At 43.6% G+C, this 287,770-nt stretch overlaps 4 protein-coding genes across 15 annotated transcripts; 3 read left to right on the forward strand and 1 right to left on the reverse strand.

The window, feature by feature from the left end:
• The first annotated feature begins 1,912 nt into the window (after positions 1-1,912).
• SORBS1 (sorbin and SH3 domain containing 1) lies at positions 1,913-184,715 on the forward strand. 11 transcript variants are annotated; one of them, XM_067299942.1, is made up of 31 exons: positions 1,913-1,990; positions 48,378-48,433; positions 89,623-89,728; positions 109,663-109,718; positions 111,369-111,440; positions 113,607-113,702; positions 118,261-118,380; positions 119,926-119,952; positions 120,118-120,233; positions 122,627-123,436; positions 123,994-124,365; positions 127,220-127,367; positions 133,199-133,228; positions 137,399-137,574; positions 138,744-138,807; positions 144,238-144,285; positions 144,400-144,529; positions 146,567-146,681; positions 154,366-154,467; positions 155,802-155,851; positions 159,264-159,421; positions 163,255-163,343; positions 164,547-164,714; positions 166,156-166,202; positions 167,949-168,063; positions 168,172-168,297; positions 169,369-169,563; positions 179,645-179,704; positions 180,321-180,511; positions 181,770-181,882; positions 182,525-184,715. In XM_067299942.1, the coding sequence occupies exons 4-31, from the start codon at positions 109,709-109,711 to the stop codon at positions 182,590-182,592; spliced, it is 3,816 nt and encodes a 1,271-aa protein (XP_067156043.1). In that variant the 5' UTR covers positions 1,913-1,990; positions 48,378-48,433; positions 89,623-89,728; positions 109,663-109,708; the 3' UTR covers positions 182,593-184,715. The 11 variants fall into 11 exon arrangements, with proteins under 11 accessions (XP_067156043.1, XP_067156044.1, XP_067156045.1 ...); XM_067299943.1 differs by having other exon boundaries at positions 180,453-180,511; XM_067299944.1 differs by having other exon boundaries at positions 163,258-163,343; positions 180,453-180,511.
• Positions 161,101-162,928, forward strand: LOC136992432 (sorbin and SH3 domain-containing protein 1-like). The gene has a single exon (XM_067299578.1). It carries the CDS (start codon positions 161,101-161,103, stop codon positions 162,652-162,654), a length of 1,554 nt encoding a protein of 517 aa, XP_067155679.1. The 3' UTR covers positions 162,655-162,928.
• A 5,984-nt stretch (positions 184,716-190,699) lies between the features above and the next one.
• On the forward strand, positions 190,700-234,401 carry PDLIM1 (PDZ and LIM domain 1). 2 transcript variants are annotated; one of them, XM_067299954.1, is made up of 7 exons: positions 190,700-190,871; positions 202,293-202,444; positions 211,885-211,969; positions 223,336-223,532; positions 228,890-229,044; positions 232,051-232,168; positions 233,882-234,401. In XM_067299954.1, exons 1-7 carry the CDS (start codon positions 190,776-190,778, stop codon positions 234,066-234,068), a joined length of 990 nt encoding a protein of 329 aa, XP_067156055.1. In that variant the 5' UTR covers positions 190,700-190,775; the 3' UTR covers positions 234,069-234,401. The 2 variants fall into 2 exon arrangements, with proteins under 2 accessions (XP_067156055.1, XP_067156056.1); XM_067299955.1 differs by lacking the exons at positions 190,700-190,871; positions 202,293-202,444; positions 211,885-211,969; positions 223,336-223,532 and adding an exon at positions 224,956-225,813.
• A 4,264-nt stretch (positions 234,402-238,665) lies between these two features.
• On the reverse strand, positions 238,666-266,796 carry HELLS (helicase, lymphoid specific). Its single transcript, XM_067299956.1, has 22 exons — positions 266,724-266,796; positions 266,515-266,636; positions 263,011-263,133; positions 261,609-261,668; positions 261,123-261,159; positions 260,966-261,030; positions 260,463-260,504; positions 259,376-259,600; positions 257,714-257,896; positions 257,302-257,445; positions 256,138-256,334; positions 255,328-255,424; positions 254,219-254,380; positions 253,562-253,704; positions 251,140-251,278; positions 249,548-249,631; positions 249,309-249,428; positions 247,112-247,228; positions 246,006-246,165; positions 242,660-242,756; positions 242,370-242,446; positions 238,666-240,669 (listed from the first exon to the last, which is right to left on the reverse strand). Exons 1-22 carry the CDS (start codon positions 266,752-266,754, stop codon positions 240,572-240,574), a joined length of 2,523 nt encoding a protein of 840 aa, XP_067156057.1. The 5' UTR covers positions 266,755-266,796; the 3' UTR covers positions 238,666-240,571.
• Positions 266,797-287,770: the final 20,974 nt, after the last annotated feature.

The raw sequence follows: 287,770 nt of genomic DNA on the forward strand, positions 1-287,770 counted from the left end.
CCACGCAATTTATTTTCTGCCCAGGCTGGATTTCAGGTTTGAGATGTCCCGGCTGTCAGTTCTGCTCTTTAGCTTACTGTCACTTTTCTCTCCTGGGGATTCCCAGAGGCAGAGGGCTGCCCAGGATCCTCACTACAAACTTCCGGTTCCATCTGGAAGGCAGAGAGCCTGCCTTTGTATGTATTCATCTCTCCGAAATTAAGGAGCTTTTCCCAGCTGCCCTTGAGAGCTTTGTGCCCTTTTAAATTGAGCAAAGTTTGGTGCTTAACTTCCTTAGCATCTTTTGGCAAATGTAGCCAAAATATGTTTTGATCTTTTTCAAGCTAATTGCCAGATTGATATCTAATTCATTTCCTTTGGCAACTGGTTTGAATTATTTTGGGATATTTTTGATTTGTGGGTAGTACTGAAGAGAAATACATCAGATTTATATGGCTGTCAGTATATTAAAGAGAATTTTGAAGGTGAAAGAGAGAGTTGTAACTGCTGAAGGAACACAAGATGTCATGATAGTCCGAGAAAGACAAAACTGCCTTTATGTTCACTGTGTTTTCTCTTTATATGAAGGAGGTAAAGCCAGACCTTATTTGGATGAGTTCATTTATGTGCTTTGTGCATATGTTCTTGTGAGTATAGGCTGGCTTTTCCTTCATTTTTTGTAGAGCACCTAAGCCGATCCAGGAGTAGTGCTCCTAAGCATTAATGAAACCTGAACGGTGCTGATGATCCCGTGTAATGCAGGGTGAATGAGGCAGGGATTTGTTAGGGATTTCCCCTCTCCTCTGTTTGATCTTTTTTTTCCGGATGAAGCCATCAGAAGTTTACCGGTCAGTACATTCCTGCAGCTCTTCCTCCTTATCTTCCGGTGAGTTGCATTACATAAACTAAACACAGCGACGGATGCATTGAAAATCCCTCGGTTTACCGCTCGCGGCATGTTCTCACCCAGCGCGTTGCCCCCGTGCGCCGCGGAGCGGTGTCGTGCCCCCCCCCCCCCCGGGCTCGGAGCGGTGTCCCCGGCCACGGGCAGTGTCCTCCCCCCTGGCCTCGGAGCGGTGTCCCCGGCCACGGGCAGTGTCCTCCCCCCGGCCTCGGAGCGGTGTCTCCGCCGCGGAGCGGTGTCGTGTGTCCCCCCCCCCCCCCGGCCTCGGAGCGGTGTCCCCGGCCGCGGAGCGGTGTCGTGTCCCCCGCCCCCCCCCGGCCTCGGAGCGGTGTCCCCGGCCACGGGCAGTGTCCCCCCCACGGCCTCGGAGCGGTGTCGTGTGTCCCCCCCCCCCCCCCGGCCTCGGAGCTGTGTCCCCGGCCACGGGCAGTGTCCCCGCCGCGGAGCGGTGTCCTCCCCCCCGGCCTCGGAGCGGTGTCCGTCCCCCTCCCCCCGGCCGCGGAGCGGTGTCCCCGCCGCGGAGCGGTGTCGTGTCCCCCCCCCCCCCCGGCCTCGGAGCTGTGTCCCCGGCCACGGGCAGTGTCCCCGCCGCGGAGCGGTGTCCTCCCCCCCGGCCTCGGAGCGGTGTCCGTCCCCCTCCCCCCGGCCGCGGAGCGGTGTCCCCGCCGCGGAGCGGTGTCGTGTCCCCCCCCCCCCCGGCCTCGGAGCGGTGTCCCCGGCCACGGGCAGTGTCTCCCCCCGGCCGCGGAGCGGTGTCCCCGCCGCGGGACCGCCGGCGCCCGGCGCACGCAACAAGTCCCGGGGCGCCGCCGCCGCCGCCAGGCCCCGCCGGGCGCCGCCGCGGCTGTGCGCGCCGCTGCCGCTGCCGCTGGGAAGGCGGAGCGCGGGGCGCGGGCGCTGGCGCGGCGGCGGCGGCAGCGGCGGGGCGGCCGGTTGCGGAGCCATTGTAATGAGGTGGGAGGCACCGGCGCCCATTGGGCGGCCGCCGGCGGCCGGGGCAGCCGGGGCTTCGCGGCTCAGAAAAGCAGCGCTGCAAAGGCGCCGCATGTAGAGCTCGCCGGGCCAGGACGCGGCCGCCCGCCTCGCCTCGCCTCGCCTCGCCTCCGGGTAAGCCCGTCCGCGCGTCTAACTTCCCAGCGCTTGTGCAGCCGTGGCAGCTGGTAGTTCTTCTCCCCCACCCCCCCGCAGTGAAGATCTCTTTGGCCCCGTTTTATTTTGGGGATTGTTTGTACCCGTAAGGAGTAGGTGTTCTTTAAAGGGCCATCATGCTGTAGGATAATAGCTCATATGTATATGTACACAGATACGGATATATGAAGATCTGGTTAGCGTTAAACTACAATTTTTTGTAAGCCTTTATTCAAGCGTTGTTGTTTGCAGGTAAAATAGACTGCAGATGCAGAGAAGTAGATTTGGGAAGGACTTACTCGTGGTTGTAAATAGAAATGTTATTCCTCTCTCTGGGGGAAGGGAGAGGAGAAGGTAACATTGCTTTTAAAACGAACGGAAATGCACGCAGGCATTTTTTGTGTGCCTTTGGACTCAGCAACCTAAATCTGGTACGGGGAGTCTGTCTCTGTGTCCCAAGAGAGCTAAACCCAGGATGTATGCATTACAGTTGTTCATTCATCAGCGGCTGCAGATAATGCAATTACCAAGTCAGCAGTGCATGAATGCTGCCCTGCGTGTGGCAGGCTGGGAGCACTGGACGTCAGGAAGGCAACACTTGCTGTAGTTTGGATAAGACAGGGGCTGGGATTGGGGGGACGGGGACGTAAGAGGCAGTTGTATTTCTAGGTGAAGAAGAGGCTATTCATTAGTCTCGGTCACGCCATCGTTTTTGAGGACTTGTATTTTGTGTGCTTCTCTGCAGAGGTGTAAAATACCTTTTGCAATTTGTTCATAAAAAATTCAGGAGTGAAAAATAATCAGCAACAGCTTCAGGTATCCCCATTGCCTGATGAATGGTGGATGGTTTAGGTGCCTGAGAATTCACAGTAGTTTTAACTAAACCCTATCACAGAAAGGACTTCATTCGGGGCTTTTTTTCTTTTTCCTTTTTAATTTACATATCAGATTCTGCAGCCCTGGTATGGCTGCCTCTCTCCTAAGGTGTCTTGGAAAAGAAAGGAAAAAAATCACCAGCAGATTACCATGGACACAACTATTCCTTATTTATTTATTAGGCTATTAGGGTAATGAAGAAAAGGCATGCATGCCCTGCTGTGCAGATCTCATTTCAGCAAAACTGCCTGTGCTCCTGCTGCTATCCGTGTTTGATTTTTAACCAGTAAGTGCCCTGTGCTTGTGTCAGTGCTGTGGCTGCTACACTTCCACATTATGGGTATTGAGTAGCCCCCAATTCAAAAGGATCAGAGTGGAGCCCAGAAGGCTGTTAGGGGGATTTGTGCTAAGCAGAATGTGCTGTTGAGCCTTTCACCCAAAGGGCAATGTTTGATTACTTGTGTTTTCTGCTTTTGTACGCTGCCTAGGAATGCTGTTCATACTGCTGTTCAGTGCAATGTTTGGTACAGTATTAGTGTTTCATTTTATATGATTTAGGCCACTGGAAGATTGATCTCTTCTTGTGTTTGTTGCTACCATGTAATAAAAAGAAACAGTAACTGTCCCAAACAGCTTCTCTACCGAGAAGCTACAGCTAAAGCAAGGGGATATTTCGCTCTCTCAAGGTTACTAGCAGAGTTAGTGCCTCCTGAGGTCTAGGCTAAGGAGAGGACCATATTGGTTCTGTAACACATACATACATACATATACATATATATATATATATATGGATCAAATTAGTGTTTCTCGTGACTTCTGTTTCTCTTACACTCTTCTGATTCAGTAAGAATGCTTATTATCTTAAAATAGAAATACTCTTTTTAAAGGTAATCCTGCTCTATAAAGGCAATACTGATGCATAATACCATAAAGGCAGATAGAAGTAGTGATATTTAGGCAGTCAAAACACAGTAATTGTGCCTCCTTTGGAACATATCAGATTTATTGCAAACATAAGTGTGTGCATGCGCACACCCACACACCCTGTCTACAAGAAGAAAGAAATGGTGCCTAATAAATTTCGCATGTCCAGAGGGCTAACCTAAAAGTCAGGAAGGTAAGAATTATTGTGTGCTCCTTGTGAATATTATTTGTAGCTTTCTTTTTCCTCAGCACATAGGTGATTTAGAGAATACATATGTAAGGATTCCTCTAATGGAATATCATGTGATAAACACGTCTCTTGTGTTTTCTCTGTTTGCAGGGGATGGAAGATATTTGGGGTGGGGGGAAAAGAAGAGCTCAGTGAAACTTTGAAGCACTTTGCAAATGTTAAATGACTGAGTTTACTGTTTTTGCTAAGATTGAATCTGGAAAAAAACCCAGGAATGTTAACCCTTCATGTAAATTGCATTTCCTATTTTTAAGAGTGTGCACTATGTATTGGTGCTTGGGTGTATGCATGTGTGCACAGACATGCTGGTCTCTGTTAAGAGATGACAAGAGGTGCTGGTCATAGAATTAATTTAACCTGATGTGTTACTGTATCTAATTTGCTAATCAGTTGATGAAAGTGATTTGTTTGAAAGGTATCCTGCAGCAGTGAACTCCACGGGTTAACTACTTGTTCCTACATGCTTCTTTGGGGCTTTTTCAGTTTTCTGGTCCTTAACTCACTAAATGCCTCTTTGTTCTGTTATAGAACAGGGCAGATGGGGATACCAAATTAGTGCTGTTGACTTTTGTTTGTTTTGTTTTGAATTGAGACTACAGCGTATATTTCCTAGGATGGATGAGCTGTCATCGTGTTTTAGCTGAGTACTCTGCAATGTGCGGGAGAGGTTCTGTTGGTCTGATCCTGAAGTCTTCAATCCCGTCCATAATCCCATTAACTTCAGCAGAGCTGTACATGTGAATGAGCGCTGCGGAATTGGGTTGTACAGCATGTGGTGTTTTGCTTCGTGTAATTTATATCATAGAAGAGGCTACCTACATGATTATGGGAAACTGCTTGCACGTTTAAAAGTGGACAAGAAGTTTTCAACAGAGAAACTTTTTTTGCAAGATTTCTTGCTTTGGACTTAGGCAGCATTGGGAAATGAACTAGCAGCAAAGAATAATGTTCAGTATTCTTTGAAAATTGTTTTTAATTCAAGTCTTTGAAGTTCTCAGTTGTGGGTAGGTTGTTATATTCATTGCCATTATTGTGTAGAAGAATATGCTGGGGCTTTTGCTTGCTGCTCAAGATTTCTGAAGGAGGATCCTAACAAAAGACTGGGTTTTCCACAATGCTGAGTATCCAGAAGCTTCCCTTTACTTCTTTCCTTTCCTGTGGGTGACTGGCACTTAATTTGTATACCTAAATAGGGACTTGTGAACCTGACCTTGGGCTTAGATATAATTTCAGCCTTTCTTCTTATGCAGACTATGCTGTGACCCTTCTCCATGCCACAGTTTAAGCATGTTTTTGGCTAATCTGGTATTTGGATCAGTTAGAGGAGAGGGTTCAGGAAGTGACGATGTCCTGTGTTCACACTCAGCTGAGATATTACTTATGCAAGCATGGCAGGAAAGGCGAATGTGCTACTTGAGATGTCTTTCAAAAAAAGATGTTGTGCTGATGCCCTGCATGCTCTGGTTCCTCAGGACTCCACCATTCCTTTTTGCCTGAGAACTGATCCATGCCAAACTGCAGTTTGGGTAATTATGATCAGCCATTTTGTCATATCCCTGCTAACTAGATATAGTTATGCCTCACTTACTCTCCTTGTTGCGTGCTGTTGCTGAGTGCTGCTAAAACAGGCACTACTCAGAGGTAAATGCTTTTAAAATAAATACTAGAAGGAATAATACCTTTATATATGTCTTTTCTTGGTCTCACAAAGATGTCGCGAAGCAGAATTAAATAATTTTGGATCCCTGCATCATAGATGCCGTTCACTGGAATGTGTTTAGAAAAACAAACAATATTAGATGAGAATAGTCAGGCAGAGGAACTGGTTTTGTGAAGTGCTTCTCAGATCAGACACTTCATATCTGAATCTGGGTGTGTGGATGCCTGTATGTCAGTCAGTGTCTTATTCTCTCTCTTCTTCCTTTACTTTTACACCTGTCTAAAGTGTACAGTGTAAACCTGCGTGTTAGGATTTGCTGCCCATTCACGTGAGAGGAGACAACCTGGATCGATTCATAGGCAAGTTTGTTCCATATCCTGTACGCAGCTTCCCTAGCAGCAGGATTATGATGTAGCACTAAATCTAAGGGGTTTCTTGTCTACAGATGGGCATGGGCATGAGCAGACAATTTTTCCACCATTTTACAGCTGAGGGAAGAGAGACGTGGAGAGGTGAAGCAGTTTCTACAAGAAATGGTCTTTTATATCCATAGCCTATCTTGTAACAGTTTGTTGATGTTTGCCCTCTTTATAAACAATACAGGCTTTGAAGTGAGTGGCCTTATCTTAGAAAGCAAACTGTTGCTTTAACTATTTTTGGTTGGGATGACTACTGGAATAATTCCACTTCCTTGTATCCTGAGAACCAAGAGAAAATTATTCAGTACTGCAACAACTGGGGATTTTCACTGACCGTATCAAAAGGGGTAAACAGGAAACACAGTAGCATGGGTAAAAATGTAGTTTACCTACAGGTTTGATTTATAGCTATTCTGGTCTTTCAAAGAATTAATTATTTACATTATGTCAATGAAACTTGCCTTCCCCCCAAACCAGAAGGTTATTCTGATCTTGAATAAATACTGCAACACTCGCTCACACAAGGAGCAAAAGTTACCTTCTTTCCTAGAACAAAATGAACGCAATTAGGATGAAGCTGACTGTGTGGAAAGGGGGACTGATAACAGAATATGGATCCATCTTTCTTTGTTTCTATGTCTGTATTGATCTTAGCATGTAAAGGGCAAAAGTAGCTGCTGTTTAGTTATTATTCTGAGGTTTGTGAGTTTGAGCCCATTTTCTAGAGCCTGCAACATTGCCATTACAAGAGACACCAACGGTGGCCTTGCAGGAAAGCGAAACCTAATGGTCCTCGCAGCCCAGCTCCTTTTATAATCATAGGCTTGGTTCTTCCAAAGCAAGCAGGGCCTGTTAGTCGTGTGGTGAAACCCTAGGGCAGAAGAGAGGAAGAGGCCAGATTTAGGGACTGCATACTTGGAATTTTGCCCAGCTATGTCAATAGCAGAAATGACATGAAAGGGAGAGTTAGCTCTCACTTTAGCTATACTCAAGCCCATAGATTAGAAAAGCTGTGGAAAAGTTATTTGAGCCCTGGGATGGAATAGCATCTTATTTGATGTGATGTGGGATTTTAGCTGTGGTTATTGGGGGGGGAGGGGGGAAAAATCAGATCAGCTTGTCCGAGAGTTTAAATATACAACCTTTATGGTAGATCATGATGTATGCATAAAACTGTCCTGTCTAGGTAAATTTGTAGATTGTTCTCCCTTTATCATTGGTGGTATTTAAACAAAGGATAGTACTAGATTATGGTAGATCTGTTTTACTTATAAAGGCAACAACTATTTCCAGCTGCTTCTGTTTTTTTTGTTTTGTTTTGTGTTTTTTTTTCCAGTATACTCTGTGTGAGCTCTGTAAATGCTGTGACAAAATATTTGCAGGCAGTTGTTCAAATAAGACATGTCTGTACAATGGTGGTATCTGAAATTCCCTTTTATTGGCTAAATTTTGTAGCAAGTTAGGGAATATGGTTTTGCTCTTACGAATGGTTGTTTTTCTGAAAGCTTGGGTGTAATTTATTTGCACATGAAGTACCTCTCATCCTTGTCAAAGGCCATTCATGTGTTTTGGGGATAAGCCAGTCACAAAGCACAAGTTGTCCTAAGAGAGTTACCAGCCGTGCAGCACTGAGCTCACGAACACTTGGTGGATACTGAAGCGCAGTTGGCAGTCTTTCACTCAGCTCCTAGTTGAGACCTGTATGGTTGTGACAGGAGGCAGCCCAGCCGGTGCTAGGTAGGGGTGGAAAAGTCAGGAAGACTAATGTGATCCCTCTGTGTCTACGTTGTGCCTTAGTGGATGGCCCAGGTTCTGGATGCCAGGTAAGCCACCGGCATCTGGGATCTGACATTGTATCGTCCCTCGCAAGGAGTCTGAATTTAATGCGAGTTCAGGCTGCTTGAAAATCCTACCTGTCCTTGCATCAGGTGGTGCGAGAATCTTTTTAGAAACGACTGTGGGGTATTTTCAAAGGAAGATTCCCACTTTGTCTTGCCTGCCTGAAATTATCACTACAAGGACAGGTGGTGGGTCTAGAGACTGTGCAGTGTAGGGTCTCCTCACAGCGCTGGCTGTATCTGAAGCTTTCCCTGGGAATACCAGCAGAGTTCCTTAATGCCCCTCCCAAGGTTCCTGCGAGGAAGTAAACGGAGAGGCTGCTCGATACAGCCTCTGTCCCCTGAAGCTTTAGAGAAGATCTTTGTATTAATTACACGGAGTCCCCTCCCTTGTGTACTGAGAGAGATACTGCACGTAGTATTCTGTATATCAGAGTTACTAGTCAGATCTTTTGTTGCAAAGAGAGTTACAGTGAATTACTGCTTGGTGCCCTGTACCAGTATAATGTGCATCTCAAGAAGAAATCTCAGAAACCTGTTGCGTACAAGACATCATCACAAACTGGGAAAAAATACATCACATGTTAGATGGCAGTGAAAAGCTATATATGCCCCAGAGTTAGAGCTTCAGGAAAAATATGATTAGGTATCGCCATCTCTCCTGATGCAGTGTGACATTCTAAGGACTGGAAATAGCACTCTTATAACACGTTTTAATAGGTGACTAGATATTTAGTTTTGTTTCTTCTCTTGACAGCACAGCCAGACCTTTCAGTACAGCTAGACTGAAAGCTCTTGGGCTGATGAATTATTAAAAGAGCATGCTAAATATTTTACACCTTCTTTTTACTTTTTTTATTTATTTATTGATACTTTTTTCTTCCTCTTTTAAGAGTTTACAACAGCAGAGGAAAAAACTAATCACAATATATGCTAAGAATCTATACGACTTCCTGTAAAAGGTTCAGAAAGAACAAAGCTTGTGTGAAACATTTGTTTCCTCACTGTAGCCAGGTTTCAGTTTCCTACTTCTCACTTTCCTACAGTATCTCTTCTAATCTGTTTTGTTGATTAATAGTCACCAAGGAAATTTTCTTGTGGGATTGGGGTTTTTTTTTTGTTTGTTTTTAATAGAGATTTATGCATTTATATGTCCAGCAAATCTGAGCTTTTCTTATGCAAGGTGTTAAATGAATGTAAAGTAAATACAAATCCATGTGCCAGAAGGGTTATTTTGTAGAAGATGAGACACAATAAGCAAAGCTAGTATGGTGTGGTAGGATGAGGGTAGACATGCATTTATTAAGAATTCATAATTTGTCTCCTACCTGGCCATATTCTTAGGCACCTGGCTCTGAGCATATCTGTGAGTTGGGAGTCTTTACAGCCAACTATACAGATGTACCAAAAATCATAGAATCAGAGAACCCAATCCTGAGAATCATATTTCCTCAAACACTGAAGACATTGGGATCTGAACTTAGTGCCTTGAGCACATTAACAAAATACTTGTACAGTCTTTGCTTGCTGTTCTAACATCTGGATGTTTCAAAGCTCTGTGCAAACTGTGTTGCTGTTCTTTCAAAGGTGGTGCTTAATTACACACACCATGGCACTGCTATAATACGAACAATTTATTAGAGTAACTGTTAGGTCTTTGTGACCTTTTTTACAGCAGGTTCTATTTAATTGCTTGGATTCAAACAGCAGTGGCACTAACTAAGATCAAAGTCCCCGTGATGCTAGGCCTTGTGCAAATATGCCAGAGACAGCATTGACCCAACATGCTTTTAGTCTAAATAAGTAAGGAGACCAGAAGCGGGAGAGCTAGAAGGAGGACAGAAGCAATGGGGTATAGTGCTGTTGGCAGGGACTCTTGTGTGAAGAATGAAATAGGGCCTTGTAGACTGGTGGCCACCTTTTCCTTCCCTTGGCTTGGTAGCTAGGCATTTGGCCCCTTTGGCCTGCGGTCTGGCATAGTTGGACAGTTTGCATATTCAGTAGTGAGTATGGTCCTACCTCAGGTAGGTACGAGACAAAACTAGCAGTAGAAAAAACACAGCTTTCTAACATCTCTTTCTTAGCAGGCTGCATAGTTTTATGAGACTTCCACTGTAGAACTAATATTTTCATAAGTAATACACTGCTCATTCAATCCTGAGATATATTATCTGTAGCAAAAATGCCAGAAGCTACTTAAAAAGAAGAAGAAACTATTGACATCTTAACAGAGGAATCTTACTGTCTGTAAGGTTGATACCCATGATAGAACAGATCTTCAAGCCTGCCTATCCTTTCTCTTTATTAACAATAAGTTTGTATTAGAAGTGTTCTTAAAATATATATCATTTATAGCTTCAATTTGCTAGGCGTTTTCTGGAACACTGTTCTAAAAACAGTGTCAATATTTTAATCATAGGGCCATGCTTGTTTTCTTAAAAATTATTTATGCATAGAAGAACGAAATAAAGAAAATCCCAAAGACTTTTATATTATAATTCCTGGGTCACCGGGCCTGTTGATATATCAAATGGATATGAATGGGGGCAACAACTGGCAATCAATCTTTGTGCTTATGATACTGAACAAGAGACTATTATGCTTAAATTATGTTGTTCATGTTTTATTTCTAATTAGCAGAGAAATGTGATGCATGTATCTTGATGCTATGGTTATGATCATCTATAAAAATGCCAGTCTATTTGTTCATGCTAAAAATAAACAAAAAGAACTCTAAGAGAAATGATATATCAAGCAAATAAATTAGTTGGATATTCTTGGGCTAGAAGCGATGGAGGAACAGAAGGGAATCTTGTTATTTAGCTCTGAATGATGGAAAATGAGATAGCCTTAGAAGTCAGATATTCCATATAAAATCATTCTGTACAGTGTAGGAAAGGAATGAGGCAGAGGTGTTCCTTCTCACTGCAGCTGGCTAGAGCTCATGGCACTCCTACCAGTAAGTCTTTCTCCTCGATTTACATATTTTTTGTGTCTTTTTCTCTTTGCATGGAATTTTAATGAACAAGAAGCTACATCTCTAGTTTTGCCATCAGATTGCTGGCAGGAGTAGAAGGACCTCAGCATCTCCTCTTGCATGTGGAGGGAAGGGTCGTATGATTAATGTCTCTGATGTGTACAGTCTAAAGTTGAGAGATGGCCTCTGGAGAAGCACCTGCTGTTTTGTGAGGCAGAGCTGCAGCATCATTAAAGAGAGGACAGCAACCCCCTTGTCATCTTACAGCTTTCATGTTTGTTCTTTCTTGCTCTTTTGGTTTGTCTTTTACCAGAACAAACAAACTATTAGAGCCCTCAAATTTGCATATTTGTGCTCACTGAAAAGCATAGTGTCAGGCATGAACTCACTGTGGTGACCCAAACAAATGTTTTGCTGCTGGTATTGCAGTCAGTAGGGCTCAGACACAGTGTGAGCTGTGGTATTTTGTGACTCATGCTTCTCAGCATTCTTCCTCAGGTTCTTCTTGCCAGTGCAAGATCTTATCCAAACTTACTGGGGTTGATGGAAACAGTGTTGTTGGCTTCAGTGGACTAGAGTCATCCAGAAAGGTTTTGGGCTGAGTTTTCAGGACTGGATGTTAAATAAACTCTCCCTTTTGGTTTTTAAACTGAAATAAGTTGGCCTGGAATTAAAAGAGAGTGAGAAAGAATATGGAAATTCTGCAATAGCATTTTAGTTCTTTGTTGCTTTTAGCAACACTTCAGGCTCAAAAGATGAAATAGTCTCTTACTGCCTTACCACAATCCACATGATTCACATCAGGTGCCAAAAAGTTCTGTCAAACTGCTGTTTGCCTTGTGACTCTCCCTGCCACTGCAGAGATTGTCTGCTGTAAGGAGGAGCTGTTGGTACCTTCCGGAGGCCATTCCATAGGGAAGGCCAGGTCACAAACTGTTCAGTGTTTTCTGTTAGTCCAGGGTTTATACAAGTTCCTTAAAGGCAATTCTTAGGGAGGGTTCAAAGAGGGCCTAGGACATTCCTGGCTCAGAGCCCTGTAAGTGAAGACAACGTAGCCATCCACATCTCCCTCTCCCAAAGCAGAGCTAGTGGAATTTTCCCAATCTTAATTTGCTTGCACAAACATTTTAATTAACTTTTTGATTGCCACTGAAGCTGGGTGGTTGCCTTTTTTTTTTTTTTAATATGACATTTTTGCAATTTTTTGTCAAGCTTTGTCCTGCTGCTGCCTTAAGTGAGAATGTGTGGCAAGAGAAGTAGTGTGTCTCTAAAAAAAAAAAAAAAAAAAAAAAAAACACCAAAACAAAACCAAAGGCTCGTTATCACTCACTCACTGCTTAGCAGTTGGACTCCACCAGGTTATAGACGCACATAAGCGATTCAGTGAAGTTTTTACAAGTGAAATCTAGCTGTTTCATAAAAGGAAATCAACCATGATAATTTTTATGTAGACCCATGACCTTCAAGAATATAACACTGCTTCTCTGGCACATCAGCTAAGACAAGAATTCAGTCACCTGGCAACTAGTGTCCTTTGTGAATCCCAAAATACAAGTACAAGGACAGACTGGAGCCTTCTGCTAGCCCAGTAACACTGACTGACAAATTCTGGCTTCTTGAACTACTGGACATGACAGACCTCCATATCCTAGGTGACTCCTTGATGCTGAGCTAGTTACTGGTTGGTAGTTAGCTTCTCAGACAAGGCTTAATCCTGTGAAAAGTCTGTTTCACTTGGTACCTTGCCAAACTGTGGTCTTGCCTAGTATTAATTCAGAATTAATTAATTCTCATTCTTATGGCTTAGTAAAGTAAGGCAAAATCTGAGAATGCAATTCATTTTGTATTTGGGAAGACTCTACTGAAATGAAGACCGGTTTGCTTGAATAAAGAGCCTTGGGATTATTGCCTTTCATTACTAAGGCTCTATTAGAGGTGAGTCACTGTTCTGTTAACTCTTCTTGCCATCATGTAGTGCAGATAGTATGGTAAGAATTGGCTTCCTGCAAGCTGGTGACTGCATACAGGGTGGATGCAGGGGAAAGCATTCACCAGCAAGCTGACTGAGCCTGCCTCAGCACCCGTCCTTGCCTCTCTCTGACTTTATGGCCATGCTCTAGTTTACGCATGCTTTAGAACAGGGCTCTGCGAAGCCCCTGTCATGCCACTTGATGTGGCATCTCTAATAGGGGAGGTTTCTATTTCCAGCTCTGTTACTGATTTAGTGCATGGTGTCAGGTAAGTTGCACAACATTCTTTTATGTTTCCTTTTTCCCATTTATGACGTGGCTGGAGAATTTTTGTTTGCTGCTCAGGGTTGCTTTCTGTTGTACAGTAAGGACCTTATTTTTTTGTGCTAGTGCTCAAGGTGATTGTTCTCATTTTGGACAGGAAGGGGATGTTGTTTCTGCATCTAATATTTTAATTTACATGACAGCATAAATGATGCAGGAAGCAGTGTTGATGGCTCAGAGCAGGGCACTCCTGCTAGATACATGCTGGCAGTGATACTGTCCAGTGCAAGTAGTTAGTGGACTCATGAGTGAAAATGTGAAAAAGAGGTCTGACCATCTCTGCCTCGCACTTTGCAAGCATCCAGAGGCATCAGCTCAGGCTTTACCCCCTGATTTTGTACATGACACAGAGACACAGTTCCAAGCATCTGTTGAGACCTACCCCAGAAGTGTCTAGGTTCCTGCAGGTGGGTACAGGAACTTTCACTGCCTGTGATTTGCAGGAGTGTTTTTTTTGAGTCATTATGAGTGGAAAGTACGATAGATGTGTGAGACACTGATCTTTGTGGAAACAAGACATTGCTGGAGTTGACTTGATGATCTTCACTAACATAAGCTTCAGCTCTAAATACTGGAGCTTTCTTCATTTTCTTTAGTCAGTGTTTTCTGTGAGTTGAGAATAGGGAGCTGCTAATCAAAAGATTTTCAGAAGCAGTGTTATGTTATCTTTCATTTCTATGTTGCTTTCCCCTCCACGAAATGTTGAGGTAAGCACTTTTATAGCCATGGAGTGATTGTGGACCATATGTTCCTGTAAAAGCTGTCATTTTCCACAGAGGAGTTCTCTTTCCGTAAACCATTCTGGACGTGCACTGCATACCTGCTGACTTGAAGAGTTGTGTTGTAACCCCAGCTAGGTACAGTGCTGATACCTGATGTTGAGACCCAAACCCCAATGCACAGCTGGAGTATTTGGAGCCAAACCTGAGTCCACATCTGGGTCTGAGTGATAAAATTGATTTAATTGTATACAACAGAGAACACATGCCAGAAGTGTCCTGGAATAGTCAAGGACAGAGGACCTTTATTTATGGTCTTGGATCATCTAATTGCACAACAGGGACTCTAAGGCAGATACACAGTGTTATAAAAGGGCATCCATTTAATCCACTGGATACTCTGGGCATTAAAAGAAAAGAGCTGAAATAACAGACTGTCATTTTCCCCAAGCCATCTTATACCTCAGAACACTCCTCTGGTATGTCACATAAATAACTTAAATTAAAAAGTCCCATATACCATCCCCAGGGTCCCAAATGATTCCTATATTTATAATGGAGCCACTGTTTCCTGAATTTCAGACGGGGTGATGCTGAGTTCACCCAATATACACACAGCAGTCACATCCTTGGGAATAAATTACATGCTAGAGCCTGTTCCAAGGTCCCTGTGTAAGGTTCCTCCATTATTTGCATTATTCTAATGAGGGGTGTCCACCCTGTGGCTTGTAGGGTGCTTAGGTCTATCAGTTTGCTTGGGGCCTTTTTTTTTTTTTTTTTTTTTTTTTTTTAGGGCTAACACAGGATTAAACAGGGATGTGGATGTGGCAAAATTAACTGTTTTTGCTGTGGTAGCTGCTCCTATAGCATGTGTCATAGATCTGAGCTTGTATCAAGAGAAGTGCTGTGCACAAGCCCACTGCTGCTGTTAAAATAACGTGTGCAGCCTCCCTGCTGGCGAAGTTGAGTTCTCATGCCTGGGAGCCCCACCTGGACCAGGAGACTACGGTGCTTTGTGCTGTCCCAGCCAGAACAAAAGGATAATCCCTCTTCAGAGAGGTCAGTCCGCGTATCACAGTGTGGAACAACAGAATGGTAAAATGAGCATGTTGCTGCTTATTTCGCTGCAGCTTTCTGTGGCAACGCCGAATGAAGAGTTGTCCCAACTCCATTTGCTATAGAAGGAATCTACATGACTAGTCCTCGACTAACTTTTGGATGCCCAAATTAGGAAAACTGGATCCACATAAGTGAAGGAGTGCAAGGAAGCGGAAAAGAAATATCAGTTAGCATAAGGTACTGGAGATTCAGTACGCAAACTACTGTCAGCTGGACTCTCAAACAGCAACTGTTTTTCCTTCCTTAATCCAAAAAAACCCACTAGATTTTAAAATGATATGTTTTTAACTGCCCAAAATTTAATTTCTTATGCAAATCTTATGATAATTTATTTTCCTGCCATTTTAATATTTAATCTTGCCATTTCAATATTTTATAAGAAAATGTAATTTTGAATCTGAGAATTCTGTTTATGATCTAATAGCAGAGCAGCTAACTTCCTGCTAGACTGTCATCCTCAAGCACAGAGAGGTTTTATTTCTGTACCGAACGTATGCAAAGCGGATGAAATGAATGCAAGATTTGCTGTCTTTCTGGGGACTTTTGCAAACTATTTTCAAGTGATCTACAAAAGATAAAAAGTAGCCTTATGACTTTTGTGGGGGTTTTTTTTCCTGTTCTATTTTCCCACCTCTGGTTTTCTTGCGTATGAGAGAAGCATGTCTTGTTTTCTCCTTTTTTTTTTTTAATTTTTTTAAATTTATTTCTGCCAGATTGGATGCATAGCTGATGATCTGGTAGAATTATCTCGGGGATATCATGAGAGTGAAAACTGGTTCACTGTTGGGGGAAGTGGTATTTTTATTCAAATTGTTTAAAAGTTTTAACCCCCCTCCCCCGAACCTCATGTACCTGAATAAATATTTGGGAAAAAAGTTGTTTTCTAGAATTTAACACCTTGCTCAGATGGGATGTCCGAAGGAGCTCTAAATCTATACCAAAGACCTCTAAAGAACCACAAAGCTCAAAATGGAGACAAACAATATTTTAAATGACAAGAACACACAGCAAAAAAGTCCCAAACAACTCTTTCCCTCTTTTTAGACAGTTTTAAGGTGTTAGGAACTAGAAAAAGAGGGTACAATACTTGAAAGGTCATCTTTTATGTATCTTAGCATAGAAGTCAATGTTAGGTACATCAGACATAAGCAAGATGTTATTTGTGGTAGTAAATATTAACTAAATAAATTGAACAAGACTTTTTGAATCAAATTAGCTAAGCTGTCACTGTTTGCTATGAGTAAAAATGAGTTACAAAATTGGTTTTCCTCAGCAGTCTTACAGATCTCTTTGCAATTTCTGTGCCATTGGAAATAGTTGAGTATAGAGAACTCCCTTTTTTTTGTTGTTGTTGATTAGTTTTTATTCTGGCTTTAGGGAATGATTGCATCTGTGTGTGCGTGTGTTGTTTTTACCCGGTCCTGCTCATGCCGCAGTGGCTTGCTTTATAAAAGCTGGCATTGATAGAGGGCCTGCGTGCCCGTGGGGGGGGGGTGGTGTGCCGGGCGGGGGAGTGGGACGCACATGCTGAGGTGGGGAGGGCAGGCTGGGGGGCTGCTAGGCAGAGCCTGTCTGGTAACACAGAGCAGGGTTGTTCTCCCTTCGTAGGAAACAAGGTAAGTCATAAAGTCACACCCTGTCCTTCAGGTCCAGACAGAAAACAAACTCTAGACTCCTGATTCTCTCTTATTAACTCCATGTATCTTGTTAATCCTGTGAATGTATGTCCTCTGGGATTTTTTTAAAAATGCCTGAAATTAGATATCCAATTGAATTGATTTGATTCACTGAGAGGCTTAGGAGAAGTATTAAAAAAATTAGATTTTTTTCTTAAGCTAATTCATATAAACCTGAAAGCCTTTCTCATTAGATGTTATTTGGGATTATGCTTATTCTGCTCTGCAGGATAAATGGGACTATTTAACTGTGTATCATAACTCCTCTCCTGCCTTTGGAGTAGCTATTAGAGAATGTTCATTATCTCTCAGCTTAGGAGCAAGAGGGTGTGCTTGCTGGCTTCCCTAGGGAACTTCCAATGGCACGTGTACTGTGTCGTCAGTGAACTCACAGGTAACTCTCGTGTTGCTTCTGTGGGTGAGGATGTCGCACAGTGTTAGTGTGCTAAGGTGCTCATTCTTTACGCAAATTGTTCAGTTTACAAATACCTCAGGGAACATGTCTCACTGTGCTTTGCTATTTCTGTTTTGTCTGTGGGAAGACAAGGAGGAGAATGCAAAAACGCAACAGCAGAATCCTAATCGCGGCTTTTCAGCCTCAGCGCTTCCCCAGATTGTTGCTGCTTTCTTTTAGGGAATGGATGAGGAGGTGGTACTTTTTTCTGGTCCTAGCTCTCTTTAAACTGAGGCTTAAGTTCCAGGCTAGATTAGGAATAGGTTTTTGATCTGGATTTGAACAAACTAGTATCACTGGAGTTGCTTGTGTAATAGCGGTAAAATAGGCTGTTAATAACACTGCTAGTACTGTCCCAGGGAGATGTGAATCTAAATTTCCTTTCCATCTGAGTTTGAACTGGGGGTATCTGGTCTAGTTTTTCATCTTTATAATGCTGTGTGTGTAAGTAAACGCTGCGTGTGACATGGTGTGTCCTAGGGCATCAGTTTTTGAACATGCACAGAAGACCGGAGATTGCAAACTCTGCTGGTGTAAATTATCATAGTTCCTCTGAGCCAATGGAGAGTGTCAATAGATGTGAATAGGCAGATGAAAAATCTGGCCCCAGTTAATTAGCTAGAATAAAAACCAATATTAATACAGAACAAGAAAAGTTGGTCCTATCATGGGCAATACAGCTATCCTTGATTTCTGTCCCTCATGCTATTACTAGAGCATACAAATTCTTCGTTCACTGTTACTGATGAAACTCTGCTTTAGGACTTGGAAAGGAATGTCCTGTTGTCTTCTGTTCTTAGAGGACTAGACTTCTTCCTAGTGACAGCTTACCCAGTTTTTGCTGCTTTCTGCAGAACCAAACAGTGCAATTGTGGCCAGTGGTTTGATAGACAAAGTAAGGAAAGAAAAAATGTGTTTGTAGGTAATTGCATTTGATTACTCTAGTGTCACCTTTCAGATCTGTGGTTCTGGGGGTCACTGATGCCAAATTGGATGAAACTACCTTGAAAAGCTAATGCAAGAGGACAGCAGTGCCTTCTCTGTATGAAATGCATGATACCGGTGTGCTGATCTGTAAAATCATTACAGCTCAGAGGAAAGGAAAATATTTGAAGGGAAAGCAATGTTCTGAAACAAGTCCTGCAGAGTGTATCATGTTGCTGGGATGCTATTAAGACCGATAACTAGCCAGTCTTCCCTTATGTCTGCTGCACTGTTTTTCTAGGTACTCCAAGATAGGCAGGGACTCCAGCTCCCTCTTGTCAAAAAGCATAGGAACAGCAGAAAGGAGCTGTGGGTTTAGTTCATTCTTTCTCCTCAGCCTTAAGGACATCATCATCATCGTGAGTCTGGAATGATCGTTAGTGTGTATTTTCCTGAAGAGTACTTTGGCTGTCCATTTTCTCTGAGGGAAATGCCTTTGGTTATTTTTAGTTCCTGCTTCAAGGAGCCTCAGTGTTCTACATAGGAATAAAATTTTGCCCTTTCTCTTTCTGAGCCATCTCAGGGCTACCAAAGCCCTGTCTTTATACCTGGACGGAAATTCATGTTCTTCTGTTTGTCATTAATTTTCTAGGGCAAGTTCAGATGAGGCTGTGTGAGGCTCTCGTGAAAGGCCTGCCTAGAATATGGTTCTGAGGGGCTCAGTCACACAATAATTCCATTCCAGTAGCAGTGCTGCTGTAATTGTAATATGTAATTAATGTATTATTATGGAACTGTGTTACTCACACATGCCATTTTTCACTGGGGACATATGATTGTATTTAAATTCTCAGGTGACATAATCCGTCATAGCCACTGACACCTGCAACTGAGGCAAAAATGCTTCAAAGGTTAAAAGACTGTATACTAGGTTCTCTATGCCTGACACCATTTTGCTCTAATGTGTCTTCCAATCTACTCAGAATTCATGTTAGAATTTAAATTGAGTGGATTATTTAAATATCAACATTATTATGTTCACAGCCTTAGACATTGGTCTTTTTATTTCCCCTCCTAAGCAGCATGACGGTAAGCAGTGAAGAGCTGAGTGGCAGAGAGAAATTGTTGGATGGTTGTGTAAAGTATATCCGAAAGTTCTTTCATATGCTGGTGTCTTCAGAGTCAATCCCCCCAAATAGTATCCAAACATTATCCAAACAATGTGGATGCTCTCAGAATTTCTTTCCGTCTTCCCTCTTCTTTCTCTAGTAAGGTCTGAACCAGAATCCCTCATCTGAGTATCCTTGAAGATTGTTTATATGTGGCATTTTAAAACTAAGATCAATGCTGGATGGCTCAGGCTCAAATGATCAGATTAAAATTGATCTATTTGATATTGATGGTTTTCAGGTACTTAAAATAATTTGTTAGGCACTTCAGCTGATTTAAATATGGTCTTTTTCTCCTTTCCTACCTCCCTCTTGACTTCCTTAGAAAAGGAAAAATGAAGAGTTATATTAATGACAATACTGAGGTGTTCTAGTGCAGGATTATCATTTCTTTGCAAAAATGACTAGATAAGGAGAAGAAATTCCTAGAAACTTCTGCAACCCAAGCGAATGAGCACAAGAACTCACAGAAGTGCTGACTCCCTGACTGTATTGCCAATGTCACAAACATCTTTTTTTTTAAAAAGCTGTCTTCCTTTCTTTTGTCTTTCCTTCCTTCCTGTCAGCAAAATTTACAGCCCTACTGGTTGCAGAGGAAAGCATCAAAATGTGATTTCTAAGAACTTGGAACCCAAGAAGTAAAAATAAACTATAAAAGTTCAAAATGTGTGGCTTATGAGGTCATCTAAAAACAAAGCAAACCCTCATGATTAAAAAAAAATCTGATGACTTCAGGGGACCAACTCTCCTCATTTCTGAATGTTTAGGCATAGCCCAGATTTCAAAGTGGTCATCTTCTAAGATAGGTAAACTCTGCAATTTGAAGCCTGGAATCACTCAGGGCACCTAAATCTTGATTCAGAGCTCACTGCTGTAACTCTTTTAGCTTTAATGAGCTTTAGGTCCAGCCCAGACAGCAGGTACTACCTTGAATGTCTTCTGTGAAGTGAAAAAATCATTAATTAAAGTTATATAATAATGATAAAATGTATATCAGACCCAGGCTGTGGGTCGCATACCAGGGATTACACTTGCCATCTCCAAATGTTTTGCATGCAGTTTGTTTTCTAAAATACTACAGTTGTGTTCTCTAGTCCACAAATCGGAAGTCAAAATTTCTTGCTTCTGTAATTCTTTGCTGGCACAAATGAACATGTATGTTTGCTATTATTCTGAATTCTTATCCAAGATAATATTTAGCAACAGTTTCTTGCTATTTCTTGGTATTGTGCTGGCTAGACTTAGGCATTTTTCCTAAAGTCATATCTATGCTGACTTAGCATTTAACACCTGCTATTTTTTCTTTTTCATCACACATTCTGATTCCTTTTTTTTTCCTTTCTTTCTTTTTCCTCCAGACAGGCTTTTTCAGTCTCTTTGTCATTATTCTGATGTATCTGAGATGGAGGTTGTTGATGAACAGACCCTGTTAAACACTTCCGCGCTCGCAGATACTAGGCTTTGGCAGAAAATGTCCACGCGCTCCCTGTCACGTTCCATCGTACTGTAGCACGTGACGTGCAGTTTACTGTCACATGTATTTCACACATGACAGTAGAGAAAGAAAGTGGTCTGACGTTTAGAGAAAGGAGCTCCGAATCAGTGTTTGGTTTGGAGACCTGCCCTGCGTCTGGCTGCGTCACGCTGGGCAGGCTCCCTCATTCCTGCGCCTCCCGGGCCGCGCGCGCTGCTGCGGCAGGCGGCACCGGCGCAATGGGCCGGCGCGGTTGCCTGCGCGGCGGCTGCCCAGCCTCGCGGGCTGCCGGGCGCCCCGCGCTCAGCTGCGCTCCCGCTGAGGGGTGCCGTGCGTTTGCCAGCGCTGCCCGCCACATTGCACCTCGGTTAATTCACGTGCAAAACGGGGAGGAGCATGACTTATCCCACCAAATCCACCCACGCACGTAGAGCATGAGTTGAAACATGCTTTGATGAATGTTTGTAATGTGCTGTGGTGTCTTCAGCTACGCAGTGCTGTGCCAGAACAGTGCGAGAAAACACGGAATATACCTGAGTCCTAGGGAAAGGCGTCAGATGTAGGCAAAAGGTACTGCTGAGGACTGTGTTTCAGATGGTTTTGGTCCTTCGATTTCTATGCTAAATCCGTACAGTTCTTCTAGCAATTGTTGTTTAGACTTACTTTCAGACATTTCAAAAAAAATATGAAGTAGAACTAAAAGATGCAGTTATTATCTACAGTCTGAGGTTGTGCTGCGTGTTTCATATCACATGATTTCTTTTACTCTCCACTCTGCTCCCAGATAAAATGAGAATTGTTATATATAGTGCACCAGGAAGCTGAGAGGGTTAATTGGGCATTCCACAGTGCTTTGAACATGTATAGAGTTCTTGAAAGGGTTTTTACTTTTAAATACAAACTCAGACTTTTTGATTTAAGCTGGGGGATACAAGTATTTTGAAAAGCTTCAGTCTGCATCTAAGTCATGCATTCTAAGAGTTTTATATAGGTATTGTTAGGAAGTTTATTGGAACAGCAGTGGGAGGACATATGTCACCAGTTAAGTTGCTTGCACTGTAGAAAGGGCAATACTTTTGCACTTTTTCAGATGAGTAGGGCTGAAATTCTGCCTTTGCTTTTACTGGGCCTGGTATTGTTTGGTGAAATCATAAATTTATCGCTCATGACAAACACTTTCATAACCTATTTTAAACTGTTGCATTCAATATATTTCCTTTTTAAGTAGAAACAACATAAAGAGTTTAATTCAGCAAAGAATAAATCTCACTTTTGTTGCATTGATTGTATAAAACTAGGCAGCTCTGCTCTGCCTTTGCCTCAAACTGTTTATATTACCTAAAATGTCATTCCAGAGGAGAGCTTGGCTTAGGACTGCAGTGAAAGCCATTTTATTCCATGTATGGACCTGGTCTCCCAAAGCTATTTTAGTGGGTAGCTAGAAAATATTTTTTAGTGAGCCATAATTTCATTTGTGTTTATGTGCATTGGCCAGTTTAATGAGGGAGCTACACTGCTCTGCAGTTCTGCCCTGTGCTGTTTCAGGGAAAAGACAGGAATTTTCAGGTGCAGGCTGGGGTTGTGTTTTTTAAATGTTTCATTTAAAACTCCATCTTGAAGTCACTGTGTTCTCAGTTTAGCTACTGAGAAATTAAATGTGTCTAGCAGAGGCTCTGTTTAAAAAAAAAAAAAAAAAAATCTCGTGTTGGTGTTAATCAATGTTGGCTTTAACAGAACCAGACCAGTTTTACACGATTGCCATTGCTGGCTCCAGTTTTCACGTTTCAGCCTTCCAAAACTCATTAATTCCTATTGTTAGAACTCGGTGATGGAGGGGGGAAGATCAACTGGTTCAGCAGTGGAATCAGAAGTCTGTATTTAAGTTTTTATCCTTGGGACTACATTGCAATAGTTCTCCAGAAAGCTGGTGTAAGGATATGGTAGCACTGTGCTGCTCTGGGAATGGCAGCTGCGTATTTGTTTGCTGGGCTGCTTCCCTTAGAGTGCATCCCCAGCAAGTGGTTAGGGAGGTGTATTTCTTCCACTGCGTTTTTAATTTGGCGTTATTCTATACTAAAGAAATCATTTTGAATCTTTTTACATTTGAGTTACCATTTGGTACTTGTTCAGAATACTCCCTGATAATGATTGATGCAATGTGACCTTTTGGTTTAGGGGAAATATAAAATGATATTTATAATAATATGTGTAATTAGAAATAAGTCTTCCATGCCATTGAATAGTCATTTGAAAGTGCAGAACCAGTGCCTTCTTCCTCTTCTATAAGTAGCAAACAATCATTCCAATATGGCTGTCTAGTTTCCTCCATATATAATAAGGCCTTTATTACTCTTCCAGGAGATTTATCTCTGGAGTTAAAAGGCAAATTACACCTCTGACTATGCATGCAGCCTTTGCATTGAGGCTACCAACTGCTGTCATCTGTTATTATAATCTTTATACTTTCAGTAACCTGGAGCCAGATTTTCAGAGGTATTTATTTGCTTAAGAGCCATTAGACTCTAAATGGGATTTCAGAATAGCCTAAGTAAGTTAGCCACCTAATTCACACTGTAAATCTGATTAGGAGGCTTCATGTATCTCAGGGTGCCTAAATACCTTTGCATAGCTTCCTGCTGGAGACTAGCAAATAGCCTGAAAGCGTTATTGCATTCCTTGAAGACCACAAAACAGTAGTCAGAACACAATGGTTTTGATAGCTTTTGAAATGAATAGGATTTAAATTGCTGAAGAAGAAGTGAAAACTCTGGATTTTGTTATTGATCTTTGTCTTCCAGAGCACTATGAGTCACCAGCTTGACTGAGTCTGTATTGTAGGGCTGGGCTGTAGTGGCTGTGGGGCCGACAGAACGTGTAGTCCATGTCACTTTCACAACCAGCTGGGCTACAGTCTGAAGTCATTTCATGCTTCTTCCTTTGGATAAAAAAAAAAAGACTTACAAGAGACATTAGCAACTGTTAGAGAATTCTGCAGTAGCTATCTCATCAGCTTGAGCCTCAGTGTCTCTTTAGAATATGACCATTCCTTGCATCGTTTTCAGTCAACTTCAAGTTCTTGCAAACATAAGTTTGCCTTTCAGGAACATGTTCAGTAGAATAATCACGCAGGACCTTCTGTTTGTTTCCAAACAAATTTCTTTCAAATGTTTTTAAATTTATCCATTTGACTTGGTACTTACCTTGATCTGTCTCCTAGTGGAGAAATGAGAAAAGATTCAAAAACTTCAGAGGTTGCAGGACTGGGGCCTGTAAATCCTGAACATATCTTCAAAAGGTCAATCATGTAGCAGTCTAATCTTAGATATTTGGAGTTATTATGAGCATTACTGATTTCATGTGTCTCAGAACATTACTGAGTTCTTAACAATTAATTGAGAAGGTTCTTGCACAAGAGAGAAGTTTCTTTTCAAGCATATGGTTATATTCAGCTAAGCTATAAGTTGATCCAACTGATCTACCCTTCAATTTAGTGTTACACTCACATATATCAGAGTTGAAATTCAAACACGTTACATGCTTTGGGAATCTTATGACCTACCTGTATATCACTTGCAGCCATGTTCAGATGCCAGCTATAGGTGTGTAAGGTAGATATTATGTTTACTCTTTTCCATTGATGGTGTAAAGAGTCGGGCTTTGGCAATCCTGAATTTTAGGCAGTCTAAATTGCTCATTGCTGTCTTGAGCTTAAATGCCACTGTAGTCACAACACCAAAGTTACGCACCTACAGTGAGCAGTCTGAATAACGACCTTTGTCTGAAAGCTGGTGGAGCACAAGTTTGAGGGAGACTGATCCATCCCTAGTCTGTGTGTGCCTATTCACCAAGACTGTTTAAGGTGGACAGTGAATTCCACAGGGAAAATTTTGGAACTTGTCTTTAGCATCAGTTTTTTTCAGGAATGGCTCGAACCTGAGATTATTGAACAGCCAGTGCAACATGTTGGACAATTGCATCAGCTCTGTTCAGTTCACTGTGTGAGTGGTCTGCCTAGGTCTTATCTATTCTAGCACCACATCATTGCCACAGGTTTTCATTTTCTTGTTAAAAATTCTCTGGAGATGAATGCCAAACTATTCATCAAAAAACCACTATTTAGAGGTATTTTCCTCATCTAATTTTAAATGTCAAGTATTTGGTTTTCCTCTGCAACCCTTGGGAATTATTTCACTGTCAAATAAACCTAGAATTCACTGGGTACTAAAGAACACAACTATGATTACCATTAAAAGGGATTAGGATAGTGCAGCCAATGAAACCTTTGTTAGCATATAACATTGTTATGCTAGAATAGCCCTCAGTAGTAAATGGTGGCTCTACACAGCCCAAAGCTAGACCACATATATAGATTTTGGTATTTGCTGCTGCCTCTGAGCTTATGGACAAAGTTTTCTAACCTGAAGCAAGAGAGGTTCCTACTTTTAAGCAAAGGGTTCCAAGCTTCAGTTTCTATGTGGACAATACTCCCAGAGATTTTTTGGTTTTGGACAAGGAGAGGGATAATGAATAGCAAAATAGCAGCAAAAAGTTGTTACACAGAAGCACAGTGATGTTGAAAGAAATTTACCATGCCATAAAATTTAAACCTCAAATTTCAAAGTTACTTTGTCTCCAAAACTAGCTTTGAAAAGTCAAGACAAATTTCCTTATTTATGACTTGGAATTTCACAGATACTGAAAGGCATGAAATTTTTAATAACAGTTGGATTCCCAAGTATCTTGGGACTCTCTGAACATCATGAATAGAAAAAGTCAATAACCTCTTCTGAGAATGCACCATATGGAGAGGAGAAAATACCTTTTTTTTGAACAGTGGTTTGCAAAAGGCTGTAAGTACAGCCAGGAAAATATGATTATATTCATAGTTATAATGGCATACTTGGGTCATTTGAAAATGCTGAAACTCTGGTGTAAGCTGTTAAATGAAAGTCCCTTAATATACATCTTAAAGTATTCCACTGCAGCTTTTTGAATGCATCTACTTCCTTTTGTGCTACAATAGGCAGTTTTGGTTTGCAATGGGTTGCATACCAAGTACAGTTAGTTAATGAATATTTAATTGCCATTAATGCAGAGATTCTTGTTACATAAGGAAACTATATTGTACAAGAAAAGCCCTTAAGACCTTCCCTCACACTAGAAGTAGAATTCTGAATATTTACTTTAAGTCCGCTTTTGGAAAGTTTGCTGGTTTACTCTGGTTTAAGTTATCTTTGAAATGGCTTGATGTGGAAGCTCCATGTTTACTTGGTTTTCCTTGTTAGCCTTTATGGGGCAAAGTGCTGCTAAATTCTTGAGCATGCTAAAAGGGAGGGATCAAACATAATGAAAGAGGCCGTGGTGTTTGATTCTTAGGTTGTAACTCCTTCAGGCAGTACATGTTATGTGTTTGTACAGTGTTTCTAAGTACTGTGATAACACAAACAATGAATAACTCATTCCAGCCTTTATTACTATCGGGAGACTCATGGAAGCAGGAGAGGAACCAAACATTAAAGGCTTGGAAATTAAGATGTAATATTCCACCTCAATCCTCATTGCACTATCAGGATCTGGAGCAAGTGTATGAACAGTAAACAAACTCAAACCATCAGGAATAGGGGTGTGCATCTTCAATGCCTAAACTCCTAAATGAATTTGTCCTTCCAGATGGCCTTTCTCTTCTGTATGCTGCTTGATCTTCATCCTCTCACCAGATGAGAGGGCATTGCAACAACAGGTTGTGCTGTAGTCTAACCAGTCTGGCATTGCTTAACAGGCATCAGGTTGCCTGTGGGTGTGGATCCTGAATTAGTCCAAAGTCCCAACAAATAGGCCATTCAGTGTTCAGACAAACAAGGTGTTTTGGTGAATGACATTGCAGCTTGAGAACACAGTAGCTCCTGTGTGTCTCTGTTAGATGTAGTGATCTGTACAATGTAGTGATATGCCCATTTGATAGCATGCTTAGACTGTCCTGAATATCACGTTTGTTTGTTTGACAAGTATTGTGCTTTTCTATCAAGAGCTTGAATGGTTCATTGACAATAGCAATCAATCTATAATAATCCACCTGCAATAGTTTGTTCATTAAACATGACCTAAAATGTTGGGGAATTGAAATGAAAAGCCATTTATATTTAAAACACTGGGAGCAAAATTGCTTTTCACACGAGTTCCTTCGTAGTGTCGTCCTCCTTTGTGCTTTTTGTAGCGCTATTCCCAGAGAGATGAGCTCACTAACAAGAGGCAGGGACTGTAAGATAAGAGTCTAAAGCCTTGATCAGATACCTCAGTGTGTGCTGTGGGAAATCTGTGTATCATGGAAAAAACAGTTTAAAAAAAAAACCAAAAAACCTATTGTGATGAAGATCTGTGGATATTATTCTTTGTGTAATGCCAAGAACAAGATCCAGACTCAGGAAATGGTATTTAACTTTATTTGTTATCTTGGAGTTTAAAGTCCTTGAGCTTTTCTCTGTAGAGACTGAGTCAAAGGAAAAGAGTACAATTTTCTCAGTAGATACAGTAGCTTGTGGAGTTCTCCAAGAGCCTTTTTTCCCAGGTCATTCAATTTATCTGCTCTTTGACTGCTAACAGCAAAATGATAAACTTTTACTGCAGCCTGGATGTCAACAAGGGTGGAAAAGACGAAAGGGTGTTATACCTCCAATTTCCACATGTCTACTTTTGAAGGTGCAGCACCTCATAGTTAGGAAGAACAGCTGAAGCTAATTTTAACTTACTGTAACAAATAGAAGCAAAGACCCATTTGCATCATTGGTCTCCTTTCTGTCCATCTGTCTGTCTTTTTACTAGATCAATGAATTTACATGGCATGGCCAAAGATTATAAGGACAAATTCAGATTCCTTAGTAGAAGTGTTCCTGTCTCTGACATCAGATCCACAGAATCAGATGCAAGAATTTGAAGAGGCAGGCAAGTTTAATTAGGCAAACTGTCCCATCATCCTGTTACCCTGTAAAGAGCACAACCTAGATGCATTTCAAATTCCCATTGTTAACTGAAGTCTCAGCCAAAGTTAACACTGCCAGAATTTCCCCTCTGTGGGGTGTCAGGAACTTATCTAATGAACTAGCTGGAGCATCAGGCTAATGGTATGTTTCTGCCCCCAATGCTCCGTCCTGTTGCATCTCACCAATCTGTAGCAGGGTTGCTTCCATCATACAGTGGGGTTGAATATGTCTGTAAGGGTGTCTTTCTAAAACTTAAGTGTAAATAAGCTAAATGAGTACTAGTAAAGACACTGGGATGGCATTTCAGCTAGAGTAAATCAGCATAGTTCAGAGAGGGATAAAGTTCCTAGGAAAATATGGGTTACTTCTTCATCGACATGAGTATAGATTCATCAGACCAGACTGTACTTTACTTGGTCGTCTTTTATGCATTGTTCCTCCAGGTTCTCTGGAACTATACTATGACTCTCAGGCAGTGAACAACTTTTAGTCCGTAGCCCAAGAGGTTTCAGTATGTAGCCTGCTGCGACTCAATTTCAGTTGAACAGGAGGCAATCTTAATATTTTATTATTTGTATCACAGCAGTGCCAGTAGGCCACAGTCAGGACCAGAACCTCCATTTCCTAGGCTCTACACAGAAGTAAATTTAGTTCCTGCCCCAAAGAGCTTACAGTCCAACCAGACATTGTAGTGCAAACATACTTTATCTGTGGCCAAAGGAAAATATCTTTGTTTATCTGCCTAGCTGTAGAATAGTATAATGAACTGCAAAGTTGAGAAGAAATGGAAAGCAATTTTCACTTGGCCTAAAACAATACTGTGTAGTTCTTCCTTACGTCATTGTTGAATGCTTTTCATACACTCTTAAACTGTAGTAATGACTGCTACTCAGTTCATCCAGTTTTGGCTCAGAAACATTTTCCAGATCATTTATTCTCATTTAATTTGACATCTACATCCTGAATCTAAGCCTATCTACCTGTTACTGTCAACAAGCTTGTTCTTAAAGTAAAATGTTTTATTGGTTCAGTAGTACTAACTGAGCAATGGAAGTTGGATATATTGTGAATGTGAAGAAAAACTTATTTGAAAGTCTTTCATCTTCTCTTGTTATCTTGGCTCACTTTGCAGTATATTTTGAGCAAACGTTTTACAGTGTGTGCAGGGCCACAGTATAGATAAAATGAAAATATGGGTTGAAATATGGTTGTGCTATTAGCATCACTTTTGCGTGGCATTTTTCAGTGTGTCATTACAGGAAGAAGATTTAATTTCAGTCATGCAGTAGATCTGTTTGACTTGGGCATACCATGAAATACATGTAGTGAAGCAAAATGATTTCAGTCACTCATGGCTTTGAGAACTTTTGGAGCAAGTACAACATTCCAGATACTTGATGAAACAGTATACACTGAAACAAGTATTGTAAAGAGATACACGGGGAGGGTATTTTTTTGCATATTGAATTCACTCAACAAATTACATTGGCTTTGTGTTTTTTGGCAAATGACAAGACCTCTGTAATGATATAAATAATGAGAACAAATATTTTGTTAGAATGACAGAATTATAATGTCTTAAGTGATCAGGAAAAGCATACGAGTGTTGTGTTTTTTAATACTGCTACAGTACATTCCTCATTTTCACTAAAATTTGGTTATATCTATCCATCAAAATGCTAAACGTTTTTCCATAGGGAATATGTTGTTGTCCCAACATTGAAGAAGCTTTTTTTTTTTTTTTTTTTTTTTTAATAGCATAACTGGGTTGGTTGTGGTTTAAATCCTATGAATTGGTTGAAGCCTTTTTATCTGAGATATTGAACAGTATTAAACAGCCTCTGTTATTTGCATGTTCCCAAAGCCAAACATGGGAAGATTCTAGCTCTGATAGACTTCTGCCAAGCAAAATGTGCACTAGCAGCTTAAAAAAACCCATATAAATCCCAAATTCACTCACCAGAATGAATATTCTCAGCCTGTGCATGAAACTAAGAAATATCCTGCTCATGAAAGGGCTCATAATGTTAAATCTATAAATGCTATCTGAAACTTAGCTAATGTTGATGCACATGAAAGTTCAGTACAGTTTGGTTCCAATGACTAGAACAGGTTGGAAAAACTCCAGTGGAGTATTTTTAGCAAGTCACAAATTCCCTGAAAATGAAATATGCTTCTGAGATAGCTCAGCTTTGACAAAATGTTGACAGGATCCTAACTGCCAAGCACATTTCCTGTCTGGGTCCCTGTCTGGTTCCTTGGTAGCTCGTTTGCTGAATTACCTTGTCTCCGAGTCACTACCTGTGGGAGATGCTGAGCGAGCTGCCTCTGGGCTGGAGGCTCCAGGCTTCCAGGATCCATGGCTTGTCCTGGGCAGTACTCTGTACCCTTTTGCAGAGAATGGACAAAGATTTGATACTTTTTCAAGAGACAAAAATAATTCAAGATGGAAAAATTCCCCACGAGTCAGAATTGCCTTTCTGTGCACTGTTCTAGAGTGCATTGCACTGGCAATAAAAAGACAACTTAAGTTGTTCTGTTGATTTAGAGACTTGGATCACTGTTGCCTTGTAGAATCAGGTATCATATCCCTGCAAGACAGAAGATTAATGATCTCCCTAAATTTTAGATGAGAGGAGAGAGGCTCCAAGAGATTAAATGATTTGTCCAAGTCATTCAGGAGCTTCCTTCAAAGGAAGCTGAACTCAACTCTTCAGCCTTCACCACTGGCTCAGCCTGCTTTCCCACATGAAACAAAAACAGCATGATCTTCAGTGCTGAAACCTTTCCCCTGCCTCCCTGCCAGTAGTCACAGTGTGTTTGGTGGTGTCTTCAGCTGTAATGGAATCGCTCATGTTGCAAAATGGAACCTTCTTTTTACACTTGAATGCTGGCTCCAGGTGCCTATGTGGGTGTGATGGCATGGTTTTGGGTGATGGTCTGAACTGTAACTGAATTTGAAGCTCTGTTCCTGTGTGCTTCAGCTATGAAAATAGGGATCTTCTCTTGTTATGCAGGAGCCACTCTGTACTTTGGTTCAGGCACAAAATGCTAGAGGGTGTAAGCATGTGGGTGCAATTGTGGGAGACTTTTTCTTTCTTGTCTTTTAAACTAAAATAAGTAGATTAGAAGATCACAGTTTTTCTTTAATATTATATTTTTATTTAGCTTTAACATAGCTTGGCAAAATCAGGAGATATCCTTAGAAAATGCTGGCCTTATCTACAGTAGCATTTCCCTTCTCTCAGCTGTACTAGGGCTCTCAGCAGTGATAGCTACTAGTGTTTTAATTGCTGCCTAGTATCCTCTTGCTGTCAGCATTCTTGGATTATTTGGTGGTCCCAGCTGGTGACTGTGGGCCACTAGGGTTAAGAGAAACGCAAGCGCAGCTGGTCTGGGTCAAATCCTTGCATGCTTTTAGTGTGTGAAAATTTCCGATGGCCTCCAGTATGTGGTAGAAAGGATATAGGAGTTAAAAAGTATCTTTCATTATCACAGACTAATTAGGGCTGTCCTAACTTCCTGAGGGAATATGTAGTGATACCCAGTAGTTAAAGGAGATTGAAACAGGATAGAAATTATTAGGCTGAGGAGGAGAAAATGTGCTTGTTTCTGCTCCTCTGTCCTTTAGCACCTGCTTATACCTTAATGAAGTGTAAACTGGATGAAAAACAAAGTTGGGGAAAAAATGAGAAAACATTCTCCATTCTTTTGAGTCTGTGTAGTGAGCCTGTAAAGGAAGCTAGAAGTGTTTGTTTTCTCTGTCACTGTGGAAGGCTGATTACATGGAAGCTTTGCTTTTTAAAATTTGGGGATTTTTTTTTTTCTTTTCTCCTTGTTCATTTTTATTTTGCTTTTCACTTGCACTGCTGAGGTTGGTGCTATTTTGCCTGCATCTCTAAAGAGTGAAAACAGGCTTTGCATTCATGAGCTCCTAATCGGAAGTGATGACAAGCCCTTGAATGGAGCACCGTTGCCCTTGTCCTCGTGAAATATTTTATCCTCTCTGATATCATTGGACATGTTATCTGTAATGAAGGCCAGATTCTGCCACAGAAGTTCATCCCTGTTATCTTTGTGCAGGAACACCTCACAGTGACATCTGTGGCTGTGCTGAGCATTATTTCCTCCATTTCATGGGAATAAGGTGATGCTTGTACATTATTAAAAGGGCCTAACAGGTTTCCTGGGGAGAGACTGTGAAGTGCAGTGTATAATAGTATTTATGTAATTAACTCTTTGGGATTTTAATGAAAAATGCTGCTATTTTGCAACCATAATTTTCATTTTCTGTCAGCCTTTGTGTACCAAGGAAGCTCTAAACTGCACAGGGTTCCTAAACTGTTGTCTCTGATAGGAAAGGGAGACAATTTTGCTATCTTGAAGTGATGATGAGCTGGGATCTAATCATGATATTAATGTATAATCAAAAGTATTTAGTGTAATGTCACCAAAGAGTCATTCCAAGGATGAGGTGTAGTAGAAAACTCTTCCCCCCCTCGAAGGTTTTTATTTGGGGAACAGGTGGAGAAGTTGCAGAAAACAGGCAGCAACGGGTGAAACAAAGTATGTATATGACCTCTGATTTCCCACTAAACTCCATTTAATGTGAGTTAGCTTGAGCACCAGCAACTGTCTAGCTGAGGCAGCCTGGCACTCCGACTGGACTGTTTGGATGTTCACGTCACCTCTCAGGCTGGACTGGCATCTTTCTCCGAGCTCACTGCTGTCGACACCTGCGCTAGCCAAGTGAAAGCTGTCCTATGCATGTCAGTCGCAATAGTGCCTGAAGGGCGTATGTACATACAACTCCCTCTCATGTGATATTCAGAAATGCAATCTCCAGCAACGTTGTCCCCAAGCTTTGTTGAGAAACTATGAAAGCTCTGAGATATTGCCAGGCCCACTATTTAGCCTGAGTCATCAAAAGATCTGGAATCCTAAAAATGACAAGTACAATAGAAAAGCACAAAGCCAAGTAGATCTTATGCTTGTTTTCCATACCACACCTGTTATGTCTTTAGACTGTAATTTCTGTGGGACGTGATTTGTCCTTTCCACAATAGAGTTGTGCTGAATTTAGTGCCCTGGACCTGACTTCATTTAGTGTTATTGTTTTTTAAAAAGACAAAAAAAAAAGAGACTGACAAAACCATCTTCAGTCTGTAGCTAATCTTTAGTTAGGGACCTGAACGTAGTGTCTCCTCCTACTGTGATATTCTCTTGACAGTAGGAGTATTTTATGGGGAAGCAAACTTAAGTTATAATGGTGTATTTGACATTTGACAACAGACTGGTTGCAGGGCCTTTTAGGAGAACCCTGATATTTGGCCTCATTACAGAAAAAGGTAAGGGAAGATGAGGGGAAGAACTAGTTAGCTGATAGCTAACCAGGAAGGTAGCCAGGGCTGTCCGGAAACTAGGGCTGCATGGACCACAGACTGGTAGAGCTAGAGCAGCCACCTTAGGAGAGCCACGGTCTGGTAGGCAGTAAATTGCTCAGGCTTTTTTCTGTAGAGGATGATATTAAGGAAGGTATGTTTAGTCCTAAGCAGATATGTCCAGGGAATCTTTACAGATCTTACAGTATGCCTCGTGTACATTGCTTATTATATTTATTCCATGTACATTTCAAATGCTGTGTGCCATTCATTCCAGGATGTTTTTCCTTCAAAACAAATTTTTAGGGGATCACCCATCATATGGTGATAATATGCAGCACAGGCTGAAGGAGGTGGTCTGGAAGAACTCAAGAGATTCAGCCAAAACCTTCCTGGAAGTGTTCTGTTTCTTGACAAAGTTCTGCCTCTTTCTGTCCTCCAAAGAAACCAGAACTGTGGTCTCATTTTGTGATGATAGGACTGTTTTTTGAGTTGCAGCTTTCTTACTGCATCTTCAGAACAGCTTAAATCCTTTCAGTCCCCAGAGAATTTCTGGCAGAGTTTGTCAAGTGAATGATTTATTGGCTCTTGCTCTGTTTCTTCTCCAGGAGCAGAAGTTTCCTAGTGACCTCAAGGCTAATGCACTCCAGTGTTTCTGGTCAGAGAAAGAGGCATTTTTGGCAATGTAGTTTTGGAACATTCTCCCTTTCATTCTCAACATTTTGGGGGATGTTTCTACTGGAAATCATGAACCTGGAAATATCTGCTAGAAGCTAACCCCTCCAGACACATTAGAGAGACAAATTTTGCTCTTCATACCATGGTACCCCCAGTGAAGTCAAAGCGGTTTCCTGTGGAAAGCATGCCATTTTCTAGCTAATTATGAACTTCATCTGTATTGTTTTAATCAGACCTCTGAGGTTCGTGTTTATTTACTGAACTGTTTCATAGTATGTGATTACCATTATATGTCAGAAGTTTTAGGAACAAGTTTTGTTGTGTCATTTCAGATCTGAAACTTTCAAAAATTCTTCTGTAGCAAAAAAATGTTTGGCTTAAATTCCTATGTTTTTTTTTGTAGTCTTACCTTCCCAAATATCCTTTGGATGTAATTATTTATTTGTCAGGTCTTGCTCATACAAATGTAAACTTTCTGAGCTGAGTATCCCAGTGCTGTGAATAAAAGGACTCTGCATTATTTAGTGAGATATAACCCATAAGGCTTGCTGAAATGACAAATAGTTCAGTCTGTACTGAGATGGACAAGGAAATGGGTCAGTCACTGGCACTGGTACAGTACCAGTGTGTGGGGTGAAGAATCAAATCTGTAAGTTTAAGATTTGAATTCTGTGATCTGTGCAGTACTTCTGTGGTACTTTTGTACCACATGGAGGATTATTTTACCTGAAGTCATTTAAAGAATTAAACTATTTACAGTGCTTCAGGTATTAATGATATTGCATCAGATTCTCAATTACACTGTTGTAAATCTGGAGTAATGTTATTTAGAGTGAAGGTGGTGGATTCAGTGCAATGAAGATCAGAAGCCTGAATACGATCTATAGTTAACAGAAACTCAACTATTCAAGGGTTTGAAATTCTGATGCTAGCAAATAAAAGCAGGAGGAAGAGAAGTAAAAATATGTGTTAGTATTGATATTACCAATATAAAGTGGTGCAACTCCATTGACTTCAGCAGATATTCTCATTGTACCAGCTGAGGATCTGGTCTTTCAAGCCTATATATACTCCAATTAATGCTGTTAAGGTCATAATATGTTTTCTTTGTTACTTCTAAAAGTGTTCCCTTCATTTTCCAGATGGTACCCTGGTTATGATGGGAACTTGCCCAGTAAATTTTGCCTTTCATGGGATAATAACAATCTGTTTATAAGAGAGGTTTAAAATCCTCTCTTCCTACATTCATGTTCTGCTTTGGCCTTGTTTATTTACATCTGAATACTTCTGATTATTTTAGCTGTCATGTGCTCAGGATTTGATGCTTTGCATAGCAGAACTGGAATAAGCTGGCTGTGCTGTAAAGATGTTCAGTGGTATATTTAAGATAGCTAAATGATCATTGTTTTGTTTCCTCAGCAACATTTTAAAGATTAATCATAGAGAGTAGTGCAAGCCAAGAGAAGGATTGTTGAAGTAGATCAGAAATTAAGTATTTTTTTTACGGTGTTTGCTTGGACTCACTATTTTGATAATTCGATGCAGAATTCACAACAATAACACTAACTTGGTTGCGTGCCTAAAATTTTGATGTGTAGTGATAGAGCAATTCTCAAATGTGGGGGGCTAAAAGTTGCTGAGCCTGTGTCTTGGTCTTTGATTTGCCTGCTGTAAGGGAGACACTTAGTACCAGTGGCAGAAGTGGATATGTTTCCTTTGGGAATTTGAGGGGTGGCCACTCATTCAATAAACCCTGGGCCGAGACCAATGATTCACTGGAGTATAGACTTTTGTGCAGCTGAAGCTACACTCCCCTTAATGTAGGGGAGAATGTTGTTGGAGTCCCTGTATACAAGACCCCCTGCTTTTCCCATTTAGGAGCATTTTAAAAAGTAAGGTGGCTTTGAAGTATCTAGCTGTGGTGTGTTGTTTTGTTTTTTAAATACTGCTAAGTGCAAAAGTGTTCTTGCAAATCTTTGCACTGGAGTTTGGGTTTTGAACTGGTTTGATTGTCATATCACCAATTTCATGAGAATCGTTTTGGAGCCCAACTTTTCTATTAAAACTCAGATGTAACAGCCTCAGTGCCAAAACCTTATTGCCTGTGTCATAAAACACACTAAACCTTACTGCCTATGTCAGAAGGGCAGTAAGTGTTCTCTCTTTCCTTCACCCAGGGAAACAAGTATAGGCCCTGCTGGGAGATGCCTCATGAGTCATGACTCACTTTTGCAGGTGCTTTACTAACTCCACTGTAAAGGTGAGAATTGGGAATGGTTTCTGCTCTCTTTGCCTCTGAAATAATAGATTTTTTTTTTTTTCCTGCCAGGCTGTCAATTAGTCTTAACTGAGTAGCTTTAAGGGGAGGGATCCTGGGATCAACTAAAAGGAGGAGGATGGTTCAGGCTGTAGTTTATACAGTTTGTCTTATGTTTAATTGCTTAATAATACAGCAAGGGAGGATGGAGGGAATTTTGATCTTACCTGGTGTGGACTTGACTGTATTTTCAGGAGAGACAGCATGCCGTAGGGCGTGTTAGCTGTTTATAATCTGAAGGCTGTGTATTTAATCCCTGAGTGAAGGAGACATCTGGGAGGAATCTCTGAAGTTCAGTGAGGCCTATCTGTGGCTAAAGACAGCTCCTTTGAAAAGCCTACCTGGTCACCACATTAGGGAACAGACCTCTGCCTGGTTTCTCGACAGGTATGCCTCAGCTGACTACATGGACCCTTTGAGCGAGGCAGAGACTTGACAACTAAAATGGTGCTTTTCATGCTTCAAATCCAAGCTCAAGTACAAATGAAGTCTTAAACTCACATCTGAGAAGACACGAGCAAATCAGTCTTATTCCTGAATGAATGGATTTTATATTCTGGCCTACTTTCAGTATCCTCTATATAATGTTACATTTTTGGATATATATACATTTTTAGTTAATTTCTAGGACGTATTTCACATTACTTGGTGCTTTATGAATCAACCTGAAGAGGATACTAAATTCTGCCATTCTCACTAGGTGTCACTTTACGCTCATTTTGCTCCCACTGGGGCTCTGCAGAAATGTATTGGTCTTGTAATAGAAAGGGCAGAACCAAAGTCAAGGATTGTTGCCTTTGAGGATGTGGCCACTGTCTTCTTTCGGCGCTAAACTTAGGAATGTGGGACCAATGTAGCATCTCTGCCTTCATTGCCTGATTTGGTAGGGCTGAGCCTCCTTGGGATTGCAAAGTTTCACAGTTAGGTGGGGTAGTTCCCTTCAAAGCTTTTCAAGTGATTGTTTCAGCCTGTCTGCAAACTCCAGCAGGGATCAGTTACACCATTCACACTGTTGTTTACCATTGTACCTAAGGGTGTGTAACTCTCACTGAAAGCTGAAATTATTTTCACATTGTGTTACTCCCAGTGATTAGGCTTTAGGTATAGATGTTTTGTGAAGTTCAATCCAACTCTCTGTTTGGTGATGGAACACATGGTTGGAGCTACTGGAGTAGAAAGAGTAAATAGTTTGTAACTGTCATTTCATTCCAGGGACTACTATTTTGCACATGATAAACTGTTGCTTAGTTATCTTTAATTATGTATAATCCTTCTATATTATTATTCAGTTGTTTGCATTGTGATAGAGTCTAAAGATGTCTCAGCCTTGAGTCACGATCTCCTACTTCTAGGATTTCCACAAATGCAAAAAAAGGAACCTTAGACCTGCTTTTACCTATCTTGCTCTTCATGTAGAACTAATATGAAATTACTATAAGGTACAGCTCCATCAGTTTTGAAAGTGGGTTTTAGTGCTAGCATCTGAGAGTCAGAGAATCCATGGTCTATCTGCTTTGTTATTCAGCTATTTGATACTGCAGTTGGGGATGGGGAGGCCACATACAATGTACTGTCCACAGGTGAGACAAAAGATTTCATTCATCTGGGGGCTGTCTCACAGGTGTTCTTCTTTCAATTAAAATAGCTCCCTTAAAATATAAATGACTGCATTTATTACATCAGCTCTTTCTCCTTTTTTGGAATATCCCAGTTCAAGTTACGTTACACATAGCAAATGTTCTTGCTCCCTAGAGAATTAGTTTAATTACTGATGTAGGTGGGTAAAGGATATATCATGTCTGAGAGACTAATTTTACCATGCTTTAATTAAGAGGTCAAGTATGAAAGGCTGCAGAATACCGCCCACTTAAAACATGCTGAGCAGAATGGTAGTAGGAGAAGCCTCCGACATTAGGAGGTTTTTATGCTGTCTGTAGGAATATTGACCTATCCTTCTGCATTTCATTACAACGAAACTTACATCTGGAAATACATGTCATCCTTTATTCAGTCACTCTGTTTTCTAACATTAAAGGATTTTTTAGTCCAGTTTGATCTAAGCACCAAAATAATGTGTCTCACCTTTCAAAGGTGATGGTCACTCCTAGGTTTCCCTGGTTTCCAACAGAATGGTCAGCAGCATGTCCTCTTGACCAGCGTGTTTGACGAATGAGGCTGCGACTCTCCTAGATGACGTCCCAGGAGGACGTGGAATGCATGTTCCCCGGTGGGTAAGAGGGGCTACCCCCTCTGAACACCCGCTTCTTGCTGCCTTGTGTCTTACTGTGAGTGTGGGTGGATTCCTTCCAGCATTTAATTTGAAAAATCTTGTTTCTGGCTAACTCAAAATCAAGGAAATGGACTTGGAAAACATTCAGGAAGAAAAAATGGGCAGGCAGAAGGAAGGGGACTGTCTCCTAACAAGATTACAGAAAACTAGACAATAATAACTCTTTGCAGTAGGGTGACCTGGGCATCCCTGAAGAAGCGCCAGGTATGCTTGCCCTGGAACTAGAGGCAACGTCCCTATAGAAACGTAGCTATAGAAATGAACAGACATTCACTGGCTAATGGTTGAAGATCTAGTCAAGATTACCTGATGCACTTTCAGAAAGACTAAATGACCAAGTAAATCAGTGCTGTTTCCCTTCAGATGGCTCTCAGGAGAGGAGGTGATATTTTTATTTACATCTTTTTCATCATTTATTGTTTATGTGAATTGCTGACTCACTAAGATGTTCTTGTGATGTGTGGTACAGAAAGTTTCTTCTCAGAAACTTCTTTATTTTTGTTGTGTATTTTCTGTAGCCATTGTCTCTCTTTTTCTGAATTCTGTTCATTTCCCTTCTTGCTTTTAAAGGAGTGTAACAGTTCAGCTATGCTATTGCCTTCCTCAGTGCCACTGGAGGAAGAATGGTGTAATACTGGAAAAGCACAGAGTTAAAAAAATTAACAAGTACTACTGAATGTTCCCACTAAAAAAATGAGGAACATTTCCAAGCAGTGAGAGCAGACTTTCCTTTCTTGCAGTTAAGTTTTGCTGCTTAACTTTTAAAACGACGGCTTACTTTGTTGTTATTTTAATGTGATTAAAAGTTAGAAATCTGGAGTTCTGAATTTCTTAACTGCTGTGACCCAGGCTGCTTCTCTTTTCCGGGTCATAGACTTAGGGGAAAAATCTCATGTGGTGAATTAATGCTGAAACATATAATAGGTATTTTTCTGTACTTTGACTTAGAAGTGAAAGCTCCATTATTTGTTCTTTTAGCCAGAAAGGGGGTGGTAATAATAATGAATGCTGTGATTTGATATTGATGCTACAGTAACTCCCTAAGGTCTAATCAGAACAGGGGTTTCCATTGTGTTATGAACACATATAGCAACCCCCTTTTATATTAGTTGGGGACCTGATCCAGGGGCAAGACTTAGACTTTTGACAAGTCTAAGAAAAAATATCAGCTTTTTAACAAATCTCTTCCTTATGTGTCCTCAAAACTGTGTTTGCTTTTTTCTTTTCTCCTTTTCTTTTCTTTTTTTAACTGGCCTTAGTAGGATTTTATATTATATAATCTTGTTGGACTTTCTGAGTTTTGGAAATAGGAGCTAAATTGCACTGGAATCTTACATCATCAGCAATTTTTCACCGAGTTTTAATTGCAGTCTGTTGTGTGAGAGTGCATGAACCAAACAGAATCTATTTTCAGTCTGAGAGTAGTTTCTTGAAATGAAAATCCGATTCTTCTGGTGATACTGCACATAAATGATTTGAAATCTCTGAGGAAAAAGTAAAATGGGATCCCGTGAGGTTATTTCCCTACAGTCACTCTGCAGAGTAGCTCATGTAGGAGGAAAACGCTTAAGAACTTGCCCCAGGTTTTCAATTTAGAGTTTGTTACTGTTTTAGGGTGCAAAATACCCATCCAAAAAATGATAGTTATGTGTCTGAATCCTGTGTGTGTCCCTGAATTGCTTTGCTGATTATATATGTTTTTCAAGCACTGAAATATATTTGTGATGGGACCTGGTAGGATCAACAAATGCTCTCTTCATGCTTTTTTGTTTTCTCAGTGTGCTTTCAGAGAGGATTTTGATTGTGTTTTATCTAATTCAAGGAATGCAGTTCTGTAAAACTAGTAATTCTTTCCTTAAGTGACCCATAATTTGCCTAGAAATCAACCCCTCCCATGGAAAGCCCGTAAGTGTAATGCACACTCTCCGTTGTGTACTTATTTTCTCATCACCTCTCCTAGCTCTTACAGTAATAAGCAAAACAAATCTATGTAGACAAGGCTGTAGGTACTCCCTAGGGCAGGGTTGTTACTCTGCTTTAAGTTAACTATACCAAAGTACCATCCCTAAGCGCAGCTGTAAGTGGGCTCTGAGCAACCGTGTCATTTTCTTCTGCTCACTTAAAATGTCACTGCCAGTCTCTGCAGAGATAAAGAAGGGGCATGAAGGAAATGGTTTTGGTGAAGAGGGGTTTTTCCACTCCGACAGTCTGCTATATTCAGAACGCTTATTCATCTCTCTTGCTGGTTATCTCAGGCGTGGAGACGTCTGCCTCAGTGCACTGGGAATCCCTGCTCAAGGTGTTAGAGCTCAGGTCTTTGCAGAGCAGCTCGGATATCAGCTGTGGTAAAGCAGGAGCTGTCAAGCCTGTGACTCTGAACTGGAAGGGCTAAATCATTTAATAAAATATTTCTGAGGTGGTATTGCTGAAACTTCTCTCTGTATATGTAAAGGTTATGCATTTTGATATGGAGTTAATCCTTCATGAGGAAAATAGTGGGTTTTGTTTTAATTCTGATTACTTGCATTTGCACAATAGCATCACAAATAAAGAGAGATCTTGGCATTTGTGTGAGGCATGTGCTTCTGCCCGCAAACAGCCAGTAAGATAAGTCCATATAAACAAGGCATGACTTGCTTAGAGGTGGAGGAGACCTATTAGGTGCTCTGGCCTTCCGGCACGCCAGCAAAGAATTGTTTCAGTTCGATTTGCTTAGAGGATCCCATTTTCTGTCTCATATGGTAGAAGCCCCTCTGTGCTTCACTTTTTACCTTTGCATCTGGCTTGGAACCACATATGTGACAATTTCCAACAGGAATTTTCCAAGGGCGTCTCATGTAAAGCTGACGACAGTCTGAACAGAAACTGTTCTGATTGCACAGCTGTGGCAGTTTCGCTCTGTGGTGATTTTTATCTCGTCAAAGGAGAACAAGGGAAAAAAGGCAAAAACCTATGGGTACGGGCATCTATGAGAGAGTGAGTGTGTGGGGGGGTGTGCGTGTGGGGGGGTGTGCGTGTCTGTTTGACAGATCTGTCTGTATTATATCAATTGCAAGAACAAAATGGCTGCTCCGCCTGACTACAGGCAGGGAGTGAGTTTTACAAGGGCGACGCGTCGCCAAGAGAACAAAGGCCTCGCTGCGTTATGGCTATGAGCAGCACACGGTTAACGCTAAAGCGAGCTACCATTTCCTATTAAAGTAGTGTCTCTCCCGTTCATGAAAAAGAGGCTGTCATGCAAAGTGATTTAGCTCACTGGGAGCTGATGCCTCGAGTTCTGGCACGGACGTAAGAGGTCCCTGCGGTCAAAGAGGTGAACAAGCATGTTGGTGCTGGTGTTTTAAGCAGCTTCATCTGGTGACTGGACAGGGAATTGCAGGCACATTTGTTTCATTGCATTAATTTCTTGCATTATTCCCCCTTTGACTGTTGTTGTTTCTTTACCAGTTTGTGTTTGAATAGAAAAAGAGTTCTGTGGTAATGAAAAAATTATGGGCAATGTCCCACTTCTGTCCAGGCCTGACATGTTTATATATGCAAAGAATTATGGAGGAATTGGAGAGGACCAAAGAAGCTCAGAAATTCTTTGGAAAAGCTTGTCAGATTTTTTAATTAATGGGCATATAGCAGAGGGAGTGAAATCTGTTGCTCAATACCATAATAGGCAGTGCAGTGCTTCTGCCTCTCTCTGTCATCCTTAACAGACGGATTTATTTTTGGTAATGAGACATTTATCTCCTTTGCATCTATTAAAACCCAGTTCCAGTGTCAAAAAATCAGTTGGAAATAACATGAAAAAGTTAAGTGGTGAAATGTGTTTCTTTTGGATGCTTGTCCATCAATTCCTGGGGATCCTTTTTCACTTTATTTTAGTATATTTTTGCCTTGCTGCTGTTTGTGTTTCTAGATTGTTTAGGTGGTGTTCTGATGGCACCAAATGATGGTGTTGATGTATAGATTGTTTCAAGAGGCTTAATGGAATTACTTTCAGGGGCAATAATTAGTATACTAAGAGTGAAAATAAGTGTTTTTCAATATTTTTTCTATGTCTGGAGTCTTTAATTTTTTTTTTTCCCAGTTAGCCCCAGATCCCTGCCTACTTGAATTAAGCATAATGATAGCAGACCTGCTTCTGCTAATTGTTGTTTGTGGGCATCCTTGAAGCAGTGATGTGTACCAGTGGGTGAGTGGCAGCCTGGTTCAACTTGCCTAGTGCTATAGAGAAAGAGTCCATACAGAGATAATTGGGAGAAGAATGCCTGTGAGTCAAAAAATATGGATTCTGCTTGTAGCTATTGCCCTGATTTGAAGCAATTCAGTTAGGAAGGTATTTTCACACTTGCAGACTTGGTAATTAATTTTGTATTTAAGCAGGTTAACAAGCAGACCACTTTTCTTAATGGTATCCATAGAGGAGCTTGCATGGGCTTTAATACAGATGAATATAATGGTTTTTTTGTAGACATTTGTTTGAAATCCTGTGGGATTTATTCAGTGCCTCTTAATGGGTTTTCAGTTTGTTCTATAGCATTCTGCAGGTGGGATGTAATTTTTCCTGTGAGATCTGCAGGTGCTTGACAACTGGGGAAAAAAAACTACTGCTTTCTTTCAGGTTTGTAAATAAAAAGTTGTTTAAAAAAAAAAAACAAAAAACTGTCTCATGCCTCTCTTTACCTCCATTTTGTTAGCTATAAAAGAGAGGAAATGGCCAGGATTTCAGAAAGGCTTAATGATATGAAATGACCCAAAAGCTTATTCCAGAAAGCTTATTTTCAGATTGTTGAGTATTCATACTCAGAGAACTCTTAAAGGTATTTGTGATTCACACTAGGCAGTTCTTTCAGTCTTGGTTGATACCCATCTCAGAAGGGTGACGTAAGGCTAAACGAATTGATGAGCACACTGACTTTTTAGCCAGTGAAGTGCTAATTATGAGTAAGAGCTGCAACCCTTCTGGTAACAGAACTACAAATAACAACATTAAAAGGTTACTCTTCCAGATGAGTTATTTCATCCAACTCCTGTCTTTTCCATGGAAGAAATTGCGTATTACATAGAAGGGGTTTTCTTCCGTACAGTACAAATCCTACAATTGTCCTTACCTAGCCATTTCCTTTCGCTCTTCCGTTCTTGCATGAAAGTTATTCTCCTCATCTGGCTACTGCTGCAGCCTCTATTTCTATGTACTATAAACAATGCTACCCTTTCTTCCCCCCATCCTCCTACGTATGCTTTTGAAAAACTCTGGTTGCTAGGACTGCAGCTCTTATAAAGCTAGAGGGGAGGAAAAATAGTGTCCCTTCGTCATCAGCTTCCTTTTGAGATCTTCTCTTCTTCTTTGCATTAGTTAAGTCATTTTTTCCAAAGGCATGTTTGTTGTACGACCTTTTAGCGGCAGTGCTGTTGCTGCTGCTGCTGTGCTTCTCAGTGCTTTTCCTGGTTCTTTGCTTGACAGGCTTTAGAAAATTGGTCTGACGACTCTGGGGAGAATAATTCAAATTCATTTTATGGTGTGAGTTAAGCCTTCGGTATGTTGCATGGGGAGTACTTTCACTTGTGATGAAAAGGGACAAGTGCCCCACAGTGAGGGGACAGTAGCACCATGCTCTGTTCCCTCTCTGGCTCCCTTCCCCTGGCACTCCGGTTTTGCAGACATGGATGCTGACTCTGTGACACATCACGTACGGGGCAGAACTGGGCATGTTTCTCCTTCACAAGAGGTGTGAGGAGAATGACAGCCTTCATCTTATTACAGGCGGCACAGCAGTCATCCTAGGATGTGCCAGACTAATTTTTGCAGGCAAGAGGTGACACTGAGTTAGACTCTTGTGGGTGGAAGAATGGATATACATATTCTGTATTTTCTGATAAATGTGTGTGCTTCTATACAGTGTGGGCACTTTTTTTTAATGTGGAGCCTGTTTATCGGCATGCTTAACAGAGAACTTGAACCACATAGTTCAGCTCCCAAAAGTTGCAGTGCCTATTTCAAGCATCTTACTATAGTCTTTTCCTGAAGGAAAAAAATACAGTCAAGGCAGGAGCCACCTAGAACCTTAAGCTTGATATGCCTTCACAGTGGTCAAAATAGTACAGGAGAGTCCCAAGGTCTCTGGAGCCCACTGGATGTATTTCACATGGTGGGAGCTCCTTTTGGAGGAATCTGAGCCCCTGAGGGTCTTAACGCTTTGCCTGAGATATGCAGAATTGGGTTGCTTAATAACAATGCTAGGGTCAAATGATCCCTCGTGGTCAAAAGGCCCATCATACAGCTACTGCAGAGTGAAGTTTTGAAGAGCTTGACACCATTCTCTGCATCCCACCAGCCTGGCGGATCCACATTACCTGTGGCAACCCGTGACAGTGGGCCCTGCTGAAGTCCTGCCTCTGTATCACAGAGCCATGTACTCTAGGGAAGGAAAGGACAAGGGGCAAGAAAACACGCAGCATGCTTGAAGATATGATGTGGTTAGAGAGTGGCAGACATTCAGCAGTTGACACTTGGTGCAGTAAATTCAGCACAATATTCGCTCCTCATCAAAATCCAAGAAGCTCAGGGAAATGTTGCTACCCTTTCTGTCACACAGTATAGCTCATATTAGGGATACAAAACATCTCTGTTTAAGCTTCATCCTGGATTCATTCAGGACATACATACATGCATACAGAAGGCTTTGTCCAGATTTGTCGAATACATTCTCTCTGTCACATCTGACTTGTTTCTGTTTAAATGCTTAACAGCTGTGGCAGAAGTATAGACTGAGAGGTTGAGTAGAACATGAGTGACTGCTCATGGTGAGAAGTAATTAAAAAGTACCGCAAAGGGTGGTTTGAGAGGAGGCAATGAAGTGGAATAGTTATGAATGGGATTTCTATTCATGAGATGCAGGAAAGATTGCCCAGAATGTCTTCTTCCAGCATCTTTATTGTTGGTACCTAGGATACGCACTTTTAAAAATTGCTACTCGCACCTGGAGATCCAGATATTTCCACTGTTCAGTCACTTAGAAAATTTACATGAGCCCTAGAGTAGTGCTTCAGTCAGAACATACGTTGTCTACATTTCTCATGATATTTAATATAAAAGATAATCGTTCTATTGTACTCTCATCTTTCTCAAGCTGTCTGAAAGCTTCATGGCTGCTACCAAGGTAAAAATTAGACCGTTATACTTGCAAGAAAGGAAATCTATGCATACTTTGCCTTCACCAGGCCATTCTGCAGGGACTGAGCAGCATCCTGGATGTTGTTTCTTCAGGCTGTAAATCATCAGTTTAAAAGCAGAATTTTGTTTTGTTGTGCTTGCCTTCCTGGTAGGAATGTAGTAGGGCAATGTGTGTCTGAACCTTGGGGATATCCGTAGGAAGCATGTGCTAGTGATTGAACTTAATTGGGCTCTCAAAGAATTTCTGCTCCATGGCAAACCCATGGAAACAACAGTCCTTTGGCAGTCTGAATTAACATTAGATAAGAATGGTTCATGTCAGAGTTACTTATCTAATGGCAATATTTACTGTTATTGCTATTCATAAGAATGTGTGTTCCAGTATACTGAGGCATTCCAGTATACTTGCTGTCTTCTCACATATGGAAAGTCTATCATTTTCCTTGAGTATTGTTCTTGGAATCAGGGTATACCTAGATCACTTCATGTTCTCAGCCTTTGTCTCTATTTTAGCCAAAAATGTTCAGTTTTTTTTTTTTTTCCTGAAAAGAAGTCTGACTTCTTTTTTGTTTCTTGTTTCAGTAAGGCGGTTATTGTTGAAATGTGGCTGGGAATAGGGCGTGATGCGAGTCAAACAGTTTTTGTGTAAGTAAACAAGTTTGGCACACTATAGGCAACCCGTATTCAGCATTTCCTTCTGATAAATTAATACAGGAAAAAAAAATTATGCTTCTGTATTTTCCAAATGACTTGCCTCCATGTCCAGAAGATAGGTGTTGGATGTGGGATTTGACCAAGAGTAAGTATAGGACAGAAAGGAAAGATACAGCTGTGCCATTGCTAGTGTGTTGTCCCTTTTTTCTTTATCAGAGATTCTTCTGTAGAGATCTCAGCACTTCACAGCACCCAGATGGAGTGGAACAGCGTTACTCTTCCCTTTTTACTGGCAGTAACTGGGGAATGAAGAGTTGAATACCATGGTCTCTTTTTTCCTCCACAGGAAGACAGCCAAACAAAAATGCACCTGTTGGTGAAAGAAGCTTCAGGGTGTCAATGATACCAATATAGTATCTTACTGGAGTACTCAACAGCTTTATGGCATGGTTGTGTGTTGTACCACCCAATGTGGTGTACTTTATATATAGAATAACGGTGAAAATGAGCCTCAGAACCTGAGGGGATGGGGACAAAAGGGATGAGGTGTGCCTGGAGCCTTAGTCCTTACTCCTAGATTACAATAACTAGTGAGGTAGATTGGTTAGTGAGAGGGAAGAATAGGTAGGAAAGGCAAAGGGAATTTTACTTATGCAGTTGAGTGAGAAGGGAAAAATTCATCACTGACTGAAGTACCCACAAGAACACATCAACACGTACCTGAATGTTATGACTGAGAAAGGAGTAGTAAGACAGAAAAGGAGTGATGCACTGTGCATCTAGTGTAGAGTAGCTCCCTATAAGTTCTTCTAGTGCACAAGATGGTGGAATAATATTTGACATTGGGGGTTACCTGCCAATGCAGGTGGGAGCCTTCCCAGTGACAGAAGGTGTGTTGGAGAGAAAGGGGCACTTTTCTTTCTCCTGCTCCAGGACTACCCCCGTCCGACTCAGATAAAGCTTCTAGGCTGAGAAAAGGAGGTTTGGACGTAATATATGCAGTAAATGAATACTTTTAATTCTAGTGCCTTTCCCATAGGGGAGAAGCTGGCATCTTTTCACAGCTTAGCATCCAGAGGTACCTGCTGAGCTACTGTTTGAGAAGCAAACAAAAACGTAGGGAGGGATTTTGCAGTTTTAAAAACCATCTGCTTCTATATTGCAACCTGACAGCTTTACACTAGGAGCTTATAGAGGGCATGCATGTTCCCTGATCACGATCTAAATACAATGATGCAGAACTGTCAGTTCTAACCAAGGTGAGGCTCTGTAGCAAGGAGCAATAGATGACTTGGAGCACAGGCCTTACTTGTATCATCCACGTTGGACTCAGAGTAGGAGGTGAGTTCTGCCACTTGCTGGTGTGCCTGATTCCTGGCCTTTGGTGGCAGCAGCATAGAATGAATCGCCCAGAAGAGATTTCTCTGTTCGTGAGTCCTTTTGTTCTGGTCCTGACTCACATGTAACTTTGTATTAAATGCAGCATAGTAAGAGTAGTGTTAAAATATTTGTATACATCAATCAAGCTGTCATTTCTGTGACAAACCAGGAGAATTTAACTGCTATTTACTAACTTTCATGGTATTTTTAGGATGCTTAAAAAACTCTTGAAAATTTTCAAAGATGATGAATAGGAGTTATCCTGTACAAGTTGCCTAAGGTGTTTTCATATTTTGCACTATTTTAACCTGTTATGGAACCCAGTTCCTTCTTATTACTAAGTGCTCCTGTGTCTGATATATTAGATCAAAACATATTCCTGTCTCCAAATGCTAACAGCAGCACATTCAGTCCTCTGGATTTCGGCAGCTGAAGCGGGTGTTGCAGGAAGTTTGGCACTGTTTCTCTTTACAGAATAATAAACACAGATGATGTTGCATTGGGTTTCATATAGACATGGATGCAGTTGCCTCATAAAAGCTGATTCATAGACAAATGGTTACTATTAACTTTTAAAAATAACAATACTAGTTAAAGTAGATAGACTAGAAATAATTGTCAGATTTCCTACCAGACCCCAAGGTGGTGGTTTCTTCTATTTTAGACTGAGAGAACATTTTGTAGTTTGTTTTTCTAACAGCTGCATTTGATTATTATATTCTACAACATTTATTGCTCTTCTCTCTTCCAGGAGGCCAGAGCATACCTGTAGAGTTGTGGCTTCTCTTTCTCCAAGCTCTGCCAAAGGTACATACTTTATGGCCTATTACTCTCCCCAGTGTTCGTGTTAAATGCAGTACGGAAACTTTCAAACTTGGGAAAAGTGAGATGCAAAGCTATTGGCAAAAGAATAATACTTGATGACTTTTAATACAATATTTTAAACACATTACAAAGCTCTTCCCCAGAAAGTTGCACTGAATTAGAACTAAGCTTGAAAATTCAGGCTAAAGCATACAGCAGTGACCATTTTGTGGGTACTGCCTGCTGCAAGTAGTGTTCAAGCCTGGGCTCTCTGGTAATGGATGAACGTTTTGTTGGCTCCAGGACAAGAACAAAGGTCTTTAGTAGCAGGTCTGCACTGACTTCAAAATCATGGCTGGTATCTGTTGTTTAGTATGATTCCTCAAGGTCATGCCCTAACTCAGTTATCTCTCCTGGGTGAACACATGATCTACTGGAAGCAGTGCCTCCTTCACTTACTGGCTGAGTCTGAGAGTCTTCCTAGCTCTCTGTAAGGAGATCTTTTTTCTAATCAAGCGCTGAATCAAGGTTGTATCTTTCCTCCTCAGCAGCTTGGTACCTGAACCAGTGTTTACTATGAGAATTGCCTCAGGAGGAGAAAGCGCTTTCAGCAGATGTGTAAAATCTTGGCCTAAGGATAGGATAACAAAGTAAATAAGAAACTGATGTTCAAAGCTGTCCCTGCTGTCTAGTTTGTTGTATAACTTGGAAGAACTGAAATAGCTTTTGTGACGATAATTGTTAACATATGATTACAGTGTACTTAAAGAATAGTGTTTTTTCTATAAATGTTGCTGGAAAAGCCCATAATATAAGATGGTATTTCCACAATTTTTCTGAACTAATGCAAAGAACTGTAGCCTGGTGATCAGTTTCTACATAATTCTATAGGATGCTCCAAAATCCTGAGTAAAATTCTGAGTAAAATTCTGTTTTCTCTAATGAACTCTGTTTAGCTTTCCACATGTCAGCTTGGCAGTGTCTGGGGGGTAGCACAGAAAACAATGTATGATGAGGAACAATGGCACTGTTTCCTTCCCCCCCCCCCAGCCCCCCTGCCTCTTCTCAGTAGAGGGCAGGAAGTGGTTCCTTGAACCATAACACCACGTAACCCCTGAGTACTGCAGTTTGTATTCCCCTCCATACCTGGTAATTACCCCCCATCCTGAGCTGGATCTGATGGTGTTCCAGTTTCTTAATGAACCATGGACAGGGAAGATGCTAGTTCTCTGTCTGAGTGTCTCAACAATCATAAACACTGTCTGGTTCTGCATTTGGAAAGTCAGATTCCCTGGCCCTGTGTGACCTCCCCAGTGCTTTTCACACTGCCTAGTCCCCCTCGTTTCCATGCAGGAGAAAGAACTGAGAATATTTCTGAATGAATTTACACAGTTTTCCCAAGTAATTCTCAGCCTCCCATGGGTTTTCTTGGAGGACTGATATACAGTAGGCCTTTGTCTCCAGATGGATTTATTTATTATTTTTGAGTCTAAATGCCTAGTTTGACCCCAGTCTTAAAGGGCTTTTTATTTCCTGTGGCTTATCAGTTCATCCTTGAAACCTTTTGAAGATGTCACTCCTCTGTGAATATACAAGGTATCATATATCTGTTCAGTACTAGAATTAATGCCAGTTATTCTAATTATATCTGAGTCAGAGTTTGTTATATTTTAAAGAAACTAGAGACAAAGCAAAATGGCTGTAAAAGAAATAAGTTTTATAGTTTTTACAGAAAGATACGTTTGTGAATTAGGTCTGGGTTTCTTGACAAAACCAGCTTTGACTTTTGCACTGTTTGGGGAAAAAAAAAAAAAAAAAAAGCCACATTCTAAGCTACAGGTTTGTGGTTCCTACAAGATGTTGCATATCTGTGGCTCTAAATTAGTTATGTCAGATTAGTTCAGTTAACTTTGTTTGTTTGGATACTTGAAACCATTACCTCTTTAGAGATAAAAACAACAGCCAGCAGATCTCAGTCTCCTCTGCTTTGCTTCTAATGAGTTTGGGTTAAACACTGAAAGCACTGAACCACTTTGTCCAGCTGGTGATGCAAGAGTTATTTTAATTTGAAAGTAATGTTGCTCAAATAATGAGGACTCACCAAGAGCTTTACAGTCTTCTACTTAAAAATCTTTTTTGCTGGTCCTTGACTAGGCAGAATAAGAGAGCATGGTTTTAGCTTACTCTGTTTAAAAGGAACTAAAGTCCTCAAGCTTCTACCAGTTTTAATTTGGCTCTAGTAAGTAGCTTGGCCTTGTGGAGCACAGCTTTCACTTGAAAATCCTCTTGTATGTGAGCTCTGGTATTTGATGAGCTGCAAAGTTCATGAAAATTATTATAGATCCAGGGGAAGTGTTTCTGACACCAGTTATAGTAGGTAGAGAGCTGGGGTCAGGCTTTTGCAAGAGCTGAGCGATCACAACTGAGTGGGAATTTATGAAAGGGTTCAGCTTCCAGTCATACAAGGGCAGATTTTCTAAAATGTTTCTGATCCCTCTGAAAGTCTTGATCCCTAATTTTTTAGTAGTAATTATCTTCACCTTTGCCCCCCCTGGAACTGTAATACTCTTCACTGGATAAATGGTGTACACCTTTCCTCCCAAAGAGACATTAATTGCACAGAATTGGTAGTAAATCCAAACTTTGAGAAGTGTGTTTGTCACAGGTAAATAAACTTTGACTAGTGCTGAAATCTCATCACGTGCACTCCTAAAAATGAGACAAGAATGAAAGTTAATAGCTCATCTGATTTACTGCCATGTCGATATGGCACTTATTCCCCTGGTATATAGCTCCTTTTCTTTTTTTAATGCATACTGCATACCCTCACTGTTACAGAGACAAGAATGCACAAATATGCATGCTGACAATCATCAAAATCATCTTAATTCATCACTTGGCCAAATCTCTTTCAGGGATAAAATATCAAGGGTGATATTAGCCAAACTGCATTAGAACTTACCAGAGAGCTCCAGATCCCATGCTGCAATGTTGGAGGTAGATGACTAGACAGGGGCCCCAATTCACTCCTTGTTTCAGAGCCCCTATGAGCATATTGCACCGTTGTTTCTTAATATACCTCTGGATTTTATATCAACAATGGACAAAATTTTGAGATTATGGGATAAGACTTGTCATCACCAGCTTCACTAGTAAGAACAACCTGACGTGGAGAGAAAATGGACAGAACAAACCATAAAGATTTCTGTTTGGACAGGTTGTCCAAACTTCTGATGTGGTTTGTTGATGTCCACCAGTGTTAACCTGAGGCTAGATGATGTAAAGGCCTGAGTCTCCACCTCCCACATTGGATTTTCTCCATTAGCATCACCATATTTTATTCATTGACCCTGAGGCCAAGGCATCATACATTCCCCATTTACTTGGGCATTCACTGCTTCTGTGGTGCCAGTGATGAATCATCCAACTCCTATTTAGTCCCCGAAATAAAAACTATGCTTCCTATCTGCTGCTGGTTTTTCTTTCAGAATTAATACTAACACAGGACTTGATGCAACTAAAACCAGAGAAAAATCATGCCCAGAGCAGTATAATAAATGGACAGGACCCTTCTAGAGTCCTCAGCCAACATTAAAGAGAAAGCAGAGATTTGAAATATTTGTTTAAAATTATTAAATGGAGGTAGATAACATAGAAGAGATGAGGCACATTGTAGCTAAGCATAGCCCCATATCTTTAGTGTTGTGCTCCCAAACTCCCTGCTGATTCAAAAATGGTAAGAGTAGATGTTGCCATTCCAGTGCTCTAATGGAAGTTTGTTAGACGACTTTAACTTACTTCCTTTAACTTTGAGGCTGCAGTGTCACCAAATACCTACAATTTTTTTGTAATTCCAGAAATTTCTTACAATCAGCAAGGGTTGTATACAAACAGTCTCATTGAGTAGGACTGCATAGCTTGTTCCAGCAAATGCATTATTACCTATTAAACATTTATACAGCAGCATAGAGTTAGACACGGATTCACAAACATAAATAAGACCTATTCCTTGCACTGTAGAGCCTCCAGCCTATATTATGCCTAGGTGATGGTATACAGCACAGCTGCTCGTAGGAGGAAGGGTGAGAGATTGTTGAAAGAAAAGTGATTTCTGAGAAGACGATGACTGCAGAAGGGAATTTGCAGGTCTAGGAACTAGCAAAAGTTGTAAAACAGAGTGGAAATAGGAAAAGAAGTAATACAGCAAAAAAACAGCTATGTATACAATGGCAAAGATGTTGTTAGCTGAGAGATAAGCCTGAGTGTGAAATAGCCAGGAATAAATAGGAGAATTCTCTCTTTTTGCCACCTTTTGAACATTCAAGCAGAGATGTCTGCAGCATCCAGATCTGCTTACAAGGTTCTGCAGATTTTGAGGATGGGACACTGGTTTCCTGCCATGGTTCTCTGCATCTCAGCAGAATGGAAACAAGTCTGTGAAAGTCTGTCTTGAAAAGCAGTAAATATAACTCCTCCAGTCTGCACTGATCAAAATGCAATGGCGGTTCCTCTGATACCCTTTTATCTTCTGAGTGCTGCACGTGTTCTCTCTCTTCTGAACAAGAGTTTAAAAAACTGTGTGGATTGATTCTCTCTAGTATTGAATTCTTTAGGCTTTTCTCAGTCTTTCCTCCTCTTTTTTTACAGCAATATCAAGGAATTAAAAAACAAAGGGTATCTGTTGCCTGGAGTCCATGTCCTATATGGGAACTGCATAATGAGCTTCCAGCCAAATGGAATCTCATTAAATTCCTAAGTCCAGTTGACTGTATGAGAGAAGAGAAATAATGATATTATTATCTGGGGCTGGCTCTAAGCAAAGTTATCTAGGGCACTAAATTGCCTATGGCTTTTTAAAAAAAAAAAAAAAAAAGAATCAGGGCCTCTCTTGGTCTGTATGTGAGCCCTAGAAAACTAAGCTGACTCCACTGCTGGCACTGCTGAGGGCAAGAGTGCATAAAACAGCAAGATCATTGGTGTTGCAAAAGGAGTGGGACCTCCCACCTCCTCTTCCTCCTTGCTGTCCCTTGACAGTAGCGGGAACAACAGGGCTCCACAGGGCTTTCCTTCCACTCGTGCTTGTTTTGGAACTGCTTTGTGTCCTTTCTGTGGCATGAGTGGTTTTGGCGCAGCCAGATCCAGTCCTTGCATATGCATTCAATTTTGCCTCTACTGCTGGGAAACTGTGAGCCTATTAAAACCAACTAGTGCAGGTTCTTAGTGCCCTCTACAAATAATTACATGGCAGTGCTACCAAATTGCATAGAAATAATTACATGGCAGTGCTACAACATTTTGTAGGTTTTTCCAATTTTGTTGGTATCACAGTGGTGCCTTGAGGTTTCATCTGAGATCTGGGCACAGAGTAAAACACAAATGCCATTGTGAGGAGTGTGCACCTTTGGTATACCACCTTGATATTTTTTGCATTAAGGTAAACTTTTTCCTGTTTTTGAAAGACTGGAAGATGAAGGGACTCAAGTCATGGAGAGAACCTCTGTATACGGCTGAGAGTGAAACTCAAGTTTTTGCCCATGGCTTTTTAGTGCCTACAGGCCCATCCTGTTCCTGCAACAAATCTGCACATGACATTTGGAAAGCAAAATCTTTCTTTTGCCCAGCACTGCACTTAAAGATCTCAGGCCATTACACTTCTCCTTCCTTTCCTTCACCACTGCAGTCATTTTAAATGCACAGCTATCAGAGGAGTTACTCAACATTTGGCTGAATTCAGCAATTCCTATCAGAACGCTCGTGGAATGTGAGAAATCACACGTTAGAGAGCTACTTGCATGGAGACAGCAAATTCAAGAGTAAGCTGTCAGGAAAGGGACGTCCTGTCACCAGCTTTTGTTCTCTGACACAGCTACCAGTGAAGCGTGGGGGCTAGTCGCACTGTCCATCCTGCCTGGGTGAGTCTGCCCAGCTCACGTCCATTTGTGAGCGCTTCCACAGGGTAACAAATTTCATGGCTGCAGGACACCAAGAAACAGCACAGCTACTCATTGCTTGTGTCTGGTGTGAGGACTTCAGAGAATGAAATCCCTTTCAACAAGTACGTTGTGGATTGTCTCTTTGTAAGCTTCTCCCCATCAGAGGGCTTTGACCTTGATTTGGGCAAAATCTGTATGACTTGAATCCTTGGCTTCATATTTCTGGGTGCTTGGGTAGTTCTGTTGATCTGATCTATTGGCAGCTGTTAGAACTTCACCCTCTGCTGCTCACCCCTTCTGCATTCATTGCAGCAGGGCTGGCTGACCAGCCTGCGGGATGTGGTTATACGTTCCTTTTGCAGAGTGATGAGAGGATTCAAGACTTGGCCTAAACTGAGTAGTCCTGCTCAGAGTAACTTTATAGTTCATGGGAGGGGACAGAAGCTCTGCACCCATCCATCTCCCCCAAAACCTAGCTCTTCATGACAGTGAGCAGAAGTTGTCATGCCCTAAAATTGGGGTTGCAGTATCATTGTTCCAGTGGAGTGCTTTCTTTTTAGATTTCGTGTACACTCAGCACTAGCTTGTGAAACTGGCCTAAATTGGCTTGATACGGATACTAATTTTGGAAACACGAAGCAGGGGAAAGGTAATTTGTATAAAGTCTAGTGGCACTGTGGGCACTGGTGCCAAGGAAAGGCAGCTGGAGAGAGGGAAATGTCACAGAGAAGGGGATGGGGCCAACAAAGTTTCTATAAATTTAAGATTTACATCTCCAAATCAGAGTTTAGAGGCAGCTAGAAAACAGGGGGATGAGGTAGAAGAGAATGTGACAAATGAGGCAGATGTTAATCCTGCTTAGCAGAATATTGCCAAGAAATAAAATTTCATCTCTGGAAGGAAAACAAACAATGCCAGAGCAAAAGCTGGTGATCTGAAGGTGGAATGGGAACTGAAAGCTGTGCCAGAGTTAAACCTTGTTTTCTCCCCTGACATGATATCACAGGCAAAAGGACAGGGATTGCCATTTTTTGCCTGCCCCAGAACCAAGGTGGGTAGCTTGATTAAAGGATGTTTGTTCTGTTTCAGGTTTGGATCTGAAAGATCAAGGAGGTAAACTGTTACTTGCATTGGAACAAGAAGGGGTGTGGGATGACAATAAAGGGGAAACACATGGGAAACATCTGCTCCAAGGAGGCATTTTAGAAATAAGCTTCAGCAAGAGGGAAGGAGAAGCAGCTATGCCGCATGCAGCGGACCACCAGAGCTGCAAGTGAGAAAGAGGGGAGGAGAGGAGGTAGAGTTAGTGATAAGGCTTCAGCCAAATCCCAGGAACAGACAGTATGGAGACCCAAATTGCAACTTTGTGGCTGAGACCCATCTCTAATCTAGACTGAAAGTGAAAATTTAGATCCTCCGTGGCTTACCTTTAAACTAAACCCAGCTCAGGGGAGGGAACAGCGTGCTTTGGATTCATGCAGGTTAGTCAGTAAGTGTAAAGAATGATCTATTGGAAGCATAGGGTCCTTCAAGGAGGAGAGCCCCTTGCCCTGTAATCAGGGAGGAGCTGAGCTCTCTGGAGACCGTGAAGCCATCCAAAGAGGGAAGGTGCTAGGGCAGGGCTTCCAGATTCTGCTTCTCACTGTTCCGAAGGTTCTGTAGGTGACCTTGAGCAGAGCGCTTAAGAGCATATTCAGATGTTTGGATCTAGGTCTTCAGAAGTGCCAGGTGCTTTGTTGCAGAAGTACTGACAGTCATACGTGCTCCCAGATATCTGGCCTAACTGAAGCTTACTTGTTCTCTTGGCTTCTGCTTTGTCACACCAAACTGTAAAAGATTTCACTTTCTAACTTCTTCAATGGAGCTGTGATTTCATAACTACTATAAACTGATTCAAGTCCTGGTTGCTACTGAAAGGTGTTTCACATTACCCCTACCCCAGCTTCACCTTTACCTTGTGTTAGCTCTAGTGTTGATGGGACATGGAGAGATAAATTGGGAACTGATCCGGCTGAAACCTTACCCAGCAAAGACAAAATAGTAACTTTTGACCTGAGGAAGCTGCTTTCTATCTTCTTCTTATTTCATGGAGAGATGCCCAGCTGCAGCTTCCCCAAAACTGCTTTCTGATAGGTTTCTTTTGCATGATCCTGAGGCTTCTGGTATTGAGAAAGGCTATTGTATTAAGTAAATCTGATCTGATCAACTGTGGTATATGCCAGATCCTTTTTCTTGAAGGTAAAGATTTTCCCATAAATTGCTAAAATGAGGCAGTCCTCCTTTCTCTAGATATTGGACTTCATATCCTTTTTCACATTGCTTCTTGGGAGACTGATCCAAAGCCCACTGAAAGCAATAATAGGATTCATGTTACAGATAGCAGACTTTGGATCAGAAATAAATTCTGTTATTGTGCCTGGGTGTTGTAGTATTTATAGTTTCCAGTTCAGTCTCTGTATCCCATAAAATATACATTAAAGAGAAGAAGTCGGAATAAAATTCATCCTATATATCCAATTGTGTTTATTACCCTTTGAATTTATGGCAAGTTTCCCTACGCTTAGAGACCATGATTGCCCTAGAATGGATTTAGTCACTGTTTTCATGAAACCTTTTTTTGGATAAAAATACCTCAATGGCTCTACAGTAACTATGCTCAAACTATTCTACTACAACTGCACCATCATTTCCACGTGAACCACAAGAAACTGCAGTTGTGGGATTGCTTCTCAGTGAGTTGAAAGGAACTATCTGCAGGTGGACAGTCATTGACATTGGCTTTTGTTTGGGACTAATATTTTTTTTCCAGCCTAGGTGGGCTGGAGAAAGAAAAACAGCAAAATTTTCCATTAGGCATAGTAAAATGAAGTTTTGCTTCCCTGGCGAAAAAAGCCACTCCCAAAGCAGAGCGCTTTCAGTGTGGATGGGGAAGTTAGTTGGGAGGGAGAGGCTTAATGATCCAAAGAACAGATTCAGACTGTCACGATTTTGTTCAGCATCTCTGAAGCTTGACAATGTTGGCTCGGGCCTCCAGACTTCGGAGGTAGGTCAGGCCCAGTTTGGTTCTGTAAAATATGTGTATTTTTTGAATGGTCTTGAGAAACCAGGGCTCTCTGTGCTCAGGATGGGTATTGAAACATCCAGTTGGACTTCTGTGTAAACATGGCAGTTTGTGTTGACTGCAGTCAAAATGAACCTTATCTTCTATGGTTATGAAGAATGCTGGGCATGGGCAACATGTTGGTTTCTGTTGAGGAAATGCATATTTTTTTATTGTGAGACAAGAGGAAAACTCTAAGGAGATGCACAGAAAATCCTGTTGGGTTGCAGCTGCTGCAGTAAACTACATTAAAGCTGTTTTAGCTCATGTGGTCGTAACTTCTGTTTTCACCTGGACATGCTAAGGGCTGTCTGGCTGGACATGCAGACATTATAGTGACGCTCCTGATGTGTTCCACTCTTCATGTGTGAAGGCTTTCTGCTAGAGCACTTATTCAGAGAAAAGCATCGTTTACTGAGTCACTATCACTCTCCCTAACACCTGAGGGACTTCCTATCTAGCTATTGAATTGTCTCAGTCTGCTTATTTTAGGAGATTTTGACAGAGCTGCTACACAAGGAGAGATACCCATGGGCAAAGAAGCTTCCCAGAATACGTCCCATTAGTGTATTGACCTCTCCATCTACTCAGCAGAATATCTGATTGCCCCTTGGCAGTTTTTTGGATAACTAAGATTCTACTGCATCGTATTTACATGAGTTACTCCATCAGTAATTTTCTTAATGTCTTCCAACCTTTGAACAATAAGAGCTTTAATTTTAAATGTGTAGCTGCAACTAAGGGAAGATAAAAACATTTCCTCTAAAACCCTCTTGATTTACCATGCAACTCTTAATTAACAGAAGGAAAGAAAGAGGGGGGAAAAAAGATCAGTTTTAGTCTTGAACTGGAAGAAGAGAAGATGAGACTGCATCTAAGAAAGGATAATTGTCCCCAAATGACTTTTAATTCTGCTGTTCTCTGGCAGTAGGTACCTGGAAAAGTGAAAGAGAGAAAGGATAGGTCTGTCAGTAAACAGCAATGAAGGAGCCTTGGGATCACAGTTTGCTGCCATGATTGGATCAAAGATCAGGATTATCAACTAGGGCCTGTGCAGGAGGAAAGAGCATGTCTGCTCTTGCTGTGTTGTCCCCTCCACTTGCCAAGCATCCTCTCTAGGATGTGTGACATGAGAGAAGGGAGAGGAGTAGCAAACAGGTCCTGTTTACATCCATGTCTTCATCTTTTCTCATGTTGATAGCAGTTGAATACCCAGAATCTTCCAAAGGGCTCTTTCAGTATTGGTTTGAAGTCTTTCACAGGAAGCATGCGCTTTTTCAGCTAAACCAAAAGGTCTGCAATTTGCTTACTTCTGGTGACTGCACCTCTTGCACAGGTAGCATAAGGTCTCTACCAGCCCAGGATTTATAAACCAGGTTTCTCTTTGTGAGGCTCTTTTGCAGCTTAAAGGAACTGTGTGGCAAATATGGTATCAGGACTTTCTTTTTAATATGAACAAAGAGAACAGTACCAGGCTTTAGCCTGGATTGCTTGAAAGAGAGGTAACCAAAAATAGGCAGCATCTGTACTCTAAAATGTGTACAGAGGGCAGTAAATATTTATCTGTCCTTTCCTTCCCTTTGAAATAAACACTGAAGACATTGCTGTCATTCAGATAGAAGCTCTGTTTCTATACTAACCCAGTTCTTCAAAGGAGACATCTATTTCCTATTACAACTGTGTAGAGGCCCCGAACTAGAATACTTTGCATGCTTTCGCAAGTCTGCAGGAAACATTAAACACACAAAGGCAGAAAACCAGCTATTTATTAAGACTCAGTTTAAAATTAGGAGTGGAGAGGGAAGGGGAGTTTGTGGCTGCTTTTCTCAGACTCAGTCTGAAAAGGATATCAAGTTACTTAGCTTATTTTGCATAAAAGTATTTTGTTTCTGAATATTAATTAACACCAGCTGTTGAACCAGCAGGGCTATCGGGCAGTTATGGTTTTTGCCACAGTGAATGCTTGCCCACTCTAATGGTATTTTTTAAAATATGTCTCTTATTTAAAAAAACAAAACAAAAGAAAAACAAATCTTGACTGTACAACTATTTGCTAATTGCTGCTAGGAGAACAGTCATTACCCAGTGACTGTCTGCTTGCCTTACACTGAAAAATGCTATTTGACAATATATAAAAGGCATGTATTTAAAATAGCTTTTTTACAATCAGATTTCACTACCAGAATGCATTAGCTTTTGTAATTGTAGGCAAAGTGGGAACAGTGTGAGAGAGCACGAAATAGGAGTAATACATCCTGAAATCTGATTATGGAAAAATTTCTGTTGGTGAGTAACTTTGCTCATGAAAGTAGTTACACTGGAGTGAACAGGACCGTATCTCAGTGAACAGTCATGTATGCAAGGATTTGAAGAACAGGCCAGCTCAGGTGCTGCCCTAGAGAAAGTCCAAAGTCACTTCTTGGCCACAAGCATGGCTCAAAGATCCTTCTAATCCTGTCTCTTGTCTTTACTGCTGTCCGGTGTCAGAGGTTTTGGAAAAGGGTTAATGCAGAGGGTAAATGCAAATTGTTACTTCCCCTCAGATATTCCTGCCTTCCAGTAACTTGTGGTTCACTGCTTCCCAAGCTAAGAATTTTAGCTACATGGTTTCTGTTAAGAACCTGCAAAGGATCTCTCTTTCATTTTTTGAATTGCATTGTTTGAACTTGCGTACACACTTGACCTCCACAAAATTCTGTAGCAATGAGTTCTGCAATGCAATTATGTATTATGTGAAAAAGTACTTCCATTTGTTTGTTTTAAAACTCCTGCCTAATGATTTCTTTCAGTGCCCCTTAATTCCTGTGTTACCAGAAGCAATGAACCATCATTCCCAGGTTAGAGGTTTTGATGCCCTTCAAGATTTAATAGCGTGCTCTCATTTCCTCTCTGTCAGTGCTTACCCAGATGGAAGAGTCCTTCCTTGTCTGTTCACTGTCTCCTTGTAACGAAACGGTTCTGGAGCTTTCATCGTTCTTACCACTATCGTCTGTTCCTTTTCTAGTTTTATCTTTGAGGCGCTAATCTAGAAGAGGCATGATATCAATTCTAAATGTTGCTATTCATGAAATATTTTGGGGTTTTCGGGGCTTTTTGGTGGACAGTCATTCTATGGAGTATCACATTACATGTAGATTTAAGTCTTATAAAGCACATGCATACTCATATTAGTCCTTGCAGGGAGGGGAGGGAGGATCTTTTAGGGTTCTATTTTCCCTAATAAAATGTAATTACTTTGAAAATGAATAATTGACTGTCCGGGATGTTAACTCATTTCTGAGTTGAGTTAGAGCCATTTTTTTAAGAGCAATGCAGAGGAAGAATGTAATTCAGAAGAAAAACTGTTGGGTTTTCTGCCTATTCAGATTCCAGAATGAAACCATTTTACACCCAAGGAACTTAATCAAAAACTGCCTGGACATCCTCTTCCTTTCTGTAGCAGCTGTTTCCACTCAGTATTTTAATAAGTGGGCTGAACTAAAACCTTTGGGGAAGGGCTTCCCCCCTTGGCATCTCTGTGTAAAAGCCTGCACTACAGTATTGTGCTCTGTGCTTGTGTTGAATGAGTAAATGCCTGTGGCTGGACAGTCCAGAGGAAGGGCTACATCATGTTCTCAGCTGGCTGAGCTCCTTAATGCAAGCTTTTAAAAATTTCCCTGGATATTAATCTGATGTGATTTTGGCCACAAGAAGTAAGTATTTAAACACTCTGAAGATTTAAGACTTCTCCAGTTTCTTTTGTTTCCCACTGTAAATAATTTGTGGAGTATCTGTTGTCTTTGGAGGTAGATTCTGTTTGAATTATTTCATTTTATGTTTCCTGTTAACTGTTCCTGTTGATATATTTTCTGAATGATTTATAGACTCAGAGCTAATGTTGCACACTGAGATTCCTGGAGGAAGGTAACTCAATTGGTGGTGTGCATGATGTGTAGTGGAGAGTATTAAAACTAAATGGGACTTACTTATCACTACAGATATTTTTTTGAAATTATTTTTGAGTCTCCTTTTTCTTGACTTTTCCCTGCCTGCTGTTTTTTTTTTTACCCTGGTTGTATAGGTTTTTTTTGATGTCTAATCAGTCCCTCTTATTTGTGCTGAGCACATCTGTTTTGCAAGTTTCTGTCTGCTTTCACAGTAATATAATAATTTCTCTGTCCTTTGTGTGCTGTCTCATACTAAGCAGAACTGAGAAAATGGTGAAAGCGGCAGTGCTTTTTTTGCTGGTTTTCCTTCGGCACTAGATTACATTCACTAAACTCAGCAAATAGCAGAATTCCCTCTAGAGTACTGGAAAGCAGCCCAAATGCTCTACAGTTGCATTTTGCTGGACTATTCTTGTAGCAGGGTTTTCTTTCTTCCTTCTCTCTCTCTCTCTCTCTCTCTTCTATGGTCTGTTGAAATACTTTCTGTTGGAACTGCATTCCTGATTGATTCCGTTCTCAGATAGGGACCTCTGATTGTTGAATTTCCCCATATGAACATCCCAAAACAAAAGTAAAAGAGGTGCCCAGTCACTAACTGCAAGTTCAAGTTAAGAAATAATTGACTAACTGGGGAATAAGATGGGCTCAGCTTCAAGTTTTCTTGATAACTAATAATTTGGGGCTGAAATTACCGTCTTAATTTAATAGAAAATCAAGACTGACATTAAGCCTTAGACACTTAACGTTTGGGTGTGGTTCTGGACTTCTCTGCTGCAACTGGAATCGCCTAACGCCAGACTCCAACTTGATGATTTAACTCAATTGTTAGTAGTAGACTTAAAATATTTTCAGAGACTTAAGGCTAGATTCTTCCCATGGTTACACTGGCATAAATATAGGATAATTCCTTTCATTTTAAAAATTCTAGTCTCTGTAAGTATGCAGACACTTGGACTTTCAGACAGGTATTGTGGTTCTGGATCTTCAGTATCATTTTCCGGTTTTATGCTACTCTGGCAGCCACCTGTGTCTGTTCTAGTACTATTCACCTCACCTCACCTAATTTTGCATGGCAGTAGTGGCCTGTACTTCTCCAAAGGAGAGCACAAGTACGGCGTTTGAGCATTCTTACAGCCATAGGTGGCCATGTGTTGCATAGAGCAGCCCAACAACTGCTGTCAGCTACTAAAATTCTTCTGTGGGCTTTGATTTGAGAAATGAAAACTGCAGTTAGTGTGGTTTTCATTCTAATTTAGAGACAGGCTCATAGCTTGGAGTTTTTTGTTTGGGAAAGCCAAGCTTTAATTACGCCAGCTAAAAGTTAGAATAACTCCAAGACCATCTAAATAGCACATTTTTAATTTAGGTACACTTGGGTGATAGCTGAAGATTATAACCTTGTCTCTTTCTCAGCACTGACCTCAATTTTAGTATTTCTTTAGGTAATAGCCACTCTAAAAGGCTTGAACTATGTTATATATTGTTGTAAATAAATGCCTACCTGCTGCTGCTTCCAAGTGAGGAGGAGTCCTGCTCCTCAGGGCCATGTCAAGCATGCCCTGGAGAGCCTTTCCCGTTCTCCCATCAGTGACCAGAGATACCTATCATTGCCTGACCTCAGGAGACTGAACAGAATGAGCACTCTGCCTCAGTTTCCTGTTTAGTTTTTCCAAATGATTTGCTAGAGATAGTTTGCTATTCCACAACTTCCCAAGGCAAACAGTCTAACAGAAGCAGTCTGTTTAGAGGAACAATTAAAAAAAAAAAGGCTCCTTCCTGAATCATCCTCATGTTTGTAAGGGTTTTCAGACTGCCCCAGAAAAGCTCTTGCAAGTCCATTCAGTTTTTTTCTTGAGACAGCAGTTCTTGGCTCTTTCCTCCCAAGTCCTTTTGGACAGGAAATCTGGAGTAGTCCAACTGTAGACTCTAGGCCTCTTTTTGTAGACTTCTTTTTGTTATTTCCAACATCTTTTCCCACCATGTGGTTGTTTAATAACTTTTAAACAGCCCAGTAGCAAGCTTCCTATCTAGTCTACAGGAGAGACTTCTGTAAGACTCTTTGGAGATGACTGAATGGTCTCTCCTTATAGGAAAAATCCCCTCTGTGCCACTGTTGTATGATAATTTACCTTCCTGCCCAGCCATCAGGCCATGGCCAGCAAGAGAGATACAAACAACTAGTCACAGACATAGGTGGGCACAACAACCTTGAAAGTCCAGCCTGCCCTGTGACAGATGAAATTTAGTTTTTGCACTGAACTGGGGCTTACTAGGAGGAGTAAGTTTAATACCTAACTCTGCTATACAGGCTCTATGTGATCTTTGGCATGTTAGTTAGTCTATCTACATCAAATTTTCATACTTGTGAATGTAATAATACTTCATTTGTTCATTTTGTCTGTGTAGGTTTTGAGCTACTCTGGTAGGGACTAGACCCTTAAATCCTGGCCCTAATGTGCTAGGTGTGTTTATCTGTACCATTAGATACTGCTGTAGTAGAAGTACTGAAATATGGAAACAGATTATTTCAGGTAATTGCATCACCTTTGTTTAATCACATGTAAAGCACTTGCTGAAGTACTTAAGGATCTACTGAAAACTTTATTAGGAAAGAGTCACATCTGTCAAATACAGCGTGTCAGTTTTACTTCACTTTATTTCTAAAAATCCATAAAAGTGGAGATCTTTGTGTGTATCTTTTTTTTTTTTCCTCTGTCTCTCTCCTCATTTTTGATTTTAAGTTCTGGTAACCTCTGAATGGAGGCAAGCATAGATTTGTGTTGAATGTCCCCTACTAGGCAGACTGCAGTGATGTCTAGCACATGAATATGTTTTAAGTTTTATAAATTATTTTTAGATTCCATTAAAATCTGCTGGCTCCATCTGTATGCACTAAAGATTCCCCAGAGCCAAAAGCAGATAACTTGGGGATGTCCCGTCATTTCAGAAATCCCATACAGCAACTGAGTTGATTAGTTTCTGATTTCCAACAATTATACATTCAGAGCTCCCAAGACTCTTAAAGGACCTACTAAATTTTCACAGAGAATGAACCCCGAAGCCTATTTCTGTTTTGTTTACTTCTTATCATCTTGCCAGGCTACGAGAAGCTTTTGGCACTCAAAGCTGTTTTGCAGCTCACTGTCAGATACCTCTTCAGAGTCTTCATTCTCACTCAGTGTCCCAATATCTTCTGTCTGACATATTAATCATTTTCATTATTGCTGATTGTGATGTTGCCAAAAAAAAAAAAAAAAAGTTGAAGAAATAGGTAAATGGCAAATTTGAGTCTTCCTTAATCAAAAAGGAGAGGAGGTGAAACAGAAAAATATTTGTAGGGAATATTGTTTAAACATAGGATTTTCTGCATGATGTGTGAGTGGTTCTTTAAAGATTATATGAAATTAGTATACCTTATGAAGAATAGAGTACTACTTGTCTGTAAATGCTTTCTTGTGGATAGTATGCATAGAAAGATTGTTAGCCATGAAATAATTAAAAGGTGTAGGTGGATTTTGCTTTCCCTGTACTCAATATTTCCCTTCCCAACTTTTTCATGTTGTGTATCAGAGAAAGGTTTGAGGGGGAAAATGGGATTCCTAGAAGTAAAGTAATTATTAGTGATGTTTTTGGAAATTAAGCAGTGCTAGGAATCACTTTGGGCCTGTCTTTACGTCTGAGTTACTCATCCCAAATTTTTGCAATTGGTCAGATGAAGACACTCTTTCTGTCTGCAAAAACTGACATGGATCAGGTTCCATGATGAGGATGATAATTAGGATTTACACCAATACAACTGAAATTTGTAGTAACTGCATTTGAAAGCAATTACTCTGGATTGACGCAACAGTAAGCGAGAGCTGTGTTCTTGAAAAATGCTGTTGGGATCAAACTGGTGTGAATATTGGCTGACATTTTCCAGTGTCATACAGCAAATAAATGTCAAAATCCTATCATTTTTGGGATGGAGGGGCTGAGTACCTAACGCACAGATAAAAGTAGGTAGCTCTTGTATAGTATCAGTCAATTTTAGAGTGCTTGAAAAATAGACCGATGGTATTACTCCCATTTTTAAATTGAGAAAACTGAGGCTTAGTGTAGTGCAATGATTACAGAAGGCCAGGGCTGGTCTGGGAATAAAGCTCAGGTTTCCTGAATCGCAGTTCCTCAATGACCTTTTTGAGATGAACCCCACTGAATTATCATTAGGGAGGAAACATGCTGAATTGCATTCTCTTAGCAACACTTTGACTGGGAGCATCCTAAAAGGTTTGAAAGTTGAATATTGCCAGCAAGTCTGTTTTGCACAGAAGCAAATCTGGTAGATCTATGGATAAACGTCTTTTCTAAAAAACCTCAAAACCTGATATCTCCTAATTATATTTGTATGTTACAGTATTACCAAGAGCAAGATATTCACCCTTGTAAGTCCCACATGCTTACAGGTAACATCGTGTTCTTATATAAGCTTCCACACATTTCCTATATCCTGGATCTTTCCTCAGTGTTCTTTATTCCAAAATATCTGCTTTTTATAGGGAAGAGCAAGCCTGCTGTAATCTTCTCTCCAATAAGGCATGTGCTGGAAGAAGAGATTGTAACTTTAAATTTTGTTAGTTTTTTTCATGTGATCAACTACTCCTAAAAATGGCAAAATATTGCTGTTTCATGCACACTGAAGGGTTGTAAATAAGAAACTATCCAAAAATACCATAGTCTTTGGCACAGACAAGAATATTTGGCAGGAAGTTTGTCTACAGATAATGCACAAGCCTACTACGTTAAAACTTTGGTTTCTTCTTTTTTTAGTAAGATCAAAAGGTTTCCCACAGTTTTTGGCATGATAATTTGTATTTGAACTGATTTGGGGCACACTGCATGTAATTAAAGTTTATAGACTTATCCAAAACCTCAAATCATCAGCTCCTACACATAAATGCTAACTCATTTATCACATCCTCAGTAGCAAGGGGGAGCAGGCTGTCTCAGAGCAATTTAAAATGCTTTGCTTTCATATTTGCCAAGTTCTTCAATTCTCTGTAGATTTTAATGACTCAGACCTCTAAAATCTCTTCCATACATGGTTAAAGTGTAGCCACTGATCGGGGGCGGAGGGGGAGGATGGAGGGAATAACTTACTGAACCGATAGGGTTTTAAACAAACTTGGGTGGTTTTCTTAAAACAGCGTTTCAGTCCTCTCTAGTCGTATATGTATATTCACACACACGGCATCTCTCAATCTTAATGGTGCTGGAAGCTGATGAAAATAAGTAGTCCATGTATACAGTGAATGCAGTGTGTTCACATCTAGCCCAAACCACCATCCGGGCCCATTGTTGTAGCAGGATCCTTTTCTGAAGTCAGATTTCTACACCTTTCCTTCAGCCTTTTCCTCTCTGTGTCTGTCTTTTACTCATACCGATGAAATAACTTGGCTAGCATCATTGACTTTTTACAGTGTACCCCAATTGCCGATTCATCTGGTTCTCCCCTTACAATAGCTTCGCGCAGACAGCACTTGCTGTTGAGCAGGTTGGTAATGGACGGGCAGCAGAACTATAAGAGCTCTTGCTGTCCATTAAGTTTTTGCATCTTCATGCTTATATTTTTAAAATATCCTCTAGAATAATTTAAAATTTAGACTGAGCTTTCCTCCAAGCAAGAAATATTCAAAGCAGGTGATTTGGACTAGTGCTTGCTAATGTCAAACAAACTGAGTTATCATGCTGTTTGTGCCACTAACCTCTTGTGTCATATTAGTCAAATCATCTAGCCACTATGGGTAGGATTTTCAAAAGCGTACATCACTTATGTAAATCTGTTCCGGTGCAAGCTGATGGAGGCCTAATTCTTCTTTCCACTAAGGCTTCGTTACACTGCTTGGCAAGGTAAAGATCCTTAAAACTAGTCTTTTTGTGCTGCCAAAGTGATATAAAGCGGCTCCACGCAAATGCAGATCTGGCCCTGGCAGTTCTTCCATTGACTTCAATGGAAGAAAAATTAAATAAACACAGCAGCCTTTTAAAAAATTCATCTTGTGCATCTTCATTTCCCAGTTGTTAAAATAGGCCTGATAGATACCTCATACAACTGCAGCAAAGCTTAATTAATGTTTGCACAGCCATTTGAAGATGTCCAGTACTATGTGAATGCCAGCTCTCATCATTAACTTGACCGAATTTGTTAGCTAATGAGTGAAAGACTTGTAAGGTATTTTATATCTCTCTGAGGAAGAGCCCCAAATTCAAGTAATTTAGTTTTATGCAGAAAAATAATGTACTGATTATGAATTTGAGCCCTATGTGTGGTGTAGACTTCTGATGTGCAGGGCTGCATTGTTATGGGAGGTTGTTTTGTCCTGTGTTAACTCTGCTGTAGATCACAAGACTGTTAATCAGAGCCAATTTCTTTCTGTCACAACACTACAACTATCTATCAATTGCTCATGGCATTTTGTAACAGATCCTTGCTAAAGTTCACAAGGATATGAGGATCACTCTCTTCTAAATAACACGTATTTTGCGGATTGATAATGGACCAAAATGAACTGCCTTTTCTTCTCCTGTTGACATGCTAAAGCTCAAATTAATACCACACCCTGTAGCTCAGGATAACCTCTCAATTTGTATTAAAGTGCTAGCAGAAGTAAATAAAAGATATATTTTAGGGTGTTCTTGATACATGATCTGAGACAGTTGTTAGATAAATTAAGAGACTGCTATATTAAGTGTCAATTTAATATAAACCCAGATTGCCCTACAAACATGTACTAACAGACGCCTGATCCTGCAAACGCTTGCTTGCAAGAGAAATCCCTGCTTACATGGGTAAATGCCTTGCTGTTCATGGAATTGCTCATGGAAAGGCTCATGGAATTGTATATGACATTGCAAAAATCAGATCCTCAATAAAGAATGCCACGTGGCTATTCTGTGGAAGTGATGGGTTATCTTGAGTCATAGGAGAAATATGCCTCCAGCCCTGCCTTCTCCTTAAATAAATTAATGTGGTACAAAAATAATGATAATCTGAAATGTAGCTTGAGGAAACATCTCATTCCATTTCCATTCCCTAGTGCTGTCTCTGAATTTACACAATCAATAATGTACATAAATCTTTCATGGACTTAATCTATATTTCCTTCTTTGTGGTGTATTTTATCTCTGTTAACATTGGAATGAACAGGACCTGCCAGAACAGATTATTAAATATAGCTAATAATATTGACTATTTCTGGAATGCAAGCTGACTTACAATTAGAAAAGATCACTGTGGTTTGTCAACACAGGAATAGTAAAGCAGGCTGGAATTGAATAAATCAGCACTTTTCCAGTAACTGTGTAGATCTCCGAGTTACTCCAGCTGAGAGAACTCCTTACTACCCCGATGTCCAATGCAGCATATATTAAGCATCTCATTTAGTTGCGTTACATTTTATCAGCTACAGCATTTTATAGTTGATACGGTGGTTCAGATCCCCCAGTGTTCCACAGAGGTGGTATCAGAGAACACGAGACATGAATCCACTGTCTTTAGGTCTCAGGGTGCGGATTTCTTCTGAGGGATCTAGACCCAAACCCTTTTTTTTATGAAAAAGGCCCTGACCTCATTTGTGTCAGAGTAGAGAGGGTTGCCTGGATTTTAGAGTCTCATTTGAACGCTCGGCCACGCAACCTGCATGGCACCTTTGGGAAGGTGAAAGCGTGACTGTGTTATGAAATTGCTATTTCAGTGCTTTAGTGTTCCAGCCTAACACTTTCACCACTGAACTGTGCCATCTGGCATTTTATTAGTAATCTTAATATCATGGGATCCTAAGTATTCCATCATAGCCTTGTCTATCTTTTAAGAACAACCACATTTACAATCTGCAATTGACACCTTCAGCTTTGGTATTTGTGGTTGGATCCAAGCAATGTCTATGCCAGAACACAAACCACAGTTTTAAAAACCACAGCTGACACTACCTACCTGCATGTTTGCTGTCCTGGGGGGAGAGGGGAGGAAATCTCCATGTCTGTTCTATTCTGGTTGCTTTCATCCGTTTTGTAAAGGATTTAACATCTGCATGTAGCAACGCATGAGAGAAGTCCTGCAAACAGGGGCTCCTGCCTGTATGTTGGGCTCTAGTTAGCATTAATTATTACCAGCTGAGATTTTGACAGAGGGTTGATAGCTGTATTTGCTAAGGTGAGGTAAATCCCACTCCTCCTTCATGTAAAAACTAGATTTTCAGGCTCTTTCTATAGTGGGTAGAGAAAGAAAAGCCCTGCCATATGGTGATTCATTCTCTCTGACATACCTCAGGACAAGTGGACTTGTTCTCTTGAAGCCCCTGTCACTCTCAGTTGACTGCAGAGTTAACTCTAAATGCCTAGTGTTTAGTTATCTCCGGTTAGGTGAAGTGGATCATGTTACTATTATTTATCCTTCATATTTGTGCAAGTGGAAATGTTCATGTTAACAATTAGCAATGCCATTGTTTCTAATCTTGAGTGAGGATTATGTTTTACGAAGCCCCTCTATGTGTGTGCTGGTTTGCAAGCCAAACTTTGCAACCTTTCTGTGGGAGATTCTCATTGCTAGAAAGCACCAAATAGCTGATGTTGATGGAAAATAGAAAATAGAGGGCCATAAAGAGATAATTAAACCTGCAGCTGTCAGCAAGATCTAAAACTTCTGAAAATCGAAAAACTGAGAGTTTCGAGCTATAAATACTTCAGGTGCATGGTGCATTTAGTGGTTATTTAGATCTGAATGGGATTTCACCTTTTTGTGTTTGTAAAGTTTTTAATGAGAAATAGACAGTTCTGCTCTGAACACTTCACAGAATTATTGTGAAAAGCTGTTCTGAATTTGTGTCTCTGAGGTCTGTAGTACTCTTATCACTGTATTACTGTATTCTATGTGGCTCTAGAACTATCCCACAAATATTCTTATTATAGAGAGGGCCATCCCATGAGGTTAGTATAGTTACTGAATTTAATATTTATATTGCAATAGCATCTAAAAGATCTGATGCTGAGTCTATTGTTTAAGGTGTTGTGCCAACAACACCAGTGCTTAAAAGAACGTGTTAATTAACAGGTTGCTATACAAATTAGTTTTTTTTACCTGCGTGTCTTAACATAGAGGGTGGAAAAAACTTTCTAGACTTACCTAGTGGTCTTTGTCTTCACTAAATACTATTTAGTTTGAAATGAAAAATTACAGATCTGTGTGAAGATGAAAACTGAAGATACATAATGTAAATGTGGCTCTGTTCTAGCAAAGAATGTAAGTATCCACAGGACGTTAGGTATGAAGTTAAACTGTTGTCTAGCAAAGTTCATAGTCATTTACACAACTTGTTTGCTGCTTCAGAATCCATCTCTCTAAAGCCAAAGTCTTGCAATTGTTTACATGCTTAAAGTGATGTTAATACATAATTTTGTTTATTTTAGTGAAAGTGATCATATGCACAGAGTTAAATAGTTGCAGGGATAAGTCCTATTTTTGTGGTTTCTTTGAAAAGTGGACTTGCTGGAATCCACGCTGTGCCTGGGATTCCTTAACAAATTTTACATAGAGACCTGATTTTTCACTCTGGCATAAGGACTGAAATTTTGTGTGTATTCATTTTGCTAAGGGTGCAAGAAAAGAGTTGTAATAAAATACTGCCGGTGTATTTCTTCTCCTTTTGGATTGGTGAAAAATGTAGGTTTGATTGCCAGGGATATTGAATCCTTGAGTCATGAGCCTGGTGTACCATGAGTAGCGGTAATGTCAAATACCATTCTGCCATCTGAGCTCTTCACTCTGACATGACCTGAGCCGTGAAGTTGTCTTCGTCTTTCAGTCCCTCACGTCTACACCAATGTGGGGTCAGTTTGGACAGAAGGTGCTTTCATGCCTGTGAGACAAGAGTTTCTTTTCATAAGGCACTGGGCAGCTAACTTGTTTTGCACAGTCCAACAGATAGTTATGACATGGTGGTGACTTCTGTTCACTCCTGGACTAGTTTCAAGCTAATGTTCTAGTGGAGTGGTATTATATAGAGAGCTGTTCTCCTCTGAGTCATCCAATTTCTTCATTATGTTGTTTATACACTTCTCTAGGCACATTTCTGGAGCATGTCTGTTGAAGGGTGTCGACACTTCACTGTATAAGCATATTAATTAACTCTTAATATCTTGATTGTAGACATGAAGCCTGAAATTGTATGGGTTATTTAGAGAAACAGAGTCTGGAGAGAGCTTGCTGTATTATTAAGGATTCCTCTTGTTATTCCAGGAGTCTACTGGCAAACAATTACACTGTAGGCTCAGACTGCTTGTGACTTCCTTTGGGACTTTAGATAAATCGCATCCTGCTGTGCTTTAGTTCTCTGTCAACAGTGGGGCAACACTCACATAGTCACAGTAATAGGGGCCCCTCAGCTTAGAGTTGCTATTAAGCTGTTGAGATGACATGCTATAGAAATGTATAATTTTTGTTCTGATTGAAATGCAACATTATCATTTCCCTCATACTTCTCTTTATTAAGAGAGTACCAGGGCTTTAGTACTGATAGCAGTTCTCTTAGTGCATCACAGGACAAGTTCTTGCTGTTTGTAACAGCATAGTTTCCATTTGCCATGACAGACTATTTCTAAGCTTTGCTCATTATTTAGGACTGGATTGTATCACTTTATTTGTTTCTGTAGATACTTTCATCAGAAACCAAATCCAGATGCAGTGGGTTGGCAGCAAATCAGGTTGAACTACCCAAGGTTTTACTGAGACTAAATAAGGCTTAAATATTTTCATTCTGTTTCCTCTTCGCCTTACTTATCATGCTGGCATTGACAGAAGCAAGGCTGCTTTCCTGAGTGTTGATCACCCTTCTGCATAGTCAGTAAGTTCTGTTAGCAGTGTTTAAAATACAAGTGACTTGTTGATGCAAGAGAGGGACAGGGGTTTGAATTGCTAACTCTCCTTGTTTTGGCAAACCTATTAAGATGTCCAGAAGCTCCTATGGTGGACAGGATTTGGGGCCTGCAGCAGCCTAGCCCTGCCATTTGGTACTGGCAGCCAGCCCTGAAGGTAACAATGAATTCTGCCCTCACAGTTATTCTCCTAACAGGTCTGTATCTGGCAATAGGCTGCTGCTGACATTTTGCATGGCAATTTGGACTAATTGCCAGCAGTGCTGTCGCCTGTCACTAACAATTCATAATCAAACAATGCCTCTCTGCAGCTCTGGGCAATTATCATGTGTGTTACAAGATGTGCTATAACATACCATGTTCAGTAAACAACAGTGCTGTACTGACTTTTGCCTTCTGCTTCCTAAAGAATGCTGATCGAAGCCAACTTGATGCGAGACACGGCTGCCTCTGGCCCACAGAAGAAATCCTTTGTTTTCTGTGCACAGGAGCCAAAAATGAAGGATGGCTTATACTAGGGTATGTGACAAACTGCTCTTTTAGGGGCATTGGTACCCCCCCAAAAGGACCTTAGGGTGAGGCAGTTTGACTTTGTATCATCCTCTGTAGATTAAAACCGCAATCTTTAACCCCTCTAACTAAGGTCTTACAGCAATGTGGGCTTTATAGAAAGTGCTGTTCTGATTTCTAGCAGTTGAGTCAGTAGAATAGCATGACTTAGCATCTGATTATAGAAGAGGCTGGGGAAGGATGTTGCTTGCCAAGTATGCAAAGCGCTTGCGTGATTTACTTTAGCTAAGATGTGAAATACATCCTACTCAGTCTGGGCTAAGAAGGAACTCTGGGTCTAGCAAAGCGCAGAGCTTCAAAAGGCAAATGGAGACTGGAAGAGCTGTGAGATCCCTAAGGAGATGCCTTGTCTCCTGTGTGCTTGAGGCCATCCTGTGGTGATGATAGACCTACCTCTGAACTGAGCCCTTAGGACAGGTCTCTGTGTGACACAGTGGAAAGATGGAGTTCATCAGGAGATGAATGTGAGTTTAGGCTCCTGTTGCAGAAGAGTTCATGTAGTGTTTTGTCTGATGCAGAGTGCTATTGGAACCTCCTGATGTGGTTGGGGCCTGGGCTCCTTTTCTGCTGATTGCAAGGTCTCTAATTTGTAATACAATTTAGCTATGCATGATGATAAAACATCAACAATTCAGGCCTTGCTTCTTTCCTTAAAGCTGTTATAGGAAACATCTCAAACACTGCAAGCTAATTAATTGCAGACATTATTTAGTTACCGATGTCAAATCTGTTGTATCATCTTGTATACAGCTTCTGAAAGTTGTTAGTCAGAATTTTTCCTTTTACTTATTTGGGCTTTGGGAATGAGCTGTTAGCATCATAGGACTGCTGAATACTTTCTCATAAATTATGCAAATGATGAAAATAAAACAAGTCAGTATATGTCCAAATTTGGTTCACAGAAGCTACTAGAGTGGATTTTCCTTCCATTTCAGAATTCTGTCTCCTTCCAGGAAACACACTTATCAGTGATCTCTGCGAATCAGTCAGTGTTTTCTACAGAAGATCCCATTCTGTACAGTTGAGACAAACACTCTCAGATACGTAACCTAAACTGCAGTAAAACATGTTTAGTCACCCACCTCTTCACTGAGTGCATGCAGCATTCCTCTTGACTTTTTCCTACATAACAACTTCCTGACAGCAAAGCAAGAGGTGATTAATTTGTACAAGAATGCAGGCCAGGTCCACATGAAGAATGTGTCACTAGTATACTGTGATAGAAATGTGTATATATCATAAATGCGAGTTATGGAAAAACTGCACCTTCTGGATAGAGCTCACTCCACCTCTCATTCTCTAAAAAGAAATAGCAGGATCCCAGTGCATGGATATAGTTGTACTAACATAAGCACAGTAATGTTGGTTACGGGTCATACTTCTTCATGTCAGCATCTCGGCGGACTTCCTTTCCCTTCATCTGTTCCCTCCCTTTTTAAGAGCCCAGAACTTCATTCCTGTTAAGCAAAGAGCCTTATCTTTATTGCCTTTTACTTGGGGCTCAAGAATCCACTTACACATAAAGCTTTGCTGCAACGAAGCCTTGGGGATGTGCTACTTTTTCCCTTGAAATCAACAGATGTTTTACCACAGGGTATGCAGGTTCAAGTCCTGAAGTTCATCATCATTTCATCATTGACAAGCCAAAGAGGTGTGGTAATAGCTGGCTCAAAGGGGCTGTAGAAAGCTGTGGGCCTGGCTCAAGCATTCTCCCATTATGTGAGTGACTCTGGAGTGAAGAATATAAAGCTCATTAGGCAGAGACCACTAATGTAGTCAGTTCCATGGTACGGAGGTACCTTGGCTGTCAAAGTAGTACATAGTTATTTTTACTATTAAAGCACCTCCTTAGACCTGCCCTATTGAGCCCTAGTTGAAAAACCACAGTTTTTAAAGTGACTGATCCAATAAAAGTGGGAAATTGGGAGAAAATGTTAATAATTACTATGAAGGTTTATTTAGCTTCTTTTGGCGCTTAACACAGCTGGGAGCTTGTATACCATATGTGAGCCATGGAGAGTTTAGAATGAAATAGTTTTCCTTCTAAGGTTTGAACATATTTCATGACTAAAATATGATAGTCATGAAAACATAATACAAATGGTTGTATGACAATTAAGCAGTCACTGTCACTGCTTACATGTCTTGCAGATTTAAGCAAAGGAGTAGCAAAGAACTAGGTCTGTAATGCTGCATGTCTTTTGATCCTGATCTTTGGAATGGGGATATCTACCTAACTCATTGCCATCCTGTCATGCTGAGAGCAGCTCTGTTTGCCCTGATTGAAAGGAATGTGCAGAACAATGCTGACTTACATTTGTTGAGAATAGGAATACAATGCAATGGATGCTCCCAAGATCTTAGCAGCTTAGCTAATGGATATTGCATGTCTTTGTTAGTGTTTGAACATCTGTGAAAGAGTTTAGTTAGTAAACCCCAAGACAAGTAAGTACCTTGCTCTTTTTAGGACAAAACTGATCATGTTTGAATAACCTGTTGAAAATATTTTGGCTCAGCAGCATTATAACTAGTCCAGCTGTGTTATAATAAAGCCAAGCTCTTTATTGCTTGAATGGATGGAAGGAGAAAAGCATTTCTCATCATTTTACAGGCCAAGTAGGAAGCAGCTGAGTTACCGGTCTTCTGAAAAATGGTCACTTTTGCTGTCAAGTCATGGACAAAAGGTCTTTTCAGCATTTACTATCCAAAGCACGTTGTCTACTTGAGCCAAAGCGTTCTCCACTTTTGAATTCATGGCCAGACTCTGTTTATCAGGTGCTTATCTAGGGCAAGCAAGCTGCTTATATGGGAAATTTCTGCTAAATTCCCTCCCTTGATTAGAAGGATGCAGGTGTGATGCATGGGTAAAGAAGATGAGAAGAGAGTTCATCCTTTTTGCATTAGCATACTTGTTTCTGTACAGCACTGACTTTTGTCTAGCCTGTGAAGTTCCAAGAAGTCAAAAGAGTCGCATCAGGTATAAATTTCCATCCCTAAGTCTGAAGGAGAAGAGCATCTGCCAATATCTGGCATGGGGGTAATAAAGAATTCTCTAACCAAGCTGTGGCCTTGTAAATGTCAGCACTCTCTCAGATTGAAAATTTTGTCTTGGATTAAGTATATAAATGTTTGCAAAGACATCAGAAAGAGCAGCTAGAATTACATGCAGCACTGAGTAAGAAACGAGCTGAGTTTGATCTGGACATTTAATGCCAGCTAAGTTAGATTCACAAGTGCTTCTCACAGGTTTTAATATATTTTCTTGTTTTAAAAATGGAAAAAAAGGAGCAATGTCATCTCAGAACCATTTTACAAATCACAAGGGTACTGGATAATTTTGTCTTAGTCAGCCCTACAACAATATCCTTCCTCCCTTTTGAAATTCTCCGACCATATTTGACTGTTCTGTCTGAGCTATCCTAGACATCTTTGCTGCTTTTGTCAAGCATATGGCATAGCTGTCTGTTGGCTCCAATTTGTAATCTGCCATATCTTTTGTCTCTGACTTCTTTTTTTTTTAATAAGTCTGAAGAGTTTATAGTTCATTTGAATATTTGTGAGGTGTCCTCATCTCTCAGATTGTTTAATGACCATATTAGGGAAGCTATGAAAGCCCAGAGAATCTAGTTTATAGGATTAGTCCTGAAAGTTTAGTGTCCTTAGAGAAATTGAAAAACAACTTGATTGATGGCTTGCATTTTATGCAAAGCTGTAAACAAGAGGAGACTAGTCAAAACTTGGCTGATTCACAGACATGAATACTTAATAATTTCTCATAGGAAATACATGAAAAGTTTAATTGTTCGGGCTCACAGATAGCATCTATTCTGGTGAATGATATCTCTGAGTAGGTGAAAAGATATGTGGGACATGCTATTGTACTACCCTTTCACATTCACAAGCGATACCTCTAAAATTTGGGGGACCAGTGCACTGGTGCAGGATGAGGAAGTACTGATGTTGTCTTTATAGTGCTCTTCCTATAGATGCGAGACATCCTGTACAACCTGAACAGCTGTGCTTCAGTCTTGTTTGGGTTACCATTATATCTCACATCCCATGGGGTATTTAGCTATGAAATGTATCTGCCATTGCATTTTGATAGAATCCCAATGAATAGCAGCACCTTCAGTGGAATAATGAGATTGTCATGGTTAATTTGTCATGAAGTAATTAAGTTTTTAAAAAGTATACCATAATCTTTCTATGCCATATGGGTGGGTGGGGCAGGTGTTTTCTGTGTTGTTGTTTGGTTTGTTGGATTTTTTTCAGCCTTTGATATGTTTTTTTAAGCTTTTTTTTCTGTAGCCATAAGCAAAGCTGAGGTTCTTATATACTCGCATGGTTCCGAGAAGCGAGGATTTAACAGGAAGACTCGTGGTAGAACTGTGACCACGGGCAAAAAGTTCTTTAAAAAAAAATTAAGGATGGTTACATCTACCCTGGAAGGAGATGGAGCTGTTTCAGTGCTCCCCTGCGGTGGGAGGACAGTGCTCACTTTTCCGGGAGGTGCAGGCAGTTGTCAGCTGTGGAGGGGGATGCTGACAGCCTGCGCCTTCAAAGGCAATAGGGCCTCGCAAGGGAAGTCTTTAGGAATGTGAGAAGTAAACACTGCCTAGGCCTAGTGTGTATCTGCAGTAGAAATACCCACATGAACGTTTAATTGATCTCACCTGGGGAGCAGGGGAAGTCTGTCTTGTGTCCTGGGGTGCAACATTACCATAGATACCTAGCAGCTAGCTTGGGGCTTGCACATGTGTCTCTGCATAGCCCTGCACTGTGGTGTGTAGACATTCGCAGGCTATTTTTTTTCTTTAATTGAAATCTAAGATTCCTGGTTACTGCATGAGTTAACAGCAGCTCAGATTTTATGAAAACTCCCAGCTATTGTAGGAGTTGCAGTCAAAATGCAAGAGTTGGCATTGCTGAACTGGCCTGCCGTATTTAGTCTACATTTGACTCGCAACTTCTGTAGTGACCTCTAGGCTCACATGGAGTGAAACCCTCCTGGGAGATTGGATAAAATTCTGTTTCGTGCCTGCTGCTGTGCACTGCAAAGGGAGCTGGACCCAAGGAGAGCAGCTTCCTTGACTGCTCTGCCGCCTTGTCACCGAGCTCAATACGTTCTGTTTTTGTGTTTCTCAAATTATGGCTTAAACAACGGCACACTTTCCTTGCATCGGGAGGAAAGGGCACAACTTCCTGTCAAATACGCGCATGAAAAACAGATGGGAAAACAATGTCACCTGCCAAATTTACCTCTCCCTTTCTTGAGCTTTGGGATTGCTGGACTTGTTAGGTCTCAGTGCTAAGAGACTGCATGAAATTTCTGAGTTTGTCCAGGTTTGGCTCTTTTTTAGCTATGCTCAACCCCAGGTGGAGCTTGGTGGTGCTGTGAGGCACCAGTTGCTCTGGTCTCTGCATGCACAGCCAGAAGGGACTGAGCCTTGCTGGGGTTCCTAAACCGAGCGCAGCCGGCAGAGCCAGCGTTGCCCTGCCTCAGCATGCGGAGCGCCCGGGCAGCCACCGAAGCGCCTTCTCAGAAATGTGGCTGAGTATTTTGAAAATCATTCTACTTGGCAGTATTTCAGCTTCTTGCTTTATGACTCTCCCTTCTCCTGTCTTTTGCTACTATATGCCTTTGCATTAAAATAGGATCTGTGCTTGCCAAGACAGCATGCCTGGAGGATGGTATAAAGTCATATGCTATATATTCAGACTACTGCCGCTTCAAATTTTCCTGAATCATTATGCCCCCCTTTGCATCCCCTCACCCCCCCCCCCCCAAATTAAGCGATTTCACTTAAAGAATCATGAGGGGCTTTTGTTTGTCATGTTAAGAATACAGGTTAGTAGTTCTTTTATTTGCCTTCTGGTTTCTGATCCATTCTGGTCTTCGAGTTTCTACATACTGTGAGGGTCAGTAACTCACTGGTTGGTTGGTTGGTTTGTTTTTTGAGGGGGGTGTCTTTATTTTAGATGAGAGCTGAGATTCTCATGCAATCTTCTGTTTCCGTCAGCTCAGACTTCATGTAGACATCGCACATTGTAAGAGCTGACAATACCGTACTAGGTTTGCAGTGCCCAGGGCTGTATCAGACTGGGAGATGGCATTTTGCACTCTGCCTGTTCCAAACTGGCTGGGAGACTTTGTACGGTTTTGAGCAGCTTCGTAATTGATTGTGGGCAATTCTGGAGAGATTCAAGCTTAGAGAATCCCCCTGGGAGATTCTTTGGTTAAAGACTGAATGTTATTACGTGGCTAGAGCTATGTGAGAAGACTTCAGTGGTTTGTTTGTTTGGTTGGTTGGGTTTTTTTTACAATAACATTTTGGAACTCTTTCAATTATTAAAACAAGGAATGTTCAAAGTTTGGGCGGGGATTTTAGCACCAAGACTTTGATAAAATGGCTTATTGTCCTGTCTTCATGAGAAATGAATCTCTGTCAGAGTTTGTGCACTTCATGGAAGTATGAGTAGGAAGACCAAAGATAGAGTTATTCAGTCCTCATCTTCATTCGTGGGAGTGGACTGAGTCATAGTTGGGGTAGACCCTCAGGGAGAAAGATTGCTGATTTAAAGTAAGCAACTTGCTGCTGTGCTCATTAGCTTTCCGGCTCACTAAAGGAATAGAAATAGCAGTGGTTGTACCAGACAAAACTGTAGGCTTTCCCACTGGCATTGGCACAGCCTGAACCTTTTGAGAGAAGAGAACTTGAATCAGTGCTCCCCCAGAGTTTGAACACCCTTCACACACAAGACCATTTAAGGGCCAAATGGGAATTTTATAGCCTCTGTAATTCAAACTATGACTCAGAAAAGGCAGACCCTGCCTGAAGGTGCAAGTGCAGAGCTGCAGATGGCAGAGAGAAGAATGCCTTGGGGCTGATTATCCTTGTAATTCTTCATGTAGCTCTCCCAGCTGTAGGTATTATTTATGTTAATATAATTGTCTAATCCTTTTTAAAATCCAGTGCAGCTATTAGCATCCTACAGAACCTTCCTCCTCCTTGCCCTGTGGTGATAAATTCCTCAGGCTGATTTTTATGCCACATTATTTTTATTTATTTTTTAATAAAATAATGTCCTCCTATTACATTTATTGCCTTTTTATAGCATGGAGTAGGATAAATCAGCACATCCCAGTCCTGCTTCAGAGTTACTCATTCATTATTTCACTTGTAGCTCTGAAATCAATCATCTTTTCCCCTTTGCTTCTATCTTTTCCAGTTAAATATTCGTCTAATCTTTCCTTGTAACCTCAACATTTGTTTGCCTTTTTTTTTTGTCTCTTAAACATTAATTTGACTTTTCTCTCTAACCTTTCAAGGTTTCTTGGTATTATTTAATTATATATTGGTTAGCGAGTCAGATTTTCTGGTTGGCTGCTCTAAGAGTCTACTGTTTTTTCTGCTGCTCCTCTGGAGACAACACAGCAGATTGCAGACCAGGGAATGGTGTGGCACCCAGGTCTCCAACAGCTTCCATGTACCTGGACCAGGGCTGCTCCTGCCGTTGTTGTAGGTGGCTTAATTTTCCATTACTCCCTTCCTGTGCTTGAGACAGGCAGGGATTATGTTTTGCGTAGTGTTTGTGTTGCCCTTATTCTGGACTTAGACAGGGTGCTACATGGTCCAGTGGCAATCACAGCAGCCTTGAGACAGCTGCCTGCGTTCCCCCTTCAGCGTCCTTGAGCAGTACCTTACCTGCAGTATGCAGTTGCTGTGACCCAGCATGCTCTGGCCAGACACTCATTCTCTGAGAGCTGTATTTGGTCATCTTTAAACTGCTAGAAAGGCCTCCTGAGCAGGAGAAGTTTCTTGGGGAGTTGGTTTCACCTGTTTTAAGGATCTCTTACCATTACTGTAACTGCAATCATACCTGATGTAACTTTGTCAGCTACTTTTGTCACTTGCAGGATTCAAGCATAAGATATGGAGTTGGCAGGGAATCTCATGAGAATTTTTCTCAGAGTGATTACAATCAGTTTTCTTTCATTCTATTCTGTATAAAGACATCAAAACAGCATGAGGTTTAAAGAAATATGAAACATGAATTTGTTCTTTAGAACAGGAAGCATTTTTCTTTTCCTGTAGTCCTGGTCTAGACCTTTAGCATTTGCCCTTTGTTTTGCCAAGAACACAATGTGTTTTTTCAGCATCTGAGACCAACTTCTGAATTAGGAGAATGACAAAGAAAAAAAGAACTCTTATTAAGTCTTAGTGCAAAAAGAGACACATGCACAAGCACAGGTATGTAACTGTGTGTAAGCACATGCACACACCTGGATGGAAGCTTACAATATGAATTGCTTCCCTGAGACGCACTTGCAGTTTCATCCCAAGATGGAACTTCTGCACAGAAAAAGCAGAGGGACATTTCATATCAGTTGCACAGCTCATACAGACTATATTTGTATTAGCTTTTCTGTGATCCAGTAGTGACCCCATGCAGTGCACTGTTCCTTTTCTCATTTTCATCAGTTTGTCATTCTGCAGCTTCTCAAATCACTGAAAGCCTGCTATTGATTTTGAGGTGTGTCATAAGCTTGCCATAAATTTTATCCAGTGACCTTATATTGCCAGAAAAAAAGATTTCGGGGCGCCTTCAGCCCTACATCTACTCTTAAATAAGTAGCGAATGTTCGTGAATCATTGCAATCTATTTATGACCCTCAGAGAATGCCTGGGCTGAAAGAAAATCACCACCACTTTAGCATTTATTGATATCTGCAGATAGATCTTTCTGTTCTTGGTGAAATTCACTGCTTTACCTTTGTTCTCTGTATTTTGGTGCGCGATCCATCTTCTTCTGGTATACGCACAGCAGCACCAAATCATAACAGTTGTGTCTCTTTGTCCAGCATGTTGTGATTTCATTCGTGGCAACATGGTCACTGTATTAGATCAGACAGAATCTGCTCTGGCAGCAGTGCATCAGCCTGACATACACCATTGCTCCTGCAATCTACAGAAGAACCCTTTTTACGACATTGCACGGTTCCTCTTCTCATTTCCATCTGTTTGTCATTCCATAGCTTCTTGAAAAACAGCGAGACTGCTATTGCCTTTGAGATGTGTCATAAGCTTGTTGCAAGCACTTTCTTTCCTTTAATAGTCCCCTTTGCCAGGCAGTGCAGTTGGAAGATACAGTAAGGAGAATTGACAACGTATTCCAGCTGTTCTGCTGAAGCTTTGCCAGCGGCTCTTATGCGTGTTTCCCCACTTGCTGTCCGCATTGATATTTCTATTATTCATGGCAAGAATTGAGGGCCATTCTCAGAGCTGCTTAAAATTAAGGGGGGCCTCTTTTCTTGAAGTGTTAGAATAAGAGAGCTTTTAGTATTATGGAGATGAGGCCATAAGTGCTTGTACTTCAACCGAAAGGAAAATTGGTACAAAATCTAAGACATGAAATTTATTCCTGTTCTGAATTTTGCATGGTTCACCCTTTCTGTGTTCATTGAGATAAAATTCATTACCATAGTTGTTAGCTATGAAAAATTATATTCACCATGGAATAAAATCATCTGACAGGATTTAAAGTCCCAGCCTTATTTACAGCAACTGTTTTGTCTCAAGCTGTGATAAAGATCTTATCCCTTAGGTCTTTAAATGATCTGCAGGGAGATCAGGTAGGAATAGAAATATTGTCTTCCTTGTGCAGTGTTGTTGAGATTCAAAGGGGGGCTGTGAGAGCAAAAGTCACTTGTTGCCTTCCGCAGAAATACCAGGTGTTGATTAAGGCTGGAGCCAGAATGTAGCAATGCTGCAATACAAAGAAGGCAGGATTCTTGCACCCCTCAGAGCTGTGGCTGCCGTTCCCCTTCCCAAGGGAAATAGCTCTTCCTTACTGCCAGTTTTCCTGTGCTCCCAGGTAGGAGTGGGCAGAGAATCGCAGTCTAACTGCAGCATTTTCACCTGGAGTGCCCAGCTCTTTAGGCTGAGTGATGCTGCACGTTGTTGTGGGGATATCATTCATTGTGTTCTCTCTCTCCCCCTCTCCTGCTCTTCCTTTTTTTTCTTTTTTTTTTTTCATGGGCAATTTTATAGACTTGGCCTTTACGAACCAAAAGCAGCGTGACCTCAGTAAGATTTTGTTGCACTCTTTTTCTCTCTGTGGTATGAGGGGCTATTGTGTTTCCAAGTAGAGAAGTGTAATTAACACAGTGCCTTGAGGCCAAGTTGCTATGTATTTGACCCTTTGCCTTGGTCACTGACCCACATTTCATTCAAACGTGTTTGTAAGTAGAAGCGCTTCTTATGTCTTTAAGATTTATGTAACAGACAAGGGAAGATTAGAATTGGAGGTATCTCTTACTATTTTGGGGCCATGGGCAGCCTGCCAGTTTTGCTTCTTGAGAAGCAAGTATTTAGTTTTGTGAGTATGAAGAGCATGACTCATTATCCTCTTTGACATGCTTTAATAAATGTAATGAGTGGTGGTTTACATGAGGATGCATTGAGGCTCTGCCTGAGCTGACTGGACTTGGTGCACTTTAATCTCACATGGGGCAAGAGGAAATGAGTTAATCTGCAGTTAAATATAGAAGTGCTGAAAGAGGTGGGAAAGGGAGGGGTTGATTCTAATCTCACTAGGGTTGGGGTCAGTCAAGAGTAACCTCTGTATTTGGATAGTATTACTCTGGGGTAAGTCATATGTCACCTCTGTGGAGCTGACAATGTTAGCTAATGGAAAATGGAGACAAAGTGAGAATGTGTCTTAAGCTCTGGAGTCACTGCAGTGTTGTTCTTTCTGCTCACCCTCTACATGTTGCTGACTCTTTTTTCCTTTCAAGAGGTAAGCAATGGATTATAGGGGTAAGCAGCTGTATATTACTGAAATTACATCTTGAGGACCAAATTTGAGGGTGGATCAGTGTTGATGTGCAAGCTTGTTTCTCTGGCTGCCATGAAGATATACCATGACTTTGTTCTTTTTTTCTTTTTTTCTTTTTTTTTTTTTTTTGGGGGGGGGTAGCGTATGCTTGTTTTCTGTATATTTCTGTCCACAAGAATTCTGAGATTTGAGCTGGAGATGCAGAAGAGTCCTGGAGCTAGGATGTAGACTCATGAGTTTATTCTCATCTAGTTTAACTTGTTCTAATGCTGTTTTCTGATCAATTAAAAGTTCCTTGAAGAGCAGTGCTGTATTTTCTCCGTGTATATCCCCTTCTCCTCTCCCTTTATGTGCAGATATGTTCTTAAACTCTGACTACATTAGACTGAGAGCTGCCACTAACCTATATGAACCTCTACTTTCAGCTTTTTGCATGCCTGTTTGTTGGGGTGGCCACATTATCATATCCTTTACTAGTATATATTAGCTGCTTCTGAGCAGTATCTCTTTGCATGGCAAAGTGCACCTGCTATAGCCCGAACCGGAAAGACTGCCGCACCCAAGCAGAGCAGGGCCCTTTGTACCCGGCTGGCCCTGCTGGCCCTGGGAGATGGGGCTCTGACGGCGCTGGGAAAGAGGCAGGTGGATCTTGCTGACTCATTTGGACAGGTGAAAGCGGATACTCAAGCATGGGCTGAACAAACCTGAAAGAGGGATTTTGGTGGCAGCCAAATCTGTGAATGAGGCTTGAGCTAATCTGTTATTGTGCTGACGGTGTTTTCTCAACACACTTGAATCCCAAGTAGTCAATGTAAGGAGTTTGTGTTTGGAGATCACATACTATATAGGTCATGTTTGTTGAGCTGTGGGTGAGCAAAGATAATGGCTTACATAAGCTCACTAAGATGAAAGGTCTATCAATAAGAAGAGTTCATTTTTACACTGGAGAAAATGTAAAACAATTTAAAGAGATCAAGGTCTGTCCTGGAATATACTTCTGCATCATTCATTGACATTACTAGGAATCACATGCTTTTGTCAGAGAGCAGGATTTGGTCTTGCATGTGGGTTAGTAATAGTATTACTGTTCTCTTTACTCTTCCTATAGACAGAAAGCAATATTCTGTGGGTCATTCCAGGCCATAGACACAGACTGAACACTCTGGCTGGCCATCTGTTTCTAAGCAGTCCATATAGATCACATAAGAACAGCTTGTTGTTTGAGAAAAATCTAATAAAACTATCCAGAAGTTGACAGCCAATAACATTAGAGATGGCTTATCATTAACAGACTGATTCTCAGTAGAATTATTATTACTTGTAATCAGCAAAAATGTTGCTCACCTTTGCTGTATCAACTGAGGATGGTGGTGGTGGTGTTGTATGCGATATTTATTAATCTAGAATGGCTCAGATGAGAAAAGCAATCAATAGATCTTGTAAAAATTTCTTATCTGAGCCACCAGTATTATGACTTTCAGAGTTCAAGAATCTGAGACCAAGAATAAGCATCAATTTAGCAAACAATGCTCTGGTTGAAGATGTTGCCCTCTTCCTCCCTTCTACCTCACTGCTTGTTGCTGCACCAATATTGGTGGTTACAACTTTGCTTGTAGTTTTGCCTCCTGAAAAGTGTATGCAAGCACACTCTGATCAGCATCAAGAAAAGCTTGAGTTGGATCAACTTAAACTGTCTTCACTGGCTGCTTAATTTAACTTGGTAGATTCTGCCTTCTGCAGATTGTGGAGTGCTGACATGGAGGCTTCTCCTACCAGAGCTGTGGGGAGAGGTAACCTCCAGCAGATGGGACAGCGACAAGCAGTTTGCAGTGGAAACATCTTCAGTCTTTCCAGCTAGATCCAAAAGGCGGGTGTCTGTTTCCAGCCTTAGAGGCAGTATAGACCAGTGAAAGAGCGTTGTGCTAGGAACTATAGTTTTTTTTGTTTGTTTATTTGTTTGTTTTTTCCTGGCACTGTTCATGGTGTTATGTGATTGGGGTCAAATCACTTCTCTTCCATGCATCTGTTTCCCCTTCATCCATCTTGTCCATTTAGACTCCTTGGTAAAGGGGGGTTGCCTGTTCTTATGTGGACAATAGCAAAATAATATTATCTTGCTAGTCTTAAAGAGCTGCTTAAAGTTTTTGTTTTCTAAACAGCTGTAGATCTGGCCTTTGGATCTTTGTAGATCTGGCCTTTGAATATTCTGTTTGTTTTTTTTTGTTTTCAGCCTTTTGCTTTTCAACTGTAAAGCTGGTCCCACACTGCTGATGTGTTTGATTGTTTTCATTGCCATTGTACTTGCTTTGATTTTGCAGCTCAGTGCCCAAAGCATAGGGTGTTGTATAAACAGCATGATTAAGTCAAGCAGGGTCAGACTCTTTCTGTTTTTACCTTGAAAACAATGTGAAACTCATGTTTCTTTGGATTGGCAAGCCCAGTTCTTGAGCTCAGAGCTGCGTGTGGGAGTTGGCTGCCTTCCTGTCCTGTTCAGGTGTGAGACCGCTCGGAGAGTGTTTGCCGTTGCTGACTGTGGGGGTACTGGAAGCTGTGCTGCCTGCTTGGTGATTGTGTGAGGACACTATGCTGTGCAGTGTCAAAAATTAATCTGAAAATAACAGCACGCTGAGCTGATGTCCGCATCTACAGGGGATTAGTTGTGACTAGGTGGCATTACCTGGGCTCAGAGCTATACGCATGGATGTGTCTTGCTGGATCCTGCTTGGCTTGGATCCTTGAATTCCTTGTCATTTTGTGCAACAGGGAATTTTCTCTTGTTTCTCACCTCCTCTTTCACTCTTGGTACTGGTCCTTTCTCCTCAGGAATGTGGTTTGAATGAGTGTGGCCTGTATCTGTCCCCTTTAAGAAGAGCCAGGTTACTAGCTGTTGGTCAGAGAAAGAGAAAAGGAGCTAGATAGCTTGATTCTGCACAACCATAGCACTGTCAGGGGTTGCATCAGCCCTTGACATGAATAGAGCAGCCTCAAGAAACACCAGTAAAAAAGTGGACCATAGGCACTTCTGTGCTTTGGGCACATACCCATCTTGTTCTTGCTATTCCCCTCTCATGTCACCCTGAAAAGCCTCTGCTGTCAGGTCTGGGAAACAGGGCAGACTGAGGTGTCGCTTGATACATCAAAACTATGCAAACTGCAGTTTCCCTGAGCAGCAGTGATTTGTTTAACTGAGGATCTGGCTCTCTGGCTCAAGGGGGGTTCAGACTTAGGGAAATCTCTTCTCCCCCTGCCCCCTTAAAAAAAACAACAACACAGAACCTCTTTCCAGCAGATTGTGCTTTTCCCCAGGTTGCTTGATTTCAGCATTCTTTTGTTGCATTGCTGTGTGCATTCGAAGTGCCTGGATGGGAGCACTGGTCTGGTTGCATGTTTCTGTTTTGTAGCTGATGGAACACTTCAGTCACCATAGGGGAGCTGATGTGCTGGCTGATTTTGCAGGCAGTGTCCAAGTACCTTTTGCATTACTCAGTGGAAACTCTTTCAGCAGACTCCTCCAGCAGATTTTTCAGTTACAGTGGGAATCGAACTCTAACAGCAGATAAAACAAGACCACAGCTGAAGTTTAACAAAATTTAATTTTAAAATGTTGAAAACTTTGGCAATGGCAATATCCATCATGCCTAAAGGTAGGACTTCTAACACTACTGCCCTAACTTGGCTGCCACTGACAGGAAGGAGAGTTTTGCCACTAACAGTGGTGAGTAGGGTTTGTCCAGAACGGAATCCTTTGGCAAATCCTATGCTGATTTTTTTTTTTTCCCCAAAAATAATTTCTTATGGTCCTCCATGAGTTAATGTGGAACGTATTTCCGAGGGGGAAGTTTGGATATTGGAGCTGTCCCCTGTAGATTGGGACACAAAACCAGCCATAATCTGCTTCCATATTCCTGTAAGTGACTGTCTGTGCTCGCTGGCTGTGTGCCGGGTAAGAGCCTCTGCTGTAACAACTCTGAGTATCGGAGGAGTGGCTATCAGTTGCTTTTCATGCCATTTATTCTCTTCTCCTCCTCCCAACCTAGCTCTTAGTCCTTGTGATGAGTAACGAGTTCTCTGCTTTGGGCAGCATTTGGTAACAGGGACTCTGGCCAGCTTCAGCCTTTTGCCAGCTCACAAGGACAGGGCAGGTTGGGAAAGCAAAGGGACTGTGTTAATGCCAGCACGGCAGCTTCTTGGGTCGCAGCAAAACCAGGCCTTGACCTTGCAGCCGGGGTATTAACTCTTTCTTGGTACTTACTCTGGACAACTTGATAGAAATTTTTCTTCACAGTACTTGGGAATAAACCTTTCAAATGTGCTGCCTAATATAGGAGGAGATTTGTGTCCTTTCATCTATTCTTTTTTTACCTATTGGAAACGGAGAGATGATTAGATTGTCCCAGACAGGAAACTCTTACTTCTTTCAACTTGTGTTTTCTCAGAACTATTCTAGTTTTACTGGAAAAATGATCCTGGTTCTTCTAGGCTCATCTTTCAGGATGTCTTGAGGCTTGTTAAACATCATGTTATTACTGGGGCTCTGTGGGCATGCTCTGAGATGGCTCCCAGGTAGGCTCCCCAATACTATACACTCTGAGAGTTTTTACCTTCATCACCATCTCCTTCCTTTTTTTCCCATGTCATGTTTATGTACCACCTGTACTGTCAGGAGCACATCTAACTGGCAAGGCTTGTTGGCTGACTGGCTAATATCATGCCAGGCCCTTGGAGGGTCTGGGCTTACATTGCTTGTTGAAAGAAACCTGACTTCATTCCCCTCAGCCTGAATAAAACATGCACAAAGGTGTGTTCAGTGCTCCAGCTTTTGGTCTGTAACTTAACTGGTTAGCCTCCTCAAGTTCTTTCTGAAGTTACTCAATACAGAGAAGTGCACAGAAGACAGTGCAGAGAAGAGGCTGATTTGCCCTCTGGAAGAAGCTTTCTCTCCGCTCACTACCAGAGAGTTAGAGTGACTAGCTGACAAGTTCAGCCAAATATATGATATGATTAAAGCTGAGTGGTGCCAAAACTTACCTTATAAATCAAACTGGGAAGACATCTTGCTGAAGCCAGGCTGCTGTTAATATTACTGAGTGAAATGGTAAAGCTGCACAGCCATCTATCAAATCAATGTCAAATCTAACCATTTAGATTTAATGCTGGGATGCAGTTAAATAGTCACATGTAGTAACTGTCAATGTATGCAAAAAGTTACTACAATTTCTACTCATGTGGCTATCTGTCTAGTTATATCCCCTAACCAAAAAATGTGCCCAAAGACAAGCTGATGTATGCATCTTAGTACATATCTGCTATCTGCCCCATGGCTTCTAAGCCATTGTAAGAGCCCTTCTTTCTCAGGGCTCTTACTCCTGGTAGCAGGGGGTTTCTCTCTCGTGGCTGTTATTACCCCTAGCTCCCAGCCCAGGCTCCCTGTCAGACAAGCCTACTTATGCATCAGAGATAGCTGAATAGGATGTGTTATCCACATCTCTGCTTCTGCATCTTGCAAACCAGCACATTAAATTAAGCTGAAATCAGCAGTGATTTACATCAGTAAACAGACTGTAGGTTGTGGGGAGGCGTGAGTATTTGTGCTATTCAGCTGTCTCTGCTACTTGTGGGGAAAATCTCTGGCAGAGGGGCTGGAAAACAGATGTGGTTTCAGTCTTCCCTGGAGACATCCTTAGATTTCAGTTCCTATGTAGGGGATGCTATGATGTGGATCTGGTCAGCCTGCTGTTTATACTAACTGCGCTTCCGGCATAATAAGCACAAGGAATTGGTTTGTCTAAAAGTAACTTTATTTCTGCTACAGAGTAACCTGCTACAGAGTGGTCAGTACAAACCTCTCTATAATCACGTTGAACACTGGGACCAGTGGCACTGATGGCACACTTTCCTCCCCTCTGCCTTTTGTAGGTATGTGCTATTATGTAACAGTTGCCTGTGAGAAGAAGCTGGAATCGCTGGTGGAGAATCCTGTCCCTTTCAACTAGGCCTGAAGAGTTCAGCCAAGCTGATCAGCGTGAGTATGGGGAGGGGAAGGAGCATGTCATTAGGAGACCTAATCCTGACTTGGAGCACCAAAATCACATCTATCTCTATCATTTGCAGTAAAGGAGTTTTTCTTCCTAGTAATGGCCTACCTGCATTGTGCAGCAGAAAGCTATATTTTGGTGAGAGCACCACTGTATTATATATTTTCTTTCAGGTGAGCTGGTCAAAAGCTCTAGCACTCAAAAAAAGAACAAGCTCCCACTGCTATTTTGTGCTTAATTGTGGATGCATTAGATAAGACACAGCAGTCCCCAGCAAGGATCAAATTCACCTTTTCCACCATCAGATATGTTCCTTGTTTATTATCTGCATTTGTGATGTCCTTTTCTGTGTACTTTGGTGCTGGTGTCAGTAAATATTTTTCATTTCAATCTATGTCGCATTGTAATTGTTAGTTGTTGGAATTGGAGTCAGGGTTAGGATTTAGGATGAGAAGACCAAGGCTTAGCAATTGGCCTTGAATAGGCTACAAATCCAGGTTTAGCAATGGAGCTTGCATGCAAACTTTACGTTTAGTCTGAGGCTAGCAGGCACTGGATTTGGGTTACAGCAGCGAAGTACTAGATTCATTGTGTCATCTGGAAGAGACCACTAGGTTAGGTCTGGACTGGTGTCAGAATGTGTCGCTTGATGAGGTATAGGTTTGGAGCAGATGGGAGCTGCTGGGCTGGGATCAGGATTTGGGGGGAACGATGGGATTGATGACATAAGATAAAGTCAGATTCTCAAGGGGATGCTGGGTTAGATTTAGGGCTGCTGCAGACAGGGGACAGCTACAAATACTGGTGAAGATGTGGGGTTTTTTGTTTTGTTTTGTTTTCCTTAAGAGGAGATGGTACAAGGTCTTTGGTACCACTTGGTCTAAGATTAAGTCCTGGGTTGAAAGACTTGACTGTTCTGAGATAAGGTTTGATATTTTTACCTCCCTGAGGCAAAAGTGCTGCAGGCTTTGAGAGCTCTTCATTGAAGCAGAAGACCTAGACATGATCAAGGCTGAGGCTCACATGTCAATCTCCTGAGACCCTTTTTCCCCATAGGGTGACTCTGACATGGAGCTTGTTTGTGGGCAGGAAGGTGAAGGTCAAAGCAGCAGTCACAGAAGACTGAATCTCTGGCATCCAAGAAGCAGCAAAGACAAATCTTTTGGGCTACTTTTTTTATTTCTTAAAAAGACTGAAAGTATCAGGGGAATAGTTCTCCTGTCTCTCCCCTTCCCTTTCCTCTGCCCTGGTGCTCTAATGGTCTAAAGTTTCATCTCTTTACAGTTGTCTTGACTCCTTTTCCACATAATGCGGTCTATACCTGATGCTGGTCTCTGTGCTAGTCACACATCACACGCATACTGATACAATGATTCAAGGGTTGCTTATATCTCTCCCCTTCAGTGATGCAGAGCCCTTCCAATAAGGGGGGAAAAAAAGGAGGTTGCATCAAAGTAACTTGCATGCTGAACATGCAGAGGCTGTTTTCAGCCTGACTGCACTACGTCTTCTATGAACTAATCCTCTCTAAGGAAAGAAAGTCTAGGTTGTTGAAGAGGAAACTGGAGAAGCTTTTGGGATGTATCATGCCCAATTTTATGTCGTTCTGCTCCTGCTGCCTAAGCAGAATCACCTGCCCCTGCTGTTGAACTGGCACGGTTCCTTTGACATTCCTAGAGCTGAGCCATTTCACACCAGGTCTGAATTTGATCCTGTGCCCTGGCTACATTTTTATTTGGAGTGAAGGCAACCAAGTGCTTAGTCTTCCTCCAGTCAGAAAGATGCAGTGTGCTTTCAGGCACGGATCTGGATAAAGAACATGTCCAAGAAGCCTTGATTCTCAGAGACGTGCCTGGGAATCACAGTGCTTCCTGCCTGCGCTTTATTTGTGGCTGGCCTGTGGCAACAACCACATGATGACACCACCTCTCCTTCTTCCCTTATCCTCAATACCAGCTCAGTCCTGCTGGCCATCAAGTGACATCAAGGCATGGCACATCTTTGCACTGAGGTGTGCATAGCATCAAGTACTAAGGTCTGGGTAGCCTATATAGGAGTTTGAAAGAGAATGGCTCGCTCCTTAGTCCCCCTTCCAGATTAGGGGAAGCTTTAAATGACACTTTTTATGTTATCTTTCTATGTGAGAAAAAAATTTGCTTTACTGTAGTCTGACTCTTTTCCTTTTGCCAGAGGTTCATAGGAATGCTGGGGAGTGCTCATATGCCATACTATTTTGTGTTCGTTGGTTTTTTTTTTTTTAAGATCTAGTTAGGGCTTTTTTTTTTTTTTTTTTTTTTAGTGCAACCTGTAACACATGCTGCAGAACAAATATTCACTTCAGACCTCCAATCCAGGCATCTGGCACTCTGCTGAGAGAAAACAGTTCCAAGCCTGGCAATCTGGACCAAAGGCACTGAGAGGGAAAAAAAAAAAAATCTAAATGATGTTAATAGCTTGTGAAGGTGCTGGATCCTTCTGGCTGTCTCTGCTGGGGGAGAGATCTCTCGCCCAATAGAAGGACTGCATAAAAATACTTTATCTAGCCAGGGCAACAGGAAACAAAAATAAGTCTATGAAAAAACAGGTGGGGAGATCCTGACTATATGTTTTGTCCTTGTATTGGGGGACAAGGAATGGAAAATGTTACCAAGTGGGTCTAAGGCTCTCCATTTGATTCTTTTGTTTCTCCCCTGAAGGAGAACTTCCCTCCTACCCTTAGCGCATGCAGAGGACTGATGTAGAGGTTGCTAGAGAGTTGCTGCTTCAACTGGTGGGACTAGTTTCCCTAGGGCCCACAGGTCAGTGGCTGCTGTCTTATTCAGTACTCCAGTTCACTGCTTTGAGTGAACGCTGAAGGCTATTCAGACAGGCTGCTGTAAGATGCGAGGAGTCCTCCTGCCTTTTGTTATCCCCCCTAGGGACAGGGTAGGACAGCTCCTGGTGGAAGGTGTCACCCAGAACATCACTTTGGCTCCAGCCAGCTGGTCACACTGGCTCTGCTTATCTATATGGGCTATAAAAAGGGACTTAAACAGTGCAGTGCTGCACCGGAAACCAGAGCAGCAACAGAGTGAAAGTGAGTTTATAGATAGCAGGAAGATGGGATTTTCTTTTTGTTAGGGAAACTGTCCAATCCAGTGTCCCTAACAGGGGGACTGACTCTAGGTTTCTGCTTTATCCGGAAGAAACAAAATAATTCTTTATAAGATGATTTTATTAGTATTACAGCTCGAGCTAGGTGCCTCCTCCGAGGGACCCCGAATGGAAAATTCCTTAGGTATTTATATTCTTGCGGGTTAAGGTCTTTGTCCATTCTCCAATTTGTTGCACCAATGATTGCTTGACAAGTAGTAGCTTTTTCCTTCCTGGTTGGTTTCCCTGTTGTCTCCAGGTGGAGTTATGGTACTCACTGGTCATTGCCGACACTGTTTTGTTACTTTCTTATCTCCCAGTTCCCTCCTTGTTCAGACTGGCCCAAAGAATTTCGGGAAAAGTTCAGCCATGTGCAGCCTTAGGCTTCAGTAGATTTAGCTACTAGTGCTAAGCAAATGCTATTATATCCAGCACTTCTTTTCTGTTGAGCTTTTGGGAACAGATGGAGAGTCGATGAGGCAGAGATGCTGGAAGGGACAGTATGTTTCGAATGTTTTCCTTAATGTCTTCTCAATCTGCTTGTAGATTCATAGCTCCTGCCTCTTCTACACAGGGTAGTACAGGACACAAATTTCAATGCCCCCAAGCCTCTAGAGGTGAACTTTCCCTGAGGCCTGTTGAGCTGTGTCCTTTGGGCTCAGGGGCTTTTGACACAAAGGGTCATGGGAGCAGCTCATGGCCTGATGGCCACTTGTGTTTACATACTTTATTCCAAGTTACCACAGTGAAGGGGCTGGACTTTCTGGATAGAGACACTGACACAGGAGTGCCTTGACCAGGCCTGGTACTGAAGCTGATAGGCCAGTCCTGCCTCTCTAAATGGCCAATGTTTGTTTTAATCTGGTTAGAAGCCAAAAAAATCAAATCGGAGCCCAGCAGTGTGCTGAACAGCAGTCATTATTGATAGTTACTCATCCCGTTGCTGTTTCGCGGCTCTGACGAGAAACTTAGTGTGGTGGGAGAGAATGGGGGTTTCTCTCTTCATCGTCTTCTCTCTTCATTCCTTGAAGAGATTCACACACATTTCTTCTCAATACACCTGTACCCTGGCATTGCCCTTAGAGGACGGATCTAACTTCACAGATGCCTTCAAAACTCTCTATGTGGCAGCCAGAGAGTTTGAGGGAGAGCAGTCAAGGAGAAGGGGGTGTTAAATCATTATTAATTCCCAAAGACAATGGCTTCAGGCTGTGAACTGTGAGATTTGATTACTCTCCCATTAACTTTCATAGCTACGTATGTAACTGGTTAATAATTCTAGCCAGCTGACAAAGTTAGAGTCAAATCTGAACTTTTCCTTAGCCTGGTGTTTTGGTCTGGATCCATCTCTGTTAATGATATATACAGTAAGTACAGGGGGCAGAACTGCTCGATTTCCATGAGTGCTCAGGCTTGTCTTCTGGAAGACATGTTGCCTCTTTGAGGCTCGTGGTTTTGTTCCCAGAGAACAGGGAATCAGCTGTGGCTTGATTCTGTGTTCACTTGTCTTTAGCAATTAGGGTGCAGGAAAAAGCGTTGCAGGAAAATATCAGGATGGACAGACAGCACAGTCTGAATTTTCTTTTTGCGGCTTTTGCTAGTTCCCTTCTTACTGCACTCCAGCCTCTCCTGTTTTTCCCTGAACTACTGCTCAAATCATTGCTGTTGGTATAAGCAGTAAGCTCAGGCCCTGAGCCAGACCTTATGCCAAATATTTGAATATTTTGAGTCTGCAAAACGAGCGGGAGAACTTCACAAAAGTCCATTTCCTTGCGTGTCATGTAAGAGATGATTTCCTTCTGACTGTACCTTAAGGTCAATTTAAGCCCTACAGCATAACAGTTAAGAGCACTGGTAAATAGCTGGTATGTCACTGCAGAAGTTTTTAATATTGATTGGGCTTCATAGTGTTACCTTCCCAGCCAGCAGTGCCATAGTAAGGATGGGAGAGTCAGGCCTTTAGTTGTCTAAGCTTGTTTTAGGAAGTGTCATTGCTGTGCTTTTCCTGCAAGGGAACAGAGCCTGGGTTCTCCTGCCCCATACAACCCAGTCATCACTGTGAGCCTAATGCTCATGTCCCACACCCAACTTTATCATAAATGCCACAAATCATAGCATGAAAGGGTTTTTTTGTTTTTTTTTTTTTAATCTCCGTTTTGCCTGAGCAGAAGTGGTAATGCAAGGTGCAAAGGGATGGAGAAGTCAATGTGCAGGTGGAGATGCAGGTGTTTCCTTGATTGCATAGTGTAACTTCCACTCATTTTCTTGAGACTTGGGTAAGCATAGCATGGTCCTAAGTTTTTCTCCTGTAGTGTTGTGTTTATCAGGCCTTTAATTAGATAAAAATGCTTAGACTAGGGTCAACAACTGTTCAAGGGTGTTGGACAAGGTTATACTTTGTTTTCTACACAAGAGTTTAAATGGATCAATAGAAATTCAGTGGGAGCTGGGAGAAACTGCTGTTCAAGAGGCTGCCAAAGAGCTGATCATTCCCAGCTTTTCTCAGTGTAAGGCAGTGTTTTTCAGCTCCTGCTGAGTTCTTGAACCAGCAGAAGACAGAAGTGGGATCCGTGCCCTTCACAGAAGCCTCCATTAAGATGCCGCAGATCCCAGATCTGGATCAACTGTGACCCTACTGGATAGTATTTTCAGCTGGTTTAGATGAGGGGTCAACCGTCTACAGCATATTCCTTAGCTAAAACAGCCAGAAGGGACACTTGAATGGTTCTTTGGCCTTCAGAAGGAAGCCAAATTATGTGTTTCCTTTTCCCATCTGTTTGTGAAAATTTCCTAGCTGCTTGTCTCTGAGGCCATGCCGCTCCCTCTGTACTTTTAGCAGGTTACGTGCTTTCACTGGATTAATAGGCACATTGCTGTTACAAAGGCCACTTGCTAGTCCTTAAGTTGTTCTCCCCTGCAGACTTGCTCCTGCTAGATACAGAGGCAGAAGGTTTCTTTAGAAGAAGCAGCTGAGGGGGAATGTTTTTGTGTCAGATTGGGTTCTTGCCTAGAGCTCTTAAAAGGCCAGTATGCATCTTTAGGAGGAGTTTTGCTCCATGTCTAGTAACAGTCTGAACCCTTTCGTGCCACGCAGATTGTGCTGTAAGTGCTTCCTGCATCCGTGCGCCTTTGCACTGAGCTGCCTGGCGGGTTGTAGGGGCTGCTGGCTGCAATATTTCCTTCCCTGGTGGCACTGATTCCCTTAGCTTTGAGTTGGGGAGGACTGAGCTGCAGAGTTCAGGCTCAGATCTGAGGCATCTAAGGGGATCCAGAAGTTGGGAACTTTGGGGTAAGCTAGGGCTCATCTGCAATAACAGGGAGCGAGCTGTGAAACTGTCCTAACTGGAGCTTGGGTGGCTGTTTTGTAACACAGGAGAAGCTCCAGCCCAGCAGGATGAGGAGTCTGGGTGAATGATTTTGTGCTAATTTACAGTACTGGGTGGAACTCTAGCAACAGCATGTTATTTTGGCTGAGTTTTGTTTTGCCATTCAAACCCCAAAACTCAGAGGTAATTGAACTAAAAAGCATGAGGATGTTGTAAGTCTGCTTCCCTTCCTCCTCTATCTGTGGAACCAGGCTCCGTTATTTTTAATTAGCATCTCCCTGATCTATCAAAACTACCTCCTTTTCTAAACTGGCTTCCACTGCACCTGTTTGTCCTCTGGTTGGAAGGCCCAGCCCCATGGCATATTGGGGTGGTATGAAAGAAATAGGGTGGCTGTGTGACTTTATCAAAACACAAAAGTGGTATAGATTGTGCAGCAAACTTACCAGGCTAGCTTTGAACTGGTTGGACATCGGAAGTCATCCCTCGGATGAAAGAATTTGTGTATGACTTTGATAGCAAAACAGAGACAAGATGAGGGTAGGCTTGTCTGCTGGGTAGAGCAGTGGTCTGGAAAATCCTAGAAATGGCCTCTGCCTTTGTTATGCCAAAGACTTCCTTTGTTGTGCACAGAGTTTTGTCCATTTTCCTATTTCCTTCGTCTATAATAATGATGCTACGTTTTCCAAAGATATGGGTACTGTGGGGGGGAAAAAATACAGCAGTGATCGTGGAAATGTCCCAGTGCAGCAGTAGGGGCCATGTAAATACCAGGACAATTACAGCAGAAACTACACTATTACTACAGATTGATGGGTAAAGCAGCAGCAGAAGGTCATAAAGCTTTTTATCTTGCACTGAGGGTTGACTTCAGATGCAACCATGGTAAGTGGCTGTGCAGAGCTCGCTGCTCGGTTCTTCCTTCACCCATGTGAAGCAGCAGATTACATGAGGGTCCTTCAGTTTTCTATCCGGCTGGGTGTCTGTAGTACAAACTTCTGCTTCCCTGCCAAGCTGCTTGAAGCTTATCTGAGCTGGATCCTGCAAATCCTAAAGACAGAAGTGTTTCTGACCTGCTCCTTGACCTGAACTTTCCCAACTGAATTTGGATCTGGAGCAGCCCCTGGATCCCCCACTACTTTTCCTCTCCATAGGTGTCATTCTCACTAGCTCCCTAGCTGTTATTTTTACAGAGTATGGTTTCTACTCTCTTGACATTTTAACAATGCTCATTTTTATTACCTGAAGACAAACTGCCAGAGACTTGTTTATAAACCCCTGGTACACAGCAAGCAGGGGCTTCCAACTGACAAAAACTCTCATTCAATCAGGCTCCAGAACAGACTTGAGAAGGAGATCAAAGAGGATATCTTTGGCGGGGGGTCTCCTGGTGTGTACAGTTGTATAAACAAGTATGTTTCAAGTAATTGGAGCTGCTGATAGCTGCACAGTTTACTTTGGACAATGTTGTGTGTTTTCTCTTGGCTTTTCTGGTTTGTTTGAGAACCTTTTTTTTTTTTTTTTTTTTCCCCAGAGGGGGCACTAGGGTCTGACCACTCAAAACGTAGTTTTCCATCATCATTTATTCTGACTGTTGATATGTCTGAAATAACCCTCTTCTTTCAGCAAATCCAAACACACCTGTCTCTTAGAGAGGTTAGAGTCTAAACCTAGTTCCAGAATCAAATTTCACATTTGATTCTCTGATATCTGCTGAGGTGAATGAACCCAAAACTCATTAAAAGCATTAGTGCTTCTGGGATCTCATACTAAATCTGGGCCTGGGGACTCCTTGTTAACTTTGATTAGGTACTACCAGTGGCATGTTCACACTGAGGTACGGGATCCATCTTAAATAAAAAGGTAAAATAGAGCAGTATTTTCCAACTTCTTCAGGCCCCTTAGCCAATTTACCAAGTCAGGACTGTGCATATATGGACTGATGATTAAATGTTCCCATTTAGTGGGAGAACACTGGGTTGCTAAAAGTTATACTGGGGAGGAGGAGAAAGGGCTTGGTTGGCAAATCAGAACCTCAGTCAACGTTTCACAAGGCATCAGTATGGTTTTGCATGCCTAGGTATTTGGAGGCATTTGTTCTGTCTCCTTTGCTAACATCTTACTAGAAGAGTCTGAAGTTAGAATAAGCATTGACCCACACAGCGAGCTTTGCTCTGTGCCCTTCTGCAGTCAGCAGCTCTCTCCATCTACGTTGCTTTCTAGGTCTTGATTGAATGCTGAGGCATTCGCCTTGTAATGATTTTCAGTACGTTTTCAATCAGTGAATTTGGCTGCAGATCAATGCCTGTATGTGCATGCATAGTTGAGGTATCAAACTTGGAAGAAGGCTGCAGGTGGAGAGACTAAAGCGTCAGTCACAAAAGCCTGCAGTCCTGGTGCACTGGTAGCTGTGATCTGGTGACAAAGGACACTACCAAGAGGCTTGAGTTCTCCTTCAAATTAATTCTGCTATTAGACTATCACTTGGCCTTGGATAACCAAACTCCAAGCTCTGGTTTTGGTAAGTCTTAATCCCAGTCATTCATTGTGCAAGTGCTCAGAGTGGAAGAAAGGGTGATGCTGTGCTGCTACCCTCCTTTCCAACAGACTATCCAGACTAGGGCGGTGTGAATATACTCTCACCTTCCTGCAAGCTGGCACAACTTCTACTCCAGTGCGTGTCTAGGGCTGAATGAAGGGGAGCAAGGCTGCTCTGTGGTGGGCACGCTAAACCTTGGGACACCGCAGTACAGCTTGTGGCTTAAAAGCTTCCTTGGTGCCTGTTATGATGCTCAGGGAGTGTTATACCCCCTCATCCTCATAGCCACACAAGCGGACGGCTTCTCTTTGTATCATGTTGTTTGTGCTACAAATCTCAGCTGCCAAGTGCAGAAGCTTTAGCTTACCCCTCAGCTCCTATCCACTGAAATAGGATCTGCAGTGGCCAGTGCTAATGCAAATCTTGTCCTCCCCAACAAGCAAACACTCCTTGGCTATTTAAAAAAAAAAAAAACAAAAAACTTTTTAAAGCACTTGCCATGTGCTTTAATCAACTATCTTTCAAGGTCAGTCTGTCATTTTGCTTCTCTAGAGCATCCCATACCCTTGCTCTTGCGGACTGTCACCTCCCAACTTTCTCTCTCTCCTTTTTCCAGCTCCAGAGCTGCAGGAAGCATCAGTGTCTTGCATGATGACAGTGGCAAGGGAGTGACAGGCAGGGTGGGTGGGGGTGGCTGATGGTGAGCAAGCCTACTGACAGGATGGTGTGACTAAGAGCCAGCTGGCTAATTAAAGTACAGCAGTAGGAGGAGCAAAGTATTTAAGGGTGCCGGAGAGAGAGGCCTCCACAAATTTCTTGTTACACCTCAGCAAGCCAGGTGACTGTGTAACACAAAGAAAAGCTTCCTTAACTCTTTTATGCCTCTTAAGGGGTGAAACCAAGGGACTGGGAAAATGGCACCATTAACTGAAAAGCCTAAATCAAGGTAAGGACACCAATATCTTTTATCCAATTAGTCAAAAGGTAGCCCTCCTAGAGCTGCTGATGAATTGAACTCCCAGGACTTTACATGACATTAGCACATGTTGATGTGCAGTGGGTAGTTCTGTTGGGGTGGTACAGGTTAATATTCAGATTGCTCCTTTCATCAGGATAGGTGTTGGCAATTGCTGCTTGAAAAGAGGGGATGTATCTACATAGCCCTTACATGGGCTTGTGTTGTAATTAGGGAAATGGGCAGGTCCTTGTTTCCCTACCAGAATGACTGGATCTTTCTCCTGACTAATTTTACAGGAAGGAGTGGTTAAAGGCAATTTGCTGAGTCTGTGGCCTGTTGCTTAAATGAAAGTGAGGAGAATGAATGTGGAGTTCTCAGCAATGTGTAAATTTGGTCACCTTAGGCTGGAAGAGTCAGAGGGAAGCGAAGATGAGGGTTGGTTTCTGGAATGTGGCATTTTGCTATTTCTAGAGACGCGTGGAATCTCAGACCATTGCTTAAGCCAGCAGATTGGTTTTCTTGGCTCATTTTCAGTGCTGAGATAAGAAGCAATCACTGTGTTCTTAATTCCAGTGTGTAGGTGACTTCAGAGCAGCACAGTCCAACCAACCGAGCTCAAGGTTAGCGGGCCAGGGCTCCAGCATGAATTCTCTGGCAGACACTGGTTTGCTGTGTGGCCTTGGGTGCATGACAGTGGCCAGCCTTCTGGATTTTGCTGGGACCTTTTTGTGCCAGATATACAGGTGCATGAATCGGTTCCCTAGAAACTCTTCTAGCATAGCAATGTCTCCATGTTGGCAAAGGCCAAGGCTAATAACTCGGTCTCGCCTCCACTCGCACCCCCACACTTGTCAAAGGTGTGTTGGAAGAGATCCTGGCGTGTGCCTGACTCCCCTTATGCATTGGCTAGACTTAGCTTTTGCTGTGGCCCCCAGAAGTCATTGCGGTTGTGTGTAAGTGGGAACAACTCTCAGACTGTTCCTGCTTATTCTGGAAACATCATATAACACCCCAAAAGGCTGACACGTGTACCCTGTGCCAGTTCGGCTGATTTCAGCTGCTGCGTAGAATAGAGACCAGTGTTTTCCATTTCTGTGTGAAGTAGGAATGACACCTACATACCCTGGAACATGGTAGCAGCAGCTTAGTGAGTGTTTCTACAGAGCTTCAAAACAGCTAGTGCTAGCAGAGCTCACCATTAAAAATTAATGTGTGATGATGGTTGCCACAGTGAACGCTTGGCAGTACTTGTGCAATTCCTCTGCCTGACGCAACTAGGAATCTCAGGGTTTGTCTGGGATGGCATACAGTAATCTGTAGCAATAAAGTATCTATTTTATACATCAGAATCTTCTCTCTACTCTCATTTTTGTGAAATGTTTGTAATTGGATCTGAACTCTGAGACACTATTCAATTTCTAATTAGAATTTCTACTTAATGCAACTTCCACTTGTTTACTACTTCACTGGTCAGGAGTGTGTGACAGCAGTGAAGACAGCTTTTGTTGTCTTTGCTATACAAAATCATGTCAGGAGAAGCTGCTGGATGTTGTTCAGATGATCTAAATTATTGTATTTATAGAATGTCATTCACTGTAGTAAATGCAAAGTAGTGTTTGTCTGTCCCTCAATGCTGTGGTCAGCCGAATGGGCCCATTGTCGCCCCTAATTAGGGCTTCTGGAATTTGAATCTGTTTATGTACAGCAATTGCTCTGCGGAAACAAAAATGGCCTTCAACCAGAGGTGTACGCAAAGTTAAGTGCAGTACACAGAGTGCACTGGTCACACAGGTCTTACAAGTAGTCTCAAAACAGCTTGACCCCAAGAAATATGCTATGTACATACATAAACTTTCTTCCAGCTGAAACAGAAACCAGCATCCTCTTGGCTAGGTGTGGTCATTGCAGATTCCTCAGATGATTTCCCTTTTGCAAAAAATAAATCTGGTGTCACTGAATTAATTTCCCCTTATTAACCCTAGACAAAATGAAATTTCAGTAGTTAATGTGCTGCCTGCCCAAACTCCCCTATGAGTCATGGTGGAACTAAGAGTCCTGAGCTGTCCCAAGTTGCTGTGTGGCTATTATATTATTTACTGCTTTCCCTCCATAGCTGGCAGTCTGAGAACTGTGCCCACTTGAGTTCCCTTGTACAAGACATACGTCAGTGTGTTTGTAAAGTGCTTCCATTTGTGAGGTGTTAGCGTACATATTACAGCGACTTCTGAGCAGAAGTCTCAGCTTCTAATGCTCCCAAATGTTGTGCCTTGGATCTCCTGCTAAGTTGAATACAAGATTTTATTTAAAATATTTCAGAATTTATTTTTCTCTCTGAAGTTTCAAAATGTATATGTGGGCTGCTTGGACATACAGGTGTGGCACAAAGGCATTTGTTTCTTTGGTTGACACAGATGATACATAGCCCACAGCTAATGTCACCATCATCACAATAGCTATCAAATGCAAAAAAAAATAGAGGGCAGTCTTGACAGAGTCAGGAGGAAGTCAAAGCCCATTTGCAGTGTATTGAAATCTATTGTCATGGGAAGAAATGTTTTTGGCTGTAATGCTACTGATAAGAGCTGTTCACTTAACCAAAGGGAACCAGTCAGGCACTTCATGTCAAGTTTCTCTTCTGTCTACTATGCCAAACCACCCTCTTCTGGACTGCTCTTTCATGCGCTGTGCCTGTAGCAGGACAGGGGCTGGGGGCTCCAGCAGGAGCCGCTCCTTAGCCACCCACCCCTGCAGCTACAAGTTGTTGTCGCCTCAGGAGCGTTCCCTGGCTGATGTGAAATTATTCCAGTTTCCTTGCAAGGGAGGTTCCTGTAGACATCAAAGTCACTATCTGAACTAGCACTGACTGCAGAATTGTTTTTAGGTGACAGGCCAGAATTAGAATGGACCAAACAAGCTGATTCATCTCTTAAACCTCCAGATTTCCCTTCTTTTTCAGCTGTTGAGCATGTCAGTTGTAGGCTTTACTCTCTGTGACATTAAGCAGAGTTCAAACTTAGGACTTCCAGTCTTTAAAATCTTCCACTGTTTTCCAGATTAGGATCTCGGATATATTTGCTGTAATTCTTGTCTTCATTTTAATGAGATGGGTGGCAATGTGCAGGCCAGTTGCTTTGGAAATGTTACAGGCTTGCAAAATGAAGACTCAGAGGTGCAATAGCTTTCTAAAAATGCATGGGTGGGGGTGTGTATCAGGAGGGAAAGGAGCTACTTAAACAGAAAAATAGTGTTGGTGCAAAACAAATTAGTGCTAGCTGGTCATGAATTAAATTTAGGCTGTAGGTCAGAACCTGCATTCTAACTGGAAGAAGAATGAGCTCTGGAATAGCCTTCAGGAGGAGCAGTGGAGGCAGAAAGCTGTACCAGTTTTAAGCTGGGACATGAAATGTTCTCAAACAGGATTGTATGACACAGTTGCCTGCAATAGCATAGGAGTCGACTTGATGACCCAGGAGATCCTTTTCTGCCCTATGTTCCAAAGTGGTGACCTTGAACTGAGTTAAGTCAGGTTGCGGGTGAGCTTTGTTTACTCTGAAGTTGATGACTGAAAGATGACTTAATTCAAAAGCATCGCTGAGTTCTTAAAGCCACATCTCCTATTTTAAATTTCTTACTTGATTTCTGTTTTTCCAAGTAACGCATTCCTGTTAAATTGCACAAAAGTTAGCTGGGGCAGATGTCCCCAGCTTAACTTTGCAGATTAGGAAGGAAACAAACATGCTCCATACCTAAAAATAAATAAATAAATAAAGCCATGATATTGCATATGAAATGTGCTATGTTTATTTCTTCTAACAGCTGTAAGCTCAATTATTTATAAGAACATTTAATGCCAGCTTGTGTTCTATGCTGCCATTTGTTTCATTTAGCAAGCTTTCACTGCTCCCTCTCTGCTGTTTTAACACTCGCTGAAGAGCGCAGGGAGGCCGTTGTGTTGTTCAGAATTAGTGCAATTCTTCTGTGCACTGCTTATTCATAGTCTTTTTGTGAGATTTATTCTTAGGAGCGTAATGTCTTCTGAAGGAGTGCCAGGATGTTCTTTAACCCTTAAAATTACAATGACAGGCAATGTATTTCTTTCAGTATTTCAGGGTAAAGTATGGTAATATACGGTACTTGGAGAGAGAGCTGATTGCCTGTGTTAACCTGAAGCTGCCTCCTGTAATCTAGTTATTTTCTCTCTCCATGCTTTATGTAATATAATGTGAGAAGTGAAGAGGTGGTATTGTAGCCTTGATAACTGTGCTTCAGATGCAGGAAGGAACTCGGTTAGACAACTCACATGTTTAGACCATTAACTTCAAACCAAGCACATGCCAAAATGTTTCTCTGGGCCTGGGGCAGAGCTCGGCAGGACCAAACCCCACATGCAATGTGGGCCTGCCATGGGGCCGGGCAGCAGGCAGTCCGCCTAAGGAATTCAACACTGTAGGTGTATCAGGAAGCATCGCTGAGAGAAGCTGCCATACCCTTTATGCCAAGCTTTTAGACATACTTTGAGCCCACCCTCGGGTAATGGTAGGGGCGCGAGCAGCCCTCTCTGTGGGCAAACTCAGCCAGGCGCCGAGGCTGCGGGTGCCACTGGCAGCAGCCAAGCTGGAGCGGCTGGGGTGTCCCAGAGTGAACAAAAATGAACTGGGAACTTCAGTTGTCTGGAACAAAAAATAAACTTGACCAATCTGATTTTCTCCACCTCTGCTAAAGTACAAAAATAATCTAAACTGCAAAAATTTCTCTACTCTAAGCATCGAGTGCTAAGTTGGGTGGGGTTGTTGGCGTGACGTGAGGCTGTGTCCTGGGAGCTGTGTTTGCTGGCACATTCCTTGAGCAAAGGACCCTCCGGAGCAGGGGAAGTGGCAGTGGTGCGGCCCTCTGCCCCCTTCCCATCTTTGGGACTCCATGTTACTGACATGGCTGTGTGCGCAGAACATGTGAATCTGGCACACTGCTGGCAATGTGCGGAAAGGCCTGAGCTGCGGGCTAAATAACCGAGCGTTGCAAATGGTATGCAGGATCTGACCACACGAAAAGTAAATGTTATGATTGCTGGTCCTCCTGGTGTTTATGTAAGTCTCAAAGCTTGGCATTTTTCTAAAAGCCTCAACTCCTAGATTATATGAATATAAGTAACAATTTCAATTTTCATTTCAAAACAACCATAAAACCCTTAAAGTTCTTGTGCCTGGAGAGAAAAATTTGGAAGTGTAAAAGCTCAAACCTGAGAAGATAAAGCAGGAGGCCAAATCTCAGGAATTTAGGGACCTGCCTCATAAATTTTGAATGCTTATGTTTAGCAATTTACATCTTAAAATCCTATGTGAATAATCAGAGCTGTCAATAGTAACAAGAGAAGAAACCAAAGGAAATTACTTCTCCGCACACATTTGACCACCAAAAATAACTACCTCCTGCGACACTTAACTGAGATACCAGTGACTTAAGAGCATGTGTCCTTACTCGGAACTATTAATGAGCTGTTTGTTATTCCCTGCCATTACAGGGGGAGTACTTGAATGTTTAGAGCCTGTGAGATAATCCAGAGACATGCTGTGCAGCAGTAGTCACCACTTATCTGCATTCCTCCTAAATAGGGTTCCAAATCCCCTGTTCTCTTTTCCACACCAAGTAGGGAAAGAGCTACAGTCTTGGAAGAAATGTGCTGGGGATGAAAGGGAAGAAGGAACCATTAAATGTCCGTCTAGAGCTACAACGGAGCTGGTCAGGACTTGGTGGACGTTACGTACAGGCATTGGCATGTGCAGAATTGCAGCCCATGGTTTATGCCCTTAGGAATTCAGTACCTTTCATTGTATTTTGAATGAGTGCAACTTTGAAGCCTTTGTTGCTTTTTTTGTCACATTTCGGGAAAGGCATGAATTCAGGTCTGGCAAGGAGACAGACTGTCCACTGATTGGAACAGGGAGTTGGAAGGAGTAACTTTTTTGTTTTATTTTGTTTTGCGTTGCCTAATCTGGCAGTACCAGTTTCTCTGTTTTTAAGATTACATGAGGGATCTCATTGTTAGTTCCCTTTGAAAGGCTCTGTGCTGAAGTGCTGCTGCTCACGCTTGCACAAGCCTGCAGGACTGGCTCGGCTATGTCTGCAGGAAGCTCTCCAGAGCACCCGGGAGCAGAAAATGTTTCCAAATCCCCCTCCTTCCGCAGCCTGCAGGCAGCCTAGGGACAGGCTGTCTGGCCAACCTGGCAGGGACTGCTCTGTCTAATGATGCACTAGCCCAACACTCATGGCACACTAATGTACAGCATGTATATAGCCAGGTGTTACAGAGGGCAACACTTTGCTATACTTGGACCATGGAGCCAGATGTGCTGCCTGGCTGAACCATATATCTAGTCCCAAGAGCAGCCTCAGGCTACTCCATAAAACACAAGATAGGCCTAATCAGACTTCAGTATGTAATTTAAGTTAAACGTATGTGAGACAGGTAGAATAACCCTGTAGCCCTAATGCAAAAAGGTGCTGAAGCATGTTCTAAACTTCAAAGATGCGCCATAATCTCCTAAATCTAAAAGATGATTATTTCTACCTGCATGCAGCCAATCTGCATACAGATCCTCAGCTGATCTAAATCAACTTTTAAATGGAGTCTCTAGAGTTGCACTCATTCATATCCACCAAGCACTAAGAATTTAATCCTTTGTATGGGAACCTGCATTAGGTGCGAGTTCAGCCGAGTGCTTAAATAATGCTGTTTAGTTTCACAGTTAATAAACACTGAATGCTTGTTATTTTAATTGAATTCCATAATTGCTAATAAGTTTGGGGATATGTGGAAAAGTCATTTTCTAGATCTAATTCTAATGAGTTTGTCCGCCTACTTCATTTACTTATAGCAAACTTATTTCTTTAATTACCACTTTAATCTCCAAATCACTTCCTGTGAAAAGTAATTTGTTCTTTTAAAGCCAAATAATTGTGCGTTTTTGTGGGTTCTTTCATTAATGCTCTCCTTACATTGCAAGTAACATCAAGACTCCCGAATCCAAATAGAAAACACTGAAATCAGAGATTCTTTGAAGTGGTGATGCCAATATTTCTACATGGAGATGAGATAGTCTGAACAGCACAAAGCATGGGCCCAAGTTTAATTGCTCAGAGACTGCCATTGTGGAAGGGACCCTGTATTGCTCTGGGATTGTAGCAACAGTGGGCTCTGCCTTTGCCCGGGTTTGTGAGCTGGCATTCCTGTTTTCTCTCTAGAAAAGGTAATAGACTGGATTTTTTTGCTTTGTGTTTTGTATCGTGTATACTAGAGGAAAGCATGCAACATTTTGGGGATGCTCTAAGTGGAGCATCTTTCTTTCTGTTGACTTGCATGGAGCCTGTAGAGAGGAGGGCCAGTGCTGAGTCAAAACTTTTGGGTACCTGTGATCTCCTCAACTTCAGAATGACATTTGCGGAGGCTTTAATTCTAAAGCTGAGTTGGGACTTACCTCAGTTTTGGCCCTTCTTGTAGTTTTCTCCCTGCCTTACAGGGGGACATATATTTATCCAGTGAGTTTAACTCATAACAGTTTTCCATACATAGAAGATTATAATATTCCTACATATATCCTTTGCCTGGGTAGCCTGTAATTTGAGCCCATTTCTTTCTCCTTTACCTGAATTAAGGCATCTTCCTGTAATGGAAATCTTATTGAGATGAGAAAGAACATTATTAATAAATACAATTGTCCAAATTCTCAGACTGTGCCAGCCATCTCTAGTTCAGGGTCTTTACTCCTCATATGAAATAGTAGAAGCAAAAAGCAGGTATTGCATTGGCAGGCAAAGTCAGGCAGCAGGCCCTTAGGTTGTGTTCAGCTTTCATTGTTGACTAGTTTTAGGCTGCGGCCCCCACTTTGCACTGTGTTTCGCTGGAATCAGCTTAGAGTTAGGCTGCATCTTGCTGAGTCTTCACCAACCCATGGTGTATCTCTTATGTGGCTATTTCAATGAATAAAATGTTTAAAAAATTAAGTGTTGGCAGCTGTTGCTGGAGTGGCATGCTTGAGAGACCAGATACTGGCTAGTTTTAGCAGTGAACAGACTAGTCTGTTACTGTATTTGCTTGTTGAATTTTCTTTCCTTTCCTCTTAGAGTATCTGTCGAACACGTTTGTTATGTTCTGGCTGGTATGAAACAAATGCTAGCTAAGAATGGGGACAGTTCAAGCAGAATTGCCTGAAGGCAATTTCCACCTCTTACAATGTACCACTGCTGCCTCCAGTTCATGTAACAGGAAAACAAATATCTCCAACTATCTTGTTTGGTTTCTTATTTCTCTTAGCAACTTGGAAGGAGGGGAGGGTTTTGTACCCTCTTTCCCCCATATTTCACAGATTAGGGTCTTTGTCTATGCATGATTGTGCAGATTCTGATACCTATTTCTGTTTGTGTCCTGGGAGGCACCTAACCCAGGACCTTTTGGTCTAAAAGTGTGAGCACTAGCAGAAATAAAAAATTGGGTCTTATCTTGGCTGGAGTTACATTTGGTCTCACTCTCTTGAGTGCTATTTTTTGATGAAAATGAAATAAAATGAACATAAAATGAAAGGATTTTTAATGCAGTCTAGGACCCTTAGACAGTCAGGAGACCCTGGCAAACACAGACCTGTTTTGCAGAAATGCTGCTCTTTCACTGTTGAAACCAACATCCGCAGTGTCATGTTGAAACCTGTTTGCTGCTGTAGGTATCAAGTCCTGACAGGAGCAGGCACTGAGTATGAACAGGCCCCACAGTTGTCCCCTGTAGTCTTCCATGATCATGAATATTGACTTTTTCTCCTCTGATTCCAGTCTGAGAGTTTTTGTCTTGGGCTGGTAATTTCACTGCCTTTGGTCCCAGAAGAACTGAAGCTTCTCATTTTAAGTCTCACCTATGGGAGACTATTCCTGAAAATACCAGTATCACTGCTATTTTACTGCATGAATAAGGAACAGCTGCAGAGCACACTTTGTAAGATTATTTATCCCACTGTGTACCTCTGTGTCAGGACTCTTGGTGCTGGGTCTGTGCTCTTGTTTGGAAGGATACAATGTCCCTGAGTGCTCTTGCAACCTGTGCATCCCCCACCTGAGCAAATACCTTCGCAGCTGCTCATGCAAAGGCTGTGCACCTGGGCTTTGCCCTTTGGGAAGGCAGCTCACACACGTAAGGCAAGCTACTTGAATCTACGCTGAGAGAAGTGATGGGGGATACCCTGCTATATAGAAAGTCTCTTAATAGAAATGGAGATGAGATGTTCTCCTCCAGGATAAGGTGGTCAAGGAGAATAACGGAATGCTTGTTTAGCTAGAAACAATGGCTAGATAAAAGAAATCCATCCATAACTCAAGACGCCTTTCATTGGCATATCAGTACAAGCTTTGTAACAGAAAATGCTAACTTGATCTTTGTATTCTTTTTAACTTCAAAGGGGACAAGCAGGACCAGAAGTGATTGGGGCAGAAGTTAATATGAGTTTTTGTAGATAACTCTCTTCTGTATTGTAACATCTTCCAAAGGAGAGATGAACTTTGGTCTGAACAACAGATCGCCCTGAAATCTGGCAGTGCTCTAGGTTGAGGGCTTTTGCTTCGAGTTAGTATCACTGAGATAGATTTTTAAAATGGTGCACGTTTCAAAGATTAGAGACTAGCCAGATTTGCAGTTTGCCAGATGCAGGCTCTTACATTTTAGTCAGTATCTTGTGATTTAGTCTTGAGGGTTAGTCTGAAAATGTTTCTAGTAATATCTATATTTAGTAGGAATCCTGCTTAATTTCTGATAATTACCAGCAAAAAATGTAACTAACTAAATAAATCCATTTGGGCTGAGAAACTAAAAATTTTAAAGACACTGTGACTCCTACCTTGACTTCTGTGATGAATGTTCAGCGTCAGGTCCACTGCAGTCTGGGCAGACATGAAACATAATGTAATCGTTCTGCCTTTTACTTTAAACAGAGACAAAGAAGATCCAGAAGTGAAAAAGGCAAGTCCCTCGGCCACAATGAGCTCTGGTAAGTCTGTGTTATTTTCCACTTGCCTTCACTGACCTATCTTTTTACTGCTAGAATCATTCCTGTCTGTTTGTGATGCAATTGCTCTTTCCTTTTTTTTTCTTTTTTTCTATTTTGACTTTTCTTCTTCCCGGTTCTCAGACAATGCCCTCTGCTCAGGGAATGCTCAGGGAATCTGACTATTGATGAAACAGTGGAACAGCTTCTTAGTGAAAAATGTCCTGTCTTGATTTTTGTTGTTTAAATTTGGCCCATGAAGCTCAAAAAATGACTAGAAAGGTCAGATCTTGAGCTGAAGTAGGTCACTTTAGCTTCTTTTGTTTTGGAATGCAAGATTAGAATTCAAAATCATGTTAATTACCTGAAGGAACAATTGGAAAGACTTTCGTATGTATTAGTAGGGGCAAATGCCAAGTCTAACATCTGGATCAGAAAAAACAGCTGTTCAAGACAAATGAGGGAACAGCAAACAAATCTAGTTAGGCAGAAGAGAACCTCAGGGCTTGTCTGTGTGACAGGCCAAATCAGACTGAACAATTTTCATACTGTTGCAAAAAAATGCAGACATCATACCGAAGTGTCTTATGTCGGACATGTGGAATAATATTTCTACTGATTTTAGCACACTATCAGGTATCAGCTGGAGCATCGTGTCCAGTTTGGGGCATTAGAAAAATGTGGACCAATTGGAGTGAGTCCAGAGGAAAACTGGGGGAGTAGTCAGAGGTCTGAAAAATGTGAGCTAGGAATTTGGCTTAAACTTTGCTAAAGTTCCAAGTTTGAAGCACTGGAATACATTGTTTTGGGGTGATGCTGGAAGTTCATATGAACTGGTTAAACAAACGTTTGTCAGCAATGACACAGGTAGGTTCGCTTCTGCCATGGGTCAGGCAGGTGGATTAGATGACCTTGGAGGTCCTTTCCAGCACTCTCTTCTGTTTCACAGAATTCACCAGAGTGAGGTTTATTTGTGTCAGCTGAGAGCCCTGCAGATCTGAAAACCTCTCTCTTCCACAGAGATCTTTGGAATCTCTTTTTTGACCCTAAATCCAGAAAAATGCTGATTTCACATTAAGCTGGATTTCATGTTAGGCTTCCTTCAAATCTCAAATTTGAAGAGGTGCAGACTCAGAAAACTACCCCAGCAGCTTTGAGAATCAAACCTTCAGCATGTCAGTTAGCTATAGCAAAAGAAATATTCTCTTTGCTCCCCTTGGGCCCCAGGGTCAGTAGGTACTGGGAAGTTGCATGGCAGCCCTGAGTGCTGTAACACAGCACACTTCTGGAAAACCGGGGAGCACAGGGCCAGCTCCCTTATCTAGGAGGGACTTGTACATGGGCTGATACAGCAGTGAAGAGCAGTTACTTTGTCTATACTAGAGTATAGAGGCCCCATGGATGCTGCATGCACGTACAGAGACAGCCCCTGTTTCAATGAGGCTGCAATCCAGATAGGCAAAGGGAAAGGAGGAACAGGTGTCATCCAAAGGAGAAGGTTTGTGTCTCCAAGCAACATCTCTCAAAATAAACATATCTTCTAGTTCCTGAATCATATAGTGCTGATCCATGACATCCCCTCGTAGTCAGAGATTAAATTCAGTTGCACGTGTTTTAACCCAGAGGTAATCTGCTTTTTTGTTTGTCTTTCAGAACACGAAGAAATGGGTGTTGCAAAAACTGTTGTCAACGGGCTAATCTCGAGCAGCAATGGACAAGAAAAAGGTGAGTTAAGAGCTTCAGAGACATCTCCGCAGCTCCCCCTGCATGTCAGCTGAGTGATGTGGCTCATTTCCCCCGACATTCACTACAGCAGGGGTTTCCAAATTTAGTTTGCCTGGGTACTGATACAAGAAAAGCATTGTGCTGCACCATCCCTGCAGCAGCAGCAGCATTGAGTTGAACAAATATGCTTTGTCCCTTAAGCAGCAAAACGTGGCAGGCTAGATTTGCCTGTTAGTATATTTTTGAGTGCTGTTTTGAAGAAGGTTATGTACCACTTGCAGTGATTGTGAGCACCTGTGCTTCAGCATCTTAGTGCATTCAGACAGCGTGGATTTGTGGGTGCCTATGTGTGAATTCTGTTAACTTCAGTGGGAGGTGAAGGTTTGGGCCAAAGATTAAAGAGTAGGAAGTAACCATTTAAGTAATAAAGAAATCTGTCATTAGTAGCAACAATTTAGAACCAAAACTCATCTAAACAAAACAGTCTTTATGTTAACGTCAGTGGGTTTGGAGTGTGCTTTACAGCGTCCAGTATTGTACAGTGATTATATATATTTTGGCAGGGTGAAAGTGTGAGCTTGTATGGGTGTTTTTCTGCCAGGTTCCTTTCCTTTCTTTTCCTTTGATGACTTTTTATAGCAGTTAGGATTTTGACTGCATTGTAAGTGGCTGAATTCAATCAGTTACAGAGCAGGACATGATTAGGGTTGTTCCCTAAACCACAGGCTGTTTGGATGTGGGTTAAATGGGTTAAAAACCATTTCCTCAAATTAAAAATTAACAGTTTTATCTGAGGTTTGAAAAAAATCTGTCAAGCTCTTCCCCCATCCTCTTACTTGAGAGCCCTTTTCCAGGTAGGTGAAGTCTACGCTTTCCACTTTTGCCTCGGACTGGAAAGAACTGCCACAAGAGAGGGTGTACGCCCCACCCAGGCAGGTGTACACAGCACCCGAATGTCAGTGCCTCACTCAAGCTGGTAGAGTTAGCCAGCCTGTATCTCTTGGTTCCTATATGAGGGCCAGTCAGATGCTCTGAATTACGCTCTGGAAGAGCCTCTGTCCCTCTCCAAAGGCTTTCCTGAAAGCAGGAAATTAGATGCTTGCACCTAGTGCTCTGCATTGGGGGTGTGAAGAGTAGTTCCTCTTAACCCTTATTTTGCAGGCCAGAAGGAGGTGGAATGGACCTCAAGGAGGCAGCTATCATTTTCCAGTTAATATGTGCAGAAAACAAGTAGGTTTTAAAGGAGAAAATCCTGGCTCTGTGGAAATCAACAGCAAAACTCAAGTTTATTTTTATGGAGCCGTGATTTACAAGGTGTTTATTTTGGCTAATCCTGTTGAGCTTCACCTATAAGTGATTTTGCCTTTCTTTCTCTATTTTGTTTTTTATTTTTTTTATAAATAGACTTCCACATTAGCTGCATTATAGAGTTAGAGAGGAAGTATGAGGAGTTTTGGAGAGTTTTTGTAACAATTGCTAGAGTGTTGCACAGTGCGACCTACAGTTTTCTTCTAAAAAAACATTGTGTCTGATAGTAATGTATCCAGTATAATTAGTATACTAGCTGATGGAGTCCAATAGTAATCTCTCTGATTTACTGTTTAAATGAATGGATTTTTCTAAATTGGGTATTTTGATAATTGCCCTGTGGCGTGGGCCTGTTTTCCAGATTGTCTCATGTGTTTCTACTTTCTGTTGCTGATTTTGTAAAATATGTACTTTAAAATCCAGAATTCATATAATGTGGCTGGTGTAATGTTCCCCTCTGAACCTTTCACCTCTTGTTTTTTCACTTTACCTTGTTTTAACTGAGCCATTTTAGTGTTGACTTAACATTTTTATTTTTGCATGTAGTGTATCTCAGCTAAATGACTACACTAAACTTTATTGATGGCTTCTAAAAACTAATGCTTCCAGATTCTTTTCCTCTTCTGCACAGCAGTTAGGCAATTCAGTAAGCAGTTCCGTATGCTGCATAAAACAGGCACGTCCTGAATTAGGGTGAACGAGGGGATATTTTTAACGATTGCATCACTGCTCTTTGGACTGCTTTTGCATCTGAAATTTCCTGCTATTGTGTCTCCAAGTACATTAGAAACTTTGTGGCATGCTTCCCAACTCTGTTCTTCCTTTTTGGATGTGCCATTTACACTTTTGTGTTTGCAGCTGTTGACGTCCCTTTATGTACACGCTCTATTTCTGCCGTTAAAATAATCCCTGTGAAGAAAGTGAAAAGTTCTCCTCACCTAGTGCTGCCTACAGGTATCTTCTTCTCCCTCCCCATATGCATTAGTTGGCCATCATTCTCTCTCTCTCTCTCTCTCTCTTTCTCTTTTTTTCTCTCTGCTTCACCCACTTTTTTCAGCTAGTTTTTAGCTTCATCCTCTTTTCACTGCTTCCAGAGCTGTAGATTTCATCAGTAAGTAATCAAGTTAGCTCATGATGACACAACACACTGCTCTCAATTACGCTGCTCCTCTGCAGACATAATTGAGTCTGCCTGAATCTGGGATCATTGTAAACTCTTCCACTAATGCTTGGTTATGAATGATATTGTTATTGCAGCCTCATTTTGAACCAAACTCCTGATGAACCAAAGAATATTTCCTGTATGTCTTTGGTCTTTATGAAAGTACATAGACATCAGAGATTTTATTTTACAGGTTCAAGCGTAGTTCAATGTCTGTGGAATGGTTTTGTTTTTCTTTTCCTGTATGTACACTGACTTTGCAGAAATTTTATATGGATAAATAAGGGTGATAGGCTTGCTGTGACCCCTTCCCCAAACACATATTTTCCAGCTAAAAGTACAAGATTATTTTTGTAATTTGCTGAATTTGGACATTCCGACTAGTCTAGCTGATACTGCTTGTCTTTTCTGGTCTTTGTCACATGTGTGTGCCGTTGCACTAGTACGGTGCTAATATCATGTTTGTTACCATCTGCTGAATTTCTATACTGAGAGATTCAGATTTTTGTTTTCCTTCTTTTCATCTAAATTGTGAGGAAATTCAAAATCATAGGTATTTGTCCTCCTCTCCTAAAATGAAATTATTCTGATGGTATTTCATTTTCACACCTTTTCAAAACATTCTAATTTTGTTGAGTTCAGAATATTTTTTCCAATTCTTACTGTTTTGACTGTCATTACATTTGTAATGTATTGTACAAAAATAAAAATATCAGGTAAAAATAAAATGTCTGAATCTTATCAAAATTAAATGCTTTGATATTTTCTCATGACAATTCCATGAAGTTGATTGGTTTCTTCATAGTGTTTCCATTTTGTCAAGTCATCATTCTCCAGCGGAAAACACTTCTAGTGGAAAATTTTCAGGCAGATTTCTGTGAGAATGTAGTTAGAAATCAAGACAGCGTTGCCTTCAAGAATTGTTTCTATATCCAGAATTTTGAAAACTCAAAGTTCAGAGGTGGTTGGATTTGAGGGGAGAAATTCAGTCCCATCTCTAAGTTTTTATGATATATTTAAGAAAACAGTTAATAAATATACTTTCGTTCAAACTGCAGTAAACCTTGTAAAAGGGCTATTTTCTGAAGGTTTGGACTGTGGGTGTATTTTCAGAGGCATAAATGGTGGATTCCCAGGCTAACCATCTGATTACCAATTTTACCTTTTTTCGGTCATATCTGAAAGATTAATGATAAGTAGCAAAACTACTGTTGTTAGTAACAGTGGATGAGATCAAACTGACACCTCACCAAACCACAATGTATGCATGATACTTGCAAAAGAGCCCCCAAAAGATAGGCAGTCTGTGGTATAAACACGGCGAGTGTGCAGCATTGGCCACGTAAGCAAAAGGGGAAGGCTGAGCGCAGGGGAGCACCTTAGGAAGCAGCTGCACTTCAGTGCTGGTTTGTGTGCGCAGGAACCTCAGGCCTCCTGCCTGCAGTGCCCCGTCACTGTTTGCTGGATAGCACAGGAGAAGTGCTAGCATCCTGATATGCACCTCTGCCCTCAGTCACCAGGGAAAGGTTAGTCCCTGTGCCTTCTGGTACGGGCTGGGTTCCTGCCCCTAGAAACGTAGCATCCGAATGGAGCAGACAAAGGGCAAGAGCGGAACCTGGCCCAGAAGCTGGCTGTTTTCCCCTCTTCATGGTTTACGTATCCATAATACGGAAGCAGGATATGTCAGAGTGCAGCGCAAGACGTGCGCTCTGTGTGACACCTGCCTATCAACCAGAAAAATATGGCATTTAAAGCCCCTCCAGCATTCTCTGTTATTTCTGGGCCTTATTTGCTCAAACTGCACTCTCACACTCTGCTCTGGGTATGTTTATTTTTGCCAAAGCAATCAAGAAAAACCTTTTCACTTGCTCAACAACTTCATGACCAAGGAACAAAATGTTGACTAGAAAGGAGAGGAGAAGGAGAGAATAGGAAAGGAACTAAATTAAGCATTTGGTGAGGAGGGGTCTAGAAGAAGGTACTCTTCTGGGATATTTTCTGCTTTTGCCTGCTTTGCTAGCCCTAGGGCAAGAATAGGCTGTGTAGTAAAGACAGATCAGCTGCATCCCCAACCTCTGGAGCTGTGGTTCAGGAAAAGGCTGATACGTCTGTCTTGAGCTTTAAGAATGCTAATAAGATGTGGGGGCTATGGGCAGCTTTAACCTCTCCAACACATAGGATTATGTGTAGGATTTCTCTCAGCAAATACTGCTGAACTAAACATTTAGACTCTTACAGTTCTTGGAGAGAAACAGGCAATTTTGGGGCCTTTCTCCTCCAATGTGATGGAGGCAGTTACCTTGTGGTGCGCTCTAGGTGTTTTCATTTCTCTCCAGTGCCTGTGAAGAGAATCTGGGTGAGGAGCTCAGAAGAACAGCTACCCTGTGGATGTCTGAATTAGGTCACCACCAGTGTGTCCCCACCTCATAGAGTTACAGCTCTCTTAAAACTGGAGTTTTAGAGCTTAAACCTTGGGCCTCTGGTTTAAACAGGTGTTGATGGAGTCCTGATGCTGTATGTTGTGCTGTGTGGACGTGAATGATAGCTAGAACTGAAGTCCTGGGCAAGAGCATCTTCTGATCCTGCTTGAATCATGTGAAAATCACTCAGAAGTCAACATCCATTCTCAGCCATTTGGGTGACCTTAAGGCATGACCAGTTGTGTGGTGGGAATGCAATTTGGCATATTTAAAACCTGAAAACAGGATTAAGCACTATTTGATTGTCTGTGTGCATATAGCCTTTCCCTTCATAGTTAAGGGCCACCTCAGTGCTGCAAATTAACTAGAGGCTGAACTGTAGGACCTGAAAGTCTCTTTTGATTCCCTACTTATTCCATCCTTCCTCCAGTTTCAAGTATGGATCTGCTACCTGACACTATCCTTTTTGAGAAAGCCCCAAAGCACTGGAAGCTCGTGCAAAAGCTTGGACACTGGTAATTCCAGCACAGAGGACTTCCAATGACATTCATTGAGTCCCTCCCCTTATTGCTGTCGTCCATCTGATACTGGTGATATTTCTTTATTTTGTGGCAGTGTGTTGGAGCCTTGGCTAAGGTGTTGTCATGTTCTGTAGGTGCTGTACTGGTGTGGGTTTAATTGGGCATTTTCTTACTGAAATCAGCCAGGAGATACTGATCTCCACGAACACGGGCTGTTGTCTGGGCAATAAGCAGCAGCCTTTGCCCTCTCCCTCCATTCTAAAGGCATAACTTTCATTAAAATACCAGTTTCTGGAGAGAAACTGCATCCTTCCCACTGCAGAGATAACATGATCCTCACCCTATAAAGATAAAGATCATCTTGTGTTGCCATTTGTGCAACACAGCACCTGCCCAGAACCTCTTCAGGCTCCTTGTGCATTGGTAGGACTGGCAGCTGATTTTAGGTAGGTCAGAGTGAAAAAACAGATGGTCATTGCGGGGTCAGTAATAGATAGTGCACACGAAGGGGAAGGGGTGTGTTTTCCAGGGGAAGTAGCTTGGATAAGTGAGAGACTCTTTAGGCTTATTGTTCCAATAGATATCTTGGAAGAAACAACTCTCCAGAAAGTTTTTTTATGAGAGGAGGGAGACGGCCTTGAAGCTCTGATTTGTTATTACTTAATGGGATGGCATGAGAAAAAGCCAAAATGTGTGGACTGAAATGTGCAAGGATAAGCCCACAAAGAAGCTGTGCTGAATCAGACCTCAGCAAGGAAGCTGACATGATCTGTTTTTTGTCTTACAAGGTGATCTGAACAGGTATATGTTAAATCTCTTTCTAGTTTTTGGGAGAGTTTTTGTGTTAGAGGATTAAACACAGCCATGAAATGGGGGAGATGGTGAGAAAGTGACTTGCAGTATCTTTAGATTATATTCAGCATAGTTATGAGATTTTGTCCTCCAGTAGTCCTAAGACATTCTTTCTCTTTCGGTCCTGCACAAAAGGCATTTCTAAGGCCTCAGCACACAAACCGTGTTGCTTTGTACCACTGGGACATCCCAGTAGCAGAGCCACAGGTATAACAGTAGAAAACTTCACTAGTACAATATCTCCATGGAAAGCAGACCTAATAAAGCAAAGGGGCCTGTGAAATTCGGTTCAAACACTCATCTTTTTTTCTTGTTTTCTTAGCTCTGTTACACTGACTCAGACCTTATTTCTACATTCATCAACTACCTGAATACAAAACTGCTTTGATTTCTCAATGCTTTAAATCCAGAGCTAATCTTCATCCACATAAGCATTACTAGATTGATTCACCCAGAGGCAGCCGTGCTGCAATTACTCCATAGAGCTCTGAGGGCTCCTAATAGTGCTGTATCATCTGTTTCAATGTGTCGCCTTTGTGGGTGTGCATTTCCTCTAGAAACGGATCCCAGCAAAGTCTGTAGCGGAAAAGGAGCTGTGACCCTCCGGGCATCTCCAGCCTATGAAGAAAATCAGAATATCTCTTCGCCATGTCCTCAGGATGTTGAGCAACCTGAAAGTAAGTGTTGTGGGTAAAAGCTTAGCTGGAACGTGTAACTTGCAGTAACATCATGTGAGGTCAGTCCAGGATCTTGGGATGATCTTTTTTTGACTAAAATCTAAAGCCCTAAGTCCCATAGTAGAGTCATAAACCTCTTGCAAGGATGAGACCAGTGGAGGGAGACAGAGTCCTGTTCTCTGCTAGTGTGGGTTACTCATGGGGTAAGTTTGTTTACAGCTCCCTATTGCTGTAAGGGGCACCTAAAACTGTGAACTCTTTTTTTTCCTGGCAGGTCTATATGGCCTCCTTTTATCCCAGGCACGAGGTGGAACAGAAAGAGTCTGGGTGGCATTGCTGCCGCAGCAGCATTCACTTGCGGTTGTCAAGGGAGCAGGGATGGCATCCCAGACGGACAGTGTCTCCACAGAACTCTAGAGTCTTTCAATAGCAGATGTGTAATTACTTAATTGTAAGAGACAGGCAAAGCATAACAAACCTGGCTAGTGCTGTGGGTCTGGCAGAGAGGATGAGCTCCCAAAGGCAAGATGCTGTTAAGGGAGAAGGGGGTCAAACTTGCTCCTGAAAGCAAAGCATACATAGTTTCAGGATTTATTGTTATAGGAAGGGTGATTCCATTAATTTCAGTCCCAATGTGCTGCTTTCTGCCTCCCTCTTCTCCTCCCCTTCTGCTCCACCTGTGACCTTCCCTCTTTTCATGCTTGCCATTCTCTGTTTCTTCATTCCCTGCCCCCCATTGCCTCTCTCCTCTCTGTTGATGGCTTCATAAATTTCCAGCAGCCTGAATGGCAATGAGCCCATTACTATGGAAATAAGCTCATTAATACTTCCTTTGCTTACTCTCTCAATCACTTTATGAAATGCACTTTGGAGCTGGAAGAGTTCTTTGCATACAACTTGAACAGCAAAATGACTAACATGGGGAGGGGTGGTGGGGAGGAGCCCAGTAGGAGGTGGGCAAATAGGCGATGAGACCAACTTGTCTCAATGCATGCAGCTGCAGGGGCTGGGCTGTAAAGTGACATCATATTTTATACTCCCCCCCCCTCTTACACACACACTAGGTCTGCAAAACCTGATCTATTTGTTGGCAGTCCTCTACCCAGGTTAATCATATATAGCAATGTTGATAAGGACAGATATGTCTGCAGCCTATGTTGTGGCTGAATATGGGGCCCTGCATTTTCAGTAATGTGTGGCATTTGGACTTCAAGTTGCAGCTTTAGAAAGTAGCTAGCTGGGCTGCCTTTTTGCCTCTGAAATAAGAATGTCAATGAACAATTGTTTCTTCATTGCTCTGAATGAATTGCCTTGTGTTTACAAAGGTCAGAAACAGGGAGGGCATCATGTTTAGGGCTGGTCTCTATGGTAATTAGGCAGCCCTGTCAGAAAGAATTTTATGTGTGAAATGAAGTAGCTCGACTCTTAACTTCAGTTGGTAAATGTTTTCTGTAAATGTAACTGTTTATTTTCTTCCCCTTTCCTTTCCTTTATGCCTACCCTCCACCCCATTTCTTCCATCCCTGCTTTCCGTGAAATGCTTAGGTCTGGAGCCAGAAAACCCAGAAACAGGTACAAATGTTGGCTGTTTATTTTGTTGCTTCTGTTGCTTTCCTGGAAGTATTTCTTGTTGCCTGGCAAAAAAAAAAAAAAAAAAAAAAAAGAAAGTCCCTTCCTTTCACTTCTTCAGTAACTGGAGGGAATCCTCTGTGATTTGAGGTTTTCCTTCCCCTGTAGATGATTGCAGATTGTCGTCTAACACTGATGCCAATGGGGATGCCCAACCATCTTCTCTGGCTGCCAAGGGTTATAGGAGTGTGCGTCCAAACCTTTCCTCAGACAACAAGCCACAGGTAAGCTTTTCTTTTGTGACTCTGAGCGTGATCTTCTGGGTTCAAGCACTGGATTCATGGTCAGGAGTCCTGGGTTGAACTCCAAACTTTGCTGCAGACTTGGGTAAGTTGCTGTGCCTTAGCTTTTCCTACCTGATGTCAGCAGAGTGCTGTGATGATAGTGTGTTCAGGCACACTAGTCTTTCCTTGGTGGATGAAGAAGGAGGACAATGCTATTTGTTTGCAAGGAAACGGTAAAGTAGCCTTCTATTTTTCTCTTTTGTGTGTGGACTGTTTCCTTGAGGTCACTGCAGGAAAGCTCTGAAAGCAGAGTTACACACACCACCTTAAAAACAAGATATTGGGGAAATGCCTTTCTGTTTTAACACTAGAGCTGATACAAGGCTTTTAAGGCCATCAAGGGAAATGTTATTTGTATCCTAAGATAAATTGTTAAAGTTGATCTGTTAAGAGAAGCGTAGCTTCATCCTTTTTCCTTTGGGTGGCTGGTCTGCAAACAAGCAGTCTGAAAGCTGGTAAGGAAACCCTTCTTTAGAAACTGTTTCCCTGTGTGAAATGGAGCCCCCTTAAAGCCTTGTCCCCAGTCAGGGTAACTGCTTCCATTCTCAGGAACCCGTAGCAATGCCACAGAGCAGACACCATGCCTGAAACTGTAAGTAGAGGCAGAAGAGAGCACAGCTCTGATGAAGGCATGGGAAAGGAGCAAAGATCTCTCCTAAAGGAGAGATCTGTTTACTGCCTGAGGTGCACAGCTGTCCTTAGTCACTTTTTGGTCATGTCAATGAACAGAGAGAGTACTGTTGTACATAATTTTCTTACAGAATTCTCAAGGATAATTGTTCAAACTAAGCTGAAATGGAACAATTGGAAAACAGCAATCATAGTTAGTGAATTAATATGTCCCAATGATGGTATGTAGTGGTAAAGTGAGGCTTAGCCTAACTCAGGAAAATATTGTGGCACTCTGAAGTCTCCAGACTTAATCCTTTGGTTAAGGATTAAGCAACAGAAAGGTATAAGCCTCTTCCAGAACCAGAAGCCCTCCAGAAGAAATGCTTACCAACTCACTTCGCTATTCCTTACACATCCAGGAAGTGGGGGAAAGAGGGGCATCTTGAAGACAACAGATCTCAGGATGGCAGCTGTGATTTTAGGAAGCCATCCTAGATCTATATCCATGTAACACAAATAGGTGCTGGTCCAAAGCTTTCATGCATGGATGAATTTTAAAGGAGGTATTTATTCAGATTTGAGTGTTGTGAACTGTTAAGTCATCCTTATTCTCTGGTTTGGGCCATTTTAGCAGTGGTTTAACCAGCTCTTGCCCATAAAGATGTGGCAGTGGGGTGTGTATAAAACCCACTTTCATAGTCTTCAAAGGGTTAATTTGCAAGAATGCAGGGAGCTACTGTTCACTAGGCTGGTGTTTTAGTTCTCCTCCTTCCAGCAGTTTATTGTTTTTAGCTGCAGGCAACAAAGCAATAAATAAAATGAAACCTCTCTATTGCTAAGTTATTTATTTTGCTTCAGAACAATTTGGCTCTTGGCAAAAATTCACTGTAATAGGAATCGGAGTGGCAATCAGCAAGCAGTTCTGGAATGGCAACCTTTATGTTGCAAAGCACTGAAAACAGTAAAGCATTTCTTTTTCTTTACTAGAAGTAGGATTTCACTATCAGCAATCTTGACTCTGGAGGCAAATTCTTATGAATTCATTTCCTTAAGAAACTTTAATTGTTCTAGTTTTGCTTAAAGCTTTTTTAGGACTGAACAATCCTAAAGAGAATTTGAGTGCCAGCTTTTACTGGGAACAAATGCTGACTTTTTATTTAGCTAAATGTGACAAATGATAGTATTTATGTGACATCTGCTTTTGTTAGCAGGGACACAACTTCGTAACTTCCATTTTCCGAAAGTATGGCAGAGATAGTCTAAAGCTCTGAATTTGGTTTTGCAATTCAAACGTCCCCAGTGCTGGGAAGTATTTGGTTACATAGTCATGAGTCTGGATTTAGTTAACTAGGATGTTATATCTTTACTCAGGCTTTCCTGGGGGAATGGTGAATCTCACTATGCAGGCCTGTCTATACAATACTTAGCTGAAAGTTAGCCCTGAGAGAAATGTGTGGACAGGGACTTGAGTTGGGTAGAGTTTGCATGTCGCAGGGATCAGTGCTGAGAAAGAGAGAATGTGTGAGATCATGGATGTGAGCGAGTTCTGCACTGGCCTTCCAGATGCTATATTTGCTTTTTGTTCTTGCTGTATTAAAACCTGCTTAACCCAAGTCTAATGACTAAATTCATTCTTTCCATTTGTTTATTTTTTCCCCTTTTTCCTTTCATTTGGTGCTGCTTCCTCTCCCCCTCTCTTCTTCTTGACTCTGCCTGGGCAGACCCTTGCTCCTCCCCGTCCTCCTCTCCCCAAAGAGGAAAGCTTTGCATGGCGCCCTCGCACTGACACTAAAGCGTCCAACCTGTTGCCAGTGCCTATCATGGACTGCGCGTACCTGAATTTACCCAAGCCTTATACGCAGCGTGCATCACCAAATGCCAGCACACGGTGTTATTTCTCTTCACCTACTCCCTATGGGACAGTCCCCAGTGGGAAGCAAGGCTGGCAAGCAGGGCAGCCTCCCTCTTTGAGCCCCAAAGACAAGATGCATGCTGGGCAGCCACTCTTGGGAAGTTGCTCTGTGTTGTCAGATGCATCATCCATACAACACAACCCTGCTAGGGCAGATCCCAGTAGTAAGGCTGGAATGAATTCCAGTCATGAGACGAAAGCGGATAAAAAGGTCAGCAGACTATATGTAGCTTGTTTATCTAACAGCACTTGCTCAGCCGCATCTGAAAATTCCACTGGCACCGCACATGACCCAGCAGCCAGCACCAGTTTGGGCGCTGAGCTCACTCAAGCACCAGCCACCAACATTGTTTCCTCTGTAACAGATACTGGAAAATCTCTTCCTCCTCCTCCTCCTCCTCCTATTCCTCCCAGGCCGTATTTTCACATTGTCCTCAGTAAAGACGCACTTAGTTTTGGTGCGGGCCATCCCTCCTGGACTCAGTCGTCACCTTCGCAAGCTTTGAGGGACAAAGTGGTAGAGCCCCAGAGCACAGCTGCCACAGAGGACAGCATGAGAAAAGAGCCTTACCTTACTCAGCAGCGGCAGCCACCATACAAGGCAATGGGACGCGGCATGGTACATGTTTTCTCCGTAACCTTGTTTTCTTTCAGCTGTGTGAACGGTTCTCTAATTTATTACAGTCTTTCCTTAATGCTTTATCCCCCCATTTCCTAATTTCTGAGCATCTGTTGTTCCACCTGAATTCTGTGGTCTTCTATGCAATAATATTTAACATCCTGTGTCCCCCCAGTATTGATATGTGTGTTTGCGTGCGTGTGTTTGTAGGAGCTTGGGTTGGGCTGGGTAAGTAGGGAGATGTAAAAGAAGCAAACTGTGATGTGATGGTTAATGCTTCTCAAGGGATGGGGAAATGCAGAACTGTTCTGTGATTTGATTTAGCCTCATTGCAAATGATAAGAGAGCGGGTGGTGAGGGGAAGGAAGGTTTTGTGAAATACCCTGCGTGTTCACAGAGGCCAGGGCTGCAAGGCTGAAGAAATGTATCTTCCTGAGGAAAGAAAATCTGTTGGGGCTTCATACTATTTTGGGTGCATCCTTGCATGACACAATATGGCTGCATTAGTCTCAAGTGCCAATCTCCCCCATTGCATAACAACACCTTGTTTCCTACAGGATGCCACTGCCAGCACCACTGCTCAGCCTGGGGTTATAGTAGTCCCCCTCCTCCAGGTTAACCCAGACAGACAGCAAGAAGGCAGCTCCAGCACTCCACCACCGCCTCTGGTTCCTTTTGGGCAAGGCTCCGTATTCCCCGAGACTGTTTCTTCTGGCTCACCCTTGACTTTTCCGACTTTAGACGATTTCATTCCCCCACACCTCCAGAGGGGTCCCCACCATAACCAAGCACCCTCTGTATCTGGCACATTACCCCCTGTTTACCCGAAACTGCCATCCTTCTCATCACCACCTTCACTTGTCCCTCCAGTCACGGGGGCTTTGCACAGGGGCTTGAAGCCTGAAATCACTGGAGTCATCTCACGTACAGTAAGCTTGCCAACTACCCTCCTCACCCTTTTCCTAAATCTGTATTCCCAGATTAAAATGACTTTCTCCTTGGCATACTAAACTTGAGAGAGGAGTGCTGACTCACTCCCTGCCAGCAGCATGACAACTGAAACCTTGTTTATGTCCTGTACTAGTGCATGCGAGTTGCCTGCCTTATGCAGCTTGGGACTTTTTTATTGACTTCTCTGACACAACATTCGGCTGTCTCCCTCTGTGCCCGTTGTGCTAGGTGATGCACGCCTTTAGAGCCTTCACCAGGATTTGCTCAGGATAATGAATTCTGTATAAACAGAATAGCTGCACCTGGCTGTTCTCTTCAGACTCTCTGAATAGCATCCTTCAACTGTGTTTGAATAACATTTAAAGCAGCAACAGCGGGGCAGTTAAAGGTTAGGGCTGGCTTTCTGTTCCACTTGGAGCCACAAGACGATATGGTCTCTATGCAAAAGCCTGCTGAAATCAGTGTAAGATTGCTGCCAATACCCAATGACCTACAAGCAGTAATATCAGTTACTGACCTGAGACTCCTGCAAGTATGGAGGCATCATGGAGTAGATTAGGGGGAGAGTGTCCCTTCAGTTTGGAATTGCCTGGCTCTGATTGAATTCTTCAAAATTTTCAAAAAGAACTGCAACAATTTTAACCTGGATTTCACTGTGTTTTTCCTAGATTAGGTTTCCATTCTCTTTAAGCTCATCACCCTTCTAAAAAAGTTCTGGGGGGCAAGGAGGGAAGTTAGCTTTGAGTTAAAGATGCAGAGGAAGCAAACATTACTTGACCCTCCTCGTAATAGAAGTCTTACAACCACCAGCTCTTTTACATGATTGCTGGTAGTGGAAGGGTTAGAAGTTTTGCAAAATCACCCTTTGTTCATGATGATACCTTCTTGTCTTTTGATGACCCTACAGGGATCTAGCAACAGGCATATGGGGAAAAAAAAAAAAAAACAAGGATGAAATTTTCAATGGTTCTAAATGTTGGCCTCTTTCTGCTCCTGTTGAAATCAGTGGGGTTTTTACTGCTGAAAACACCTGAAGTGTTTTTTTGGAGACTAACTCCACAGTTCATAAAAATTCAGAAGGCATCCAAATCATGGAGGACTAGTGGAACTTTTGTTGTACCTGGTTTTGGTGAGATGAGAGTTTTAAAGGATTATTTTAAGGGCATGCTCACTTCAGGCATTTGGTCACAGAACTATTTTCCACAATGATCTAAATAGGTATCTGTTCACCCACTTTGGTGACTTAACTGTCCTGACCTGACACCCCTCTTCTTTGATGGGTTCTCTGTACGCTGTTCATCAAATGAACATCAAACCCAACTCTTCTAGCTTTTCCTGACTCCCTCTCCTTTTCCCAAGGGCCGTTTTTTGAAATATTACCACAGCCAGCAAAGTGGGGCTGGTTGCACCTCTTAGAGACTTCTGTTTCTGAAGACTGTTAATTAGAACCTGCTATTTCATCATGAAACATCTATGGCCTGATTCGATGCTCCTTGGAGCAAGGTCACCTCTATCCAGCAGAACAGGATTGCTCTTCCTTACTTCCCCTCTGGACTGGAGTGACTGTAGATGCTTGTTTTGATTATGGCCAATTCTGACCATTATTTCTCTCTGAATTCTGGTGCCAGCCCTTGCTCTAGGTCCTATGAGTTTCTTGTCCTGTCTTTTCCACTGATACTGATGGGTGTGAAGGGTACTGGGTTGCACTTGGCAATAAAAGTTGGGAACAGGGGCTCTTCTGGAGCAATATTCTGATATTCTGTGTGTATTCCTTTTTTTTTTTTTTTTTAAGAGTGATGAAAATCACCCTGAATGCTCAGCTCTATTTCACAGATCAGTGGCCTGTAGCATTTCAGTCTGACAGTGGAGTAGCAGGAGTGCAAAAATCTGGTACACCATTATTCCACACTCACACTGTTTGGATGCTCATTCCCCATTAACTTAATGGTAACTGTGTGTCCAAATCCCTTAAGAAGTTTTAAAATATCTCAGCCTAAACAGACACACGCAGTTTTAGGCCATTGTCCTTTCCTTATCTTTTCCCCTTCCTACCAAAAAAAGCCTGATATTCCTGGCCTGAGGGTTTTCACGTATGAACTAGTTTTTAAAGTCTCCCTGCTGACACAGCCTTTATTCCTGCAGAGTTGTGATGATACCAGAGGTGAGTTAAAAATAAATAAATAACAGAGCCAGATGCTTTAGGAAAGAGGAGCAGCTTGCTGTCCATGCTCCAGCAGCAAAGCCGTGTTGTACATCTTCCTTGCTAGAGTCCTGCTATATACCATCCATTTTTTGCGTAATTTTAACCCTGTTGGCGTCGCACTGTCTAATGTCTCCTGAGTGAGGATGATAACTTTATTTCTCTGATCTTCCTGCCAAATCAGGTGCAGTAATCATGTTTCACTCAGAATTGCATGAGTTTTGCATGTCTTGATTTCTGGCTGTGAAAGGAATCCTTTTAAAACAAAAAATAGTGTTTGTGTGTGTGTATGTCAGGGGAAGGAGGTCTGTGTCTTTCCCCGGAACCAGAATAGCTCGTTCCTGCCACCCTGTGTTTGCTCCAGAGAGTCTGGCAGATGAATTTAGTGCCTCCTCTTGTGGAATGGAGTTGAGAAACCAACACCAAAGAATTGTAGTCCCGCCTTAGCAAACTAATTGCATTAACAAGGAGCAGGGTCCATACAAGGAGCAGGATAACATTTGTGCTTATGCCTTTTTACTAAAATCTGCTGTGATTATGTTTCTTATTCTGCTTAAAATGGCTTTTTCCAGATTTTCCGAGAGTTGCAGCAGCCCTGCATGCTGATAATGATGCCTTACTCTCCTTTTCAGGACCCTGGTCCTGTGCTAAATGAAGTGCCCCAGCCTAGCACTGGCACTGACTATCCAGCCTCCTTCACATCAATCAACAAACCTTCCTCTGCCTATCCCTCTACCACAATCGTCAATCCCACGATTGTCCTCTTGCAGCACAACCGAGGTAAGGAGACTTGCAAATAGATCTTTGTGGCTCAGACTGAGCAAGCTGTTAAACTATAAGGAACTGGAGCATGTGTGTGCCATGGACTCCTTAAGTCCAGACTACTAAGAGATAACAAAGATACCTTCAGGAAGGTGTAGTGGCTGACGCACACAACGCTCAAGTAATGATGATGCTTACATGGTTAGTAGCATGGGACAGTGTCTGCTTTTTCTGATTAGAATCTGTGGATCAGAGGCCACTGTGAGCTTGAGGAAAGGTCTGTAATTGGGCTGTGGACATATGCATAGGTTATTGCAAAATGACAGCTTATCACCTATTAGGTGTTCTGTAATGATGACAAGGGTGTGTGCTCTTGTCTGTCAGCAGAAGCAAGGTCAGCTCGAGGTGGGTTCTCCCTCACTGGGAAAGGGGTATGATACTTCTCAGCTACTGCAGTGTGAAAATGGCCATATTTACAGTTATTTCAGAACAGATTTGACCTCTGAATTCTCATCAGAACTTGCCTGACAGTAGCTCATCTATATGCCCGTACTCTTCAACTTGGCAGTTGGTTGCTCTATTCATAACTGGAAAAACTCAGGCCCTCATTGCAGTAGTTCTTGACTTCTGGATTTGCGTATGAACAACCTTGATTGAGCACTGTTCTGTTTACTGATTTAAGACTTTCTCTACCTCACAGCAGCTCCCTCTGAATGGATGGTACTATCCCCTTGCCTCTGACATTAGAGGGAAACTTTGCTTCTCCTTCTTAGTTTTCCTGATGATTGGCATTACCCCAGCCTCCCAGGTAGATGGTTATACATCACTTAATACAGTAGCTTATAAAGGGCCACACAGATGCAGCTCTGATTTGCCTTGATTTCCAGCGGGCTTGGGAAACTCCAGGACAGGCAGATATCAACCTGCGATGCTACAACTTACCTTTTGCAAAGGAAATTAAAAAATCACAAAAGAGGGGCAAGGCCTGCATCCCTCTTATTTTGGTAGTTCTAATTACAAGTGTCCATTGCTGCATTCCTTTGCAACCCCCTTGTATTTTGTTAAGTACCTTTGTGAAACATACTTCAATCTTTGGCCCCAAAGCTAGTGACCCCACTGTAGCCCTGCTGATTGTACCACTCATGGGTAGTAAGTGGGTTGTATCTCTTCCTTTCTGCCAGTGTCTGAAGCAACTTTGCTTAAGTGCTTCTGCATGAGGGTGCCTGAATTCCAGAGCTTTTTATCTGCTTCAAGAGGAGAAAATATTATCTGAGGCAGTCTTTTCCTCTGAAAGCTTTTTGTGGTCTTTCTTGAGAGGGATACTCTTTTCGTTGTCTTTTACATTAAATCTGGAGCATTTCAATGCGTTTGCTACACAAGGACATTTTCTCCCTGCAGATTTTAAGAGCAGAAGGGACAACTGTGTTTAATATGATGATCCACATGCTGGCTTTGGGACAACTCATGTTAAATTGTTCTGTTGATTAATTACTTTCACAGTTAACAATTGGAGCCTTAGCTTTGGTCTGAATATGTCTTGCCTTTGACTATTAGCACTCAGGATACTGTAGCCTGCTAGAATGAAGAGCTTTCTCTCATTACATTTTTGTTAACTGTGGTATAGATCACAGTACATAAAGCAATATGATTGAGTTTGTGGAGTATTTCATTCTAAGGCATGTTTTCCAGTCTTTAATAATTATTATGGCTCTTCCTCTATATTTTATCCAATTCTCCAATCTTACAACATCATTTTCAAAGTGTGAACACTAGAACTGAACTTGATCAAACCAGAACAAAGTTTAGCAATAATTTAACCTCTCTTTGCTACTCGTTTTTCACTCTTCATACACCAAGGATCACATTATGTCTTTGGGCCATGATACTGTATCAGGAGTTCATGTTCAGCTGATTTGCCATCATTTTCCTGGGGAATATATCCTTTTAGATTTACAACTTTCCAGGATAATCTGAAGTTTCATTTCAGGGTGTTTTCTATTTTTTTTTTTTTTCAAGGCATATGATTTAGATTTGATTGGATTAAAAAAATATTGTTGGCTTATGCCCAGTTTAACAAAAGATCCATATTGCCCAATACCTCATTTACCATCCTCCCAAAACTTTGTATAAAAATTTAAGTTATCAGTATGTCTTTAATATTCTTCCTCAGGTTTTTAATTTAAAAAAAATTGAAATATGAAGCTCGTGGGAGGCCAGAAGGAGTACAGCTACTGGGTGATTATCCCTCAAAAAATCATATTTTAAGGCCAGTTTTAGTCTACCAGAAGTGTGCCACATTGACTTCATCTTCATCTGGCTCAGTTATAAGAAGTTGCATCATATCAAATGCTTTTCAGGAATCTAAGTGTATTGCTTCTACCATGTTACCTTTATCAACCAAACTTGTAATTGCATGCAAAAATCATATTGAACTAGTTTGACAAGGCATCATTGTCACAAATCTGTATCAGCAGACATTACATGTGTCACACTGTGTATTTATTAATGAAATCCCATATCAGCCATTAACATATTTTGTCTGGGATTATTGTCAACTTGACAGACACATATCCCAGCCATCGCATTTATGCTTTTCAAATGTCACAACATGTGCTTCCATCCCATCCTGTGGAGTTTCCTTTGTATTCCAAGTCATATTGAAGACGACTCTCAATGGACCTGAGAAGTGTCTTCCCAGCTGCTCTGAAACTCTTCAATACAGTGTATATGAACCTGGTGATTTTCAAACATCTGACCTCAGTTGTCATTTAGCATAGTCCTTATTTACTGTTGAAGTGGAAGGTACTTCTTCATCAGGCAGTAGGATGTCAGCTGTTCTTCTTTTGCCAATATAGAATGGAAACAGTGATTGAATGTGTGTTTTTTTCTTCATTCTTATTAACAATTTTACTGTGCTTATTTGGTAAAAGACCAAGCAAAACTATTGCTAGGTTTCTGTTTATTCTTCATGTACCTTAAAACTTCTTTTTGAGTCTCCCAAATGTTCTGTGAATCCTTTTACTTCCATTGTCATTTTCTTTTACTTCCCAGCATCTATTATCTATTTGTTGTTTCAATTTTCTTATTTTTCCATCTTGTTATGTACTGATGGTTTCTTACAGCTCCTTCTGCTTCCGTTCTTAGCTAGGCTTTATCCCAGCATAGCTTTAAGGGTTTTTTTTGCTGACCTAGTGAGTTTTTAAATGGTTCTCAGATCTGAGTTATCTTTTACATTTCTCTGTTTAAGCTTTTTTCTCCAGCTGACATGATTCATATTTGGTTTCATTTTTGTGGGCTTTATCCATTCAAAACTGTCTTGGTTTCGTGGCACATAAAATTGTTAATAGGTTATGATCCACTTTCCCCTAAATGGTTCAAAAAGTTTTGTTATGAGATCAATTCCTTTTTATATGTCAAGATGAGGTTTGATTAAAAATTCCTCTTGCGTGCGATATAATACCCTTTGAGACAGAAATTTCAAGGTCGTTTTAATACTGGCAGTCTGAGATCTCCAATAGTTTAGTTTAACTTCTAGATGGATGAAGTGATTTTCTTTCCTTTTCCTCAATGGATTATTGATTGCTATTTAAGGAGCTGGTTGTCTTATTCTCTGGAGTAACTGTTGTACCAGACATCACCTACTATCCCATCTTGGGCTTTATCTGCTAATACATTAATCCATAAGCATGTAAGATCTTTTGCTTTAGAGTTATCAGAGACATAGAAACAGGTAATGGCATTTGAAGCACAGAATCATCTAAGCTACACTATATCCTCTTTTGTCTGTTTGACTTTCCTCAATAAGTCATGAAGAGAGATCTCAGAATTATTTGTGTCAGATTTCAGTTATACCAGCTAGATAATATACCAGCTAGATTATGCTTATAAACAACTCATTTCAGATCCTCTTGTTCAATCCTAGCACCATGGTAAGAATTTCTTCCCTTCTCATCCATTGGTGCCTTCATTAATTTTCTTTTTGATATTTTAATTTTGCACTAAACATGTACTTTGTTTCCTCTTCCCCTTTTGTTATTGGTTTCAAGTCTTTCTTCGAATGCTCTTCTGGGAATTCTCAAGGCCTCTTTAATGATTCCTCTACTACCGCCAACAGTTATATTCCTCTGCTCAGCCCCTGCTCTGAATAGCCTTGGAGCTGAATAGCTTTTGGCCTTTGTTTACAGTCCCAGGACACAAGATCAAGGATGAAAGCCTCAGTCAGCTGGTATGTGCCTGGGGCTACAAGCTGGCTCTGGGCAGGCAGAACAAACAAATAGCAGGCACCTTCCTCTCCTTCAGCTTCCATCTATCAGCAGCTCTCTTTTCTAGTCAGAGGTACAGGTAAAGAGGAAACCTTCTCTTCACCTGAAAAATATAATTTCTTTCATAAAAAGTCCACTCATCCATAATATCCTCTCTTCTGAGGAAGAAGAAATAGGGAAGATTCCTCAAGCACAGACCCTTTAAACCACCTGTTTGTGCCAGGAGATTAATGATTGACCACAACAATTCTCAGTAAAGGTGACGGCTGAGGCTGAGACATCCTCACTCCCACCCTTTCTCCTCTCCTGTAATGCACCACATGTGCTCCTGATGGTCTGTTCAGAAGAGTGAACCCTGCAGTAGATAGTTCCCATTTGCTTCTCAGCTTCAGATTACAAACCTTTTCTTTCCCCATTGCACTTATGGTTTTGTTTCATATGCTGACATCTATCACAGTAAGGCACACGAGAAGCTTTCCATTGGTGATTAGCAGAGCAGAATTGCTGGGATTAAAAAGCAAAGTTCATAGATACCAGTGAGGGAGCTGCACTTAATGAGGAGAAATAGCAGCTTCCTTTGCTGACTTGCTCCACTAAGTACCAGTATATAGTGAAGTCTCCTAGCAAACAGTGTACAATTGGTGGATTCTTACCTACTGCACACTTGCTTGAGTGAAGATGAGTGTCCCACGCCACCTCAAAGCACAGTCCTGGATGGGCATTGCATGGCATGGTTTAATATAACAGGTGTGATTACATACATAAAGTTTTGAAATCTTTGCATTAACCATATGAGCTTTCAAGAGTGGCTGCATTTTATATGTCAATAAAATATTTTATTCTTTTAAAATGGCTTTCATGCTTCAAATAAATGGATTCGTTGCTAGAGAGTAGATAGAGCCAGAGAGCTGAGAATCCTTGGTTCATTCCCAGCTGTGCTGCTGACAAGTCATTTAGGCATCACTTTAGAAAGCAGTTTTGATTGTCAGTTTTAGGGTGGCCAAACACCCTGGAAGATATCACAGATGTTCCCATCTGGGAACTCCATAATAAAAGCCCCTCAAATAAGGGGACCATTCTGAGAATCATATCCTTAACCCTTAACTGTACCTGTGGGCAAATCACTGAATCTGTAGCTCAGTAGGATGTGCTAAGACTCAGCACCAGTATGATCCTTTCCTATATCCCTACAAAATACTACAGCATTATCATTTAATCATGTACTTCATGTTAATAGTAACCAAGTTATTTGTCAAGTTTTTTGACTCTGTGAGTCTCCACTAGTTTCTAAACTGTCGCCTGTCCAGCTTTTTTCCTTCTCTCTGATGTAAAGATAGTTGCTTTCTGCGAATGTATTGGTCACTGCATCATGAGATTGTATTATTCAACAGTGCTCCTGTGTGGAGAAGGAACTGTGGGTTGTCACTTTGGCAGGGTATTTGAAAACAGATTCTCTCCGGCAGCTGCTGCTGTTCTGTCTACAGTGTATTTCTTGCCTGTCAGAAATGCAGCACCAGAGCACTTGCTGTTTATGTCTCACCCATTTGTTCTGTATTTCTTTTTGTTTTGTTTCCTCCTTTACCACAGAACAGCAAAAAAGGCTTAGTAGCCTGGCAGGTATGATGTGAAAGGTCTGCTACCCTCCAACTGCTGCCTCTTCCGGAGCAAAGCCGCTGCTCTGTTAGCTTGTGGGGTACCTTAAGCAAACACACTTCTCAGGAACTGCAAAGGAATGAGTTTGCTCTCCAAATAAATGTTTGTCCTGGCTCAGTCCGGGTCACTGAATGTTTGATTTCAGTCTTTTCTCCAAATGCTACCAAATGCTACATGTTAATATACCTAACCCCTAAATTACTAGTCTGTTCCTCCCAAATCATAAGATTTACATACATTTTGATTGCTTTAGTTGTATTCTGCTTTTTGGGCCTTTAAGTTTATTCCCTTGGGGTATATTCTCATGTTTTTCTTCACAACCATGAGAGTTAGTCTTGCTTTGGGGCAGGGGGTTGGAGGGAAGAAAAGAAAATCAGTGTTTACATGACTCCAAGACCAGAAGGGAATACTTGTGCCAGATCTCAAGAAGTAAATGATAAAATTATAGTGTGCAGGTAAGCACATACACTGCCAGCCTTCTCTCCCTAGGCAGTTATATGATCTTGCAGTAGATCTGCAAAGTCTCTGCTTTAAAGGACAGTGAGTTAGTTTTTCGTTCATCTTTCCTCCCTCTCACCCCGGAATAACACAGACCAGTCTGTGGTGTGCTACAGGAGCTGAGTGTCATATAGTGCTTACCATATTGCTATTCCTTGGTGACTGCCCTGAGGAGGAAAAGGGAAAGGAGGGTGAGAAGAAAGTCACAGAGAGTGCCTAGACACTTTAAATATTACAAATATAAACACAGGGAAGCCTATATTTCTCTCTTGTGCTCTGCTACACAGGACCTGGACTAGCAGGGCTCAGTGGAGTCTGCCCTGAGGTCAGGTGCTGACCTGCTCTGACTTCTTCCACCAGGTTCCTTTGGCTGCTACACTGGCCCATTCCTTCTCTCTGCTGTCACTCTCTTGGGATGACACTGAGCTGCATAGGAATTTACACAGATTTCTCTCCTCTCCTTCCCTCAGTGTAGGTGGTGTAGGAGCAGACACTGCTCAGCTGTGAGTTTAATGCCTGCCTGCAAGTCCAGACAGAGTTTTCCTGTTGGCTTTCTCTTTCCCAAGGTGTTTCCCCTCATGATTATGAACTCTTTTGTTTTCTGAACTAGAGATAGCCTGAAACCCTCCTGTCTGGCTCTTCACAGACTATTTTGCTCCAGCCCAAGTGATCCTTGGTCAGGAGCAGTGAAGCATGTTGTGGCACCACACATGGCTGGCTGCCCCCTCTTCCCCATGCTTTTGGTCACAGCAGTAAAATTCTGCTGCTGTATGACCCCCTATTGCCACTGCTCTTGGGAAAAGATGGTTCAGAAGCCACAGGGCTTGTTACCTGATGCAGTCTGTTTATCTGTGCAGTTGGGCACCAGGTTCTACATATGATTTTAAATACCTCAGAGCCTGGTATATACCTCCACTAACTCTCCTGAAATCATTTGAGCTATGTGGCGAATAAGTCAGGATGAAATTTAGCCATTATTCTCTGAGCTGTAGGGGGTTATAGGAAACCTATGGTGAAAGATGTCTGCTTCAGTTTCTCTCTCTGCAAAGATACCCTTGCAGTAGGTGTCATGTTTGCAGCATCAGCTGAGCAGCCAAACTGAAAGAGGCTAAACTGGCCTTCTTGGTTGAGTCCTATGGACCTGGGAAGAGCTTGTGTAGCAGCACTGCATGGGAAAAGCTTGCCCTAATGATACTCATGCCATCAGACAGTTTTTTTCTGTCTCCAAGGCTGTCAGCCCAGCACCTTTGACCAATTCTAAGTGCACTCCAGAAGATACTTTTGAAAACCCCTTCAAAATATGTTTAACTAGCTGGTGGTTTTCCCCATGGCTATGCCATCCTAGAGAGCTCTCAAGCCTTCATGTGACAATATTGGAATGTGACTTTATGGTCAGGAGATGGCTGACACAGGCCAGACACTGTTTTTTTGCTAAATCATCAAAATGAAGGTTTTGCATATATCATGGTCATGGCAGTGGGAAATCAGACCATAATATGTCTACCCTGCTATTTCTATCTGCTCCAGGTATTTTGAACGTCTTCAGCATAGGTCCATCTGACAAACAGACAATCACTTTTCCAGTGATAGGGAATCAAAGAAAAAATCTGACCTGAACCCAGAAATTTGACTATGGAGTGGTCTATAAGTACACACTCCTGTTAAAGATGGATTTAGTGACCTTCTCTGGCAGTGAATTCCTTAGGTTGCAGAAAATAATGGCTTTTCTAGTCCAGAAGTTCAGGTCTTCTATCATTAGCAGTGACAATGATTTCAAATAATCAGTGGAGAAAAGCTGTGACCTTTTCCAGAGTTGACATCCTCTCACATCCAAAAGTGTGCTTCCCCTTGGTCTTCAAGGTCATAGAAGAACGGTCTAGTTTGACTTGGTCTTTCATGCTCTGTTTCTAGAGGCTTAGTAAGAAGTTTAGTAATGGAAATGAGGCAAACACTTTGTCAAAATATGCCCTGCGCACTAAGAACACAAAAAGACCAAAAGACAGTGCACCTGCATTCCTAGGGAGGGAAAATAGGATGCAAATGCTAAGCAAGGATTTTATTGAAGCTTTGCCCCATTTTGACCATTTCCAGACATTATTTCCTTTTTTCTTAAGAGGAGAAAGACGTGAGTTTGACGGTAATTTCAAACCAACCACTCAAACAGAAATCCTTCAAATGATGAGTTTTGCAGGGCAGAATTGTGTTTGCTCTGGGTACCAACAGACCAATACTTCGTTATGCACGAGCCTTTCCTCTGCTAACTGCCCCTTTCAGTTATCTGCACATTTAATGGCTTTGAGCAATATGGTGATGTGCATGTGGATAAACATCTCCTCTCTTTCTCTTCAATGCATGCAGTGGTATAACAAGGATAGGACGTGGCAGAGCCTTGATGAGGCAGACTGTGAGCTTGCAGATGTTTCATCTCCAGAAAATCCACAGAGAAGAAATCCTCAGCAGAGCCTACAGATTGCCATGCTGCAGCTCTCCAGAGCATAGGAGAGCTTCAGAGCAGCCTGCGCTCCTTTGGTTCCTTGCCAATTGTTGGTCTTGTGGTGGCTGCTGCCATCCGTGGGTGTCAGCTAAGCAGCAGCCAGGTGTTCCAGAGGGAAGCAGTAGGATCTGGAGCGTGGAGTCTGCAGCTCTAGTCCTGTCTTGCCTGCTGTTCTGAATAAATGAGGGAAACCTCCATTTTGTTGAGTACTCTTTAACTGTGGTTATCCTGTAAAAGTGCAGGTTTAAGCACAAGGAGAGTGAGAGATGTTTAATGCTGTGAACAGTCAGGACTGAAGTACCTCGGATTGTGGATCTATAAACTGAGACATACCTCTTCCTTGGCATTCCTGAAAGTAGAATGAAAATAATAGGGCACGTCATACAAAGGTTGTATCCCTTTGCAGGGAGGGTGCAGAGAGCAAGGTTGTTCTGAGCTGCCGTTCTCCAGTCAAACACAAGTGCTGAGGTCAGACAGTGCCCAGTACTGTAAGGAAACAAAACATCTCCAGCACAGTGTAGCACTGGTGGCTGTAATTAGTTGTTTGCCCCCATCTCAATGCAGACTTGCTGTGCAAGACTGACCATACATGTAATAACTACTGGAGTTTGTAAACAGCAAATTCCACTGGTCAGGGCACAGAGATGAATCAGAAGGGTCGGGTACCAATTGTACCAACTGGGATCTTAGTCAGACAGGCCAGCACAAGCTGCTTTAATGATAGGGACCTGCTACCTTATAGGATCCTCCATTAGGTAGCAATCACTGGAAGAAAAGGAGCCCTCAGAGAGTGTATCACCAAGGAATTGTGATGAAGAGTACGATTGCAGAGTTACTAATAATACAAAAAGAGCAAAAAACAAACATCTCCAAAACAAAATCTGCTGCTATTGTCTTACGCAAGTGATGGCTGAGCCTGTCACAAGACCTGTGAAGCAGGCTACCTGAGGGATGCTAGCCCGTTCTTGCCTGCATCAAACATTTTCTCGATAGATTTCCTTCAGTCCAGACACTGAACACAAGTAGCTGCGACACAGTCTGTCTCATCAATTATTTGCCAAGATTTTTGCCTTTAAAGAGTGGAGTATGATGATGTGGTGAAATGCTGGGATAAGATAAGAATCTCCCATTTTCATTTCCAGATCCAGTGCCAGACAGAGTAGTCCCTGATAAAGTAGATTCAGCACTCACGCAGGACAAGCCAGTTCAGGAGACAGCTCCAAGTGAGAAAAGAGCAGTGGAGGAGAAGAGAAGAACTGTCAAGAGCCCTCAGCACATGGCTGATACCTCCGTTGATGATATTGGCATTCCACTGAGGGTAAGACAACACTGGACATGTGGTCAATGCACAAAACCTGGGCCAGATTTTGCTTGCCTTTAGACTTAGAGTATTCACTAAAGCTCCAGAGACTGCAGAGATTTAGGAGAAGATAGAATTCTAAATCCCATGTGTTCTATTATAAACCCTTCCCTTTGATGATCTGTTTCAACTGCCCCAGGTGAAAAAAATTAAAAAATGACTTTCTCTTGTCATAATATTTGAGGATTTTGTTTTCTGCTCTTCTGTTTCATTCACTGCTAGCAGCTAAAGCAGAGATTCATCTCATATTATTCTAACCATCTAAAAGGAGGATATCTCTTCTAAGCTACTTAAATAAGTTTTGATTGAGGGAATTATAAGGAAAAGAATGATTCACCCATTCTTAACATTAATGCCTGGAGTGACTTGAAAACTGAATGTTTCTGACTCTCTGTTGAATATAGAGGAGATCAATATGTAGGACCAGACAAGGCAATGTATCTACTTTTAGATGAATAAAATCAAGTCAGATTAAGTCCACCCTAAAGCTAATCAGCTTCATTTCTTCCACAAAACAGAATAGTATCAGGTTTGCTAAGTCCCTGTTCCACGCTAGCTTGGTGTCAGCAAAATCCACTCCTGTGAGATCTGGCCTTACTTCTTATAGGCTTGTGCACAAAAAAAAAATTTTGTGAAAGACAAAACTGAAAAAAGATCTATATTCAGCCAGTGTAACTGGCGCCTAAGTGTCTGTGTCGGTAGCATGTCTGAAACCCTAAAACTGGTCAATAAGAAACCTTAAGCATAGAGATTCAAGTCAAGGCTAGGTGGTCAAATCTGGGTAGTCTTAGCACTGACTGCAACCCCAAGTGTCCCAGGAGTTTGGCATATGGAATTAGGATAAAATTGTGCTTCCTATGTCAATAAGTTACTATGCAAAACCTTCACACAATCTACAGTTCCACACAGGTTATCATAGATAACCTGTGTTAGAACCTGCTCGTGGAAAATTTGCACAGTAACTTGAGCCAAGCATGTAGCTTCATTAAATATGAAACGTCTGAGTGAAATTACTCTTATTTTAAATATTAATTAAGTATTTATTGCTGAAAGATTCCTAAAAACTTTGAAAGGCTCACAGAATTCACATTTGTGAATATTTATGTGTGTATGTATTTTTCCAATAGAATACAGAGAGATCGAAGGACTGGTACAAGACAATGTTCAAACAGATCCACAAGCTAAACAGAGGTACTGTAACACAGATTTTTTTATTTACTTTAAAAGATCACCTTGATAACATTTTGTTTCATACACATGAAGAATTGTACTGAATGTTAAATAACAGCGTTTTATATATTAACTAGTGTTTGCTCTGGAGCACAGAACTCAACTAATGTGTTTAAAATCTTTAAAGTCAAAGGTGAGAAACCAGTAAAATCCAAAGAAAAGTATGAGTTGTTCTGAGAGGTGAACTGCAGCACCTTCATGAAATCAAGAATACTATTTGAGATGCGAAATCAGAAAGCTGCTAAAAATTCCATATTTAGAGAAAACAGATCTCTGAACTCTGGTGTTGTCAAGTAAAAAAAACAAACAACCTCCCCCCCACTTTTAAATGATAGCAGGTTGTCACTGAAACTGCTCTGTGCACAAAAGAAAAATATTTACATTATAAAATTTTAGTATCTGCCTAATAAAGCTGGATTTGAGGCTCACTGAAACCAGTGGAAAGTTTCCCATTGATTTCAGTGGGTTCAGGGTCAGAACTCTGCTTTTCAAAACCCCAAATTTTCTGCTTTAAAAACCCCAAATTGTGGTGAACACTTGCAAACTTTGTAGTGGTGCATTCTCAGGGAATCCGCTACTTCGTGGCACTTCTGTACCTGATTGTCTGGTACATTCACATTCTTCTGTGTGAGAAATGGCTGCAGTAGCATTTGCAAACAGAACACTCCAAACAGCCTTGTGTACAGGCAAATGCCATTCAGAACTGCGCTTATAAAATGAAACATAGAGCATGCAAAACTTGAGCTGTATTTGCTGCTGCAGGTGCTGTCGTGATGAGCTTTGTGCATATTTAGGCACTGCATTGTATTGGATGGAATGAGAATGAGTTAAACTGTATTTCCTAATCCCAGTGCTCCCTAACAGAGGTTCTTCTTCAGCTCAGTTAGAGTTCACACTTCAGGGAGGAGAATGAGTTCAGTCCCCACTGCTTCCAGGATCTCCCACAAGGCCCCGGAGTGCAAGGCAGCAATGAGCAAGGAGGCATCTGGGCCATGTCATGCTGTAACATCAGCAAGAAAGGGACCATTCTGCAGCTTCCATGGATTCTTGTCTCATCCTTTTTTCCTTTAAATCTTTCCTCTCTGTTCTTTTTTCAAATCATGTTCCTCTGCTTAGACACTCCTGAAGAAAATCCTTATTGCCCTACGTACATATTTCCTGAACTTCCTGAAATCCAGCAGAAACCTGAAGGTACCAGAAGCTTAGTCAGAGTATCTGTTGTCTTGTGCTTCGAGTTAACTGTACTATAGTACCATAGTATTAACTAGATTCAGGTTCTAGATTTCCATTATCCATTTGTTACGCTGGCTGGGAATTCAGTTACCCCAGTATACCATCTTGTATGATGTATAAAATAATTAAATCCTTCTAATCCATTAATCTGTTTTAAAGTATGATGCCATTTACTCTAGTATGATTAAAGTAGGCAATAAAATCATATGGTGATAGGAAATTGGGGGATGAAACAGTACCTCCACTTCACTGTGGATAGTCTCAAAATCCACTGCTTTTCTCTGCTGCAGAAGACAATCCTTATTCTCCTACATACCAGTTTCCTGCGTCTACTCCTAGTCCTATCTCTGAAGGTAATAATCAAGGACCATATATACTTTTCTGCGCAAATGCTGCCTTGTCCATTTATTTTCTTCCTGGAGTTTTTTCTAGTTGCTGAGCATTATGCCTCCTCCTAATGATTTGCTGCACTCTAAGCATTGCCTTGACTGTGTGATGCCTTTCTGGCTTTGCAGTGCTCCTCTGGCTTTTTAACTAGACTTTGACTAATGCTACAGTTCTGGAGTTTGCTTGGTTTTGTGTGCTTAATCAGTTGTATTTAGCCATGTGTGTGCAGTGATTACTTAACATGCCTACAATGCTGACTTACATGTAAAGACATGGTTTAACTGAGATTTCTCCTGCTCCCCTTTTGGATCAATACATTTCTTTAATTATTCACTTCTGGTTTTGAATATTAACACAGAATTAGGGCCAGACCCAAAATGCCGCAGAAGTCTATTGGAGAAATGGTCTCTTGCTTCAGTGGGTTTTGGATCAGTCCCTCAATGTAATCTTTTAGAATAAATGTAGCTTGGTAACATACATTCAGGGTTGGCCTTAGGTGCACTGCCATATCTAGGCAAGGACAGAATTTGATAGTCTCATCAGCACACCTTATTTACAACCTGAAATAACACCATCTTTCTTTCACCTTACCCTCCTCATGTGCTCAGCAGATTCTTTTAAATTTCAGGTACAATCCAGAATCTTTTGCATTCGTGTTTCAGGGACAGTGAAGAAGTATCTACTGCAATGATAATCCTGTAACTGTGTGTAGATGTGCGTATGCATGAAAACACTTGCATATGAGAAACATTGGACTCTGCTGCACACATTGGACAGACAGAAGCTTCCTGTTTGGGAAGTTGCTTTTGGTGTTTTGGTACCAGTTTTGATGCTACAGTTTAGGAACTTGCCTACTTAGCCTGTGCCTCAAGCCATCCCTGGTGAGACTATTAATTAACTGTTTCAGTGCTTATGTTAAACATCTGGTGGGTACTGTGGAGGAAAATATACAATATGGATTCCAGCTGAGATGCTCAAGAAGACTAGGAGATGTAAGGTGCATTTCACTGTTAAAATGAATATGTGATTGCACTATACAGATATCTAAGATATTTGCTCATTTCTTAGTGAAACCTGAAGGTGAAGAGTCCTGCCCTGCAAATCACAAATGCAATGTAAATTATTTTCTATTGGCAGAATGGTATGTGGGTATGGATGTGAGAGAGACAAAAAGCCTCTGTAACTGGTTAATAAAGAAGTTGTTTACAATGATTCAATTTTCTTGTTCATAATGAAGTTTTAGAATCCATTTTACTCGTCTGAACTAATGTAGTTTGCAATAAACCAATGATGTTAATACATTAGGAGTCTGGTTTCCCATAAATATCTCCTGTGCATTTACAAATGTGCAGATGAAAGTGATACGTTGTTTTTACCTATTTGAAATTTTATTGGACCAAACACTTGTTCTTTATTCTCACTACACTGGGAAATGTTTTACTCTCTAATATCTGTTTGGATTCTTTCCTTGATAAGGTATCCAGAATACTTGATGATGTAGATGGATTGGAGTCCATGTTTAATATTTTGAAAACCTTTCAAAGCCATATATTCAATCACAAAGTGTTTGTACAGAGATGGGCTCAAGTTTCAAATTTCACACAATCCAAATGTCAGAGTTTTTTTGTTTTGGATTGATGCATAGGATCTCCTAGAAACATTAATATTTGAACTTCTCTCTAAAATATCTGTAGAGTCTAAAATCTAGAGATTTGGGCCAACCCTTAAAAAAAAAAAGACATTTTTGCAGATTCTCTAGGAGCTACAAGGGAACTGCCTCTGCTCACAAAAGGAATCAAATTTAGAAACTATGAATTTGTGATTCCCAACTCCACTGAGGAAGGTCTCATAGGTGGAATGCAAGTCTGAGAGCTAGGATATCTTTTTAATGCTCATCTCTGATTTACTCCTCAATTTTTATTGAGTCATTCCATATTTCTGTATTTCAGTACTCCCTGCTGTAAAATGGGAAGAAATATAGACACTCTTCTTCATAAGATATTTGAAGGGACAAACCATTATACATGTTCTCCTTGTTATTGTAGATATTAGGATATTTGCAATTGGAAACTAACACTTACCTGAAGTGCATTTTTTCCTATATGATACTCTTGTCTGAATGATGATCTATAATGAATATAGACATTTTCCTTCAAGTAAGTAAATCAATTTTTTCATTTTTCACCAGCACTAAAAAATACTATGAGACATGAATGGCTGTGAAGATAGTTTTAGACTTTTGTTCATCTGTATTTGTAGGAACATACCTCATTTGTAGAGACAGTTTTGTGATATACCAAATACTATACTATCTGAAAAAAAAATCTTTTATACAGGAATACCAATCAACTTTCTCAACAATTCAGTGTAATAACATTAAATATATAATTGTTTGTTTTCTGTCGTTTGGGTCTAAAATGTGGAAATTGACCTGAAAATAGACCTTTACTATTATTTAGCCTGAAGACTATAATAAGCACAACAGAGTCAATAACCGTGTGTTTAGAACTTAAACCTTCCAATTCTTTCAGCAAGAGAATTCAGCAGAAGGTTAAGAGAAATTAAGACTTCTTTGAGCCTTTTTGAAAGTCTTGTTTCAAATCATGAGTGTAAGTTCGGATTAGCTGTGTTATCCCAAGTAGTCGTTCCAGCAGAGGAGAATGGGTACAGTAGCTCATTGATGTCCTTCAGAGAGAAGTTGAGAATTTTTTCAGTGATTGATCGAGGTTGCTAAGTTCATGTAACACTTCTTTAGTCTGTTTTTTCCTTCAGATTTCTTTATCTATTTTGTTTTTCTGTCTTTTTATGCCTGGAACTTTTAGTTGTTTCTTCACAGAGATGTTCACAGTTCTCTTTGCAGACTTGGATCAAGTCACAAATCTCTCTGGCCATCATCTGTGAAATGGAGGTGGTAATGCTTCCAACCTGCCACCCTGTTTTGGGGCACGTCTGCCTTGTGCAATGCAGTACCATGTTACCTTTGAATGAGGCAGTAAATAATTCCATAGCACAAGGCATCAGTTGGATCTTGGAAACAATATAGCGTGTTAATGCAATGCAACACTTTCACTATCAATGAGGGAAAGTTAATTAACTTGGAGTCCAGGCCACACCACTCAGTTACTCTTGTGTCATTGCTAGCTGTTTTTGAGCTGCTTGAGTATCACTATTGCATTCTGTAGACATATCTTTCCTATTTAAAATGTAAGCTCTTCAGAACAAGAACAGTCTCTTGGTGCAAGTATTCATGTGTATTTCATGCCAGGAACATTATCTGCACTTAAAAGAGAATCTGAGTGGGTGAACATATTTAGTACAGGGAAGAAGGCGCAGTGATTATCATATGTGATTGGGAGCAGGACTCCTCAGCTCTATTACTGTGTCTAGCACCCAGTAGGTTATTTTAGGCATGTACTTTGGCTTTTAGTTACTCAAGTTATCTTTCAGCTTTTGATAAAGCAGATCGAATAACACTTACTGTGGAGGAGTTTTGTGATAAAAAGTGATTGTTTTTTAAAGTGCTTTGAGAGCCCAGGGAAAGGTGTTAGTGCAAGTACTACATTAATATTTATGTGTAATCTAAGAATTATTTTTAAATACAATTTAAACCTCATTCAGATTTTCTTTTTTAGGATCCTCTCTCTGTTGTAAGTATTGAATATATTTCTCTGAATTTATGGTCAGTGTATTAGCAGAAGAAAGGAGAAAAGTCTCTGGTGTTCCTTCTTTGGAGCTTTTTCAGCTCACTTGCAAAATGCTTTTGTCTTTCAGATGAAGATTCTGATTCATACTCTCCTCATTACTCCTATTCTGAGGACAGTAAGTAATTCACATTTCCTCTGCAATCTCTCAAACAGAAAGGGTACGTAAAGAATGTTTTTATCAGCCTCCTATCCAATTCACCAACATTTCTATGTTTAACTTATTCTGCAGCAAGAACCCAGCCTTCAGTTCCCCGCTCCAGGAGTGAGATGGACAATATCGACTCAGAGAAGGTTGTTAAGAGGTCTGCTACTTTGCCACTGCCCACCCGTACTTCATCGCTGAAATCAAGCCCAGAAAGGTGATGTGAATCAAGATCTATTTGGATCAGTATTTGAAGAATCTCTTCAAGCTGTGAATTGGGAAGGGGATAAAGATACAAAATTTAGGTTCACAACTCAAGCTGAACTTTTTGGGGGGATGTGGAGATATAATTGTAACTACGACTCTTCTACTAGGCATCAGTGAGCTCCTTCATTGTCACAGCCCAAACCACTGTTGTGTCAGTCTTTTTCACCAGGCATCACCCCCTGTGTCACATCACTAGTTTCCTGCCTAGGGTGAGCAGTGTTCCCTGTGTGTCACGTTTGTACAGTGCCTCCCACAGCAGAGGCGTAGTGGAAGCTCTTGGCTCAGTGTGGTGCCGTGAAGGCACCTCAGAATACAAGCAAATAGCAATAATTATGGAGAAGGAGAATTTGGGTTTAGCTTGAGCCTTGGTAAAATTTTTTTCCATTGTCCATCCTTGAGAACCACCCACATGGACTTTGTTGGAAGTAGGTTCTAGTTAGCTGTATTAATTCTTATCTTTCAAGTTGACTTCCCTCCTGTATTTTTGCTTTGTTTGTTACCATGTATTTTAAACTTCTTTGTAACAGTAATGAATGTATTTACCAAATGGAGGGAAAGCAGAATAGCAGTGAATATTTTATGTACAGTAGCGCTCAATTCTCCTAGCTTTTAAACTACTCCTTCCTTCTTCAATTTTCGCCTCCTCTTATGAGTTGCACTTATTGCCTCAAATGAAGAATGCCATACTTTGAGACTGCCAATTCAGTGAGCATCTCAGGCCACCAGATCAGGAGACCAAGTTCACTGACAGAACAGCTCTTATTTGCACAGCAATTGAAGACATAGTGCCCTGGCCTCTGAGAAAACTCTTGTGAGTGAAAGGATTAGAATAATTAGTTCTTCCTGTTATTTAGTGATAAAACAACAATGTTTCACCAGGGAGATGTTTCTCTACCATTGGAATCTTATGCAGTCAAGTTAGTTCTAAGCAGAAGAAGTTAACCTCCTTGAAGTCCCTACAGTGTTTGTGGGCCAGTCAGGTTGGCTGTCATCTTGCCTTACTTAAAAATGAATTAGTCCTCTGTGTCTCTCCAAAGCCAGTGGAGAAGTCTGGGCATCTCAGTGAGCGATTCCCATCCTGTACCAGGTCAGTAGGGTAAGTGGAAGAAAGCCTGGGGTAGCAGTTCAGGTTATATGCCTCACTTTTGGATGGTAAATGCTAGGTGAGATAAATCCACATGCCAGTGCCAATCAAGGGGAACGTATAAACAGCAAGTTCAGAACTGGTTGCCAGCATGGGTATAGGCAAGGTTAAATGACCTGATTTCTGGGCTTTTTCACAGGCATTGATTATTCTGCACAACATGTTTGAATATACTACTTTTCAGGGAGGAGTTGGACATTATAGGATATGGACCCTGAATGCTTTGTGACTAATACTGTCTGAAGAGTGCCCGTGTGGACATAGCACAAAATTATACCAGTCTGGATTTAGTGGACTGTTCTTAGCCATTTTTATATATACTAGTCTGAGCCAATTGGTTTGCATCTGTAGTAAAGACCACCTCTTGGACCTCACCCAGGATTAGAAAGTCAGCAGTGCCTCCAGAGTCTAGATCAGTTCTAGCTGCTTCTCAATACACAGGTAATCAGTGGCTTGGCCAAAATGAAGAAGTTTAACCTGGGTTCAGCTCAAAGTTTGGACGTGTTGGCATTTGTGAGTTTAGCTGAAGTCCATTGCCAAGTTGTTTCCAATAGTGAAAGATACAGAGGTTTGGCAGTTCATTAAAGGTACTTGGAGGAACCCCCCTCTGTCTCTTTCTGTGGTTTCAGCAGCTGAGCCATGTCAAATTCTGCCTGCTATAAATAAACAAATATATGCCCAGAGCCCTATCTGACCAGTTCTTTTTGCAGCAGGCTTCCTTCCTAGATTAAAAAAAGTTCCCTGATTAAACCAGGATTAACGGGGGAAGGCGCCTGTCAAAGGAAAGTGCTTGTCTCCATGGAAACCACCGTGTTTGGGGCTAATTGTTTTTTCTTTCCTCAGGAATGACTGGGAGCCTCCCGACAAGAAGGTGGACACTAGAAAATATCGCGCAGAGCCCAGGAGCATTTATGACTATCAGCCAGGAAAGTCCTCGGTTCTGAACAATGAAAAGATGGTAATGTTTGTCTTATACTAGTCTGTGGCTTGATCCTGTGATTGTAGTGCACTCCCCAAGTGCTTGTCCAGTTCCATTCCAATAAGATTCCTTATGCTTACGTTGCTGTGTATTTCCTTTATATTTTATTTTGAAACTGTTTTGCATAACTTTTAACATTGTTGTTCTCTATAAAGCAAGGTCCAAGGTGACTGAGAGGCTTTTTTCTTTTTGGATGTGTTGTTTTCTGTGTTAAGTATGGATCACTAACCCTAGTTTTTAATCCATGTTTAACACTGTGACCTGTTCAGCAGCTGGTTTGCCAGCTGTACTTTATCTAGGGCACAGCATTATTTGATGTAGTAGGAAGGCATTATGCAATGAGGTAGGTGGGTTCAGTTTCTATTTCTATTCCTCTTATGCCATTGGCTTTAAACACATAACAACTAATTTTTCTAAGTGCCTGTATTGTCCCCCTGGGGATATCTGCTGAGGTGCTTTAGGAGATGCAATCTCCCCTCAGCTGCCCTGTTCCTCTGCTGGAGCTCACCACTTCTGTGACAGGGCTGGAGGAATTGAATATGAGCTGGCTCCACAGCTACTGTGATGCATAACCTGGAGTATTAACTGAACTGTCACCAATTTCAGTTTGAATTAATAAGTAGTGCTGTGAATTGTGACAGCTAGGGGACATACAAAAGTCCCATTCTGCAGGCTTGGCTGAGGATGCTTGGCAAGGGGCAGAGCAGAGAGGTGGTGCTAACCTCATCAGCCAGTCCTGCATAAGTCACCAGAGCTCATTCAAGATGTCCTTCAGTGGTACAAGTGTGACACTGTAAGTGCTAGAAAATACTGAGTGAGGTTATTACTGAATAACCAGTTTGGTACTTAAAAATGTGATTGTTCTATATGGACATTAATTTGGAGGATTCAACCTGAAGTGCTAGCTGACTGTGAGATTCAGAGTACAAACTGGACTCTATGCATTAACAGCTCAGACATTGATCCGTTCATGGAGTAGTAGAGGAGTGGTCCTGAAAAACATAACATGGATTTTGTGCTGGTACACAAGAGTGAACAGAAAGTTAAATCAACAGAAATAGAGAATCAAGCCTGATCTGGAACATGGTGTTTGTGCTTAGTGTTTTAGTGGGTTTTCTTTTCCTCCGAGTACAATGAAAGTCCATCACTTTTTAAAGATCATGCAACCAAATTCCTTTCGCACCTGTGTCACTTCATGAACTTCAAAAAGTCGCTCCTAATCAGAGCGTGATCCATTGCCCATTGAAATGAGCAGTGGTTCTCTCTTGTTTTCACTTGGCATTGGCTCAGCCCAGTAGAGAAGTGCCAGTGAGGAGTGGTTTGAACACAGTATCACAGCTCCAGTCCTGCCATCCATCCTGGAGCAAGATTTCTGATGATTTCAGTGGCAATTTTGTCTCACAGAAAACAGACAGGATTAAACCTTGTGGCAAAAGGCCTGCTTCGTCAGTACACTCAAGCCTTTTTGAAAGGTCTAACATAACTAATAGTACTGTTCACATGTTCAGACTTCATCAGGTGCTTAATTGAGCTGTTGAATCAAAGTCTAAAAGCCACAAGCAGGACCATGGCCAGTATAACTGATAAAAGTCCTACAGAGCTCATCAAAGATAAGAGGGTACGATAGCTCTGTTACTTCCAGCTTTATGTTTTGAGCTTTAATTCCAAATCATATATCACAGACATGGAAGAAAGGTCTGGAAATAGTGGCTTCATGGTCTCTATCAATATCATTAAATACCACAGTAATACAGTGTGTAATGACTAGTTCTTGCTTCATGTTTCTGAGGAGGTTCTATGAGTTGCAAGAGATTCATGGATATCTCTTGGCAATCGCACCCAGAGCTGTGACTATCAGGAGCCTGATCCAAAACCAGAGCAAAGAAGAGCCTCTCATTGATGTCAGAGGGCTTTCTATTATCTTCAGTAAACTACAGTGGCATGATGAGATGAGTAATTTTAGTCAGAAGGCAATGAAGAAAAAAAATGGAGGCATTGTTTCTACTCTGCCTTTGAGAAATGTCCAGATATTTCTAGGCCCTTAGAAATCAAACGTGATAGTAACCATTTATCTTTCAGATCTAAGCATTTTCCCTTTCAAGCATCAACTTTGAGCCTTTTTGCTAGAGGTTTTTTTGTGTGGCAGACTCCAGGGCACCTAGTAAAGCCCAGGGCCATTGGGAAGTCCCCCCTGCTCCCTTGCCTTAATAGTTTCATCACACTAAGATTTGCATCAGGACACTTATGTTGGCCCTTTGTCTCTGTGTGGCTCATCACATGGTGAGATGGGGCAGTTGGGTTCTCACTGGCGTATTGGACATAACGTATTTATATTTCTAGTGTACTGAGAACCATTATGTCTAGGGCTAGGTACATTGAAATGCAAGAGTTAACTAGATATCTTTTGGGGAGTGGCACCTCATAAAGCTGAGCAATGGACTTTATTCTCTTACGTCTACATCACCAGTAGCGAACAGCTGCAACTGTTTCAACTATTTTTGTTTCGTAAAACACATACTATGAACAAAATGGAATTTTCTTTTCAACTGTACTGTTATCTGTCCTGTCTGGTTTTCTTTCATTTTAGTTTTGTCTGATTCTCTAACATTTATTTGTGAAGAAACAAATTGTATTGTCTCTGTATCCATCCCTTCAGAGATCTTTCAGGAATGCACTCTTTCTGATTGTGTCCCCTTTGATTTAGAAAATCACCTTTCACTCTGTTTGCAGTGTACAGAACAGGGTTTCTCACATATTCATGTGCTGTTAAAGATGCAGTATTTTGCATTATTTGATTCAGGTCTCATAAAATACATTTTTAAAAAAACTTATCTTTTTTGGCCAATTAAAGATTAAACAAAAGTTTAAAAGATACATGCAGCTTTGTACTTTTGCAATGAAAGTGGCTACCAGTATGACTGGGGAACTGATTGATTCCCAGCTCTTCCATTGATTTTCCCCATGATGCTGGGCAAGCTGCATAATCTCTTTCTGTGTGGGTCTCCTGGTCTGTAAAGTGGAATCCATTCATATTCATGTCTCTCACAATGATGCCGTTAGGCTTAACTGATGTTTGCAAAGCAGTTTATGGCCTTTGTGGGAGAGGTGCTATAGAAATTCCAAATTATAAAGCTAAATATCCACATTTCAAAATGGAAACCATGGAGTCTGCATCTCTAACAGTCCCTTTCCTGTGTATTCTTTGCATAATGTTATACTTCTCTTTCTTCCATTCCCCTATCACCAATTCCTTTAGACTCGGGATATAAGCCCAGAAGAGATAGATTTAAAGAATGAACCTTGGTATAAATTCTTTTCGGAATTGGAGTTTGGGAAACCGGTAAGTTTGATAGCTGCAATGACCAATAAAGTCATCCTGCCTTTTTTAATGATTGTCACATCTCTTTGCTAAGCCCTAAATCTGGAACCAGCTGCCCTACTGATTTAAAAGTGTGATTGTTCATAACTTAGTCCTGGCGCTGAGGTAAAGCACTGTTCCGTGAAGCCGTTTACAAACTTTCCCAACCTTACAGCCAAATGGACCAACAAGACAATACTTCCCACATACCATAGTTCAGACTGCCTTTTTGTTGTTAATGGTAGCATTAATGCCCTGTTCTCATTAGTGAAAGTCCTCTTTCAAAGTGCTTGTTCTCTCCCTTCCTAACAAGATCCAGGATAGCTGCTACTTTCCCTGCTAGGTAGCTTTAAATCAAGGAGAATTACTCATTTATTCCTGCCTTTGGCTTGTAAGCTGTAGGTCAGTAATTTCCAGCTATCTGTAAACTGATCATGACCCTATTTCCTGCTCCTTCCCTTATGCATGTAGCTGCCCATCACCCGAACGGGGTGCCTCAGTCTGTGTTAAATAGCCCTGACCGTTCCCTGAAATCAAGAGAAGAGTCTGAGAGCAGCATGCTTTCTTTTCAAATGCAGCTGCATTGCTGTGTGTGTGAAAGACACCTTTTCTTCATCTTTTTTCAGACTGAGAAATCAAAGCTTACTTATTTGATAGAGCAGAGAACATTTTGAGAGAGGAACACATAGGTGGACAAAGCTACTGGAAGAAAATGTTCTAAGGGGCTTCTGTAGCATTTTATGGCCTGGTTCTCACTGGTTAAAGAGTATTAACTTCATTATTAAATACTGTTACCTACTTTTATTGCACCAGTATGTCAGTATCAGCTTCTTACATTTATTGAAGTGTAGTGGCTGTTTCCTCTTTCCCCTTGAGGTCAACTGTCAAATGCCCTTGCAAAAATTTTTTGAGCATTGCTCAGATTTGCTTACACGTACAGCAAAACAAAAGTATATTTTAGGGCTCAATACTACCTTCACAGGCTTCAAAGGCAGTTGCACATGGACACCAGAGGGCAGTTTTCCCTTAAAACTAAGCTTGGCTCTCTTTTCTCATGGAAGTGACAAAATTCCTCTGCACTGAATGTAGCTGCCTAAAGTCAGGTGCCCCATCTGAGCACATCATCTAAACTGCATAATTTTTGCTGAAAAACAGTTGTGTTCAGAGGTCAGGCAATTCCCCCTTGTCATAGACAGCTATGTTTTGTAGCTATGGGCCTTCTATCCTAAGCTAAAAAAGGAGCCTTGGCAAGGTTTGAGGTTAGACCCCCATAGCTTATAGGCAGCAAAAGTCAGGTGAGGTGAATCCTATCCTGCCTCATTGAGGCTATAGAGAAATGTCAGTCAGAGTGTTTAACTTTTCACAAGTCATCACAGTTTATGATTTCCACAAAGAGAGAAGAAACCTGCCTCTCTCTGCTGCCATGTAAGTTGCATACCCTTGCACAGGATGAAGGTTTGTCATCTCTAGGATGAGGTTCCTTTGAGTTAGTGTAAGATATTGGTTCATGTGTCAGAGAAAACAGAACATTTATGACCTCAGGCCTTTCTAGAAGTGAGGGTATATCTGTTCCTTAGAAGTGTTTGTACTTTCAGTCATGCAGCCTTGGCCTTCCTTCAGAAGAGGATGTCTCAGACTGCATTAGCAATCCAATTCTTGTCCAGCAGAGCCTCTGTTCTGGTAGCAAGTTCCCCACCTTGTTCATGGCGCTAATGTTAAGGGCTGCTTTCTTACTGCTTACCTTGAAATGATTTCCCATGTTATCTTCCTCTAGCTCAAAGCCATGCAAGCATGCTCCCCGATGAGCTATGTCAGCCCGTGAATATGATATTAGGGGCATTGTGCTTTGACATTATGCCAGGCACTGGAGTTGAAGATGCCATCTCAGAATTTGAGAGAGAGTTGCCCTTTCCTGGAATCTGACAGAAATTCAGCAAAGCTCCATATGAGCTAAGTCACCAGAGCCAAAGAGACTCTTTACGTGTCTTTGCTGTAGTGCTCACTCCAGCCTCGAGAGGACCAAACTTTTGTGACCAGCTTGTGGCTAAGCCCTGTGTCTAACCAAAGCATTTCAATTTGTGTTTACTAGGGCCTGGGATTTTCAGAAATTCTCTGTTTGGCCCAGCTTTTTTTTTTTTTTTCCCAGTGCTGCAGACAATGTGTACCTCTACAGGCCTGATTTCCCATGGCTTTGTGACTTTATTTGCAGTTACATGGCATGGCCAGGAAACACCCTTGATAAGAGGGAGCACAGGAGTCTTGTGAGCTTGTGGCTGATGCTCTCCAAACACGCCAGAAAGACCAGGATGTGGCTTTCTGTTGAGCAAAGCACAGGCGCCAGCCTAGGGCAGATGAAGTGACACTGCTGGCTCAGCATCACACATCCCTTTCTAGGCAGCTCGGTGGATGTGCGTGTGCCCTGCAGACAAACATCCGGTTGTTTCAGGGAGATTCTAGGTTCAGTCTCTGCAGCATGGATGCTTTTCAGTGTGCTGCTGAGACTGAGTCCCCACACACTCGTTCCGTCCTTCCTTCCTTCCTTCCTTCTGACCTGTGACCCCGCAGGGCCGTGAAGGCCATCCACCAAATTTGACCTTCAGTCAGGCTGTAGTTCAGTTGCCTTTCACTGTGATTGCGGAGGCACACTCGTGGGGCATCTTCTCCCAGACCCTTCTGAGACAGTGCTGAGTGAGCTCTTTGTTCTAAGTGGAGAAGGTGGGGCTGGGCAAAGGGGTGCGTGTCCTACCTTCTTGCTTCCTCCCTTCCAGTTCCTCCCTCCAAATCTCAAACCTAAATCTCTGCAGGGCCATCTGCCATACAGAGCAAATGTATTTGGATTTCACAAAGCAGGAATAAAGTCTCCTTGAGCATATCAGTGAGGAACATTTCTGGTGAGATGAGGGTATTAGCATGGCATTATTTGGATAGGAATACCAGGAAAAAGGTCTTTCACTTTGAATGGTCCTCCCCTGCTATTTACACATGCATAAAACAGTAAAATCTTATTTTGGAATCTGAATCTTCTTGTGTAGGTTGAATTTTAAATAACTAGTTCCCAAAGTTCCCTGTGTCCCACCCTCTCCACCAACCCCCCCCACAAACAACCCCCCCAAAACAGTGAAATAAAAAATAACACCTCTGCATTCTCATTGCCCCACAATGCCAACACTGGAAATTCAGCCATTTGTTCACATGGTATGTATTCATAGTCTGCTGGGGGTGGGAAGGCTATCTCCCTTTTCTTTATGAAAGGCCCTTGTTTTACCCTTTCCTTTTGAAAAGAAGAATGAGCAAAGCAAATGCTTTTTCTGACTGTGTTTTTTTTTCCTCCTTTTTTTGTTTTGTTGTGTTAAGAATGCTTTAACCACCAGCCGTGGGCTCCCTCTAGAGAGTGCAAAATCCCTAAGAACACCTTGCAGAAATAAAAATGTCCTTGAACAGTGTTGAGAACAGCCCCTCCCAGACTGCATGCTTGCTCCCTTTTACCTCCCATGGTCTCTTGATATTTGTGCTATAGCAGATTTATCCCTCTTTCTCTCTCTCTTTCTTTGTTTTTTTTTTAATTTTTTTCAGTGTTGATGCAATCCCCCTGTTGTATCCTCCCTCTGTTCTAATCCAGTTTCCATATTCTTTGTGATGTCTTTCCTTATCTTCATTTCCTCATTTCCTTCCTCTGCTTTCCATCAGCCTCCAAAAAAGATTTGGGATTATACTCCTGGAGATTGCTCTATCCTTACTAGAGAGGATAGAAAGGTAATTCTGTCTCGCGTACGTTGTACTACAGCATCTAGTATGTATATATGTGTGCGTGAATATATTTTTTTGTAGCATTGCTTGGGTTTTTGTGCTTGTGAGTGATTTTTTTAATTGGGTTTGAGCTCATTAGTCTAACAATTAAGTAACTAGTAAATTGATTTAATAATTCTTAAAGCATAATCAGCCATAGTTTAGAGTGGTGGTTTTGCTGTCTTGACCTGCAATGATAATTATACTAACAGCATATTGCATATTGTTACAGTATCTTTTTTTTTTTTTACAGGTGTTTTTTATAACTTTATGGTTTGTAGAATTAGATTCTACCAGGCCTGTGTATTTCTTGATCTTAAATGTTGAATGCCTATAGCAGTTGCCTCTGTAATGATTAAAACATGATTGATTAATTACTAGTGAATTTCTGTGTATTGTCCACACCATCTTTGTCTATTTTTTCAATTAAAAAGGCTTTTTTTTTCAAAATTAACATTCCTTTGGTTTCCCCTAACCCTAAGCATTATTTTCCCGTTCTTCTTCTCCTTCTTTAACCAGACTGATCTAGAAAAAGACCTCTACCTCTACCAGACTGAGTTAGAGGCAGATTTAGAAAAAATGGAGAAGCTTTATAAAGCACCAGATAAAAAGCTACAGAAGGTATTTCCTATTCTTTTCATGCTGCCAATCCCTGTTTCCAAACTCTCTGCTCTAATCTATTCACTGCTGGATGGTTATTAAATGAGGTTGGGATAAATAATGGTTCTGACCGTTCTGACTGCATGGCTTGCTGTGTAGCTGTCAGAAATAATAGAACATGATGCTGAGAATCCGGCTTGAAATCCATTTCAGATACAGTGATTTCCTTTCTCCCCTGCTCCCTTTCAACCTCTCCCCCCGCCCCGTCCCCCCTCTTAGGGTTTGTTTTGAGTTCGGTGTCTGCAAAAAAAACCTCTCTATTTTTCACATGAATAGGCAGCAGCAATCAGCTTAAAATTCTTGGTTGGCGTCACGTCATCATCTCGTGCCTTTCAAGCGTGTTGCCATCTACCCTGCCTTCATACAAGCCCTGCTCTCTGTTAGGAGCTCACGCCTACCCAAGATTTGGATATTCTCAAGAGATTTTACACAATTTTCCTTAAGCTGCTCCTTGCCGTGGCCTTCTAGGGCAGGTCAGCCATGGCTGCTGTTCCAAGGGTCTGCGGGACTCAAACCATGAAATGATAGATTAATCTGGTAACATGCCAATTTTTCTTTTTTTTTCTTTTTTGATTTTTTTATACTGCGGTGTTTCACAAGGACTTGAAAAAGCTGCTTTTTCAAACCCAAGATTTGCTTTTTCTTCCTACATAGGAATCCTCAGATAGACAAGGGGAGACCAAATATAGCATTTCCTCCCAAATTGCCTTCAGTTTTTTAAATAATATGCTTAGGAAGTGTTAGATGGATTTAAAGCAAGCGGATGAGAACTGGCTTTTGCTGTTGAACCTGTGCATCTGGCATTGCTTCTCTTAAGTAAGGAAACTGGACTGAAAGATTGCTTTTCTTGTTAGTGCTATGATATTTATTTGAATGCTGAGGAATGTATTGTGCTGCAGAAATGTAATATACCTTTAAAGCAAAGGGGGGCAGTGACTGGTTGGGGAAAAAGCTTGGGGAAATAATTATAAGCATGTGTCTCCTGGTCATGGCCCAGCTGGTTATCTCTTCTTGCTTTTGGCTTTATTCTCAATGACTCATTTGCAGAAAAAAGAACAGGCGCCGTGAAAGGCATCCGCAGCGGTGCTAAAACCTGTCACTGCCCTGAAGGAGCTCAAGAAAATTGTCGCTTTTTTGCAGAGACATTGACAGCTTAGACTGCATTTAGACTTAAATCTCAATGTCTCCCAAAAGCTAATATTCCAGCAATAGATGGAAAATTACTTATGCAAGGCTTTTTCTTTCTCCTCACATGTAAGTGTGTATCAATGACTCCTTTGTTTGGACTTTTGCAGAATACAGCAGGTGTTACTCCTTTGGAAACTTCCACAGACCATTCTTCCTAGTAAGTTTTCAAATTGCTTTTTGATGTAATTTTTACAGTCTGAGGGTAGTAGGTCAGGGTTTAGGATGTTGGAAAAGGGTTGGCTTTATTTTTTTGGTGATGCATATAAACAGATGCATGTATCATGAGACTTATGTGTGCACTTTAGCTGAACCCAAATACAGTATTTGCTCTTTGGTCTTGAGTAAAATTTGAAGTGATTACATGAATGATTGCACTGGCTAGTTAAGAATTGCTGATTGTGCTAGACAGCAACCTTTTAAAAAACAAACATAACTTTAACTCCTTTTTGATGAAGTTTACAAATTGACCCTAACTTCATGCAAGTAACTTTTACTGCTTGGAAAGAACAGAGGTTTGTTTTTGTTACTCAGGTGTGATAAATTAAAAATGTAGGTCCTGTTAGAGGTTCCCAGTTATGCACACCAGATCAGAAGGATGCTGTTAATGAAAGGCAACAATAGTCTAGCTTCCAGGAAGGAAAGAGCAGTAGTAGTAACAATATCTCAGAAATGTAATGTGGTTTTGCTTTTGTGGAGGAGTATGTAATAAGCAGCATACTCTGTCTGAACATGTTGTAAATGGAGATAGTTTGTTTTGAAAGACGAAGAAAAAAAAAATCTAGGGCCAGATTCTGAGCTGTGCAGAGTTACAGGAGCTGTGGAGCTCCTGCCATGAACCTGCTGCTCCCTTTAATTGGACTGGGCACTTAACGTTCCACGTAGGCACAGTGATCCCTTCTGCATGAGTGCGCTGTTAGGAAAAGCACGTTATCCTCCAGATGTCCATTAAAATCACATGTGTTTATGGTTTGCCCTAGAGGTCTTCTGTACTTATTTCAACTCATTTCCCTTCTGTCTGTATTCATTTTGCAGTAAAACTTGCACTGTTCTCATTTGTTGGTTGTCTCATCCCTATAAGTCAGATGCTCCTATGACTTTTTGGTTTTGTTTTGGTAGGAAGAGAGCAAAATAATAAAAGGAAATCTCAGAGATCAGCATAAGAATCCTAATTCCTGACTGTCCTAAAAGAGTTACAAACCTTGTGAATCTTATTTTTACTAGACAGGCCAGGTTGCTCCTCTGGGTGAAAGTCTTCTGCTGGAGCCCATCCCAGTTCCCACCAAAGACCATTAGTCCAGGCTACCACTGATGGCTGTAGGAGCTGTATGGAGCCTTGTAGGCTGTATCTGTACATACAGAATTACAATTTGTAGCTCATGTCAGGAGAATTACCCTCCAGACAAAAGAGAAGACCTGACATATGTGCATTATGTTGTCGTATATTTTAATGAATAGAAAAGCAATGTCATCTTTGCTTTTAAGCACACATAGCACAATTCTCTTCTGAAAAGCATCTTCTCTGTGCATAGACTGGTCCCTTAGCAAATGAGGTTTCCACCAATGGCAGCACTGCCTGCGCCATTTCTGACACTACCCAAAGCTTGCAGTAGTGCCAGCATCTGTGCTAGAGGAGGGGAAGCAACCTGGGTAGCTTGGAAATGGGAAAGGGCAGATGGGGCCCAGTGGATTCACATATTCTTCCCTTCCCAGCCTGTGGAGAGTAGGGAGAAAAGACGCATGGAGTTTATTGTCTTTTCTGCAATGCTGCTCTTCCCTTTGCTCACATGATTCAGGCCTTCTGGCAGACTACCTTAGCCTCATGCAATATTATTAGCTGCCCTGATGAGGGAGCAACCAGTGCTGGGGCTCTGCCAGATGCCTCCTCTTGTTCCCCTAGGTGTTTGCCCAAAAGAAGATCATTTGAACCCTTTGATTTTTAATAAGGAGGGTAAAATACTTCCACCTCCCAGGTGAGGAACCCCTGGGGAGTCATTATACCCTGCAACAACTGGTCGGGTTTCCTCAAGAACCTGACAGATAGAGGCACTGGGATAACCCACATAAGACAAAATAGTTCTGTAGCTATGGCTCTGATTCTTGCTCCCACTGGAGCATTGCCTAGGTTGAAAAAGTGACAGTATTACCCTTCTCTTTGGTGGTGTTTTTCAATAACTATTTTATCCAGAAAGCAATTTATAGCTCTGCACTCATATGACCTGATTTTCTTTGTCTGGAAACTGAAATCTTCTGTGAGATCCAGACATTGTGTAATTCCACCCCCATAAGCAGTCCTCTGATGTATTTCAAAGCTTTCTCTTTATCCTGTAAGCACAGTATCCATCCAGCATAACCAGATGCATGTACAAATTTATCCATGCACAAGCATGCATAACCACAAGCACCTCTGCACTCGCTTAAATTTGAATCACCAATGGACATCAGGAGGTAAACCAGCTTTCAAAATGTTTTCCATGAATTGGCGAATTACTTATTTTTTAATTTTTAAACTTTCCAGCAGCCATGCTTTGGCCCCAGAATAGCTTTGTGTGTGAGACTATATCTTATTCTGAAGAGTCTGGCTGAGGGTACACAAGAACTGGTATCAGATGAATCAGCTCTTAGGAAAACACTGTCTGCTTGATTGCTCGGCAAGTCTTTTGTAGCTGGAAAGGCAGTTTATACCATGGCAATGCTGGTTATTTTTTTAGAGAGAAAACAATTCTAGAAATCAGATGTGGGACCAAACTGGCGCTTAGATTCGTGACTGAGGAAAGGAATTTGTAATAAATTTCTTCAGTCTTTAAAGGCCTAACAAATTACAGTTGTGTCTATTTTTAATTTGCATCTCAGAGTCCAGCATTTTATTTGTACGTCTGTATGGTAGACCTAGAATCCAGGATTTTGTCTTCCCTACAGTGAAAGCCTGAGGCAAAGCTGAACTAAAGAACTGTGCACATCTGGGAATTTTCTTGGAGTAGTGTCCATAGCATGGTACTGCTGCTTCTTTGCATAGTCCCTTACTAGTGGGCTTGGAGAATTGCCCTGGCAATCTTGACCTCTAATATTAGCTGGGAGGCTCACCTGGTTGAGGTGGACTCTTGAGCAGCTGTGCTTTGTAACCAAGAGGCTAGAATGGCTAGTGTTTAAGGAGAGAGGACTGAGAGCTGCAAGATGTATCATCTACTAACAGCTAGCCACTGAGTTTCTGCGTGTCTGTAAGGAAAGCATGTAACTGCTCTGTGACTCTTGTTTTCTCATCTAAAAAATAAAGGAGGAATGCTTTCCTACCACCTATTTCCTGGGGGACTGAGCTGAGAGAGTTTGCTTAGGTGGAGAATGCTAGGGAAGTGCAAAACCTAGAACATAATTGCTGTGTTTTCATAACCTCTTCATTCGGCTGTTCTGCCAGCCCGAAGCATCAGTTCCTTATGCACAGTCCAGCCTGGGTTCATAAGTGTGGTTTCTTCTTGCTTTTCCTGGTGCTCTCCGCAAACAGAAGTAACCCACCAGTGTTCTTCCCTCTTTTTCCTGTTTTGCAAACTGTTTTCCAACTCCACATATTCACCCAGCTACCATGCAGTGAAGAGAGAATCAGAATTTGCACCAGGGGACGCTGCTGGCTTGGAGAATGAAAGGCAGATTTACAAGAGTGTGCTGGAAGGTGGAGATATCCCACTGCAGGGGCTAAGTGGTCTTAAGCGACCTTCTAGCTCTGCTTCCACGAAAGGTAGGTCAGCAGGGCGCTAATCTCTGTCCTCCATTCTACACAGGGTATCAAAAGCCAGGTGATACAGGGCAAACTCCTGCAGGTTTTGGAGTTCTATTCAAGCCAACTGAGGTTTCCTCTGTCTTTCCTCTTGGCCATCCCCAATCTTCCCTTCTTTTTCCTCTCAGTCCACATTGGCCAAAATTCTTCATCCCCCCTTTATCTGATCCAGGTTCCTCTTCCCAGCAGGGACCAGCTCCCTCCATTCAGCACCGCAGACACCTACCAGTATTTCCCCATGCTCTCATGCTCTTCCTCTGGGCTGCTCAGGCCTGGCCTTGCTATCCATCCGCTCCCTTGGCCTTGTCATGCTAGAGCCCTTCCCTGCCTTTTCTGCATTTCCCACTGCAGTATCTCAGCAGGCCACACCACGCCTGCTGGCCTGGCTGCCCTTGCGTAGCTGGCACCATGGGCTGAGCGGCCTCCTACCTGCAAGGTGTGTGCAAAGGCACTGGACACGGTGAACCTGGCAATGACCATGCAGTCTGTGAGAGAGCGAGGCAGCAGAGACTGCTGCGTTCTTCTCCCCCTTCCTTCCCCCCATCTCTACAAGATTAGGAAAAAGGAAGAGCCTGACTCCCATCAGGGAGTTGAGATGGGGAATGTATCTCTGAGCCAATTTCAACCTAAAAATGGCTTGAGATGGGGAGAGGACTGGGGAAGGAATGCATTGGGTTTCTGAGCTGCTCTCCCTAAAAATAGTATATCACACCAAAAAGGTCTCTCTCTGGCTCCATCTTCCAGCTGTTTTTCAGCATTATGCCAGGCCTGTAGGGCAGGGAGTCAAACTGGATCTGAACAAAAAAATCTGTTCAAACAGTTACTGTTCCCCAAACTGCAGTTGAATCTGAATGGTTATTTTCACATTTTAGTTTGAACTCAGATCAGAAACAGACCTAAAAAACTGCAGTTACAGCTGAACCCAGACTGGATCTGACCTGAAAAATGTCCTGATTTGACTCCCTGATTTTTAAAGTAAACATGGCCAACCACACTGTCTGGAAAACACTCAGCTTATTCCTAGTATGGGGAATCTCTAAGCAGGCAGTTCTTGGGCAAGGCCAGCTGATGGCGCCTGCTTGTGCTAGCACAATCAGCCCTTGTTTTCCTTCTCCCTCCCAGGAATAATCTGTTTGGCAAGCATTGTGGTGAGACCATAGTAGGTGCAATTACAAGCTTGGTATTAAGCCATTTTTGCAGCGTTAGTGCCTCTGCATTCTTGCGAACACCCTGATCCTTCCCAGAGTTGAGGTGCCCTTCTCCATGGTGCCACAGCTTCTCTGGAAGCGGAGGATATTCAGCACTTTCTAGGATGGTGCCTTCAAAGTGCTCCAGGCCTGCTTCTGGCCATGTGTCTCATTTTAGAAACATTAGCAGCACTACACTTACTCCTATAAGCACAGCTTGTTGTGCACTGTCTTTCTGCTTTTCTTTATTTTTTGGAACTTTGTTTTTTAAAGTGCATTTTATGAAATCCAAGCATGTTTTCTCTCCTTTCTCAATAGCTTTCTAGCATTTAAGCTAACAGGTTGTATTTATTTTGTTCTGCATGCTTACCAGTGGATCGTAAAGGTGGGAATGCTCATATGACTGCACCCTCTTCAGTTAATAGCCGAACCTTTAACGCTAGTCATACCGGTATGTTAGGTCACACATGTAAACATAAGAAGCCCTTATCAGCTGCAAAAGCCTGCATTACTGAAATCCTCCCTTCTAAATTCAAACCCAAACTAGCAGCTCCAGCTGCTCTTGTGCAGGACAAGAAGGGTATCTTGCTGTCTCATGAGAAAGCTCAAAGCTACGAAAACCTTCGTAGCTCCATTGCCTTGTTCGATAATAAAAAAGCTTTCGTGGTAGACATAGGGGAAGGCATAGAAAACATGCTGATGAAGTCAAAGCAGGAGTATGCCATCAAGTCTGGCAGTACCATGAGCCTGCAGGAGTATGGCACCAGCTCTAGGAAAGGCTGCCTGTTCCCTGCCTCCAGGAAGAGTGGGATGGAGTTTACAATGCTGTATAAAGACATGCACCAGATCAACCGGTCCAGGATCCATCTGGGCACAGTCTCCTCCTCCAGCGTGAGGGATATCGCATCTCAGTTTGAGAATGAGGCAAAGGACAGGATGGAGCACAGTCTTACCCAGGAGAATTCAGAGCAGATCCCCAAACACACAGTTTCCTCCCGTATCAGTGCCTTTGAGCAGCTGATCCAGAGATCCCGATCAATGCCCTCGCTTGACTTTTCCATTGGACAAAGCAAATTCCCCACTTCTCTCCAGTCTAAAACTTGTCTGAGTTCTGCCTACTCTGCAGAGTCCATTCTGGATTTGCCAAAAGCCCACCAAGAAGAGAAGGATGCTGCCAGCTTGGCAGATAAATCCTCCCACTCCTGCAGCAACGTGGAGGACACATCTTCAGATGTCAGTGATGCCATCCCTATGGACACACTTTCAGCTTGCACAGATGAGATAGATCTCCTCTCAAATGCATCCAATGACAGCGGCAGCAGCAACAACAACCTCAATGGGCCTCAGAAATATAAAATCAACAGATGCAAAGGCACATGCCCAGCTTCCTACACCAGGTTCACTACCATCCGAAGGCATGAGCAGCAGCAGTCCTCCAGGAACCCTGATTCCAAAGGGGATGTCTATGGGGACAGACACATGCTCCCCAGAAACGTCTACCTAATGAGCCCTCTCCCCTTCCGATTGAAAAAGCCCTTCCACCACAATTCCAGGAGGACTCCACCCCTGGACTGCCCGGGAACCCCGTCAGCACCCAGCCCTGAGAGCCCAAATGACCCTGTACAGCTGCAAGGCAGCGTAGGAGACAAGAGTCACTACTCCCGGCACGGACCGTGCTTCAAAAGCAGGCCTCTAGCCCCAAAGCGCCTGTCTTCCTTTGACATTGTGGAGAAGCTTAGCCACTTCCCCACCATGGGATGTAGCCGAGATAGCTTCATGGGCCGGGCTGGTACTCCTGACTCCTTTAACAATGGCAACCCTGTTCCGTATGCTCTCTATCACAGCTTGGACACAAACAACAACCCGCAAAGTGAACTTGGGACGTACCTAGGAGGTGGCTTTTTGTGTTCTTTACCAGTGTCCCCTCATCTGTCTTCTTGCTTTACATTCTCCTCCCCTTTTCTTCACAACCCCTGCATTTTTATTCCCTACCTTTGCATCCTCTGACTCTCTTTTTTTTCCAGTGTGTCTAACGTCCTTTGCGTGTCTTGCTGAGAATTTATGTTCAGGACTTGTTAACAGTTGCACTTCTGAGAAACGATTTCCGCTGCCTTTCTAAACACTTCAGGCTCAGTTTGTCTCTCAAGCAACTCCTGGGATACAAGAATCTCAACATGAGATACTTCTAGTCCTATATCATTTGCACAGTTGGGAATATAAAACAAACCCAGATGATTTGCTTTAAGGAGCAGTTTCTCAAGGTCTAGTTGTGTGTGTGTGTGTGTGTTAAGCTTTTCTCAACAATAAAATGTTAAATCCTATTTTGATGGCAGCAGATCTTTTCTTCATGAAGTCCTTATATGTTTTTACTCTTTCCTGTACCTTTATTTTCTCCCCTTTTTGGATCTTTGTTCACAAGTACAGCCCAAAAGGGAAAAAAATGAAAATGGATAAACTATCGACATTTGATTGGCTATCTGGTCAACAGCAATTGAGAATTCTTGCTGCCATAATGGAAGCAAATTGTTTAGAAATACCTGTTTTTTTCCTTTCTGGTTATGCTAAATAAATCCATCTGTATTTTAACTTCCTTATGTTGTTTCAAAGTAGATTCAGAATCACCAAGGCATTTTGCACCTGTTGATTACATGGAAACTCCAGAAGAAATTATTCGCAGACGTCATGATGATAAAGAGGTAATGCCCTCTTTTATAGCCTAAGAACAATAGTAGCAGCTTCACATGCAAGAAATATATCGGAAGTTAGAGCAACAAGTTGGAACTAGTATGTTTGAATGCCACTGATTTACTGTATAACTTGTCTGTGTTTCAATTTATCTGTTATTTAAAATGAACCTGAGAGTTTGTATAAATTTCACAAAAATGCTATATGGGGAACTTAAAGAATGTAAAAAGGTTGGAGATATGTGGAAGATGTGGTACAACACATCAGTGTCTCACAGATGAAATGGTTGTTCTATAAGTGAGTACGTTTTTATTGCTCTCCAAGCAAGTCATTTGAGTTAGTATTAATCAAACTGGTCAGAACTGATTTTTCTTGTGGGGAGCCTCAGATTTTGAGTAGCCAATGCAAGGTATTTAAAGCTATCAGAAAATCTGAAGTGCCCCTTGAGTGAAAACTAGAATTTTTCATAGTGTCTCAAATTGTTGAATACAAAATGTAACATTCCCTTCTGAAATGGCTGGCCAACATACATATAAGCTGAAATATTAAGAAAGCCGTGCAGTCTTTTCAGCACTGACTATATTAAAACTGAGTTAAAGAAGTTATAAAGTAATTGCTTTCCAGGAAGCTGCTAATTTTCATTGTCTGAAAAGACCAGAAAATTAAACAAAGTGATATTTTTAGTGAATAAGCACGTTACCCTTCTCTGTTCAAATAATGTTCGTGTGTGCTTTGAAATATAATAAAACCTGCTTTTAATTCCTATGTGAAAAATATATTTTTGCTGTCTTTTCCCATGAAACAGCTAACAATCCCCTCACCCCCAAAATCCAGCAAGCAAGCTCATGGAAGTCAAAGAGAGAAACTCCTTGTTGGCCGAAGGAGGTTTGGATCAGCCCTCTGCATTATCAGAAATCTCCCCCTTATCTTAGAAACTCTCGGGACCTGGCCCAAAACATTGTTGACTTCCGTCAGTTTTGGATCAGGTCCCCTGTATGAGCTGGATTTCAGATATGCCACAGATATGTGTTTTCTATGCTTGCTAAATCAAAGAGGAGCTATTGTGCAGTGAGTAGAATCAGTATTTTATGTTCCTGTAAAGCCCCAGCTATTTGCTGGGACCTCAGAAATTTTATTGAAGTCACATTTGTGGCAGCTGTCTAAATGCCCTGAACTAGATGATTTACCGCCCATTTTATGCAATTTTATGGCAGAAACTTTTAGAGGACCAGAGACGGCTTAAACGTGAGCAAGAAGAAGCTGATATTGCAGCTAGAAGGCACACAGGGGTTATTCCAACGCACCATCAGTTTATCACTAATGAGCGATTTGGGGACCTCCTAAATATAGACGATACAGCAAAGAGGAAATCTGGGTCAGAGGTCTGTTTTAGTTACCTCAGTCTGCTGCTTGACCCAAAGCAATATTTGCCTCTCACAATGTTGCGCTTTAGGCCGACATTAGCTCTCCAGAGAATGTTGTTTGTTTTTTTCCCCCTTCTTTCCCATTCTGGCTTCATTTAGAACTGCTTTGACTCTTATGCCTGGTAAATTAATTGATATCTCTATACCAAGCTGCATATGTTAAAGCATGCCTGCTGAGAATTGCTGGTGCACACCTGTGATGCATGTCTTTAAATATCAGCTACTTTTAGTGAATCAAAGGCATTTTACATCCTCTGCATCATATTCCTACATTGTCTTCTTGTCTGTGCCTTTTGCTTAGAAACTTCATGTCTTGTTGAACCTGGCCATGTGACTCTCATAGTTTTTTGTAGAAATAGATTGTTTCTTCTCCTTTTGAACGATGCTTAATGTCCTCTAGAAACAATTGGAGTAAGTCCCAGCATGTTTCACTAAGTACAACATGATCAGTCTTTCTGAAGGAGACAAAGGAGGAGATGGTGGGTTTTTTCTTGAGCCCAAGGCACTGTGCACTAGGGCTGGTTGTGAGGCTGCGTGTCCTGGCCTAAGCCCCTTCCCTGCCTTGTGGATGTCTGCTGAGGCATTTAGCTGCTGCTGTGTTTCACCCAGAGGTGGCTGCGGTGGGGAGGTGGGTGGCATTGTTTCTGTGTGAATGGAGGACATTTATCTGCCCTTTGTTTATACAGTGCTTTCAAATCCGTTAGTGCCACGTGAATGCAACTACTTCTAATTTTTATGCTTTATTACCTTAATGGCTTAAAAATTACCTGAATATTTTAGGGCCATTAAAAAATCAGCCAAGTAAATCAAGTTTTAAAGCCTAGGCCTGCTGCCAGCATGTCCTCTTTGGTTTTATAGCCACAGAAGACATTTTTTGACACATTGCTTAATTTATTCATACTTTCTCCTCACCTTTGTCTCTTTCCTACCAATTGATACAAAATACTTGGGTCCCTTTGCAGGATTCAGTAGGGCCAGGCAATAATCAGTAAGTGCCACATCAAATAAAACCCTGCTGCTTTTTTCCAGCTAGCAAATTTTGCCTTCTGATTCGCATGTCAAGGGAAGTTTGGTCCCAAAGCCCCAGTAACTAGTTACTGGAGCAGTTGTTGCATTCAGCAAGGTTCGTCGCATATAAAAGTTTACTACTGTTAAATCCCTTTCCTTTAGAACTCCTAGTTACTGTTATACCAGAAGTTGGCACTTTTGCCCTAGTGGGAAAGACCCATCTAGCATATTTGGACTGTGGTACCAGTTGCAAACATGCCTGTAGCAGGATACCTGCATTTAATTTCATCCCCAGACTAATGTTAGCTATAGAAGAATTTGGGTGCTTTTCCTCAGAAGAGAGTTGAAAACCTAATTATTATTTTAATGTGTTGATTTTCTTGATCTTTAGATGAGACCTGCTAGAGCCAAGTTTGACTTTAAAGCACAGACGCTAAAGTGAGTATAGCTTGTTGTGACTGCCTTTAGTGTTTTTTCTCTGTCTTTTCTCCCAGGATGCAACATTTATGAAGTGTCATACAACTGGATTCATGTTTTGGGAGTGTCTTTCCAGCATCTCAGTCAAAGCAAGGTGTCCACAGTAAGACAGGGGAAAATACCGCAAATCTTGCAGGCCATAGCCTGTAGAGGACCTTTAGGAAAACGTCATCTTTCTCAGTGCATCTATATTCCATATGATTTTTGTGGCAAACCCACATTCTTTACTGAAACAAATAAGTGTTCTGCTTCAAGGTTGGTCGAGCTGTTGGAGAACCCTCCAACAGCAGAACGCCTGGATAAGGCCTGTTGACAGCATCTCTATCTCTGCTGTTGTGTTGAGAGACAGAAAAAACTCCTCTACATGACATCCCTGGTTGTGTTCCAATTTAGGAGTTGGAAGGCTGTATTAGTCCCTAGCTTGCTATGTAAATCTGACATAAAAATGGTCAGAAGAATGTAGATATAAAGCATCCTTTTACTGAATTCACTGTGTATAGCTGAAAGTCAGCAGGGGACTTAGATGCCTAATTTTAAGCATGTAAGTGGGCCCCTGAGTCAGTATTTTGCTGACTGGGACCTATAAGAGGACAGATCTGGAGGTGTCACTGCTCCCCTGATATCTGTGGATATAGCAGGAGATGCTTGTAGTGTGAACGGTGACATTGTTGTACCTTTGAGCTCTGTTATGACCCCTCTGATGAGTCACTAAGCTCTACTTGTTCTTTATTGGAAACACTGCTGTGAACAAAAGGCTTGTAAGGCCTTTCCTCCTGCATGAGCCTGGAGAGGCTCTCATTTTAACATTACGTAGTGGGGAAGAAAGAACAACAGAATTCAGTGAAGGACCCGCTGTTTCTCCTGTCAGGTGCTAATGTCCTGGGAAAATTTTGTTATATGTTTTATAGGTGATAATTTATAAAGATTTGCACAGCATCTCCCCAAGACCTGTAATAAAACTCAAGCAAATGTAAGGAGCAACTGCTGTGTCCTTTGAGCAGAACATAACAGGGTACCAGACAAAAGTAAAGGAGAGCTTGTGAAAGCTGTGGTAGGACAGGCTGGGATGGTTGTTTTCCTGTGGGGATCCGTGTAGTAGGTATACGAGCCTAGTACAAGCTGCCCACAGCAGGAATTCAAGCTGCAGGCATTCATGATTTTAGCACTGGAGACTCTAGGTTGCCTAATTGTTAGCCCAGGTGAGGTCAGTGATTGCCCAAGTGCTGGCTAACCAGAATTGGAACCTTTAAGGATTTGTGTGTGAGAAGGATCACTGAGTGAACAAATTACCTTCCGTTAAAGTCATGTTTCTTTTTGGAAGACAATCATGACACAACCTCTTTCAAAACAGGAGCACAAGCACTGCCCTCTGTCCTCCTACCATATTCAACATGGAAAGCAACCAGTGGCATGTTTTGCTTGAATTTGCCCCCATTGTTGCTGGAGGGTGCATGGTCAGCAGGGCCCTCCCAGGACTGCTTTTTTTACAGGACACCCAAAGAGCAAGAGAGCCACTGCACATCATGGTGTGAACAGGGTGATTCTCATCATGTGGCTTTCACTTTGGATAGAGCATGATTTGTATCAGGAGGGCTAATACAGATTTCTTGGTACCTGGGAAGTGCCAGACATGTAAAGAACACATCTGTCCCCCAGTGAAATTCTGATGGATGTGTGCCATTCATTAATCACTTGTGTTGTTAACAGGGAGCTTCCTCTGCAAAAAGGAGATATTGTTTACATTTACAAGCAGATTGACCAGAACTGGTATGAAGGTGAACACCATGGCAGAGTTGGCATCTTCCCACGATCATACATAGAGGTAGCTGCTTCCCTTGGAAGTGTTTTCTTTGCCCACTCCTTTTCTGGCAGTGACCAGTTTATGGGCTTTTTGCCTGTCCCTCATTTGATTTTGTTTTGTTCATTCCAGCTACTTCCACCAGCTGAGAAAGCTCAGCCCAAAAAGTCAGCACCGTTGCAGGTATTGGAATATGGAGATGCTGTTGCTAAGTTCAATTTCAATGGGGATACCCAAGTGGAAATGTCCTTCAAAAAGGTAGGATTGTTGGAGAGCTGATGAATTGAATCCAGGCAAATGCTGAAGTTTGTTAATACTGGTAGCTTGCAGTATTTCCAAATGAAGGCTCTAATAAGGTTAACACTTTTTTCCTGAGCATTTCAATCAGGAAGAATTCCTTTTCATAACCCTTGTATTTACCCCATAGCTATTACGTAGTGCATTACAGTAAGAGTTTTGCAGTCAGGCTGGCTTAAGCAGTGCTGGCTGCTTCCTTAGGGCTAGCTGAGAAGGTAGTTTGAGTACAGTGCTGGAAGCCTGGCTCTGCAAGCAAGTTATGTATTTGGTGACAGTGTCTCCAGTCTGATCCTCTCTGGTGGCAGTGCACATAGTCAAGTGAGAATGGTAACACAGAAAAGAAGGAAGCTGGGTTCCCTTCCTTAGGGCCACAAGCAAAATCATTGAGCAGAGGCAACTGAGGTTGTGTGCTGTTGAAGTGACTGCCTAGACCTCTGACTGCAGAGACAAAGAATAGGAATGGGTTTTGGGTAATGGCTGTTCAGAGCGAAGTCAGATATGTTTAGATTAAGCAGCATCAGCATCATTCAGCTTGCCTTTTTTTTTTTTTTTGATGTTCAGATTAGATCTCGTCTGTCTTCTCTTTTAATTGTGAGTGAAGATGGGGCTCGTAGTTTATATTAAGGATCTGGAAGTCACTTAATTTGTCAGCAAAACAGGAGAGCTAGTTTAAATTACAGACCTGTGCTTACTCCCTGTACACCTCATACCCCCAAGGGTCTCACTGTCAGACTGAAGACTCTGATTTTCATTTTTTAAACTGGCTCTAGCAAATAGGGTCTTGAAAATGTGAGATGAGCATAACTGTACCCTGTCTGAGTTCGCAGATAGCCCAAAACAGCACCAGAAGCTCTGCATTTTCTCCTCCTCTGAACAGAAAAAAATCATTCCCACCTAGAGCTTGGGTTTTGGATGACATAACTGGGGAATAAGGGAGGCTGTGAGCCACAGATTGTTTTAAATCAGCTGCAGCAAGATTAAAAACTTCATCTGCTTTGGAATTATGACATACATTGCCATTTCTTTCCACAGGGTGAAAGAATCACATTGATTCGACGTGTGGATGAGAATTGGTATGAAGGAAAAATCTCCGGCACCAATCGCCAGGGCATCTTCCCTGTCACTTATGTGGAAGTGCTCAAACGGCCTGTGGTCAAGAATGCCATCGATTATCCTGACCCACCAATGTCCCTCTCTCCTAACCGCAGCATGACGGCTTCACCACAGGTATTTGGATTAGATGCAGCCAGTTACTGCACCTTGCAGAACTGTGGGATGTTGCCATCGCTGTGCAAGAAATAATAGCTGAGAGAAGCTCTTGTTAACACTAGTGTTTTGTGCAGTAAAACCACGTGCTCCCTGCAGTATGCTGCAACTGCAGGAAAAGGTCATGCTTCATTTACCAGAAAGGTTAATGACTGGGTCATTTGGGGATTTGGAGACTCAGCTTTTCACCTGTGATCTGTAGCTTGAATTCAGGCCAGGGAGAAAGGGCTACAGTTCATAGCCCTCTGAATGAATTTCACTGCCAGACATAGGATGAATTGGTGATCCAGTTCCTGCTGGGTGGGTGTTTGTACTTTACACACCTCCACAGGGATGAGTGAATTTTTTATTATGATTATTAAGAGGGCCTCATGGAATGTGATAGTGTGTTGAGTCATGCTGTCTATCCCAGTCAGCTTGAATCAGACCCTACCTTTACTCCTAATTGTTCCAGATCAAGACCAAAGTTTTAGGGTACAGGGTCAGGATGGTGGCCTGTGTTAATTGCACTTGGTGCTAAGTGAACTTGGATTTTGAGAGTAGGCCAGTCTGGGATCTTTCATGACTGTCATTCACTTCAAACCATACTGCAGTTCAAACCAGAAATCAAAATGGCAGCAGATAATTGTACAGGAAATATGGGAATCCCAGAATGTTTGCTGTGGAAAACATATCAGGGAGGCAGCAAGTCTCTAAATCCTTTTGTTTTGCTCTCATCATGCAAATACCCATCCTTGAAGGTCAGCATATGTGTCTAAGTGGGGGCTGTGAGGTTCTGGTGCATCCCCTCTCTCACCCATGGGACCAAAGCAAGGTCATTCTTAGGTCAAGGCTGCAAGGAATGACAGCAGAGAACCAGGATCAGGAGGAGGGGAAATATGGTACAGGATGGATGGGAGAGACTGCCATGACTCATACCTGGTGTCTGTCTGGATCTTCCCTAGAAGGAGTGTTTTTATTCTTTATTTTATTTATTTATATTCTTTATTTTATTCCTCTGTAAAGAGGAGAAACCTTTTGCTTTTTCAGGGTTCCCTGTCAAAGTGAACCCCAGTTGAACTTTACTGTGTTTGGGCTTGGCAGTCTCTCCATAGCTGTGGCCTGTGCGCCACTAGCTCTCTGCAAGCTTATCCCTTTGATGGAAGGGATTGTATCCACCTTTTTTAGTTTCCTCTGCTATTCTTTTGATTCCCCTCTAATAAAGCTGTTTTCTTCCTTGCTTTTTGGCCTAACTTGGCAGGGCTGCTTGCCTAACTGAGAAACACTCCAGTAAGTGCTAATGTTGCTGATCTCACTGATGTTGCTGGTGGTGACAGCTGAGGCCAGAATTTGGTCCTCTGTTCTGCCTTTCTAAACATAGAGCTTGCTTTAATCATCCAAATAACAAATATTGCACACAATAAAAACCACATTTTGATCCCTTTCTCTTCCACAGCTTCAGCAATGCAAGTTTCTTGAGGAGCAGGTGTTACTCACTGTAGAGTTGGATTCAGTCAAAATTCATTGCAGCAGTGAATTCTGACTGGGTCCACAGTGTGTATTGCTGAGGGCCCTTTTATGGGAAGTACTGCCAGGCCAATCAAATGCTTCAAGCTGCCGTCATGGATGATGGCTTCAACTGCTCCCTGAGGAACTTAGGGTATGGTAAGAGATAAAGGGTCTTCCATAAGATGCTGTGTGTCTGGTATCCTGGCAAAGGCTGGAGAAAGATATTAGCAACACAGATTTGGGCTGGACTCTGTGGTTGGAGTAGCTGTGGACAGCACATTCTCCACCAGGGTGATCCTGTCCATGGAAGACTTACGCACCGTGCTTGGTTGCAGATCTGCTCTCCACTCTCACTCTCTCCCCTTTCACTTTCACTTAGTCATTTTGTATTTTCCTTTATTACTTTTTGTTCATTTCTTTCTTTTTCTCTTCTGCTTTTGTCTCCTTCAAGTCTGCCAGCTCTGAGCTGCTCCATACACCAACTCCTCCGCCTTTGCCTTTCGCGCGCCGCGCCTTGTCTCCAGAGGTGCAGGCGATCACATCTGAGTGGATCGCCCTGACTGTGGGAGTGTCTCCTAGCACCACTCCTGCCATAACTCCTCCATTGCCTCCTCCGCCTGAAGCCTCCCTCTCTCGCTCTGACTATCTCACACCTTCTGCTGCGGCCAGCCCTTCCCCTTCGGTCAGCCTCCACCATTCTCATCTCTCTGGCTCCTCGACACCCAGGTCCATTAAATCCCCATTGCCCTCTTACCCATCCAGGCCTCAGTCCTCCACTCGCAGTTTCTATCAGACCACTCCACAAAGCGAAGAAAAGTTTGTTGGCTCCCCTTCTCCCAGCGCAAGCTATTCTAACTCCCCTCGCTGGGCAGTTGGGAGCCCCAAAAGCATCCTCACAGAGCAGAGCAACACCACGGGCAGCCAAGACTGGCTCCAAAAGACCAAAGAGGGCAGCAGCAACCCTGAGCGGAGGTCTCACGCTGCTCCCAAGATCTCTGTGGAGGGCTGCCTGAAACCATCCCAACTAGACATGCATGGGAGCCCAGAAAAGAGACCCATGGGCTCCTCTAAGGACAACCAGTTGTGTCAGGAGCTAATGGCTATTGTGCAGGGAGGTAAAACAGAGAAAAGAGGCAATGAGGCAATGAGGAAAGGTGATCTGAGAAAGTTTCAAAGCGGGGAAAAGAAGGTACTTTTCCTGCATGTGTGTGTGCTACTCTGAGTCCCTGATTTTACTGGTGTGTTGAGGTTTGTGCTGCTCAGCTGGCCAGGCAGAGCCAGTGGCTACCACATACTCTTCTGAGACTCCAAAGCCCTTCTTCCAGGGATCACCAGTGGCAATCTCTGGAAAGCAGGTCAGAAAGCCATAGAAGAGGGCTCAGGAGTAGTGTGGGGAGAATTATTTTAGAATGGATAATAACACAGGACTAACTTAGTTGGTCACATCTAATGAGGTAATTGTCTCAGAAAATGGCTATAACCAGATGTGATCACATGGGCCCTGTGCTTGTATATCTCACTGCCAGCTGTGTAGAATACAAGCAATTTCTTGCTATTAAAAGATTTTCCAGTGTGCAGTGGACCATCTTTGGTTCTGGAATCTATTTATTTCCCCTAAAGCCAAGGATTGAAAGTCCTTGTAAATGTCAGCCTGGCTCCTGGAATCCCAAATGCTGTCCTCTGTTGTGGCCATGCAGGATGGATGATCCTGGAGCCTGTGATTCAGTGAATCTTAGCTGGGGATTTGCGTTACTAGGTCAGGGAGGCTTGATTGTCATCTATGCTTTGAGTAGATTTTATTAATTTTGCATTTCCAAAATGATATGAAAGGGTCCAGGCCCAAATGAGAATTAGACCCAGAGTTATTTTCCTCCTAAAGTGTTTTGATGTAGCTGCAAGTTACAATGACAAGGAACTTATGGGAACCCTTAAGTGGCTTCTGCAATATCTCTTCTGCTCCTAATTTTGGTACAAGAGATCTGCCTTACTTTGCAACCGCAACCCTCAGTTGGCTTGGGGTCCCTTATGGGCCACAGCCAGCCAAAGTACATTAAAGCACTGCTACATTACCTTGCAAAAGAGTGGGAGTTTGGAGACCTTTAAATCACAGCATTATAAATAACTTCCTAAATGTATTGTGACAGCCTCCATGACATACCCAATCTAGCCAGTGTTAAATAAAGAGGGACTGTGCTTTCTAGGACGATACATTTCACACTGGGAAATCTTATGACAAACTTTGATTTCTGCTTCATAATCTGCAGTCATAATCAGGAGTGTATCGAAAGCTGTATAAAACTGTGCTGTTTCCTATCTGGATGCATTTCTAGTCATAGTTTTTACAGACATTAAACTGCATGTTTAAAACACAGTGAGGTGGTAAGCTCAGACAAACCAACTAGAAAGCTGCATCTGCCCTTGCATGGAGTTAAGTTTGCTGTGTATGCATCAAATTTAACTGGATAGTGGATGCTCTTATCACTAGCAGAGATTGTGATAAGAGAGTGTGTGCCAAGCTGACCAACTTTTCTTTTCTTCAAAAGACTGCAGACTCAAAAGCATTCTCTTCATCTGCTCCTCTCTCTTCCTCTGCCCTCTCTTCCTCTACTGTCACAACACAACCACCTCCCAGACTTACACGCAGAGTCAATAAGCCACAGGTAATCATCTTTGCTGATTACTCTTCCATTAACTTAGAGTTGTTTCCATGCCATGCCATTGTTTTGTCATATGCCTGTTTCTCCATTCATTGATTCCACAAATGAGATACTACTCTTGCCTTTAAGTCAGTGTTGTCATAAAAAATTAAATGATTTCCAGGCTGTGCAGAAGGGCAGGTGTGGGCAAAATCCTCAGCTGGTTCAAATCCACAGAGCTCTGCAAGTCAACGGATTTATGCCAGTGTGTACCAGCTGAGGTTTTGACTTTCTGTTCCTCCAAAGGATTAACCCAGCACTTATTTAGCACTTCCAATTACTAATAGGCTCTGACCTTGAGTGCCTACAGCTCAATTTCATTGGGAACTGCAAGGCAGGATCAGTGGCCTTGTTAGCAAGAACGATATAATGTGATATGCTTTGGCCCAGGTTTTGTTTAACCACCTGAGATCAGGATTCAGGGTTTGAGTGGCTCTGAGCTGGGTGTAGGGCATACCTCCACAGTGCTGGAGACCTGTCCCAGCCTTCTCAGGTAGGATACTGTTATTTTGGAGGTTCCCAGCTCTGTTGCTGAGAGCTACAAACATCTTTAAAGAGGGACACAGTGGTGTCTGTGCAGCATGCCGAGCTCGCTTCAGCACTGCACAGCTGGGACGTCGTCCGGGACTGGGGGAATGAGCAGTGCTTGCAGCTGCTCTTGCCTCATCAGTCCTTCCAGGCAGCATCCACGAGATGGCAATGTTTGAAGTAGAAAGTTCACAATTAGCAAAGATTGGACTGAGCTTGTGGTGGCGGGTTTTGGGGAAGCAGCATTGGCTTGACCAGTGAACCAAGCAGATTGCTCATGCAGGATGAATGTGGGAAGTAGTTGCCAATGTTACTCATTTTCCTGAGCAGTCCTTGAGAGTGAGACATGAGACACAGCTTTAACCCTGAAATTTTCCTCAATTACGTTTAATTACCTCATTACCCTCAGAGCAAGAGCTTGCAAAACTTTTTGCTGAAAAAACACCTCCTGCTTCCCTTTCAATTTCAGTATCTGAATGCAATAGGATACATATTGTGCTTCACATTAAAAATCCACAGAAGTTTCTGTATTGCCCTTCCTTCTGACCTCTGATCTGTTGGGTCCTGCTGGTGCTTGCACTGGATATGTGCTGCAAAAGGGAAGGAGTAAAGTGGCACGTTTAGAGAGAGATGCTTCTCCTGAGCACTGGCTAGCACTTAGTTCTATTTTGGGTGTTGCACCTGGTTGTAATATGACTCAGTGGCCTTTCTTGGAGTCCAAGTCAAGCCAAAATTTTTATTTTATATGCCTGGACAATCAGAGCATTGTCCAGCGTCAAGTTAGAACTGTGTGTGACATTATCAGGAGTCTTGATCTCCTGTTTCCAATACTGTTTATCCATGGTGTTTGAGGACATTTTACAATTTGGAATTTTAGGTTTGTTCGTCACAGAGAAAACCCTCAGTTATGAAATTTAGATCCAGGTTTTACTGCAAATTTAAGACCCCTTAGATGCAGGGCTGGGATAGGAATTGTGTTCTTGCCTGTTCCCAACAGTAATATGAAGTGCAATTATTTTTTAGATAATACAAAATTATTCCCTTTTGTTTAGTTTCAAAGTCCAGCCTACAAAATAAAGACAAAAAACAAGCCTTTAAGTGTAATTTACAGATAATTTGTTCCAATATTCCAGTAAAACATGAATATTGAACACTAACGTAATCAATCAATTGAATTTATCTCAAGGGACCCTCAGGAATTTCCTGTTTTGATTCCTGTTTTGCCGTGAGATCCTGTTACCCCAGTGTGACAGTCGGCAGTGGTGTTACGGAGCGCCCTAGCGACACAGGAGCCGAGGCCCCGCAGGGTGCGGGCGCCCGTCCTGGCTGGGGAAGGCAGGGCTGAACGCCAGCAGGCGGCTGAACGAGGGTCCCCGCTTAGCACAGGCACTGCCTGCCGGTGCAGGGTTCGGAGCGCGGGACCGTCTGCTCGTTGCCCCTGTGCAAAACGACTCAGGCACAATGGTGAGGAATTCACCCACTTTGTGCCGGTGGGAAGGAGACCGTAAGAGGGTGCGGGCTGGGGAGAGCAGGCCTGGTGCTGGTCAGACCCCACGATCCCCGGAGCAGACTAGCTATGCTTTATTCATTTTGTGACACTGTCTCCACAGTAAGATTTTATCCCCTCCAGTGCTTTTTCACTATTTCACAGGTTCAGCACTGCTGCATTTCTGCCCAGTGTATTATGCAAGCCAGAGCTACATGTCCTGGTGATTAAGAAAGCAGGCGTTGGTACCTGGCCCCCACAGGAGATTCATTGTCCTGTGGTAGATACAGCCTTCGGCCTGTGATCCAGGGGCCAGGGAGTCTTTCCATTGATTTTGACAGCCTTTAGCTCAGGCTGCTCTGTACTGCAGCCTTTTCAGCGTCCTTTGTGAGAGCTCTTTGGCCAGCTTTCCCCTTGCTTTCACCAGCGCGGGGGTTTGATTTTTGTTGAGGTTTTCCTTTACTCCCTCAGCTGAGCTGGGGAATCCTCGCTGCTCACGGCTCTCCATTCACATACAGGAACATTGCTGCTGATGTGTCTTTCTTTGAAAGGATACCAATTTGTCTGCCTCTGTCTGTCTTGTCTGTTAGTCTCTTCCGCTTAGCTTTCTCTTTGCTCATGCAGTCCTTTAACTCCCACCAGAAAGGGATGGAACAGGGGACAGAAACAAGAGCTGTAATGGATGAACACACTGATGACACTTGCCTTCACTAGGAACAGGAAGAGGGCTATTGAGTAGCCCCGGGATCTTTCTTCCTGACAGTGAAAACATATCTCAGGGCTTTTCTAGGCTTTTAGCACAGAACCGTTCTCTGGTGTTCTTACAAATCTGTGATGTTTTTTAGATCCATCCTCAAACTGCATATGAGGTGGAAACAGTAGCCAGCTGTGCTTCAGGACTGACTATATCACATATTTGTATAGTCTGTAGACACGGAGACATAGATGCTGATTCAGCAAGGCACTTAAGCACCTGCTTAAGTTTAGGCCCTTAGTGTTAACAAAGCACTTAATATGGCTGAGGGGGTAGGAGTTGAGCTGTCCTGAAGTGTTCTGCTGAATGGGGGGAATATCACCCAGCACCCCAGAAGCTAGCCTCTCTGGTGGGCTGTGAATGCATAGTCACTTTTAGGACCCTCAGTTTAACCTTCAGCAGGAGCAGCGGTGCTGGCTCAGTATCTCTGGGGAACCTCTGTGGTTTATAGTTGGGGAGCTGTGCCCTGCACCCTCTGATTCCTCAGCCACCCTGGCACACGGAGCCCCACTGCTCTGGTACGTGTGGTAGCCTTGAAGTGCTCTTCCCATCCTGCTTTCTGAAACTGTGTTTGAAGAGCATTTGGACCCAAAGCATCTTTTTTGTTCTTTCTTCTGTTCTCTCCCCACAAGAATAATGTAGGGAAAAAAAAAAGATATCTAGGCCATGCTATCAGGGTTACTTGTTTAGAACAGTGTGGTGGTACATCTACAGCTTGCAGTTGCAGGATCTGCTCTGCTCAGTTCCTCTTTGGATAACTCTGACTTAGGGGTGTCTCATCACCTCAGTTTAGGGCTCTGCTGCAGCGCTTGGAGTCAGGGCAGAGACCCCCATTGCGCCGCGGGAGCTGGGCTGGGCCTCTGGGGCAGAGTGGCCGGAGGAGGGCCCCGTGAGGCAGGGAGTGCACCCTGGGGCAGGAGGGGATCCGCTTGGCTTTGCTTTTGTCAGGCTGTGGCCGCTGGGAGGGCAGGGCGCTGCGTGGCCTCCGCCCCTGCCCAGCTGCCTTCTGGAAATCCCCTCCAGGCTCCTGCCAACGAAAAGGGAACACGGCCAAATTTCTGATGCTATGGGCAGGCTGCACCTTCTGGTATTACAGGTCTAAGTCTGCACCAAGGACTGTTCAGAGATAGGGCCAATTTTTTAGCTTCAAATAACCGATTTAATTGTGTTATTAATGGGTTTTGGACAAAAGCTGTTCAAGGAGGTCACAAATAATCAATGAGAAATGGACCACACTATCTTAGGAGCTCATGGAGCAATTTCCAGCTGTCAATTTATTAGTATGGAGTGGAGAAGTGCTTTCTTGAATTAAAAAAAATTTGTTCTTACAGCTGCTAATCTCCTCAGCCTGCAAATTGGCTTTCCCCAGCTACATTGCCACACCTGAGTTAGCTCTGACTTTGTCAGATTTGATGCATTATATCCAATGGCTGTGCACAATATTAATTTTAAATTTCCAAGTGTCCCATTAGCCTTTCAGGGCTGATGGTAGACTGGCAGGAAGGACTTCTGAAATTTCTGTCATGATTTCAGGCTCCATAGTAAATGCAAATTAATGCTAATTCCACTGCAGTTAGTCTATGCAAATTACATTTTTTTCTCTGAAGCAAAACATACATGATAATAGAACATTGTTTCTCAGGGCAGTGATCCCACTAACCTGATCCCCATGAACTCAGATCCCAGCCTCAGAGGGCAGCGTTGATTAAAGAGGTGTTGCTGTGAGTTTGGGTTGGTGGAGAGTGGGTCACAGTCCTCAAGAAAAGAGACGATTTTCTTTAATACAGAGATAGGCATAGTTCCAGAGGTCCAAGCTGTGGTTCAGAGGAGCTTTGAGAGTGGGAAGTAGATAGGGATGAGCTCATCACCCTACACTTTTCCAAACTTTTTGAGCAGGCTTGGGCTGGAGGTGGCACAAAGCTCTTTATCCTCTGCTTCTGCTCTGTCTTGGGGTGCTGTGAGAAAGAGAGCCTTTTTCCTGAGACCGTGGTGCATCCAGGTCTTTGAGAGCCCAGAGGGACTGAAGGGTATTGTTGAAGTGAATAAATAAGAGGAGGGAAAGCATGAAACTAAGGCTTTTGGAATTTGGGTTGAGTAGTTTATTGAATGATCACAGAGGATGGCAGTGCTCTGTATCTTATCCGATCCAGTTTGCCAATCAGCACTGCAGGCAGTAGGAATAACCCTACATGGCTTCAGATAGCCTGTTTTCTCATGTGTGCACACAGCATGTAGGAGTTTGAATATGCCAAAAACATGCACAACCAGGCTCTGGATATTTCTGTGCAGCTTTCTCAGTGGCACTTGACCCCACAAGCCTCAAACCCCACGCACCCTGATTCTCCTTGCAGCACCCTGGACTTGACATGTGATTCCCTGTGAAAAGAGGTGTGAGTGGGGAGAAAGGCAGAGTAGGGTCCAGAAGACATCACAGCTGGTGGTGTTTGGAGATGGGGTTTTCAGTCAGGTCCTCCTCTGACCTGAAACTCAGCCTTGTGCAGAAAATTAACGCAGCAGTTCAGATCCTCACTTGGTGCAAGCTGGAGTGATTTTGATGGGGCTACACTGCATTGTGTCTTCTGAGGACCTGAGCTGGTCGCCTTTAGGAAGCAAGTGAGTTGCCAGTCTTTCCTGTGTCAAAATCATAAAGGGCTTTTCTGAAAACAGCAGCAGTTTTCCTCTCAGCTTGGTTTTCGAGCTTTCAAGTCTGGTGCTCTCAATATGTGCTTCTGTCCTTGTTTCTCCTCTCCCCCAGGAATGCAATATTGCACTTTGCACCATTTCTGGTTGTAGCTGTGCCCCTACTCTTCCATCTCGTCTTCTGACTCCCTGATCTAATCTTCAGTTTCGCTGTCACCCTTCTCTGCGTAGCATTCTGTATGCTGCAATGCAATTCCATTACTGTAGCTTTAATGTCCCTTGTTTAAATAAAAGACCTTGTTGTCCAAGAAGAGTGGTGTTGGGGTGGAGGGTGGGGGAAGAGTTGTTCATTTCCTTTTGTTGTCTGCACACCATTTTAAAATTTTTAATTCTGAGCAATATAACATCTGCTAAAATGTCTTCCTTATCATTTGCTTGGTGATCACACAGCTTTCCCACCATTCATTGAGAGCTGGACCAGATCTCACAGAGTCTGAAAAGAGCTATGTGGTAAGGCCACTGTTTAAATTAGATGTGTAGTCCTAGCCTCTCTTCACCCAGACAGTAACACCTCAGTAGAGTATAAAATGCCAGCACCATTTTTAGCTGCAGAATAGGTACATATTTATCTTTTTACATATATTGTTATGTTTGCAACAGAAAAAGGGAATTTAGCGCTTAGAAAAACTGCCATTGCCAATGAAGAGTTGGGCTAACTGTGTTTCCAGTCCCTGCATATAAGTTAAATAAGGCAAAATGCATGAGTGGAGCAGCCCGCCTTGCAATCTTGAACTGATTCCATAGCATTTGTAATGGTGCCACTGCATAACTAATTGCAACCTCTTACGCTGCTGCTTTTTAAAATATATGTATATGTATTTGTTACATATCTTCAAACTAAATGCCAAATTCTTCTGTATCTCGCCTGTTTTTCCATGCTTACACCTGGATCCCTTCTGCACTCCACTACCTGGATATTTACCTGGATCTACAACTCTTTTTTTTTACTGGACTTATGTGCTGCATCTGGAATGTCCCATCTCTTCCTGTCTATATTTTCCCCTCCCTCCCCCCTTGTTGACTGTTCTTTGGGTGTTCTTGGATGTCAATGCTGCCTACCACACAGGAAGCTGTTTGCAATGAGATCATAAACATTGCAGAAAAGTCTGTTCATTACTGCAGTACTATTTCTCAGCCTCTTGACTCTCGACACAAGGTGACCTCTAATGACAATAAACCATCTCTCATCATTTCTCAGCAACCTCAAGCACAGCAGCAAGGAGCCAGCCCTGACAGAAGTCAAACACCACGAGACATGTAAGTCCTTTTGGCTCCCATCTCTTCCAGGGGCTTCAGCATCTGAGGAGTTAAGTTAGAATTATGGGAAAATGTCAGCTTTTCTTTAAAGAACCAAAATACAACAAGTTTTAAAGTCTCATCATCTTAGTGAGAAGCCTAAAACTGGGACCTTTGTGTTTGTATAGCATGTGGAACAAAGATCTCATGATCCAGAACTGGGTCTCCTTTGGGCACTTGATTCATGCTGGTTATGGAGACTATCTCAATGTCTTTGTATCTGAAACTGGAGGCAAATTATCATCCACTAGTTCTCTGGCTCATACGGCATGAGTCAATGGGCACACTCCTGTTCTTAGCTTCTCACAGTGCCAACTGGTGCGTTGTCGGGCAAGTCCACCGAAGAACCAGTGGCTGAATGTTCTGAGAAACTACGGATGAGATTTTCAAAGCTGTCCAGTGGGTTTAGACCTGGAGCTGCCATTAAGCTCAGTTGGGCCCTTCACTGATGGTTTTGAGAACATTAGGCTGTGATGTACACCGGGGACTGAAGTTCATTGGTGGTTGGCTCCTGAAAGGAGCCTTTGCTCCCCACCACCTGCTTTTATGCAGAATGGAAAGTCCCACACCAGCCCTATTTCCACTCCCCATGTCCAGGAAACCCAAACCTCCCAAATATGCCCAGGTATTGTTTCCACTCCATAATGTTCCTTTCTGATAATCACAGGTACAGGGAGTATCTCAGAGCAGGATTCAGTTTTTGGTTTTTGTTTGCATTGTTCCTCCTCGTCCATGAATCATCCTGCAACCTTAGTGCAGTAGACTAGGCAGCACCTTTTCTAAAGTCATTCACTGTCAGCCATTTGCTAAATCGTGGCCCTGCCTCTGTGTGTGGGAAAGAGAACAGAAGTCTTGTTTTGCCCAGGACTTAGTGTATCTAGGTTTTGGCTTGAATTTGATAGGGTGTCTGCACTCATACGCTCTCCTGGTGCTGCTTTTAGAAAAGTTCTGATGGTCGTAGTCTATGGAGACCACCACATGGCAAAATGGAAACAGAAGCTCCCACACAGTGCAGGCATGACACTCTCTACTGTTACAGCCTTGTGACAATAGCCAGTTTAATGCACTTGGCTTTTGACCTCTCGAATGGAAATCACATGAGGCCCAGATTGCACTAAACAAAATATTGTGGGAATTAGAAAAGGGAATGGGGATGTCTCCTACTGAAAGGCTGTCAGAAAAATCCACTGGCTAATGTGTAATATCTGTCTGGTTTTAGAGTTAGCTACCAAGCCCTCTACAGCTACACTCCTCAGAACGATGATGAGCTGGAACTGAGGGACGGTGATATTGTCGATGTCATGGAGAAATGTGATGATGGCTGGTTTGTGGGTGAGTGTGACGCTTGCCTGTCAGCAGGGCTCTTTGAGATGCAAACAAGCAATTTTGCAGAGCATCTGGAAGCTACCCTCATTTGCAGGGTCAAAACAGGGGAAAAAAATCCACCTTTTTTCTCATCTTTTCCCACAAAGAACATTAAAATGAGGGTGCAGAGTGGTGGAGCTTTGTTTTCCCTGGAGCTATGGCAAGTTACAGAAAGTGGTAAGTAGGGGACAGATGGGAGCTGCAGTCCGTGGAAGTCTAGTCTCATCTGTAGCTGTAGGTTTAGAAATCTAGCCCTCTACCTTCAAAGAATGCAAGTCTGGACAGTGCTCTCCATCTCAACAGTGGAAATCTAGGCTTACTCCCTGTTCTTTAGGGAAATTAGCTCATTTAAACTGATAGGAATTTGACTCTTAGCCTGTAGGTCCAGGGGCTTTCACCAGCACCTTATTAATTGTTATTTATGTATGAAAAGGAAAGAGCGAAGATGATTAGTAGCACCGAAAGGCTCTTTGACCAGGACTCCTATTTATTTTTAGAAAGCAATGCCTGCAAGCAGAGCAGGCTGCCCCCGCTACCTTTCTAAACTTCTAAGTCTTCCCTGCATGGCTCCATCTTACTCTGGCTTTCTTGTGTTTTCTTTCCCTACAGGTACATCCAGGAGAACAAGACAGTTTGGCACCTTCCCAGGCAACTATGTGAAACTTCTGTACCTGTAAAAAAGCAGTGATCCCACAGTGATAAGGATGGAGTTGTTTCCGGATGGTGTTTTTAAATAGCAAAGAAACAGACAATTTATGAATGTAAGAGACAAGAGACAAGAGCGTTAGGAGGATGTGGTTATGTGGTACAGTACTGAGTTGAATGTGTAGCCCTGCTTCCACTGATTCAGGGTGTGATTTGTCTGATGAAGAAGAGACAAAGTTTCTAGTTTACAGTGCTGCCTTTGTGTATTCCTCTCCCCTCCCCAGCAAGAGTTCTGGTGATAATCTTAATTTGTATGGAGTATTTACCTCTGAGAAGGCTTCGGGGAAGCACATGGTATAGGTTTTGTTTGTGTGTTGAGATACGATAGGGCGTTGGGGCAGTATGCGGCATTGCAGCTGCTGCCTTCACTGACGAGGTTCGAGAGGCCAAGCTTTCTGCCTAACAAAGAATCATTTCATTCTGCCTTCCACTTTCACGAAAAACTCTTCCTTCATGTCATGCACCTTAAGGCCCAGCACAGGCAGAGGACAGCTGATGTGGTTAAACCGCAGAGCTCTGCGTGAAAAAGGAGTTTGGGATTGGTTGTTTAATCCAGAGAGGTCAGCCAAAACATAATACAAGTACGAAAATTGCCCAAACCCTTTAGTAGTCCTTATTTCTGCAGGGTTTTCTTTTTTTCTTTTGTGCAGGGTGTGTGTGTGTGTGTGTGAGTGTATTGTGTGCATCGAAACAGAATCATGTTTTTTAAAGAGAGATCAGCCTAGCTTTGACGTTTATCTGCACAAAGAATAGAACCAATAAACAGAACATCCGTGAGAGCAAATCCTGTTTATAAGTCCTACGGCCGTTCACTTTCCCTGCTCCTCCTGCCCCGTTGCTGGCCCTAAATGATCACATGCATTTTGAAGCATGCTGTATGGGATGAAGACTTCGCTTCCTTCCTGGCGTTGTATCTTAGAGGCTCTGATAGACCCGAGCCACATATCACTGAGGGTGCCTTTTTTTTTTTTTTTGGTTACAGTGTTGATGGTAGGTCTCAAATAAATATATGCATTTTGGCTGCCTCTTAGTCAAACAAGAAAGTCTAATCAATTTGGAAAGCTGTGTTTCCACAGTTATTACCAGCTACACATATTTGTATTTCCTTGAGGGAAAAAAAAAAAAGGCTTGCCTGTATGCTTGCCTGTAAATCCAGTACAAATTCTCTTTTGATAGATGTTTTATTATTAAGAAAAAAGCATAAACAAAACCAGTTCCATCAGACTCTGCTTCCTACAGTTACCATACAAATAGCAAAGGGTTAGATTGCTATTTTGTCATAAGCCGTATTTAATATTATAAAATGCCTATTTTTATGCTGATGCTTTTATACAGATTTATTAAGTGTAACTGCAACTAACTGTTAGCACGACTTGCAATACGTTTTGATAAATTAGCCATTCTCCTGGGTTTAAAATCAAACAGGCTTGTCTTCTGCCTACGTCAGCGGAAGAGAAGACTCAGTGTCTCAGAAGTTTGACTGTAAATATGTATATTTAACTTTGTACAGACAATGTACTTACCTTGTATAGAAAAATAATTTAAACACATTAAGTGAAGGGAGGAGAAAAAAAGGCAGTTATGAAAGGTTGGGATTTTTTCCCCTTTTATTTAAATGATGGAATTCCATGTATGTTCACATGAAGAGTTTTAGCACAAAATATCCACTATGAAAAGTTACAAATATGACACAAAGCACCATTGTTTCTTTTCTGCAGGAGATAACTTTAATCCTGCTTCTTACTTATGAGTTTGTTTTTCTGCTTTGGGTTTGCCCTCCAGCTATCTGCAGCAATATTTAGGCCTGTTGCTAAGATTGGATAACACCAAATTTAATCTATCCAGTAAAGTAACATGATGATACTGACTGTATATAACCTACTCATTTAAAGGTTTATTTTTTGTTCTTGCTCTTGCCATTTTTAGTTATACACACACACACACACACACACACACACACACAAATTGCAATTTATTTGTGTGTTGATTTTTGTTTCTTATTGCAGTGGATTACAATTTGACAATTAATAAATGGAAGTATTGAATTCCTATTGTGTTCCTTGTACAAATTATTAAATAAAGTCTATTCCCTCTGTTCCTGTAGCAATGCACTTTTGTACTGGTGCCCCTCTTTGGTTTTCTGGCTGTGTCCATATGGAGCGGTAGATGTCTGCCATGGTCTTCCCTGGCGTCCTGCACCCCAGGCATCGTGCTCAACACCTGGCCTGAGCTCACCAGTTCTCCCTTGCGAGCCCCAGGCAGGCCTTGACTCCTTCCTGAAGAAACCAAGGTGTAAAAGTGGAGGAAAAGACTGAGTTACACCCAGATCCTGTGTAACACGGGGTCAAGGTGCAGCTGCTGTGGCCTGCTTGCAGACGGGGAGCTCAGAAGCACACCTGAGTACACTGTTTTAGAAAGGATCCCTGTGAAATAACCCTAAAATCCACACGCTTAACAGGAGGGAGGTCCTGCTATGCTCGTGTGCCTGTGAAAGTCACAGGGCCTTTGCCAGGGGTTTCTCCTCCTGGCCCCCATTCATCAACTTAGAGATGGCAGTTGTGTCCCCTGGATTCGGTCACTGACCTCTCGTTCCCACCCTGCCCTCGTGGTAGGTGAAATACAAAGGGTATGCAAGGCCCAAGCGAATTCCCCTTCTGGGCGCCTACATTGATCTAGCTGGGTATCTTGTTTGATACCACCAGCTTCCTGGGTCCTTGCAGAGCTGGGAACTGTCTGGCTTGTCTTGGCTGCAGTCTCCAGAGGCACAAGCCACCTCTTCAATAAAGGCTTATGTATCAAAATTCACTTTTAGCCTTGTAAAAGCAGATCCAAAGTCTGCTAGAAACCAGACAGGTTAAAAAAGGCCAATGTTAACAGAATACTAACATCAAGCAAAGTCTCCTCCTGATGTGAGTGAGCACTGCTCTATTGAGACCACTGGAAATTGCTTAAAAAAATCCATGTCAGGAAGTGCCAAAGTTAAGGCTATATCTTTAACATATATCGAGGCAGGCTCTTGCTACAGGATCCCTCAGCTGTTTATCAGTGCCAGTGGTCTGTCTTAGCTAGATATGCTGCTTTGATACATGTTTTTCTAGAGCCATTTTCTACAGTAGGTTTGGGGTTGTGGTTATGGGTAATTTATGCTTCGGTTCGAAGCCCATTGCTGTGTGTTATCAAACTTCTGTAGCCTTCAAAGTACCAGGCCTTTAACTGGTCTAAGATTCAGGATCTTTCTGGGCATTATTGCAGCTCTGGGATAAACCAGTTAAAGGCAAAACTAATGTTGAAAGTTGGTCTAGTGTCTTGCGCTGGCTAGCATACATGTATTTTTTAAATTGCTGTTCATATGAATCTGTAATGTATGTGGGAAGTAAATGATGTGTGCGCAACACACCAGAACGTCTCTCAGGAGAAGCGGCTGGTCTAGTGCGCAGCTTTCAGAGGAGGTGTGTGTGTGGGTGAGGAAGCCCAGCACTGCGTGTGCGTCTGGATTAAAAGGTGCTCCTCAGCCTCACCCTTGGCTTCAGTCCTGAGCCGTCCTGCCAGTCATCCTCAGCAGGTCTCGTTCCTGCTTTCTTAATGTCAGCAGTATTGCAGGCAGCAAATATACCCCAGGGACAGGCTTTCACGTCTCAGTGAAATATCAGATCAATGTAGAGGTACTCCGTGATAAGCCAGAGCCTGGTGAGACCTGTGGATGAAGGTGTCCTGAGCGCGGTGCACAGGATGGAGCCTCCCCTCCCCCCCTGCAGTCATGGCCAGGTATGCTACGGGGTGGCCCTGGCAGGGCTGCTTGGTGGAGTGGGGCTGCTGGAGCATCACCTGCCCCTTGGACCACTGTGGGCGGTCACTAACCAGGGGCTGAGCTTACTCCAGCCCTTCCCTTCTGCTGCTGCCATGAGTCATGCTAGAAACAGGCGGTGTGGAGAGGACCTCCCCATCCCCAGACCTTCCCCAGTGTCCCCAGCACTGCCGCTGTGCAGAAATCTTTTGGATTGCCAGGAAGGACATGTTCCCATTTCTTATTTGTTGTGAGCAGCTCACTTTTCCCCAGGGGATGCTAGAACTAGTTGCTGGGAAGCAAAAAAATCCTCCTGAGCTTGGAGAAAATTTTGGCTTAGGTTTAGCTGCTTGGTCCTATCAAAAAGGAGATGCCTCAATTCCAGCATCTAAGAGCCTTTCCAGGGAGAAAGTCATGGTTATTCTGGACTATCTGGTCTAGCAGGCCTGCGAGCTGGAACGAGATGAAGTCTGATGGAAATAACACATTGCCTTTTTCAAGACATGAGGATGAGCTGTTCTCAGAACCGGCTCTGGAGGGAGTCCTGGGAACCTCTGTCTCTCGGTGCCTTTGGAGCAAGTCCAAGGCATCACTGCAGAAGGGATCAGTGGAGGTGTAGAAAGGTGATCTAATATTCCCTTCTAATCCTGAAATCTCTGCTTCATTTATATTATATTTACCTGTAATACATGCTTGTGCTTGTGTCTAAGAGATTTTAGCTTGTCATGCTTGTATGTATGTGTCCCAAAAATAAAAAAAAATTAGAGCTGTGAGAGGTCACCTAGTCTGCGCTCTCCCTCCAGACCTGTTCACAGTGACTGTATCATTCCTAGCCGAAACCAGTCCCACCTGCTGCCAGACACTTCCAGTCAGGGGCACTGCAGAGCCCACCGTTTCACTGTCCACTCTGTTAGGAAGTTTTCCCTAATGTCTAACCTTTACCTCTTTTGCTCACAATTGCTCCAGCTGTATCAGCCCATTAATTATGTGTGCAGCTAATAGAAAAGCTTTTTAAGTCAAGCACTGAAAGTTGTGGCTTCATCGCTAACCGAATTGAATCATTCAGCTCACTCTGGGCTGAATCCCTGCTGGACACGAGGAGCGTGTGTGTAAAGGCCTCACGTATAATGTTCGCACGTGATGTGCCGGCTGGCAGTAAGCTGTGGGAGTGCGGCAAAGGAGATGGCTGGAACAATGTCAGTAACTGCCAGCTGTAATGATGTGATGGCTCGCAGTCGGGCCTTCCTGGACATTAGCTCCTTGCACGTGCCTGGCCTCCAGCCTCCTTGCCCTGCTCTGGTTTGGGCGCAACCTGCATCAGGATGAGGACGAGGATGAGGAAGAGGACGAAGCCTCTCTCCTGCACTGAGGGTGTTGCTGGGCGGTGATGAGGGCAGCAGCTCTCCAAGGGCAATGGCTGTTTCTGTGCATCAGACTCTCCCAGCGGAGACGACCCTACAGGTAAGTGGGACAAGATCCCCCAAGCACCACCCTCTCCGGGAAGGGGTGTCCGTTGCTGCCAGACACTTCTGAGCACGAGGGTTTATTTATCCATTTTTCAGCCCAGGCGTCGCTGTGCGAGCAGCTGCGAGGTGCTTTCGCCACGCTGCCAGACCAGGGCTCTGTGCCCCAAGAGGTGATGAACTCCCCAGGGCGAGGGCCGGCCGGGGCAGCGGGGTTGTTTGGGCTGAGCCGTCCAAACCCCGCTTTATGGGGGTTTATGGAGTTCGCCACCTCTTAGGGGTGCAGTGCTGGGGCGGGGGGGGCTCGCTGGTGTCTGGCAACGCACAAGTGTTGGGAAAGCCCCCAGCGGCTCCTCACATGGTCGTGCGGTGCCTGGCGGGGCTGCGCTCGCCCGAAGGCTGGCCTTTCGCAGGGGTCCCCCACCCCCTCGGCAGCCCCCTCAGACCAAGCCCAAATTGTGCAACAAATGCAGACTCTGCCGTGATGGGACTGGACAGACCGGAGGGCAGATGATACACATAGCGGCTGCAGTCGCAATGATTTTCGGAAGTTAAACTATAAACAAACTGATTCTAAAAAACAAATGTAGTGGCCAGCAAAAGTCCTCAGGCCATTTTTTTGCATCTTAAAAATGCAAATACACACACAAGACCATTTTTCTGTTTCGCGAGTCACTTTATATGCAGAGTAAACTGCCAGCCTGACCACCACGTTGCTGCAATTATTAGCGTCACCAGCCGCTTCACAGAGCCCAGGGCAGCAGCATGGGCACGCAGGGCAGCCCCGGGCAAGCCACTGCCCCGCTGTGCCTCTGCCGTCCCCATGCCCTGCAGCCGCGCTGCCTGCATGCCCTGCAGCTCTGCCACCCACGTGCCCTGCAGCCACGCTGCCTGCATGCCCTGCAGCCACACCGTCCCTGTGCCCTGCAGCCGCGCTGCCCACGTGCCCTGCAGCCACGCCGTCCCTGTGCCCTGCAGCCACGCTGCCCACGTGCCCTGCAGCCACGCTGTCCTCGTGCCTTGCAGCTGCGCCATCCCTGTGCCCTGCAGCTGCGTGGGCGGCTCTGCAGCTGCAGGGGAGGAAGGGGCCCAGACCCTGCCGGCGGCTGCTGCCCTCTGCCACCCTGATGCAGGCACTGATCCCTGTCACAGCGCATCACCATGCTGTGGGGGCCTCAGCAGCCCCCAGGGAGACAAGCAGAGGCAGAAAACACCATCGATGTCTAGGAGGAGCCGATAATACTTGTCCTTGTTCGTTGTCTTCTGTAAGGCCCAAAAGGGCCCATGAGGAGCATGCACATGTATTCAGAGAGGAGAGAGCGTGATCTATAGGTTTTGTACATTTTCCAGACCTTGGTATTTATTGTTGTCTCCCTGTAGCCTGATATATACCCGGTAAGGAACAAGCTAGAAACACCTTTAAATAAAATGACCGAAGATGTGCTGTGCTAAAGCAAGGCAAGCAGTGAGGGAGGTGCAAGGGGCATCCCCGAAGCACCCCGGGAGCCCAAGGCTGCTCAGAGGTGATGCTGCCAGCGGGACTGAGGCTGTCGGCGTTGCTGTCCCTCTGGGAGGGGGGGTGCCATGCTCTGACTCCCGGCTTCTTTTCTGGGTCAGTGGGATTGCAGAGGCAGGGCTTGCCTGGCTGTGGGGTAATTTGTGACCATTTATTGTAGGGCCAGCGCCAAGGTGATCTGTCTCGTTCCCCGCTTGCTGACTGCTCCTGGGAACTGCTCTGCGCTCGCTGGCCACAGCCAAATCCAGCTCTGGCACTGATCCTGTGCTGCAGCGTGCTGTTGTTCTGCACTGTCTGAGCTGTATATTAATGCAGAAATGTTTTCTAGAAAAAAGGATAACAGAAATGTTGCTGAAGGACCCTCCTCAACACACATATGCATATCCACGCACAACCCTACTTGCAGATGTGCATGCACTGTTGAATATTGCTTTATTTTCTAAACAAGCACCAATGCTTGAACTCAGCCTGTAAATGCCAGCACCATTATTGTAACCAGTCACCCCCACCTGTATACCACCAGATATGCAACTGGAACACCTATTTTTCCTGAATCTTGGCTAATCAGCCTACATGAAGAATTCCTTCTTTTGTTGGTGGTACCACCCCTACAGGGCTAGAGTTAAGCAAAAGTCTGCATAAAGCAGTGACTAGTCAGAGCTGAATTAGGGAAAAGGTAATACCCTCCTCAAGCTCATAAGCTCCCACCAGTGCTGCTGTCCAGCTGGGAAATAGCAAGCAATGCCAACTTATTTGCATTGCCACCGTTAGGCTTCAGAATTAACATGGCAATTGGATTAAGCAGGACAAGCCATGTTTGCCTCAGAGGTGCCACACTGGGGCAGTCCTGCGTGTGGTTGCATTCCAGTGGTTTGCTTTGTAACCATTGTGTTTTCTTTTAATGTCAGCTTTAATTAGGGCAGAGGCAGAAGGGGCCAGCAGACAGGCGGCTACAGCACACTTGCAGGTACCAGGTTATGGCACGCTCAGCAGGGAAGGAGGAAAAAGCAGGAATAAGACCTGAATTGGAGAAGCCTGAAATTCTCTTCCTCCAGCAATGGGCTCTGCCCTGGAAACCTTATCGGGGAGAGTTAAAAAAGAAGAAAGTCATTTAAAAAGCGGTGGTCGGCTTTTTATTCAAGAAGGCAAAACACAGACGTCGCTGTCGCCCCGGCGCGCCCGCGCCCGCGCCGGCGACTGTCGCGGCCGCCCCAGCGGTGCGGGCCGGGCGGGAGCGCCGCGGGGCGGCGGGGGGGCGGGCAGGGCTCCCCGCGGGGCGGGCCGGGGCGGGCCGGGGGCGGGCCGAGCCGAGCCGAGCCGAGCCGGGCCGGGCCAGGCCGGGCCGTGCCGTGCCGGTGCGGCGGCGGCGTCCCGCGAGGTGCAGCGGCGCGTATGGGGACGCTCCGCATCGCGCTGCCGGGCCCCGGGCCCTGGGGCTTCCGCCTGGTGGGCGGCCGCGACTTCGAGCAGCCCCTCACCATCTCCCGGGTAGGGCCGGGGCCGGGGCCGGGGCCGGGGGCTGCCGCCTGGGGCCGGCGCGGCGCGGCGGGGCCGTGCGGGGCGGGCGGGCGCTGGGGCGGGCAGGTGGCTCGCGGGTACAAAGGCAGGGCTGGTGACACAACCGCGGTTTTCTTTTTCCTTTTTTCCCTTTCCCCCGTTTTTTCCCCCTTTTTTCTTGTTTTTTGCTTCTTTTCCCTTTTCCTCTTTTCCCTTTTCCTCTTTTCCTCTTTTCCTCTTTTCCTTTTTCCTCTTTTCCTTTTTCCTTTTTCCTTCTTCCTTTTTTCCTTTTTTCTTTTTTTTCTTTTTCCTTTTCCCCTTTTTCCTTTTCCCCTTTTTCCTTTTCCCCTTTTTCCTTTTCCCCTTTTTCCTTTTCGCCTTTTTCCTTTTCACCTTTTTCCTTTTCCCTTTTTTTCTTTTCCCTTTTTTTCTTTTCCTTCTTTCTTTTCCCTTTTTTCCTTTTCCCTTTTTTCCCCTTTTTCCTTTTCCCTTTTTTTCTTTCCCCTTTTTTTCTTTTCCTTCTTTCTTTTCCCTTTTTTCCTTTTCCCTTTTTTCCCTTTTCCCCCCATCTTTTTCCTTTTTCCCCCCATATCTTTTTCTTCTTTTTTACCCCCCCATCTTTTTCCTCTTTTGTTTCCCCCCCTCTTTTTCCTCTTCAAAATTCTTGGTGGCCCACACAGTCCATGGATTTTATGGGTATTTTTGCTTCTCGGGTACCAGCCCTTTTCTGCTGTCAGTAACAAACCTCTGGTAATAGGCTGAGGGGATCATCCCTGCTCAGACTGGTTGGTAGTTTGGGTTTTGCTGCCTAACCTATGGGGAGTATTTCAGTAAGTCGCACTGAGGTGGTGTTGAATGCTCGCGTGCTTTTACTTGCCATGTATAGTTAAAAGAAAAATCCTTTGTTTACAGAAGCCATCTTAACCTCCGTTAAGTGCTTCTCCCTGTTTCTGTTATAAGTCCATCTTACCCCCACTTAAGGAAAAGTAAGTTAGGAAATGACAAAGTTTGACATCTAAAAAATCTTAATGGCGTAACTTGATTTGCCCTCTCTGGCTTAAGTGTTCTGTCTGCCAAGCTTTAGGGTTGGGCTCTACGTACCTTGCTCCCTGCTGTCCCTACGCACACCTGCATCCGAACTCGCAGCGCCCGAGTGCTTACACCACGGGCCCTGCTGCTGAATTCGAGCAGGGTCGTAGCGAAGGGGTGGCCCCTACCCCAACAGTTCGCCCCAGGACCACAAAAAGCCAGGGCACACGTGCATGTCTCCTCCTGCACGGATGCCCAGTCAGTCCGTGGGGATCGCCGTGGGCCCGGGGAGGGCCGGCTGCAAAAGCCTGGTGGGCAGCGTACCTGAACTCGAACTTTTGGGAGCTGCCTTTCGAGAAAAACGGGATGATGAAACCTGTGGTTTTCTGAATGCCACCTGCCCAGTGGCCCCCTGCTCCCCCTCTGCTCCTGCTGCCCCCAGGACCCCACGAAGGCCGGGGAAGCTGCCCCGCTCCCAGGAGGTGACAGGCTGATGAGCGCTCTCAAACTCGCCAAGGGAGGGAAAGAGATTAATTTTCTCTCTAATCTCTTGCAATTACAGTAAGAATGCCTCATTCTTATAAAGCATTTTTGGACAGGACAGTGGCTTTAGCCCGGGGGAAGTGATATTTACTTCATTGTTAGGGTAATTGTTGTCATTTCCTTCCAGCAAAAGGCTTGTAGGCAGAAGGATGTCTGAAGTCCTACCTCTGCTTTTACCTCTTCTCCTTGGTCATCTCTGTCAGTGCTCAGGGACACGTACCAGGGATGGAGCTCAGCAAAGAGGCAAAAGTCCCGTCTTATGTGAGAAATTGATTGTGACCCTGGAGACTAAAATGTAATAAAATAGCCTCTCTTATTTTGGTGACGTAAATGCTGACAATCGGCAGCTCATGTTACAGCTTTCTCCTGTGGCCTCTGACATTTTTAATTCACCCTCCAAGGCTTCAAGCCGTTGATCTTTCCCATGGTTCGCTCCTCGCCTTCCTCCTTGTCTCCCTCTGGGTCAGTAGCAAAGCTCTTGGTGATCTCCCCCCCCTTTACCATGTAAAAAAGAGCTAGTCCACTTTTTTCCTGTTTTGTAGAGTCTGATTCTCCTCATGTGATGATTTTATGGGGCTGTAGCTTTGTTCTCGCTTAGTGTGCTTGTGGCCTGCGCTCTGATGGCCGAGCCCTGTGGGCAGGGATCCAGCCAGGCCTGGCCGGGGTCTGCCAGGGGGTCTGCCAAGGGTCTGCATTCTGGAGCGGCGGCAGCCCGTTCCCACGGGGGCGGTGGGAGTTGGGAGCTGCGATCCCGGTGCCTCCGGACCCGCCAGGGCTGAGGAGGGCAGGGAGCACCCGTCCCATGAGCATGGGGGCCGGCACCCGGCCAGCAGTGGCCAAATGCCACCGATGGCCTGTCATATCTTAACGAGAGGCGGATGAAAGATTATGGTGTTTCCACAGTTCTTCTTATCTCTTCTTTCCTCCCTGCCCTGTCCTGTCCTGCCCCCTTTCCACTTAAACTGATCGTTCAAAACTGCTTCAGGCTCGGATATGTCATGAGCGTCTTGTCTGTACAAACGCTTCTGGTTTCTGGAGCTTGTTGGATCAGTCTTCCAAGCGAGAGCTGAGCACGGGGATTTCACAAGCGCTTCGTGGGAGATTCTTGTGGAATTTCCCTTTCTTTTTCAAAGGGATGCTTTGCAGATGTTTCTGCATTTATGTTTCTTTTTACAACTGTAGGGTAGCAGTGGACATTTTATCAAAGCCTTTGTTCAGAGGGAACATTGTGCTGCTCTGTGTAACGAAGCCTAGATGAAAAACTGCTTGATTTCCTTACAGGAATAAGGAAAGACCTTGGTCTTTATCGCCCTTCGGATGATACAGTGCGATGAATTCATGGGCTACAGCTTTTCCCAGGTCCTTTCCAAGCTGTGGGCTGACATGCTAGAGGATAATAGTGTCTCTGTGGCTTGCCTGTGGTTGGGCAGCTTCCAGTTAAATTCCTGTGAGATTAGTGGATCTGGTGGAGGAGCAAGCAACCTAGTGCATGAGGAGACATGCTGGCAACGTGGAGCTGGCTGTAAAGCCATGCAGTTAATAGACCCCATCCCCCTCCATCCCTCAGGTAACAGCTAAACACAAGCTATTTCCTGTTTGCTTCCATTTTATTCTGGTCAACCATATGGATTTGGGGTTCTGGTTGAACATATGTGTGGAACCGACTGATGAACCCTGTCCTTGATCTGCTTTTCGTATTTTGTGCTTGTGGTGTGTTATCTGGAGTAAGAATGACCAAAACAGGCAGAGGGGAATCTGGCTGTACATTTTGTCATGTCAACAAAACCCCAGCCTCATTAAGAAGGGATGTCTCTCAAAATCTGTGAAACAGGCCAAAGCCAGTAACTACATTTTGGTATGAAACTGGGCATTTCCCCACTGAAAAAGCAGCCTAAAGACAGCCCGCTTCAGCAAGTATATTAAAAATCTGAGCTCTCAACATTATGCCTCTTGCTGACTTTGACCACAGTAACATGAATTCAACCTCTGTATGTTTAGTCTGATGCTTTATCTATTCATGATATCTTAAAAGCATAGAATTAAAAGCAAGAAGGGGATTGGAAGATAATCAAATATTTCCTCCTTTTTTTTTAAAAAAAGCCCTCTGAGCCCCTTATATAAACTGAGAAACTTGATTTAGTTCTAATACTAGACTTAATGGTCCAAAATCAGACCAAGGGCTGAATCCCGTGGTGTGGAAGGACTTCAGGTTTGACTTTGGTTTTGGCTGACCTGCCTACCTCTGGTCTCGGTCTGGCCTCTGGTTAGGAAGCAGCCTGAGAAAGATGCAATGGAGCAATGCAGTGCGAGAACGTAAATAGTGGCGCCAGGGCGCGGTGGTAACGGGGACAGAGCCGCTTAGTGGGATCAGCGTGGAAGCAGACACTCTGCTCCGGCCAGGGGCATTTGCCGGGGAGAGCTGTCCCTTCGGGCCGTGCTGGGCAGGGGCCGGCCCCGGAGCGGGGCAATGCTGGCCGCTTTGGGCATAGGCACAACGGCTGAGGATGCTGCACAAGCTGCAATGGCTGTGACCACGCTGCCTGGCTGGTTTATGCCGAGGGACGAGGAGCGATGGCCGCCCCGGGGACGGTAGTCCATCTTGCAGCCTCGGCAATGGGAGAAGTGAGATGGAGAGCGCAGGCCTGTCTCTCGGCTTCTGTCCCACCTCTGCTCCTCGCTCTTCCCTGGCAGGAACAGCCTGGTCCATGCTCAGCTCCAACCTCTGCGGCTTCAGGGCAGCAAAGCTGCATTTTGCCCGCACCACCAAGAAGCCGTGCGGCAGGCAGTTGCCATACAGGCAGGACCGAGGGTCTCCCTCGCGAGCTGCACTGCTTTCTGTGAATGGAGTTTCTTTTTGCCTGGTCTTCTGACAGTTTCTGGGTTCATGTAAGTGAAGGTGGAGCAGCCCGAGGGGCACCACGTGTGGGAGCAGCCTCCGTGCTTGAGATCTCGTCTTCCTACCGCGAGAGCAACCTTCCCCAGGCATTACGCGAGACACCCTGTGTAGGAGGGGGGACCGAAGGAATTGCCTTTCCCGTTGAAGGCTTTGGGAACACCTCTGTCTCCTTCGCAGCATCCCACACTCTCCAGGGCGAGGCGATGCCAAGCCATTCCCGCTGCAGAAACACCAAAACCTCCCTCCTTACTCTCTGCAGCTGTTGAGTGCCGAGCGCTGCCAGCTTGCACCGGCATAAAATGAAGGAGAAATACCTGCACATTCCTGACCTGCTCTTCCCCCCCACGGGGCTGCTGGGAGCACACGTGGCGGCTTGCCCCGACCGCAGCACAGGGATAGCACCCTCTGCATGCTGGGCATGCCGGCGTGCACGGCAAGCGTGCCATCGGAGCAGGGGAGAGCCCTCAGAGCCGTGTTGGATGTGGAGAGTGCAGGTTCACATCTGCAATAACGACCTGATGGGTTTTGAAGTCAGCACGAGCCCTGGCAGCTTCTGGGGCAGCTGCTGGCTGGACTAGTTGGTACCTCCTCAGAGGTATGAGGGGCTGCTGCGGAGAGGAAAGGAGTTAGCTGGTCGCCCTGGCTGCCAGGGTCTGGGCAAGAAGTGGTCTTTAGCTGTAGCCAGGGGAAATTAGCACAGTAAAATTCCCGCGGTAAAGATAGTAGAGCGCTTTGGGGCATAGGACAGATTTGATCTTTTTCAGCCCTGTTTCCTGAGCCCGTTATCAGTTCTTTGGGCAACATCTGGCCCACCTTGTTCTCAATGAACCTAAAGAGAAGATCTGAACATCAAGATGAGATGTACCCACTCTAATCTTGTGCAAGACCTTTAAACTCCAGAATTTTAGTTGAGAAAGGTAAATATTGGACTTCTTGGAAGAAAAAGAGTCCTCTTTGTTCCCTGATCTTCTCGCTCCCAGATGCTGAATTATGTGCAGTCTTAGGCTTCCTGGTACCTTTCATCCTTACAAATCACTTTGTTCATCAAGAGATGTATTTGGTTTGTAAAATGCTTTGGGTTTGAAGGATACTGCATCAAAAAACCTACAGCAAATGGATTTGCGGTATAAACTTGGAAATGAAGGATGCCTTAACTGCATAAACAGTTGATGTTGTTCTGGACAGTGACACAGTATCTTAGATAGTTGCTGATTACTGGACATGTTTTATTTAGAGGATGAAATAAACTATGGGGAAAGGCTCAGCTAATGAGCAGCTTTCTTTATATGAAGTTTTTCAGGTCTGGTAAGAAATCTTTTTTTTTTTTTTTTTTTTTTTAATGTGGTTCATGTTACAAAATGAGCTCTGAGGCTGAGTAACTCCTTGACCACCGATTGTGCATCCATCTGGGCAAATCTTGTCATCGGTTCTTTTTCCCCTGTGGGTTGCTTGAGGTCTGTGCTGTAACACACAGCGTCCAGAGCGTGTGATTGCTGTGAAATAAACTGAGGCTGGCCTGTGTTTTACGCCGCCTCCAGGGCCAGCCCTCTCCGTGCTCTGCCTGACGCCTTCCCTTTTCTGTGTTAATGATCCTCATCCGCTAGTCATAACCAGGCAGAGCCGGAGGGAAGCGGGCAGGTGCCTGCGAGCGGGGCTGCCAGAGGCAGTGGTGCCACAGGAGCCCTCGCCTCGAGGGGCCGGCGGCCGTTGTCCGTGGGTTGCCCTTGCCACAGGAGAGCAGGAGCAGCGTGGAGGGAAGGTCTCCGGGCGCTGCTCGATGGCCCCTTGCTGTCTCCCCCTGCCCTGAAGAGCAGGGGTGGGGAACGCGCCAGCCTGCGTTTTCTCATAGCCTCTGATCTCTGCTGACCCAGCTGCGTGCTTCTGCTGGGAGAAACTGTAGCTGCTTAGCATAATACTCCAATGCTGAGTGTATTACTCATGGCAAACCAGCAGTGTGCGGGGGTGGGGAGGATTAAGTTGAATGTCGGAGATGTCTAGTTGTCAGCGATGGCCCCATAAGTATGTTGCTGCATGTCTGTTCTGTCCAGCGAAGATGCAGCTTGATGTTCCTCTCAGCCTTGGATAGGTGCTGTTTATCCAGGCCTCCTCCCTCACTGTTGTTCTTAATTTTCTTGTTTCTTACCCCTTCATCACTTCACGCTTTGCGTGTCTGGGTGTGGTGTGACAAGTGTTGCTGGAGGCTGTAGGGTCTGAGAGACTATGAGGTTGATGGATAGCGGGGAGTAGGCCAGCAATGACATTGAATTTTAAACTATCCCATATCTCTTGATTAACCCAGAGCTGCGTTATGCTGCTCTCCGCAGAGCCCATTCTCCTCTCTCATTTGCTGTGGGCAGCAGATTCCCTTAATATGTCCTCTGCTGCCTCCTAATCCTTGTCTGAAGAAGCAAAGGCGGCACTGTATGGACCATCAGGAACTCATGTCCAGGGACCGCAAAGCTTGTTAAGTAGTTTGTGTGGAGTTAATTGCATCAAATGCAAAATTTGGTTATTTGGCTGGCTGGCTGTGGGACAGTTTTATAAAGTGGGTCTGGGAGCTGGGGAAGCAATGCTTCCCTTCCCTCCGATAAATCAAAACATTTTCTTTGTGTGGTGTAAATACCCTTGCCCAAAGATAGTAGCTGAAGGCTTGCCATGTCATAGCCAAGTTCTTCCTTTTCTGCTTGGCCTCCAGTGCAAGGGAATGAAAGCAGGCAAATCTCCTGGAAGATAGAAATCTGAATTTTGCAAAATTGTGATGGCTTTGGTGAGGTGGAGCCCAAAGTGTGTGTATGGGGAAGGCAGGGGAGCTGGGTTTTTTTCTGCCATTTTCATGATTGCAGAACTTACATATATGTGTGCATGCAAGCACGTGTACACAAAATTTGGCTTTGCCGTGTAAGAATATAATGCAGGTCTTTCTTCTATCTGTACCAACCCTGAATCTGTGGGGCCTCTTTCAAAAGTGCCTATAATTATTATTTGGTCAAAAATGTTATCTACTTCATTGGGCTTTGTCTGAGTAAAGAGTGCAGGATCAAGCCCATGGATTATGGGAATTATTTGCTTCTTCCATATGCTGTCAAATGTGTCTGAGCTGATGCTTAGTTCTTCTGAGCTAGTATCAGGGTTCCAGTTTGAAGTGCCTGGTTATAAGCGTCTAGATTATTTCTGTGGCAGTCCGGGCTTTACATGCTGATGACTGAACAGAAGCCACAGAAGCTTCTGGGAATATTTGAGGCTTGAGTATATGTGAGGTTTCTCACACAGAGGATAGGCGGATCTTGCTCAGCGTATCTCAAGGCTCCGGTCCTGACTGCTGGCAGACGTGGGGGTGTGCAGGCTGCTGAAACCCTCTCCCAGACCTGATGCCGAGGGACGCTCCCTGACAAGCCAGGCACTTGCGTTTTCACCTCACAGCTGGCATTCATTTTGGAAACCGCTTGACGTAAGACAGCTTCACTTGCATGGATTCATCCAGGCCAGGTACCTAAGCCAGCCAAACTGAGTGTTGTTGGTGTTTCTGTAGGCATGCTCTGGTGTTACACCCAGGAGGTTGAGCTCGGGGAGCTATTTCAGGTACAGCATCAAGCCGTTCTGCTCCACGTGTCTCAGCATTGTCTTTTAAACAGTGAAATGGCCTAATGGGAAAGTGTTACGCTGTTGCCTTGGAGCAAACCTGCCAAGGTATGGCACAGCTTGTTTCCGGAGGAAATCGCCTCTGCCCCATGGTGTGCTGCTCGCCATTGCCACCCCTCCCCAGCTGCACGCTGCACCTTGGGGATGAGCGAGGGATGTGACAAAGGTAAAAGCAGAAACAGATCTTCCTAGTGGCAGCTCTCTGCTCCTCCTCGAATATCAGAAACGCTTTTTGCTTTGCTGACTTAATTGGTGGTAAGTGAGCAAATCTCAGCAGCAGCACTGACAGAACGGAGATGAGCTCGGACCTTGCCGCGTGACTGCAGGAGGGAGGCGTGATTAATAGATGTTAATCATCCTAAAAGGATGGGGTGGGGGGTTCCCTGCAGTAACGCGCTCTTGTGCAGACACGTTTCCTATAAGGAGTACTGGCAGACAGTACAAGCTGGATTTTGCAAGTAAACAGTTTACGGAAGGTGACGTTTCAGGGCAAGTTATTTCAAGCACTGAAAAAATTGGGTTTTAAAGCATGTTTCCTTTTGGCAAGTTTGCTTATCTCCTTCAAGCCTGTGCAGCCTTGTGGTTTTCCCTTAGGGAAGAGGTTTGTAGGTTACCTCAGTGGCCATAACCACCCTCGTGCTACGAATGACTCTTATCTGAGCAAGGGCGGCACTCAAATTTCAGATTCTTCTGCAGTGGATGCAGAAGGGGAACATGACACCACAAACGCTGACAAAGCACAGAGGTGTCTCCTGCAGACATCTGTCACTCATCCCAGTGGGTCTTGGGGTTTCTTGAGGAGGCTTCAGTACTTTAGTGTCTCTGGTGGGCTGCTCATGCTCAGCTGCTCCTTGTGGTACAGGATCATTTCTAACAGCCTGCCAAATGTTGCATATGTTATCAGTCTTTAAATACAACCCACATGGCCAAGCCTCCAGCAGAGTTCCAGCGGTGGCGTTAATCCACCGTTATTCTTGACCTGATTGAAAATGAGTGATAATCACAGTGTGCTGAGCTCAGGGCTCTGCACCGAGGTGAGTAATGTGCACCTCTCCATTCTCTGGTAGCTGAGGAAATAAAGGCTCTGAGAAACGTAGAGACTCGGTTAAGGTCCAGTGACCAGAGGAGGACCCAGAACTCATCTCCCACAAGCCCTCTCCAGTGTGGTGATTTCTCAGGGATCTGTCTCAGTTTCTAAAGCAGCAGTGCCCAAACTCTGTGGGACCATGGGCCACTCTCAGCCCTTTGGAGTTCTTCATGGCCTGATTGCTATCCCTGTCACAAGTTTTGAAATGAAATACTGAAAATACTCTCAGGGCAATGGATCCCATGGAGCATCAGCAGGCTGCACTTGGTGGTCTTGTAGGCCACTAGCGGGCTGCATGCCGCAGCTTGGAAGGCAGTGATCTTCACACTGAAAGCAGATTTGCTGTATCCGTGTGGTGTCTTGCCTGGCGTTTTCATTAGTGCATCCTCTGTCAGTTTGCAGACTGCTTGCAGCATTAAAAGTGGCAAGCAGGTAGGTGGGGGCACTATTCTGTTGACCCATTTGAAGGTCTTTGGGTTAATGCTGAGCACCTTGGCCAAGCTGGACATCTATGATATACTCCATCCTTCTCTCTGACATGAAGCACTGTCTTAGCAGAGAGATGGAAGGGGGAAAAAAAAGCATCTTGTGATCTTCTCTCTTGTTGGGGAAAACATCCCATTGCAGCTGTGAGGGGATGTGCTGAACAGCCTCATTTTTGGCCCAGGGAAAGCAGTGATTGCAACAAATGTGTCACACCTCTAGGAGGTGGGCATTTACCTAGGGGAAATGATTTGCCATGTAATTCCATAATAGGACCGCTCTCTAAATCCTATGAACAAAGTTTATTTATGTCTGACAGTGCTGTTGGGTTTGCTCAGCTGCTTTCTAGTCCTTTCAGCATGCTGAAACCCAGCATGAATGCGTAGAGTGAATACCAGCTGTGATGGACTTGTAAATGAGGTGTGTCCCAGCTCCAAGGCATGTCCTAATCTGTACTCGTGTGTGGGAGCAGTCCACCCTTCCCATTTCCTCAGCCTATTAAATAAGTGATTGAAGTGCATTGCAATCATGCCGCCTCTCCCTCAGAGTCATTAAAGCTGTCCAAAACCTTATGCAGAGTTTGCAAAGCCACAAGCAATTGTTACATGCTTCACCCGCAGCCCAGGTGTTAATTTTGGCTCAAAAAGGTCTTGACTGCTAAAAGGACATGTCTTTAGTGGAAGCAGTAGCGAAAAATGATTGAACTGTTTGTTAGTTAGCTTGAAAATGTCAAGTTTTAGCTGGAACCTTCCTTTTTCGCTAGGGGTATTATACCAGTGGCATTCCTGTGTAGTGTCTCTATCTGGGATCCCAGTGAGATTACCCCAAGACCCTTCCCATTAGTTATTTCTCAGGCAGAGCACAGCAGGTCTTTAGCAGTGCAGCGGTAAATATGGGAGGCAAAGTACCCTACATAGAGATGAAAGGGAGATGTAAGATGGCAAAATGTATCAAGGTGAGCTGTGCTCAGACTAGGGTGCTGGGGTTGATGCTGTCACTTTTTCAGAAAGTACTGTCAGATCGTAGCTTAAAGATGAGGTTTCTGATGCCTTTCTGCCTTCTCATCTGCTTGGTAGATCAAGCACTGCTTTGGGATTTGATCCCATTGAAAACAGTGAGAGCTAAAACCAGATTATTAAAACTAAAGCAGCAAACCAAAATCTTGAGCCCAAACTTTCTTTCTGAGAGCACAGCAAATGAGACCGTGATGCAGAAGAAGCTGTTTGTGATTGGTGTTGACCATACTGGGGTGACTCTGATTCTCACTTTTTCTGGCATCTCTATTCTTAAAGCATCAGACTTTCCAGCTGTCCTGAGTGCTTTCTGTTTTGGAAAGTACTCCTCCATCCAGTGAAGAGCAGAGTTGCTGTCTGTATGCTCTCTCTTTCTTAGAGAAGTGTACTAGCTTGTTTGTTGTTAGTACAAAGCCAATCTCCTTGAATGAAAAGTCAGTTTTTGTCATTTTAACTCCACCCCAACATCCCACCCCAAATTTCTATCTAGGGGTGCCAAAATATAATCCTGCCCCTAACTTTAATACTCAGGAGGATCTAAGGGCCAGATCCAAACTCCCATAGGCCAGATACATTTCTTTTGAGAATCTGTTTTCATCAATTTTCACCTCCTTGTTTCCAGGTACCAGCAAGAGAAGCCCTGAGGGCTCCAGCCGTCTCTGCAATGTCGGTAGGAAAGCTGCTCCCTGAAAAGTCCAGTCACTCTTTTTGTTCTCTCTTAGGTGACTCCCGGCAGCAAAGCTGCAATAGCAAACTTGTGCATAGGAGACCAGATCATAGCCATCGATGGAGTGAACACAGACAACATGACGCACCTTGAGGCGCAGAACAAAATCAAGGGCTGCACAGATGAGCTGACTCTGACGGTCAGCAGGTACGTCCCTCAGCGAGGCTGGGGTGGGGAGAGGGTAGGATGCTGAGTGGGTGGTAGCTATGTTTTAGTTTGACAGCAGACCTTCCCATCTGGTTTGTTTAGTTTGACCTCTTGGTGCTGTGTCTGGCCAGGCTTTGGATTGCAACAGGGAACCTCAGTTCAGCCTTTAATACTGCTTGCATTTACTGCACTTTGACCTTATCAAAACAACTTTCCCAGTGAGAAATTGGCTGATAATTTGTGACACAGTCAGTCAGCCTGTTCTGTGGCTCCTGACAGCAGGGAATTCTCATGAAAACTTCAGTAGTAGCAGAGAAGGTATGACCAGAGACAATACTTTCTGTTGCAGTAATTTAGCAGTTAAAATATGTGGTTGTGTGTTGTCCTAATCATTAACTGACTAGTTTTTGCCATGCACGGACTCAAAACGGTTGTCTTGGCTGCTGTCTTGATCATCAGTGTGGGGCGAGGGATGACTTCAGCCTTTCTACCATCTTGACCTGAGGGGCAATGGACAGCTTCATTCCCTTTCCCACCGTTGTCTCAAGCTTGGGTTGTATCTGCACAGAGAAGCAATGGCATCTGGAAAGGCAAGGGTCTCCTTTTCATTGACCTGTTGCTTCTTAAAAGTACCGGAGCCTGATTTTTCAGGGGTGCTGGGGACTTGTGCTTCTCGTTGGTTTGTATTACAGCCATGGGTACCCACCACTTCTGGAAGTCAGCTGCTAGATGGCGGCTTGGCATTTCTCGTTCTACCATGAGCTTTTCGGCCAGCTGCCTTTCCCCACAGAACGACTGTATGTCAGTGTCGTGGCAGGGGTAGTGCTTCAGGTAGGGGTGCAACAACATGCCTTAAATGAGATGTAGTTCTGGTGTTCAGGCTGTTCTGTGATAAGCAGAAATCCTTTATCGTAGCTTGGATAATGCCAGTAGTTCAGCAGGCATTTCCCAGTCAAGCAAGAAGTCAAGGGTCTTGGCCAAAAACACCTGAGAGTTTGGTCAGGGAATTCATAAAGGGAAAAAAGGGGCACAGTGAAGGCTGTACGAATGGGTGGTAAGCATTGCAGCAGCAAGATAGCCCCAGCTTTCTCAAAGTGACTTCTAATTTGGTAGTTTGTAATCCTTCTGCAAAGGCATGCTCGTTCCCCTCTCTGAAATGTCTGGCTTCCTGACTTAGCAGCCCACTGCCATGTGATTCTGGTTGGGTGAGAGGAGGGGAGAGAAGGACTGTTTCAGCCTCTGGGCAAGCTTGCTCTTACAGATCATTGAGTCTGTAAAATGTGTTTGCTAATGTTAATTACAAAGTTGTTAACTTTATAGCTACCCCATGTGCATTTAATTATCCGTGAGTAGGAAGCTGCCCAAAATGGTTCTAGCTGGATGTGCAGTCGTGTAAAACTGTGCAGTGGCTTTGAGTTAAAACAGTCCAACTCTTTCTCAAGGCCCTGTTTAAATGAGGTGGCAGGACATATGTGACAGACACTTCTGCTGTTGTACTGATAGATGAGTGCCACTGACAACATGGCTGAGGAGAGCAGCAAGATTGCAAGGACGTGAAAAACAGTGATCTAACTACTCATCCATCTTAGGGTTTGATATTATTACCTGTCACTCTATGTTAAGTCCATTGTAAATGATTCTAGGAGACTTTGTGCAGTTTTTGGTCCTTCTCCTTTTTTGGAGGTAAAATTCTGCTTGGGGAAGAATTGCCTGCTTGTTTGGAGATTTGATAGCTGCTGGAGATGTTTGTATCGGGAACATGATAGCACAGAGCTCTGCTTTGATACCTAAAGACAGTCAGGGTGTTGCATCATGTGGTCTCTCCTGGTTGTTCTCTGTAGAGCATATTTTATCCTCTCAGCTGTCTCCTTCTGGGTCTTGGTTACTGCGTTGTCCCAAATGCAGCTGGCCTCTGTGGTCAAAAATGCAACGTAGTCTTTGTTGCTGAGGCTGGATCCCTTCCTGACTCCGCAGACTAAGGGTCAAGACCTTAAAATGGAAGATGTCAGGAGGAGGCATTGAGGGGTGATGGAGCAGGCATTTTGTATCTGTGGGAGCTTGTGCTTCATCTTTCCATTCAACTTGGGATACTGGAAATCAGCAGGGAAGGCAGACTGATCGAGTGATCAGCTCTCCTTCCTCACAGAAGGGAAGAGCGTCTCTACTGAGGTGGAGGAGATGGAAGGCATTTGGGAAGACTAATGTCACCTGGCCTTATAGCATGGCCTGGGCTTCCTGCACCTTGGTGGGCGAACTCTGTCAGTAAGGCTCGACAATGTAATCGGTCAGCAAGTCAGCAAGGTTGACAAATACAGTCAGGCCAGAGTCGGGATTTTTTTCCTTTCTCTGTGTGGCTCTGTAGGTAGTTGGCTGAGTACGAAGGGGAAGGTATGTCACCTGTGCTTCAATGCCACCAGCTCTGGGCTCCAGCCTCCACGCTCTGCAGTCTTAGCTCATTAGGGGATCAGTTGCACACAGCAGCCTTCCTGGCAAGGGTTTCTGGTCTGCTAGTGCAGCCGCTCTGCTGGCTGGGGTGTTGGGCGCAGTCCCGGCTGTGGGTGTGCCTGTCTGCTCCAAATTTTCTAGAGAAGTCTTCCAGTTCTTCTTTTCTGCTTACTATCACAGAGACACCTTATGAGAGCATAGATCCTTTGTGATTTTAATTTCCTATCTGATTAATTTTAAATGATTATTCATGGAGCTCCGTATCTCTTCTGATAGTCTACAAAATGTTCTCAGACCTGCATTTGGGGTGGCAGCAGTCTCATGCCTGGAGGGATTTTTACAGCCGTGAGTCTGAGCCCACATCAGGGATTTCAGTTCCCCTCACGGTAGTGACAGTGGGGACTTTATTTGTGACCATGCTGTGAATGCTAAAAGTGTACATGGGTTCAAAAGCAGACTGGACGAATTCATGGAAGGAAAAATCTATAAAGGATATTAAATACCAAGGCAGTATCTCTGCTTCAGAAGGCCCTTAAGCTGCAAATAGCTGGAGGCTGGGAGAGTGCTTTAGGGAAGTATCACTCTATGCTCTTGTGCTCTTTCCCAGACCTAAACAAACCTTATATGTATGTGTTCAGCATCATGCAACTCTCCTCTCTTTTAATGTTAGCTGAGTGGTTAAGTTTTCCTTATCTTTGGCTGTACTTATGATTATTTAAGAGAAGTATAAATGTAGAGAACTGAAAGGACTTTAACACTTCTGGTAAAGGAAATGCTGTTTGCACTGTGTACTTGATTGTGAATATCAACAGCATTCCCATGTTTCCTGTTTCAGTATTTTCCTTAATGATGGTAACAGTCCAAAAATATTTCAGATCAGATTGTAGGCAGGAAATCTAGTCTAACACATGTTACTGTTAAAAATGGATCAAATTACTAGCAAAAGAAAACACGTCCGGTCTGCTTTTTCACCCAAAGGGGCAAATTTATCGCTGGTAGAAATCTGTTAATTTCCTAGAAGTTAAAATCAGCCCTGAGTTGTTTCTCTGAATATGCTTTTCTAAGTGGCATTGCCAGGTGCTTTGCTGTTTGACGTGTGAACAGAGATCAGTTAATTCTTCTGCCTCAAGAATGGTTGTTCTACAATGTTGGCGCATTCACCGAATTCCTGCCGGCTTCAGCATGTCTAGCAAAGCACCACTCCTTTCTCAGCCTTTTTGTTCATTCATTTTGCTCTTTGTTTCAGGCTAGAGTGTGCTTTTAGGAATGCAGTTCCCAAGAAACCAAAGTAAAGGTCCCAATATTGTCTTTACTGGTGTGTGATCAAGCTCTACACCTTGATTTTGCTTAGTGTACTTAAAAAGTCTGACCTACAGCAGGCTGCCTACTCCAGCAGACTCAAAACCACATGATGATATGGAAATAGAATTTATACTGCCAAACTGAGAAATTTCACAGGCAGAGTTTTGAGCCTCTCCCATTCACTGGAAAAAGGAAGTTTTGGATGTTGAGTCTTTGAGAAGAGCTCTTTTCCTTTTTTAATTAGGGTGTGTACGTCTTAACGCTGAAATGCTGGGGTCAAGCAAAATATTCCCCCAGGCTGCATCTGGTCCAAGGGGACCTCTGGTTTTCCTGTAACGGGGTAAACAGCAAGCCATGCCCGGCAGATTGGAGAAAGCTATCAACTTACTTTGGAAACATAGTGTGTTTTGGGAAGAGAACTCACTTTGACAAGAGAGCACTCAAAGAAAGGAAGGCTCAGGAGGAACAAACTCTCCTACTACAAAATTCACCTGCTAGACAGAAGGTCCAGTTATCACCAGTGTCACTGGCAATGCTCGTGATGAATTTGGCGCACACAGCTCTGTGCAGCCAGGGCTACAGAGTAAAACAGATAAACAACACAGACAAACACTCATTCTATTAGCAGTGTAGGTGGATGTTAATTCTAAAACAAATGGCTTTTCCCTTAAGTCTGTAGTCACCAAATGGGTAGCGGAGTTGTGCTCATATGCAGCTGTGGGCAACTCGAAGGTAAATTGTGTATGTTCTGTTAACAAAAAACAAGTGTTCCTGCAGTGAGCGTACCCTTCCTGCTGTGACCAGAGGCAGGTTGGGGGTGGTAAGACGAGAGGAATATTTGTGCGAAGGGATTGCAAACATGTCATCTCTTGTTCCACTCCCACTGTCCTTTTCTTCAGATTTCAAGCTGCTCTTCTACAGCTTGGCTGCCAGCATAAAAGATATTACTACACCTTTTTTGTTTGCAAAACAGTCTGTTACTCTGCCGGAAGTGATGGCAATGAGTGAAGCTATGCATTTGTTCTTTAAAAACTGCCAGGATCAGGGAAGTCAGACCTGCTAACAGCATATGTTAAATGCATTGTCAGAAAGGCTCAGGAAGACAAAAAGGATAGAGAGAGAGAGAGAGAGAGAGAGAGAAATGTCCTCTGTGTTTGATTCGGCAGGTTCGGCTGCACAGGAGGCTCCCCATCCGTGTGCCATGTGTTACCGATTTTCAGCGGTGCAGACAAGCTATGCAAAGTCATAGGCTTGAATTTGTGTTCTAGGAAATCCGTGGAGTCCGTTGACTCACTTAGGTTTGTTTTTTGCTTCCCTGCCAGCAAGAATTTTCCAGCTCTGTCATCTTACTAATAATTCTTTTGGCCTTGGGAAAAGCCTGATGCTCTGCGTGCATCTATATATGGGCACGACCCGTAGCGGCTGCCCACGAGCTCTCCGGGGCGGGCTTGGTGCTACCCAGCCCTCCCGGGTGCATGCCAGGAGCTTTTACTAATGACTAGTGCATTCAAAGTTATTTTGCAAATAAAGCCTGTGGCTTGCCATATTTTTACAGCTTCTTTCTGGGAGGCAAAAGTAGTTTACTCTAGAGCTGACTAGTGGAAGAACAGTGCAAGTCTGAGCTGTCAGGTGTGTTAAAACTTCATAGCTTTGTAATGAAATTGCTCGTGCTGCACTCTTGTTGCTCGCTTTGCATAGTCAGGGTTGCATCCAGGCCTTTCGTCTCTAGCGGATGTATGAAGAGAGCCCTAAAATACAAGGAGCAGCGGCCTCTACATAAAGAAATAAATTTGAGTACTCCTGTCCCCAGTAAGCTCTGAATAGTGGTGGTGTTAGACCTGGCGATCGGTTGTGTGCAGCCCAAAGACAGTTATTAAACAGGCTCTGCTTGCCAAAGTGAGCCTGCCCATTAATGGAAGGCTTGCCAAAAGTGGCTGCTCATGTTTAAATCCAAGGGTAGGTACTTTGCAGCTGCTGTAGTTAAAAGGCTGGCTAAATAGATACCTTTCTTTTTCAGTAGCCTGAAAGCTCTTGTTGGTAGTTACTAACCATTGCTGGTTTTTAGGTCTTCCCTCATTTTTCAGCTACCAGTGAAAAAATGGGTTTGATGGATATCAAACCTTGCGTTGCGCGAGGAACTTTTCCATATTTACAGTTTTAGTTGCTTCTTTGGTATCTCATGGTCATGTCCAATCCGGTGTTTGAAATGGGTCTGTAAATGTGCCTCTCTCCTTCTCTCTGCACTTATTTATGCAATTCCTGGTGCACAGAATTAGAACCTCATTTTCCAGACCTGAATTTCCCTTGAAGCTATGGCCCAGTTCCACATGCAGAACGTTGGTAGCAACATCTAGGCACTTGTGGTATTTATATTATTCCATGTTCAAGCCAGGCTTCTTGAAAAATGTTGTGTTTTATAAATATCTCTCCAGATTCCTGTGTTGACTTGCATGCAATTTCCCTCCTCTCCTTCCTACCAGTTCCTCACAGTCCAAGCTAGCTGCTTCTACGCATGTATTCCAGCGTCAGAGAAAAATCCTTCTTATACCAGGTCTTGGTTTCTGCATGGATGAAGCAGCAAATGCATGGCTCTTTCCCTAACCCTGTTATGGTTGCTCTCTCTCCTGTGGCACGGAAATGTAAACTGCAAATGTGATGAAGTTTGTATTATCCATTAATTAGCCTGACCCTTGTTCCCTGGCCTGTCTGAATGTCATGTTTTTGTCTTCTCTTTCTGCACCAGCTGGTTGAATGTTGCTCTCTGATGGAGTCTCGTTTGAAAGACTATGCAATAGAAACCACACTCTTAAAAACAAATTGTCAGCAATTTAAGCAGAAGTCTACGAGATGCTAAGGGGGTGTTATGAGATCCCTGGGTGGCGGGTGCAATTCCCAGCAGGCAGTGGGGAGCCCAGCCCGTCTCCAGCGGGAAGGCTGGTCCAGCCGCCCTGCTGATGGCAGGCAGCGCGGGGAGTGCCCGGGAAGGTCTTTCCCTCTCGGTGTTCCTCGGCGGCGCGGTGCGAGAGGGTGCTCAGCTGGCCGGCCCGTGGGAGCAAAGCTGTCTCCTCTTTGCACCGTGTCTGGGGCCTTAAATGGCCCGTGGCGAGGGTGACCGGCGGGCTCTGCTGCAGCTGTTGTGGAGACAAAGGGGAGCTTTATTCTCCCTGGCCTTAGAGGGATAACCGCGTGGACTATTTAACCTTTCTGTTTGGATAACTTTTAACTTGGACAGAAAGTAAAGCCTGCAGTGACCTTGCTGCTTCCATTTATATCCAGTGACAAATCAGAATGGCAGCAGACTTGGAAACAAACTTGTATTTTTGCATTCCTATTAAAAGGGGAGAAAAATCTGGTCAAAAACCCATTGGCTGCAGTAGTTGGCCAGAGCTGCCTCCCCTAATCTGGAAACCAATGTGCTGTGCTGCCCCGCACGCGGTGAGCAAGGGCCAGAGGAATGAGAGTGAGTGCCCCAAGTCTTGTCAGAAAGACTTTTGCTCCATATGCGTTGCCTTGCCCTAAGCTTAAATTTGCAGGCTGAATAAGGTGAAAAAGAAAGTGCCAAAAGAAATGCTGCCTCAAAAGCAGCTAGAATTGGCACCGGGGGCTACATGCAAGAAATAAGCTAAATCATTTGAAGTGTTTAGTGCTTTCTAGAACTGCGCTTTCCTCTCCAGGCAGTGCCCACTTGCTTACAACCTGTCTGGCAGGTTGTTTGAATTCCCCATGCTTTGCTCTGGGCCCTGGTTTGTTTTTTTGTTTATTTCAGATGAGATGAATACTTGGTCGCGTGTGGCTGTGATATAGTGAGGCTGAATAGCTGTAATCTGAGTAAAACCTCTGGTTCCTTAAGTACCTTAAAGCAGTGGTTGCCCGAAGCAGGGGAGAATGATGGTTTTGTGTTCACCTTGTGTACATTATATGTCCACTAATGACACTTGTGGGAGACAACAGATTGTCATAGATCTGATCCCATGCAGCCATTACATTCATATTTGTTAGGCCTGAAGTGCCCCAGCTCGTCAGATGCCCGGGTTCAGATAAGGCAGGTTGTTGGGTGTTTGCACCACAGCTGGGCTCGCAGGAAGCGATAGTCTGGAGCCAAAGGCCTGCTGTAGCTGAATCACAGCTTGCGAAGGATCATATCTGGTGTGACCTGTGTCTTTGTACTTCTCTGTGAAAGGAGGTACAGCACACCAGACTTCATTCATTCAGAGGTTTTACTGTGTAAAGTCCAGAGTGCAATAGATGCAACAGCACATAAATAAATGCCCTATAAAAATTCTGCCTCCCCTCTCCTCCCAATGAGTTACCCTCTAGATGTAAATTTTAAAATTCTATTTATGCAGTAAATGTCTAAAAAGTATGAGTGCATCACAGTTAAGTTTGGGTTGTTTTTTGAAAAAAGGGCATTGGAGAGCTTTTAGAGAAATGATGTAGACTAGACTGGATTTAGCATGGATAGCTCTAGTCCCTGTTTCTCCATTCTTGTCAGTTTTATATGCCTTTTTTGTTTAAAGTCTCTTGCGAGTCATCCAGTTAATTCCCACTGGAAGCATGCTTGTTCTGCTAACCAAGTACTGAAACCACAGCTGGCCCTGGACCCACAGATATCTAAGAAGTCCATCTATCTGCAGTTGCAAATTCTACAAAGGGTTCCTGTCAAAACAGGACGTGGTTTTCAAAACTCATCCTAAGAGTTTATCAGCTGTCTAGTTGCCGCGTTATGCAATACTTAGCAGTGAACAATGGTTTTCATTCAGCAACGCTGCAGTCACTCATTCCCTACTATGAAGACGTTTGTTGAAAGTAGCACTAGTAGTCCAAAAGGAGTCCCTCCTAAAGGCTAACTATTCTACTTATGAGAAACTTAGGTAGTGTGTGTTTCCCGCAAAGTATCTCGAGCGGATCTAAGCACTCTACTTCTTTCTCATCACTTGTTTGTCTGTTGTTTTTTGGGGTCATAGCAAAACTTCAGAGTGATGATGAAAAAGCCATTGTTTTTGGTCACAGATCTTGACTTGTGTTTCAGGCTGTTGTGAGTAATTGGGTCAGACCACAGACTGACAACAGTTATGCAGACTTTCTCCTTGGACATATTATGTTGTCTCTGTTCTTAGTCTCATTACAGGCTTGGACCCATCCTTTCATAGTGCCCCAAAGCCTCTATTTGTTCAGCACAGACACCACTGTATAAATAAGAAAAGAATTCTAGAGACCAAAAGTAAAAAATATTTCCATCTTGTACAAGGCAGCCCAACTTCAAGAAGGACACATTCTCTGTATATTCAGTACAGAGAAGAGTTGTTCCGCTTCCCTGCTACCCAGAAAAGCTGAAACACACAGTAATCTGAGCTGTCCCACTTAAGTTAAAGGATGCATATCTAGGGGGGTATTTCCAGCTTCTGTTGTTGGATGCCCTGAGCTGGAGCCCATGCCTGTGGTGCAGCCAACGGAGTCCCAGAGGGCGATCCAGGAGGATCACGGCTAAGATCCTACCTTCCTCCAAGGACCTCCTGCAACATAACTGAGACATCTGAGTTACATGCCTAAAATGAGGCTGGATTTCCACTGAATATGGATACAAAAGGCAGGGGAAATGTTTTTAACCAATGAACTTTAAGTCCTTTAATAATGATAACAATGCCCTGTGATGAAAATAGACTATTAAACTATTAAAAATTCATGTATTGCAGAACGGAGTCAAAAGTCTGGTCACCACTTGTAACTGAGGAGGGAAAGACGCATCCTTACAAGATGAATCTGGCCTCTCAGCCCCAGGTAAGTAATAGCATATCTGCATGCTTTTGTTCCCTGCTTACTCCTGTCCTGCTCCAGAGCAGTTTCTGGCCTGATCCTCCAAGGAGCTGAGCCTGTATCACTCCATTGGTTGCACTGGAAATAGTGCGTGCTCAATACCTCCCCGAAATCCTGTGGCCCTTGGAAACCTTCAGAGAGCAAAGAGGCTCTTGTGGTCAGGAGGAGGCCTGCTGCCATGGAGAGCTAATCTGAATACCTTGCCAAGGGTAAGCTGTTTTGGATATGAGGTGATGTCTCCTGATTTGTGCATGCACACCCTATCTTAAGGGGCATGGAAGGCACTGTGTAGGCGTGGCTTAATGCAAACGATAAATTACCACTACCATTGCTAATCCTGTTGATTTACATAGATAAGAAAGGTCTTGAGAGAGGAGGAAAAGGATTCACTCTTACAGTGCTTTCTGTTTTGTTTTTGTTTTTTTTCCTGTTTTGTCTTGGACTTTTTTGTTATAAATATCAAGGCTCTTACTAGCAGTCTAGCCCTGGAGAAAGGGGAAGAGAAACACACCAGCCTTTTATATCCTTTATCTGTGTGGCAGATCTTATAGCCTCTGTCTAGGAGATTAGTTTTGTAACCTGTTAGTGGCCTTGCTTCACTGGTCTGCTGCCTCTGTCAAGTAAATGTAGTAATAACTGTGACCTGTGCAAGGGCATTGCCTGGGCTAGGTTTACAGGATTATGCTGCACAAATCTATAATAACTACACCAAAATCAACGGTATTACTCTGGATTTTTACTGGGGTGGTGACTTGGATTCTGGCCCCAGCACATCTCCCCTGTGAGTCTTTCTAGCAAAATGAGTAGAGATAAAAATAGATTGACTTTGCAACCAATTAAGTGCTAATATATCTGTCTGGGATGGAAAGGACCTGAATCTAAGGCAGCATGTGTGCAGCGATGCCTTGCCTAGACCTTGGCCTGGGATCCATCCATGCTGCCTTTCATGCCAGGCTGCTGTGTGTTGCTCGGCACTAGAGCGTGGTGCTGCCTTCTCCAGGTATTTTGTAACGTAGCCAAGGCACAATGCGGGACTGAGCCATTTGGACGTGAGTTGGGCTGGGGGTGCGCAGTGATGCCAGCCTGTGACACAGCTGGAGCTGGGATCTGTTTTGTCTTCTGCTGCCCAAGCCCTGGAGAAGTTCTCCTGGAAACCTTCAGACTTGGCAGCCATCCCTTGCCGAAGGAGCGGGGAACTGTTGAACCTTTGAATACAGCCTCATCTAGTGCTGTCCTAAAACGGAAAGACAACCCTGTCCCCTGCTAGTACTTTGTTTCAGAGTGAAATGGGATTTGTAAAAGCTAATGTTGGTGAGTGAACCTGCCAGTGCAGTTACTTTAGCATGTGATTTCACTGCTCAGCAAATGACTGAAATATTTTAGAAATGTATTCTGAATAGATCCAGGAGTGGGTTTCTTCTGAACTCTGTGTTGAAATGCTCTGAATTCTCTGCATATAGAGGAAGGGACATACGTGCTTCTAAAGTGCAAGCTGGGCAGCACTACAGGGCAAAGACAGAGGTGGTTCAACCGTAGGACCTGTTGCCTGTCACTGAAACAGGACATTCATCTGGTCCTATAGAAATCTAAGAGAAAGCCCCCACTGGTTTTGAAAGCGTCTATCACGTCAGGGCTGCAGCCCTGATCTTCCTGGGTGGTTCTTGGAACAACATTGGGAGAATCAGGAAGAACTGGCTATAGAAATCTCCTGATGCCTGGCTCTAGGCAAATCCAGAGACAGGTATTTGCTGTGGTCCAAAAACTAAACCTCAGTGACCGATCTGATAAGGCCAGCCCTCAATTTATGTTAATGCATCTGGCAGAATTTAGGTAGAAATAGCCCTGCAAAACATCCTCTCCTACAGTCTTGCACTGATCCTTACTGCAGTGCCAGTCTGGATGATAGATGGGACCCTGAATATTGCATGAGACATTAGGGCATTGAAATCTCTGCATAGGCACCTTCCCCCCGCCACAACCCAGCCTAAGATGGACATCCACTGGGGCTCAAATGCTAAACATAGGCTATTTTAATCCCCTGATATCACCTCTTAGCTTTACTCATTTGCTCTGGCAGAATTCAGCAAGTAGCTTAGGTTCAGGAAACTTCTTTTCCATGAACCCTGTTCTAGTTTTAACCCTAATTAATGACTCTCCTTCAGTCAAGTGCCCTCAAGGTGAAGAATTTGAATGTGAGCCAGCCCTGGACTATTTCAGTGAGCCTATTGCAATGCAGTAAGAAACATGGGTGCTGAGGGACTAATCTTAATATTAGTCTTAGTCATAGGTCATGCCCTGCTTTCTAAAATCCAAGCATAGGCGTCCAGAAAAAGCATTGGGAAGGGCAGACCTTGCATGATTCAGCACTAATTCTGGCTGTGGAGCGCATCTTCTCCTAAACCCTAACCTTAGTCTTAATCCTAGCTTTAGTTTTGGCCATAATATAGGGACCCCAGTGGTGCCAGGAGATAAGTGTGGCACAACTAGATTTGTTGGTACAAACTGCTCAGCTGACTTCAGCAACGGGATTTGGTGAGAAAGTGACTGCAGGGAGATTCCTGTTACAAACCCTGTCCCTAAGCAAACAGTGAACCTGGCTTTAATCTCGTTCTAGACACTAACTGTTGCCTCAGAATTAGGCACTGAACCCTTGTGGTTGCTGATCCTTGGAGAGGTTGTATTTCCTGATGTAAAAGGAACAAAGTCGAGCTCAGTTGCTCTGGTCTTCACAGAAGTTTTGCCTTTCCTTTTCTCCTGCAGCCAGCTAAGTCCTTTGCAGCGGCCTGCGTGAACGAAGGAACTGGGTGATTGGTGCTTGCTGTTGTTCAGGGCATGGGACTTTCTTTTGGATGCCTTTGTCCTGCCGTGCGCTCACATGGGGAATTGGCAGTGTGAGGGAAGATGTCTGTCTTGTGTCTCCAAACCTCAACTCCCATTTACCCTTCCTGCTTACCAGTGCCTGAACATCCTAGTCCAGTGTGCCAAAGAAAGGTGTCACGCCCAACATCACATTTTAAAGACTTTTTTAAATACACACCCGTTTCCTTTTTCAGTAGTTGACTGCAGCAAGTAACATTTTGTGGTGGAGTCCGTCTACTCTGACTGTGATGTCAGTGGAGCGAGCTGATTTCTGCCAGAACCACGGCAAGCTGTCGGCTGTGTTAATTTGGGGCTGTGTCTCTGGACTGCTACCAGAGATTTCAGTCAGGCCTGCTGCAAATAACCAGCGCAGCAGCAGCAGCGTGCAGAACATGCTGTGTACACCGGCATGGCAAACTGCTATGAATTTTACCACAAAGATGCTGATCTCATTTTCCAGCAGGGTTGGCGAAAGTCAGGAGCAGAGTTGAATCTTCGAAGGCGAAGGCAGTGCTGTCTGAACTGTTCAGGTTTTTCTAACTCCCTTGCCAGTGAAAGCAGTACGTTTGCTTTCCTTGGCAACACTCTTATGCCAAACACTTACTAATTCACTTACCAAGCAAATAGGACACACTGAGTCCTGTAGTTCACTTAGGGCCTGATCCAGGGTCCACCAAAGATGATTCTCACTGTTCTTGAGCACACTCCTTTGAATGCAGAAATATATATTTACACACGTGAACAGCCTTACTGCAGGCACAAAGCAAAAATGCTCTAAAGCTTTTGTTGTAGAGATTGGATTGCAATTATCCAAATAATTTTCCCCCTTTCTTGAAATTAGGTACTGTTTAAAGTTTTTCCCCCATCTTCAATGTCTTAACTGAAATTTCTCACAGCACTATGTCTATCTTCTTTTCCTGTTCCCATTTTATTTTTACAGTTAAATAACTAAAGTCTTTGCAAAAGATCTTGAAAAAGAAATTAATTTTCAATGGGTGACGAGCTATATGACTAAAAAGACAATTTAAGATCACTGCCTGGACCCTTTTTACCCCATTAGGCTTTTTGTTTATTTCTCTAATCCTGTTGGAGGCTGATCCTTGGTGAAATGTTGCATCCTTCTGTACAAGTATTTTCCCTGGTTTGGAGTGCAAGTTCAAGCTGTTTGATGTGCCTTTGAGAAAAAGGCCTTCCACAGCCTCCCATGCATTCCCTGAAGTCCTGAGTCCCAAGACTGACTTCATTGTCTAACCTGACCTTTGGAAAGGGAAGAGCTATAGCCTTACTATTATTTTGTTATAATTATCATTATCCCTCTGAATTAGTTTAAACTGAAGCAAGAGTGATGATAAAATCGCGTTTCGTGGCAAGGTGTACCAGCTTGTCAGCAGCGGCGGCTCAGCAGGCCAAGCCGGCTTTGTTTTGGGTGTGACCATGGCAACGCTGGAGGAAGGAAATGACGGAGACGACTTAGTGTATTTTCTCAATTATTTCACTTGCACTTCTCACCCAGCTCATAGGGGTGATCACTCCGTGTCATTTTCCCATAGAGAACTTCTCCTCACTGCAGCAGGAAAAATTAAAATAACATCTGCCTGCGCCTTCTGCTTAACTTTTCTCCAGAAAAGTGGTCCCAGCAGGAAAGAACAAATTATTTCAGTGATTAAGATAATTTTAGTGCTTATGACGCTGACCAGATCTTGGCATAACTTTTATGCTCTGCCACATGCACTCCAGTAACCCTGGGCCAGGCGTTAAGATCCAGACCCTACAAGGCACTTGGCTGACACTGGTGTACGTACGTGGCTGTATCGCCCTTGGTAGATGAGCTATGAAGGTCCTCGTCACTCAGGCTGTGCCTTCTCAGACCTGGGCTCTTCCGGAGCAGGTCTATCTTTTTCCTGTAGTTGTACGACACGGAGGTTGACGGGGCCTAGCTCTGCGCCTGAGCTGTGTGAACTCGCGGAAGAAATGAGCCGAGAGAGCCCAGCTCGGAGGCTGCTCAGCTCCGGCGTGGGCGCCGCGGCAGCTCCTGCAGCCCCCCCGGGCACTTTTTCCCCATTTGCAGCGAGGCATGGGCATTAGCGCAGCCCCCCACAGCAACCTCAGTGAAAACTCGTGGTTTGAGATGAGTAGGTCAGCTTTTTTTCTAACCACAAAAGATATGGGCTGTCAAACTCAAGAATGGATTTTTTTAATGAGAAATAACCTCCAGGCATGCAGCCGGGGGAGTTTTGGAGGTGAATCACGGCATTTGTGGGATGACAGAAGCAGACAGCTACTTTTTTCTTCCCAAGACTTCTTGTGAGGTTGCCTGCCCGTCCTTGAGGAGTGATGTAATTGTTTCCGTCTTGTGTATTTTATCCCCTTGGATACCAAGGCGGCCGGGACTATAGAAACTGGGTGTGATTCTGGCCCGGCCTTTGATAAGGCCATGCATGCGTGGGCAATGTATGAAGCAATAGGTATATAAAGTAGCAACGTCCAGTTTCAGACGCGCGAGCTGTGCTGGCCCGTCGCGCCCCCTGTTTTTGGTTACAGGGCCGCGACGGAGCAGACGTGGGATGCTTGCGGGGAGCGGACGTGGGAGGGCAGCCTCCTGCTGCCGCTCACCCCCCTCGCCTCCACACAACAAGCACTAAACCCCAAACCCGCCCTAATTTCTAATCGGATTTCGAAGCATTGCATAAGATTTTTCCCATAGCTTAAAACCCCCAAAGGAGTAACAGTGAGAGAGGTGAAAGTAAAGGCACTTGCAGTGCTTGTAATCGTAGCTGCTGGAACACAGACCCGTGTAGCAGAAAGAGTTGGCCACAAAAATGTCGTCTTTCGAGCTATTGCTGCGTGTCTGGCGCGAGCAGCCTGCCCGGAGGCGTTGCTGCGTGGGCACCGGCTCCGCGCGCCTGGGCCGGGCTGCCGGGCCCCGCTGGCCCTCCCGCCGCGGGAGCGGGGCGCTCCGGCTCGCCGAGGTTTGGGCGCTGGCCCGTTTTCTTAGAGCTGAGTAAACATTTGCAGGGAGCAGTGTTTAATCTTGTTTCCTCTTGGCGTGGCTGCCGAGGTGCGCGCTCCAGGATCGCCCGGACTCTGACCCAGGCTGCAAATAATCCCGCACCTCCGAGGCCTCGTGGGAGAGCGGGTTTTGCCTGCCAGCTTGGCTGGAGCTTGCAAGACTGTGTGGTTTTTTAACTTTTCCTTACAGCTGCAAAAGCCCCATGTGTGGTTTTTTTTTTGTTTTTTTTTTTGTTTTTTTTGCTGGAGCTTTAAGAAATAACTAAGAGTGTCTAAATTCACAAGTGAGCATCCGAAATGAGTTTTCAGTGGTTTCAGGGAGCACCTCACGGGCACTGTTATGCCCAGGGTAGTTTTGTAGGCTGAGTCAAGGGAGCAGCAGCTCTTCGTCGCTGACATCGACTCCACGGTGCCGCGCAGGTTTGGCAGGACTTGCCGGGGGAGCAGCTGTTCCCAGAGCTGTCCTCTCTCTTCCCCCTGTCTCACGGCCGCGTCCGGAGGGTCCTGCCAGCTGCTGCAGCCGGAGGTCACCTGGAAGGGGCGGCGGATGAGCGGAGGAGGTGCTGTGGGGACGGGAGCCCCTAAGGCTAGGGCTGTGGCAAACAGTGAAGCAACGGGTTTGCAGCCAGGGACTCCCGGCCTCCCAGGTCCACGTTTTGCTGGCTCGCTTCAAGCGTGACTGTCAGGAGACGAAAACCCTGCTTCAGGGAAGGGAGTGTCCTACCCCCCAAGTCTTGTTTTCTTTTATTTAGTGAATATAAAAAGCCTCCAGATTTTCCTGTTCCTTGTGCCGGTGAGGTCAATGCTGCTGCGAGCAGCTGGGGTGCAACCGAAACGGCCTCGGCAGTGTCACCAGCGAGACGGCCGAGACCCGCGAGCGCCGTCACCCCGAGCGGCGCTGGACCTGCCCGAGGACACTGTGGCCGCCGGGGCAGCCGGCTCCCAGCACGAGGGACTGGCCGGCTCGCCGCCAGCTGGGAGTTTCCCGCGGGATGAGCCGGAGGTGGCAGGAGAGGCCGGGTGTGTGTGTGGGGGGGGCGACCACCTCCGTCTCCGGCGGGTGACGGGAGGGGACACGGGAGCTTCGTCGGGGAAGCAGCTGGCCCAGCTGCATGCCGGGTGGCCGGCCCACGGCGCGGAGGTCGCGTTTGGCGCGGCCGGGGGATTTTGCAAGCCGGGCTTCGGTTTCCCGGAGCGGGGCCTGATGGGAGGAAGTGGCCGTTGTTTTCCCATGTAATTCCCCGTGCCGTCGCCTCCAGCCAGCAGAGTAGGAAATGCCGATCCCCTTCCTGCCTTGGCCGGGCGGCTTTTTCCATGTCGTCCCGCAGCCTGGCACCGTAGCCAGCAGCCGGCCGGCTCCCACCGGGAAAGGTTGGGATCTGCAGCTGCTCGTCTGCGCCGATGCGGGCTGGAGGAAGCCCCTCCGGGGGCCGAGGCCGGAAACGGCCCACGGCGCGGCGGCCGACGTCCCCGTTTGCAACTGGAAAGGACTGGTGCGGCCTGCTGCCAGGCGGCCGGGTCCCGGAGCAGCTGTTTGGCACCGACCTGCATATCTGAGCTGGAGCTGGGGCTCGTCCTTGGGACACACAAAGCGGTTCTCCTTCGGGGCACTTTTTTCCCCGACATGCTTTGCTGAGGGCAAACCAAGGACATGGTTTTCCGTCTCTATCAGTGAGCAACACAGCTGTTGTACCTGAGGGGAGGCAATAAAAGGTGGGAGCATGAAGGCCACAAGCTAAACATTCATTTCATCCTCAGGACTGGAAATTAAAATTTTCCCTGGGATGGGAGGATTTACAATAGTCCCTGAAAGACTTTGGAGCACGTGAACTCATGCTACAAAGCCACTTAGAGCTTGACCATATAGAAAAGGTAATTTCAAGCAGCGAGGAATGGCTCTTCTGGCAATAACTCTGTGAGTGGCCGTTCTTATTTTGGAAGTAAGCTGCTAAGAGGGGGGTCTTTCAAAATTAATCTGATTGACTGTGTAAATTGAATGTGAATTAGTGGTACTGCAGCACACCTCTGTTTGTCCAACAGTTGTCTTCTGGTTTAAAGTGTCCTCCTGTTGATGTAGCTTATTTTTACATTGAAAGTCCACTTCATTTTGAAAGTGGAGTAAGAGGAGACCGCTCTGAATTCAGAAGCGTGCTGGCAGAGAAGTTTTTGCAGGTTGCTAATCCATTTTAACTGGAGCTACCGTTGCTGGAAGGCCCTGTAAAGCCGTACCACGGTGAAGGACAGAAGGGAGAGAGGCTGGTTTCAGTGCAGCTAAAGCAGTTCAACTATCGCAGTATCAATTTATAGTGGTAAAACATTGCTCTTGACTAGTGAACGTTGCTCCCAGAGGTGTGGGAGCTTCTACTCCTCAGCTGCGCGTTGAAATAACCCCCGGCAGCCCCCTGCTTGCTGCGGCTGGGGCCGGCAGGGGCGATGAGGCAGCACTGCCGCAAGTGCGCCCGGGTCTGCCTTTGGGGGTCTGCAAAGACGCCTGTGCGGGATCTCATATCGGTCTCACGCCTCTGTGTTACTAGGAAGGAGCGGCTCAAGCTCTGCCTGGATAAGAGCATTTCCTTCATCGCAGACACTCACGTAAACACGCGGTACCAGGAGCCGGGGCTTTAAAAGGCCAGGGCACAGCCCAGAGTCTGCAGCAGCAGTGCTGGCCAGGCCCTGGGTAAAGGCGTTTGACAACGAGAATGAGTTATCTTTTGATCTTGGGTTTGCTACATGAAAGCATTTGTTCTTTACAGATTCACCCCGCAGCTCAAGCAGAAAAAGCAGCAAGGCATGAAGGAAATTACTGTCGAATTCGGGTTGTCCCAATAAGCTTTATAATGTTATTACTCCTGTGATATTTGTTTGTAGGACTCTCAGGTTATATAACTTCTACCATGTTCTCAAGGTGGGATTTTTCCAACCTAATCTTCAGACACCACCTTCAGCACCAATTTAAGCTATTATAAGCTCTGTTATAGTCAGTGGACTTTATGCATGTGAGAGCCACTACAGATGTCCTAACACTTTGAAAGCTTCACTTACAGTCTTGTATCTTATTGCACAGCAGAAAACCTCCCTGTTGGCTGAAAGTGGGGTGGCGATATCTCCTACCTAGGTGCAGTGCTGGAGCTCACGTTGCAGTTCTTCTTGGGGTCAAGGCACTTCTAGCATGACTGCAGTCTCTTTCCCCCGTCTGGTTCTCTATTTTCACGAAACTTGAAGGAACATAACCATCCTTGAGGACTCTGTCCCTCTGTCAAACTGAGTTGAGCTTGGCTGACTGGTTCAAAAGGTCTGGTGGGGGTGGCAACATGCCCATGTGCATATGGAGTATGTATTTGAGATGCTTCACTTCCTTAGGAAGCCAGAATTAAAAAAAATACCCTACATTACTTCCCTTTCTCTAATTCTTGGTTAATACTTAATTTTTTCTGCAATACAGACTGTGACATGATTTAAACTTTGAGTTTATCATCTGACCTAAGAGTATAACTTCTTTAGCCTAAAACTTCTGCCTCTGTCTTTGATTAAAACAACTATTCATATGCACATCTGAAAACATTTCCTACTTGCAGCCTCTGAATGGTTTTGTAACATATGTATTTAATGCTGATATAAGATCACTGATACTTTTCCCCATGGTGTGATTTACAGGCTGAAGTAATGATTTTTTTTTGCTAGCATCCACTGTTTCTACCATGGGAAAGACTGTTTTTATGAGTGCTGCTATGTGCCTTGAATGAGATTGTAACAAAGGGAGATTAGCTAATTACTCCAGGGTCTGTCTTCCGTTAGTGTGTGGGAAAGTTGCACGGCTGATTTCCGTATGCATCAGCCAGAAAGCCATGCAAGAGCGGTCCTGCTACCCCACACCTGAACAGCTTGGGCTGCTCCACTGTTTTCTAATGACTTGAAACTCATGGATGTGTTTGGATCTGTTCTGCCCTTCTCTGAGGGACCCTTGATGCCACAAATAGCACTTGAGCACCGCGAGGCAACATGACTCACATCTCTCTGTTTGGGAGCACTAACCAGCTGCCTAAGGAAATCTAGGGACATAAAAGCGATTTAAAGAAAAATCTGTAGGGGAATTTATTCATATGCATTTCTAATGAATGTTTGTTCTGTAACTATAGCTCTATCAAACAAATGCCATGAAATGTTCAAAGGGCAGCGAAGGCTCCTGTCGTTGCTATAGGAGTGGGAAGAGGAACGGGTTGTGCTAATCAGAGCTGGGAAGTGTGGGCCCACGGTGTTAACGAGGGCCATGTTTCATCCTGTGCTGCTGGGCGTTAGCCCGGTATTGAAGCCGTTCCTCATCTCTAGAGCTGGCTGCAACATTTCAGAACATGCATTTCTGTGCCATCTTTTTGCTCCAGATATTTCAGCCATCTCTGTGAATGTTAGTCCTTTCTTCTGCCTGCTCAAGTGAGTCCCCAATGTGCTTTCTCGCTTTGATCTAGCATCTTCTTTGGGTAGAAATAAGCCCTGGACATAGTTATTGCTGCCCAAGGCTGCAATTCCCAGTGTGCTGGTGATAGGGCTTATAAATTTCACCATTTTCATTAGAGCCATCTGTGATTCAGAAGAAATTTACCTCGTGTCTTATTTAACTTGTATTTGGTCCCTTTCTTATTAAATTATAACCATTGGTTCTGGTTCTAAGTGTCCCTTAATACCTCTGGAAACCTCAGGTTTATATAGACCTACAACTCATTGGTCTGGCACTAAAGAGGTCTCTGGTTTTGTCAAGGTATTTAACTCTTGCTGCCTTTGGAAAGTCCTTTGCATTAGCAAGGGTTGTCTTCCCTCCTTTGCTGGAGGAATTTCTTGTCCAGGAAGTCTGATCTTGTTTGTCGAAGAGGACTGTGAGCCCCAGCCTTGTGGTGCAGTTCACAGATTAGCTGAATGGGCAGACACACTCCAGAGCATTTTCAGTAATGATAAATCCTTTCTTTTTGGGGTGCTCTTATCTCAGCAAGGCCAAACATTCAGATGTTGTCGAGCAGAGCTCCTCTTTCTGCCCCTTATCTTCACTGTCCCATAGAAGTCCGCCCTGCTTTCAGGAACTGCAAGGAATGCTTAAAATCTGTGGTGCGTATGGAAAGGTAGGGCCTGTGGCTTGCAGTAGGCTTGCAGGTGCTCCAGGCATGTGGCGGCTTGAGCTAACAGCTCCAGCAGCGTTTCTGAGCTCTCACATGCCCAGCATGTCAGCTCTGAGACTTCTTCAACATCAGCCTTGTGTGAGCCACCTTAGCAACCCAGGATGGGGATGGGGACCCCCGTGAGGTGTGGAGGACACCCTCCTGCTGCAGTGGTGTGGCTCTGGGTCATGTGCTCCCCAGCTGACACCACGCACCAACGCAACCGTTGCAAGGGCTGCACGTGCCGGGGCTGCCCTGTCACGTCCCACCTGCATGCCTGAGCACCTCTGACTTTTGCCTTTGCTCCTCTGCATGCAGGAAATAAGGCACATAGGAAGCGCACACAACCGGAGCGCGGTGCCCTTCACTGCTGCCACGGCTTCCAGCTCTGCCCCCAAAGTCATCACTGCTCAGTACAACAACCCAGCAGGCCTCTACTCCTCAGAAAACATCCAGACCTTCAACAGTGCCGTGGAGTCAAAGTCATCGTCTGGGGCCCTGGAGCCTACCAAGCCGTAAGTATCTCCCTCGCCTCTGCCTCCCTGCCCTGCTCCCCAGGGGAAGGCTCCCGGAGGCTGAGCTCGCTGCAAGGGTCCCCAGTCTCTAACCTGGAAACGCTCTCTTTCAGGACAGGGGAAGGAGCGGAGGTGTGAGCGTGGATGTGGTTCCCGGGGCAGAGCTCAGAGGAGTGGGGCATGTTTTCTGAGATGCAGAAATGAAATTAATGCTGTTGTGTTTCTTTGTTTAGCAGAGACCGACGCAGTTTCAGCGTGCGTTCAGCTTGACATACCAGCCCTCTGGTCTGCACAGGTGCCTGATAGCTTGTTACGAGCACTTTGTAAAGTTAGCGTTTTGTTTTGGCTTTGTGGGCGATGCTGGGCAGGAAGGGTGCCGTCTCGTGCAGGAAGCATGTGCTCCCCCATTCTCGGTGGCCTGTGATGCTTACACAGGCTCTGTCTAAGTTTGGATCTTTCTATTTTTATTATTGAATCTTTTTTTTTCACATGAGATTTAAAAAGTAGCTGGAACATTCATTCCTATGTGAGCAATTTTATATATGGAATTGAAATGGTCCCAACCTGGAAAGGGGCTACTGATTTTTGCAACAGCCTCTGAGCTTTGCCAGAGACATTACTTTTTGCCAAAAGTCCAAGGTTCCTTGTCTTTTTAGTTGCAGCTGTAAGTCAGGAGCCAGGAGCTTTCTGAAGTCTTTCTGGCTTCTGAAGTCTTCTTTCACTGCCCTAAGTTTCTGTATAACAGTACCAAAATGCTTAGAAGATTTTGGCCACTTTTGCAACAAAGGCTGCAAAATCCATGCTTTAGATGGTACTTGGCTAAATTCCTGGCTTGTGAATGGGCAGGCAGAAGTAACTTCAGCCTCTGCTTTTGCAGCGCCCGAAGAGCTGAGATTGTGGTTTAACACAAGCCTGAAAACTCGTTCCTGACCGAAAAGGGCTTCTCGCACTCGAAGCCCAATCTGCAGCATGGACCCTTGTAGGCAGAGCTGTGATGTTGCAGCTGGGTGACAGACGCATTCCCCAAATTCACCTCTGATGGACCTCAGTGGGGTCATTCAGGGGCTGAGTCAGGGCAGAGCAGTGGCCAGGGAAATCTGACTTTGTGTTAAGCTGATGGTTTTCAGTGAGAGCCTGGGGCCTCCCTCTGCCATTGAAAGCCCGTCCTGGTCTCCCCATTGCACACGCAGGGATGTGTGGGTTTGCCTCTCAGGCAGCCTTCCTGTTGCCTTTACACTCCTGCCCATGTGTTTTGCTGAGTTATTTGTTCATGGCGGAGCTTGTTCTGGGTTTGCCTGGCATTTGCCAGCATCCCCACCCAGCAGACGCACGGTCGGTCTGCACCCAGTGGCCGGATCCCGGCGTTGCACATGGCAGCAGCACGAGCAGACCGGCCCCACAGCCCGTCTGCAGCGGGTGTGCAGTTGGGGCTGAGTTACAGGGAGAAACACCAGCGACCATCTTCCTCATGTTTGGCCTTGCAAGGCCGGTGGGAGGGCAGGGAGCAGCCGTCCCGCTGAGCAGGGCTGTTGGGGTCCAAGGGGCGACCCCAGCCCCGCGTTTCTGCTAAGGCTGCGGTAAAGGGTGAGGGCCTGAGCTCTGCAGCAGAGCTGTGGGCATGTGCTCAGGTAGCTAGTTCACAGCAAATCCACTTTTTCATTGCTTTTGTGACCCCGGTGTTCGCTCATCTGTGGAGCAATGGTGTTTGGGTTTGTGCTGTGGATGCCGCTGGAGAGTGAGGCTGGAGCCACAGCACTAGCCAGAGGCCTTTAATGTGGAGCAGCGTGCTCCGCGGTGTATCCCTCTAGCAAAAGTGACAGTCACTGTTCTGGAAGTGTTTGTATTGTCGCTCTCCATTAATTTCTTCCTTCTCTCCTTTCTTCCTCCTCTGTATTTTTCTCTCAATTCCACAATGCAAAAACCAAATGAACCCCCAAACAAACACAACTCAAACTGCCCTTGCAAACGCCGTGGCCCGTAGCTGTCTGTCGCCATTGCAGGCGCCCATCGCCTCGGTCTATGACCCGCTGCAGGCGCCCCCCAGCAGGCCCCCGCTGCAGCGGCGGCACAGCACCTCCTCCGTCCCCAGCCCCGTCCGCGTGGGGCCCGAAGAGCTCAAGCGCGCCGCCCAGGCCTGCCCCAGCAGCCCCGTGGAGCTGGCGGTGCCGGGACTCAGGGTGCTGCACGTGCAGTTCAATTCTCCCGTGCAGCTCTATTCGCAGAGAAACATCCTGGACTCGCTGCAAGGGCAGATCTCCTCCGTGAGCCCCGATTTCCCCAGGTAACCGGCCGCTGCCTCCATGGCTGCCTCGCCACGCTCACTCATCCACATCCTGGCGTCCGCGAGGGGCTCGTCCTTGTCCGTGGCTCACGGCGTTGGCCTCTCGCAGGGCAGCGGGGAGTTTGCATTTCACATTTTTCCATCATAGTGCATGACTCTTGTCACAGCCGCTTTCTCCACGTTGTGTCTCTCTGTGTCCAGTGCCCTGTGAAGCACCAAAACATCATTTCAGTCACTGTCATCCGTTGTGTCCTACGTGCCCGCGCAGCAAAGGCAGTGACCGCACCTGCCAGTCATCCTGGAGGAGCCGCTTGCAGTGAACGGACTTGCTGGAGTGGGGGAAAAGGGCATTTTATCCCCAAAGCTGGTGTTTCCTCTGGACCTCTGGTTTCGCCAGCCGTGGGCGCGTGCCGGGCTGTGGCATGGGAAGCACATTTCGTTCCCGAGTCACGCAGGCACCCCAGGTCTCCTCTTAGCTGGTAGCGCTCGCCAGCGCGGGGCAGCCCAGAGAGTGGCCGGGCGTGCGGCGGCTCCGGGGCTGCTCCTGCCACTGCCACTCGCCGGCTGTGCGGCCGCGTTGCTTGGGGCCGTTTCCCGGCCTGCAGACACGCAGGGTGCTCGTCCGGTGGGGTCTGCACAGCCCGTGGGAGCTGTGGCGTCCCCGTGCCGCCGTGCGCTGCGGCAGCTGCTCCTTGTGCCGCTGGGGACCGGTACCCGTGCCCCTCGGTGACAGCCGGCAGGGGTTGCAGCGAGGACGTCAGGGTTAGCGTCTCGTGGGAGAGCTGCAAGGCGCCGTTGTTTGGAAAAGCTAAGCCTTCGCAGGAGTTATCGCGCTCCGTGAAAGCCACCGAGGCTGTTGGGAGTGCCGCCTGCAAAGTCTCCATCTCGAGCAAGCCCTGCGCGTGGAAAAGGGCCGGCTCCAGGGGCTGGTGCTGCTGCAGGGTCGGTCCCCGCAGAGCAGCAGGCGCCGGCGTCAGCCGCCACCCGCGGGCATAATTCATGTGCCTGTGTCCTTCCCATCTGAGAGGTGCATGTGGGGCTTTTTGTGTATCCCTCTGCCCTGCCAGCTTTAGGTGTTTCACTATTCTGGGTACAAATTCTAGGGTTTTGGTTCTTTTATGGTCTGTCTGAAGTGTCTTGTATATGCAAATATGTCTATATGCTGCATATCCAGAAGAGCTGATCTGTATGTTTTGCACACTGGCACAATGCATGGTTGAAATGTGATGGCTTTGTCTGACACTCGTTCTCTTTAAGATGATTTAGTCTTTGCTTTTTGAATGCATGTTAGTGAAATAGTCTTAGTATGCAAACTTATGATGGGCTCCTCAGCCTCATATTTTTGTGGGTGGATAGAGTGGTGGGAGAATATCAGTTTACATAAACAGAATGTAATGTGTAGCATGGATTCATTTGAGATAAATCTGGGACATTTTCTGTGTAATAGAAAAGATCTGATTTTATTTTGGGCAAGAGGCTTTAGTAAATAAGATTCATGCTTCAAGGGTTCAGCTGCTTGCAAGTCTAACGTGCTTTGCACTCCAGTGAAAATTACTAAAGATTGAAACATTTTATGAAATTTTTTATGGGAATAGCATTTTATAACATGTGCGATCACTTTACCTTTGATGCTTGCAAAGTTTATTTTGTAGAGTAACTCTCACATGACTCAATTGCACATTGTCATGGAAAGTATGCAGTTGCCTTCTCAAGATAAAGATTTTCTTCTCTCTACGCTTTAGTCTGAACTTCAGGATGTTTGTGTACATTTCAGGCCATCGCAGGGTGCAGGAATGGTGAAACCTAACAGACCATTTACACTGAGAAGGCTGCATTACGTAATTGAGCAGTCAGAGGAGACTGTCAGTTGTCTCATTTTTCCCGAGGTGTTTTATTCCAGCCTCAGAATACAAGGCTGGGAGGGACCTCCGCTGTCCTCTAGTCCATCTCCTGACCAGCATTGATCAGCTTGAAGCCATTCCCAGCAGATATTTGTCTGGTCTGTTCTTAAATCCTTCAGTATGGAAGCTCCTCACCTGTCCATGGCGATCTTCTGTGGCGCTTCAGTGTCCGTCTGCTGGAAAGCTTTTCCTGGGGGATATTCAAATGTCCTCCTGTAGTTAAAGCCTATGATTTATCCCGGACTCACTAGACATGGAGAAAATTCGGGCTAATGTCTTCAACTCTCCCCCCTCTTTTTTTTTTCTTAAGACCGTTCTGGTGGCCCGGTGACCACTGGTGTGGGGCTGCTCCACACTGAGAAGCTGCACATGCGGTACCTCAGCCTTTCAGCTGAGGGTGCAAGTCTCTTGGGACGTATGAGCGGCAGCAGCAGCAGCGCCTCAGGAGGCAGCCTAGATGGGGGCTTCGTCTTAGCAGGCAAAAATCCAGCTGTGCCATTGACTGGCTCATTAACCTTAGTTAAGTGCTGTGAAAGGGCTGTGGCTCAGGGTCCCCATCTATAAAATGGAAGAAATAACACCCACTTGAAAACCAAAAGAAACTGCTGCCAGTCAAAGGATCTTTTAGCTAGATCCTACAGCTGCTAACGTGTGAAGGTGGTCTCTAGGAACAGTTCATAGGATACTTGCAAAGATTTTTTTTTGAGGGGGAGATGGAAATAAAGTTTACTTAGTTTAAGATTCATGGCAGTCTAAGGCAGCCAGCTAAGGTAGGGTAGGTGTGCAAGGAACATGCATATGTGGCACAGTACCATGTGGGATTCCCAACCCTGCACAGTACTTCTTCATTTTTCTATTAACAGAGCAGTTATTTCCTGGACAGAAAGTTTTAATTTCTGGAGTGTGTGATAACTGCAAAGCAGGGAGAACATGTGGAGACCGGCTGGGGGTGGGCGGTGGGGACCATTGACAGCGGCGTGCGCGGAGAGCCTGGTGTGCGCATCCCACCAGGACCACAGCTGCCTTGCGCGAGCACATCCAGCGCCTCTGTGTTTCATGGTGTCCTGTTGTGCCTGTGTTTTGCACGTTCATATGATGCACTGTGATAATTTTGCTAGCGGGACTGGCTTTAATTGTTCGTCATTTAACAAGCTTGCGCTCTTCTCCTTCCTCAGCTTAGATCAGCACATCCAGCCCCCGAGCAGTATCGCCGTAGACAAAGAGTCTGAGGTTTACAAAATGCTCCAGGAGAACCAAGAGTCGAACGAGCCACCCAGGCAATCTGCTTCCTTCCTGGTGCTGCAAGAGATTTTGGAGTCGGAAGAGAAGGGTAAGCAGTTGCTGTGTGCCGCGTCTGAGTGCGCCCTTCCCTTTTGCCTTCCCTGCTCTGTAACGTGCACCGCGTTTCAGAGCAACATCTAAAACTATTCTCCTTTCTTAGCTCTTGCTTGTTCGAAGTGGCAAGTATAGAGGGTTTCTACAAAAACCTACAGACTCTTTTCACAAACTTCACTCCTACGTTTCCTCTCCTTGTTTAGTGTCAATGTCCATGAGCTCATGTTTCTCATTTATTGAGTGAATGCTTAAGAAATGAACCTCTATGATGTTTCATGGTTAAGAAGGAGTTAAAAAGAGTTGCACAGACCTTTCTAAAGCTTTGCTCCTTTCAACTAATATTCACTGATAAAGACCATTTTAGATTCAAGTCTTTGGGAGGTAACGCAAGATAGTGCTCTTCTGGTGAATCCTAAAGCTTCCAATTTCCATCCTGCTATGCGAGGAAAAAAAGATTCACTTCTACAGCTGAATGTAAAATTATGGATCTGGGTTATGGCAAGCAGTTGAAGGCTTTTAACATCTGAAATTTCACTCAGCTTGGCATTTTTGATCTGATATCTGGACTTCTGTGGTTCAAGACTATAGACTTTACAGTCAAACTCTCGTTAACTTATGTGAGGACCAATTCATATTCCATTCTCTCCTTAAATAAAAAAATAAACAAATAAATAGGAAAGGAATTCCAAGAATGACTTCTTTCCCCCCCCCCCCCCCAGACTAGCTGAGACTTTGTCTTTTGTGTTGTTAGCTTGGCAGTGGGACGTTTAATTTCATCCAACAAAAGCCTGGTGCTAGGATATTCACCAGAGAGGGAAACAGATCAGCTGAGGGCTGTTGTCCAAGTGATCTGTGAGGAAACAGGAAAATGAAAGAAATAAGGAAACAGCAGGGAGGAAAGAAACCAGGCTCTTGCAGTCATAAGCTGCTGTTAGAATGCCTATCTGAAAGCATCTTTTAAATGCTGTGTGTTCACGCCTGCCCCTGGGGGCTCTGCTCCTGCGGGGAAGGGAAGGGAAGGGAGCAGCCTGGATGGCTCATGCACCGAAGCACCCTCTGGAGGTCCTCCCCCCCCTGCTTAGCAGCTCTGAAGAAGATAAGAAGCAAAAGCCTCTTTATTTTATCTTTCTTTTGAAGATTTGCAGCGTTATTGGGATTCTCTGGCACGAGCTTTGCCTGCCTGATCACAGGCCAAAACAGGCTCTGGCATGGTTCCCCCGTGAGCTGATAACCATCGGTGCGGAGCAGGGCCGGTGGGTTATGCAGCCCCCCCAGGAATGTTGCTTGCTGCACAGGCGCTTCCCCTGCGGCACGGCACGGCGCGGCACGGCACGGCATGGCGTGGCGGCTTGGGCCTCCCTGCTCAAGCGCCCGACGCTGCTGAGTCAGATGATGTTCGTGGTGATAAACAGCACTTCTGCCAGCCTGCTCCTGCTCGTGGGCAGCGGCACCTGGCTCCCAGCCGGGGCAGGCGCTGTGTCGGCCGAGCTGACCGATGCCGCCTGGGAGCTGTGCGCCCCCGCGCGCGGCGCGTGGTGCCCCTGCACGGAGGCAGAGCCGCATCCGCAGGCTGGCCCAGCGCCGAAGGACTGATCCAGAGGCACAGCGGTGGCACACCACCCACCGTGGTGAGACCAGGGCGCTCTGGCCTCTCTCCATGCTGCAGCACAACAGGACGGGCAGCTCCTCTGCTCTGTTTGTCTCCCGGCGGCGCTGTCCCGGGCTGTGACATGTCTCCGGCATTGCTGGTCACCAGGTTGTGCCTCAGCAGGTTTTCTCCTGCCTTTCACCAGAAACACTGGATGCAGTTTGCTTGTGGCTTGACAGCAGTCAGAAAGATTTTATCAGCCTGTCTGAGGTGGCCTGGGTCTGCCCATCAACCCCAGCCCTGGCAGTTTCTCTCATGAGCTCCTCTTCCATGTTGCAGTCTCTCTGCAGCAAACCCAGTCTGAGTTTCTGCCCATCCCTCCTTGCCCCTGCCTGCTTGTTCCTCTCTCTCCCTCCCTGCATTTCCACTTGGGATGATCTCTCCCTTTTCATCCCTGTGGATCACTTCACTGGTCTGGGTCACAGCCCCACTGCAGGAAGGGGTGGCTGTGCAGGGACATGCAGCGCGGGAGCCTTTCAGATGAGCTCTACTTCTGGTGAGCACGCTTGAGAGGCTCTGCAGCCCTCCTGCCACTGTTGCCTGCTATTGAGTCTCTTGCAAAAGTCATACAGATAAGACTCGTCCTATTGGTGGCATCATTTTGTAAGATGCTCCTTTTTCACAGCAGATATGCTTGCCTAGGCTTGCCTAGGACCCCGCACCTAGGAGCCCCTGCAGCTGTAGGCCTGCACGTCAGCAGGTGTCTCTGGCGAAGGACCTGCAGATCATCCCTGCCCCAGAGAAGTTGCACTAGGTGAAGCGCCATCACTGGAGCATGCCCCTCAACAGCAGGACCGGGCGAGGAGATCGCCAGTGCCCCTGGGACCCTGCAAGGTGTTTGTTAACCAAATCTTCCAGGCGTCCCGGGGAAGCCAGCCCCACTCTACACCAGACAGCTGGGTGGAAAAAGACTTTGACAGTCCTCTCCAGTCTGCTGGGTCTCTCGCCTCCTGCTTCTGAGCCAAATCTGGCAGTTGGCTTGGCCCTGACTGTGTGGTCGGGACATGCGAGGCAGACTCTAGTACTGCTGAGGACAGGGCCAAAGCTTGCTTTGCTTTGTATTTCTGTGCATCGGAGACAAGTTAGCCAAAGTCTGGTGACCTTTTTAGATGAGAAGGGACAATATCTTGTCCAACTGCCTGCAGTCTCAGGCCCTTGGGTTTCCAGGGCCATGTTCAGCTGTTTCCCTCCTCTCTCTCCTCCCCTAAATCCCAGTCTCCTTTCCATGCATGAATTCGTGCCTCTGAGCCAGGGTTAAAGGGAGTCCTACCTTCCTAGCTGAGCATCTGCTTTGTGGGGAGAGCCTGGGGCGATGCATCCCACATGCTCTGAAGTGCTCTCCTCCCCACCTAGGAGATCCGATCAAACCGTCTGGGTTCAGGAGTGTCAAAGCCCCCACCACGAAGGTGGCCGCATCGATCGGGAACGCCCAGAAGCTGCCCATGTGTGAGAAGTGCGGATCTGGCATCGTGTAAGTAACCCTGCCCTGGGGCCGGGGGCTGTGGCCAAGCACCGCGTGCCTGCATGGAGGCTGCCCGCCAGGCAGGGGCTGCAGCCTGCGCAGCTCGCCCGTGCGCACGTCTGGTGTGTCTGGGAGCAGCTCAGGGCACAGTCACCCCGGCCAGCCTTGCAAGTGCTAACTCTGCGAGTCCCTGCAGTGCCGCAGGGGCTGGGTTCCCCTCTGCAGATCGTGTTGATGGAAAACAGGGCAAACCCTGATGAGACACATGCCAAGGCTGTTGTGACTGCAGAGTTTCACCTGCTACCTGAAATCTGTTTACAGCATCCAGAAGCAAAAATGGCCTTGCCACTTGGGGCCTGGGTATTCGATTGCTTTCATGCTGTAGTCCTCCCAGCTGTGGAGCAGTGGCTTGCCTGGGCAGACAGTGGCAGCAAGGGCTGGGAGAGCTGCGCCCTGTCCCCACTCTGCTGCAGGACCACACGTCTCCGCTGTGTCCATGCAGAGTGAATTTTTGTTGTCCTCACGTGGTTAAGTCCAGCTTCTAGCACAGCAGGGCTCGTGTTTGATACAGAGCTGCTGTGCTGTAAGCATAAGCACGAGGGACCCAGCCCATGGTTTTGAATCTCTGTTTAGTTTCTCAACCACAAATTCTTCTACCCTTGTTTTCTTCTTCGCATTCCTTTCCCTGCAACCCCCTTAGCTTAATAGTGGCGCTCCAGCAGTCAAGTGCTGGTACCCCACCTGCATCTTCACAGGAGAATTCAGATTTCTGCCATGCTGGCTCCCTGCAGGCAGCTATTAGACTGTTGCACCACTTTGCTGAGCCCCACTGCGCTGTAACTGCATGGCCTTGGCATGCCTCGATTGCCAGGGAATGGTGGAGTCATTACGGAGGCAATACTTTTAGCCTACGAATTATGAATCAAAGACAAGTGCTACAATTACTCTGCCAGCTGGGTAGAGCTGGAGAGAAAGAGCAAGACTATGAATAGCACTAAAAACTAATGAATTAGAGAAAATATAGATGGCTGCTGGAACAAAATTATACTCCTGGCAAATTGTGGTTGTTGTGGTGGTGGTACTTAACAAGTTACTATGTAGTTTTCCTCATCTTTTGGTTAAAGCTGTTAAGTTTTCCGATAGAAGCTGGAACAGTTCACTGCAGCTGCAGCTCCTGAATAGCAGCATCTGAAAATACAGCGGGATCTGGTGTCTCTGTGCTTCTCCTGCAAATACCTGGTGTTTAATTTGCTAGCAAAAGGGCAGTCACTGATTCTGCAGCCTTTACCCCCCTCTGTTGGTGGTGGCATTCATTTCTGGATCCGTTTGGGAATCCAGTTGTTTTGGATGTGGATTTTGCTCTCCCAGATGGTCAAACTGATTGCTGCCACTTGATGCTGAAGGCTGTAGCGCCATCTCCAGCTGTTGGCCACAGCTGCCTTGAGAATGATTTCTGCCACCACAGGAGATAGGCCTGTCCCAGTAGAAATTAAGATGACCATTGCTAGAAAGCACTTCCCAGAGGAGGGCTCCCGTGTGGTTGGCTATAATTGGGCAGCAGCATCTGCCTGACCGGAGCTCGGGGCTATACTTTGACTTGTTGGGGAAGACCCTTTTGCAGGTGAGCGGGGGGGGGGTGTGGGTTGGCACGTGGCCAGGGCCCGGGGCTGCAGGCGGTGGGAGTGCGGTGGTGGGAGCTGAGCAGTGCTGGTCCCTCCCCAGGGGGCCCTTCGTGAAGCTGCGCGACAAGCAGCGCCACCCCGAGTGCTACGTGTGCAGCGACTGTGGCACCAGCCTCAAGCACAAAGGACACTTCTTCGTGGAAGACCAAATCTACTGCGAGAAGCACGCGCGGGAGCGGGTGATCCCCCCAGAGGGCTACGAGGTGGTCACCGTCTTCCCAAAGTAACCCCCGGTGCAGGCTGTTCTGCTGCTGCTGCTCTTCCTTGGAAAGCATCGTCCCTGCCTCCTTGCCAAATCCTGTTTGCAAAGAGGAATGCTGGGCACGGCTTTGAATTTCTTTGCCATATTAATCCTCCATCTGGTCACATGAGGTGTCACTAATTCTTCAACATTCTTTCATCTTTTCACTTTTTTTTTTAATACACAGATTTTTTTTTTGTTTTCCTCCTTTGCACTGTCAGTCATACAGGAAAATCAGAGGCCAAAGCCAGGTTACAGCTGTTCTGTGTCTCAGTTATTTACCTTCTGTTTGCATTCAATAAACAGGGTGAATCCAAAAGAGCTGTGTCCACTTTTATCTGTGTGCCTTGGGCTGGGGGCAGGCAGAAGAGGTGCTCATGGCTGCGTTTACCCTGCAGAAGGAGTGACAGTGGTCCAGCTGGTTGCCCCAGCTGCTGCTAGCAGCTGCCTACTGGCACATGGGCAGGGCCAGGTGGGCACAGCCGAATCTCCACGTGCCCACGGCTGTGCCCCATGGCACCCCAGCTCCAGCGTCTCCAGCCTTGCAGCTGAGTGACTCCGCTGCCAGCCCCGTGCTGGGGTGCAGCAGCTCCCTGCCTCCTCCAGGGTGTAAAAATAAATGGTTTCTAAGATGTATTGTCATCTTTGTTTTAAAACAAACCAACAGACTAATGAAGTTTTGGGACTTGGAAAAAGAAGGGGTTCACCCCGAGGTCTGTGGGTCACTGTCGGCAAAAGCTATGGAAAGGGTCATTTTCCTGCCCCCACCAAAATCTCCAGCTGTCTTCAGCAATGCAGCACACTGTGTTTCCAGTCCTTTAGTGCGCATCACACTGCCGCACAGCTGCCTTTCCAAAGAAATTCCCATCTGAAGTAAAGCTGAAATATCACTGAGATTGCAAGCCTCCAACTGTGCAGCTTTTTGGAGGGCTGGGAAAGGGGTATAATTCGCAAACCTGACTAAATTTAGCTCTTCTCCTCCATCTCCTTCTATGGGCAGCAGTGAGCAGCAGGCAGGCAGAGGAGCTCCACCAGCGCCTGCTCCCGGCTCATCCCCGGGGAGCTGCTGGCTCGTGGGGACGCTGCGGCCCGCAGGTGCTCGTGGCGAGGGGGCGCACAGTGGGAATGCCCTGCAGCACGTGGGGGCACAGCACAAACACGACTGTGGATACTCACACCAGCAGCTTTACTGTTTTTTGGGGGGTTTTTTTGTCTGCTTGGGTGGCATTTCCCCTCATTGCTGGGTTTGGGGGGGGGGGAGTGTAGGGGGTTAATACTCTCCCCTCTGCAGTGTGTTCCCCCTGGGGTGGGGGTGGGGTGGGGATGAAAGCTCCTTTTGCAGCACTGGCAAGCGCAGGCACGGCTGGCCTGGAGTCCAGCACTGCGTCTGCCCAGCTCAGCTTCCATTCCCAAAAGCATTTGCCAGGAAAGACTGGGGCACCAGCCACGTTTCCTACAAACTATTCATCGCATGTTTGGAAAGGGCCCAGCCATTCTGCCCGGGTCCTGCAGGCATGTTGAGCCCATGGCTGTAGCTAACAGGTCAAATCAGGGAGCCAGGCAGGGCTTGGTGCACAGCATCAAATGACAACAGATATTCCCACAAGCCTGTTGTTTGGGAGTTATAAAACTAAGCTGAGCTCACAAACCTTGCTCCCTTCTGTGTATGAAAATAGGTTGCTTTTCAAGGCCATGTGGGAGTACAATAAGTTTCTGTCACTGTAGGGCTACCTGTGCCCCCAACTGTGTTTGAGAGACTTTGGCTCCATGTGTTTGGCCCCTGCCATGTGGCGGTGTTGGGGCTCATGAGCCTCCGCAGGGCCAGTCCCCGTCCTGCCCTCCTCCGAGCAGCAGCGACTGGCTGGGAGCTGCCTCTCAGACCCGGTGGACCACTGCGTCAGTCTGATCCACCCTTCAGCCTTGAGCTTGTGTTTTAAACTGCGCTTCAGCTTTCTGTGAAGGCACCCTGTGGCCGCTGCTCCCACTCTGGTACAGCTGCCAAGATACCTGTGCTCCTGAGAGCCAGCAAGGTGGCGCGCAGAGATGAACCAGCAGGGCTCAGGAACCGAAATGTGGGAACAAATTGCTCTGGCCACATCTCAGAGCAGTGCTCAGGTCCTTCCCAGCCAGCAGCTGGGGCTGCTCTGAGTGCAGCAGGCTCCTCATTGCCCACGTTAGTGGGGGCTCAGGACACCTGGCTGCTGGCCACCACAGCCTTGTGCTTGCTTTGCAGAAGAAACCGCCGGCTGCCGGGGCTGCCTGTTTGCTGCCCACCAGCGCCAGCACTTGGCCTGAGCCCTCCCAGGTATGCAAAGTCACTAAATCTTTTCACACCATACAGATGTCTGTCAGCAAAAAGTGGCTCATTATAGACAACCTTGTTAGCCGCTTCCACAACAGCAGGTCAGGCCAGAAGAGCCCAAACCATGCATGGTATTTCCCCTACCCTCCCGGGGCAGACAAGCCCCGTGTTGTCCGCCACTGTGCACTGCGTCGCCCGGCCCAGCTCCTGCAGCAAAAGGTTGGTGGCTCTGCTGGGAAAACACTGATTGCGCTGGGCTTGACGCACGCGTCGGGGACTACAAACGGTTCGTGGCTCCGGAAGGGGAGGTTTCTAGTGCAGATAGCAGTGTTGGTGCAATTTATTACTATGGGAACAGGCTAGCCAAGGCAATCCACATCCATTACTCAAGGGGGACTTGCCCATTCTCTGCTGTAGCTTGATGGAAAAAAAAAGGATGGACTGGGTTTTTATGATGCAGGACAAAATATTTGGCAGTTGTGCTCACTGTAGTCTGACTGCCCAAATTCCTTGAGTTTAGCAGTTGGCCTCTGGAGCTTGTCAACAACAACACCAGCAAAGGGAAAGTGGGGTCAGGCCTCCAACCACGCTGAGCCACCTACTCAAGAAGTTAAAAATAACGTAAGAAATATGTAAAAGGTTACTGTTTGAACAGTGTCTGGCAGTTTGTAACTGAGCTAGCATCCTCCCAAAAAGGGACTGTCTCGTGTAGGTGTACAGCATAGCACAAAGCACAATCTGTCACTTTTAAACACACAAATTATTTGGTTTGGGGTTTTGGCTTCGGTCTTTGCCGCTGCAACAGCTGCCATTTCTTGTTATGCTGCACGCCGCACTTGCGCGCTGCTGCTCCCTGTCGGCTCTCAGGGGCCACCCCAGAGGGGCAAGCGCAGCGTGGATACCTGCGCCCAGCTCCCCAGGCTGAGTGTGGCCGCAGCGGGCTGGGATGGGCCGGAGGAGCACAGCCCACTTCTGAACGCAGGGCATAGGATTTTCTAATCTGTTTACACAGTTAAAAATGCCCAATTGCTGCCTCTGACACAATAGTGCTGGTCCCCCAGGGACCCCCTGCACCAAGGAGATAAAGTAGCTAGGAAAGGGCTGAAAAGAACCCAACAGTGTAATTGAGAACAACCTCTCATTTTCTTGCCCTTACCCCCACCGCACACAAAGCAGCAGCACTATGCAGCATGGCTTTTTTTTTTTACATAAGCCCATTGCACCGACTTGTGCATGTAAGTGTTTAATTTGCTAATGGTATCCCTGTGAGCTCAAAGAGGGTGGTCAAGGTGCTGTCCTGGTGGCTCATACATCGTCTTTGGTAGGCAGGTGAGTAAAAATACCCAGATGACTGTGCGTAATTTATTCAAGTGCTGGTGAAATGCCTTTAAATAGATTCTAACTTGTAAGATTAAATTTATCCTGCATAAATATTTTATTGTGTCATCACCTGTAAAAACCACCAGCAGCACCCCCCCCCCCCCAATCCCTTCCTGGCAACTAATGAGCTGCTCCCCAGCTTCAAAAAAAAACAAACAGAAAGGCTGCAAGTAGACCCAGTAGTAGAGAGAGGCAAGCTGATGCCTCATCTTTCTGTACCTGCATTTGGTGTCAACAACTCAAACATTTTTTTCCCTGGCTGAGAGGAGGGATGATAGTTGCACATACTTGGGTACAACATGTGAGAGAAGAGCACTGCTTCCAAGTTACCAGGACACAGTTATGCTTCAAGAATTTGGCTTGTAACAGCTGATAGAAATATTTTTCCCTCTAATGGGCAAGCAGGGGGACATTATTTCACCCCAAACAATTATAAACTGTTAGGTCCAGCCCTTGTTTCCCCCCAAAGCCCTATGCTTTCTTTCTCACATTATCCTTACCCCATTTAATTGTGGATCTTCCCCACCTACGAAAAGGGAAGCCAGCTTTCTGGAACACCAGCTGCCTCAAACAGCGTGCCCAGGCTTTGCCCACAGGCACTAACTGCGCAAGTACTGGACTGCTCCAAACTGTCATAAGGGCACCCTTCAGTGTTTAGGTGGACAGCAAGTGCAAACACTACTCTTGACTGCAGGCACAAGAAAGGGTCACGCCAAGACGACACCATGCTTGCTTTGACCAAATACAGTCTCAGTACTTTGAGAGTCAAAAAGGAGAGGGAGTCAAGCTCCTCTGTGGCAGCAAACAAGTGGGGAGCTTGTATTGCTCTTACCCTCTAAGACTGAGCTACAGCAGCAGCCACAGCTCTGCAGAATAAATCACTTTAACATCAGGCTCCACATTTCTACACAGTGACTGTATTTCACTAATGCTGGCAACAGCTTATACAGTTTTAGACAGACAGTTACTAAATCCTAGCTGTGTTGGTTTGTGACAGAAAAGATGGGGTAGCAACACTTGTTCAGTTTTATTTTCTACCATACTACCCTGAAGTGACATTCATATACTTGTGCAGGTTGAGTAGAAGTCAGTCTTAGAAAATCAGGTAAGGCTGCTTGGAAGTAGTTGTGTCAGCTATTATATTGATACAAAATTCTATTACAATGATTCCATTTAGATACTATTGTACAACTATCATTTGTTCTTAAATCTTGTAGTAGGTCTTGGTTAGCATACGACAGAATGGATAAATGAGACAAGCACAGTGGTTTATCAGGTAAGTAGTGAGTGAAAACAGCAAGTTGGACTTTGCAATAGTCAGGTTAATATGTAACTAAAGAACGGAAAACTTAGAAACTTATATCTTTGGAAATTAGAAACAAGACAGGGCTTTCAATGGGCAAAGGTCAAAGTCAGCCTATTTATTACCTTAACAGATGTATTTGTTCCCTCACAACAATAAGGATAAACAAATATCTGTTACTAACATAAAATAATCTTCTCTAAATCAGGCTAACAGATTAGACACTGTTGAGAATAAGAATTTTATATTTGTGAGAAAAAGCCCAGAGAGAGCACACTCCTGTTGCACTTGACCTGTGTTTACATGGAGACAAATGAAGTAACTTAGGAACTGTTTTCTGAAGGTTTGTTGAATTAGGTAGGTTTTTATTCCATGTTACCTACATGTAGGCATGACTAGCACAGCTGTCGTGTGACAGCTCCAGCTGGAATTCCAAACTGGGGCCTCTGATTAAACCTCCGATTTAACCTTCATGACATTTCACAAACTAGAATCCAGAGCACAGAAGCTAACTGATGCCTCAGCTGGCCATTACAGGCTGCAATTAAGTTATATCCCTCACCTGCCTTATTATCCACTTCCTCAGAGGAATAGTGAAGACTTCCTCCCCTCCATCTCCATGTTGCTCATGGTATAAAACCAGGCTTCCTGCCGATTTGGCTTTTGCATCCTTATACATCTCTTCTGCCCCACTGGAGTCTCAAACCCTCCACTCAGATGTGTCTTTCACACATCCTCACAGACCATCTCCATTTGCCCCTGCCAGTACCCTTAGCTCCCACCACACGCTTTAAACGGAGATCACCGGTTATCTGCAAACTGGCACCTCAGCTGCGGGAGGCCAGCCAATACAGAACAAACCTGTAAACTTCCCTACTGCAGATATTAGCTCATCTCCTCTTCCCAGCTGCCTGTTTTGTCAAATGTGTTTGAGATGGGCTAACATGTTAAATGAGCAGAGGAAGGGTGTCTAATGGACACAATAAAAGCTTCATTTATTTAGGAAGCTATGCTAAAAAACAAACCAACCAACCCACACCCTTAGGACAAACAAGACATTTATTTATCAAAATAATTTGCAGAAGTTAAAACAGAAGCTACACAAGTGGCTGTAACAAAGGCACATGTTCTTTCCCTTCCAAAAAAAACCATAATTGACATCTTAAAAAAAAAAAAAAAAAAAAAAAAAAAAAAAAAGCATTTTAGGACTTCCACAGGAAGATTTTACACAAATTTGGCAGTTTCTACCACTGATCACAAAAGCTAGCTGAAAATGTGAAACATGCTCATTTCCTTAATTCTTTATCAGAAGCTAAAGCTACAAACATGAAATTATCACACAAGTTACATTGTAGAACATGTTAAAATTCACTGGAAGAACACGAAGGATTTGAACAAGGCCTAAAGAAAGTCAGTATAAAGGATCGGTATGTATAAATGATATCTCTGTAAGATCTGATGTCAGACATATGTTTGTCCTGTAAGACTACAGGCTATTTGCACATTAAAATACACATTCTGCATTGGAATCTGACGATTCTTCTAGGACCTTGAAGACACCCATTTTTTCCTTTCTAACTGTTTCAGAAGTTTTCATTTGATCTAGGATAAAAGATAATGATGAACAGTAATAGACGATCATCTGCAACCTTTCTGTTCAAGTACAGCAATGCAGAGAGAAAAGTTCATCTGGCAGGGGGAGGGAACATATTTTTGTTTCAACTGGATTTGAAAAGCAAGTTCCTTGTTTAAAAATCATATTGCTCATTTATAAACAGTCAGCAACTAAAAATTTGTGCTTGGAAGTTATTTCTCAGTTGCATACTTTAAACAAACAAAAATCCCACAGCCAACACCTCTGACTAGATCTGAATGGAGATAAGCAGCTTTAAGTCCGCCTGTACCAATTTTGTCTTCCTCAGAAAACAATGCAGTAAGCCTACAGAGTGAAGTCATTGGGGAAAAAACCCCCCCACAAGATTATAGCCCTGCTAGCTATGTTTTTTTTTTTTCCCCAAAAAAATTAGAAGGTCTGCATCTTGTTTGCCAAGCATTTGCAATCACTATGTTGCCATCACAGTGAACATAAAGCTAAAAAAAAGTATTGTCCTTCTGTCAAATTTAATTACGGTTTACAGGGGTAGGAGGTGGCATTTTGATTTCTAAAGCATTCACTGCAGCTAGCTGTAGTAAGTATTCAGGATATAATGTTAGACTAATATCTTTCTTTTCCTTTTTTTACAAGTTTTAATACACTGATTCTGCTTACTGTAACTAAGAATATGAATAAACAACCATTATAAAATGGGGTGCACACTAATACACAAGGTAAATGGCACCTTTTCCAATCTGAAAGGACAAATCAGGTTGTTTTAGAGACTTATGCAAGTTGTTTCAGACTGAACTTGTAAAGACAGATGTGGATCATATTAAATCAGTGCATCAAGAACCATTCTTGAGCAATAGTCAGTTAACTGAAAGAAGAGCTTTCATAAAACCATTTCCTTAGATAATCTAGGAGAAATTTTCAAGTACAAAGCTATTCTTTTCTCCTAAAGCAAACTATACATATCACAACTGTTTAAGGCTAGCTTTGACTTTCACTTGAAATTCTTTATTCTTCATCTATGCTTTTACATTTATCCATCCTAAAGATGCTGAAGGAAACAAAGCATACCAAGTCTAATGTTTAGAGGAACTGGACAAGAATTTTCTCCTTTTTCAGAGAAGTTAACACTCTTATAATACCTTGTCCTGATCAAGAATGAGAATTTATGTAAGCAGGCAACCTAAAATATGTTCTATATTTGATCCACTGACACAAGCCATAACAACTCTGAAAAGCTTCATTTTTTCCAAAAAGTGTTACTATACTACATTTCAAGATGAAATAATTCTGGAAGTATCAAAATATGTTTTTAAACAAACAAGTTTGCTGAAATAAATCCTCTTATTAGGATAATTTCTGTTTTTGCCAATTACAGCAACATCTAAAGAAAGCTGCTTTGCAGAACAGCTCCTAATCTATGCTCTTCATTCACACAAGCACACACGACATATGAATGTGGTTTTCTGGAATTCTTTTCAGTTTTATTATTTCCTCTTTGGCAGATCCAATTGGAAATGCCAGCAAACAGACCAAAGGGTCTTTGTATATACCATATAGCTGCAGGGAAGTGAAGCTATGACAGTTTTCTACATATAAAGACCTCTAATGACTCTAAAGGCTCTAATAAAGAAAGTCTATTTATAAACAGGATTTAACTATCAAAGAGAAAAATTGGATGAAAACTGTAACTTACCAATAAGATCACTTCTATCCAAGAGTAATTCTAGATCTTTATCACTGATTACTTTTTCTTTAGATCCTTTAACCTCTCTGTTGAAGAAAAAATAATCTCTTAATACAGATAAAAGCCTGTAATATTGCACAAAAGTCAGTTTTCTGCATAGCAGAATCCCCAGGACATTCTTTCCACTATTAAGATCCACCTACAACTTTGTAAGACAAGAGAGCCATCTTTTTGATAGTTATTTGCAAGCTGAAAGTTATAAATTTATGGTTTTAAGAAAAATGTGAAAATCTGCGTACCTCTCATAGTCTCTGGATTTCAGTAATTCTATTAATTCCTGAGGGTCCAGGCAGCTCTTTGATTGTGCTAGACCAGATTTGCCACCTTTAAACTGATCTGCAGGCGGGGGGGGAAGTATACAGAGGCAGAAACATTAATAAACACTGTATATCAACACAACAATGCTGGATGCACAGAGAAATAATCTATTCTTGCACATCCAAACTAACTCATTTAACTAACATTACATTTCACTGTTTTAGCCCTCAGCTAAACACAACTTAAGTTTTTAGGCTAAATAGTTAAAAGAAAACCCAAATGCATGAAGAGTTTACATGCAGGCCTTCCACTTTTCTAGCCGTAGTATGCAGAGGAACTGATTGAAACACCAATTCGACATGCACACGTGCACACACAGAGCAGAAAAGCCATTAGTTCTACTTACAGTAAAAACATTGCAAATAAAGTTAGATGGTGGATGTTGGAGTTTGCTCCCTTTATAATGTAAGCTGGTTGAAACAAAGTAAGCAGCATTAACCATTACAAGATAGGAAATATGGGAAAGATACGTTGTTTCTTTGTAGAGCATACCTCAGTTTAATAGTTAGACAGACATGACTTAACACATCCAACATGGGCTGGTTTCTTCATGAAACCATGCTAACACCCATCTACACACAAATCTGGATGTCTGCCCAAATAGCCAAGAAATAATACGAGATTATTACCTAACTAAAGATGAACACGAACAAAGCCAAACTCAGCCATGCATATCTCAAGGAGACAGGCAAGTCTTAGAGTGTCCTGTGCTCAGACTCTGCTAAGCTGCTTCTGTTTTTATTAACACATGAAACCATTTTATTAGTGGGTTTTCACCATGCCCTTTCCTCACACTTTTGTTCTTTTTTATCTTGGTTTCAAACTCCCTCCCTACCCCCACCCCATCTCCCTCAAAAGACGATAGCTGTTTCTCTGCGAAGTGCAAACCAGAGGCAAGTTCCAGAGGGGTTTGGGATACAGGAGTCTCCTCTCCATTAACACCTCCTGCTGTGACCCACAGGGTCCAGGTCATGTCATGCATTACTAGTGATACAGCCCCTCCCTTACTCACTGGGATTACTTTTCAGAGTTTCACAAACTGTATGGCACTGAATTAGTGCTGTGTACATCTTGGGTTGTAATAATGATGACACCAAGAGAAAAATACTAAAGACCCTATGAACATTTACCAATGTAGAGAGAAGTTTACATGCATCATTTCATCTTAGTCTGACATCGACTAATTTAACTAAAGCCATGCTGGTTCTCATAGTTTCCCAGGCAAATTTCTTTAATAAAATAGAAAGAAAAGACAGAAGGAGAAACTTGCTGCTCAGGCCCCCAAATCAAACTGTTTTGCAACAAATTTCAGCTCCTAAGTATTTCTGCTGTACCTGCCCTGTAATGGTTAGACACCACTGAAAGGCCTAATTTAGGCACATAAGCTTTGTGATATCCCTTCCTCATTCACTCCTCCAAATTTTTTGTACTTTTTAGATATTAAAGATTACAGGACCCATTACATCACCTTTACAGAGTTACACAGTAGACCCAAGGGCTCCTGGAGGGGAACCTCTACTTAGGCTGTAAGACTTGGATGATTCATCAGTAGTTAGCAAGAAAAATATTCAACTTATAGCAAAACTGAAGGCCTGACCCTTGCCATTTAGCTTCCTTTCTGTATACTGACTAGCTCTAGTTCCCATTAGGTCAGTCATCTATTGTTTGAGCCCATCCTGGTTTTTGTGCTGATCTTTCCACTTTAGTTTTATCTTCAAATTGGATCTTAATCAAATTCATATAAAATAAATGTTTCTCCTACTTAAAATAGTAATTAAAGCTGCTAGGAAAAAAAATCAGATTAATTTCTTGGCAGTCACACCAAGATGGCAGTGTCAAACAGATTACAAAGAAAAGGTTAGAACTAGGATAAAAGAAGAAAAGATTAGCCAACATCATTCAAAAAGAGAAGCAACCCACAGTTTAAACTCATGAAATAGTGCACTGTCCAGCAGCCAGAGTAACAGGTGTGGCTTTTTGCTCCCTTTATGCCCTCAAAATGCATAGTTTTTTTTTTTTTTAATATGTATATTTTGGGAAGTTCCTAAATTGCTTAACATTTAATATAAGGATAATTACTGTCAGAGGCCTATACCAAATTTCTAGAATTGCTGTATTTTTAAAGTGAGCTTAGTATTTGCGAAATGCTACAGTGAACTAATGTTTGAATATGGCAAACAGAACAAGCTATAGAAGCAGAGCAGAACTTCCTATAGCACCCAACCAATAGAAATTTACCCCAAAAAAGAAGCTTCAATGCTATCATTTTCTTAGACTTTAAGTATGCCCAGCTAGATAATCAATAATGCAACAAGAACCACCATTGTGCTGCATGCAAAATAAAAGACTATTGTTCAGTTCAGCACTGGTTAGTTAATGGCCCAACAAGGACTTTTTTTTTTTTTTTTTTTTAAACTGTGGCTATCACAGTACTCAAACTCAAAAGGACAGATGCAGGCAGAATGCTGCAATTTTGTGCAGCAATTCCACAACATTAGGATTTGCCATGTGGACCAAGTTCAGTAGAAACCTCCAGAAACTAACTTTCAGTAGTCTCTACTCATTTTACCAATTTTAGTAGGCATGCTCTCTACTCAAGCAAGTTTGCCAGTGTAACTGGAAAGCTCATCTCCAAACTTCACATCATGAAACACAACTCTAAATGCTATTGGTTAGGCATATTGCTTCAAATGAAGAATGGTGATAAAACATGTTACTGCTAGCAGTTTAGTATATCTGATTTTCCCTTTATCTTCTGGTTCACTTCATTTGATTAAAAATAATAATAATAATAAAAAAATAATCAAGTCAGACTTGTCATCTACCTCCAGCCTAGACATTTTCCTTCTTGGAAGTCTAAAAACATTTGGGTTGAACAAATTACCACCTTGCTGACAGGCTGCCAAAGAGCCCAGAGTTCTATCTTCTTACGGCCTGCTTTCACTATTCCCCCCCCCCCCCCCCGGTTGGCTCACTGTGCCATCACCCCTTTTTTTCTGCCTACTAGTAAGAAATAGCCATAACATGCTGATCCCAGAAATACTACGAGCGCTATTCCTTCATTTCCTGAAGAAGTGATCTGTAACATGTTAAAGAATGCACTTAGGAAGGTGATACTATATAGCCACTTGTTGGAGAGATAAAGCTATTTGCATTTAAGAAGAAATACTAAAGAGTCTCAGAGCAGTAAGTTCTCTCTTTCTGGATTTAAAGAAGAAATAGTTTTTTTTTTTTTATACAGGAAGTCATAAACAGAAAAATACTAACTTTTGTGTATAATCAGCTTCTCTAGCTTCCTCTTGGCAGCAGCTCTCTCCACAATCTTCTGGTCAATAGTATTTGCTGTCACAAGACGATATACAACCACTGGCTTTGTCTGGCCAATTCTGTGACATCTGTCTTGGGCCTGCAAGTCTGACTGGGGGTTCTGAGTAGATTAAAAAAAGTTAATAATGCAGCTAACTTGGTTTCTTTAAAAACTGTACCACAGGGAGCATTTTTAATCAGTGAGCTCCGGAGGTCAGACGGAGCTGAAGCAAACAGCAGGGAAGCTATGGTACAGCTCAGCTCCACAGCTACTTGCATTTAAACTAGCCCATGCTGAGCTCTACTGCTGTAGCTACACAGTTGGGGTAACCCGACTAGCTTGGCTGCTTTGGCACTATATGATGTAGTTTAATAGATGGACATCTTCTGCATTAAAAATTTATCTGAGGTTGTTAGCTTTTTTTGTAGGACGATAGGAAATGGATTAAAAATCTTTCTTTCCAGTGCCATTCTTGAAGTTCCTTTGGCTTTCCTGAAGGTAAATACAGTTGTGCAAATCAGCAGAGCTGTATATTAAAAGAAAGTGAAGAGGCATACGTCCTCTGACATTTTCCTCCATACCTCTTTTCTTCCCAGCCTTCCCCACACTTGCAAGAGCAGCAGGATCCTAGCTAGCTAAAACATGGATGGCAACTCACAGGAAGAGATTCAAAGCCCTGGTGCTAAGAACCCAGCTGTTGGAATTGGAGAACTTGAAGAGTACCAGCAGCTTTCAAACTTCTTAATAAAATGAAAGAAGGAAATGCATCTCCAGAAGTAACAGAAAAAAACCCTCCTGCTTTTGGTATAATTCAGAGGACAAACAAGTTGGCCTTGCAAAGCACCTTTAGCTTTGTTTTGGATAAGCTCGGACATTTTCACCCTGGGCTGTATAGTTAATATAAAGCCTGTTTGCATACACAGCTTATATTGTCGTCATGTAACATTTCATTAGAGTATATTACAGAAGTGGTCTATACCATAATGGGTTACTAAATGATTATCAAGAGCAGCAATAGAGAAAGCATTTCATGACAAGCGTCATGAGGTAAACACTATCAACATACCCAGTCACTATCGTAGATGATAACTGTATCTGCAGCAGTTAGGTTAATGCCCAAGCCTCCAGCTCTTGTACTCACTAAGAATATGAAGACTTCAGGGTCAGTATTAAACTGATGCATCTGGAAGAGAATTTATCTATTACAAAACAGCAGGCAGATCAAACAGAACGTAGCAAATGTTTTATTTAAAAAGGAACAAAAAATTTGTGTTTAAAGTTTAAAAAGAAGAAAACAAATACAATGTAAAACATGCTGTCAGAGGTCAAATTAAAGCTTTAAGAAACATTGCATGCACCTGTGACAGGACAAAACCATGAAGTGAAGCAACTGTATTTTCTTATCTGATGATTCTGGTCAATGAACTGTCCAGAGAGGAGACTACTACAATGACATGTGGTCCAAATCACATGGATCTCCACATAATCTACCATTCAATGACATTTTCTTCTCCAAAGCGAGCACAGTCCAAGCTGGCAGAGCCTTAATACACATCCACTTCTTGACACAAGCAGCAATCTTAAAAAACAGCAGCCAACCTGACTATTACTTCCAGCCACACTGCATACCTCCTCCTCTTACATGAAAACCTGGGAGTAACTTTCTGGCCTCCTGCTCACCATCTAAGTTGGCCTTCACTGCAAGATGCTCCCAACTGTCAGCACAGTTCCTACCAGGTCTACAATACCAGTTAAGTCCTAGCTTGCTTTGACCACCCTCATGCTGTCAGAAAATTGGAAGACTACAGTAATTTTCAGGATTTTGACCACAGCAATAAGAGAAACCATCACCCCACTGCCAGCCTGAAGCAGCTACCCAAGTGCTCTGCAAACCTCAACTCCTCTGGGCTTTCCTGGACACTAGCATCTCCACCACTGACAGCAGGTCATGAAGCTGGGAAGAGCCTTGCTGAACTTAGGCTGCTGACCTGGAAAAGTTCTCTCAACCAGCACCCATACCATGCTATGGTAAGTATGGAAGCAGGGGACAGAGGAAAAGAAACAAATTAGGCAGCTAGTGCTATCCCCTTGAAAGCTTGCTGCATTTATCCCTTACCCCCATAGTTTGCTGGAGGTACACTTCAGTTACTGTGCAGTGGACTTTTTTTGGGGGGGGGGGGTAATAAATACATTAACACTGTTAGGGCCTGGATGTTCTGTCTATACTCTTTACTATTTCTTTGCATAGATCAGCATTTAATAAAATTCTAGCATCCTTTTGAGCCACTTGCTCATGCAGCTGAAATGAAGAGGGAAACTGCAACCTAACAGGCAAAAAAATTATGTTTAATATGGATAATTTGATGAACTGTTAAAAGCCACAGGGGACAAAGACAGCCCTAGTTTACCTGCTTCCTCATAAAAGGTATCATGTGCAATTTGTAACCAAAGAACAAATCAGGGCAACGCCTCACAATTTACAAGATAGGCATGTTTGCATGCAAGTGCTTGTTACTGTTCCTGCATCTGGTATAGGCTTGGACACACTGCACCTTTAAATTTCTCATGTATCCCTTGGGCCTGCTGTGCTTACTAAGAATCTTTCTAGTTGCGTGCATGATGAATCTGCCTGCACTGAGGTTTCCTCCTCTGCCAAAACAATCTCCTCTAGCTTCAAAGCACTTCACAGGCTGCAAAAGCTGACACGCAAGTGAGTTGAAGGACAGCACTGCATTACTCCTCTGAAGCATCTTTTGCTGGACACATGTGATTGCTTCAAACTATAACAAGCATGCAAGAACAAAGGACTATATCAGACCAAATCCATGTGCTCTGTTGGGCTAGAATTACAGGTGTCCTAATAGGTACACAAGACTATTTCCTAGAAAGTCTACTCTATTTGGCATTAGACTTGCAGTACGCTCCCACAGATGTTAGCATCACATCCTGGATTCTGGAAACAATACAGGCAGGAGCAAAACAGGGATTAGCATCTGTTACAATCTGGATATTATGCATGTCACATCTGGGCCACAGAGTGTGTGAGCAGCCATTATTCAAGGCAGACCGCAAGATGTTGGTTAGTAACACACTTCACTACCTCAGTATTTTTGAGCAGTAGACATTAAAGAAGCAGTAAGGATGTCAGTCAACATACATGGCTTTTGCATGTTAAGGACTAAATGCTGTGTAAAATTGGACCCTAAAGTCACAGGAACAGGCAGAAATTTTACTAAACTCAAAGGGCATGTGCATCTACTTACATTTTCTTCTCTCTCCGAGTAGGACATAGAGCCATCTAATCGACTAAATTTGAAGTCTCGCAGATAGCAGTAATCCATCAAAATGTCCAACATCATAGTCATTTGTGAGAATAACAAGACCTACAAGACCAGGAAGATTTCTTAGCACCATTTTTTGATCATAAGAGAGAACTATTCCTCCCCCCAAAACAAAACAACCAAACAAAAAACCCCACCCCACTACCCACACATAAATTTACCTTATGACCTCTCTTTTTCAGTTCTGGAAGCATCCGGTCCAAGAGCAGAAACTTGCCTGAATTCTTTACTAGATCTTCATCAACCTTAGGAGAATGCGGCAGGGGAGAAAAGGGCAGGTTGTATATTAGATGGAAGGACTCAGAGGTTTTCATTACTCAGATGCATCAACAAAAGCTGGCTGAAAGCATTTTGCAGAAACAAGCTGTACCATCTTTTTAACTAAAAGCTGTAACACTGGAAGCAACATTTGTTTTAGCAAAATAAGTTGAATCAGTTTAATCAAGATGAAATTAAATCAAACCCATCATTTTATATGACCAAATCTTTTAAAAAAATTAGTTTTCATGTCATTTCTGAAAGGAGAAATCTTGATGATTTTTATTTTTTTGACAATGGAACAGCACAGCTGTTTCCTTCCCAGCTTCTAACGGTGGTAACTAATGCACAAGGTTTCCACCTGCTGGGAATAAATAGCATTAGCTGAACAAGATACACAACAGCCAAGGGGCAAAAATTGACAGAGCAAGCTCTTAATCTTCTACCTTAGACCCCTCTCTTATTAAAGACAATTTCTTACACCTAATTTTTGCTGCGGGCTAAGAGCAGGGATGCAGAACTCTTTGTGTCTGAGCCCTAAGCAAGCCACCTCACTAATTCCTAAGCTCCTGCACATGGTGTCAATTGTCAAGCAACCAGTATTTTATATACATTATCTAATCTCACCTCCTCATCCAGATTGAGTTATCTGCCTTTAAAAAAAAAAAAAAAACCTCACTGATTTTCTATTGAAAAACTTTGACAGTTTGCTCCTGAGTGCAGCTGAATTGGTTGTTGCTCACTGAACAGGAAACATGACTACATGGGTCTGCAAAGCTACATTTAGAATGAGCAACCTTTAACTTCTCCTTAAACAATTTTAATTAGTTTATCAAAAAAAAAACCCCCAAACTCAGTTAAGTCTTAAAGCTCTCATAAACAGCAACGATTCTTTCAATTTGAATTGCTTCATAGTTTGCCATATTGCTAATTGCTCTGTGTAGATGAAGCTACCAACTGGCCCCAATTGGCCCTTGTGATATGTGATATACTTATTCTGCATTTCCCTTTTGAGGGGGAGACAAGATCCTGTGTCCTCTGAGCTGACCATTTTGTTGTACATATCTGCCCTGGAACACATTACACATATCAGCTATCGCCCTACCTCCTGCACTGTGTACAGTCTAAGTCATGAACAGTTCACCAAGGTCAACATTTTGGTTTTGAAACCTTGCCTTTGTGAGTAGAACTTAGGGCAAACCCTAAAACAGCTCTTGAATCAGCTTGAATCAATAGTCTTGCTTCGAGCAGACAAGTGCCTACATAATGACAAACAGTATCACTAGTGCAAAGGCTACAAGGACACAGAGTCTGAACTGCCCCCTGCAACTGCTGCTGTATAAAGCTTCAAATAATGATTCAATCACACTGCTGGAATTCAATTAAGAAGCCTGTCCTGAATACACTGACAAGGTAATTCTTCACTGCTATCAGCTCGGTCTATTACTTCTAATGCCTAGAGTAATTCTTCTGGTAATGCTTTAAAAATACATACCTTGAATTGCTGTGTAGCAGGGTCCAGTGGGTATTCAATAAGATAGGGGTGATTACAGCATTTCCTCAGTAACATCATAATGTTCTGCAGTTTAAGATTCACCTCTGAATCCATGGGAATGCTCACTTCTACCACTGGCCTTGAAAAGACATGTCATCTTATTAGTACAGAAAGACATCACTTATCTGCTACAGATACTGCAAAAAGAAAATAAAAAAAAACAAGCAACAAATTCATGTGGAGTGCCAAGTTCCCTCAAAACCCTTCACAGTTAGCAAGGCTGTTATCAGTCCAACAAGAAGAGTTTTTCATGATTGGTTTAAAATACAAAAGGATAGCAAGTAGTAAGCAGAAGTCAAAAAAAACACTTGTGCAATTCATCTAGCAAAAAAAGGAATAGAAGCAAATCCCCTCTACCAACAAATAGTCAGAGTTCCTGCAGAACAACGCATAAACTACTCCAAAAATCAGCTCTCTGCCTATCCTGAAGGCCTTAAAGAAGTCAGGAATAATCAAATCCCTTAAGTCCCAATGCCCAGTGGGGACTTGCACCTACATTACAATTAAACACAAGCCATTACTGTCACCTGACGTCCTAGTCTAGGACAGTCTTAAAAGGAGCCAGTACCAAGTACACTCTCTAACAGCTCTGGTTTCAGGGCCTAACACTAGCATTAAAAATACTCAAAGGTCCCTATTAAATAACTGCATATTAGTGAATAACCAAAAATGATTTTCTCCTGTCACAACCAAACCTCATGCAATCCAGAAACAAACATTTCCTCTAGTCCTGATCCTCAAGATTAATTACATAGTCCCTGACCCAAGAGAACCACAGTCCTAAGACTTCAGTCCTTATCACTAGAAGCCACTCATTCTCACCTTAAGGGTCCTGCCCAGCCCAGCTGTTCGTGTAGCTGCCCAGGCCCTCCAGCCCTGAAACCGTCCCTTACTCTACCAGTGACCAGAAATTACGCCACAGCTACAAAGAGGAGATTAGCCATCGCAAAAAACTTTTCAGCTCCAGCACAAACTCTGGTTCTTGAAACAAAACTTTTCTCTAAACTTTAACCTTAATCAATAGTAAGGCATCCCCTAACCAGGAGCAGCCACAGTTTTCACTGGTCCCATTTTAGTCACATGTACAGTCTGCAGGATTCTGCAACAAATGCAGCTCTTTAGCTCTTCCACATCTAAGCACTGTCTGCAACTTAAGGGATCCATGCATGCATGCCATTAAAGTAACAGCAGCATATATTCCGTTATCAGTTCTTGTAGAGAACACGGGACTAAAAAAACCCAAGCAAGATAAATACATTTCTTCAACCCTGAAGCTTAATCCCAATCCCAGTTTTTCTTATGCCCAAAGGACTTCTAACCCATTTAGAGCCAAAAAACAGACTACATACAAGAGCCTACATGAACATGTCTCTTCAGGTCCCTCAGTCCTGAATCGCAAACACTGATCTTAATCTCCAGCAAGCGGACCAATACCTGTCACCAAACTAACAACAACCTTGCTGACCATTTGGGTTCCAGGCCTCAGTCTAGGCCTACTTTTCCCGCCACCCCCTGCCTCAAAACTCAGCAAGGAAACTACTTTTGTCTCTCCTCCAGTCTCAAGCCCAAACTTTGCTTCAAGTGTTCCTGAGGTACTCCCCCAAAACTTAAGAGTTAACTGTAATTAGCACACCAGCATTATTCCTTGTACTGTCTTTTGAGTCAATGAAACATATAGCCATGAGCATAACCAACTGTTAGAGACAAAAGGCTTACCTGAACCCTGCTAAGCTTGCAATATCTAGCAACTAGAGCTATTAAGCTCTTCAGCTCCTTGTCCTCACTGTTAACCCTATCCAGGACCTAAGATATTACCAAGAATTTCAATTACCAAACTACTAAGACGAAGCAGTTCTTCCCCCGCTGGCACCCAACACCATCTTAGACCTTCAGGCTTTGGTGGAACCATTAATAAGCAGTGTTCTTCAGTGCTTAATGTCCCAAAACCCCATCAGGATTACTTTTCGCACTGGCACAGTTTAGTTACATAAGGTTTAGCAATTATACTATGACCATGGGACCTACTTAAGACCATGACTAAAACCATCTCTTGGGAAAAGGGACCTGAGAGCCAATTTTAATGCTGGATCCTGCAAAGGCCACAGGCCTAGGAGATCTGTAGCAAGTAGAATCAAGTGTCATCTTATTAGCTCCATCATTGTTAATGAGGCAGCAAGTTACGGTACAAGCTAATCATTGCTATCACAAAATAGCAAATTTTAGGGAAAAGCAAAGAAGCAAAGCATAAAGCCACAAGAATGGCACACTGTAAAATGCCTGTCATTCTTGATAAATTCTGATAAGCAAAGTTCTGGAAGCAAGGGACATATTCAGTATTTGAAAAAATTATCTTTTAGGGCACCTCTCTCTTTCCACTTCTTCTTGCATTTTGCTGATCAATTTTTCCAAGTCATCAGGTGAACCATTATGTACTTCACAATAATCAACCTGTTTTCGACTGCGGCGTTTTGGTCGGCCTGTAGGACTCAATTCAACTACTTCTTCCTGCAGGAAATGATAACATTGCTATCAGCAGCAGATAGTTTCAAATGAAATGCCTACTCTGATCCAAGAATTCTCAATACTGCAAAGAGGTCTCAGTGACATGCACTGTCCAATACTTAGATTCAGTAGTTGTAAATTTAGCTATGTAGAAGAAGTGGCCCACAACCTAAACATCCACAGCTACAGAATTTGAAAGCTTCTGCTTGATTTTTGAGAGCTGCATGAGTACTTTACTGATGTTTTACCAGAAACTGTCACTCCATTGAAAATTGTCTTTTTTCCCCCTAACCTAAGGCTAGCCAGGAAGAAGCTGTTCACACTTGCATATTACCTAGTTCTGTGTGCACTGAGGTCAGTCACAATAATCACCACTGAAGTAATTAACAAAAGGATTAGATCCAAAATTTAAGCAAATAGTGGTTTTGGTTACACCAGCAATGAAACAATGCCTATGTATTTTTGCTCACAAACCATTAATAGCAAGTACATTTCTAACATTTGTTTCAATAGATACCTCATTATTCCCAAGCAGTTTCCTAATGGTGCGGTTTACAATGGCGGTATAGAAAGTTTCTTGCTTCTTTGCCAGTGGTGCATATACCACAACTTCTCGTTTAGGAGGAACCTCAAGAGCAACATCAGATTTCAGTCTTCTCAGTAAGAAAGGTGTCAGAATCTGAAACGTTGAATGTGTGTTATAATGACTCAAAGCTTTTGACAGGGCTAGTTTCAGAGCAACAAAAGGGTCTACGGATACATGCTATTTTGACAATTTAGTCTAAAGTATTTAGTCTTCAGAGTTCCATATTTCATTTTTTAATATGGACTCATACTCAAAAGGTTTTACATATATATTGGTAATAGATATGTTCCAACAACCCATCCACTGACATTTTAAAGATATTTTGAAGTCTTTATTAAAGGTGCAGCAGTTACTACATGACAGACTTTTCAAATCACTTTCATTAAAGTAATTTTATTTTTATGAAATAGCTCCATTTTGCTTGCCACATTTCTTAAATCATGTTGTTGCAAGAGTAGGCCTTGACAAAGTCTTAACTGCAACAAAGAACAAATTTTTATCAACAGTTATGTCTATGAGATATAATTTCTATCTTCCACCATCAGCTTAAGGTGGGAAAACAATAGTTCTCTAAGCATTGACTTTTTCCTTAGCCCCCCCCCCCCCAAAAAAAAAATTTTTAGTAATAATTTGATTTTGCTTTTGAAAATAGGCAAATTATACAACTAGTTTTTCACAAGGTTTTATGTCCAACACGTCAAAGTTACCTAACTTCCCTCAAAGTTACCTTTCAACAAGATAAATATACCAATTTAGTCTCTTGGCAAAAAGAAACAAGCAACTGCAATTAAGTTTGACTAATCTCAGCTCAGTTCCAAGAACAAAAATGAGTCATTACCAAAGAGGTATGTCGTTCTTTTCAGCATCTGCATATGCTGTAAAGATTGAACAAAGCCCCAAGGCTAAGGAAATCCAAAAGTGCTACAATAAAAGCCTTAGACCCAGAAGTCAGCTCCACAAACAAGATCTCAGCATGGTCTATAATAATGGCTAATGTTAGAAACAAATCATGAAAAACAATACAAAGAGTAAGGGAAAACCTGATGCAGCATATGCAAGATGTTTTGCTCCCTTTCTTTAGCAATAATGTCTTCGGCAGTTTCTGTAATGCTGGTAATATCAAACCAGGATTCAAAGCTATAAAAACAGAGTAAGAAAGAAAAAAGGAATAGCTTACTTTACAGCTATTATTCTTTGTGACTTAAGTATCCTATCCTTCTCTTATCCTGTGATTTAAAAAACAAAAACAACAACAACAAAAAAAACACTAGTGCGCATCATATCTGCTCTTCACTCTCTATGCATAAGATGTTTCTGAAATATATCTGTCTATGCAGAGGCCAAGATTTTAAACTGATCAGTAAAACTACAAGTATTAATTGGAATATTCATAAGCTCCATTGTATTCATTATAACCTATACTGTTTTCCAAATATAGACTGAATTCAAAACTGTTTTGACCCTAGTCTTCCACCTGGCCTCCAGTTACTGCTTCAGAAAAGCATAGGTCTCCCATGGGTCCTGTCTGTTAGCCTCACGCAGATGTCTCCGGTACCTTACAGAATCTCAAACAGCACTAGGCACTTATGATTGGACAGCCACATCCTCCCTCAATGCTTAGGGTTAGCTCAGAGTTTTCACTATCCAAGCGTAGAGCTGACACTTCCTTTCTGAAGCAACCACAAGTGTGAAGAGGGGAAGACACAGTGCCTCTACCACAAAAAAACCATACCAAGTTACAGCCATACAATAAACAATTCTTTAAGTGCTAATACAGGTTTAATACTTAAAGAATCCCAATGCCCAAAGAGAACAAAGGGAATAGCTTTTGCCAACAGATTGTGACCTACCTTTTCAAATCATCAAACACATCTGGCAACAGGAAGTTAAGCAACGACCATAGCTCTGCCAAGTTGTTTTGCAGGGGAGTACCAGTCAAAAGGAGTTTATTGTCCGCATTAAATCGTTTTAGTTCTCTGATAAGACGGCAGTTCATATTTTTAATCCTGTGACCTTCATCCACTATCAGATACTTCCAGAAGCAGTGCTGCAAAATATAGGATATTTCAAGAAGTCTTATCTTTACTCCATCAAAATATGCACCAGATGAGCAGCACCAATGATTAAGACTGTCTGATACTTCTCATTAAAAAGATTCTATTTAGTGTTGTTTCTCTTTGCCAGACTAGAATAGATTAATCCAAATACTTAATACCATACATTTGCTTGGTGGTGAATGAATTTAGGAAGTTGAGGTGATTATGGTAGTCACTTTGTTGTCCAGATAAAAATGCATTTTATGACATGGAGATGGGTTTTGCATAAAAGTTAGCATGTGAATATTCAGTTAGTATCTCACATACACACATGCCCAAGGAATAAATTAAGGTTGCACAGACCTTTCACTGACAATTAACATGTTTCAGGATTTCCCTATCAACTACTCAGTGTTCCTTAACAGCATTCTTGCATTATTTTGCAGCTTACACTCTACAAAAATACTCGCAGATGTATGGGTTTGAAACTTATATCAAAATGTAAACAAGAAAAGGCACTGCATCAGCAATTCTGCTTCTTCGGTAGTCAGTAAATGCTGTACAAAAAAAAAAAAAATCTCTCCTCACTGAAACAACCACTCCAATGTTAACCAAGATATTTATACACTAAGTACAACTTTTACTCCAAAATAACCCCCCAAAACAATCCCCCCCCCCAAAAAAAAAAACAAACAGGTTTTGTTCTACCTACTGGGAGGCAGTGAAAAGAAAATATGTGCTGTAATTATCTGTTTACTTCACTTTTTGGATGAAGTGTTCTATTTTAAGAACTTCTTAAGCATAAAAATCTAGAGCCACTGCTACCAAGGAAACAGCACAGAAAAAGTAAATGCCAATGCAAGTGCTGCAGTATCACATTGGATAGGCAGCAAGCAGTTTTACTGCATTCAGAAGCATTGCTATTAACAATGATGAGGCTTTCCACCTGTCACAGGATTTTCAGGAGAACTTAGGTACCTGTAGGGCATTTCTGTCTCGCATGGCTATTTCAAATGAAGTAATGACCACAGGATGAATTTGCAGTGATCCTTGACGCCCGTGAATTTTACGAACCAGTTTACGACGCTCCTGTTGAGCTCCATGATACAGCATTAATGGAATCTAAAAGAAATGAGATTTAGAAGTCAGGTCAATTAAGCTCATGCAAAGCTGTAAAACTAAACAGATGATAGGAGAGAGAGTTAATTTACTTACAAGAAGATTGTAAATAGACAGCAAGTCAAGGCATAGTTTGTAGTAATGACATAAATAACCACAACTAAAATGATGTTCGATATAGAAAAAAATTTCAAGGCAAAGAGTTAGAGCAAGAATTAAATAATTTGCTCTTTTAGACTCAAGGAAGAAAAGAAGAGCCTTAACTTTTTACCTCTGGAGTAAATCTTTTGAATTCAGACATCCAGTTTGGAAGAGTAGACAGGGGACCACATACTAAGAAGGGACCAGGGACTCCTCGCTCCACCATCAGTGCTATTGTTGCAATGCATTGGATTGTCTTCCCCAGACCCATTTCATCAGCTAAAATGCCATTGATACCATTTTCCCAAAGCATCTGGACACACAGAGAAAGATATGTAAACATATGTACACATATAAACATATGTAAACAATATGTAAACAATAGACACCTGTGGCAACTTTGTCTAACAGGCACATTTTAACTCAAATGAGAAAGATTTCTCCATAGCCAAAATAAATATAAGCATCCTGTTAAACACAAGACATTCATACGTAGGTGTATGTGCTTCTAGCCAGTTAAGTATTTGACTAGGAAGCAAAAGTGAGAACAGTATCAAAGGGAAATATAAGAATTAGCACTATATCAAAAAGCACTTCAACAGCAAGTACAGTTCATAGTATCCAAATTTTAGCTTGTCCCAGCTCTGAAGAATTCCCCTTACTTTCCTCCCAAACCAACCAAGTTATTGTGTTTGTGATGTTTCAGTTACATCTATCCAAGTAGCTTCTGTTGGCACAGCTACTTTATCAGAGAAAAAAGGTGCAATTTCTGACCAACACAGCCAGCTGCTCTGGCAAAAGATCTTTGCACAGACACTGCCGATTCTGACAAGTACCAGAGAAACATCTCACAACAGAACAGAATGGAAGACAACAGTGCTCTTTGGCTACTCAACCTACTAATCATAGATAAGGATCTTATACTTCAGGGACCAGCTAAGGAACCAGTTTGTCCCCGCAGAACAGACCTACTCTCTTCCCTAGGCATTTCCCAGTAACAAAATGCCAGAGTGAGTGAGTTTAGGCTCATCTCACAAGTGAATGCTACTAAACCTGGTAAAACAGGATATATCCACTTGTGGGGAGAAGAAAAAAAGGGGGGAGGGGGAGACATGGAATTGGTACCAGAATGTAAGTTAGCTTTTTTGGCTCCTACGATTGAGAAAAGCTGTTTCAATTTGGCTTGAAAGCAAAGACAGGAACAAATTAAATACATATATGGGCATTTTTTAAATGTCAAATTTCTTTAGCTTTTGCTTTCAAATGCTAAAGATAAAACATTTTAAAAAACACTGTATTGATATCACTAGCCACAGATTCCAAGAGGCAATGGAAAAGTTTCATCCATGTCAGACTTGCAAGGTAGCAAGTCTTTAAACATGTATGGTGCTAGATATTCAAATCTTCAAGAGAGGAAAATAGTAAGACTCAAAATAAGTATGCACAGACCTAGGGCTTTCAGAAAGTTCTTGTAAGGAAGGGCTGAAAAGACAGTTGAGTTGAAGAAGAAAACAGATGGAGAGAGGGAAGATAGAGAGCACCAACCAATAAGTCTAAAGAAAACCTTTAAAAAAAATGAAATATCCTCCCCACCCTGTAACTTTGCATCTGCTGCTTGACAATTTTGTTTCATAATACCCAATTCTTATATTATGAGAAATCATGAAGAACTGTCTGTTCCTTCTTCACCTCCTCTGTACTAGCTATGAACAGATTCCTAGTGGTTCCTCCTCTCCATTTCTCTGTCTCCGGTCAGTGACTGGGATTAAACTTTCAATCTATTGCTCCATACCCTGAGCCACTCCATGCCTTCCACTTGGTACCATCTCATGACACCTCCAGTAAAAATCTTTGGCTGCTGAAAAGGCACTGGCTGTCCATTAAATTTCCGTACTGGATCGAGGAATTGCTTGGCACTGTGTCGTACAGCTTGACACAATCTATCCTTAATGACACTATTTGAGTCTCCATTTTTTTGTAAGTCCTCTGGACACAGGCTGTCAGAAGGGCTTTCATCCTATAGAAGAAAGTTCAAAGAATATGACAAGTAACATACATTTCAAAGCTCAGCTAAGACACATTTCTGTAAGGTGCTCCAGAGGTACGTGTTGCACTTTTGGCAAATTTGCAGCAGTCATTTACTGTGCAATGAAGTACGCCAGCCCCGACCCAAAGACTTTTTTGAACGACTGTCAACTCAAGAGCACAATTTCTTTTCAGGAATGACACTGCTGTACAGCAAATGTCAACGTGCAAAATTTCAATGCCTTATGTATAATCTTTACCCCTTTGGAACTGAAGAAGAGCGATAGTTACCGAAGTGATTATGCTTATGATCTTCTACCAATAAAAGCAAACAGACTTAAAACCTGGCATACAAAGGTTGGCATTTAACACTGATACTTCTATTCTGTAAGTGTATTCTAGAGTGTTAGAAAGTAGCTTATACTGTGTGCTTGCAGTTCTTAAGTTACAGCACAAAAAAGAAGCTACCACCTTTTATTCACTGTGTTTGAATGCTTAAAAGAGGGTACATCTTAAGTAAGGTCCCATAAACTAACACAAACTTTTTACTTTTTCTTAGTAAACTGCTACTTCCTTTATTTTCCAAACTACGTATGTTCCGTAAAGTACAATCCACTCTAAACCAGTTAAAAACAAACAAAAGAGAGTTTTACTTGAGATACCTGAAAATAAATATTTAAGTGCACTTGCATCACTTTTTTGCAACTTCTAATTCAGGATTTCAATATCTAGCAGAGAGCTGTTCATTTACAGGAAAAGTTTAAAGATATGCTATTAAGTATAAAAAAGTATAAAAAGCCTTTCCTTCCTTATGGCTTAACACATTTAAGCTGCAATAACATGTGCCAACATACCTGATTTTCCACTTTACTTTTTTTTGCCACTGATAAGATTTCCTGAAAACAAAGAGAAAAAAAAGCATACTTATGTGATTTTCAACCTTAAAGGCTATTACAATTTGCACTTCAGGAGAACCTTGAAGTTCTAATTGAAAAATTTGGACATACTTTAAGTGACTTTCCATACAACATCATTAATCAGACAAGTGACTCTAAGCAAAGGCCACACATCAGCAAACATACTCCATTTACAAAGACTATCTTCTGGAGATGTATTGTCTTCAGAGCTTGCCCTCCCAAATACTTAAAAAAAAAAAAAAAAGAAAACAATCTTGTAAGACCTGTAGGATTCAATTTTTTATGTAGATCTTTGTTGAAAGACAGACATATGATCTCCTACAACCACATATGAAAATTTACTGCTCCAAGAAATGCAGATGTGTCAACAGTGAACCATCTCACCAGTTAAAATTGGTGTTACAAAAATCCAAACAAGCCCATTTACAGTTATGGCCTACCTCTTTGGACATAATTTCTGAGATGTTATATGTTCCATCGTCTCTCCCTCTCTTCTTTTTTGCAGCTGTAGGATAACATTCAAGATTATACAGCACATCAAATGTTAAGAAAACTAAAAACAACAGTACTGACAAAAAGCAAATCTTAATACATTACCTGATTTCTCTTCTTTGCTATCAGCTGGATTCTGACCCTGGAAAATAAATATAAGAAAAGGTTCATCATCTTACACAGCTCTAAATAGCATGACATAGATGGAAGGAAGATGCAATTAGGCTCAGGTTATCTTTGAAACCTTTTCGAAACACTTTTACAATTAAACAGTTTATAAAATTATAGCGAAAAGAGTTCCTACTTCTAAACCAAAAAAGCCCTCACAATGAATGCAAAGCATTTTCTTGAATCAAAATAGGTCAGAAAAAGTCTCCTTAAAAAGACAGCCAAGTTATATGACTTTTTAAGCCCTTCTAAAGAGTCTTATTATGGTTAAAAATAAATATAGTACACAGATCTGTAAGCCAAAAGACTGGAGAATTTCAACTTGTTTAGTTTACCTACCTTGACCAGATGATCAGAATGGACATGGTTAATTTGTCAGACTTATTTAGAAAGAGTTTTCATGAAAAGGCTAGTTAATCTTACCTTGGCAGATTTTAACAACATCTCTCTCTTTTTTTCTAACTTCTCTTTCCTTTTCTGCTCCTAAAAAACCACACACATTTCTTATCTTTAAGGAACACCCACAAGAGAACTCTCCATTACAGAAATGATAACAGACAGATTACATTGCTAATGTAGAGTTGTGCATACTCTATGGACTTGATTTGTTTTTGCAATCCCACTAAAAGCCTTCACTCTGACATTGTTTAAAATCACAAAGCAAGACTTGGGCAAAGAGAGTATAATTCCTCTGAATTACTCGTCAGTGAATACTTTAAACACTCTCAGAGAAATACATTAATTCAGAAAAGACTCCAGAAAAAAATATTCCCAATAGCACACTACTTAAGAACATATTTATTTTAGTTAAGTTTTGCATGTATGCAACTCCCATTTAATTTCTACATGTTACTGCTTGTGTTTTGCTTAGAAGAGAAAGCAATTTAAGTAGTCTACAATGCCTTTAAGGAAGAAGCGTCTTCGTGTCTTGAAGAATCTAAGACTTTAATTGCATCTACTATATTTACTTGTTGAAAGCAACAGTATCTTGGAAAACAACAACAACAAAACCCAGATCTTGGTATTTATCAGATGGAGCAATAAAAGACTTGATATCAAAATAGGCACTCTATCAATGCAGTAATCATGAATTTGAGCTGATACTTAAAACTTGAAAAATACTTTGGAAAAAAGTTCCCGTGGTCTGTCAATGTCACTTTCCTGATAACATGGACTTGAATCTCTTCCTGAGATTGCTTGTCTCCCTCTTAAGCTCAAACTCTTACAGCTTGCTCATATAGGAACAGTTAAGAAAGTAAAGGTTAAGTTAAGTGTGAACTCAGCAGCTCATGGATTAAAAAAGAAAAACACATCAAATCATTTTACAAAAGCTCTTATTTGGGAGCATCATGGCCTCAGATCACAGTAACTTAGTAAGTTGTTTGAGAGAGTCCTACATTATCATCCTGAAGACAAGCCTCATCCTCAGCTTTTGGTAATAAGCACAACAGGCTGCACCACTCCTATTTGCTAAATCTTGCCTTCTTCTATTGCTCCTCCAGATTTTCTATTTTCTTTAAACTTTGTTTCTTATTTGAAGCATTTTTACTTCAAGCCAAAAGAACTGTAAACCTATCAGTGCCATCTTTACGTTGTGAATTTTCAATTAGAAGTCATGCTTATAGGACATATAAGACAAATTATGAATATTAGGTAAAGCACCACTGCACTCCCAGGCAGGACCTTCAGTAGACTACGTTATTGTTGTGAGCCCACGAGAATTTTTAATTCAATTCAGACAACTGGATGGCAAAAACCAAACAAACAGAGGCAACAGAGCTATACCTATCTCAAGAATTCCCACTGCAGACAAGAACACACCTACCTCCAATTGCTGCTGTTCCATTTTGGTAAGCAGGAACTTGGAATAGATGTTACTTTTCTCAAGCAAGTGTTGAAGCCTCTTGTAACGCATTTCACTTGACTCTCTGTCCCAAGAAGTGCGGGCCTGGCCAGCAGGAAAAGATATTAAGTATCTATAGATGCTTCAATGTTAATACTTTTAAAATAATAAAAGGATCTTCTACATGATAACTACAATTGTCTCTCACATACACAAGCATTCCCCTTCCAGTCACTATATACTAATGATTTGTGGGTATAACGACCCATACATATCTCTGAAGCACTGTGAGGTGAAGGCAACTTGGGGCTGGATTCACTTACATATGTAAAACAGCAGCTCTGCTATTTAACTGCTTCCAGTGCTGTAGTGCAAGGGATTCAAAGGCTCAAGGTATCTAAACTCAGATTTATAGATTCAGATTAAAAAGTGATTTAAGTTTATCTGGAGCCTGCAAAATTAAGAAGAAAGAAACCTACCTAGCAATTTCAGTACACAGTTTCCAAAGTATTACAAAAGACAAAAGTTTCCAAAGTACTACAAAGAGACAGCTCCATCTTTTCATCACAACTTTTCATCATGGGCAGGTCATTTAGACAACTACAAAAGTCATTATGACTAATTTACAGTGGTCAACTCAACTCCCAACATGAAAACAGAAGTTTCTGCTTGCTTTGCTTACAAAAAACCACACATACGCCTGGATGAATGCTGTTATCTTTTATAAAAAAGTAACATCTGTATTAGAATCATAGTAAAACTGCAATTAAGGGTTTGCAAATTACTCTTTAAAACTCAAATCATGACTTCCCAAAACATAAAATAGCATTCACCCTCTAGCAAAAAGCGTTGCCTGCTAGACTGCGATATTAGACAAGTGAAAAGGGGTAAATTAGCATCTCCAAGAGAAACCCCAGAAAAGCAAGATGCAGAGCTTTACAAGATGCTTATCTGTGCCACTGCTTTTAGAAGAAACACTGGGGGAAGGGCACATTGAGACAGAAAGGCAAGAGAATTTTCTCAAGCTAAATAGAGGGGGGGGGAAAGGGATATTAGCTGAATAGCGACATAGAAAAGGAGAAAACTTGCTTCTCTCTCCCAGAAAACACACCTTTATTTTCACAAAATGGTAGGTCATCCCTACTAAATAGCAGGAGCTGCCTTAGCTATCTGCATATTCTTTTAGGAGAGGAAGTTCTATTCCCAAAAGTTCTTTGTGGATTAGATTGTGTCCTTGTGATTCTCCACAATGTTTTTATTTGTTTGTGCTCTCCTTGTTTCAGTTTTCTTCCTTCAGAGGCAAAGTACCTGAGCTCAGGAAGACCAATCTCTTCTCGTAAAGCCAAGAGAATCTAATTAAGATTAAGCCACTTCATTCAGCTAATTGCCATCGCTCACGTTTTGCTGTCGCTCACATTTTGCTACACTGAAACACAGCTCTCTTCCAATAATTAGTCAGTCAGAAGGATTTTTCTCTTGACTGAGAAAACTCCAAGAGAGAAACGGGAAAAACCTCAAAAACAGTTTAAATTCCTACAGTTTCTCCAGAGTAGACATCCACCTTGTCCTTTGACTCAACCTCCAATCATTTTTTTCTCCATTATATAAAGTAGGCCAAAAATTTGTCATTCTTCTTTTCACCAGTTTACATTCTCGTATACTTGCATAGTGGTATTCTGCCTCCAGCCCACAGAAAGGACAAGTGATCTCTTTGTCAAATTACAGTACAAATCACATGGCAGAGGGTTCACAGAAGTGACAAGCAGAAAAAAACCCAGAAGCTTCAAGAACATGCACAGCTCCTTGATGCCAGCAGCCTGGGTTTAGTGACATGAGTAAGCTCCCCTGGGCTGACTGGTTCCCGAGTGCACAGAGAAGGCATGGTAGAAGCACACAGGACAACAGAGCAATGCCCCTGATGGAGGGGAGCTCTGTGGATACTGAAGAAATGGGAAGAACACATAAGAAAAAATGGAACAGCTCTGTCACATCATAGCATTGTTACAGAAGTGGATGGTTGTAAAAGAAATTAAATTCTAAGTCCCTTTCTCTGTACTTCCTGTAGGATGACACAGATCTGCTCTAAAGCAGGACTTTCCTCCCTACCCTCTGAAAGCATTTTCTTCAGATTTCTCATTAGGAGTCAGATCAAGGAATATTTAAGGAGAAGTTCAAATAGGCTCTATCAAGAGCTACTGATTGCAAGAAGCAACACTGTGAGACTTTTGGGAGAATAAAATATTATTTTCTAACTGCAGTATTGAAAAATGCTGCAGCATAAAGGTATACCTTATCAATTAGTTCAATTGCTATCTCTTGTGCCTTCAGAATGTTTCTAATTTTAACATGTCATTCTCCTGTGGGCTGAATAAAAAGCTACTGATTTAACAGGGAAAAGGGAGAAATGAGAGATAGCATTCTGAAAGACAGAGGAAAAAAACTGATTTCTCAAGTGTTTTGATTAACAGCATTAGTTGTTTAGAAATCAATTTCCCAAAAAGCATTTAAGATGAGAGGTCCTTCATACTTATATTTCCTTATGCCTGAAATATAAAACCTTATGTTTCAAGTATCCTGACACCTTGACAGTTTGTTTCAGCAAAATGAGTTTATCACAAATATCTAGAAGCATCAGGTTTTCACACACTCTTGCCACAACAGAATCTCTGTGAATGTTTTCAAATATTGGTATTAAGCAGGGAGAAGTGGAACATTACAATGATCATGTTTGTGTTAGGGCTGTATGATTTCCTTAAGGGAGTTTACAAAACCTTTTTATTTCCTGCAACATAAGCAAGCAGTAGGCAAGCCCAGCATCAGCTCTCAGGATGATCACACGCAAGTTTGCTCTGGTGGCAATCAATGCCCATTTAAGCAGCTCCTGCTCTCCTCCACTTAGTTGTGCCTGTACAACCGCTTGTAGGGATGAGCAGGAGACTGGACCAGGAAACCGCCTGGGTAGCAGTCATACTTTCTGGCGAGGCTTTCTATGCCAGATCACTTCCTTGATGCAGTTCAGCTTAGGCCTGGAAACACCATTACAAAAAGAACGAACAACTAGTGGCAACAGCTGCTTAACCCGTGTCTGCTACCAGAAGAAACACAGAACTGGGCTTGTTTCTGGAAGGGACAAGCGGCATTTGTGGAAGCGTCACGAAGGACTCTACGAAGGACTCTAACAGGGGCTGTTCGTTTGTTTGTTTCTTAATAAAATAAGCAGCACGGAGAGGAAAAGAGAAATTATGAACACACGCAGAAAACACGACCAAACCAGCCCCCTATTTTTAGTATTTCAGATGAAAAATTCAGAGTCCGGCAGCAGCCCCTTCCCGGGGCGCAGAGCAACGGCAACGGCAACGGCAACGGGCGCAACCCCCCCCCCCCGGGCCCGGCGGTTTCAGCCGCCCCAGCGGCCGTTAGGGGCGGGGGGGGGGGGAGAGAGACCCCGAGCAGCCCCGCCGCGGCCCCCCGCGCGCCGCCCCTCACCTTCTCCAGCATCTGCCGCTCCTTCTCCCGCCCCGCCGCCTCCAGCTGCTGCTCCTCCGCCAGCATGGCCGGGGTGATCACCGCCGCCTCCGCCTGCTCCCCCATCTCCGCGCCCGGCGGCTCTGCAACGGACACGCGCTCACTGACGGGGCGTCCGCCCGCCCCACCGCCGCCTGCTGCCGCCCCGGGGGTCCCGGCCCGGCCCTCACCGCCGCTGCTGGCCGCGCTCCGCGCCGGCATCGCCGCGCCCCGCCGAGCTCCCGCGCGCTGCGCCGCCGCCGCCGCGCGCTGCCCGCCCGCTCGCCTCGCGAGACCAAAAACCGCGCGCTGCCCGAGCCGCGCGAGAGAGGGCGGCGCTCTCGCGAGATCGCCCCGCCGCTGCCCCGCCCCCTTCGGGGCACCCTCCGGCAGCCATCTTGGCTCCTGGCAGGCGGCGCCTCGCATCCGGGCACCGCGGCGCCATTACCCGCGCGGGGCGGTGTTGGCGCCGCTGGGTGGGCGGCCACGGCCGTTGCGGTTGGGCGGGTCGCGGCCGAACTCCAGGCCCGGCGTCGAAGCCAACTGGTCTGAGGCCTACTAGCCCCGCTTGCAGTCCCACGCGGGGTCTCCACAGACGCCGCAGTGAGCCCGCAGGGCGGGCGCCGCAGCCCCGGCCCCCCATGGCCTTACAAGGCCCTGGCTCTCTGCCCCAGCCAAATGCTCTCTTTCTGACCGCTTCCAGGAGGCGTCTCTGCCCCCCTACCGTGCAGGTGCACCGCAGGGAGGCAGGTGGCCTGCGGTGGCCTCAGGCCCCCCCGGCACCCCCTGCTGCCCTTTGCTGCGGCTGGGTCGCGTTTGCGAGGCTGTTCAGAGTTTCACAGCGACGGGGCTCGAGCAGCTGCCTCCGTTTGCGCTCCCCCTTTCAGCTGAACCTTGTGCCTCTCCCCGCTGTGTAAAGCTCACTCTGAAAGGCCTGCACCAGCGGCAGCCTCTGGCCGGGCACAGCAGCACAAAACTCTGTGCGAGCTTCGTTACCCTGCGTGCCTCTGCCGCCGGGAGTGGTGCTGGTGCCATGGCTCTGCATAGAGAGTGCGGACGTATGCAAGGCTGATTGATTATCTCCGTTAGTGCAAGAACCTGAATATGTACTTGAATGCTTCTGATTGTGCCGCAAGAGGGCAGAGAAACACTTAAAAGCCAAATGACAGCTATACTTCCCTCAACTGATGGAAAGGCTTGCTTTCCCAAAACATAGTCTACATTAAAGTAAATATTTCTAGTGTTCAGAACACAAACACTTTAGCTTGATCGAAATAACACAAGCTGTCAAAACACATTTGGGCTTATCTCCTCACCTCACATCCATAAAAAATGCTGTGCTGGTTATTTCTCGCACCTGACTGTCAAATGGATTGCTATTTTAAATTCTCTCTGCACACATGGGGACCAGAGCTCCTGGCTCTAAAAAGAGACCTGGGAAGAGAGGAGGGGGAGGAAAGAAGCAGCAGAAGGACAAACAAGTCTTGTAATAACTGAGGTGGTTGGCATTCTTCTCATTCCCAAAGCCTTAGAGGCTGATTCTGGATCTTGTAATGTGGTTTATGGAAAAGTGATTCTGTTTTGCAAGACATAGTTTGGAGGCTAACATGAGATGGTTGTGCATCTATGTGAGGGAATGTTATTGAGGAAGAACATTACTGACCTCCTAATATGGATATTTTATTGGCGCTGTGGCAACTGAATGCAGCTTTTGCAAGTCTGTCTTCTGTTTCATTTTCAGCTGTTCTCAAGGCATCACAATGAATAAAGAAACAAACCTTTTATTTTGTCAGACATCTTTCATTCTGTAAGATCCCAAAGTGCTTCCCAAATGACACCGAGTAATCACTTAGACTACAACTGAAAGGCAGCCAACATCCGAGCTGGAATATGATGGTGGTTTCAGTAACTCCCAGCACCAGTTCTAGGCAGGAAGCAAGGAAGAAGGTGTAACTAGACCTTCAGGGGCACTTGGAAAAATGAAATGCAAATGTTTTGGCTGGGATAGAAATGTTAATACCTCTGCTTGTTTTAAAAAAGCTGTAAGATCTGTCCTGCTCAGAAATTGCAAGGAGCACAACTTATATATCTAATACAAAGGAAGTAAGTGTCTCAGTAAGATACACAGAAGAATACAAATATTCCATCTCACTCCTATATCTGTACACAATGTTTTCTAATATCATTAAAACCAGTTTTAGACTTGTGAGACACACATCAGATTTTATCACCTTAAATCAGACAACTTTGTTTTGGCTATTTCCTTCTCTGCCCAGCACCTTGTCTATAAGTTGCTCAGGGCAGGAGGGGATTTCCTGGTGGATAGCGGGACCACAGCTCCTTGTCTTCCCCTCTACTTGTGCTGCCCAGTGTCCTGATTGCTGTCTATTTCCCCAACAGAGAGACGTGTGCTGTCATGTAGCAACCCCCCATCCTCCCTCCCAGCACCATCATGGCATCATCCACCCCGGCCTAGGAATCGCTGCCACAATCCCTGCTACGAACTGCAGCAGGAGAGCGGCCCTGTTAGCTGCCCTTGTATGCAGGATGTTTGTGTGCTCAGTTAGATGTTATTTAGGGCTGGAATATTTTTCCCCATTAGTCTGTAAAGTGAGCAGAAATAAATAACAACATGGTAATTAATTAGATATCTCTTTGGTGCTGTTCAGATACCCAATTCCCACAGCACTTGATGCAGTGAAGGAGTCTTTGCAAAGCACACCTCTCAAAAACTGTCCCAAGTAAGTGCTACAAGATCAATCAGTTGCAGCTGGAGCCTGTTGGATACATTCCTCAGTATATTTTTTACATGCCACAGATGGACATTTACAAGGGGAGAATGCAAAAGATTTATGTCCAGACTTGCAGACAAGTGCACTTATTCTGGCTTAGCACACGTGAGCAAGGCAGTGTCGACAAACATCCTCCTCCAGAGCCAGCTATTACTGTACAATCAGTAAGTGCTGCTTGTCACTGCTCCCCTGCAACTCCTGAGACTGAGAATTCAATATTTTATATTAATGGTCTGAGCTAACAAGGGGAATAAGGGAGTGTTTATGTAAACCGTTCATTGGGTAGATCAGTTAGAGGCTAAGAATACAGCTATTTCCATCAGCAAAAAATGTTGAACAGGCAGAGCTGGTAGCACCTTCACGAGCATAGCAGGATCCAGAAAATGGTGTGTCCTCATGGCATAAATTTCCATTCACTGTTTAGCCCAAGCAAGGAGCTTGTGATGTGCAGCTTCTGTCCAGAGGTGTTTTCTTTTATCTCAGTAGTCAGTGACTTGTTATTGTGGTGCAGAAAGTCCCTAGTCTATTACCTTCTGTTTCAGAAGATGAAAGTCCTTCATAACACACCTGGACATTTAAACAATATAATGCAAGGTGCAGAGAAAGATGAACCTAGTGGCATAGAGGGGGCAGGGGGAAATTACAGTGAAAGAGAGCAGATAAGAGTTAGAAAAACGAGGATTGTAAACAAAGACAGTTCTGTTCTCAGGTTGGCCAAGTGGCTGCTGCTAAGTCGCAGTAAGCCTGGCTTGTCACCTTTGAAATTTACTTGTTGCTCTGGTATGCAACACAAGAATGTGTGTCATTTCATCATGCTCCTTGCCTACACAGGTTTTCTAACTAATTTATTCCAAACTGTAAGAGCAGTACCTTGTACTAATTGCCCCACCTGCTGAATGATCAACGAGAAAGCTGGGACTTTGAAATAAGCTGTTTTGCTCTTGAGGAGAAAAGTGAGAAATACAGATTCAGGCTATTTCTCCCTTGTCTTATTCATTCACAGTATGTACAGCTTTCCTGTTTCTGAACAAATCAGAAAGTCTGCAAAGCACTATAGAGCCTCTACAGTGGCTGTTAGCAATGGCATCCCTTTTGTTTGCTCACTAATCTCCAAATCTAAATTAAGCTTTTTTCTTTCTTCTCTTTTTTTTGACTGGGAATCAATGACACTCTGCTAAAATATAGTAGCAGAGACCACAGGCATCCTGGATGCTCTTCCTGACAGTAGCAACCCACACTTGCTGTGGCTAGGTGAAATATGGTAGCAGGATGATCTTCTTAGTCCCTAAGTACAATCTTCTAAGTACAATCTTCTCAGGTGGCCACAAATTTCTGAGAGATTATCAAAATCAATGGCTTAGCAAGTTTAAATCTCCTGTAATTCAGAGTTAAGCATCCAGTTGGGAGATGTGTAGGAAAAAGCTCTAAAGTGATCTGGGTCTCAGCAGTTAACTGGTATTTATGGAAGTGGACTAGGATTGAGGGAGAGGTTCTGAAGCATGCTGTATATATAGTAACGCTAGATGGCCGCACAGTCTCCAAGAAACTGCTTTTGCCTTTGAGTTTAAGTATGTAGCTTGTAGGCTTGAAATATATGGGGTAAGATGTATTAACCAGTGAAGCAGGAGCATGCTTGCGTGCCTGCTGCTCTGTGTTGGTAAACACGTTCCCTTCTGAGCTGGTGGTGGGAGCTCCAGGGTACAAGGAATGGCATCTGCTGGTAGCTGGACTGAAACACCCCACCAAATAACAAGAATATCATGCTGCAATGATGCAGCCTTCCTCCAGATCTGTGATGTCTCCATCAGCAGGAGCTGAACCACATGTGAAGCAGCTGCTGAGCCACCCATTTCCAACCTGGCATTTTAAGTAATCTGAAATCCCCATAACTGCCAAGAAAAGGGTGGGGTGTGTAGAGAGAGGCAGAAACCTCTCTGGCCACCTAGCTTTCATCAGCCATATTTGTTTATTTACAAAGACATCTAAGTAACACCGCCCACCATTCTGTACAGCAGTATCCCAAGGCTTTTTAGCGCCCGGTGTTTCCAGTTTTCCAGCTCCTGCTGAAGCACACAGCCCAGACAAGCCAGAGCAGGATTAAGGCTGTCAGGGGAAGGAATTGATGGTGGGTTGTTATGCTTAAGCAGGTAAGCAGTTCTCTTGAGGGCCAGGATCCTTCCTTAAGAAGCTGCTGTAAAAGTGGCAAAAAATTCACATTAGCCTGATCGTTGCAGTGGGCTTTTAGCCTGGTGTTTGAATACAAACCTTTTATTCATATTGTGCTTGAAGTATTGCTTGTATTTTTTCACTGTGATTAGGTCTAAATGTTACACCACTTTTTCCTTGTAACTAAGAATACAACAGCTGCTAAGAAATGACAGTTTTATCCACCTCACCACCTGGTACAAACCTTTCAAGCATAAATTCTGTCAGCAATGAGTTTTCTGAGTTACGTTCAGGTAACTGTAAAAACATCCTCTCCTAGTTTCTCTGACTCTAACTGCCTGCTTCTTTGCAGTGATTTGTAGCTGTGCATTCAGGCAGGCACCAGTTCCATGCACGACGGTGCGAGAAACAGAACCACCCTGAAAACCTTCTGCTCCAGAACCACAGGCTGCTATTGCTTGACGTGGATACAAACTAGGATCAGAGTTTACAGCTTCGTTTCCAGTCATCCCAGGAAGGCAGGGTGGTTCCAAATACCGAAAGGCAGCCAACTCTGGGGGACAGAGGCATGGCCCCTAAACCACCTCTTTGCTTGTGGCCAAGGGAAATGAAAACCTGAAGAGTGAAGCAGAGAGGGAGAGCACAGAAATCATGCTGTGCTGCAGCTTGCTACTTGCCTAGTGCTCTTGTCCATGGGCCAGTGAAGCCTGGAGGTTGCTGACTGACGGATGTGCAGCCTGTGATCTACTGGCTGCTGGGACTTCACAGACTATTTCTAAGGGATCTGTAAAAGCTGAGCAACTGGAGCTGAAGCAACTTCTCACTTGGTGCACAGCAACCCACAGAAGTGCAGGTTCAGAAAGGGTCCTGCATTTGAACACATCAACCCTCTGCTTCTCCCTCATAGTCAGAATCAACTCTGACCAGGAATGATTACATTTTTGAGCCGTCACATGAGGCATTGACCTCTAAGTCATGCTAAAGGAAAACTTTTGTGAAATTCATGCTGGCAGGCAAAGGGGAACACAAACATCTGTAAAATAGATTCTCTAAACATGCAGGTCATCTTGTTTTGAGAGCACAGAGAGAGGATACACATATTTATAGCCACATATTTACAGCCACCTAGAAGATATGTATTTACAGACATATATTTACTCTCAATTTATGTTGTGAGTGCATTCCAAGCCCCACAGTGTCCACAAAACCCTGTCTATGGGTAGTAAATCAGGTCCTTCTGCTGTGGCTTTTGATCACTGTGATTCAGCCAGACTGTGGGACAGCTGGTTTGCATGAGATAATCAGTTTTGTCTTTTTGTAACTTCTCCAGAAGTGGGCTAACATACAAGCTTTATCACGAGAAAAACTTTCTTTGCCTGTTTAATTGTCCTTCCAAACACCTCTGGTGTGCATCGGTAACACCAGGAAACGCTGAGGCTTTAGCAAGACCATGGTTTAACCCCAGCAGTACAGAGGACCGTATTTCTATCCACATCACTCCCTTGGAGGACCCACACCACAAGCATGGTGGAAAGGAACCTTTTGGTGCCATGGAGAACCTTTCCCTAGGGCATAGTTAACACTTTCTTTACCAGGCTTAGACTAGGAAATCTACATTGTACATGGTTTACCAGTAGCTGTACTTATGAATGTACTTAATTTATGTTTTGTAATATAGGCAGGACCCACACAAGTATGCAGACAGTAAAGGGAAGTTACTACCTCATTGCAAATGCCATTTCTTCTGATTCCCTCCCCACTCAGTTTTTTGATGTCTCAGAAGGGACTTGCACCCTGCAAAAGTACGTTGATCTCCAGCCACAGCCTGGAATATATACAGATCCAGAGTCTCCAGCCCCTTAAGTCTACCAGGTGCCAGAGGTATGGGATCAGGTAGCCACAACTGGCTCCCTGCAGCTCCTCTCCCCCACCCTGGGTGGGGTGGAGAACCCAACCCATAATATATGCTTTTAGCACATCTTCTGAGAAGTGAAACTCCCTTCCCTCACGCTCACCACAGCACAAAGGCACTTTGAATCCTACAAAAGGCATGCCAAAAAGCAAATTTCTTGCTAACAAAAAAGAAAGTGAGGAATGTGGTAGCTGGTCTGTTGGGCTCAAAGGGGGAGATGATTAATCACCAGCGAGGGAGGATGACCATAGAGGGCAAGTCAGCATCTCTGGGTATTTTGTTTTTCCTCCCCTCATTTCTTTCCCTTTTTAAAATGAATTTTAACAGATTGTTTATAGTAGAGTCCCCTATGCATGCTTTGGTATCTCATCTGAAGTCAGCAAGTCCCATCCTCTCTGCCAGCATACAGAAAACACCATACTAGAGCTTTCCTTGAAAACAAACCAAGGGGTTTAGTGGCTCAGGAATGGCCATAGGTGAGACCCTACAGAGGGGTCTGCACCTCCAGAGTCTGCTGTTCATGAAAGCTGCTGTCATCCCGTCACACTGCCCAGCCCAAGAATGAATTAGTCAACATAAAGGGATGAGCAGAAGACAAGCCATGATAGGTAGCAGCTTAGTGATGCTCTTCCTTCTTAGCTCCAAGTCACACAAAGCATTACAATAATATCTGCAGGTGGAAACAACACAGAATAAGCTACAGGTCCTGTGCTGATGGAGATACTGTCTTGAGATTTAAATGTACATATGGAATTTTAATGCACTTGCAGTCATTAAGGTTCAGATAGCACTCACTGAACAAAAGAGATTTTAATATTTTCAGTGACATTTGCAGACCAAATTCCATCTTAGATCACTTCCTGCCCTATGGTTTCAACTGGATACACTGTTGTTCACTTTGCCTCAAACCCTTGACTGGGAGTGAGAGGTATTTCCTTTAATGCTGTTACATTGAGACCAAGAGCTACATAATTACAAAGCATTCCAAATTCACAGGGAACGGGACGCAACATGCAAGTATGAAAGTGCAGCCTTTCCCACTGTCTTTTAGGTGAGAGAATAAACAGAACTCACCAAGCTTCTCTCAGAAGATTTTATGCTCCTATCTTGATCCTGACTAGGCAGAGATGCTTACAAAGTCAGTGGTTTTCATCTGGGGGAAGGTTTTTAGATGGTTTTGATAAAAGGTGTATCTACAACTGCCCCTCTTTAACCTCAGCATTGGCTATATAAACAGAGCTCCCGCAAGGACCTATGGATGCATCAAATTAACGCTGACCTCGCAGAAGGGAGCAGTGCTGGGTGAGAGATGCTCCAGTGCAGATCGAGCAAGTTCCCTCTCCATGGAGCAGGCCTGTAGCATCCCACGGTGCTGTGCAAAGTAACACTGGTACTATGGGGCTAGCACTGACCTTTCTCTTTTCCTAAAGCACTAAACACTGGTCCTAGGACCTCAGCAGGAATCACCAGGAACTGCAAACAATTGTGAGGCTACAGTGCACACCATACAAGCACACACCATGGGTCATTATGGAACTCTGCTCACATGCAAATGACCCAGGACCAGTAAACCTGGCTTACAGCAAAAAGCCAAAGAAATTTGAGCATTGTGGACTAACATAATTAGGTGCCAGACAGAAGGGCTCAGGACATATTGTACAAACTATTTGTAAAGACACGTTCCTGGCATTCTGAGTCCATAAATAATGTTTGCTAAAAGGTATTAGGTGCCTTCCCCCAGGGCTGCCAGAAAAAAAGAAATAAGCAGACCAGAAGGAGCTTAGGCACATTCCAATTTGGGGAGGAGAAAGAGGCTGCAAAGACATCTCTAGCAGACTTATTACAGTACCTTTATGATATGTTTGCCTTTTCTTACCCAGAGGGCAGGGGTGGGGGAAACATGATTCTTCTCTCTGACAACGTTAGAGATATAATGCTGTATCTGTGTAGACAGCACTCTTGTCTGTTTGGGCCACTCTGGCAAAGTTGTCTTGAACCAGACTGACAGCAGCCAGAGGGGGTTCTGGCAACCGCTCATATCCCAGGGAAGTGACAGTTGCATGAAATGATCACATCAAACTTTGGAGAAAACCAGGAGGAACGAGGAAAGTGTTTGTATCTGCACGAACAAATTTTTTCTTGCTCCATCGTTATTTGCAGAGTTGATCCAAGGCAAAGTGTCATGTCTTCAACCAAAACAAAGAGGCAGTGTGCAGAGCACACCACAAGTCCACCAATGTCCTTGCCATGATCCTTCAGAGGCCTCAAAACACTCCCATCTGAAAGAAATGGATCATGATGATAAAGGAGAGTTATCTCTGCATTATCCTCATATGCCCAGCAAGTCCTGCAAAAAATCCTCCTGCCATTTCCCCAAAGGCTTTTTTACCACTTTAGTCCTATGCAGGAGACCCCAAATCAAAGTAGGTGGGACTTAATTTCACTGCAGCTGTTCCCAGCACCCTCTTGGGGGTACAGCCAACAGATGGTTTCCATACCTCCATCACGGGGTAGCCAGATCTGACAGTGTAAAGGCTAACCCCAGATTGGCACAAATTGCAAACTGGAGTCAGCCTCCTGAAAACTAACCTGCTCTGTGGAAGATGACCAACTTTCACTATGGTATTCTGCTGGGCTAAATTGTTAAATGAAGTGCCCCATGGGTAGCAATATTTCAGTGACAAAGGAAGTGATTCTGACACAATCTGGGATCTTTTGAGATGAAAGGTGATCTATAACTGTCCATTATATTATCCCCAGGAGAGGGGGAAGAGAATTGAAAACATCAAACATTTACTGGAAGAAAAACAAGTCCAGCCCTGTATTTAATCAAAACATTTTGTTTTGTTCCATTCGTAATTATTTCCATCCAATGAAAAAATATTTTAGCAATGAAAATGACAGTTCCCTTCCATGGGCAAACAAAATAAGAATTCATGTCAGTTCCCCTACAATGCCACAGTGAAGGTGACATATTTTTAATGTTGTGTTGAAATTTTCTTTATTTGTATTCCAGTAATGCTAAAGGCATCAATTTAGTTTTAAGAATCTATTGTGTTCAGTGCTGGAGGGTTTTTTAGGGTGGTGGTGGGGAAACCAAAGATTTGTAGTGAGAAAAGCTGAAGAGATATTTCATTTTCCCCTGAAATCCATGATTGATGAAAACATGATTGAATTTGTCCACAAGAATTTGACTGAGGCAGAGGCTCCTGGCGGGTGAATACTAACCTGAGAGCCTGGGGGGTTATTTCTTTTCCCAGCTGTACTGGTACCCTGCATTTTTTTCTTGGAAACATTAGTGCAGGTAAAACTGCTGGAAAGGGGGGAACAGGAAAAAAATCCCCATCTCTGTACAGGACTTGCTCTTACACTCAAAGAACAATCACAAAATCGAGGCAATGAATTGCAGGTAGCTCTGTTTTAGTTTATTGAGACCTCGTGCCCCTAAAGAGAGTTATAGTTAATGCAGACTTCCTGTAATGCCTCCTCTCCCTCCCCTCCCTGTGCCTCAGATATCTGAACTCTGTGTTCCCCACAGAAAAATGGAAATAACCATACAGGCTCCCTCTACAGAGCACACTGAGACTTACCACTGAAACACAGTAGATACGCATTGCCATTTACATATACTGGGATATTTCTTCCCTCTCCAACCCCCAGAGCTCTCTGGCGGTCAAAAGCACTCACAGTAGCAATTTCCTGGCTAGAACAGGCCAGCTATTTTTCCTCTAACACCAGTAGATTTCACTGTCCAAGTGAAAAGGGAGAGATAGTTCATGGACGTAGCTGCTTCCTGTTAAGTGATTCTTCACCCAAGGACATCATGCTGCTTTCTGCATGGTCTCTGCTTAAGTCCTGCTTCCTGGTACTATCTCTGCACCTTGCCTATCTACCCAAACAGGCACATTTTCATGCCCTCTAGCAACAGGTACTTTGTGAAGGAGTCAGCATCTGCCAAAAGTGTTTTAATATTAATTAATGCAGGCTTCTTGCCATTTTCTCCTCCAGCTCAAAACAACAGCACACCGATCACACATCTTTCTCACTGGCGCATTTTACTACCACAAGATCAAAATATCTCCCTGAAATCCAGCTGTACAGCCCTTTGCTGCACAATAGGCAGAATTCAGCTGCCTCTCACGGAGTGACGTAGCCAAGTCAGCACCTCCTGAAAGAGCAGGAGTTTCTGCTGGAGACAAGCAGGAGAGACGCAGGTGCTTTACAGGCAACTTGAACAGCCCTCTCACACAGGCATGGATGGCATTTGGGGACCTACATTACATTGATTTAAACCCTTGTTACTGCATTTCATAGCAGACAGCATTGCTAGTGTGTGTGTTTGATGGTGAGCAAGCAGTATCTGTTTTGTGGGAAAGGGGAAGAGTTTTGAATAGTCAGAGGCTGCCCAGATGTGTCGACTAAATATAGGGAAGCCACCTGGGAAGCAAACCCATAAAAATCAGGGGGCCCATTTGCCATTGGTCCAGTTGGATGGTGTGAGAGCAGAGAGGTAACCCTTCCCTTTGCAGCAGGTCACCACCCCATGGCAAGGGAGAGGAGCTGTACTCCTTTTTGGTGAGGGAAAAACAGGGTGGCCACAGCATGCTTGGTAGGCCAGATCTTCACCCAAACACCAGAATGCAATCGCAGCTTTACTCTGAGATATTCAGACCTGCTGGCACCAAACCTCACGTTACTCATCCAGAGCTCTACCTCAGCCCCCGTTTGGGTACTGCTGACATTGCAAAATCTTTTCCTCACCACAAGTCTTTCCACAGAGCATGTTCTGTCTCAGAAATGAAGTGTGGTATGAGAGGCCAGAAAAATCTACAAAGCATGGGCTTCTAGCGCTTTCAGCTAAACATATGATAGTCTGCAAGAACTGAGAGTTAAAACTGATCAATAATCCAAAAAATTTAGGCTCTATGCTAAAGATGCCTCTAAAAATTCCAGGAGAATCACAGTCAGGTGCTAACTCCAACTGTCTAGCCTGTCTAGCTCTGTCTGTCTTATATCCCAGTGTCTTGCTCCATCTGTGGTTTTAAAGATTGCCTCTGTTTCTCCTAGAGCTTTCTCAAAGTGTGAGCCGCCAAACTCAACTTTGAGTCAAATCTCAGTAAAGGTCCTGGTATTCAAATATAGGACTTTGGTTATGTTTGTATCTCAGAACAACCCAATCATTAGCTAACGTGTGGGGATAACATGTGATTACAGACTCACTTGTACATTTGCAGCATCATGAATTTTCTCTAATTGTCTTTTTTTCCTAATTCCCAAGGTTGCAAGTCTTTGCAGGCATGGATTTATATAGCCAGAAAGGTTACAGCCAGGAGGTATATCAATCTATATAGTACATCAGCCACCAAGACAGACTGGAGTATGAACAGAGAGGCCAGGAAGGTTCAGAGTTAAGGAATATTTCTATTTCAAGTGCACAAACACGTAACGCTACCTGCAAGGCTTGCTGATAAGAATGTACAGACACTTGGGCTAGCGCTGGAGCCAGAAACGTTACACCAGGTCTGAGCAGGAGCCGTGCTGCAGCCACAGCTGCCCTGCTTTCAGGCTCCAACAGCGCCACAGTGCTCTGTGCAGCCAAAGCGGCTTCCAGGGTATGCACAGTGTTGCAATTCCCTAAGCTTTTCTTGCATTGTGGAATTACACTGTTACACCTATGTGATCTAAGGAAGATCCTTTAAGGTACCAACTCCCTGCTTAAAACAGCCACTACCCAAATAAGCACAATGACAAAATTTCTAGTTCAAGTCATTACAGATATTAACTGTTAATACAGTCAGTGAGAGCAACATAGAGAAAAAAAGTAGATGGCTCTGAAGGACTCTTTCAGAAAGCAAGAGCTCTCCATTAAAAAAGTCTCTCAGATATGGTCCCACAGACCTGTGCATCTTCACAGGAACATCCACAGCCCTTAGGTACGAGGGCAGCAATTTTCATGTTTCCGCTGGCTTTCACCTTTGCTTGGGCCAAGTCATCTATAAAGACAAGGACAAAGACAACACATGCTTGTTATTTCTGAAGTTGCAGGTGCCCAGGATGAGGAGCTGCTGGCCGCACACCCTTCCCTGTGCCTGCCATCGGGGGCGGCTGAGGAGAGACCAGTCATGGTAGCATGCTCATCAGGATAAGAACTGGGACGCCTTTCAGTGCAGCAAAACCCTGGTGGCTCTGCTGAGGGACCCAAAATGCCTCCAACAGGGGCAAATGGAGAGATGGTGGAAGGGAGAACTCCTGACCTCCTCACACCTCCTCCTTTCCCCTGGTCACTCCTTCCCCTTCCCTTGCTGCACCCTCCCCTGGCCTTATCGCATTCTCCCCATTCCTCACGTTGACTCCAGCACGCCTTGAAAGCGCTAAGCCCGCCCTGCTCGCGCCCCGCGGCCGTGCTGGAGCGCTGAGTTCCCCTCGCTCAGGCCTGTGGCACTTGGATTCGTGGGAGCTGCAGCAGCAGCGGTGGAGCAAACACCCGGCCTCCCACCTATCTTTTCCCATAGCCCTGAAGGATACGGATGCTCTCTCGCCACCTTTGCTGTGCATAATGCTGCATAAAAAACAACTTCTGCCTGACGCCATCTATCTACCTTAACTCAGTCTCCTCCATTTATTCCTCACTGTCCTGGAGCACGCTTATCTTATCTTGCAAACCTGACTTGACATCAGGCATTTTGGTGTTTATATGAAAAAGGGTTTGGCTTTCAAAACAGTTTGGCAGCTGCAAACAGAGCAAGATCTTCAGAACAGCCTAGCCTGCATTTTTGGGGCACTAAAATGAGCAGCCAGCTTGTCCCAGAGGGCTCTGTGTGATGATGTGCTTTGAAAACATGACTTTAAATATACCTGAAATAGTTAGATGTGGCACTTCTGTTGAAAAAAGAGACTCTGGGCAGTTGCGTCCCTAGCAGTCAAGCTTACCTGACGTCTGCTCTGCCACCTACCGCGGCCTTGTTCAGTGCCACCTTCTGGGCCTGCGTGAATATGAGTTATTGGGGCAAACTGAGATCTGGTCCCCATCTACTTCTGACTTTGACAGACTGGAACCTGACTGATTCAGTTTGCAAACCTGCAATAATATTTATTGTCTCTTTGCCTGTTCCTTCATATTAGAACTAACCCAGGATAAGTAAATTGTGCTACGTGACTGCAAATCACTAAGATTCAAAGCTGGGTCATCCGGAGGTCAGTATTTGCTCTCTTGCACTGGCTCTTTTTTTTTTTTTTTAAGAGCCCTGCCAGGAACTCTTTGGAAGGCACCAAAGAAAGCTGTTGTTATACAAAGCCACTAAAAATACATATGCCCATTATTTTAAGCTGGCATAGAGACCAGCCTGTTGTAACTCAGTTCAATCTTATTGGCCTTAAATGAAGGATCATTGCACAACAGATTTGTTACAGTGACTGTTTGGGTGTACAGCAGTTTGGTGACATCAGTCCTCCATCTCATGAGCCATGGAGCACTACAGAGTCATGAGGTGATGTATCACAAGCCTCCTGTTATTTCAGGATACGGAAATCTCACTCAGACGCTGCATATAGACCATGGATTCATCATAAGCCAAACTGGAAATTTCAGTCTGAACAGCAGTCTTAAATTAGAAAGCACAGGGAAGTCTGCAGTAAAATAGCAGACTGTCTCCATTCATCCCACAGTAAACAAGAATACAAGGAGAAGCAGCGTTTTATAGATAGAAGCAGAAGTAATACGGTTGAGATAAAAGCCACAAAGGGCCTGGCCCCAAACCTCTGAAAATGCTTGGTGGTATTTCATTTTCTTCAGTGGGCTTGGATCACATCTGAACAGAGGGGATTTGAAGGTATCATCAGCACTTCCTACCTGGACCTAGAACAGCCCCACTTTGGGGTTAGTTTGGAGAAAAAAAAAATTGGTTCTTTATGATGAACTCACTTTTGTTATTCTGGACAGCAGTTATCACTCATTGCCCATAGAAAAACCTAGTTTAATACAGACTTACTGACAAGACAGCTCTTACAAAGGAGCCTGGTTTTACCTTCTTTTTACAGGCAGGGAAACGGAAAGCACAGAGGAATGAACTGGCTTGACTGGGAACACAGACCTCCTCAATACTGGTGTCAGATCTGAGCTCCTGTGCCCTCCTGCCATGTGAAAGAGGTGCCAGATGTGGGGCCAAGTAACAGCACACACCTGCTGCTTTCACACGGTCATGCATGCAGACCGTGGCGTAAGGTCCACGGTCACGTTACCGACTCAAGTTTGCAAACAGTGGAGCCAGAGATATCCTCCGGGATGTCCAGAGGAAATACACACCCAAGAACTGGATATCAGAGTTGTACACAAACGAAAGAGCATTGATTTGGCTTCAGCAAGCAATTTTTTAAATAGCAGGTTTGCAGAAACAGATGCTATTTGTAAAGTGACTCTTTGGGTTATCCAGACAGGTCCTTGGCTACAGAGTACTATCCTGTCATCAAGGACACTGGTTTTCAAATTTTTTCAATCTGGGAACCCCTGTAAAGTTTTCTAGTGGAGGTTATGTCTTGTGTAGCATATTTAAACCTATTCACAGTAGGTTTAAAAACCTACAGAGTTGCTCTCCTCAGTATTCATCTGAATACTGGAGTAGTCAGATCCACAGGAACCGGCAACCACTGCACCAGACTAATCTTTTAGTTTCTTCTTTAGTAAAAGCATCCATGTGGCAACTCTCATGTAGCATCCAGGGGCAAGTGAGCTCCATCATGTCACTGAACTTCACTGGTGCAAATTCCTGTGTAAATTATCTAATTCCTGAAGCTGGGCACATTTACTGCATATCAACAGTCACTGGTCCCTAGTTTTTTCATGGGAGGAATATAAAAAATATATATATAATAAAAAAATACAACAATGTATACCCCCTCCAAGTGGGAAACAGTCATTTCTGTGATCAAATTGTGAGAGCATAATTATGAATACAATTAGGGTGAAATATAGCTCTATTGAAGTTGGTGGGAGTTTTATTATTAACTAAAGTTTCACCTCTGTGTTTCGGGTGGATAGTTCTCCTGTTCAAGGAAAGAAGCCATTATTTAATCAAAATGACATTTATAATGCAATGCCTCTATCATATTCAAACCTTCAGGACATGTTTACTTTAATCAGTTCTAATTAAATTGCTACACAAGAAAAATATTTAGTTCTACTGATGTGTGTACATGTACTCAAGGGAAAGCAATGCAAATTGCCAGGGATCTCATTAACTGCTATTTGTACTGCTTTAAACTCTGGTGATATATTTAGCAAGTGACTTCTAACTCTTCTCTTGCACTACACTGAAACAGATTGCTCTAAAATGAGAGTGAGAGCATTCCCAAACTAAAGCAATGCAGCATTTATAGCAAGGTAAAGGAGGCAGACATTGCCAAATCCTCAGCACTGTTAATTGCAAGGTTTAAGCTGCGCTTTCATAACAGCCAGGATTCTCCAGGGCTAAAAAGCAAATAAACAGGTGGAGGGATGCTCTCAGATCTCATGCTCCACAGCTGCTGGCGCGGGGCGCCGTGTTGGAGCGTGCCTGGCAGATCCTCCCCAGCCACCCTTCCTCCCGGCTGTGCTGAGCCAGGGCCAAGCAAAGACCAAGCAGGGCTGAGGTGCCCCCAGCTCCACACAGGGAAAAGTCACGAAGGGGATGGCAAAATGGGCTGAACACCGAGCATGTTGGAGCTGTGCCCAGTCTCTGCCCTGCCTCGCTGCCCTCCCCAGCAGTGTGGACACACGGAGCCCGGCCCCACCTGCTGCCGTGCTGCACCTCCATCTGTGCTTGTCTTCTGACAATGTTCACAGCAGGGGAAAACAGGGGCTACAAACACCCCAGAGGGTGGAAAGGGAGGTCCATGGCAACAACACCTCTCCTCTGAGCCCTGGCAGTTCCTCCTTGTCACCTTTTCCTTTGGTTTCATGGTGGAAAACTCCATGATGCCCTCTGATCTTTTCTGTCACGGTCCCCTGGATTCCTGTCTAGTTTTACCAGTCTCTTCTTGACAAAGCAGAGCATGAAACTAGGCAGCACTTCCAGTGTGCTCAACCAAGGCTTTGCAGAGGGGAACAAGTCTTGCTGTCATGTACCCAGCCCTACTAAGCTATGTTCTCGTGCCCTGACCCTCACCTTACCCTGTCCCATCTGTATATTTTCAGGCCAGTGTGCGCACACACAAATATGAGGTTGGACACGATGCTATTTGTTCCCATGGGATGGTCTTTATACAGGAACCCGCAGGAGCTGGAATGAAACTTGGCCCAGCTTTGGGGGACACTGATCTTCTGTCCCTTTGGAAATCTCACCCCGCCTGGACCCAGCTCAGTTGGTCCCAGATGGTTTCATCCATTAGCATCACCCTCCTACTGCCAAAACCCAGCCTTAGGAAAAGCCCAGGGCCGGGCAGGGTTTACCCTACGCAGAAGCCTCCAGACCACTCTTTCCTTACGTCACCAGTTCTTGGACTCAGCGCCGTGGCCCCTGCGAGGGACGCTGTGAGCCTGGCAGAAGGCAGGGGCAGGGCTCAGTGCTGAGCGCGGGCTCTGCAGGTCCCAGTGAGGCCGGCGGCAGGGCACCAACAGATGCAGCTCTTCAGCGGCATCCTGCGAGGCAGGCACCCTTGCATGTCTTTTGCTCCTGGGGCTGCGATTGCCCCAGCACCTGTCTGTCTGCCTGGTGTTACCTGCTAGACAGCGAGAGCAAGGACAAAGCTCACCCAGGGACTGCTCCTGGGGTGCTAAAGAGAGGTGCTGGCAGTTGTTTGGCACTGAAGAGGAGGGGAGTTGGCAGGTGAACTGTGACCTGAGGGTGCCTCAAAGTTCCTTATGCTAATCCCTTATCACCTACCAGCACAGTCCCACAGAGAGACTGCTCGAGCTGGAAGCTGGGAGCTGGAGGAGGTGTTGCCCACCACCAGAAAGATAAATTAAAGAACTGAGGAAATAAAGGTGGTGCAGCAAAAGCAGGCTCTGGAGTACCAGCTCCCCTGAGTCACGCTTGGGCACAGGCAAGCTCTGTGCAGAGAGAAGACCTCCTGGTCCCCGGAAACCTGACCCCGAACATTGTTCCAGCTGGGAATCAAACCCCAAACTGGTGGCAAGACACAGGCTGTGAAGGGCCCCGTTACTGACAGCATTTCCTTCACCAAGTTTTACTTTTATTTTAAATTCAGAAACTACTGCTTTGTCGAAGCATCTCTGTGCCATTGGCAGTCTGAGAGCCCTCTGTCTGTGCGAATGGGCTGGGGATGACATTTGCTTTTCTCTAGCCCTCTGGTCACCTTCTGAGGAAATTTGTTCTTAATTTCCTACCCAAATCCTATGCTTTCCTCACAGAGCAAACGGATGTGATCAGAAAACCAAGTCACAGACATCTGCTGTCTCCCACGATATACAGATCGGAGACACCTGAAGCAGAGGGTCTGCTGCCTCTGTCCCCTCCAGCCCTGGCCTGGGGGCACCGCCGGCAGAGCTCCCCATCCAGCCTCTGGGCTCGGGCCCCTCTCAAGGCTGACACAGCCACCGTCGAGGGAGGGGATGGCTGAGGTGAGGTTGTTTCTCCTAAAAAATACCCTTCTCCATGACTACTGAGTACTCCAGAGCCTAAAGAGGATGTGTGAGCGTCGGTATTGCCTGCTCCAGCTTGGGGCCACAGGCTTGATGCCCGTCCTGGCTCCGATCTCCTCCCGGGTGGACGGCAGCCACCCCAGCAGTGCCCAGGACCAACGTGCCCCTCACCACAGCTCACCCTACCAGCTGGGTCACCGAAAAAACCCCTAGCCCTCCCAGGACACCCGGGTCCTGCAGATAAACAAGGCGCCTCTCTCTCTGCCCCCACTCGGCCTCCACCCTTCCTTCCTTCCTGAGGGTCTGCCCTGCTCCTCGGACACCTCGGAGGTTTTTCCTGTCCTTCACCAGCTCCCTTGAATGTCTCCCCTGGCGGCATCCCTGTCCTCACGCCCAGTCTACCTCCCAGCCACCTTCCTGGCATGTGGCCGAGTGCGATCCGCCACGCACTCCCCACGACCCAGCAGCAGCGGAGCACCCTCCTTCTCCCCGCTGAGCTCTCCCAGCATGGCAGGGAGCTTGCCCCAACATGGGCAGGCTCAGATGCCCCATCTGGACACCTCACCTGTGGCTGGGCAGTAAAGCGGTGGTGGGTAGATGCCTGTGCGTGCTGGGCACGAGGAGAGGAGAAACAGCTGATCCCTCTCCAGGGAACCCTCGCTGCCCGTACACCGACCATCGGCGTCAGAAATTGGAGGGAACCTGAAGGAGAGCAAAAGGAAATTGTGAAGGGCTTGATTTATAAGATACTCAAGAAGGCAGTCAGCGCAGGGCAGCGCCGTCTGCCTTGGAAAGGTGTTGGAAGGGTGTGTATGTCCGTCCTTCCCTTCACTCTACAAGGTGTGAGCCCTCAGGGCAGGTGATTCGAAGGAAAGCAAGGGGGACTGCGCTGCTCTACGCCACCTGGCCCCGCTCTGGAGGGTCAGGGAGCTGTGACCTGATTTTCACCACTGGTTGCAATAGCTTTTGAAGTCAAAGGTCCTTCAGTCCCACTCAGTGAGCGCGAAGGTGTTTCCAGCATGCACACACAAGGACACGCTGTGCCCGGCGAGCCCGCTGGCCCCAGGCTCCCAGGCCAAAGCACGGGGGGGGCCATTTCTTGAGGGGTGATGTGGGGCTCCTGCAGCAGCAGTGAAGAGCCAGGATCACCCAACTGCCCTGGGATCCAAAGTCCTCCTGCAATTTGAGCCGTCCCCACTCTGGAAAGGCTGATGAATGTGTCAGCAACCAGAAATGAGGCCGAGGCACTTAGCTGGTGGGCAGCTCTCTCCCCACGCTACATTGCGTGCGTTGCGTGAACCACTTGGAGCAGCAGCATGTGCATGCAAGGGAGAGAGGGCTCAGAGGGGCTTTGCCTGTCAGACAGGCTTTGCTTGTTTTACTTACTTACTGCTTACTTTACTTACTTACTTAACTTTACTTACTTAGATTCCTTGAGGAAAGAGCAAAAACTGAAATGTATCTAGACTGAGACAAGTGTCTGCAGCAAGACACAAGACTTGTAGGGGTTAACATGTCACAGCTCAGGCTTGAGAGCCTCTCGCTATCCCAGCAGGCTATTTTTTGCACTGTAAGGGGATTGCAGTAAAAGAGCTTCCTCTTTTCTGACCCCAAACCTTCACCTGGACAAACTGTACATGTGCAGGCCACTGCCAAGTTAGCAGGAGGACCGTTCCGCAGGAAACCGGTGTCTTCTGGAAACCTCTGTTTACAGGAATGCAAATGTCATGTATTTCCTCTTTTTCCTCTTTGAAACCTTTTTTTTGTTTGTTTGTTTTTGCTGCCTGCCAGGCAGCAGCCCTGCAGCACTAAGGTGCCCGCCCGGTGGGAGAGACCACCCTGGCCCTGGGAAATCCTGGGCTCAGCAGAGCGAGAAGAGGAAGGGTGCCAGGGTGCAGAGAGGGCAGGCAGCTTCCTGGGACCTCGCAGCAGGGCTGGAGCCAAGATCTGCTCCTGCCAGGGCCTCCCGGCCCCCCACGTCCGTAGCATGACATTATTGCCGTCTTTTCTGCCCGCTTCTCCCCAGGTCAGTTATCACACGGATTCAATATCCTGCTGCCAGGGATGGCCCAAAACCTTGCTTGGATCAGCATGAGAGAAAATGGGTTCAAGTCAAGAGGTTGATTGCAATGCATGGGGTCCTTTTGTGCCACTCTGCAGGTGTAAAAAGCAAATCAGGGTGTAGTCAAGCAACCTGTCCAGATCGGGCCTCTAACTACAGAGGTCAGGGAGCAAGATGGAAAATGAGGTGTAATATATATGTATGATGAAAGATTGACAGTTATTTCATTGTGTGCTTCAGTGAGAAAACCACAAGGACAGAGATACTGGAATGTGTTTTTCTTCACCACAAATAATTTACGCCAAGTGGAGGGGCCCTTTCAGTGCATGAGAAATCCTGCGATTTGGGGGCTGCACACCTTAAAGAAGATGGGTCCTGAAACTACTCACAAAAATCCTGTTCTGCCAGACAAGCTGCAGCAGCAGAAGGTGAAGTTATTTGCACAGAGGACCTGCCTAAAGCAAAACAGCAGGGGAACACCTGCCGCAGCCAGGAGAGCTCATCCGTACAAAGCCACACGCGCTCCAGGCTCTGTCCTGCCCCTGCATAATTCGGCTCTCAGGGAGTTTTTCAAAGCAGGGAATCACATTCGACAGGCTTTCTCGTTTGTAGTTACACAGCATCTCAGTGGACACTAGCAATCACTTTGGGGGGGAGATTCAGGGGTGATTTCAACCACGGCAGTGCACATTAGTAACAGGGGCACAGAGGAACCGCAGCATGGCCTGTAC

Source organism: Apteryx mantelli, chromosome 7 (genome assembly GCF_036417845.1).
Source record: "Apteryx mantelli isolate bAptMan1 chromosome 7, bAptMan1.hap1, whole genome shotgun sequence".
Classification (NCBI taxonomy): Eukaryota; Metazoa; Chordata; class Aves; order Apterygiformes; family Apterygidae; genus Apteryx; species Apteryx mantelli.

Coding starts and splice junctions, on each gene's coding strand:
- LOC136992432 (XM_067299578.1), top strand. CDS start 161,101: ATGTTAGGTCACACATGTAAACATAAGAAGCCCTTATCAGCTGCAAAA.
- SORBS1 (XM_067299942.1), top strand. Junction 133,229..137,398: donor AAGGCTTAGTAGCCTGGCAG/GTATGATGTGAA, acceptor TTTCATTTCCAG/ATCCAGTGCCAGACAGAGTA. Junction 168,064..168,171: donor TCCCACGATCATACATAGAG/GTAGCTGCTTCC, acceptor TGTTCATTCCAG/CTACTTCCACCAGCTGAGAA.
- HELLS (XM_067299956.1), bottom strand. CDS start 266,754: ATGCCGGCGCGGAGCGCGGCCAGCAGCGGCG. Junction 261,669..263,010: donor TGGAACAGCAGCAATTGGAG/GTAGGTGTGTTC, acceptor GTGGTTTTTTAG/GAGCAGAAAAGGAAAGAGAA. Junction 254,381..255,327: donor TCTTGCATATGCTGCATCAG/GTTTTCCCTTAC, acceptor TCAACGTTTCAG/ATTCTGACACCTTTCTTACT.
- PDLIM1 (XM_067299954.1), top strand. CDS start 190,776: ATGGGGACGCTCCGCATCGCGCTGCCGGGCCCCGGGCCCTGGGGCTTC. Junction 202,445..211,884: donor CTGACTCTGACGGTCAGCAG/GTACGTCCCTCA, acceptor CATGTATTGCAG/AACGGAGTCAAAAGTCTGGT. Junction 223,533..228,889: donor GCCCTGGAGCCTACCAAGCC/GTAAGTATCTCC, acceptor CTCCTTCCTCAG/CTTAGATCAGCACATCCAGC.